At 40.5% G+C, this 252,313-nt stretch overlaps 9 protein-coding genes across 14 annotated transcripts; 5 read left to right on the top strand and 4 right to left on the bottom strand.

Annotated features, from left to right (window-relative positions):
- The first annotated feature begins 9,877 nt into the window (after positions 1-9,877).
- On the top strand, positions 9,878-19,670 carry ggnbp2 (gametogenetin binding protein 2). Of its 2 annotated transcripts, none has more exons than XM_080779650.1 (14): positions 9,878-9,897; positions 10,840-10,951; positions 11,853-11,933; positions 12,138-12,391; positions 13,028-13,126; positions 13,912-14,025; positions 14,704-14,913; positions 15,430-15,604; positions 15,722-15,916; positions 17,368-17,545; positions 17,663-17,788; positions 17,870-18,018; positions 18,605-18,808; positions 18,918-19,670. In XM_080779650.1, the coding sequence occupies exons 2-14, from the start codon at positions 10,859-10,861 to the stop codon at positions 19,095-19,097; spliced, it is 2,058 nt and encodes a 685-aa protein (XP_080635776.1). In that variant the 5' UTR covers positions 9,878-9,897; positions 10,840-10,858; the 3' UTR covers positions 19,098-19,670. The 2 variants fall into 2 exon arrangements, with proteins under 2 accessions (XP_080635776.1, XP_080635775.1); XM_080779649.1 differs by having other exon boundaries at positions 9,885-9,972.
- A 497-nt stretch (positions 19,671-20,167) lies between these two features.
- Positions 20,168-44,696, top strand: dhrs11a (dehydrogenase/reductase 11a). Of its 2 annotated transcripts, none has more exons than XM_080779457.1 (7): positions 20,168-20,502; positions 39,546-39,752; positions 40,879-40,973; positions 41,158-41,287; positions 42,140-42,232; positions 42,362-42,427; positions 42,927-44,696. In XM_080779457.1, the coding sequence occupies exons 1-7, from the start codon at positions 20,371-20,373 to the stop codon at positions 42,966-42,968; spliced, it is 765 nt and encodes a 254-aa protein (XP_080635583.1). In that variant the 5' UTR covers positions 20,168-20,370; the 3' UTR covers positions 42,969-44,696. The 2 variants fall into 2 exon arrangements, with proteins under 2 accessions (XP_080635583.1, XP_080635582.1); XM_080779456.1 differs by having other exon boundaries at positions 20,170-20,502; positions 39,543-39,752.
- A 351-nt stretch (positions 44,697-45,047) lies between these two features.
- LOC308327233 (sodium- and chloride-dependent GABA transporter 1) lies at positions 45,048-48,100 on the bottom strand. Its single transcript, XM_080780493.1, has 5 exons — positions 48,013-48,100; positions 47,644-47,743; positions 47,146-47,246; positions 46,859-47,026; positions 45,048-46,731 (listed from the first exon to the last, which is right to left on the bottom strand). Exons 1-5 carry the CDS (start codon positions 48,094-48,096, stop codon positions 46,579-46,581), a joined length of 606 nt encoding a protein of 201 aa, XP_080636619.1. The 5' UTR covers positions 48,097-48,100; the 3' UTR covers positions 45,048-46,578.
- Positions 48,101-59,558: 11,458 nt separating this feature from the next.
- LOC308327465 (flotillin-2a) lies at positions 59,559-82,510 on the top strand. The gene is made up of 11 exons (XM_080780974.1): positions 59,559-59,757; positions 62,888-62,969; positions 68,098-68,188; positions 72,608-72,731; positions 72,845-72,963; positions 73,738-73,851; positions 74,465-74,584; positions 75,011-75,225; positions 76,045-76,228; positions 77,892-78,041; positions 79,869-82,510. Exons 1-11 carry the CDS (start codon positions 59,709-59,711, stop codon positions 79,917-79,919), a joined length of 1,299 nt encoding a protein of 432 aa, XP_080637100.1. The 5' UTR covers positions 59,559-59,708; the 3' UTR covers positions 79,920-82,510.
- Positions 82,511-84,315: 1,805 nt separating this feature from the next.
- Positions 84,316-87,390, bottom strand: pigw (phosphatidylinositol glycan anchor biosynthesis, class W). Its single transcript, XM_080779702.1, has 2 exons — positions 87,092-87,390; positions 84,316-85,957 (listed from the first exon to the last, which is right to left on the bottom strand). The coding sequence occupies exons 1-2, from the start codon at positions 87,155-87,157 to the stop codon at positions 84,467-84,469; spliced, it is 1,557 nt and encodes a 518-aa protein (XP_080635828.1). The 5' UTR covers positions 87,158-87,390; the 3' UTR covers positions 84,316-84,466.
- Positions 87,391-87,659: 269 nt separating this feature from the next.
- On the top strand, positions 87,660-109,093 carry myo19 (myosin XIX). Of its 3 annotated transcripts, none has more exons than XM_080780450.1 (24): positions 87,660-87,873; positions 89,406-89,553; positions 90,446-90,594; positions 91,112-91,225; positions 95,853-95,985; positions 96,787-96,856; positions 97,417-97,519; positions 98,507-98,603; positions 98,755-98,828; positions 99,040-99,130; positions 99,743-99,908; positions 100,139-100,212; positions 100,312-100,433; positions 100,840-100,953; positions 101,061-101,237; positions 101,385-101,525; positions 101,911-102,018; positions 102,101-102,171; positions 102,276-102,355; positions 102,952-103,097; positions 103,589-103,718; positions 104,263-104,348; positions 106,147-106,470; positions 106,568-109,093. In XM_080780450.1, exons 1-24 carry the CDS (start codon positions 87,820-87,822, stop codon positions 106,682-106,684), a joined length of 2,889 nt encoding a protein of 962 aa, XP_080636576.1. In that variant the 5' UTR covers positions 87,660-87,819; the 3' UTR covers positions 106,685-109,093. The 3 variants fall into 3 exon arrangements, with proteins under 3 accessions (XP_080636576.1, XP_080636575.1, XP_080636577.1); XM_080780449.1 differs by having other exon boundaries at positions 98,752-98,828; XM_080780451.1 differs by lacking the exon at positions 102,952-103,097 and adding an exon at positions 102,495-102,565 and having other exon boundaries at positions 98,752-98,828.
- Positions 109,094-109,406: 313 nt separating this feature from the next.
- znhit3 (zinc finger, HIT-type containing 3) lies at positions 109,407-112,360 on the bottom strand. 2 transcript variants are annotated; one of them, XM_080780452.1, is made up of 5 exons: positions 112,218-112,360; positions 111,463-111,494; positions 111,301-111,363; positions 110,800-110,880; positions 109,407-109,726 (listed from the first exon to the last, which is right to left on the bottom strand). In XM_080780452.1, the coding sequence occupies exons 1-5, from the start codon at positions 112,283-112,285 to the stop codon at positions 109,563-109,565; spliced, it is 408 nt and encodes a 135-aa protein (XP_080636578.1). In that variant the 5' UTR covers positions 112,286-112,360; the 3' UTR covers positions 109,407-109,562. The 2 variants fall into 2 exon arrangements, with proteins under 2 accessions (XP_080636578.1, XP_080636579.1); XM_080780453.1 differs by having other exon boundaries at positions 110,800-110,877.
- A 3,584-nt stretch (positions 112,361-115,944) lies between these two features.
- Positions 115,945-127,386, top strand: vkorc1l1 (vitamin K epoxide reductase complex, subunit 1-like 1). Its single transcript, XM_080779450.1, has 3 exons — positions 115,945-116,256; positions 119,630-119,739; positions 123,777-127,386. Exons 1-3 carry the CDS (start codon positions 116,063-116,065, stop codon positions 124,001-124,003), a joined length of 531 nt encoding a protein of 176 aa, XP_080635576.1. The 5' UTR covers positions 115,945-116,062; the 3' UTR covers positions 124,004-127,386.
- Positions 127,387-129,129: 1,743 nt separating this feature from the next.
- On the bottom strand, positions 129,130-142,961 carry gusb (glucuronidase, beta). The gene is made up of 12 exons (XM_080779811.1): positions 142,693-142,961; positions 141,503-141,688; positions 139,624-139,805; positions 139,069-139,211; positions 138,271-138,458; positions 136,505-136,657; positions 135,804-135,982; positions 134,841-134,987; positions 134,064-134,148; positions 132,619-132,795; positions 132,053-132,188; positions 129,130-131,078 (listed from the first exon to the last, which is right to left on the bottom strand). The coding sequence occupies exons 1-12, from the start codon at positions 142,906-142,908 to the stop codon at positions 130,927-130,929; spliced, it is 1,944 nt and encodes a 647-aa protein (XP_080635937.1). The 5' UTR covers positions 142,909-142,961; the 3' UTR covers positions 129,130-130,926.
- Between the last annotated feature and the right edge of the window lie 109,352 nt (positions 142,962-252,313).

The raw sequence follows: 252,313 nt of genomic DNA, 5'->3' as shown, positions 1-252,313 counted from the left end.
CTGCCCTCCTGCAAGACACCAAGTAGACAGAAATAGTACCATATTATAATGAGCATTAGTGAGGCCCAATGAAGATAGGATCAAAATGGGTGAAGTTGTCCTTTAAAAAAGTTGGAGACTTACAGTATGATGGATAAATGTGATGATGTTCCTGTTCCTATTCAATTTACTTTACAAGTTTACAATATCCTTATTACTGCTATTGCCAGATGACCAACATTTGAATTAAAGGACCACTTCACCACTTTTCAACCTATCTTCATATAATAGGTCCTCACTAATAATCATGATAAATACTCAGTCTGTGTCTCATAGGAGGGCTGTGGGCAGTTTAGAAACCGTCTTCCAGTGACATCATCATTAGGCAGATTTTTCGCATTGCAACTTTTCAGGACTAGAAAGCCTGCAGTTTCTATTAGCTTGGATTCCCCATCGATGATGTCACTGGAAGACGGTTTCTGAACTGCCCACGGCCCTCCTATGAGACACAGACCGAGTAGGAAAATTTTGCGCCATTTTTTCATGATTATTAGTGAGGACCTATTATATGAAGATAGGTTGAAAAGTGGTGAAGTGGTCCTTTAACAATGGCAACTGCTGCTCTGGACAATATTTTTGGACAAGTTATCATCCACAGTCCACAGTATCAGACTCCTCGCGTTGTTTACAAAAAGAGCTCTGGCGCCATCTTGTGATAATCAAAATAACCTACACACCATTCAGTATTGTAGGTCAAGGGATTTTAGTATTCTGATCGACATTAGGAATTGACTTTAATGGAAATCCGTGTAGGTCAGGGGTCAGGGGACCTTTCACCTTAGTATAATTGCCTTATTTCAATCTGAATCCAACATATAAAAAACATGTTTGTGATTTTTGTTTGTTTAATTTGATTCCAGCAAACAGACATTTGCTCTTTTATCTTTTTTTGTTCAGAATTGAAAAATGTGAAAACGTTAATTGGAAAATCACAAAAACTGGTATTCAAACCTATTTAGGTTCATCTTACGGTGTACATGTTTGCCTGAAAAGGAATCTTTTAAATGTTTCATAGTTTTAGAAATATAGTGCTTTCAAATTTGATAAATTTATAATGAGGCTCAATGGCAGATATTGGCACAAAATAAACACTTTCACCTAGAAACTCCATTCACACTTTTTATAATTCAGCCTACTGTGGACACACAGTTGTTTTGTAGTTCCTGGGTTATTTAACTTAAACGCCCAATGCATTCTCAATGGTAATAGCAAAGATTTGCCATGCTACTAGTCCTACATACTTACACCTAGCAAACCCATTCTAGCCTATTTAGGAATCTTTGAAATGTTTCATAGTTTTAGAAATATAGTGCTTTCACATTTGTGAAATGTATAATGGGGCTCAATGGCAAAAATCACTTTCACCTAGAAACTCTCCATTCCTACTTATCCTCAGTTGTTTTCCTTTTTCTATAAGTGTTGTCAAAAGGCCCATGGAGACTCACTGCCAATCCAGCAATCAAGGCTGAGTCGCTGGCAGCTTGCTCACTGCACACAGGTGTGGAAGGCTACAAATAGGACTAGCTGCACTCACTCATTCATGCATGCTTCACCACACCGGCTTGTTGTCTACCAACCTCCAGCACCATCTCTCTCTTCACCCTCCCAACTGTGTGCGTCCACGAACCAAACGTGAGTCAGAAAGCCTCTGGAAACCCAACTGTTATTGCTTGCCAAAATCACCCATCATGGACTCACTGTGTATATTGTTTATACTATGACCAGCAGTTCTTTGAGTTGTTTATTTCCTTAATGGTTCATTGAATTGAACTGTGGACTAATAGACCTAGTGTTTGGCCTGCCTAACTGCATCACACATATGTGTGTTTATGTATATATGTGTATGTATAATGTATATGTATATGTATATGTATGTATATATGTATGTGTATATATATATGTGTGTGTATATATTATATGTATACATATATACTGTGTATTCGACATATTATATTCATATATATGTGTATTGTGTATGTGTTTGATATTGTATATATAGGCTGCCCTTGATGCTTTCATCCTACACATTAGGCCTACATTATTGATGATCATGACTTATTGGGATATTAATTATTTCATGATATGAATATCATTTGCTATTGAAGTTATTGGATTTAACTGCTATTTATGATTTGGTTTGTTGGATATGTTTACTGATGCCAAACATTGTATATTGTTTGTTCCCTTTGTACAGCGCACACCAATTAAAACTGTAAACAGAATCCTCTGCCTCTGCCTCGTCTTGGTCAGCCTGGCCGGTGGCCTTGCCTGCTCACCATTTCTGTCCATTCCACCTATACGAACTATTTCTGAGTGCTGCCACTCTTTCAAGTGTCTTGGTGGATCCAGTAGGTGGTGGAGGTGGCATGAGGGTTGAACCTGCAAGTGCTGCAGTGCAAACATCCAGCTATCAGCAATCTATCCACTCCACCATCACTACCTTTGCCCAGATGGATTGAGATTTCCGGGGACTTTTATCTTCAAAGTAAAGTTTCAGAGTGAAGAGCAGACTGGGGTTTGAACTTTGAACCCACAATGTCTGGATCATGTGGACAGACGCTTAACACTATGAGCTACCACTCTCTCTGTGGTCTATCATGGTTTCTCCTCTCTTTTATCTGGCTAACATCCATGATAACAAAGCACTATGCTGTGCATGATCCCAAGGCCCCATTTGAAGTGACAACCTAAAATAGAAGCAAAACTGTGAGGAATCTCTCTCCAAAATCATGAAAAACGTCTACCGAAACCTTGAACTATAGCATGTCGTTTTTTCATGATTCTCATCATTTTTTTTAAATCCTCCAAAATCATGAAAAACTACATACTATAGTATGTCTTCGGAAACCATGAACTATACTGACTATAGTATGTAGTTTTTTCATGATTTTCATGATTTTTTAAAAATCCTCAAATATCATGAAAAACGACATAGACGTATGTCTACTGTAACGACATAGACGTATGTCTACTGTTACGGCCAGCCAAAATTAGGTTATTTGGTATTATCTGTTTCCTGTGTTCCGAGGTGGAGAGTTGACGAGAAGTGGAGGAGACCTGCGTCATCATAAGACTGATGCTAGTGCTCGCTGCTGTGGGGAATTAGTCCTCTCCACGGATTGGCCGGCTCTGATGAGCTCCAGCAGTGGATTGGGTGATGGCCACACCCGATCTACTATAAAGCTCAGTCACAAACAACACTGAAGTCTATTCAGATGACTGGCAGCTTCAGGGCAGCAAGGATTCAGTCCCCCTGTCCTCTCACCACAACCTGCGACCATCCTGTCCAGTTCTTTATTTGGGATAAATTTTTTAGTTCTGTTTGACTTGTGTTTGTAGTTGTTCAGGTTAATTTGGGTTTGTATATTTTGTAAATATTCCTGATTGTGGGCTGTAAATAAATGCACATTCCGATTTATTACAATTTTCTTTCTGCATTTTAAGTTGCTTCCCCTAACCCTAGACTAGGGGGCGTAAGATGTGGGTGCTCATCCGGGCCAAAAGTTTAAACTTGTGGGTCATTTTGATCATGCCAGTTGGGTTGGTTTGGTTTGGTTTGGTTTTAAGTTGGCGGATTTGTATTGTTTATCGGTGATACTTTTGTGCAGATACCGACCATTAGTATTAGCTCATGTGTTTCTCTCAAGTGCCTTTGTTGCTGTTTGCTAATGTCTCAATCTTTGCACTGCAGGCGGAGAGAGAAGAATGGTGTTGCAACATTCTGAGAAGTGTATTCTGGTGGCTTCAGCGAGAGCCCTTCGCCTTCTACCACGGTAAGTGTGACCATGGGGAGGAAGAGGAAACTCTTACGTCCCATGGTTGAACATTTCCGTGACGAGGGTGGGGGAGGCTCTCGGTTGTGTTGGGTGGGGGACTCGACAGAGTCTTAGGCTGGCCCTCCACCTAGGTGGTAGTGATGTATCAGACTGTCCTTTAGTATGTCCGCCAGTAGTCGTGTATCCCACTGTTTGTGTGAATATTTAAGTCAATGTTTTTTTTTTAAAGTCTTTTAGCCCCACAAGCCAAGTTGAATTATCATTTCGATCCGGACGATTTTTGATTAATTCAGACGGGTGAAATGGCTGTTCAAAACCTACATTGTGAGATTACAGTTTCAGTTAATCCAATGGTATATGCGGTAGCCTAAATCTACACTGTTATGCCACTTGGGATTCGTAATGCCCCTGTGAGGCTGGGTGCACTTTATTCGGTTATCTTTGAGTATGATGCAGGTTGAGAATATTTACACACTAGCCTACTATATGAGATGATTTGAGAGTGAGAATTGTGAATATTAAATTGTCAGTTTGGACGTGCAAATTAAAAAGTCTGATTTGTCCTTTAGGGTGAACTTCATGGGAAGTTTTCTTCTACGAAGAGGGGTGTATTTTTTAAATGTGAGATAGATCTATGATATTTTGCCATGGTATTTTGTGAAAAGTGAATTAATGAAATTGCTGATAACATTTGGTAAACTTCAGGGGAGAAGTTTTCTTTTAGGAAAGGGGGGTGTTGCGGCCAGCCATAATTGGGTTATTTTGTATTTGGTATTATCTGTTTCCTGTGTTCTGAGGTGGAGAGTTGATGAGAAGTGGAGGAGACCTGCGTCATCATGAGATGATTACTGGAGAGTGCTTGCTGCTGTGGGGAATTAGTCGTCTCCACGGATTGGCCGGCTCTGATGAGCCCTATGACACCAGCAGTGGATTGGGTGGTGGCCACGCCCGATCTACTATAAAGCTCAGTCACAAACAATTCTGTTCAGAGGACTGGCAGCTTCAGGGCAGCAGAGTATCGGTCCCCCTGTCCTCTCACCACAACCTGTGACCATGCTGTCCAGTTCTTTATTTGGGATACGTTTTTGAGTTCGGTTTGATTTGCGTTTTGTTAGTTCAGGTTAATTTGGGTTGTATATTTTGAATTTGGGTTTGTTTGTGGGCTGTGAATAAATGCACATTCCGTTTTATTACAATTGTCTTTCTGCATTTAATGTTGCTTCCCTTAACCCTACACTAGGGGGCGTGATCCTTCAAAATCATGAAAAACTACATACTATAGTATATCTTCTGAAACCATGAACTATAGTATGCCGTTTTTTCATCAGTTTAACTTAAAGAAGCATTCAGTGATTAGAGGGGAGTAGAGAGGATTATCACAAAACAAAAAATACGTGATATTTGAATAAGGTGAAATCACTGAATATACCTTTAAACGCCCAATGCATTCTTAATGGCATTGGGCATTTAAGTTAAATAACTCAAACTACAAAACATTTCAAAGTAAAAAGTTCCAGCATGTGTCTCCACAGTAAGCTGAATAATAAAAAGTGTGAATGGAGTTTCTAGGTGAAAGTAATTTTTGACATGCCAATGTCTGCCATTGAAAATTGAAAAATTTGAAAGCACTATTTCTAAAACTATGAAACATTTCAAAGATTCCTTTTCAGGCAAACATGTCCACCGTAAGATGAACCTAAGTAGGCTAGAATGGGGTTGGTAGGTTAAGTATGTAGGACTAGTAGTTCTTTTCATTTTTTTCAAATCCTCAAAAATGATATCTCTTTTTTTTTTCAAAAATTCAAAAAACTATGGGCTATAACCCATCGTTTTTTTCATTTTTTTTAAATCCTCAAAAATGATGAAAAACGGCGTGCTATAGTATGCCGTACGATATGGGCTATAGCCCATGGTCCAAAATTCAAAAAACGAGGATAATCTTTTTTTCAAAAAACATGGGCTATAACCCATCGTTTTTTTTGTTTTTTTTTTAATCCTCAAAAATGATGAAAAACGGCGTGCTATAGTATGCCGTACGATATGGGCTATAGCCCATGGTCCAAAATGATGAAAAACAAGGATTTTAAAAAAAAAAGATTAAAAGAAAAGTAACTCCGAGACCATGGGCTATAGTTCATTGTCTCGAATGATTTTCGTCTTTTTTTTAAATCCTCAAAAATGATGAAATAGTAAGCCATCTGAGATGGGCTATAGCCCATGGTCAAAAATGATGAAAAACGATTTGAAAAAAAGACAATGATTGTGCCTGTTTTTGGACTATTGCCTTACAAGTCAAAGTTGCCTCAAACATTATGGAACAATTAACTGTCTTTCTTTTCTTTAAGAAGGGAGATGTAACACACACCGCATCATGTCGCGTATTTAAACCACCACACGATGGCGCTGTAGTAACAACAGACCACCTGTTACACTCCACACTGTGCAGATCATATAGTCCCACGAGACTTTGGGACGGGAGTTGAGTTGATTCATGAGATCCAAGATGGCGGAATAAACAAACCTATAAGGCTTTGATTGATTGATTGAAATATGTATTAACAGTTTGTAGAATTACAGTACATTTTAAGCACAAACTCAATACAGAGACTGTTAACTGAGTGGACGACCCAATTAAGCATTACACTTGTTTACAACAGGGTCCACATTGTTCAATTCATTAAAACATTTAGAGACATACAAATAGACACTTCTATGTAGTTAAAGAACAGAACAGGAATTCATCATGTAGGAAGCAAAAAGGGAAAGGATACTACAGTGAGGGGAAAAGGGGGGGCGGTGGGGGGATTCAGATTTTACAGAGGCCAGTTTCGAATTGCAGCCATCCGTAGGTGCCCTTTGAGAGTGGTTTTGAAGGAGTCAAGGGATTCACATGTCTTAATGACTGTTGGTAGGGCGTTCCACATTTTGGTGGCATAGGAGCGAAAAGAATTTAGTCCCTTGTTTGTGCCGAATCTGGGTTGTACATGCAGTGCCGGTTCTAGGCCTTTTGAGGCCCTAGGCAACATATTATACAGAGCCCCCCCCCCTCCTGCTTTGCCACGCCGGATAAAAATTGTAAATTTGCCATGAAAATGCTTCAATCTGGTGCACTTTGAGATCAAAATTAAGAAGCTAGGTGGGGGCCACATATGTTTATAAACAAATCACAAATGTTTATGAACAAATCCCAAATGTTTATAAACAAATCACAAATGTTTATAAACAAATACCAAAATGTTTATAAACAAATCCCAAATCCCATGAGACTTGGTCCTACCCCCCCCCCGACCATGAGACCTACTACAGGTCAACTGGTAGTGGTCCTACCCCCCCCCCCCCCCCCATGAGACTTACAAATCCCAAATGTTTATAAACAAATCCCAAATGTTTGTAAACAAATCCCAAATGTTTATAAACAAATCACAAATGTTTATAAACAAATCACAAATGTTTATAAACAAATCACAAATGTTTATAAACAAATCACAAATGTTTATAAACAAATACCAAAATGTTTATAAACAAATCCCAAATCTCTTGGTCCTACCCCCCCGACCATGAGACTTACTACAGGTCAACTGGTAGTGGTCCTACCCCCCCCATGAGACTAACAAATCCCAAATGTTTATAAACAAATCCCAAAATGTTTATAAATAAATCACAAATGTTTATAAACAAATCACAAATGTTTATAAACAAATACCAAAATGTTTATAAACAAATCCCAAATCCCTTGGTCCTACCCCCCCGACCAACAGTACATGGTTTGTTGCACTCCCTCTGGTGTTGTGGGTGTGGACTTCGTTTACATTAAGGAAGTATTTAGACAGGTACATGGGTATCTTGGTGGTGTATCGAATCTTGTGGACCAGACCCATTGCAAGATGCTGTACTCTGTAGTCGACCCTAAGCCATCCCAGCCTGTCAAAGTGGGCAGGGGTGAGGTGGGTTCGGGGGGTGAGGCCAAGAAGGAGCCTGACCAGTTTGTTTTGGGAGGTCTGCAGCCTTGTTTTAAGGGCCTTTGAGGTGCATAGTGGATGCATAGTCAAAGAAACCTTGTACGAGGGCTCCTGTTAAGGTCTTCAAGGTGTTTTTGTTGACCAGTGAGGAGATCCTGTAAAGGAATCTTGTTCTTTGATTTACTTTTTTGATTACGTTGGTGGCCATTTTATCACCGGAAAGATTGGCCTCCAGGATGGAACCTAGGTAGGTAATTTCATCTTTTCGTGTGATAATATTGTCACCCACTCTAACCAAGAAGCCATCTGCCTTGCTGAGATTACTATTAGATCCGAAGAGAATGGATTCAGTTTTTCCCAGGTGTAAGGATAGTTTGTTATCAGCGAGCCAGGTGCGGATTCTACCGAGTTCAGAGCTGAGGGTATTTTCAACCTGCAGTTTGTTCCTGTCCGAGACCAGCAGTGCTGAGTCATCTGCGAACAGGAACAAGTTGCAGTCACAAGCTGATGTCATGTCGTTAACATATATTAGGAACAGTAAAGGCCCTAGTATGCTTCCTTGTGGGACGCCACAGCTCACTGGGAGGTGGGGGACAGTGTTCTGTTCACCTCCACCATCTGTTCTCTCCCCTCCAGGTAGGATTGCATCCAGCTCACTGATGTGCTATCAAAACCAATAGCTTTAAGTTTGTTAACCAGTATGGTGTCAAAAGCCTTTTGGAGGTCCAGCATGACCATGCCGCATTATTTTCCAGCATCCACCTCGTGTTTGATGTGGTCGCTCAAATAGAGGAGGCATGTGTCAGTGGAGTGGGATGTTCTGAAACCAGATTGGAACTCGTACAACAATTTATTAGTGGCAAGATACTTTTCAACCTGTTCATAGACTATTTTTTCCATCACTTTCGAGATGGAGCTTAGAATAGAAATAGGGCGGTAGTTGCCGGGTTCTAATTTACTCCCTTTTTTGTACAGGGGGGTTACTTTGGCCAGTTTAAAATCTTGGGGGACCTGTCCCTGTTTGATGGAGAGGTTTACTATGTGGGTGATGACTGGAGCTATGAAAATGGCTGAGTCTCTGAGAAATGTGGAGGGAATATTGTCATGGCCAGTGGCCTTGTGGGGTTGGAGGGCACTCAGTTTTTTAAGTACCTCCTCAGTTGTTACCATTGCCATTTTAAAATCATCTTTACAAACACCTAGGTTTTTGTAGAAGGCTTTGATGTGCTCTACACCAAAACGCAGAGAGTGGGAGGGCAGTTTGTTAACCAGCATTGTTGCAATGTTTGTAAAGAAGATGTTCAAGTGGTTGGCTACATCAAGCTTGTCAGTGATGAGGGTGTTATTCGATTTGATGTTTATGTTAGTAAACCTGGTTTTAAGTTTCTGACAACAGCCTATAGTTGGTTATTTAGTAGCTTCCAGAGCTCCCGAGGATTGTTTTTGATTTCCTCTGCTTAATATCATTGATAAAGTTACTTTTGGCTGATTTGGTCATGGCAATTACACTGTTTCTTAGCTTGTTACATTGGGTTTTAAGGATGCACATGAGTGTAGGAGTTGCTTTTTTGGGCTTCTTTCCTAATGTCGTTTAAACCAGTGATTCTCACACATTTTAATGTCAAGGTAAGGACCTCCATATTAATGTAATAATTTGCCCAATTTAGGTGCCTAATAATAAGGTGGTTGGCAATGGCACCTTATTGAACAATGTGGACCCTGTTGTAAACAAGTGTAATGCTTATAATTGGGTCGTCCACTCACAGTTAACAGTCTTTGTATTGAGTTTGTGCTTGAAATGTACTGTAATTCTGCAAACTGTTAATAAATATTTCAATCAATCAATCAACACTGGACGCGAAATCTCTGAAACCCTTTATGCCAAAAACGCGTCCAGTGCTAAAAATATTTTGTGCCAGGAACCGGCCACATACAAGATTTGTGTTGTTGTAATGGTTCAAAGAATATTCCACTGTCACATTCTTTTGAACATATCTTCTATTTTCAAATCGCCCAGTCGGGCTTCTTTTTGGGCTTGTTTTCATGGACCTGGTTGCTTATTTCTCTCACACAATCTGGCAACACGTAAAGTCAGCTGGTACGCTTACGTCTCGGGGTTAAAGGTAAGGCAGTAAGCTGCTGTACTCTGTCGCACTTGTTTGTTTTGTTGTATTTAAATCGTCAACTTTCGACAGCGGGTGAGTAAACCAAATTGGACTTATTGACAAATAACGCTACTCACTTTCCGCAGTTCGTCTTAAAGTGCGGCCAATGTGAAAAGACGCAAATAGCAGATGCGATTAAAGTCAACGTAGCGCACTGTAACTTTGTATTAGCAGCCTTGCTGCTAACGTTTAGCCAGGTAACATAGCGATGCTAACTACTTAGCAGTTAGCTAAGTTTGCAAGGACTGGCAGGGCTCACCAACTCTGAATCGCCATTGAGAAGATAAATAATCTGTATCAATGGCATCACTTAATTCGGCTAAATATTGATTATATGACACGACACGCATATTGTAATTTCTAATGTTTTTCTTTTTTCTGAATACATCTCCTTTTTAATATATATATACATGTATATGAAGTTAGCAAGCTAATGTCAGCTAGCCAGCTGAGGGTAGTTTCTGGTATTGCTAACTGCATAGCCAAAATAAGCTAACACAGAGTGAACCCTGCCCTTGTAAACCACTGATTATGGTTAAGTCTAGTATGAAGACTTGACTTACTTGACCAGAGCGGTGTCTCATCTAAACGGCGCTGGACTTGAATAAAATGTAATTATCGTATTGCTCTCTTTTCCTTAGATAGTTTTCTAGTTGGGTAAATCTGGGTCAAGATTAACGTGTAATCGTAATGTGTCGGTGTCATAGAATCAAAGCTTTCGTGTGGGTAAATAGATTTTTACATGCATTGATTATGTCGCATTTCTTAACCATTGCTTTACATTTTGCAGTTGCAGCGTGTTGAAGTGACCTGTAATAAAGGTGCATAATCTTGGTGTAGCCTCAGTGAATGTCAGTGTGTGACTGAGTTTAGTTCCTCTGTGTGTAACGTTCTGTACAGGCACTGCTGCACAGAAGACATGGCGCGTCTGGTTGCGGTTTGCAGGGACGGGGAAGAAGACTTTCCATTCCTCTCCAGGCAGATTCCCTTATATATTGATGATAGTCTCACTGTAAGAACGCATTTCTGTATCATTCTCAGTGGGTGTCACCACCACAGTCATAGCTTACTGCATGCAATTTAGGACACTAGCTAGGTCAAATGCACTGAATGCAGGGGAATAGAGCTGAAACAATTGATTATTTTCTTGGTGAATACTTTTTCAATGAATCTAATATTCGAGAAGCGTATTTTGTAATATGTTGTAAAGGACGTCAAAAAACCATGAGTAACCCATAGACTGAAGTTTAGAACCTCAGTGGTATAATATTTAATTGTCATTGCACTGATAATAGTCCCTGTGTGCAACCAAAACCAACATATAATTTGATCTCTTTAATCCTGTGTGCTAGTCCTCTGCTCTTAAATATTTTTTTGCCTTGACGCTTGACGGTGAGAAACACAGAGGACAGTTTCTAATGTGCAGTAATGCAGGTTGGATAGAATAGGACCTTGAAACATTGTTTACCTGTCAAAGTGGCTAGTTAACAGTAACAGTACAGCCAATATAGGATTTGTGCATGCATAGTGAGTGGTTGTTGAACGTCGTTTAATGCAATCCGATAGGACTTTTCTGTGTGGATGTATGGGCTGAAAATGCCAGAAAGTAGTTTTTTGCCACTCCGTAGGCGTTCCCGCATAACTTCCGGGTATGATGATGTCACTTGCATACCCTCTATTTCTGGCAAACGGCCACTTTGAAAAATGGTATCTCAACTCAAGTATCTTATTTCTTGGTGGATAGTTAAAGTATAAACTATTGTATTAATTCCAAAACGAATATTAGGGGAGTGGGCACACGTTTTTGGTGAAGTTTGGTAGAAATGCTTACCATCTGTTTGACCAGAGATGATTAATAACTTGAGTTGATTGCATGAGCTGCTGAGTGACCCCACACACACTTTTGTTTTCAGATGGTGATGGAATTTTCTGACAGTGTCATGGAAGCTGACAACCACCAGATTAATGGCTCTCAATTAAAAGCCTTTGCCCAGGTGAGGAGCTTTATGTTTGGCCAGCGTAAAACAGTTTATAAAAAGGCAAAGAGAGATTATTGGAGCTGGTGATAATTGGCTGAACTGATAATCAATATCAACAACTAACAAGTATACCTCAAACATGTGTCAGAGAGGTGAGTCATGGCTCCACGTGTTCTGTAAATGGTCATAACAGGTATGTCTCATGTCTTCATCTCCTAGTACCTCTCTAAATTGAAACAAGAAGATTTGAACGTTGCTATGACGGTAACGTCCAGAGAGGTTTTCAGTGCACTATCCCAGCTGGTGCCGTGTGTGGGCTGCAGACGGAGTGTGGAGCGCCTCTTCTCCCAGTTGGTGGAGTCTGGGAACCCTGCCCTAGAGCCTCTCACTGTGACGTCCACAAGCACACTCTCTGTCACCAAGGCCTGTTTGGAAGACGTAAAGAAACTGTACACTCTTTTCTACTTCCATGGGTGAGTTTCAGTAATGTAGCCTGGTCTTCGTTTGCTGTATTCCCAAGGCTCAGTCCAACCTGAATGCTGTCGTATGCATTTAAAACTAGACAACTTAACCGTCATGTGTGTCTGTTTCTTCATTGCTGCGGTGCTGATTGATATTTCACTTAAGCTTTGTGCGTAAGGGGTAGGAGGGACAGTCCATTATTAGACATAGGGATGGATCTCTTTTGTCTAAATATTGGTAATTATTTCTCTGCTTGAGTACTTGTGATATCAGATCATGTAAAATCATTTTATTATTGATTTGTTGATATTAAACAAAAGGGTTTAATAATGTAAATTAAATAAGTTCTTCCTGATTAAGCAGAAAATAAATCCATAGAATAATCGCTAAGAAAATAATCTGTAATTGAGACTAATGTATAGGAGTTACAGTCAGTGTTATTTTATCTCCTATACATTGTTGACCGCTAACATAAGTCTTTGGTAATCTTATTTTTGGTTTGAACTATATCACTATAACTCTACAAATCGAGTAGCTGTGTTGTTGCAGCATCAGTTACAGCCTTATATCTTACACCCTGTAAGAAAACTATGTCATAGTTGTATCCATTACAGCCTGTTCAGTGTTCAATGCCTCTGTTTCTATAGGTTAAAGCTGAATGACGTGATTGATGCTATCCCAAAAAGCAAAAAGAACAAGCGATGTCAGTTGCACTCCTTAGACACGCACAAACCCAAGCCCTTGGGGTGAGTAATGTCCAATGTCTTTCTTTCATTCTTGGACTGCTGCATCAGCTCTTTTATAAGTTCCAGGATGTTCTTGTGTAGAGGCTACATTTGAATCCACTCACACCTGGAAGCATTCATTCATGTAAAATGCATATTGTTACAGTTTGTATTAGGCAGGTACTCACACAGTACAGGCAGAGTACTAATGGAAGGACCGGCCGACCATGTCGTCAAACTCATGTCACAATGACAACATTCGTGCAAGTCTCTGACAGAGACAAGCTTGTTCATTTATCAGAAAACTCAGTTTTCCTTGTGGCAACAGAACAGGGAAATATAGGTCTTAAATGTAACACAGAAATGCCATTTGTTTTGGAAAAGTACTAACGGAGTACTCTAATTGCAACACTAGGTTATGCACAAAAAACACTTAAATGGAAAAGGCTACTGCTCACTATCTTACCCTTGTGTCCTTCGAAAGTTTGGCTAAAGCATCATTTTGTTGGAATTTTATTTTCAAATATGATATTGAAAATATTTTGTGTTACCTATACCATAAAGGTAATATACTTCAGAGTCTGGACATTGGGAATTGGCTTTTATATCATGTTTTACGTTAAATCATTAGATACTATTGGTTACATTTTCACCTTTTTTATATGGTAGAATGTTTGGGTCTGTTTAGGAGAACTCACTGTGGTTGATTGGTCAGTGCAGTGGCAGTGCTGCTGATTGTCTTGATAGGCGGTGATGTTTGTCAGTGTAGATGCCAGTGTCTTAATAATTGTGGCTTCTGTTCACAGGGGAAGTTGGATGGATGTATGGGAGCTGATGTCTCAGGAGTGCAGAGATGAGGTGGTCCTCATCGATAGTGCCTGTCTCTTAGAAACTCTGGAGACATACTTGCGCAAACACAGGTAATGTGTTACTAATGCTACTTTTCCTATTTTTGGATTCTGTTTAAAGAAGGGATGCAAAATTGCAAATGTATCTGATTAGATTAAAGTACTAGATTTAGGGGGAATTGGCATATTATCAAATTGGGTATGAAGGGGAGAAAATATATATTTTACTTTTTGGGAGGGGCTCGGGGTTCAGTAGCATAGTCTCCTTATTGTTTATCTCTGTACCTCTTACATGCAAACAAAATAACTCAGATCTTATGTTGTACTTACTTTAAATCTGTCATATTACCCGAGGAATATGATCTGTTATCATGACTATTACTGTGTGTACCTGATCCTGGGATATCTTTCAGTGAAAATCTCAATAAAAATATTTATATAAAATAAAAAGTACTAGATTTTGATATTTTATTCGTGTGTTTTGACATCTTGATCTAATTAGTATTATTATTACATGGTTTATTATGGATATTTTATGGTTAGTTTTACAGAAGGAGTTATTTCATTACATTGTTTTTGACTGACGGTACTTTACAGCCTACAACTCTTACAGTCTAGGCTGAAAGTTTCTGTCATCATAAATATTGTTTTGGTAGACTATGAACTGAAATTAACATGTCTTTGGTGATATCTGTTTGTTATCTGTTTAAGAGAAAATGGTTCAATTATATGTTGTCAATCCATCCACAGGTTTTGCACAGACTGCAAGAATAAGGTGCTTAGGGCGTACAACATCTTAGTGGGGGAGTTGGACTGTACTAAGGAGAAGGGATACTGTGCTGCCTTGTATGAGGGTCTCTGCTGCTGCCCCCATGAACGCCATGTCCATGTGTGCTGTGAGACTGACTTCATCGCCCACCTCCTTGGCCGGGCTGAGCCTGAGTTTGCAGGGGGTTATGAGTAAGTGCATTGCTGGAATTCCTGCTGCAGATGTTTTCTTTTGTTTTTCTTTTTATCCCACGATTTTGCAACCCATTTTTTCACCCAGTCAATTATCTAATGTAATCCTGGGTGCTACACTTCCTTTGCCAACCTGGGGGGGGGCAGTAGACTGACCTCATGCTTGCTTCTATGCATGAGGAGTCCAAGAGTTTCCCCTCCATCAGGTGCCCCAGCTGGCCAGGGGGCTGCACCTCTTTTAAGCTACAGTTGTGCATTTTTCTTTCACAATATCCTTTGTACCTCTTTGCCATTGTACATTGTCAGTGTTGCTGCTTTAATTGTTTTGTTGGGTTCCATTTGCACCAAGTGCCAAAACGGTTGTCCTTTGTGTGAACCTCGTACTTGGTAATCGGTTCCGAGGACTGAGGTTCATGGTTTTGAATCCAAACTAGGCCAGTTTGGATGCAAAAAATCTCTGTTATGCCTGTTGGTAGTTTGAAGCAGTCAAGTATTTGATGAATGTCTCTTTGTTAGACGCAGAGAGAGGCATGCAAAGACGATTGACATTGCACAAGAGGAAGTCCTAACCTGTTTAGGAATCCACCTTTATGAACGGCTGCACAAAATCTGGCAGAAACTGAGGGCGGAGGAGCAGACATGGCAGATGCTCTTCCACTTGGGAATTGATGCACTGCGCAAAAGTTTTGAGGTACGTACCGTTTAAGCCTGTGAGTGACCGATAAAATGGTTACATTGGAATGATTGGATGGGTCATTGTGTTCTGATTGATGTGCAACTTAATGTGTCTTAACCCCAATGGATCCAGATGGCTGTGGAGAAGATGCAGGGCTTCAGCCGACTGGAGCAGCTTGTTGAGGAGCTCTCTGAGGAGGAGAGGGTGAAAGAGTTGAAGCAAGAGAAAAAGAGACAAAAACGAAAGAACCGTCGCAAAAACAAGTGTGGTTTCGACTCGACTAAGCAGGAACCTGAACCTGAGGAGAAGGAAAAAAGTTTGGATGAGGTAATTAATCTGACCTTGCATGTGTTGTAGTCCTCATACTTCCAATTTGCGCCACATGGTATAATTAAGTGTCTGTGCGGCCAGCAAATCTGAGACGCACAAACACAATAAAACGCTACAATATCAATAAAAGCAGCGGAGGGGTTTATGTAGGCTATACACATAGTGTAAAAACGTGTACGCCAGGATGGAACAAAAAACGGGCACGACATACCTTACTAAGTATTACAGGGCACCATTGTGAGATGTCAGTTTGCACATGTTGAACTCCCTCTGGTGTTTAAAAAAAGAACGCACACGGATTGTCACTCACTTGTAAACAAACCAGACAACCCCACAAGTATGGCGGCCGCTACCACGTGACACATATGTTGACGCCCCCTAAAGGAGGTTTTGGTACGCTCTATATAAACGGCATATTTAGGCTAGATCCATTGCCAGAACCAGCAGACTTTCTTAATCCAGCTCTTGGTTTTATCTTTGGCCACTGACTGACTGTTGTTCTCCGCTGCTGGTTGGAAATGTTACATCGCAATCGTCAGCCCTCCACGCTAAGTCAGAGGGCACAAAATGGAAGCAAATGGAGCCGTGGGGCCTGGCTGCCTGCGTTACAAAAACTCTTAAGCCTCCGCCTCGCACACATCATTCAGCTAAATCAGTTGTGTTTGTGTGTACCTCTGCAAGGGATTTGCAATGTATGTAATATATACACTTATGGGTTTGAAGTGAACCAATATATTATAACTCTGGTTTGCAGTGATGTAAGTTGGTTTTCAATGTAATGAGTCCCAGGATGCAGGGATGGTCTTTTAGAAATGAGTCTCACTTCAACCACGTTAGGAGTCATATTTTGCCATTTTTACAAATTGCAGCATTTAACTCATTTCATTTTATGTGGTTATAATGAGGTTATATTCATGTAGAAAACAGAAGAAGAAATAATTATAACTAAAGCTAGCAAAATAAACTAGAATAAAAAACAGTACAATAGTGCATCCCGTGGATGCAGAGGTCGTTGTTTTATTGCGTCCCTTAACTATAAACTGCGTTTTGGGATGCAAAATGCAACCTATTTTAATCTCTGGGCTTGAACCACATACTGAACCAATATCGGCATGAGGGAAATGTTGGTGTGTTAGTTATCTGCAGCCTACCAAGCTGTATATTCTGAACAGTTATTTGTTTCCCTGGCACAAAATGAAGAAATGACTATACAAATCGGTGTTGGCTATCGGCTAAATTGATAATTTAAACATTCCATATCTGTGCATCCCTAATTGGAAAGCAGGTTATTTTCCCCATTTTTATGAAAAGTAACAGTTTTGTACCGCAATAACATTATATAAACACTATTGCAACTCAACTAGTTAATAGTTGACTTCATGTGTGGTTTTCTCACACCTGCCTTGCCTGTTGTTGTATGTCATGCTGAACGGTATGTGATTTTGTAGGGTTCATTTGAGTCTGTGGTGAGCACCTGCAATGCCTGTGGTAGCCAGGATGAGGAGGAGGAGGAGCAGGAGGAGGAGGAAGAAGAGGTCAGCACTGAGGAGGTTATTGTTGTCAATGGAAGCACTTCCTGTAACTGCTCAGACCGCACAATCCTGGGCTCAACCCCAGTAAAGAAAGGTATCAATGTTAATCTTAACATGAGAATCATAATTGCCTCTCCATTATCCCCATTTTTTTTTTGAGGTTGCATGTGGTGATTATCTCTTCCCCCCCCCACCCCAATGTACTGTCTAGGTTTGTTTCCCAACTGCAATGGTAGTGACTGTGGCTACTCCTCAAGCATGGAAGGAAGTGAGACTGGCTCAAGAGTGGGCTCTGATGTCGGCTGCACTGAGGGAATCTGCAACCATGATGAAGCAGGTCAGTCATATTGAACACCTTCAACTTGTCACATATAAAAAATGAAGTCATTTGTCACATTTTTGTTTTCATTCTAAATAGATTACACAACTGGCCACCACTGTGCAGAAGATAAGGAGGAGGAGGATGGAATGGACAGCTGTGTGGAGTGTTGGGCGAACTCTGAAGAAAACACTAAGTGCAAAATTAAAAAGAAGAAAAGAAAGGGAAAAGGCTTATGTAATGATCAGGTGAGGACATTTCAGATACATTATCTCTACAGTGTGTGACCTGTCTTAAAGACAGGGCAACAGATCATTTTAAACATAGCTGGGAATGAACTTGTCAAAAATCAACAAGGATTGTGCACTTGGTGACTAACTAGTTTATGGTGTTGGCTATGGGCACAATGCTTTCAAAAACCATCACAAACCAGTTGGGCTCGCCCCCTAGTGGTCGGTCTGCAATGAATGAATACTAGATGGGTCAGTATGAAACCCCAAATTATTTATAGAGATTTTGTTGCTATTTGGTGTGCTACTGCTAACCTAACATTTTAGGAAAAAAATACTACTGGAAAGGAATCGTTTCCATGATGGCATCCACAATGGAAACATTCAATGTACCTTTAAGGCCAATTCCCTCCACTCCTAGTATCACAATTCTTTATACCAGCTTAATTTTCAGCAGTTGCAGAACTTTTTTCATTAAGTAATTTCCAATAATTATTAAGATGCAACTGATATTATAGTCTACACAATGGACTAGTATTTCTTAAGGTGTCTTTTATCTGTTACCCTACTTTTATTTTTTTTAATGTCTCTCGTTGTCTTACAGCGACTAACGGCTGAAGTTTGTGAGACGGATGGGAACACAAGGGAACACAGTCTGACAACATCACACACTTGCCGAAACAAAGAAGTGTGTTCCTCACCTCAGTTACCATGGGCACAGCATCAGAAGAACCTCAACCATCACCATGGGCCTCCAGATGCAAACATGTGTGGCCAGATAAACGCGAAAAGTCTGAAGGACCTTCTGGTTAGTCAAATATGTAATTATTTTTAAACATGTATGGTTTGTATCTTTGTGCTTTCATACTAAAGTGTTTTTGTTATGTTTTCCCCCCTGTGATACATTCTTGAAACAGGAGGATTCTGAAGGGACATCGGACGAGAACGGCCTAACGCAGGATGAAATCCAGGCATTTGTTGAAAGTAACAAGTCCTTCTACAACAACCGTGACCTGTACCGTCAGCATTTGAAAGAAAATTTCACTAACTACTGCCGTGCCACTGAGCAGAGCAAGCCAGCCTGTGGTGTTGAATGACTAGCTACTGCTAGTGATAAAGTATAGTAGCTGCACTCATCAAATCGTTCAATGGGAAAACACTCATGACCACTGCTGCGCCGCCTTTAGTGAAAGAAAAAAAAAATACATTTGGGTATCTCGTTCAGCTATTAACTTGTTTGAATTAAATTAAATGTGATTCTTAGTTTCTATTCATCTCTTTTCTCACTTGTGCCCACATGCTTTTCTTGCCCACCTTCCTTCCAACCCGGTAATGGTTCCTTTTGACAAAGCCTTGTTAATTGTTGGTCTCCATGTAGGGCTGTTGCTAAAGGGCACAATGGAATTTGGTAATCAAACTTGCAAGCTGTGACATTAGGGATATATTTTAGTAGTCTTATTTTTTTTTCTTTTTTGATTTCCTTTTCTGTTTTTGTCTCCTGTGACACTTCATGTAGTGATAAACGTACCAATAAATGTGTACAGAAATTCTAAATATAGAGATTTTACAAAGAATTAACATCCATTTATATTATGAATTGGGTGTGATGTTAAGAGCGCAATGTGCAAACTTTACTAAATAAAGAATATTTATTAATATGCATTATAAAATTGTACTGTACTTTTATACTAAACTCAAGTTCTAAAAGATCTAGAAACCTCTGTTAAAAGTGAATTATTAATAGATATCCACTGGGCCATTGTAACAACTTGCATAAAAGTATTGGGTTGGTAGGCCTACTTTGTGACCACTCACCAACTAATACCAATCCATTATCTTTATGCAAAAACAGCTTGGGCTCCCCATCACGTCACGGGACAAGAAGAAAACACATTTCCCAATGTTGTTTATTACAAATAACCCCTTTTCAATAGTAAAAGAGCCAAGAATGCAAGCTGCTTTCACTATTGTAACCAGACAATCATAATTGTATCACCGTGTTTATTTTACTTGCCCAGTAGATGGCGGTAGATAACCAAACAAGAGTATCGGGTGTTGGTCGCAATCTCAGCACACAGGACTCAAAAATAAAGTGGGAGGTGATTTTAGCCAAACAGTGGCAACAACGCATATAGGTTGCCGTTTAATATTTCATCCCGAGCGCATGGATTGGATTGGCCCAGGGCCTTCCGTACAGTGCTGCTGCTGGTTCCTGCCTGGACGCCTTCCATCCATCCCGCCCACAACAAATTGCGTGTGTTATACTACTACAGATTAGCAAAATAGTGACCATAGAGACTGGATTGTGAACAATTAATCGTGAAAAAAGGCTTCCCCTCTACCATACCGCTGGCAAAGAACAATCCTGAGATGGAGCGATGGAAAGGCAGAGTCGCTCTGGTGACAGGAGCTTCGGTCGGCATCGGTGCGGCTGTTGCTCGGGCTCTTGTCCAGCAAGGCATGAGGGTTGTCGGCTGTGCCCGGAGCGTGGAGAAGATAGAGGTGAGTGAGTCCCACCACCACAAACAACCACCTTTTTCTTTTTAACAACAGACGAGCAGCATTCAGTGTCACTTTGGTAACGAGCTGAATAGCTGCTAACTGCTAACATTAGCTCCTCAACAGCTTTATGGGACTAGTAGTAATTCTAGCTTCACTGTTGCAAACACTTTATTCGCAGATTATTCCCAGATAATATGGCGTACTATAGGGATTTTTTTGGATTAAATTAAAATAGTAAATTACGCATGCCATGAAGTTAAATTAATATTATGTGATAAACATGCACAGTGCTAATGTTAAAGACAAAGTTTACTCGTCTCGTCTGTGGAAAACGGCACGCATCTAAAGAAATGGGACACAAATATTTAAAGTATCCAGAATTATCAAGGGCATATGGACATGCTGTAAACCTGTAACCCAACCTCTAACAGACAGTTTAATTGATGCTCATAGCCTATTTTTCTAGACGAGGTTTCTGCAAATATCTCAATTTATTGTTACATTTTATAAAGCATTCCCTAATTCCCCGAAATACTTTTCACATAATCTGGACTGGAGTTTTCAACTGTCGGTGCAACTGGCACTTTGCAATGCATAGCCTACTTTTGGAATAAAAACACCTCCCAGTCCCAACCTCCAATAATTAATACAATTATACATTATTTTTAATATAACGAATTAATTGAACAGACAATGCGTTGCTTCGTGACAATTCATGCTGAATGAATGATCCATCATGTCTGGCACCAGCACTGACTGAGAGAGCTCTCAGACTCTCTCTCTCTCTCGGCGATTATTTGGCGATAATTATTTTGTCATGACGTCATTTATCTGATCTCCATATGGGCGCGTGATGTCAGACAAAACAGAAACCATTGCTTCGGGTAATCGGGTTGGTTTGTTGCGAATTCAGTGAGCACTTACTATGAGACCTAGCAGATCATGTCTGTCTGTGTGTCTGTCTGTCCCGCTTTTGTGCCCATATATGGAGCTGAGTGATTTGTTTGTGATTGATGCAAGTGTCTGTCCCGATGTTAAGTCACCATGACTCAGCCATAACCATATAAGGAGTCCCCAAAGCAGCTATACGTCCAAAACCCAAATATGTACGAGCTGCGTTCGCTTCCCGCGTTTGCGCGTCATCCTCTGGTATTTCTAATTAAAATATTAAATATCTATCTATTTCAGAATTTCAATTTCTAAAGAAACATGCTATAGATGGTCTCTACTAATTTGCTACTAATTACTAATTTGTCCTACAGTAGGACCTATTGACATGACTGCAAAGTCAAAACTGAAGTGGGAAGTGTAGGCCAACTGTATGCTTTCCTTTTCTATGGATGTTCAGCGCTTCTGATGTGCACAATAGGCAGACTCACTTCACCTCAATATAAGAAGTCTTGTTCATAAGATGGACTAAAATCAAGCATATTAGCACCCGAGCCATGTCTGGCACATGTCCACATCTCAACCACAGGGTCCCTCAAGGGAGTATTTTCTGTCCTTTCTTCGTAGGTTAATGACATTAAAGGACCACGTCACCACTTTTCAACCTATCTTCGTATAATTGGTCCTCACTAATGTTCATGATAAAATACCACAATTTTTAAGATTATTTAGATTTGTATTATCGTGAGAACAATGGCTTCCATTTTTGCATTGCAACATTTCAGGAATAGAAAGCCTGCAGGATCTATTAGCTTGGATTACCCATTGATGATGTCACTGGTGGACAGGTTTCAGAAATGCCCACACACAGCCCTATATGAGACACAGATTGAGTAGAAAAAAAGGTTGCTATTGTTTGTATGTATGTATTAGTAGTAAGGACCAATTTTACGAAGATAGATTGAAATGAAAAGTGGTGAAGTGGTCCTTTAATTTGGCCTGTGATTGTAACCTGTTCCTTATCGATGATAATATTTAGAACAGAATTCCTCCAAATCAGCACCTGATTATCAGACAATAAGTTGTCTCTCTTGTAAAAAGAAGGTTGATAAACTTTGCGTCTAATGCAAAAATAAAGAAGTCCTCTGGGTTCAGAGTAGTATAGGTGACTTTGAAGTTTCAGCCATGAATAAGTTATTTAGGCCTACTTGGGCTGCAGTGCTTAGTATCAAAAATACAATTTAGCTAGAACATCCACTTTTATATACCGTAGATAGAAATGCTCTTGTTGAAATATTGTATTGTACTTCCATTACAGTTTGATTATGCCTGCACATTCTGGTACACTACCATCCCAAAGACCCTTAAAAAGAAGATACAGACCTCACAAAATAAATTAAATAAGAACCTCCACCCCTCTGTGGAGGTTAGAGTCTCATATTAAAATGTGTATGGTCCACAGGATTGTAAACAAGGCGGTACCATATCTTGTCAATTCCTTCTCTAAGGTTAGTGTACAGATAAGGGAGATCCATCCAGACATTGTACCAGATTCAAAAGTTGTATGTGGAATGACTTGTTGAGAGCACTTCAAACATACATAATTTATGTTAATGATAGCATTGTAAAAACATTATTGTTTAGTTTTCCTAATTTACTGTTATATTTAATTAGAGTTTAATAAAGTGGGAACAAAAAAGTATTAAGGTTGATAAACCATTCATTATGCACTTATTGACAGTTTAAGTAAAATCTTTTCATCTACCTCGTCTAAAGTTCCTTTTTACGATTATTAATACATCATTTTTAGGCCCTTCGCATAACTGTTGTTATAACTGGAAGGTGGCATACCTATTTCCTGTCCCTGTTCATTTTCCATATAGCTTCATTTGATTGGCTGATTTAGTTGGTTCATTTGATTGATTGCAGCCGAGTCAATCATGGAGCTATGGGAAAACTAGTCTCGCGTAGCCAGACTACTTTTCCACAATATCTGAATGCAATAGTCTGGAACTACACCTCCCGAATTTCATTTCATTTTCTGCTAACGGCAAGCTATATATGCTTAGCTAATTTATATTTATATTAGGATAGATTTGCGCGAATGTAAAGACAAAACAGAAGTGGGGAGGAGGCTCCACTTCCGCTTTATATTTTACTCATGATAGAACTTCCATTGCTCCAGAATGTATGATGGAACTAAGCATTTGGAAATTGCGAGAGGCAACAGTCTGGCAACGCGAGACTATGGGAAAACTGGAACAGGAAGAAATGGATATGCCAGCATCTGGAAACCAGCAGAGCCTATTACGCACAAGTCTGACAGTTAACAACAGTATGCTTTTTGCATCTACCTGGTCTGAAGTGGCAACAATGCCTTATTAATGTTAAATACTTTATTATGCACGTATTAACAGTTATCTTTGTATTTTGCATCTACCTGGTCTAAAGTGGCAACAAAGCTTTATTAAGGTTATACATTCATTAAAATATGCATTTCCTGGTCCGGTTTATTTCCCCATATCTTAAACTTTGTATGATTGGTTAAGCTACAATCAATCAAACGAGCCAATGAAATCAGCCAATAAAATGAAACTATGGGAAATGAACCGGACAGGAAACATGACACTCTTCAGGCATAACAACACTACAGTTATGCACATAGCCTAGAAAGGATTTATTAACCTTAATTAGGCATTGTTCGCACTTTAGACCAGGTAGATGCAAAAACACTAGCTAAACTGTTAATAAATTAATGATTTATTAACCTTAATAAGCCATTGTTTCCACTAGTCATAATAAATAGGCAAATATTGGATGACCATAGTCAATCTATTGATGCGTGCCTCAACTCATTGCAAGCTTACAGATCAGCTATTTTCAGTGATTAGATTTGGTGTATAAAAAAGGAGTATAAACCACTGGGGTCCCCGGTAAATGAAGTATATAAGAGCTTAAGTGGTTAAAAAGGATGCATATCGGCCCCGGGTGGTTAGCTCAATCGTCTGGGCACCTAGGCTGCCAAGCCACCCGGACGGCATGCCGCGGGTTCGACTCCCGGCGGCCTTTGCCACGTGTCACTCACCATCTCTCTCCCCCTTTCCTGTCTGTCTACTGTTCCCTATCAATAAAGGCATAAAAAAGCCCCATAAAACAAACCTAAAAAAAAGGATGCATATCACTGCCTTAGATGTCCTTGATCTCAGGATGCTCATGTTATACAGAGCCAACATATCACATAATACACAATACATATCATATCCTACTATAAGAACCCATGGAGTGTCACTCAGCGTTTGTGCTCAGTCTCAGCAAAATGAGCTAATATTGCATCACAATCATTTTGACTAGTTTAACACTTTCATATTTCGGATATTCAAAAAGTAGCAGAAATATGAAATATACAGTATAATATAAGCTCACAACGTGCTGTGATGTCACATGGTGTGAGCTTGTAGATATGCTATTTTTGAACAATTTGGAAAAATGTTATAGAGGCTCTGGGGTATGCACGTGACATTATCGTACCCGGAAGTTGTGTGGGAACTCCTACTGAGTGGCAAAAAACGACTTTGGCCCTGACAATCCATACATCCAAACAGAAAAGTCCTATCTGAAAGTTAAACAACGTTAAACTCACTTTGTCATTCACTTTATGCATGCGCATAGTCACCCTCTTGTACTTTTACACAAATCTTCTCTTATGGGGGGGGGGTATTCTCAGAAGGGGGTCTGTGGACAAAATGTATTCCTTGTGACATAAAAAAAGGTTTGAGAACCACTGCTGTTAGAACGTGTTACAAAATGTAGCCTATTGGGGCCTGTTTGTTCAGAAGTTGATTTGAACAATATCTTGGAATATCTTATCTTGGAAAATATCTGTCTGACTTAGCTTTGAATTAGAAAAATGTGTTTTGGCCAGTTTCAACTTTAGCTAATGGTTGTATTCACGACATGTGCATTAAATAGGTTCATTGGAAATACTGACTGAATAAAGTTTTACTGACATTAACACACTCACACCCATAGCTACTTCCTCCCACTCCCCCTTATCTCTCTCTCTCTCTCTCTCTCTCTCTCTCTCTCTCTCTCTCTCTCTCTCTCTCTCTCTCTCTCTCTCTCTCTCTCTCTCCCTCTCACACACGTCACCCCCCCCCACACACACACACACACACACACAGCCCACGTTATATAAGTTGTGCAAACGATTCAGCTCATGTCCATTCATACTCTGATCACATGGCTCTGCCTATCAATAATTAACTGCTCAAGCATGTTTCAGCCCTGTCCTTGCATTGTGTAAGACTCATAACCAGTAGCCACAGCCCTCAAAATAAATATTGTATTACTTGTATTATGCTAAATATTTTAATTATGATTTAACTGACTCTGAGGCAGGGTACATAATGACATGAGCTAAAAAACCACAAGGCTAGCTTTGGCTTGGATAAATGTTTGGCTAAACCAAGGAATACATTCAATTGTGCCGAGTACCAGGCTTTCAACTCCCCCTTTCTGGGATACACTTTAACGCTTGTGTGAGGCCTCAGAAAGTCGTCTGTGTTTTAGCTGGGGACAAAGCCATCATTGTACACTCCCTGCCATGTCCACTGGGCCACTGGCATAGACCAAACTTGGTTGGCATGGTCTTAGTGGGGGTTGCAAGTGTCCATCACTAAGCATTTGTTCTTGATTTCCCTTTGGTGCTTATTTCTTTCCATTGAGACAGTTTAGGAGTTACTTGGATATGTTCTTCGAAGAGAAATATTCGTAGCCATAGTAGGCGAGACAGCTAAAATCAAGACACATACGGTATCTGGTGCCATACGTCTGTCCTTAATGTCAGAACATTTCCTTTTTGCCAGCAGACAGTGAGTTTGTAGTGGTAGCAGACATTGTCTTGGAGGATGTGGAGTAGGCAGTAGAAAAACAATGAGCCGGAGGGAGAGACGTGTGGTCACCAGGGGGATGTTCTGGAATGAAGAAGGGATGGATTCTTCTTAGTAGCAGTCACATAACGTCTCATTAACTCTTGCAAAACCCCCCGAGCCTGTTGTGACATGCATGTGAAGTCAGTACTGACTTATTTATGCTAAAGATGATTGCTAAATGATTTATTACACAGTTTATCTATTGTGGTTATAGAAACATTATTGCCTTCCTTGAAGCATTAACTAGCGTCAACGAGCTGGACACATGCACACACACGCCCGCACGCACTCGCACGCACACGCACACACACACACACACACACACACACACACACACACACACACACCCCCCCCTCTTCAGTAAAGTGACTGGAGTTTAATTTCTCTCCAAAAGCCCTTGAATATGATGGAATATGATTTAGGATCACTGTGATTATCGTAAACTAATATAAGCTCATATTTCAAATCACACACACACACACAGCTTCTCACTTATTTCTCATCATTGACCACAGATATGGACATCCATTCAAAGAATCCAATTTGAATCCTTTCACTGAGAGTTGGTATTCACTCATTTGAAGAACTCAAGTTCCACTTGGGAGACAATACTGTGTTACGTTTATATTATACTACTTGAAGAAGATTTCTTAAAGCTGCATATTGAATTAACATTATTATTAATCCTAACTGGGAAAAGATAACTTTTCCTTTCCTATACAATATATAGGCTACTATCTTAAGAAACAGCGTACTCATTATATTAATGTCATGATATTGTGAGCTGTGTGGCAAACAGTGATTAAATCACAATTGTGCTATGTTTACACATGCTCTGCAGGTATTTAATTTGGTGTGTCAGTTTTCTCCCGAGGTCATCTAATCACCTCGTGGGTTATTCAGTGACCTTTTGACTCAACCATGCAGAACACTTTTCTACTGACTGCAGACTTTCCACATGAGCTGTGTGTGTGTGTGAGCTGACAAACACATGCATCCGTTTGATAATCAGCCATTTTCCCACAGATTTAGCACTCGATAGCATCAGCTTTTCACACATTACACCCTCTCCTGATATATGAAACCTGTCAAAGCAGCATTTATTTCCTTCACAATAGAGTGCTGAAGTCCTGACGTCACTCGCTCATCCCCCGGTTCATGGAAGTCATCTTAAAATCGCCTATAAGAATTGTGGTCCAAACAAAATTGTCGGGGAGCTGGCTCTGTATCGTTTACGACAGTCAGTCAGTCATACCTCCATATTTCATGTAGTCTGGTTCTAGCAACAAGGTGTAACAATAGCGTTTTATCCATATGAGTGAAACGGCCAGGATGATTTGTTTATTTTTCAAACACAGTTCTTATATGAGGCGATCTAAAATCCCCCTATGGGGATTACAATGCAAATAAAAAAGTGTACTGTGTGTGTGTGTGTGTGTGTGTGTGTGTGTGTGTGTGTGTGTGTGTGTGTGTGTGTGTGTGTGTGTGTGTGTGTGTGTGTGTGTGTGTGTGTGTGTGTGTGTGTGTGTGTGTGTGTGTGTGTGTGTGTGTGTGTGTGTGTGTGTGTGTGTGTGTGTGTGTGTGTGTGTGTGCGCGTGCAAGAATTGACTGCATCCCATGTATAGTTTTATCCAGGAAATTGTATTATCATTATTCTCAGTAGTCTGTAAAATTGTCATTTCCATGTTAGTGATGGTGACAGTGTTCAATATTTTGTTCTTCTGTGACCTGCAATCTATTGGTATATTCCCCTATTGGGATTCACAGTAAAGGAATCCTGAGAGATTGCTCTCAAAACATGATGGCATCTGTTACATTTATTATGTGCAGGAATTTCAGTGTCTCATTATCACTTACCCTGTATCACAGCATTAGGCTCATGATAACCACCATTCATGTTGCTGACATCAAATATATATCCTTGATTTTATTTTATCATATGTGTTTATTTTGGAATAACCTGTGTGAATCTTTTCCTGTGCGACAGACTCTGCTGTGCTTGACAAACCTTCAAGGTGTTAGTTTTACTGCCATGGATGGACATGTCTCTTGTTGGCCTCATACTTCCCCATGCCCTCCAAGGACTATTAAATGAGGACAGGAAGAGAAGACCGTACGGTGGACTCCATGTTGCTCCCTGGAAAGAAAGAAACATGCGCAAAGGGCTATATGCAGCCAACACTTCCACGTTCAGCTACTGTGGTCTCAATTGCACGTTTCTTTCTTTCCAGGGAGTAACATGGAGTCCACCGTACGGTCTTCTCTTCCTGTCCTCTTTTAATAGTCCTTGATGCCCTCTGGTCTTGGTTCAATCTTTAAAGATGGAGTGGCCACACCCACCAATTCATTAAGTTTACCTGATTTTCATCATAGCACCACCCACCACCTGAACTTAAGCCTCGCCCACAGCTGTGTGTTGTATGATAATGGGGGAGGGGTTAGGGTTACGATGTCGCAAAAATTGTGTATTTTGGATTGGGCCATTTGACTTATTTCAATATTCTAACCACACCTGGGGGCCTATTAGAGTAATGTTAACTCCATAGACAGAAATAGTACAAATACCACAGCACTCCAATAAAAGCCCACACATGCACTTCAATAAAAGTGCATGTGTCAACCATTTTTCAACCCCCAAAAAACTGCATTCTTTTTAGACTATCTATCTTTGCCCTCGTTTAGTATGCCAGGAGGACCTATGAGTATGCTATAATATAGCACGACCCCACAAAACCCATTCATATAATATTCAATAATAATCATCATCCCTACACAGAAGAGAGAACATTTTAGACACCAAGGAACAAACACCAAACGCATTGCAGTGAAAACAACAGATCCAGTAACCTCCTCATTGACCAATGCATGTCTTTTGTGAGTCTCTGATTATCTATCAGACACACTAACATTCAGGCTACATTTGAGATGGCGCCACTTCTCTGAAGTAAAGTAAAAAATGCAATCCACGTGAGGTACATATGTATAATAATACAAGATTTTTGGTCATCAAATTATAGAATCTCCATGAATTCAAGGCTGCATGGGCTGTGTAATACGTCATATTTTGGGTGAACTACTCTTTTAAGAGCAGATCCATCAATGGCAAGTATAACCCACTTGTTGCAATAGAATAGTTAAATCTATTTATGACGTAAGTGTTTTTCTAACTTGTCCCGAGAGATGGCTGGATCTGTCGTCTGTTCAATCTTTGGTGCGTGCCACTGTGTCATTCATTCTCACGTGTCGAGCGAGCGTGCGTGTGCGGCTGTGCGCGCATGCACGTGCTTGCGCAGTGAGGATTTATGCAAGGGGGGAGCAGATGCAAGGGGGGAGAACTCCCACTACGGGACTCGGGCAATCAGATGGATTGCAGAGAAGAAATAATGTAAACCTACTATACAGCATACTTGTGTAGAACTGAATAGAGATGAGTCGCGAGTTCAACAAGTTCAAGTTCATAGGGCAGGGAGGTGGGTGGTAGTGGAGAGAAAATGTGCATGGGATTGTCTCGCTAACAAGAGACAAATTGGACTTCACTGGATGTTTGTTTGATATCGGAAACATTTTAGACCCACAATAGCCAGTGCATGCCGAGTAGTAAATGGCCTCTTTTGAAAGCCTCTTTAGCAGTGGTGGGGAAAGTAAATGTATAAATACTGCAATATAGAAATACTTTGTTACAAGTAAAAGTCAGAATTAAAAATGTACTTGAGTAAAAGTACAAAAGTGTTGGCTTCAAAATGTACTTAAAGATCCTAAAAGTACTCATTATGTAGAATGTGTCACGATATCAGTCTGTTGCACACTTTTATTATGTAGTGTTGCCCTAGTGTTTCCTGTTCTGCCTAGTTGTGTTTGCCTGTCTTGTCTCACCTCCCTGTGATTACTAGTTTTCTCCACCTGTGTCCTGTTAGTCTCCCAGCCAATCCCAGTGTTGATTGTTTGTTCTGTTCACCTGTGTATTGTGATCCCTGTGTCTACTTAAACCCTCAGTCCCTTGTGTTCCCTGCTTGATTATAGTTTATGTTATGGTGTTCTGTCCAGTGTTTTCAGTATAATAAATACCTTGCATATGATCTGCTCTACTCCTGCCTGTCTGTTCTACATTTGGGTTCCACATCTTGAGTCGCGCCGTGACAGTATGTCTCATTTCAAGTTTTCAAATGTATTAACAAAATCTTTTGAAAATAGCAGATGTACAGGCTCACAATGTGTCACATCACGACACATTGTGAACTTGTAGATTGGCTATTTTCAAATGGCTGAAATGTATAGAGCTGAAGTGGTTAATGTATGTTGTTTTGGAATAAAAATCTAAATTACTCAAGTAAAGTACAAATACCTCAATTAACTGTATTAATTGATTGCCTGAGTCCCATGGTGGGAGTACTGCTCTGGTTTTGGTGAATATTAAGTAGTTCCGGTCATTTTGTGGGGGGCACAGGGGCCCACGCATTAAAAGTAAATGAATCCACAAAACTAACTAACTAATACTCATTTCTATTGTTGACCCATTTCTAAAATATTAGTGTAACTTTCGTTCATTTTTGACACCTCTATCACACAGATATCATGCCCAAAATAGTTCCATGTGATAGAGGGGTCAAAGTTGAACGAAAGTTTCGCTAATATTTTATAAATGGGTCAACAATACCAAATTAATTTACTTTTACTGCGTGGCCCCAGTGCCCCCCACAAAATGACCGGAACTACTTAATATTGATCAAAACCAGAGCAGAACTCCCACCACGGGACTCGAGCAATCAATTAATACAGTTGCAACCACTATATTAATTAAAGTATTTCATACAGCTTTAAAACTTCAGAACTATCTACTATAAGAACTACTATAAGTGCAGTACTTAAGTAAATATACTTAGTCACTCCACCACTGCTCTTTAGTCGTAACGTCTTTATTTATTTTTATATACAACTCATTTTTCACCCAGTGTCAATTATCTAATGTAATCCTGGGCTCTGCGCTCCCTCTGCCAACCTGGGGAGAGCAACGGACTGACCTCATGCTTCCTTCAATACATGAGGAGTCCAAGCTGCTTCTTTTTACCTGACAGGGGGAGTTTCCCCGGCCGGACGTAGCGAGTGGAAGGAACACGTTATTCGGACCAGTTCCTTTCCCCTTCATCAGGCGCCCCGGCTGGCCATGGGGAGGTAGTTTAGAGACCAGGATTACTGCATGTTTTTTGTGAGGGTACCTACCCTGGGGCAGTGTTGAGAAAATGAGAAATGAAATGAGAATCTGCTTACAAGCACGGATAAACTTGAAACATGACTGTCAATGTGAACCATGGCTAGGATAAACTGCAGATATTTCGGACCAAACTCGCCTTCTGGCAGCAGGCTGTGGGCAAGGGAAACTGGGCAAGCTTGACATGTTTCCGTGCAGCAAGTAGCAACACTGGATACCCATGCAATCGTGATTTGTGTGGGGTCAAACTCAAACAATTAAGTGCTCAAGTTTAAGACCATTGTTTTGTGGCCAAAGATTTTAGTTTTTGTCTTTTTAGTTTTTACTCAAAGGTGAAATCAGACTCCTCCATATTTTAGTCACCTGGAATGTTTTAGTGTTAGTCTAGTTTAAGTCGACTAAATATCATGAGATTTTAGTCGATTAAATCTACAGTTGATTTAGTTGACTAAAATGTAATTTGGCGGGCCTTGATGGTGTCGTAATGACTGATTTTACACTTTCACAATCTCTTGTCCACTAGTCCCTTCCTAACATTTTAGTCTAGTTTTTATTTGTTGACAAAATTATCAATATATTTAGTCTTAGTTTTAGTCATCATTGCGACCAAAGGTCGCAGTTAACTATGGAATCGTGCATTTCCCGTCGGACACCAGTGTGTGTTGGTCGGGTACCATATGGTGCCCAGGTCTCATGACATCATCAGGGATGGAGATGTGGAGACCCTGATGTCATAGTAAATGCAACCTGCTGTCGCAGTTAAGCCCATGGAGATCCCTGATGTCATCAATATTGGCCAGCAACTCTACATCTGACCTCAAAACTCAAACCCTTAGATCTCCATATACGTATATGTCAGAACCTGTTATGACATTCCATAAGTTGATCCTTCCCCATCCATCCTTCCTCTTCGATGTCTCCCTTTTGACTTATACCTGCTGTCCGTTCAAATTTCAAACTCTAGACGCTAGACCAAAGTTATTAGTGCAGCCACGCCCGGCAGGTGGCTGCGACTAGAGTTCTCAACAGGCCCGAAAATGATCACTCTGTACACTCAAGACATGCTCATTATATGGCTAGGTCAGAATTCATTCCATCTTGATCTCACCCCCCATGCCAAAGCGCCAGCACTCGCCCAGCAGTCTGCCGTCAACGAGGCGGAAATGTGCACGAGAAGCGCTTCTCGCCCTCAGGCGTCTTACTGGTAGCTTTCATATAGTTTCCATTTGGTTTCCGTCAGTGAAAAAAGGTAGTAGATGGACATGTTTTGTCATAATATTAGTCGACGAAATCAACACTGGCTTGGATGAACCCACCTATCACATGAGGCAGAGGAGGAGACATGTGGTACATGCTGGTTTATGAGAAAGAATTACCTGCAGTTCTTTTTTGCCAGTAGTAGTCATCATGTTACCAGCAACAAACATTCTATTTAGGTCCTCTTCATATGATGCCCTGCATGAATGTGTGAAAGAAAGACAGTTCCTATCCGGAGTAAATACTCTTCACGTGAGAGAGCGGGGGGGGGGGGGAGGAGGATGTCATCTGGCAGCAGATTCTTTATTTATAGTAAACCACTGCACTCGCTTTCTTTTTCTCTATCTGGATTAGTTTGGGAAAATAAAATCCTGCCACACTGGTTGGTCCTGGTCTGTTACACAACACCCGGCGCCCTGCCCTGCCTTTATTGTACCAGGATTCTAATAGGATTTGTCGTGTTTGTGCCAGAGAATCCAGACAAACATCAGTCGGCATGTGCTTGCCATCAGACATCTTTCTAATTTGACACATTCCCATGCACATGTACCGTCTCTCTGCTATCTGTGCCCTTTCTTTGTTATTTTGATGTTTTTATATTGACAACATACAGAAGCTGTGTTTAGTGTTTAAGAAATGGGCTATTCAAATACATTTAAACTACTACTTGCAGTACATTCTGTATAATTATGCCTGGTAAAGTACTAATACTCGTCCTTTAATTTGAAATATAAGTTACCTTGTTAAACATAACTGACTTGGGACTGACTCTTATTTAGCCTAGTACTGCAGTTGCTAACCATGTGTATTGTTTCTGTTATCTCCAGCCCAGGTCTTGATTAACTTGCCTGGAAATGCCATAAATCCTCGTTCCTTAAGTCAACCTTTAGACCTTTTTAGTGACAGTCTCTCTCACTGTGTGAAGAAGAGGCAATCACGCAGCCAGTCATCCCTTCTCCTGTTGTAAACGTTTTATAGAGTCAACAGTCATCCTTGACCCTATGTTTGTGCTCAGGGTAGGTATCTCTTATACATGGTAGATCATGCATCTTCTTGACTAGTAATGTAGATCTTTCCTGTTTGTCTCAGTGTTTTGTTCTCTCGATCTGTGCAGTACATGTGCACACTCCCTTTTCTCCCCTCCCTCCGTTTACACATGCTTCGTTTTGTGCAATCACTCGTCGTAATGAGGATGAAAATGCATTACGACAGGCCAAATGGCTGAATCCTTAAATAGATTATCCTCCTACACGGAGCCCCGTTCAGCCTATCCACGCAGCGCATCAGCGACGCATAGTTCTCTCATCGAATGAGTGGAGGCACACTGACCCACAGTAGAATATGTTTGTCTGAGGCACCGATACCAGTCAACCTGAGACAAATCTAATTTCAGAGCTCTTACTGCTTGCAGCTGGAGCCCTGTGCTATTGATCTCTGTCAACAGAAGCAGACTCTTGAAAACTGTCATGTTTTGTGTTCAATCCATGTATTGCAAGTGGATGAATTATAGATGAAAGGGAGGAAGGAGCGGCGATGTCTCGTGCTATGTTATGTTGCGTGTTGACCTTACATAACAAACCCCTGCAGGCCGGAGTTTCGGAGAGAAGCATGAATGTGAATGTTGTTGGCCTGCCTGCGTGCATCTGCCTGCCGAGTGCATGTGGTGTTTGTGTCCTTGCTTGCCTGCACATGCATATGTCTCAATGTTGACTTTATGAACAGCCATGATGAATAAAACGAATGGCATTTCCAGACATCCACCACAACTCTGACTGACAGACAGCGCCTGGCTTCCAAGCACCCGTCCCATACCCGCCCACCCTCCCATAAACCCAGCTGACCATACAGGACCAGGTTTAGAGGCATACTGTGTACCTGTGTGCACCTGCAGCATTCCTTTTAGAGCAGTGGTTTTCATCCAGTGGTCCGGGGACCACCAGTGGTCCTTGAGGAGGAGATAAATGATGGAGAGTTGGTAACCAAATGGACGCTTATAGATCTTTGACTCTTGAGATTGAAACCAAATGGTACCTTACAGGTCCGTTTGGTTTCTCAAGAGAATGTAATTCTCTCAATAGTTAAATTATTGTTAAACATCTGCATTACTAAATTAGAGAATGTAGAAGAATTGTTATCTCGCCTATGGAGAGCAATTCAGTATGGAATTGTGCAACTTATGCAACGAAAACAAAATATTCTTTAGTTTTGTGTCTGAGAGGCTAAATCTCATCAAATGGTGGTCCGTGGCTCAAATGCAGAATAATGGTCTGTGATATGAAAAAGGTTGAAAAACACTGTTTTAGAGTGTTAGGTTAACACTGTAATGACCAGGATGTCGGCAGTGGCGTTACGAAAACTTTAGTTGTCGTCGTCAGTTTATCAAAACATTTAAAGGACCACTTCACCACTTTTCAACCTATCTTCATATAATTGGTCCTCACTAATGTTCATGATAAAATGCCACATTTATTTTCTACTCTGTCTCTGTGTCTCATAGGAAGGCTGTGGGCAGTTCAGAAACCCGTCCACCAGTGACATCATCGATGGGGATTCCAAGCTAATAGAAACGGCAGGCTTTCTGAAAAAGCCTGCAGGTCGCATTGCAACCTTTCAGGTTGCAATGCGAAAATGGAAGCCAACTTTCTTTTGTTTTGTTTTTTAATCTTGTTTAAAAATAAATCTGCCTAACGATGATGTGGACGGGTTTCTGAACTGTTCACACCCCTCCTATGAGACACAGGAGTAGATAAAAGTTGTGGTATTTTATCATGAACATTAGTGAGGAGTCGCACCAATAATATGAAGAGAGGTTGAAAAGTGGTGAAGTGGTCCTTTAACCCATTCTGTATGGGAACCCCTTTTGGTGTTTTAACTATTGAAAAATAGCAGATCTACAAGCTCAGCACGCCACCAAGTGGCGCGCTACAAGCTTGTAGGTCTGTTATTTAAGTCAGAAGACTTTTTTTATTTATTTCGACGTCAGACCTAAATGGGTTAAAAAAGGGCACCATGATTTATAAAATGTGTTCTGTGATGGATGCTATAATGGATTTCATACAGACATACAGCAAGCCTTTAGTTGGAGGGCATTACCGTTAATGTGTATCGGCAGCACAATTGATTGGTTCGCAACTTTGACACAGTAGCAGAATTAGCACAACTGGCAGTACAGGACTGTGTGGGCCTAATACAATGGGAGAATTCACCACAAGAACACTGGATTGGATTTTAATGTGCCCATATCCTGGAAGAGGGACACGCTATCCTCTAATATTTATTATTAGATACAGTACGGCTAGCCTGTCATTGGCCAAACCTTCAGGCACACTGTCAGCAGAATATTGACTGACACACCCACATCAGTAATGCCACTGTGTTGATGGGATATTTAAATTTGCCTGTGTGAAACTGGGAAATACAAAAAAATAATAACAAAAATGAGAGAACGAAAGAAAAAATGAAATTCAACCCTCCAATTCATAATTTATGATTCTTTCCTTTTTAAACACTTTCTTAAGCTGAAACACTGTTGTACAACTCTTCAACTCCTGGCTTTGTGAATTCCATAACTTTATACGTGTAACAGAAGTGCACAATTGTTTTAGTGTTGTCCGAGTGAACAGATGTTTAAAATATCTTCTTCTATGGTCCTCATGCTCTGAGCTAAACTCAAATATCTTCTGTAACTGTTTTGGTAACAATCTGTTTTTCGCTCTGTACACAACCAATAATGTTTGTAGTTCAACCAAATCCATGATTTTCAGCAAGCCTGATAACATTAAAAGCCTGTTAGTATGTGCTCTGAAATCCTCTTGAAAAAAACGCTCTTTTTTTGTAACATAATCAAACGTCTTATATGAGTTGTAAAACCAGCATACAATACAACATTCACTAGGAAAGACCAAACATCAGACATAGGAACGCTTTAAGATGGTTTATTGAATAAACGTGGAGTATGGTCATTGTGGTCACAACGCCGAGGCGTGAAGTATAAATGCGGGGTATGGTCGTCTATGGGTGCGTGGCATGCGCAGCATGGGACGCGCAGCATAAATGGCCATGGCATGAAATACATGATGAAGCCAGCATGCGCCGCATGCGCAGCATGGATTGCACATCATAAACAGCCAAGGCTTAAAATACATGGTGAAGCCAGCATGGTCGCCTATGGACGCGTCACATGCGAGGCATGGGACGCGTGGTGTAGACGGCCAGGGCATGAAATACATGGTGGGACCAGAGGTTCGAGTGGGCGGACCCAGATACTTTGGCTTAGGGGTCGAGGAGTTGGAGTTCAGGTTGGGCAGGGTTGCCAAGCTGAGAGAAGATGCTGGTGATGGTGATGCTATCTATACTAACGTGAGAAAATAATGTGCGATTATATCTCATGTAACGTATGTGTGTGCTGTGTTTACTGGAAACTAGCACACTGGCATTTTTGACACTTGAGTTTAAGTACCCACGGTTATGGGCGAGGTAGGAGTGGCCAGGTTAGTAGGAGGTGGGTGAGTGGTTGGCATGGTTGGCAAGGGTGGAGTTTGGTTGGCAAGGGTGGAGATGGCAGGCAGGTAGGTTGTCTTCTGCTTGGTCAAACCTCCCGAACCTTAGTTGTTCCAACTCCATTCCTCAATACATCGTATCCAACTCGTATATGGTGTCGTCTGCGAACAAAACAAACTGCATTATTATTATTATCTTTGACAATAATCATTTACATATCTTTGATTCTTTGATTCTTTGATCTTTGATTGTGTGTGTGTGTGTGTGTGTGTGTGTGTGTGTGTGTGTGTGTGTGTGTGTGTGTGTGTGTGTGTGTACACACAAAACTGAGGTGACCTGACTACTACAGACAAATGTTGAGAAATTGGAGGGAGAAGTCGGGTGTAAAGGTGTTAAAAAATAGCTGTGTAAAAAGTAGCTGTGTTCACGTTGCAATGAGTTCACAACATCGCACAGACTGTCGCCTGTCGGCTGTTCTCTCGCTCTCTCTCTCTCGTGTTAATTTAGATTTAGGCAAGTGGATACTGGATATGATAGATAGACATATAAATTATATGACGATGTATTGCATTCTACCTAACCCATTGCACCGAATGAAACACATGGTATTATTTGGCATCTGTGTAGCAGTTTTATTTTATGCATGGTTGTGGGTTTGGATTGCATCCCATTTGTGACATTGCTGCATGAGTGGCCATCATGGGAGTAGCTGGTGCCCACAGCCATACAAAGGCTAACCACTGATCCTATGCTTCCTGTCAATGCAGTGGCCTGAAGGACAGTGTCTGTTGAAGTATACATATAAATGTGTTTTTAATGTCGAGGTATTTTGACAGCTTAGCACTGGTAATGCCATATCTTTGGGTAATCCCTGTGAAACAGTTTACGAGACATTGATTCACACAACACTACACTGATTCCAATCATGTTGGCAATGATTTAATTGAAGCCATAACAGTTTATATTACTGGATGGGCGGATCACGGGCGTAGGCGGCGCTTCCGCATGCTCTGCATGCTCCACATAGACCGTGCTATGACCTGGCCAACTGGCTGACTTCTCCCTTCTGGCTACAAAACTAGTATGGAATGGAAAGAATCCCATTGCAGTCAGAACTGTGTGCAGACTCACTCCCAATCTTCCACCGTAGTCTGAAAACCCACCTCTTCAGACTCCATTTTAGCCTGTAGCACTTGCAGCCTCGATGTATTACCATGTGTTGTTCTTGCTTACTGTGTAAAAGAAAAGGAAGTCCGAACAAACAGCTCTGCTATACAGTGTTTTTAGCTTATTTAAAACACTGACATAATTGTGACGACGTTTCGGCCATGACTGGCCTCCATCAGGTGACAGGAATCAAGTAACAATCTCCTTTTTAATCTGTTGTGGGGTTGTTCTTGCTTACTGTAAATCGCTCTGGATTAAGAGCGTCTGCTAAATGCCTAAATTGTAAATTGAACTGTGCACAATGTGTGTGCTCACTGCTCACAACTTGTTAGCGAGCCAGCGGCTCAGTTGTATATATAGATGAGCTAGTCTACAGCCACGCGCCCACCATCATCATTTACAGTATATCACAGATCATCTGATCGATGGGCATGTTATGTTGCATCAATCCCTTGGTCATGCACAGCCAGCTGACCTGTTTGGAGTTTGCTCAGTTCTCAGCCACATAATGCAAACTCTTTCTGTGACCCTACAGTATGCACTATACAGTATATGAGAAAGGTTTGTTTTTAAACCACAACTTGCTCTATGTTTTGTAATGTAGAGCTTTTCAGATTTTCCCTCTTTACCCCCATATTTATTTTATGGGTGCATGGCCTCTTAGCTTTCTCTGGGCATCAAACATATGGTGTTATTTAGCGTGGTGCATTAATTTCTCTGCTCCAAGTTAATCTGTCCCAGCCTTTTTAAGTTGTCAAATCTGCTTTCAGTCTGGAATATCTCACTACTGTTTGGCTGCTTGTGCTGTATCAAACAGTCTAGAATGCAGATTTACATGCAATTTCTTTTGATGATTATGTATTTCTTTTTGTGTTATTTTTATTCTACAGTATGTTGATAAATTAAATACATTATAGGACCACAATGGGAACCCAGGACATTTTGGGGTTATTCCTTTTTTGTACCTCACGCCGTTTACATTTACATTTCAGTATTCGATCAATCAAATTCAATTCCCTTTACTGTCGTGGTAGGTGCAACAAAATAAAATGTATATGTTTTGACAGTCTCATCTCTTGGAATGATTTCAGAAGCTGGCAGCAGAGTGTCAGAGTGCAGGCTACAGTGGCACACTGATCCCCTACAAGTGCGACCTGTCCAATGAGGAGGAGATCCTGTCGATGTTCTCGGCTATTAAGACGTTGCACCAGGGTGTGGATGTGTGCATCAACAATGCTGGCCTGGCACACAACGAGCCTTTGCTCAGTGGCAAGACGGAAGGCTGGAGGAACATGATTGATGTGAGTGAGCAACACTCAACACGATAACCATTTAAAAAACGGTACACAGGCAGGGCATTCCTCCGTGATCTGTTATTTCCTGATAGCATACCGCACTGCTCTCAATAACAGACCAGCATTCTGCCTCTGTTTATGTTGGTGTGGAAGCGAAGTGAAAGCATGTGGAAGCTAATAAATGTTTTCATAAGCTTTGGCTTTGCGTCAATCAAAATCATGTCAGGATTTATTTTTCCAATAATGAGCACCTCACAACAACTGTACTTTATCCCTTTAAGTTTGCATCGTGGTATCATGCCATGATTCCTAGAATCAAACAACTTATGATTCCTAGAATCATGAAGTTAAGCATGTGTTAAGACTGAAAGCAGCTCACATGTATGTGCATACACTCCTCTCACAGAAGCTACATCAATGGTCCTCATGGCACAGGACAGAGGCTCACTATTTTCTTAGTTGGGGCTTTTACTTTGGGACGGTTTGACTTTATTCATTGAGAATTTGTCAGTCCAGTATTTCTAACTCCTGTCCATCTGTTGTCATGGCAGCACTTGTGAATGTGTACGGCTGTGTATTTTTAGCCTGTGTAATCTGTGCACTGACTGCCCTTGTTTAGACACACAACCCCCTGCCTTACCTCCACTTTGGCTTTAACCTGCGATCTCTCAGTGTCACTACGGAAACAGCTTAGAAGCCGTAAGCTGTGTATAATAGGAATAGCCAATCTGAGAACCCATCGGCAAATAAAGGAAAAACAGCGCCCTCTTTTCCTGACAGAGTCAATAGTGAGAGAGAGAGAGAGAGACTAAGGAATAGCAGGTTCAGATGCACTGACCGAGTGACCTTGTCAAATTCAGTCAGTCTCTAATTCGTACAAGTGACTTTGCAATAAATAAGAAACCATTAAAAAGATATGGTATAGTTTCACTTTCAAAACACTAATTCATTAAAAACAACAGTATGTAAACCTTTATGTATTTTTTATTGCTTGACACACCTACACATTTTTGCCAGGTGCTTGAAAAGACAAACGTGCCTGCAATTTGTTTGTATACATCATAATTCGAGTTAATGTCCTGGAATTGCTGAACATCAATGCTGTTCTATTTTTACTGTAATTCCCCTACAGGTGAATGTCTTAGCCTTGTCTATTTGTACACGTGAGGCCTACAAATCAATGAAGGAGAGGAATGTGGATGATGGCCACGTCATCAATATTAACAGGTGCGTTATGCAGCATGATGTCGCTCCGAACCCAAGATACAAATGTATATTATTAACAATTGGGAAAAGCGGTTTTCTTTTAATCCTGCAACCATTTTGCATGGTTTAGGGCTTTCTCTCTTGTTTTCTTTCTTTACAGATTACCACATGTCTCCTCACCATTTGTCCATTTATCCTCTTGTAGCATGGGTGGGCATAGAATGGTACCAAGTGCCGATGAGCACTTCTACTGTGCCACTAAGTATGCTGTGACTGCGTTGACAGAGGGGCTAAGGCAAGAACTCCGGGAAGCCAAGACACACATCAGAGCCACGGTAACTATTCACAGCCATTCTATGCGGGAGGCCATTAGCTATCAATAGCACAGTCTGCAGCCTTCCGAGAATCCGAAACTCAAGCAGCATTGTGAACAAAAACAAAGGGGTGGCGCAATTTCACACTACTCCTCTGAAACCTGCACGTTCATGCGTCTCTTCTTGCCTGCTCTCTCTCTCTCTCTCTCCCTCTCTCTGTCTTACATACACAGAGACACACACACTTGGCATTAAACCAGCTCTCTCACACTCTCTCTCTCTGACATATACACACAAACAGAGAGCTCTACCCAGTACCCGCCCCCTGCGCTGTTATCGACAGGCAACACTCACTGATTGTGCTTGAGTCAGGTGAACGACTCACTCAGACGCCTTAATACCACCCAATGGCTGTGTACACACCAAACATCATCAACTGATTTCGGTTTATTGCCGGCCCGCCTTAGTCTGTAGAGGCCTTAGCCTGGCCCAGCCAGCGTGCTTTCTGGTCTAGAGCGGTGGGTAGCACATGGAACAAGTGCTGTATAATATTGGTTCACCGATCTGAGCCCCCGCCCCTCCCCTCCCCTCCCTGGTAGAAAACAGCGGAGAAAACTGACGTCGCCATATTTCGAGCGACGCCCCTCTGCACTGTACACACTGTTCACTCCCACTCTTAGACCAGGAAATGTGTCTCGTTCCCTCAGGCTTTCATTTTTTGAGCCGAATGCGAACGAAAATAAAAGCCTGGGTACTGAGTTGACTCCCGAGGCTATAGAGGCCTTAAGTCTCACAAAAAAGGTGGGATTGTCTCTATTCTATTGTGTGATTGGTTACATGTAAACACAGGTTAATGCATTTGTTCTGTTGTAGTGTATATCACCTGGAATAGTGGACACGGAGTTTGCTTTCCGGCACCACAACAGCGACCCAGAGAAAGCAGCTGCAGTGTACGCTAGCATAAAAGTAAGTCAGCGTGCGCTTCTTTGACTTGGTGTCAGAGGTAGTGAGTTAACTTTATGAAAATGCTCATTTACGATTATTTATTGTAATTATTAATGTTATTATTATTATTGTTGCTTCCTCCCACCATAGTGTTTGAAAGCAGAAGACGTAGCGAGTGCAGTCACATATGTCCTCAGTGCCCCTCCACATGTCCAGGTACTTTAGTTTTAGTCATAGTCTTTTGAATAGTTTTCATTTAGTTCTAGTCACCTAGAATGCGTTAGTGTTAGTCTAGCTTTAGTCGACTAAATATCATACGATTTTAGTCGACTAAATCTACAGTTGATTTGGTCGACTAAAATGTATTTTGGCGGGCCGTCATAATGACACTTTTTACACTTGCTGAAAATAGCCGATCCTGCTTTTAAGTAGATAGAAAGTAGATTGCTATTTTCAGCATGCAACCACATGTAAAATAACTTGTCTTTTACTTATACTGGATCTCTTGTCCACTAGTCCCTTCCTAACATTTTAATCTAGTTTTTATTTGCCAATATATAAATAATCCTCGTTATAGTCATCATGGCTTATTAGTTTTCATGTAGTTTCCATGTAGCTTTCATCAGTGAAAAAAAAAAGATTCGTCTTAGCATTTGTTGACAAAATCAACACTGCTTGTTTGTTCACAACCTTTTTTCTATGCTCACACTATCAGATCGGTGATGTGCAGATGAGGCCGGTGGAACAGGTTTCCTAGTAGCGACACTGCAGGAAAGCAGTTGAAGTATAGCAGGCAAGACGGTATAAACCACAGTGACTCCGTGGCGACCTCAGCTGGGCGGTGAGGGCAAAAAAAAAACACAACAAATCCACTACAGTTCTTCTGCCGCTTGTTGTTGGGTTGGACGTGGTCGAGGAGAGGCGGAGCCGTGCAAAAAGCCTGTCATGAGGAAGGCTGTTGTAAATGCTCCTAAAACCGCACCCAATTACTACTGAATGCTGCAACCTGGACTTTGATGTATTGATCAGCCTTGTCGGAAAAATAAATAAATACAAAAATGCATAGCCAGTGGCAAACTAAAAAAAGTTTAATTTATACTTAAGTCAAACAACTCTCGTATATGACGAAAACAACTTCTTGTCATTTGGAAATGTATAAGTCGGTTGGAAAATGTATAAATTAGCCTTCGGAGTAATGGAGATGGCCGCAGCTGTCAAATTGCATGACCGTCACTTCAGAGGGAAGTGTATGCCATTGATTGCACATGACGCTTTGTTTCGTCTCATTAATTGTTTTTGTAGGTCATATTACATATCTTTTTAAAAGTAATTGTTATGATTATAATGACAATTATTGCTTTTTTTTAATGAATATTTTATCATAATATTATGTAGATAGTGGATTCACACTTACAACCCTAACAATAGACTCTACTATACTGTATGCTTACCTACCTAACCATGTGTGTCGTGTCTAGGGATGCTCCGATCAGGGTTTTTGGGACCAATCCCGATCACCGTTTGTTTTTCTCATGATCGGCCGATACCGATCTTGTGCGTAAGGGGAAAATTTGAATATTTCCAAAATTATTCATATATGTCAAACCCACGTCAAAACTGTTCCTGTGTGTGTGTGGGGAAGGAGGGGAGAATGTTTAGGCCTGTCACAATAATGCAAAATGATATTATACTATATACTGTATCTGATTGACTTTTATACCACTTAAATGGTGCAAAAGATCGATTTCTCCAGATAGGGTAAATTGCCGATCAAGTCATTTGGAGTGAATATCGGCCGATCACCGATCGGTGGCCGATTGATCGGAGCATCTCTAGTCGTGTCCATTTTACCAGCTACAGTACAATGTGGTTAAATATGGGTACTACTGGGTATGGCTGTGCCTGGTTCACAACTCCAAACGCATGTAAGGGATCAATGAAACTATACGTGCACGTTACAGCATGTCGACAGGTTTATTTTGCCACTGCACTGATTTTCCCATGTAATGTGAGATATGCCTGTCACATTTGGAGTGAATATCGGCCGATCACCGATCGGTGGCCGATTGATCGGAGCATCTCTAGTCGTGTCCATTTTACCAGCTACAGTACAATGTGGTTAAATATGGGTACTACTGGGTATGGCTGTGCCTGGTTCACAACTCCAAACGCATGTAAGGGATCAATGAAACTATACGTGCACGTTACAGCATGTCGACAGGTTTATTTTGCCACTGCACTGATTTTCCCATGTAATGTGAGATATGCAGATATCTTGCATCTCTTTGGCTTCATTTGGAGGGATACAGGATAAAGCCTCATTTATGCTTTGTCATACGATGGAGTATAAGTTAAGCATGAAAAGGAAACATTGGTATTGTGTAGTGGAATTGACTAACTCGGGTGCACATATATACATATGTTCTCCAAATGTGTACTTAAACATTAGCTTTCTCTCAATAAACAAATAAACTTTATTTCCAAAGATGAATCGCTAGTACTGTATGTGTTCTACTATTTAGCTTTTAGTTATTCACAGACAGATTTTCTTATATATACAGTATATATTTTACCATAATCTGGCAATACACTGGATACACCCTGGTCTTTTCAACTTTAAAAATATATATTATTAATATCATTGTAACCATCATAACATGATAGCATGCCATGATGGTAGTGTGACCAATGTTCCCCTATAAAGAAACCTGTTTAATGAATTGCATAAAATGCATTTGACCTACTGTAATAAACCAGTCGGTTAAGAATTGAGCTTAAGTCATGTATAAAAGTTAGTTGGAACTACAGTACAATGACTACAAAGTTGACAAACATAAAATGGCCACAAGGTGGAGTGCTTTTCAAAGGTTTTGAGTTTGACAGATCTGCTCCAGAAGCAATAGGCTGAAACAACAAGCCTCTGAAGTCATACTACAGCAATACATCAGAGCCAGAGGTAATATTGTAATATATGCAATAAATAGCATCCATGATATTTTAACATTTAATAGTATGTTGTACAGTGAATGTTGCGGAAAGCAAGTAACATCCGACTTGTTGGTGACCATTAACAATCAACAGGCTTATTAATATAAGCTGTCCACATCAGGTGTCATTGCCATGATGGCTTGTGGACATTTTTGTCAAAATTTTTAAAAAAATGTGCCGGGTATACAAAATGAGTAGACAATAATCATTCGCCTGATGAAGACCTAAAAGGGTCGAAACTTTGCGCCATTAATAAAAAGTAAGAACAGAGTGCAGATGTTCTTTTCCTCTCCTGGACAATAATCTCACCAGAAACATAAAGAGTTATAGCCAGGGTTGGATTACCAACATTGGACTCCCCAAGCGGGGGTCCTCCTTCATACACTTTTTAACATAGTAGATCCCTGTAAGTCCCTGTGTTTTGGTGAATTTTGGGAGTTTGATACCAATAGGGAATGCAAGGCTGGCACGCCTACCGGCGTCATTTTGATTGTGATGGCCTACAAGCCCTACATATTAGATCAGCATCAAGTGTATAAAGTTGGTGTTTGAGTGTTTAGTGCACAGTGCTAGAGCTCTTTCAGTTCGCCAAAATGGGATTTATTAAGCCTACTTGAGTACTTGTTGTGTGAACAAGTAGGCTTCTCACCATAAACAAGGTCAGAATAAAGGTTACTTGTAACGGAGTAGTTCTAAATTGCAGTATTGGTACTTTTACTTAAGTAAATCAATTGAGTACTTTTTCCAACACTGTATGCCTACCCGTTGGCCAGGTATAGTAGTGACTCATCACAATCAAAATTGCGCAGCCCCCGAATTTGCATACCAAAGGTGCAAGGTTTACAAGCCCTATTCCAGGAAAAATCACAATGCAGGGGTCCTGCAGGAGATGTGGTCCAATAGAGACTCCTGCAGGATCCAGGAGTGTCGGCAGCCCTGGCTATAGCCCTAAATGACCATAAAAGGACTGTAAGCCTGAAAGTGTTAAAATGTAAAAATAAGAGCATTATAATGGTGTGTAAAACAGGAAATCTAAAATTTGCCACGGACACATTGTCCGTGTACGGACATATTGATGACCCCTGGTCCATATTTGTAAGCAATACACGTTGTGGCATTGCAAGTTATCATCATCACTTCAATTTGTTTTGTGGAATTCTTCCAATTGTTCCAAGTGTCGGCTACTGTTATGTGTTTGCTGTTACTGCCACACGGCAAACATATTGCGACAAAGTTCACCGTACAGTAAATATACTAGAACCAAACTGTAGGCCTACATTAGTCCTTCTGGCCTGGTCCATTGGTGGATAGGTCAAAGGCTGAGTGAGCTTTTTCCTTACCAAGTGATAAATGCCATGACACTGCAAAGTGCAGGGGCATCAAAGCTTGACCTGAATGGCAGGCTTCTCACTCAGACCAACTTTAAAGCTGACGACTGCTATGCTTGGATATAGGTCTCTTCCTCCCCTCTCGTAATAAGGCTCTTTTGACTTCTCATTGAGTGCAAACGGCGTGATGGACAGCTTCAATCTCTGTATGGTAGAATAGTATAGGAAGAGACACAAACAAACAAAAGATGACATGTGACTTGTTGGTGCAAAGGTTGACCGCATACTATTATGCAATATTTAGAAAATGGTGAGTGTCATTAGCCTATACCTGAGTGAATGAGCCGGGTAGAACCCACATTGTGTGAAGGGCTCCCAGTGGAATCCAAATGATGGAGGCCATAGCAATGAGCCAGCCAACCCCCTGGGCCCAGGGTGGATAGACGTAATTTTCATAACGGGCTGGTTTGAATTGGATGATGGTGAAAACTAGGATTACCTGTCACAAACAAGAGTGATTTAAGTTGTGTTTTGATGTGTGTTCGCAAGATTTTACTGCGCAGCAAATAAATAAATAAAGCCATTCATAAATTATATGCAAACAGCCTGCTGACTCACAGCAATCAGCAGGGGAGCAATGACCAGCCAGCAAATTCTGAAGTAAATATTTGCTCTTTTTCCTGTCATCTCTTCAACATTGTCTGAAAGTCGCTTCACACCTGTGGATGGGAAGAAATTAGAGTCAGGCACCTGGCAGTGACCATCCATGTAGCCCTGCCCTAGCTGCCTGGCCAGATGGGATTCTCCTTTGTATGAGCTTAGAAGTTTGGTTTCCTGCACAGCAGTTCAGGGTTCAAACCCTGTTGATTAGACATGCATTTTTACTATTAGTATTTTTCCTATTCATTGACTTACTGTAGTGGCTATCATTGTAAAAGCTCATATACTGTAGCTCTCGACATATTGCTTTAAATGTTCCAAAAGGAATGTTCCAAAAGGAACAAGCTGCTTTGGAATGTAATTGTTTAATGTGTCTAATACATTCAAGTTGGAATTGCAATTATGTTGTCTGGTGGACAATAACCAATAGGTTTGAGCATGTTGTTCTGTTCTCACCATAAATCCAACAGACGGATACCACCTCAAAGAAGGCAAGGAACATGATGGATACTATGGCAGTGTAATGATCCATCAGCTGAAAGACATAGATTCCGACCTGGAAGAAAGACATTGAGGACTGAAGTTTGATCATAAATCATGCAGGATATTGTAGCTCACTAAACTTGAAAAGGGCCCAATATTTGAGTACTTTTTCCACCACTGTTGGGATGACCACAATAATGTGGCAACTGGCAATCTTGCACAAAATATTTTCACCTAGTTTTTAAAGTCAGTTGGTGACTGTAAACCTGTGATGTGACAATAAAATGAAGTTGAGGTTGTATATATAGAAGATTGTAAAACAAAAAGATAAGGCCTGTGTACCTGCATGACATGAGGGATCCCGAAAAGAAATGCAGCACTGCACACTGCCAGAACCAACAGCTCCTTATGTTTGAAAAACTTCATCAGATGTTGTTCATATCCATCCATGAGACTGGTTACCATCACTTCCACCATGGCAAACTGGGCGGGAAAAGAAAGATTATGCATATTGTACCATTATTTAATTGACTCACCAGTTATTTTCTTAAAGGGATTGTGACATAAAAATAACGTTTTATAATGTTTTGTTTTAGGTTTTCTGTGCTCAATTGCACCCAAAAAACCTGAACTTTTAACATTCAGTAGATTTTCTGTGCTCTGATTTGTACTCTGATTTTCCTGTGGAGTGTGATGTAAGAGCTAGCAAATCCCTAGCAAATGTATATAGAAATCCCATATATGACAATGGGATTTGCAAGCACTGTTTTCACTGTTTTCATTGCAGCACAAAAGGCTTTACAGACACAGAGAAAATCCCAGACCACAGAAAATCCACTGAATGTTCAAAGTTCAGGTTGTTTGTGTGTAATTGAGGTCATAAAACCTAAAAGAAAAATTAATGGAAATTAATGTTTTGGCTGCCAGAAATATGTTTCTGTCATTATTTTTGTTTTATTTCACATTATATTGGGAAAGGTAATTTGGAATTGCGTCACGTCCGGTGCCATGTCCTTATTTGGTGTTGAACCAGCGATGGCTCACAACATTGTTTGTCAAGCCTCCGTGTAGACGGAAGGACATGAATTGTTTGAGAGAAGCGTGTCATTAACCAAGGTTTGTTTGTTTGTTTCTGAACCAATGTTTTACGTTCTTTGTCAACATTTAAGGTGTATGTTTGATTTGTATATGAGTTTAATTGATGCGATTTGTTTTTGTTACAGTTTGACGTTTGTTGTTGTTCATATGGGTTTCCTGTAATTCCATTCCCTTCATTCCCCTTATGCAGCCAGTGAGGTAAATCCATGTGTTCATGTAACTATGCATTATATTGTCATGTTCGTTATGTTTATGTGCTTAAGTTTGTTCATGTACTGATCGTTGTTTATTCATTGTGTGTTCATCAGTTTTGACGTTGGTCTATTGAGAGAGTGAGAGCTCAATAAAATCACCAGTAAACAGAAACGAGTCAAACGACTGACTCGTTCATGGAGGGAGTGACAAATGTCATGAAACCTTTTAAGACTCCATGAGATTCTTTTGTGGACATTTGTTAGCTTCAAGGTTGGTCTCTCAGTGTCCATTATATATATTTTTGGAAATCGTCACAGCCATTGTGAGTCAGTGTTGATTACCAAAGAGTTAACTTTATAATATCAGATTAAAGATTGAACCTTTACTCCACTGTTATCCATATGCAGGTCAAGGTCAATATATAATACACACATATGGTAAATGCTTTCTTGAGAACTGGATTCTGTGCTCACATGTGCCCATCCGTGTGTGTGCGCGCGCGTGTGTGTGTGTGTGTGTGTGTGTGTGTGTGTGTGTGTGTGTGTGTGTAGTCTGTAGTCTGTGTACCCAGAGAGAGAGAGAGAGAGAGAGAGAGATAGAAAGAGATACAGTAGGTAGTATTTACCTGGCTGTCCAGGCCAAGGCATAGCAGCATGAAGAAAAACATCACAGCCCAGAGTGGAGCCACTGGCATTGTGGCCAAAGCTTGAGGATAGACCACAAAAACCAGACCTGGACCTGTAATATACAGTACAAACACTACATATCACTGTGTCATAACAGTAAAGGTAACATTGACTAGTTAGTTCAGTCACTTATTCAAATGAGTTATTATATTAACCACTTTCATTTACCGATAATTTACTGATAAGAACATTTGTTGCTCTACAAGCTCAACGTGTCCAGGATGTAACTTGTGAGCTTGTAGATCTGCTATTTTCAAAGGATTTTCAAAGGTTTTCACCTATATTCTATAATGACATGGCCAAAATAGAGAAGCCAGGATGAACGTTGTTCTATTGCACTGTGGTAGAGTACAGATGATGATTGATGATAAACAATTACAGTTTAGTTTACAGTTGGGTTACTTCCTGGATACAGGTTATCTCTTGGCAGTATAGCTTCTGGGACATTTAACGACACCTTGCAGTCTAAAACAGTTTAATGCGTTATAGACATGGACTGCATAGCAAGTGTTACAGTATTTTTTATACGCACATGATGGGACACTGCTTAAAACAATAATGACGAAGCGGCATCTATTTTTTACAAGTGGCACGTTCATTATGCAACATAGAGGAACTTGTTATTTTGTTCTTACCGTCCACGGCTATGTCACTAACGGGAATGTCCTGCAAATGGGACATGTAGCCAAAAGCAGAGAATATGACGAATCCAGCCAGGATGCTGGTAAAGGAGTTGATGAGCGCTATAGTCAAGGTATCCCTGTGGGGAGATAGGATGTTCTTTAGATTTAGGTCTCTTTAATGGCTCACACATCTTCGTTTTTAAAAGAGAGTGGGTTGGAGTTGGTTAGGATTCCCAGCTTACTTCAAAATGTTGTTGTTGAAGTTGTTATAGCTAGACATGGCCAAAAGAGAGCCAAAACCTATGCCAATGGAGTTGAAGATTTGAGCTGCAGCATTGACCCATACCTGCAAAAGAAAGCTTATACGTATCCTATATTCAAAAGCTCTTAGTAACGGCAATATTGATGCCAATGCAAAATCTTTACCACCATATATGCATACTGCACATTATGGAGGTATGTGTACTGTACACATATCAGGCTACAGGGAAAATAAGGGCATGGCACCCGTATACCTTCAGGACATGATCTAACTCCACCACCCTCCCTGCTCACAAGACCAGCTAACACAGTTAAGCTGTTTATGCCCAAACGCCCTGGCCAATGCCCCACACGTCCTAGAATCGTATCCCTCCTGGCTCCCAAACTGTGGAACAATACATTGCTGTCAGAATCTAATTGGATTCCATGTCATGGTGACTAACCTGTTAATCATAACCCGTTAATATCTGAGATCAGTGCCCTCTCCAAACTATTTCATGTCAAGTACCCCAAAATCATATGTATCTGACAAAATCATTGCACAATATATTTGGCCGCCAGTGGTCGGCGGTCGACCTCAACATATTGTGTTCCCGGGACCCCCCCCCCCCCCCCAGAAGCAACGATTCGAGATAAAAAAATGTCCGCTTTAATTTAAAAATACAAAGGTGAGAGTGTCTCTTCAGGGCAGAGTGATTGTGTTGGGGCTTCATGTGAAAAGCAACCTGCAAGCACTCGGCCTTCTCTTACCTCCACAGACCCCAGTTTATTCCAGTCTGGGATAATGTAGAAGGATATCCCATCCACAGCTCCAGGCAGCTGGACATTATTTATCAGTAGAGCCAACAGGATTACATATGGGAACGGTGCTGTGAAGTACACCACCTAAATGTGGGATTACACACACGCACACAAACACAGCACACAGCACAGCACAGATACACATGACTGGTTGTTATTTACCATTAATTCCACTAATTTATTTCTCTGTTTATTTTCTCACCTTGCCCGTTGACTTCACCCCCTTGAAGATGCAAAAGTAGTTGAGGATCCAGGCCAGCAGCAGTAGCAGGAACAGCTCCCAACGTAAGACTCCCGTCTCCTCCACTCCCCCTGTTCTCTCCAACATTTTAAAACTACAACAAAACCATGCAGGAAAACACTGGTCACATTTCATTTTTATGTAAATGTTCCAATAAAATGGGCACACCTACAGGTAAGCACGTTAGACTTAGGCCATCGTGCAACCATTGCTTATTACTGTGTATTATTATGGTTTGTACTTACTCAAGTATAACAGTAAGTCACTTTATATCATAGTTAGAAAATCTCTCTTCAATAGCCTCCCATGAATAAATGGGTTCATATCATACAGATATTCTGTAGCAACCACTAACGTGGCTGGGACATTTCCATGTACGATTTACACTTCACTGGCTCCTTTTCAGTTTGAGTTAATTTATGTTTTAGATTGAAATCCGTACACATGAAGTCAAATGGCCTTCCTCAAACACATTATTTTATCTGAACAGAGTTATCTGAACAGGGTTTTTGAACCGTTATTAAGGCCAGTCCACAGACTCCACACAAATGCAACTCCTTGCAACATGCTTGCAACCATTATCCCCAATGGCAGTTGCTTTGGTGTGGACTGGCATTAAAACTATTTTGTTGCAAGGAGTTGCGACTAGTATCATTGGTGTGGTCTGTCCTTTTACATGAACCACAAAGCTCTAGAGAGCCAAATTTGTGACATGACATACCGGTATTTGATTTTGTGTTTTTAGTGAGCACAACTATAGAACTATATAGAAAGCTATCCTTTACGGTCAAACCATAATGTTACTTATACTGTTACATGAATGTAGTCACATCAAACAACGGCCAGTGATTCTCCTACATGGTGACCCATACTTGAAGAATTGCTGGCTCGCCATGGAAGAGTTTGTGCTTCCATTGGTGGCATAGGTGGTACAGCTGGGTGTGTTCCAGGTGTTGTTGCAGCTTTGCCAGGGCAGCTGGCTCTGAAAGGAGCTGAACATGTAATATAACGCCCAGGCAATGATGACGTTGTAGTAGGTGCACATGGTGAAGGAAATGGCCACTGTCGCCATGCCCACTCCTGAGGGCAAATGACATGTCATATAAATGTGCATTGTAAAGTTTGAAGAGGAAGGAGAAACATCTGCACACTTTTCTAGAGCTCCACAAGAGACGTACTTTATTTAATGGCAAAGAAAACTGCAACGTTTCAACCCTTTCGGTCCTCATCAGGCAAATGTCCGAACTTGTAAAGTTTGGCCATCTCAAGTCTGATTTATGCTTTATATTTTATGTCATGTTATAATGCCATGCACGGAAAATAGCTACTCTACAAGCCCAATGTTTCACAACGTTTCGCAGCACAATGCGTTGGGAGCTATGTAGATGCTATTTACTGTGTGCGTCAATCACACAACTAATGATAAATTATGCATAATCTTTGCTGCTTCAGTGATTATGTCACATAAATTATCTTGCAATATCATTACATAATCGGTCACCAAGAAAACATGGGAAGATCACAAATACAAGAATGCTCGCCCCAAAACACATTCCGGCCTCAGGATGGTCGCCACCAGCTATTCCTAAACGTAACCTCTGTAAAACTATGCCTCAACCTAACCTTATTCCTAAATGTAACCTCAGTAAAACTATACCTAAATTAGGGTTGTTCTGTAGGCAGTAGGCCTATATGGCATAAGTGTTTTATGAAAATATAAATATCGAGTTGTCTGACTGAACCTCAGTAAAACAAATACAAGAATACAAGAACTTCTAGGAGTCTGCAAACAAATGGGGGCATGTGAGTGTTTTGGGGGCGAGCGTTCCGGTTACCCTTAGGACATATCAGGGATATGCATACCTTTGAAGAGTGGGCAGACTTTAGCCAAGGCTTGGACAGGTCCTCTCCTCATGTACTGTCCTATACTCAGCTCCATGAAGAGCAAAGGAATCCCCAGGACCACCAGCATGAGCACATATGGCACCAGGAAGGCACCTAGCATGTAGAAAGATAACGGACTCACACTTCTACCAAGTTCTTGAAAGAGGTTGGAACCTTATAGGAACATAAGGTTGTGCTTGCATCATTTGGGATGTTTTGACCGCTGTGCCAGTCAACGTGCTTTAGACAGACAGAGCCAAAGGACCTGAGCCTCCTCAGGAAGAACAGTTTGCTCTGGCCCTTCTTGTAGACTCTAGAGGTCCTCTGTGTTATTATCAGTCCAGTTCACCTTGATGTCCATGGTATATTGAGGGCCCCCTCTAAAATGAGTTGATGTATCTCTAAGAAGTAGGTGGGTTTTCAGACTACGGTGGAAGATTGAGAGTGAGTCTGCAGTTCTGATTGCAATGAAAAGTGCATTCCATAGTTTTGGAGCCAGAAGGGAGAAAGGTTTGGGACATGTGTGTCCCGGCATTTTTATCCTTCCAATAAAGTAATCCTGCATACCTCCTCAAGTCACAGGGTTGTGTAATGCCGATTATATCTTATTACATGGCTTGGTTGAATGCTTGATTATGATTGGTCAATCGCTGAATTCAGAGGTCTGTTATGTCTTGATAATGACCGCTCGGTCCGCTCCGCTATATAATAGACCGCTGCCTAAAGGCTCATACATTTTCGGTGGTTAGGTGTCAAAATCAACATGACGTCACGAGCCGCGGTGAAGAGCAAAGCACCGTCACCACTCCAGCCCTTCTCTCTGTTTTTACTCACCACCGCTCAACGTTATTTCAGCCCCGGTGGTCACCTCACCACCGAAAATCCAGACTATGAATAGGCCTTTATCAAACCCTCTGAGCACCAGCTGCGTCCCGCTTGATTTAGCCTACTGCTGTTTCCAACAGGACAGCCAGTCAGCCACACAATGGACAAATGGATTCTATTTGATCAACTCACTTCCTTGTTTTCCGAGTTAAGCTCGCAGCCAGCGCAAATGTATGGAATACTTTTTTTGTTGAGTTTTGGGTCAATTTATTAATTTATGTTAGGTAGCCATGTAATAAGTGGGATAATATCTGGCTAGGTGGTCATTGTCGGGATATAATTCACCTTCAGGGAGTTTAACATGCACTGAGGTGAAGCCAAGGTGGTTAAACTCAGACTCTGGTTAAAGGCCAGGCTCTGGACAGGGGCCAAATTAGCCAATGGGTCACACCTGATCGCCCTATATGGAGCTGGCCTATTCTCACATCACAATGTGTTCTGACGTCTGCATAGACTCCTTATTTGGGCATGCCTGACAAATAACTCCATATAGGGCCATAAAAGGTACACAGACATAATAAAAGGTTCAGGTTGGAGCATGCATTTCCAACTTGCATCATTCCAAATAGGCCAGTGCCCAATGGGCACAGCTCTAGTTATTGTTGCGAATGCAGTGAGCACTTACTATGAGACCTAGCAGATCATGTCTGTCTGTCTGTCTGTCTGTGTGTCCCACCTTTGTGCCCATATATGGAGCTGAGTGATTTGTTTGTGATTGATGCAACACACTCCATATTTGGACGTATAGCTGCTTTGGGGACTCCTTATATGGTTATGGCTAAGTTAAAAACTTAACTTAAAAATAACCTAACTTAAATATGTACGAGCTGCGTTCGCTTCCCACGTTTGCACGTCTTACTGGTAAATACTAGAGCAGTGCCAGTTGGAGCCTCTACAGCGGTGCCCATTGGGCACTGGCCTACTTGGAACGATGCAAGTTGGAAATGAATGCCCCACCCAGATATTAAGTCTGTGTCCCTTTTATGCCCATATATGGAGTTCTTTGTCAGGCATGCACATATGGAGTCTATGCAGACGTCAGAATAATGTCAGAACAGGCCAACTCCATATGGCAGGGGTCCTGTTCAGAGCCCGGGCAGAGTCCTACACATTGTGATGTCATAACATTACATTTGGCCTCTGCCCAAAAATGGCACTCGACACCGGGGATGTCAGAACAGGCCAGCTTATGGAGTTCTGTGTCAGGCATGCCCAAATATGGAGTGGTGTGATGTCAGAACAGGCCAGCTCCATATATGGACCCTGGGCAGGGGCCCTGTCCAGAGCCCGGGCAGAGGCCTTTTTGGGGCGGTTTTGGACAACCGTAATATAGGCGGAGGACATTATGATGCTCAACATAATTTGTTTGCTGTTGGTGCTGCTGCATAATTGTATCCTACTTTCAACACATGACTCTGTTTATTGTATAGGCGAGTATATTTTTATACATATGGGTGTTGGAAAAATAAATACAGTGCCCCCTTGAAAAATTGTATGGTGCCCTGCTGATTTGTGCCTGGGGCCCGGCATTGCTGTAGTCGTTAAGGACTGGGGCACTCTTTAAATTGCCTAACAGATTTACTACAGGCCACGTGTGTAGATGTTTAAAGAGATTCTGTTTACCTGATAACTGCTTTATGACATCCGTACAAAGGTCACCTCTATAATTTCGTTCATTTTTAGTTTCATAAAGCTACATTCCAGGACTTATTGTAATGGATGAAATGTTATTTTACCCAATCTATTAGATGCTGTGGTCAAGGCTGCTGATGGAGAAGAGAAGCGTGTACCTTCAACCTGCTACGCCTTATTAGAATCATAGCAATAAAAAAAGACATTGCTGACTTACCTCCTCCACTCCTGTAGCACAGATATGGGAACCTCCATACATTGCCCAGGCCCACAGCAGAGCCAATACCAGCCAAGGTAAACTCTATCTGTTTGCTCCATGTTGGTCTACCAGGTGCTTGGTCCATGGCGGCTTACTCCTCTCTCTCCTCTCTCCCTCGTACTGCATTTCAAAGTGGGTTAGGAATTAAGTGAAACTTTATGTCACAACCCTCTTTTATATCTGTAATGATTAGCTTACATGAGCATGTGTCAGCTGCAGTGACTAAAGACAGGGCAAGTCCATACATTTCTTGTTTTATGTAGCTCATTGGACCATGTTTATAATCAAATCAAATCAAATCAAATCAAACTTTATTTGTATAGCACCTTTACAACAGCCAAAGCTGACCAAAGTGCTGAACAGAGTAAAACAAGACAGTAGAGCATAACAATTTAAAACAATGAAAAGATACAATAAAATATAAAACAGAGCCTAAATAGCACAGAGCAGGAAATCAATATACAGGTAAATCAGGTGCAGTTAAAGGCGAGGGAGAACAGATGAGTTTTGACCCCAAAAAAGTTTGGGGTCCGCAGCCGCAAAAGCACGATCACCCCTACGCCTCTTACTAGTCGTGAGCTCGACCAGCAGCAGCTTGTCCGCAGACCTTAATGCTCTAGATGGGGCGTAGGGCACAATTAGGTCAGAGAGGTAGGAGGGAGAGAGACCGTGAAGTGATTTAAAAACAAATAAAAGCACCTTAAAATCTATTCTTAACAGGGAGCCAATGGAGAGAGGTTTATTGGGTTTAATGGGTTTATTGAACTTTTAGAGAGACCACAAGTAATCATTTGAAGCCGTAGGTCTAAGATATGTATCTTATGGCATCTGCTTTCAAAGGTTCCTTTCTGAGGTTTTAGCAACCTTAGGTAATGTGAGTGTTAATAGAGAACAATAATGAACAGTGTTATAATGCACAGACCTTCAATGGACCACTGATGCACTCTGAGATCATTCAGAGATTGAGTCTGGACTGGAGTGACATCACAATATGTAATAAATGTAAATAGTGTGACCAGAAGTCCCCCTTTGCGTGGGACAGTCCCTCATTTCCAAGACTTTTCAGGCGTACCACAAATTGTAGGGCATTTGAACACCAATGCCTGCCAGTCACAATGTGGGACAGGGTGTCCCACATTGTGACTGGCATCGGTGTTCAAATGCCCTAATAGTTAGTCCTCCTAATAGTTTTCTTTCTGTTGTAAAGCTCTCTCGTTGTCTCTTTTCCTGCAAGGTTTTTGAGTGGTGCAACCACTCCCTTACGGAGCTGTGTGGGTGGCTGGCTGGGTGGGTGGGTGGGTGCCCACTGCCTGGGTCTGAGCACGAAAACAGCATGGCTGTTTTTCATCATCTGTGCGCAACCTAACACACAAACAGACGCACATATTAACTGTATATATGATGATTTCAGGTGTGCCAGTACAGTACAGTACAGTACAGTACAGTACAGTACAGTACAGTACAGTACAGTACAGTACAGAGACCCCCACACGGTAACTCTGTCATTTCTCAACCGTTTCGGATGTTGGGGGGCTCGCCGGATTCGGCCCGGCCCCCTGAGCGCGTAGGAACACATAAGAAATATCCCCTAGGCCAGGGGTTCTCAACCCTCGGGGGGTGGCCAATTTATTTTGGGGGGTCCCCAAATTATTGATTATGTCTGGTTTCCGTATTTATTTATGGTGTTTTGCCTCTATTATTAAGGTTATTGTAGCAGTCAATTTATATTGGGGGTCGGGAGGGGGCAGGGCGGGGGTCCCGAGACATTGCCAAAGCATTTCCGAGGGTCCGCGGCCAAAAACGTTGAGAACCCCTTTTAATTGTCAGGAACTTGTTTGGAATTTGGAATAATCTCACCGTTATTAGTGTTGCCAAGGTCCTTTTAAATCCAGGCACTGAACGACAGATGCAGTCGCGATTTCCCATCCAGATCTCTCCGTCTTGGGGCCGTCGATTCGCCGTAATGGCCAGTCAGTTGCGGCTTGATCTTTGGAGCTCAATTCGCAGCATCCCAAACTTCTGACACCAAATGATGTTGCTTTTTTTCTGAACACTATAACGTGTGTGAGAATAAATGAATGACCAAAGAATTGTCTTCTGTGAAGTTTATTAACGTGTACAGTACACGGATGCTGGCTGACCAAGTGCACCGAGCAGATATTCAAACAGCATAAAAGCATAAAATGATGATGATACACAATATACTAGTTATTCGGTTCCCACCCCTCTGGTCAGAGAAAAAAGAACAGGGAGACAGACAGAGACAGTCAGGAGGGTAGAGAAGTAGGAGGAGGGAGGGGGTGCACTGCAGTGGGTGAAACTCCTTATCTCTATGCATTCGGCTTTGAACCGCTCAAACATGAAGAAAACACTATAATGAGCAAACTGCTCGAAAGAGCCTGGAGTGGACTGTGGAGTATCCTAGCTACATAGGTCAAAACGACCTCTGGCCCCTCTATGTGAAGGAACAGGCCCTGCTCAGTGCTCACGCTTGAGTGGTACAAAGTGAAACATAGTTTGTGACTAATGTAAGAAAACATAGTTTGTGTTAAATGGAAAATTCCATATCGGCAACCAATTTCACAGATTTGCACCTTTCTACTAGTTTCCTATTGTGCACACAGCCTAGCTTGCTGCCTAGCTTTTTAATGTGTGACATTGTCACTGACAGTAACATACTAAAACATAAAATTAAATTAAATTCATCATTTCATTTCCATTTCTTAAAATCATTGTTTTATTTATTTGATGGTCTTCTTGCTGCCCTATGGCCTTTGTGCTCTCAAAAATGTCAGAACTTGGTATAAGTTAAAGTTACAACATAGACAAGCGGTGGCCTTTGCAGTAGTAGGCTATAGTTTATTTTTCCCACTGCACTGGCCAAATGAGCCAATAAGCCTGCATAGGCCTATTAGGCCTACAATGAATGACTCTCATGGACCATGGATGTTTCATAGTGACATGCCTTCACTGAGGTTTTATCTAGCTGATATTTGTATTGATCTGTACTTTCGTTTGAACTTTGAACTGTACCCATACAAACTATACAAATTTAAATCAATCAATCAATCAATCAATCCCATTTGTTTTGAACAGTATATTTATACAGAAAATAGCAACACTGTAACCAATCAATATCAATGTATCTTGGTATGTATTTTAATTAAATTGTTTGATATACTCAAAGCGCAGTATTTATTCGAAATAAATCCCCATATATTTTTGACCTAGCTTTGGGGAATGATATTATCCTCCTATGAACTGTGGTGGAGGAGGGGCGACGGAGAGGAAGGATCAAGAATCCAACTACGACTTTCTCCATTTTGAAAAGGAGTCCATTCATAGGGGTGTGGCAGAACAGAAGGCATACGCATGTTTTTAAGGGAACGCGGTTTTAAATAACAGTATTTTAATAACAATTCATTTCGGGTTGTAAGCGTCGCAGCTTACGAACGATTTTTTTTTAAGCTAAAATGGGAAATTGTCACACCGTTGGACCAAACGAGGCCCTTGTTGTATCAGGTAACGTTAAAAATGTTGTCTTTCGGACCGTCTGGGACTGTGTCTCGGCAGATAATCGTGCAACAAGTCTTCTCCTGCACGTTTTATTTTATTTTTTACACTGGCCTCGATTTAATCGTAAATGGGTCTAAATTGTCTATATCACTGTTTTGCACGGGTTTTTTCGACCCATCCGGGATCCCGAACAACACTGATATTTTACAGAAATGAATCCGCTGAAGCATTTCTAAAAGCATTCCTCGGGCGTATATTTGTAATAAAAAAAATGTAGTTGGTTTTATATTGGGAACAAATTATGTAGGCTACTACTTGACCATGGTTTATGTGATGGGAATAGAACGTCGACAGGATGTGCTTCAGAAAACATCAGTTGATGTTTATGTCTTGTGGTTTACTGGCTGTTAGCCTGAACTGAATGGAGAATCAGAATGTTGTGAGCAGTGAGTGATCAGTGAGCAACTGAGCACCATAGAGTATTAGAGTAGGGGTGAGCACACTACCTCGCTTTATGAACGTGTTTTGCCTTTTGGCTGTGATGCACTGGTTATATTTGAATTGCACACTTGCAATTTTCCCGTCTGTCCTGCACAGCTTTGGGTATTTTTCCATCCTCATTCTGATTAACGAAAGCTAGAATTAGAAAATGTAGCGTAGCCGTACGGTTGAGGTTTAGCTCTGCCTCCTTAATGCTATGGACCAGAGCTAGGTTGAGGTATGACAAACAATGGCTGTCAATAAATGTACAATAAATTGTAAGAGATAAAGTATGTTACAGGCAGCACTCTCACACACAGATAAATCTGTTGAAACAAAATTACCTAACTACCGGTATCCCAATTGTTGTGTGTGTCGTCGTCCCCCAGCCCATGTGATGGGCCTCCAGTCAATCTCCAGGAATCTGAATCATGCCCAGAGAGAGGGAGAGTGACTACGGATAAAAACAAATATAGCTCCACACACTTGTTAAGTGGCAGGCATACAGCTGGAAATTATTTTCTTTACTGTCGATTGATCATTGATTGATTGAAAATTGTATTAACAGTTTGTAGAATGGGTAGGGTACAGTACAGGTCAGTACATTATACAACATCTGCTAAGAGTCACACACTACTTGCAACAGAACAGTTTTAAGGTCAACGCACCAATGCAACTCCTTGCAACTGCCAGTTTGGGATAATGGTTGCAAGTAGTTTCAAGGCGAATCATTGGTGCGGTTTGGCCTTATTAAAGTGTAGTGTTTTATTATTGAAAGTACTGTAAAGTGCGGAAGAATGATATGGCTCTATCTTCATTTATTCAATGGGAGTAGGTTATTACCATCATACATTTCATAATCCCCTTCATTTTCCTTATGCATGATGTGGTCTGACATTTTTGATGAGACCAGTTTCCAAAATATGTGGTGTTGTCTTGAATAAATACTGGGGGAAAGACAACATGTCCGTCCTACAGACAGGTTATCAAATAGTGAAGGGGGTGCATACTTAGTTTAGACTAGTCATTGGTTAGACATACTGCACCCATAGTGAAGTACTAATGGTTATTCTCACATTCTTTTCAATTTGTAACTTAAGGATAATTTATACAGTATTGTAACTCAAGGGCTAATTTTATGATTTTTGTATATATACAGTACCAAGAGTCTTGTACCAGCATAAAGGGTTTAAAAACATATTTAGCATGAGGCCACCATAGCACAACATTGGCCAACAAGTCATTGGATGGGACCAACACCATGCTGTCTGTCAGTTGAATGTGGACAGCTGGGAATGTCACAACATACTTGAGAAAAGACTGGGGTGCGTGCCATAGTTGTGTCTAATTTATATTTGATCATACGACCCATGAAAACGAGTCAGTGATATTTCTGTGCTGTAGTCAGTAACTCCGTTCGCTCTCAAGAGTTAAATTAACACTGATGATACAGTGTAGTCCCAGAGAGCAAAATGGTATCAAATGGGGGTAATGCATGTCAAACAGGGGGTACTTGGTATTAAATGGTCCGCATATCTTATCAAATGGGGATCCGTTCCATTTACTGCAAGTAGGCTACTATAGTACTGCTACAGTATTTATTTACTCTTGGAGTGAGTAAAAAATATTAAGTCTTGTACTACTGTCTGTCACTGTGCATAATCATGATATCAGTACAAAATCTTTGCACAATCCACATAGAAAAGGCCTATTTTCATTCCAGCTAAAAACAAATCACTATCTGTTGCATATCGGTTATCTGTGATTGTCCCCTCTCTAAAATCAGTCGGACACTTGTGTACTGTGGTGCGCTCAGAGGCGCCCAGTGTAATACTAATTGTATACACTAGACTAGACCATCTTGAGCAGCCATATATAAATAATGCTTCTGTGTTGACGCTAGGGGTGCAAAATCCATAGTGAAACACTTCACTCATATTTCAAAGAACCAGGGTTGCGCTAGTAACTCATGGCCAGAGCTATACAGTTGTTATGGAAAACCTCAGTTCCACTCAGGGTGAAGCATCTTGTATGATTGTATCACAGCAGTTCTGGCCTGGCAGGGGTAGAAATGTAGTGCGTCACTGCCGTCAGAGATAATGAAAAGCAGTTTATAATGTGGTGGTGAAAGGTACTTTCACCATTTGAATAAACTACATTTAGAAGAGCTAGAGTGATGGTGTCTGGAACATCAAAATTTTCCTCACTACTACACATTGCTGAATCATAATAATTTTCTCAGGTGATACTGTGTACTGGTCTGTTGATTGAACTGTTTCTTCAGTTCTTTCTTCCCCGTGTTTCTTCACTAGTCCGATCCAGAAGAACACCGTTTGCTGGCCACTGCTACAGAGCTGATCATGAGATAATATATCGTCCCTTCTTCTCTGGAATCCTGCCTCAAAGCAGACTAGAGGTAGAAAATTGTCGTTCCCTGATGTCATCGCTAGGGACACATCCATCAGTATGCAGGAACTGGGGATGGCAATGAAGGACCGGGAAGTGTGGCGTGGCATTGTGAAATCCATGATCTCGACCGCGGTTGAAAAATTATTATAATGATTTAACTTCTATACAGTGATATCCCATGGCTGTATGAAACAAATTCCAGGGTTTCTATCTAACGTCTATGTATGTTGTCTTTGTTCTTCCTAAGGTGGCTGCTGTGGCTCAGATGATAAGACCTATATGGTGGGAGGCTGGGCTTGGGCCTGGTGGCTCATATCAGACATCCAGAGGTAAGGCCTTTCACTCTGGTCCCTGCTGATTCCCAACAGCTGTTCTCAAAGAGTAAACCAAAAGAAAACAAAAACACTTGTTAGTTTTGTCAATGAGAATTGAATAATGTCAGTCAATTATCCTTCGCTAAGTCCCACCCAAGCCTGTTCTTGGCCAATATCACGTTATCACGGTTACTAAGTAAGGATACTGGTCAAGCTTTCAATGCTGCCCCTTGTTACAATTTAGGCATTTTGCAGACGCTCTTAATCCAGAGCGATTTACAATAAGCAAGAACAAAAAGCATGGCAATACATCACATACATAAAAAGTAGTTATCATGAAACATGCGTAAGCTAAGAACGTAACAGTGGAATATCTATATAATGAAACTATACTATACTAAAGTGCTATGACTACATAAAATGCAATTCTAGTGCTGTCTACGTAACATGCTATAAGTCTTTATAAAATGCTATCTAAGTCTACATAAAGTTCTATCTAAGCGGCTAGGGTAAGTGTTGTTATGAGCAAACTAGTCCATTCCATGAATTATTTCGCTCCGTTGTGCAGTTTAATAGTAAATAATTTATTAGCAATAGAAATAGGCTCTCATTGGCTTCCACTGTAACGGGGAAACAGATCTCAAAGTCACTCTTTTAGCACATACGCGAACAAAACTACCGTTTATGGCATCAGGAAAACGCACGCATTTTGGTCAGAGATATACTGAAGCGGTACTGCGGTGTTACAAACTCTCGTGGGGACATCTTGCGGTTTCGTTTGTAAACAAGTCGCCACACTGTTTGAGATGCACCCAGCTGCAGCCTCGCAGAGAAGCAGTCCCAGGCATTTCTCCTAAAGTGTCTTCTAAAGTGTCTCCCTCAAACACGTCCATTGTGTTTGTGTATGTTTTTAGCGACAAGCGGACGAGATGAAATACGTTTGTTTACATCCAACGGCATTCCAATAATACACTTCAGGAGTGGGTGTACAGATTTGGACCAATCAGATCGTTTTTTACACGAAAATAAGTGATTCAGTTTCTTCTTTCTACACAAACTAGTCAAGACAACGTTGACATTTTTGATTAAAAATAAAACGAGTTTTCTTGATGTCATAAACTGTCAGAATCAGCTTTTGTTGTGTTCGCTTATGTGCTAAAAGAGTGACTTTGTTTTCCCGTTACAATTGAAGTCAATGAGAGCCTATTTCTAATATTTACTATTAAACTGCACAACGGAGTGAAATAATTCATGGAATGGACTAGTTTGCTCAGGTAAGAAAACAAACCCTCTTTCTGAGGTCCACTGTCCACACATGCTACAGCAAATATATTTATTGACACTGCTTAACCATTTTGACCAGCATTGAAAGCTTGACCAGGATCCTTACTTAGTAACCGTCGCGAACGTGGTATTGGCCAAGAACGGCCTTGGGTGGGACTTAGCGAAGGTCTAATTGATATAAGGGCACAGTGAAGGGAATTAAACTCATTTTGGGAAAATGTAAATAAACAAAATTAATAAATCATCATCATATCATAATTAACCAAATGTCTGAATGTGTGTCACTGCCGTAGCTCCTCACAGCCTGCACCAATCACTCCCACTTTTCACACAGCCATTGACCATAATAATATGGAGGTCTTAATGAAGCCCTTTTTTCAATTTGACAAATTATTGATTAATAATTAATTTATTGGTGCATTAAAATTACCCATCCACTTACATGGAAAAATGAGAACTCGCATCAAGTATTTTTCTTTCAGAAACCTTTGGAGCTACAGTCACAACACTTTGAGGGGAGGTTCATAATAATAATTAAATTACATTATTAATGTAATAAATAATTACAATTATTCAATCAGCCTCATTGTGGCGCTATAACAGCCCACTTTACATTTAGCCTTATAACTCTTGAACCGTAGGTGGTAAAATAAAATTCTCACTTTCTCTGGATTTCTTGAGTCATGACTCATAAATGTATCGGGGGGGCAATATCTCACAACGGGTAAGTTAGTATTAGTATTAATAATTAATCAATGGGGTTCAAGCCAAACTTAAACCCCCAGAACTAACAGCGGGCAACAGCCAGACGAATGTTCCGCAAGTGCATTATTTGTCTACGGGACCCGGCAACTACCGCCGATAGCAGGCGAACGGCCCATAGTCGAAAAGTGGGCGGAGGAACGTCGCCCGATATGATAAAACATTTTCATCTTTTCGCCCGATACCAGGCGATGTGTTGGCCGATGTTCGCTTGCTGTTAAAACGCACTGTAACATTGTCTGTTAACAGTAAACAAACACTACAACAGAACTTATATGTTCCCAGAAAGCTCACATGGTATTTGAAAATGTGCAAACCTCTGTTAGAAATCAGGAAACTGCTCTATTCTGTGATTAAATGAAAAGATAGTAAAAGTAAAACCTGAAGTAATGATCCTGACAATGGTTGATGAGGAGGAATATGTGAGCTTTTATTGTAAGGTTTACAGGTAAACACTTTTACTCATGTATGCTAAATCAGACTGGGGTTGTGGAATTGAGTTCAAAGTCTCACATTCTTTGTAAGAGCTGCTTGGTGGTCAAGTAACTCCAGGAAGAGATCTCTAACTCTACTTATCTTTAGGGCTTTTTCACATTTTCACCTGTTGACTAATCTAGAGAGAGCTGTCCACAGGAAAAATGTTATATGCCTGTACCTCTCAAGTCATACCAATCCCAAACACGTGACATTAATAGTAACTAGTAACAAATCACAACAGTTTAGTTCATTGTTCCTGGGAGAACCTGATAACCACAACACTGTAGCCCTTGTATATTATTTTGTGTACAGTATGTCTTGTCTAATTGTAATTTGTCTTGTTCATTTCTACTTTGCTAACCTGCTTTGCCTTGTCTGGTGTCAGTCTTTATTCTGTCTCTCTCTACCCACCCTAATGTGTGTTTGTGTGGGAACCCAAGGCCTATTAAATCCCCCTTCTTTCATGTGGTTGCTAGGAAACGCAATGGTAGAACCTAACCACATTAATCCAATAGCCTGGCATGGTTTAACCCTTTACTCCACGTGCTCTATTTAACAAAGCGGTTATCCTAGTGATTCCTGTCGTATTCATTTGATATAATCTTGTAGTGCTGCACAATTAATCAAAAATTAGATTGTAATCTAGATTCAGACGTATGTGATCTCATTTCTGAATTTGAGCAAGAATCGTGCAGTATTAGTTGGCTAGTGTCAAATTCATTTTAGTTACTCTTGTGTTTTTGCTACAAGAGAGAGGCTTTAAGAGAGGTTTAAGTCAAGTACTTTGATGTTGTTTGTTTAAAGCCACAGTAGTTGACTCCAGGAGTCCAGGTGCCACATTTTGAATGAATGTTCAGCAACTACAGAGTAAAGACAATAAATATTTTCATGAGAACAAAATTGAAATTGTGAGAATCGTGTGCTCAAGAATCGTGCAGCACTATAATCTTGCATCATTTTCTATTAGTCGTACTCCGTACATGTTCTGTGGCGTGGGAAAGTAGAAATAAAGGGTTTCGGCAATCCAGTTGACACTGATGAAGGCGTCATTCCATCATGCAAGAATTAAAAAACTAAAAACGCAATCTTGGTGTGTGCGACCCATTACTTTTATTTCTATAATGTGATTTGAACGGGTAACGCACCATAAGTCAGAGCGCGGTGGTCACAAGAAAGGTTATCTATTGTAGGAGAGTAGAAGAAATGGTCTTGCTCTTGTGTATAATGGCAGTGGTCTTTCTTCATCACATGAAGTAAAAGTCCTGTGCATTTGCTTAGCAGCAGGGACAGCAGGATCGGGAGGGGATGCATGCAGCAGGGTCTGATAGCTTGCCTTCCCACCCGTGATGCTGTAATCATGTTAATGTTAGGCTGTATGACATCATGGATCAAATATCCCTGGGAGCGAGGCGGAACAACGACTGAGTCCCATGTTGTTGTCAGACAGACTGATTGTGCATTGATTCACTGATAGTGAAACGCGTCTCTCTGTCTGAGGATGCTGGGAACTTGGGAAGGGAACTACAGTTATGTCAAGCCTTTTAGAGCCTTATTATAAAAGGGTTTACACTGGCACCAGTAGCCAATAATATAAGCACACACTATAAAAATCTCCTTGCTGCCATTATCTCAAGTGTAACTGGTGCAGAAATGCAGTAAATTCTGACTGATCTTGACTGACGATTGTTTTGGTCTTTGTCCCGATGTGTTTTAGCCTTAACAGAGACACAACTAGCTGTCTTGTTGGTTCCTGGTGTTTTACAGTAGCATCAAAGGCGGTATAGCTCAGATAAGAGAGTTCTCTTGAAAACCAGTCAAATTTGACTTGGTACGGACCGTACGGTATACCTGTAGTTAGTTAGTTAGTTACTTTGCCCTCACCCATCCCCTCCTTCCTTTGACCTTGGTTACTGACCTTTCTAACAGCTTTTGTCCAACAATGTTCTACCTCTGCTATTCTGCCTGCCCGCCTGCCTGCATAGAATGTCTCTGGAGGTTATGACCATCCTCTGTCGCTGTGAGAATATCGAAACCTCGGAGGGTGTTCCTTTGGATGTGACAGGGGTGGCTCAGGTAATGCACTGCGAGAAAGAAAAAATCCTGGCAAGGGAGTGTGGCGCTCGCACTGAACAGGGAAAAAAATGGTTGAACTAACAAGCTAACACTTGTCCATCTGGTTTTCTACCCCCCCCCTGTGTCATTTTCTCCCTCTAGCAAAAGGGAGAGAGAGTCAGCTGCAATTAACCTGGGCTTCACTGCACAGCTATTTGAGTCACTCCTTTTACTGTTGACAATTGTGTGTCTAAATGGATGCTAAGGGAACCCAGTGCAAAATTCAAAATGCAAGAACAAACCTGCATGAAGCTGTTAATCAAAATTGAGAGTGGTCATGTAAATAATACAGTATATAAATATATGCCTTTGGACCCAAAGACAATTAAACTGTTGAATAAAAGCATCCCATTTAGCCGTATTGTCACTGAACTGGAGTCGTTCTATGTCTTTTTTTCTTTTGTTTTGGGTCCATTTCAGTGCTTTGTGCTCTGGCCCCCCTTTCTTCATTTGCTTTCCCTCTGAACATGCCAATTTTTATTTTATATTTTTTCCACCTTCTTCACAGGATAACCCTTGAGATTATGACCCTGCAGCCCAAGTGTGATGATGTAGAGACAGCGGAGGGTGTAGCTATTACTGTCACAGGGGTGGCTCAGGTAAAGCACTACACTTTTTGGGAATGCCTCTCTCAGTCCCAAGGCCAGGTCAGACTCCCACTACCCTTGCCCCCTTCCCTCACCTTCCCAGAGGTGCCCAGATCGCCGCCACCCTCCTGTACCCAATGGGATCATGTTATCAGAGACTTGGTATACTGTATATGAGGGTGAATCATTCTGTTATTTAAACCTTTTTAATTGAGGTGCACCCGCCTATGTGCTGCTTTTATTTATTCTACAATGTGTGCCTGGTTTTGTCAAACCTCTCTGATATTATCATGCCATAAATTATATATGGAATAAAGCATTTCATATACCTGTGTTCTTGATTAAGACACAAAGAAACCAAGTTTATACACTTGCTGGTTCATGCAAGATGATGGAACGATTGTCCCTCATATCAAAGCATAGTCAGACCTCTGTGGTCCCTAGAGGGGCTATAACAGATCTGATGTATGTGTTTCAGTATGCGGCTCATCTTTCATTTAATTATTTTAAGTACATATCTGTTAATTTCTTCAACTATTGGCTATTAAATGTGATGATACATGGCTCACATACATACTGAATATTAAACTGTGAGTATCTACCTTTTAATAATGTGATACAAATTGGCCCTGACTTTTACAAAAACACTGCCAACATGAAAGCATTGTAATATTTGTTATGATTGATATTTCTTTTAAAACAGAGGTATTATGTAAATGTGAAATTAACCTCTGACAATCTTAATAATCTCCTGTACTTGATAACATCATTGATTAGGGCCAATATAAAGAGACAAACGGAACTTAAATGCAAAACAGAGTTTCGATTTGTCTTATGATATATCCATTATTATTTGTATTCATGGATTCCTCTATCTGTTTTACCCATGCCTGCTTGTCAGTTGCAAGCATATGCACGTCCAGCCGTCCTCTTTTCTCCTTTGTACTTTGCCATCCATGCTTACAATGAGTCCACTGTCAGGAATAGGAACACTTTTCACACTTGCCAGAGAGGATCTGATTGGACCACAGACTAACGGTGGAAGTTTCTATGGTAGCAGGATTAGAGTGTGTGTGTGTGTACACTAGCCTCCTGGTTAATTGCCAGTTTTTAAAGGCCAACTACAGTTTATCCATTTCCATTCAACACACATTAACATCATTATTCGACAACTTTGGGATACTGGTGGTTAGCGGGGGGGGGGGGGGAAGTAGAAAACATGTTTTTTTCCCCTTTGTCATTTCCTGTATTTTGTTTGCCCTTGTTCGCACTCTGAATGGGCTATATTCAAACACACCATTTTGGAAAGACCCGAGTCCTTCCTTACTTCCTTCACAGGTGTCGCTGATGATACTAATTTGTACACTCCGAGTTATGGGGGTCTTTGAAATGAGAGAGTTTGTGAACCACTGCACACTAAATGTAACGGAGCCTTAATTAGTATCATCGGTAACACCTGTGAAGGAAGTAGGGAAGCGGCCCGGAAGCTAGGAAAAGTTATTCTGTGTGCATAGAGCCCATTCAGAACCTTTTGGGGTTGGGGGGGGGCGGGGGACGCAGTGGGGGATCCCCATTGCACGTGAAAGTCTTCATTCCAGTGCTGGCCTTGCCACAGCCCCTCCCCCTCCCCTGCTGTCTGTGTGAGAGATTGCAGTGTGGTTGCCTGGCTGGCTTTCTGTGTTTTCTCTGCCATTGCCCCTGACCTCAGCAGCACTGGCTGCCCTGACCTCAGCCCTGCTATGACTGCATGTCGCTGAGGACTCCCATGTCCTGTACCACGTGTGTTGTTGCCTAAGGACCCAGCTCACTCTCTCTTTACTTTCAGCTGCAGTGGAGTACATGACACAAAACCTTCCTTCCTCTGTACAGCTTTTATTTGTATTTTATTTTTATTTCAAATGTGCATTGTGATCAATTACCTCATTATTAGATGAATCTGGACAATCCCCAGGTCATTGCCATTCATTTTCAATTTTTTTCAGTGCCAACCTTAGTGATTCCCTTTATTCTTTTATCTTATTTTTTCCCTGACTTGATGCTCTATATTTTGACAATATTGAAATGTAATTGTAGGCCTTTTTGACTCTTAAGGTCACTACACACCAGGATCAACGCGAATAAACAACATGAAAATGCTTTTGCTTGTGCTATACCTAGGAATGGGTATCGTTAGGATTTTTGTGAGTCCGGTACCGCTTATCAATCAATCAATCTCAGGGCCCAATAAACAACAGACAACATAAAACACTACATACAGAGAAGAAACACCGATTCTGGTTCTTAACGGTTCCCTATTTCTGTTCCAAAATGGTATAAAATAACTTCAATAAGAGGTCAAATGTTTATTTAACAAAAAAGCTCAATGTCAATTTAAGACATTTATATAATGAATAATGTAAAATCCTCTCCTTTATTGAGCCATTTGTGGGCACGGTGGTCGCCTCACAGCTAAAGGCCCTGGGTTCAATTCCCGCTGGGGATGCTGTGGGGGTTGCGGGCGTGTTCTCTCCTCCGTGTCAAAGGTGGGGTTGGCAAAAGGGCCTTTCTGTGTGGAGTTTGCATGTTCTCCCGTGTCCCCTAGGGTAGGTACCCTCACTAAAAACATGCAGTAATCCTGGTCTCTAGTCTAAACTACCTCCCCCCCTGGCCAGCTGGGGCGCCTGATGATGGAGGGGAAAGGAACTGGTCGGAATAACAATTTCCTTCCACATGCTACATCTGACCGGGGACACACTCCCCTGTCGGGTGAAAAGAAGCAGCTTGGACTCGTCATAGAAGCATGAGATCAGTCTGCTGCCCCCGCAGGTTGGCAGAGGAAGAATAGCGCCCAGGATTTACATTAGATAATTGACACTGGGTGAAAAATGGGTTGCAAAATTGTGGGATAAAAGTCAAATCAACCTCGTTTCACTCCATTGCCTTGTTATAATTTGAGAATAATCGCGTTCAGTGTATATGTAGGTGTGCATGTTATGTCTACTCGTAACACAAACGGCAGTTTAAATTGAGCATTATTAATCACAGGAAAATAAATGCTCCCGGTGTGTACGGACCTTTAGTGATGAACTTACTATATTAAACTACTATATTATTTTTCTTTTTTGGTTTTCTGAGCTCAATTGCACCCAAAAAACCTGAACTTTTAACATTCAGTAGATGTTCTGGGGTTTTCTGGCTCAAACAAGTGCTCTGATTTGCCTGTGGATTGTGATGCAAGACTCCACAAATCCCATATACGACAATGGGGTTTTCCAGCAGATATCACTATTAAGGCCCGTTTGCCTGTTTTCATTGCAGCTCAAAAGGCTTCCAAACCCCAGAGAAAACTCCAGACCACAGAAAATCCACTGAATGATCAAAGTTCAGGTTGTGTGGTTGTAATTGAGGTCATGAAACCTGAAATAAAAATAAATTAATGTCATGAAACCTTTAAGATTGACACTGAACATTTCCATGAAGATTACTCAAAGCATTGAGCCAACTCCCAGCTAAACAACAGTCCAGGTTTAACATTGTACAATGGCAACCTAATGGCTAGAAATGGTAGCTTAAATGTTTCCTTCTTGAGTGGAAACATCCAGAATCTGTTAAATCTATTTAAATAATGCCATAATTGCATCTTTGTAATCTCTAACAGTAGTGATGAATTGATAAAACTCATATAAAAGCACTACATTAGCCACTATATTGAGCCAACGACTCAAATTCCGTAGTAAATGTTTTGGCAAAACATTTTTTTTAAGGATGCATAATTAAAGAAAGGCAATGAGATGCAATGTTACACTGATTGTCATGAGCTGTGAGTCTTTTTTTAATCTATTCAGAAAGCAGTTCCCTCAATATGTTGTATGTACTTTTCTTTAAACTCTTTAAACCAGGCATACTTTATGTTGTACATGACTGCTTGCCCTGGTTTGAACGTGTGTTCCCTTCCCTCAACTTAAAATGGATCCTGCAGGCTGTTGCTACTAACAAAGTGTTCTTAATCAGCTTATTGTAGAAGCATAGTGCATCACAGTGCATGCTGTTTTATTTTAAATCCTTTGGACGTGATGCATTTACCAAAGGCATGATGTACCCTACATCATACAATTGTATTAGAAGTACGTACCATGCATACATTATGCAAACAAACTGGTTATTACAATTATACAGTATTGTTTTGTTGACATCAGCTGGATTGATATTGGATATTAAATTTCATTCTGAATATATGACAGAAATTATTGTCTATAAGTACCGGTAGCTTAAAATGGCTTTTTATACGAGGTACTTTACAATCTGTGTTTTAGTTACTAGAATGCGGGTTTGATGGTTAAATCATGGCACCTAATTTGTTAATGTTTGTGCCGCACATGTAAGTGAGTTGTGTGTTTGTGCTGTGCTGTATGTGTGCTGTGCTCTGACGCCTTCCGTCCACCTGGTCTCCAGGTGAAGGTGATGACGGAGGATGAGCTACTGGGCTATGCCTGTGAACAGTTCCTTGGGAAAACGGTGACGGAGATCAAGAGCGTCATCTTGCAGACCCTTGAGGGTCACCTTCGCTCCATTCTTGGTACGTAGGTAGTCTTTTCAAAGCACTGCATGATACAGTAGCATTCAAGTTTAGTTATTTTTCTGATCGTACTTGCGTACATAATGACTATCCCTTCCCAATATTTATCTTAGGCACATTGACAGTGGAGCAAATCTACCAGGACAGAGACAAGTTCGCAGGTCTGGTGCGGGAGGTGGCTTCCCCTGATGTGGGCCGCATGGGTATTGAGATTCTCAGCTTCACCATCAAGGTGGGTGACGCAGGCACATGGCGTTAACATGCATGGCAAAATGAGTGTCTCAGAGTGCTTTTTGTGTCTGCCATGTCCACTGAAATAACGTAAGTTGCAAAGTTAACTTGTGTAATTTAGATACATATTACATATATTAGATGCATGTTATGTAGACATAGCACTCTATAGTGTATTCTCATAGTACAGATACAATACAGATAATCTACTGTTAGACGGAGAGTCGGAGACGGATGTTAGGTTATTTTTATGTTTACTCTGTTTTTATTCCTTTTTACAGGTTACTTCAGACAAACGGTTAAGTCAAAACAGTTCCATTTTTGTACCCCTCCCCCCGGATGTTAGGTTCTTAGCTTGCTTAATATGCTTATGATCCCTGATGACTATTTCTATGCATTTGATGTATTACCATGTGTTGCTCTTGCTTACTGTAAATCGCTCTGGATTAAGAGTAAGTAGCCTTGCCGAGCCATGAGGCCCATAGGGCAGGAGTCTATCTCCTGTTTCTGTAGCGTGAGGCAGCTGGATGTGCAAGTACACCCCCTGGAAATGACGCTAGTATGTCGCAGGGAATTGCCCCAATCCAACCCTTGATACTGAGTGTCAAGCAGGGAGGCACTGGGTCGCATTTTTTAGAGTCTTTGGTATGACCCGACCTCCCAGTCTCAGGGTGGACACTCTAACCACAAGGTCACTGAGCTGGTTTCTGGATTAAGCGTCTGCTAAATGCCTAAATTGTGTTAACCATTCCGTGCGTCTCTTCCTCTGTGACAGGATGTGTATGATAAAGTCGAGTACCTGAGCTCTCTGGGGAAGACGCAAACGGCTGCCGTGCAGAGGGACGCAGACATCGGAGTAGCGGAATCGGAGAGAGACGCAAGCATCAGGGTGAGATATGGCTTTCGAAAGAGGCTGATGTTTGCACTCTGGTGGCAAATTGGTAAAGTACCGGCCGGCCCACCACAGCCGAATCTATGGGTTAGAATCCACTGTGATGTGTCCGGCTTGGCCGAGTGTATACTACGAACACAACTAGGGGGGGAAAGAAGTGGGTATGTTTACCTCCTCCCGGTGGGGGCTTCTCACGTGCAGTTGAGCCAGTAGGGTACAACAGCAGTGGCAAGCGGTGGGCGTAAAAAAATAATTGACTACTCTAAATCAGTGGTTCTCAATCTTTTTCATGTCAAAAATCAATGTTAGGCTAATTTAACTCTGAGAGTGTACAAATGGATCAAACATTTGTTCCATTTGTACACTCTCTAAAGTCTGAACACTCTGTTACAGACCCATAATTGTCCATTCCATTTGGTTTCTATAATCTATCATTTAGCTGGGCTGGGGACCCTCTGGAACTCCCTCAAGGACCCCTGGGGTTCCTTGGACCCCACTTTGAGAACCACTGCTCTAAATGGGGTGGTTGGCATTTAAAGACAGGCAAGGTGCTGCTGTGACTCGTCCTTGTTCCCTTTTCACGCTAAAACTTGGCTCCACCTTGCAACAGGAAGCGGAGTGCAAGAGGGAGATGATGGATGTCAAGTTCCAGGCAGACACAAAGATGGCCGATTCCAAACGCGAGCTGGAGATGCAGAAAGCCTCTTTTAATCAGGAGGTCAACACAAAGGTACAGTATAAATGACAAATATGCCCCTTTCATGATTCATGCATGTAATGATGTCCAATTTTTATGGGTCACGACTCAAGTAAAATTACCATTTTCTTTTACCTACAGTTGAAAAATATATATATTTCAAAAGATTGTTCATTAAATGTATATATTTCAAAAGAATTGTATACATTTTAAAACATCCAAACAAACTAATGTTAAGAAATTCCATAAATAAAAATAATAATAAATAAGAAGTAGTGAAAATAACCGATCTACAAGCTCGTAGATCGGCTATTTCACCAGTTTGTGTCCCAGGGAAAACGTCTAATCTCTCTTTTTGGTCACAGGCTAAAAGGTGTGACTAAAAAGTGAACCACCGCTGTACAGTACTACTACTGACTCCCATTTGCCTCCTCGATGGCATTGTGTTGTTTTCCCCAGAAAGCGGAGGCCCAGCTAGCGTACGAGCTTCAGGCGGCCAAGGAGCAGCAGAAGATCCGTCTAGAGGAGATCGAGATCGAGGTGGTGCAGAGGAAGAAACAGATCACCATCGAGGACAAGGAGATCCAGCGTACGGAGAAGGAGCTCATCGCCACTGTCAAAAGGCCCGCCGAGGCAGAGGCCTACAAGATGCAGCAACTGGCAGAGGGGCAGAAGTGAGTGGAAAACACAGGGCCCTTTTACTTTAAGAACAGTGGTTTTCAACCCTTTTCATATCAAAGCCTGTTATTTATTTGGCATTTGAGCCACAGAACCACCATTTGATGACATTATGCCTCTCACACCCCAAAAAGATTATATTTTGTTGTCGTTGGATACTAATTTGTCCACGATTCCATGATGTACTAGTGCTGTGGTATCATTAGGAGAGGCACAGGCAACAGGCAAATGTTGATCAAAATAACAATTCTTCTACATTCTCTAATTGTGTAGACTTCTTGTAAATTAACTGATGTTTAACAATAATTGAACTCTTGAGAGATATTTTCCCCTTAATATATCAAAATGTAGCAACTTTTAGCTTGTTTGCCTAACGGTAATCTACCTAAAACCGGCAGAAATCTGTGCGTGATATCAGCATTTGCAAGATATCAGCAGTTATCAGTCACTCCCCTCACCCAGGGCAGATGCATAAATGCTGGGTGTGTGATATAAATCAAATAATTTCAAATAATTTCATGCAATATAGTGTAATGAACAGTATGAAACTGTTGTTGCCTCTCTAGGCAACCACAAACCGATTATGGAAGGATATGTTATTTTCCAAAGTGTACAGGGAACTGTTATTGAGAAGTACATGAAGGTGTAAAATTAAGATATTTAATATTCAATTACATTGTCGTTGTTTAACTGTGTAGTTACGTTTTCCACGTTTGTCATGTCTCCCAGATGTGACTCATCCAAGTGCCATTTGAAGTGAGGACACTCACTAGATCACTAGGTCTAATAATTCTCCGTCCTAACCCTTCCACTAGGGTCAAGAAGGTGCTGTTGGCCCAAGCGGAGGCCGAGAAGATCAGGGCCATCGGCGAGGCCGAGGCCGGTTCCATCGAAGTCATAGGGAAGGCAGAGGCCGAGAAGATGAGGCTAAAAGCTGATGCCTACCAGCAGTACGGAGCGGCAGCTAAGACGGCCTTAGTCCTGGAGGCTCTGCCCAAGGTACCCCCACCATACATCCAAGCACCATCTCTCCCTATTAGCAACCAACATAATAATGTTTTGATTTGCCAATCACAAGTCAAGTGCCTGCCGGGAGCATTTAGAGTAGTTGTAGTTGTAATGACAAAGCCGCAGCACAAACATGACAGTTTTTCAGCCGTTTGCTCATCTGGATTCTGCAGTCACAAAAAATGTAAAAAGTTTAAATTGACCTGAACGTGGGGCAAGGTGGTACTGTCGGTAGTGCTGTTGCCTGACAGCTAGAAGGTCCTGTGTTCGATTCATAGACTGTAAAAAATATGGACAAAGCGGTCCGCGGGTCTAACATGAACGTAAAATGAAGCCAGTCAGTCCTTGAATTGTACATCGCCATCTTTCTAGATCCGTTTGGGCCCAGCTGGCCATTGGCTGGCCCAGACAACGAGGCGGGATTTCCCCCCTTCTTCTCCGTTGGTTTTTATTTTGACTCGAGTGGGTGGGGAATCCCGATCATAGACTGTAACGGTAGCCACGCCTCTCAGAACATACGCGACTTTATGGTCATTTGTTTTTTAAATGGGACCATCATTTTACAAAAAGAATATTATGACATTAGAAATTAGACTTTAAACTAGTGACTGGAAGCAGAAAGTATTCATGACCATGTTTATTAAGGTAATACAGTCTAGGTGAATTTGGGCCCAAATACATGGACTTCTTTTGGGATATGGGGTTTTTTGGGCCCAATGACAGCGCCACAACAGGCCATTATATGAACTTTCAGGAAATCCCGATTTCCTTAGTAGCTTCACAAAATATCTGCCCCCCTGGTTCGATTCCAGTTGGGTGGGTGCGTTCTCTCCTCCACATCATCGGTGCCCATACCCGAGGTGGGGTTGTCGAAAAGGGTCTTTCTGTGTGGAGAGCCACCCCGCGTCTGAAACGGTCGAGAAATAACAGAGTTACCATGTGGTGGTCCCCAAGGGGTCCCTCTACTGTACTGTACACCTGAAGTCATTTTGACGTGCAGTCTCTCTCTCTCTCTGCACACATTATTCAAGTGAAATGTGTGGGTATAGCCTACAGCAGTGTTTCTCAACCTAACGTGCTGCGTTAACCAGAAAAATAAATATCGGGGTCTCACTGCACAGAGCCTCTGGGTCTGCAGCGGCCAGGAGGCGGTGTGTGTGTGTGTGTGTGTGTGTGCGCGCGCCCGCAATTACCTTCTTCCCATAGTGCGCTGCAACGTAACCAGGATGAGCGGCCCGTTAGGGCCGCGAAATTCTATTATATATACAGTTAATATGTATGTGTGTGTTAGGCTGCACAACAGTGACACTTGGTTTTGAAAACCAACCAAATGCTATTTCTGTGCTCGGACACAAGTAGCCAGCCAGCCAGGCACACACAAAGCTACTTAAGGAAGTGGTTGCACCACTTAAAAATGACCTGAACGTGCCTGAACAAGTGCAGTAAATGTAGTCCTTCTAAAAGTTATTGTCAAGTCCTGAGCTTGTAGATCTGCTATTTCCGGTGTGAAACATGGCACGCAACCAAGCAAAAACCAGACATTAGGTACAGCTGTATTAGGAAATGAAAGCCCAACATACATCAACAGATATGTGATCAGTTGTCCTCAAAGTGGTGAAAAGTATAAAGAAAAATTATGTTTGTTTTATAACAGATTGCTGCCAAGGTGGCTGCGCCCTTGGCCAGGACCGGTGAGATCGTCATCTTGAGTGGTGATGGAGGCCGTGTGACTGGGGAGGTGAACCGCCTATTGGCTGAGCTGCCCGTGTCCGTTAATGCCCTCACCGGGGTGGATCTCACTAAGGTAAGATGGGCAAGGTGGTAGCTGTGGTTTTAGTTTTTGTTATCATTTCTTCAGACCTCAGCTGTATAAGATGCCAAGATTCTTATTTGTCATTTATAAATGCCATTTTTTTACGGGCGCGTGTGTTTGTTCCAACGTACTAACTGTCCGACAGACATTAGTCCAACATCCTACCCAAAACCCTAACCTAATCCTAACCGCACACGGACACCATGAGTGGTTTCTTATCCCGCCACAAGTTAGTTTTAACCCGCAGCACATGTCGGGAGCCACAGGGATTTGTAACCCGCAGCACGGGTTAGTTTTAACCCGCAGCACATGTCGGGAGCCACAGGGATTTGTAACCCACAGCACGGGTTAGTTTTAACCCGCAGCGCATGTCGGGAGTGACGATCTTGTCTGACTAATGACTGTATAGGACTGTTGGTATGTCTAACGTATGCACCCCATTTTTAACTGTTGTTTTTTATATACAAATTAAATACCACTTACAAGGTCAAGGTAAACTTTATTGTCCACAAGGGAAATTTGTCTTGGGCTTTCACCCCAGCTACAGCCACACATAAAACATCAATGACAACAAAAATACATTACAGAGGAAGACACAACATTACACAATTGCACACATTATGTGAATAATCTAGCCTCACGTAGTTACCGCTGTTTCAGAGCCTCGTTCAGCATCTTAGTTGATGCTGATACAAATGATTTATTAAATCTGATGTACTTCCACTTTGGTTCTTTGTATCTTCTCCCAGAGGGCAGAAGTACAAACTCGCCATTTTAAACATGGGTAACATCACTGACAATTTTTTGAGCCTGTTTTAATGTAGCCTGCTCATAAATAGACTGAAGAGAGGGGAGTTGTCTTACCCCTATGATCTTAAGTTCCCTGCAGTCTGCACCAATCTTAACAATTTGGACCTCAGTTGCACTGAGAGATTACCGAACCAAACTGTGATGCCAAACCTGACCAGGCTTTCCAAGACTGCTCGATAGAACACTAACATAAATCTTTGGTCAACACCGTGAACCCTGAGACGTCGGAGGAAGTGCAGTCTTTGCTGTAGTTTACTACAGAGACTGTCAACATGTGTATTCCAAGTCATTGAGTTGTCAATACAGATCCCCAAGTATTTATATGAGGAGACCTGTGAGATGGTCGAGTCATGGATGACCACAGGCCTGTGGTCACCAATACTCTTGGGGTCAAACACCATCTCCTGTGTCTTCTTAACATTAAGAATAAGGTGGTTGTCGTCACACCACTTTACAAAGTTCTGTACCTTCTGTAAAAGTAGTCAGCTAAATCCCTATCCTTATCCAGAAGGGCTAAGATGGCAGTATCATCCGAAAATGTAATGATGTAATTGTTCGGGTTGCTATTTCTACACTCATTAGTGTACAGGGTAAAAAGGACAGGTGAGCTAACGCAGCCCTGGGGTGCTCCAGTACTCATGGTTCTGCGCTCTGACATAGTGCCATTCACACTGACCCTTTGTGTGCGTTTAGTTAGGAATGAGTGGTACCATCTAATAATAAGCGGATGGACATTTAGGTCCCTCAACCGTTTTATTAATAGATGTGGCTGTATTGTGTTAAATGCTGAGCTGAAATCTACAAGAAGAAGGCGTGCATAGGCTTTGTTATTGTCCAAGTGTTTAAAAAGAAAATGGTCCAAGGTCAAGACTGCGTCCTCTATTACAATTACTTAACACAATATACTGCCTTTCCAGAGCCAGAACACATGATCCCTCTATTATCAGAGGAATGTTGGAGTTCATTGTTTCCATGATCCCAATCCACACTCCTCCTCTGTTCCCTCAGATACCTCTACTGCAGCAGATGATGTCCCATCAAAGCCAAATGGCCGTCTGATCTTGGCCCGAAGTTCATAGCTCTAAAATAGTCTTGTATACATCTGCCACAAGCATGACAAGAAAATGGTCCTCTGGCTTCTAACCCCTTACACCTCTTTAACTGCCTTTGACTAGGACAACATTTGACACACCATCCCCCAGACTGTTTTTATACTCTAAATTCAGGAGAATTTTCATTTCTTACAAGTCCCGGGTGCCTTATGTCTGGAGGAGTCTATATGTATTTTCGACTATTTCTTTTTTTGTTTAACACATTGCTTCTTTCCACTCTTCACCTGATCGGTCAGTGATAAATTGTGGAATTCTGTCATTCATTGTTGCAATACCAAACTCTCCTGATCTTACCCCGCTGACCAGAGTCGGGGGTCAGTTCGCATCAGATGGTCTCAGTTTGAAACATTGTAAAACGGATGCAGGACAGAATCCAAAATCATTAGCGAGAAAGTAGACCACGCACTGACTTCTATTTATGAAAAGATTACAAATATTAGCTTATATAAAATGTAATGTTTCACTCACTATGCTCCTCGTCAGACTTGGTACATTTGAAACATAACCATTAGGCTCAAATACATTTCTAGTTTCTACACTTTGAGGAGCAGAGTACAGTGCGTGGGACTTAGTTTTTGGTGAGAGATGTTTACACAGGTTCGTAAATTGGCTTAAGGCTAAAAGATTAATTGCAACACGGCTCACAATAAACTAAGTATGGTGTAGAAACCCCATTTTTGCTGTATATATGTTCACTTTAGTTTTAGAGCTGTTATATTGGCTGGATATTATACATAATTGAAAGGCAGAGCTTGTTGAAGCGTGTGATGCATTTTTAAAACTAGTATTAATGACATAAATTAGGCTTAAGACTCACAACAAGGTCTTCACTTGGACTTTTTAACCACTCAAGTGCCCAAACCCTCAGGACAATGGTTTGATTTGTTTTAATTTATCACAACAAGTCGCTACCTACGGAGACCGTTTGAATAAGTTGTCCTGATGCAATACCTGCCAGTATCTTCAACATTATTGTGAGCTATGGACACACGTATGACGAAACGCATCTAGAAATCTAGAAAACACATAACAAAGCCATATATTCTAAAGATTAGCCTTAGCAGCCATCCAGCACATTCTGGATTACCTCATATATAACAGCTTTAATACATTTTATTTGTCATCCTTCACTGACGTGTGATGCTATGTTTTATTCCGTCAGTCACCATTATTATTCCAGATTTATAAGGCCAATCTTTTAAGTACTCATTCTAATCATTTGCGTCCATCTAGTTTGAGAATATATTGTGATTATCTCTGCTGCTATATTTTCCATTTAAGTGAAGTTCAGCAACTTCAATCTAATTACCCTACAATCAGATGAGTAATATTTGTGCTAAGTTGCCTATCCAATATGCTTTATGTGGCGTGTAATTGAATATGGCATAACCTTTTGCTTCTATTGTGTTTTATTTTACAAAAACTTTGTATGGCAAGTAAATTAAGTAATCTAACCACTATTCAGATGTTACTTTTTTATGACTGAAGGAATTTTCTCATTGTGCTCTTTTGGTTGTTTTTATGCAAGCATAACACAATTCTGGTGGTCTGACTAAGTCTTTCCATCTTGTTGAAGTATTGTAAACAAATCAAAGGAAATAGTCAGAACTTATGCCTGATTTTGCGTCGTGCGGCGTGTTATGAGTCTTGCAGAATGTCAACACTGTGATATTTCAAGGAGTATCTAAAACTATTACCTTTTGTTTTAATAATACTCTTTTATGTTTTGAAATGGATAATTAGTGTATAAAGTACACGGTGCCCTTCTTATGGCCAGAATGTAATTTCAGAAAACTCCCTTTGCGTAATTGATCCATCCAATCTGCTGACCAATCCATTATATCACATGTTGGATTGATTACCGGTAAGCCTGAGGGAAGCACTGATGACACATCCTGTTGCGTAACTGGGACAAAGGCACTGTGTGCCTCATGACTAATTGTTCATTTCAGCACATGGAATGTGTGAAACTGTTACACTCAACGCATCACTTTCTGTAGTGTGCGTGTGGTATTTTATTTTATTTTTTATTCCTACTTTTGTTATTGTGGTGCCATTTTGTAAATGTTAAAACGGGAACACAGATTTTAGTTGTACAGGAGATGTTCTATATTCTAAGTAGTTTCAGGTATGTTCTAAATATATTGAGAAAAAATAATTACCACAGAGCTTGTTTTCATTCATTATTTTTGGCCATTGCGTTTTGTGCCAAAGAATCATTTTTGTGATTTGGATTGTCCTGTCAAGAGTAGAGGCAGCTTTGTGTTCCTGTAACTGGCATTTGAGAGTGTAATGTAGTAAGACCAAATGTTGTAGACATATGCCTTAACTCATATCTGTAACTGAACCACAGAAAAAATCTCTTATAATCTCATAAAATATGTTGTCAACTTGTCTGTCAATCATTTTGCATTGGTCACTATAAATTGTGAAAACTAACACACTAACACAGCATGGCATTTTCAGTGTTCCTGTCTTTCTGTGATCAAGACTTTGTTACAGTATGTGTTGCCCTGTAATAAATGTTACACCACAACATGTACGGCTAATGTACTTTATCTTTATTGATTAGGTTGTTTAAGGATGTATGAAGGCATTCCAAATTTTATTTTAAGTTAATATTTGTGTAATTGGCCATATTGAAACTACCGGTATCCAAATACTCGTCTACATTAACCATCTAGCCCACCGGACCAGAATTTCTGGTGTTGGCCCTGATTATTATATTTATTTTGTAATTATTATTGTAGAACAATACAAGGAAACGTATTACAGTATGCATATTTTAGGAGCCAACAGGTAGTTTTATTTTCCCATTATGTCGAGGCATGCTCTGCATAGCAAAGTATGGGGCTGTGTGGCAACACTGACATCTGCTGGACATTCTACTAGTTCACTGGGATTTCATTTCATACAAATGGTTTTCTAAAAGTTCATAAAAGTAAATTTTAGACTGAATGTTGCAAGCAAGCATTCCACCATAAACAAAATACTTAAGTTACTTATATTTTCCATTCTGAATCAACTAAACGGAACACTGAACCTGTGTTTCTCAAATTTGAAAGCACTATAGGCCTATTTCTAAAACTATGAAACATTTCAAAGATTCCTTTTCCACCATATATGAACCTATAGGCTAGAATGGGGCTGCTAGGTTTCAGTATGTAATAATGAGTTGCATTTTTATAGCGCTTTTCCAAGTGCTCAAAGCGCTTTACAATGGTTCATTCATACATTGGGTCATGTAGGACTAGTAGCATGCCAAAGTTTGTGCTATTGCCATAGAGAATGCATTGGGTGTTTAAGTTAAATAACTCAGAAACTACAAAACATTTCAAAGTAAAAAGTTCCAGCATGTGTCTCCACTGGAGACACATGCTTCATGTTTGCCTGAAAAGGAATCTTTGAAATGTTTCATAGTTTTAGTGCTTTTTAAATTTGAGAATTTTACAATGGGGCTCTATGGCAGACATTAAATATAGGCTAGAATGGGGTTGGTAGGTTTAAGTATGTAGGACTAGTAGCATGCCAAAGTTTGTACTATTGCCATAGAGAATGCATTTGGCGTTTAAGTAACTCAGAAACTTCAAAACATTTCAAAGTAAAACGTTCAAGCATGTGCAGTGCCGGTTCTAGGCCTTTTGAGGCCCCAGGCAACATATTATACTGAGGCCCCCCCCCTCCTGCTTTGCCACGCCGGGGGGGGGGGGGGGGTCCAGAAAAAAATGTAAATTTGCCATGAAAATGCTTCAATCTGGTGCACTGAGTTGCAAATTGTGGAAATTGCGGAAATTGAAAATTGCCTTTCTATGCAAATATCTACCTAAAAACAATCTTTTGAAATTAAGTGAAACTAATTCACTTTACTTTACTATAATTACTAGGTTGACCACTGACATATCTGATCGGAGTCTTTAAAGTTGGCAGGCCTTTGCTACAGATATATTATAGTTGCGAACGCAGTGATTGCGAACGCAGTGAGCACTTACTATGAGACCTAGCAGATCATGTCTGTCTGTCTGTCCTGCTGTTACTGTATATGTGGACCTGGCCCCTTTTGTGCCCATATATGGAGCTGAGTGATGTATATGTGGACCTGGCCCCTTTTGTGCACATATATGGAGCTGAGTGATTGCTGATGCAACACACTCCATATTTGGACGTATAGCGGGACAGACACACACACAGACAGACATGATCTGCTAGGTCTCATAGTAAGTGCTCACTGCGTTCGCAACTATTATGCAGTGGTGTAAATGTAATGACATGATTTCCAAATTAAAATAACACTGGCAAATTAATCATGAAATGTGTCTGTCACCTTGTATTTGAAGTAGAACACATTATTGGTAGTATAATTTTATTAAGTAATATAAGCATACAATTTCATAAAGCACACAGTGTCAATTATCAGTTAAAATAACTGGGTCAGTTTAATTGACTCAGCCAATACAGCTTTAAATACATCGTATTTTATTATTTTGTTGTCAAAACTCACCAACATTTTACAGTAATTCCAAAGATATTCAAAATATGTATCACACAACAATTTGTGAACATGTATGACAGCAAAGCACATACTGAATGATAATCACTGCTGCTGAATGTGTTCACCAAGATATTGGTCAAACCAGTCATTAGATTTGCAAGCAGGAAAAACAGTAACTGATTTCGGTTGACAGCTTGAAAAATGCAAAGTGCATCCATGTTGCTTTTCTTTTTGTCAGAAGATGATTTGTCTTTCTTGTGTGGATTCCATGAGGATGGCACAAAGTAACAACCCGATATGCATTTAACATAAAGTAAAATTATATCAGCCATGCCAAGGCAGGATATAAAAAACAAGCACTGGGCAATTGTCCAAAGGCAGAAAGGTAAATTTGCCATTCGACGAGACACTGGCTCAACAAATGTCTGACACAGGTACAAAGCAGAATATAGTACACAACTTCCTAACAAGAATGTACCCATTACTTTGACCCACTCTTTCACTTGTGTTCTTGGTTGCATAACATAGAGACCAATTTGAACTCCCGCCATGTAGATGGCAATATACCCTGCAATGGAGAAAATGCCTTCCTTGTTGGCATGAAGAAAGTCTTTGGTCCGGTCACCGTTATTGATAATGAAAGATTTCAAACCTGATGTCTCGAGAGAAAACTGATAAAAACCACTGAACAAAAGGGCAAACAACCATGACTTGTTGGCTGGGAATAGAGCTAAGAGCACAGAGGCCATGACTCTGACTATAGCTAGGGTAAAAAAGAAATTCCAATGAACACCATATTCTGTTACATGCTCATGGTAGTCAGTCATTTTTACACTGACTAGCCTTCCCATCCCAAGGACAACCAAGGGCCAGACGGACAATAGCTGCTTACTGACATGATGAATTTTGGATCCACGTATATTCTTCTGTCGTGCCTCAGGACAAACTAAAGCATTTGCCAAGATATAAGCTCCAACACCGAAGTCCATGACCCCAGTTCCATAGGTTTCAGTTTTAGCATATCTCCTTGGAAACACATTAAAATCCACAGCTAGAATGCTTATAGACGTTTTCACATTTACAAGCACTCGGAAAATAGTCACAAAAGGAACCTGGTTGCTCTGAACATGACTGTGAAGAAAGCTTTTCATGGCACTCTGTGGATGAACAGTGGGAAGACTGCTGGTGCGGTAGATGTAGAAAAGCACACCCACTGAAACAAATGCTAGGCCCATGATGACCTGATGAAGAACGTCACTTAGGATAGTGCATGACAGAACGAGGGGTAATATGATAACAGAGAAGTCTAGAAGGAGATGAGAAATCCATGGAAATGGTAATGCGAGAGATCCTTTGCCGTGATGACACAGAATTAACAGCAGTCCTCTCATGAGAAGGCACAGGGGGGCAAGAAATGTGCCAAGTGCCACTTCCTCAAGGCTGGTCCCATTGAGGTTGCTGACAAACGCTACCTTCAGTTCCCGCTGAGACATAGCCTGCAAACAAACATCACAGTTTGTTAGGATATGTGGCACGCATCAAAAATACATGCTGGCACATCACTTAACACCCATATTGTTCTGATGCCAGGATGACTGAGGTCAGACTAAGGATATCATTATAGCTCATATTCATGCTAGTTGTAGAGCACAAAGTCAGTATTGATGGAAGTTGGAGAGCCATGGAGTGTTGTGATGTCAGAACAGGCCAGCTCCATATATGGACCCCGGGCAGGGGCCCTGTCCAGAGCCCGGGCAGGGGCCCTGTCCAGAGCCCGGGCAGAGGCCCTTTGTGACAGTTCTGGACAACCGTGGTTCTGACGACTCAACACTGGGCACTGCACTCCCTGTGGGGGTGTGGAACGTGTCCAATTTGAAGTCGGTGGGGAGGACAGTTCTTGAGTTATGTGGATTACAGCCGTACACACAGACAGAGTCATGGTATCCTATATCTATAGCAGTGTTTCCCAAACTTTTTCATGTCAAGTACCCCCAAATTGACACTAATTAGCCCGCGGACCCCCATTTGAAAAAGATATGCCAGGGAAGAATAAGAATAAGAGAAAAAGTGATTCTCAACCATTTTAATATCAAGGACCCCCAATTTGACATGCATTAGTCTACGGACCCCCCCATTTAATGGCATTTCTATCTCTGGGACCCCAAATGTATATTGTAAAATCGGGTCCATTTGGTTCCATGTTTCAATAAATATGAATATGTCATGTTAAACCATGGCTAATAATATATGTAGACACGCGTAGGCGCGATATCACGTCATCACCCCGGGCATTTCCGCATTTTAATAGCAAAATAAAATTTACTTTCCTTGATTTAGCAAAAAATAAAGATATTTTTTCCACATGCACGATCGACGATCTCCTCACATTCAGAATGAGATTAATTTAGGTTAAAACGTGCAATTCTTGGCAGAACAAGTTAGAAGATAAATACATTTACAGCTGTACAACATTGGCATTTACACCTCACAAATCAAGAGTGAATACGCAACAGCACAATTTAGTGTAATAATAATATTTAGTGTTGGCATCCTCAAGCAAATACGCCACATGATGTAAGGTTAGTGGGCTCAGTGGGCTGGCTAGAATGTCAACATTGTTAAATACTTACTGCAGTCGATTCATTTTTGTCGTTGTCGTAGCCTTGCATGGTTAAGCCAGCATGAGAGTTCCGCATTCCCCGAGTATGGTTCTTCAGCGGGTTGGTGACGTAGAGAGTGACAGAGGGTGCGCTGTGACTGGCCAGTCGCTGTGGTTGACAGCCTAAACCTAACTCTAAACCTAACCTCGGTAAAACTATACGACTAACGGTTACTAACCCTAACCATAATAACCTTAACCTCAGTAAAACTATACCTAAACCTAATCTCGTCACCTCAGTGAGTAAATTCAGTCAAACTAAACGCAGTGGCTGCCCGTTTCCAATAACCCGGAGACGGTTCAAATCAACTCTTCTCTGAGCAACTTCGGAAAACGTTCATTTGAACGGAAAATAAATATCTTCAATAATTCCGAATCCCGCAACAGTTACATTAATTACATTAAGCCGTGTCTTATATACATTTTCCCATCTGGAATTCAACCGGAAGTGGGCGTAGTGGTATTCCAACTTCAGGAAGAGGGCGGGAATGATTCAGTACAGTATGCGGTGTGTTCAGACTAGAGCAGACTCAGCAGAGGCCATACGAGTTTGTCCTTGTGGAATTTATGACAGCAAAGAAAATGTCGCTCATACGTACATCAGCAAACTAACTACTACTGACACTGTGGCTTTTTATAGATCTCTTCTTCGTGTAGGAACAAACATTGGACAACTGTTGCTGTGTGAAGTTGAAATCCATGCATTGTGAGGAGAGCCAACGTACAGCTGGATTTGAACATGGTGGAAGAAAGGTAACGTAACCATAATCTCAAATTTCACAGTTTCTTTGGCGTTAACCTTTCAATAAAAAACACACGAATGGTCGGTAACACGTGTACCATGAAAAAAACAACTTTGCATATTATTATTGGCTAACTTTTACTAGAGGCAGGCACGACGTCATCTCCGCTTATAAACGCAAAAGTAACCCCCATTTTCTGTTATAAATGATAAAGGTGTAATGTCTTTCCCCCCTACCTACCTAGTACCTACCTACCTGTACCTTTGTAGCTTCTGAAACTGCACTCTATGAAGCGACTAGCCCCACAAGCAGAACCCAATGGTAGTAAAGTTTCTGACATTTTTAGCTAAGTCCAATCATAAAAGCTTTCGGAGGGTTCCGAGAGGGGCTATGAAGCGACCAGACCCAACATCATGATATGTTTTAATTTACTATCTGTCATGTCATCATTCTTGTCATGTGTATTTTAATCACATTATAGTATACATCAAAACTTAACCCATGCCTGATGCCTGGGCAAGAAATTGTGGGGGATGTGCTGTGGGGGGCTGTGGGAATTTGACACATAACTTGTGAATGATGAGTAGACTAGAGTCGTAGACCACCAGTGTATGGACTACAGTTTGAGTTCAACACATCTGTTTACAGTCCTCACATAAAGTCAGGACATAGAAACCAACCTTCAGCATGATCACTATGAATCAGTAGAAAAAGTTATAGTATGATATAATTAAATGATGATGATAATAATAAAAATAATATATATCTTTTTTTTAAAGAATCTTTTCACTTATGTCAGGGATAGGCCAGGGGGATGACTCGAGACACCTGGCCTGGGTCAGACAGACTACATTGGACTTTAATCTTCTTCTTTTTTTCTACATTTATTTGTAGGCTTTTGTTATCATTCCTTTATTGATAGTACAGTAGGGTAGACAGGAAAGGGGGAGAGAAAGATGGGAAGTGACACGCAGCAAAGGCTGTCAGGACTCGTCTCTAACCCAGTTTGCTTTGGAGCCTAGGTGTCCGGACCGCTGGCCTAGCAGTCTGGGCCACTCACTACCACTTTTACACCAAGATAATGTCAAGCACCGTTTTGATCACATGGAAATGAAAAAGAAGAAACACCCGCACACTGTCTTCAAATGCAGTGAAAATGTTTAATAGGGAACCAGCAACATATACGGCCTTCATCAGGCTATCTTTATGATAAAGAACGTTGCTGATTCCCTATTAAACATTTTCACTGCATTTGAAGACTGTGCAGGCACTTGGTTGTCCTTCTCCTACGCACCTGTTGCTTGTAGGTGTGCAAAAGCCTTGATTTGTATTGGTCACATGGATATAAAATGTACTTCTGCCTCAAAACCTTGGCTGTCGTGAGGGTCGTCTGTCTTGCAATTGAACCTGTTGCAACCTATATCACCCATCTGGGTGGAGTGACCAGCCCGACAAAGTTGACATATGAACTATGAACTAGTTCACATGTCAATTAATTTTCCTCCCTTGTGCTGGACTGCTTTCTTATTTTATGTATTGTAGATGAATGGATTCCATAAGAAAGGCCATCCTTGTCAACAGACTCTTGAAGATTCACTGGAGGAAGACATCCAGGCATTCCTCATAGAAGAAGACCAGCTTCACACATATGATGACCTCACCAAAGTCAACCCAGTGACTCCAACGACCGGTACTGTCAAACTACTTTGAAATGATTCTGTGGAAGTCCCTGCAGTGGGGATAAGGTGGTTCAATCATTTAGCTAAATGTTGTTGACAAAATTTGACGGAACTGTGAACTGTTTCCAACTTTCCATCATACTATAATTTAACTGTTATTTATACACCTACAGTAAGTAAAAAGACAATAGGCTGTGACTTTCAGTAGAGGGAGGGGAATTGATTGATTGAAATTGTATTAACAGTTTGTAGAATGGGTACAGTTCAACGAAAGCACAGGTGCAGGTAGAGGAACAATAAAGGTCAGGATTCTTGCAAAGTCACACTGTGCTTATCTGATATTAGAATTGTTGACAGAACCTCTTGCCAATTCTAGAGTGCAATGCTTCCATCAGTCAGGTTTATATAATCTATCTGCATCCAAGAATGTGGAGACATTTCCATTATGCTATGCGTCAATATCATTCTGATTGAGAGAGGTGACAACAGAGACAGTAAATTAGAATAATTTCAAAGTCTTTGCTATCAGCATTAGTGATCATTTCTCCGTAAATGTAATGGGACTGACTGCCTCTTGGTGTAATGTTAGTCACCTTGCAGGCTTGCACTGTATAATCGTTTGTGTATTTTAGCTATGTCAAGATAAAATGTGCTGCTGGCACAATCTATATGAATTACTGGTAATACTGTTGTTTGTAGCTATTATTAAAGCTTGAATAAGTGCTCGCTTCACTAACACCGCAACATTTTAGTGGCCTTCAGTGCTGCTAACCGTCTCAGATTTATTTTCCTGTAAGATTGTACATCCCTAATCTCGAAAATATCTGCTTCTCACATTTCTTTGTTTGTTATTGTTTATGCCTATTGCCAATCATGGACATGTCCTGTATTTTGGTTTTGCAGTGCTGAAATGCCTGCAGGCCAGGTACAGTGTGAAGGTATTCTACACCCATGCCGGCTGCACCTTGGTGGCACTCAATCCCTTCCAGCCAATCCCACACCTCTACTCGCTGGACGTGATGAGGGAGTACCACTGTGCTCCTCGGCCTCAGGTATTTACAACTGCTGGCCACTGGGTGACATCAAGACATCACCAATGTATCTGGGATGCATTGACATTAGCCCAGTAAGACCTGAGACCAGATTCTGCAAATGTCTCCTAAATCATGACAGTTTTCTGAAAAAACCTATGTTTCTGGATCAGTGGTTCCCAAACTATTTCATGTCAAGAAGGAACCCCGAAATTTGATGTAATTGATCTGAAAATATGTTGTTCAAGGGACCAGAAGCAAAGATATGAGTTAAAAAACGTTCGCTGGGAAACAATATATATTCAAAGGTTTGCACACATTTTCATGACCTTTCAAAAATAGCAGATCTACAAGCTCGTAGGCAGCGCGTTACTCTGTGCAGTGCTAAGAGCTTGTAGGTCTGCTATTTTTCAACAGCTAAAGTTTACAATTATGTTTAAAGTGATTAAAAGCTATAGTGACAGGTCTAAATGAGTTAATTAAAAAAAAAGGTATTTAAATAAAATGTAACAATGTTATGTAATGTTTTCCCATAAAGGAGTTCAAACCCCATATTTTCGCGGTGGCAGAGGAGGCCTACAGGAATGTGCGAGGCCAACTGGAACCAGTAAACCAGTCTTTGGTGATTAGTGGAGAGAGTGGGGCAGGAAAGGTAAATCAACACATTTTGTCAAATAAATATTTTTATGGTGATACAGGGCTTCAGAGTGTGACAAATTGTCACATTTTGCAACGGCAATATAATTTAGCCCAGTTGGTGATTAAATCTTATCTTAGTAGTTGCTTAGGAACCTGCAGGTAAGCACCTTCTGTGTGAAAGTATTTGTGAGAGATGTTGCAATTCAAAAATATTGGCTTTTATTGCCAAATACAAATAACTATTGAGATAAAAGTGCTTCCACAACCACGAAACAATTGGCTCAACTCACCCATGTAGTAGAAGAAGTGTGTGCATCAAAATGTGGTGCTCCATGCTATTGTGTGAGGGGAATTGCCATTTACAATTTACATTTTACAATTTAAGCATGTATAGTGTATGTCATTGTGTAATTAATTGAACGTTTTGTGAAGATTCTTGTAAACCATGTTATTTCTGTTCTATGTACCCTAGAGGACACAAAAAAAACGGTTTACATTTTTTTTTCCCGCCCTAACAATATTTTATCACCATGGCAATACATGGCAATGTGTAGCAATATTCCGTGTCTGTCGACATCATTTCTCCAAATCTGCCAGGCCGATTTACACCAAATGTGGTCCAGGAGTGTATGATGTGCTCTGGAAGACCCCATAAAAATGTCATCACGATCGGCCCATAGGTGGCGCTACAGCACCAAATTCAAAACGAAAATTCATGATTATTCACAAACTACTTGTTGAATTTCAATGACATTGGCTAGGTTGTTGTACCAGGGGCTGAAGCACAAGCCCAGAAAGTTTGACCACAATCAACCAATAGGTGGCGCTACAACAACAGATTCAATATTCAATTTCACAAGGTGCATAAGCTACCTGACCAATTTTCCACAAAAACCTTGAATAATCAGTAACGGACAGTTTTATTTCAAATCAAAGGGTTTATTTACGAACGTGACATGCTCAACTGTACAAAGAATCACTGTAGGTATCATCGTCATCACTCTCAGCATCATCTTTTGTATGATTATCACATGAACCCTCAGCAGCCTCACATTTGCAGAGCTCTGTGCATGGAAGGTTATTAAGTTTGCAAGAACAGCGGCCACTACACTTGCAACACATGCACACTTGACGAGTTCAACAACGGCCTCTGGTGCAGGTGGAACCTTTGAGACTACAGGGACACACCTTCCATCATCTTGTTGCTTCCATCCTAAAGAAAGTGGATCTAAAACCTGTGGCTCAGCAACGATGTCTTGTGCCCATACATTGGCTTGCCAATGTGCTCGCAGGATGTGTTCGACGATGGACCCTTGCGTTGGACATATATTTTGATTGCCCTTGAGCTGTTTAAACATGTGCCACCGAAGTACTTCAGCTGATTCATACCCAGGTTTGAAGAGCTGACACACAAACTTTTCACACCCGGCTAACACCTCCAAGGATGGATGAGGGCCAACACCAAGTTCAGCAAGTGCATGGAGAACATCATCACCAGTCTTCATGAACGATTTGAAGCAGGAAGATTGACCTTTTCCTCGGATGTGACCAGTGGTATCGCAACCAGTGAGCGTGTGGAATCCTGGCAATGCGGCTGCTCGTTTGGGGCCAATGGCCGTGTAGATTGGTCTGAGTTTTATCGTCCGTCTTTGATCTCCTGTGCCCATGATGATTGCACTCTCTGGTTGAAGGTCTGGTACCCTTCGAAGGGCAAGTACCAAAACATCAGTGTCACATGAGTATACAGTATATGTGGCGTTTTACCTAAACGACTCACTGCTGCGGCATACATAACCAGTAACGTATCCGCCTCTTCTTGTGTACTTGTGATGTTCACCATTTTTGTGTTTGTGGACATGACACCCTTGTGTGTGTGTGTGTGTGTGTGTTGTGATTGGTAGCTTGCAAAGATCAACAGCTTTTTGTGCTTTCCTTGCTTCCGAGGAAAGACTTGAAGTCTTTGACTGGTGTGTTATGCTCTATTTTATACCCCTTTTCTTGTGCTCTTCCTGCTGTACGGAGATGTCTTGTTCTGTCCTTCATGGAGTTTGTCACTGTATAGTTGTCAAATAGCAAGTATAGATCTGTGTAGCCTTGCGCCTTTATGTCAACACTCCGAGTGAAACATTCTGCAAGAGTTACGAGGGAGCAGAGCACTTGAAACTTTTGTGAATGAGAGGGTCAGAGGGGAAAAGAACATGTGGGACAAAATGACGAAGCTGAAGTATCTGACCTGGAAAGATGGATGCAAAACTATCAAGCTTAAGGCATCATCTGAAATAGTCAGCTTGAAAGCAACAAACTCCTTGTTTGTTCGCTTGCTTCTCGTTGCCAAGTCCTCAAGAGAACTGGACCTGCAGAACATTGTGGGAACACACAAATTTGCTGATCACAATGCCAGCTTAATGAAGTCTGATGGTTCTCTGTTGCAGACTACAGCCAAGTCTGCCCTCATCCATGAATTGGAAGGAGTGGTTTCGGAGATGGAATCTAATGAAAAATCCATAGACATGCAGAGTAGCCCATCTGCAGAAGTGTTGACCAGTATCTTGATTGACGGCATGGCTGTCGTGCAGGAGATGGTTGTTCGGAAAGGTGAAATAGAATAGTAAAACGAGCAGCCGCATTGCCAGGATTCCACACGCTCACTGGTTGCGATACCACTGGTCACATCCGAGGAAAAGGTCAATCTTCCTGCTTCAAATCGTTCATGAAGACTGGTGATGATGTTCTCCATGCACTTGCTGAACTTGGTGTTGGCCTCATCCATCCTTGGAGGTGTTAGCCGGGTGTGAAAAGTTTGTGTGTCAGCTCTTCAAACCTGGGTATGAATCAGCTGAAGTACTTCGGTGGCACATGTTTAAACAGCTCAAGGGCAATCAAAATATATGTCCAACGCAAGGGTCCATCGTCGAACACATCCTGCGAGCATATTGGCAAGCCAATGTATGGGCACAAGACATCGTTGCTGAGCCACAGGTTTTAGATCCACTTTCTTTAGGATGGAAGCAACAAGATGATGGAAGGTGTGTCCCTGTAGTCTCAAAGGTTCCACCTGCACCAGAGGCCGTTGTTGAACTCGTCAAGGGTGCATGTGTTGCAAGTGTAGCGGCCGCTGTTCTTGCAAATGTGAGGCTGCTGAGGGTTCATGTGATAATCATACAAAAGATGATGCTGAGAGTGATGACGATGATACCTACAGTGATTTTTTGTACAGTTCGTCACGTTCGTAAATAAACCCTTTGATTTGAAATAAAACTGTCCGTTACTGATTATTCAAGGTTTTTGTGGAAAATTGGTCAGGTAGCTTATGCACCTTGTGAAATTGCATATTGAATCTGTTGTTGTAGCGCCACCTATTGGTGGATTGTGGTCAAACTATCTGGGCTTGTGCTTCAGCCCCTGGTACAACAACCTAGCCAATGTCATTGAAATTCGACAAGTAGTTTGTGAATAATCATGAATTTTCGTTTTGAATTTGGTGCTGTAGCGCCACCTATGGGCCGATCGTGGTGACATTTTTATGGGGTCTTCCAGAGCACATCATACACTCCTGGACCACATTTGGTGTAAATCGGCCTGGCAGATTTGGAGAAATGATGTCGACAAAAATACAGACAGACATGGAATACTGCTACACATTGCCATGTATTGTATTTTGTGTCCTCTAGGGTCCATAGAACAGAAAAAACATGGTTTACAAGAATCTTCACGAAACGTTCACTTAACTGGATTCTGCTACATAACTACATACACTAGTAGCAGACGCTTTTAATCAAGAGCGATTTACAATAAGCAAGAACAACACAAGGTAATACATCAAATGCATAGAAATAGTCATCTACTGTAGGATCATAAGAAGCTATCATCCTGCTAACAGTAGAATATCTGTACATTGAAACTATAAACACTATAGAATGCTATAAAGAATGCCAGCTCAATAATGACCTGGTATCTGTCTACTGTATATAACATACATGCTATCTAAATTACAGTCTTTGCATAAGCCTGGTCTGGGGCCCTTAGGGCATAATTGATGCCTGTGCCATGCTTACAGTAGGTTTGTCCACTTTGTAATAACTAAACAAGTTCTACGTACACTGTGTGCTCTCTTGTGCGTTCATGCTTGTAGCCTAAATACGCCCAAATTCAATGTTTTGCTTTGAATCAAATGATGGACGCAATGTGCCCCACACGCAATAAATATGAAGCAGGAAATAACTAAATAAAGCATTTTTTTTTTTTTTTTTAACACTTTATTTTGATTTTTATTGTTTAAAGCATTTCTTTTAATGAAATTGTGGAAGGGTAGGATTTGCTCAGTGTCTGTAGTGTAGGGAAAGAAGGGAAAATAGCTGATCTACAAGCTCACCATGATGCACAACAGTGCAGAATACGTACATTTCAAACAAAAGCACAACTCAATACAAAAACTGTTACTGTGGACGACACCATGATAAAGCGTTAGACTCGTTTACAACAGGGTCCACCATTTTCAATTCATTAACATTTAGAAACATACTATACTATACTATACTATATATAGCATACTATATGCGATTCTAGTGCTGTCTGTATAAAATGCTATCTAAGTCTACAAAAAGTGCTATCTGATAACGTTTGATCCATTTTCTTCCTAGACGTGGACATCGCGGTGTCTGATGAAATACTATGCCACCGTGGCATCGTCGTCCTCTGTGGTGAAGAGTCAGGACACTGTCCATAGAATAGAGAGGAGGGTTCTGGACTCCAACCCTATCATGGAGGCTTTTGGTGAGACACTTTGTCATTGATTTCCGGTTGAAATAGAGATTGGCACCATGGACAGTAATTCAATTCAAAGGAGCTTTATTGGCAGTTGAAAATGGGGAAAGTATATACAGTCGGAGGGGGTACAGCATTTTGTAGACAGAGCTATGTCACATTGCACCGTTATATGTATGTTATATAGGGTATAAAGCTTTTTTGAAACGAATAGCAGCATTTTTTTGGTGTCACTTTGGGACAAATAGCAGCATTTTTCCCCCTGAAGACTATTTAAATAGTATACAAAAATCTGATTTAATCTGATTTAATATGTGTTTAAAGGCCGCAGCTCTGTTTACATGTGCAGTAGGTCTACTTGGTACAGATAGTAGTCCTTAGGGTGGTTGTACCGTTGTATTCCATTAGCTAACCTTCTTTTGATTCAATTAAGCAATATTACACGAATGGGTGTTCTTTTTCGTCATTAATGTACGCCTGTGATGATGCAGGACAATTTCTAAAGGCAGAGCAGAAGTGGATTAATGACGATCAAGAACACCCTCGAGTGTAATATTGCAATTATACAACAGTTACCCTTAAAACTAAGATATTTGCTTAAATAAATCAGAGCTTTCTTAATGACAACCGCAAATGTCCCAAGAAACTAGCTAGCCAGAGCAGGTGATTTATTTGTATTGATTAGGTGGTCCTATATCATGGTTTAAGTATGGCTAGAAAGCCGTTTCAACCAATCCGATCGCTTCCTCGAAACGACATGTTAATAATATATTGACATGTTAATATATTCAAGCATTATCCCCCGTGTAGGCAATGCCTGTACACTAAGGAACCACAACAGCAGTCGATTTGGGAAATACATACAACTCCAGCTGGACAGGTACTTATGATTGCCCCCACCATCTTTCTGTGTGTAATAAATAATAAACGTTCACTTGCCTTGAACTGTTGGGGCTCAGAATAATGGAGTCCCGCACATTGTGTAGTCCACAACGTTGCAATTCCATATTGCAACGTTTGTGCGGATGTCTGGAATTTGGAGTGTGGGACTCAACTTCTTCAGTTTGTGAAATCACATATCGTTGCTGTCGGGAGGAAACCTCATAACTAAATCTTTTAGGTTTAAGATTTTTAATTTTTATGAATCAGTGCCCTTTACGTTTGTGTTGTTTCAAAAAATATTCAACCAATGGAAAGTAGTAAAACGCATTGGACAAAACCTCTTAACTCCATTTGACCCTCAAACTGTCTGCTAAAACAGACAACTCCACCACCTCTCCCCTTCTCATGGAAGTAATTGACAATATCTAAAGTCACAACACCAACTTTGATGAGGCAGTATTGCACCGTTTAAAAAATATAAGGTTTTCTTCATTTTCTTAAATGTATATTTTTCATTTCCTTAAAATGAACATTTTCACATTAATCATTGTTCTGAAGATCTCAAGTATTAGTGGGGGCATCGGTACAAACCTATTTGCTGGAGAAGACCAGGGTGGCCTGCCAACCAGCTAATGAGAGGAACTTCCACATATTCTATCAGGCAAGTTAAAAACATACTGCCTGGCCCGGACGGTTAGTTCAACTGTCTGGGCACATTGGCTGCTGAGCCAGCCTGACGGCGTGCCACGGGTTCGACTCCCGATCCCGACGGCCTTTGCCGCATGTCTTCCCCCCCCCCAATTTCTCTCCCCATTTCCTGTCAGACTACTATCAAGCTATCAATAAAGGCAGAAAAAGCTAAAGTTGAGTTGCTAGAGCACTCGCTGTTCTGGGTTAGATCCTGGGCTCGAAAAATAAATAAAACATCAAAGTATTAAAACAATAGTGACAACAGCAGATCTACAAGCTCGCAATGCCTTGCGAGCTTGTAGCTATTTCTGATACTTTTGCATGGCACTCATGAGTCATGACCAGGGGGGCAGTCAGACAGATATTTTGTGAAGCCACTAAGGAAATCGGGATTTCCTGAAAGTTCATATAATGGCCTGTTGTGGCGCTGTCATTGGGCCCAAAAAAACCCATAGCCCCATAGAAGTCTATGTATTTGGGCCCAATTTTACCTAGACTGTATTACCTTAATAAACATGGTCATGAATACTTTCTGCTTCCAGTCACTAGTTTAAAGTCTCATTTCTAATGTCATAATATTCTTTTTGGAAAATTATGGTCCCATTTATTAAAAAAATTACCATAAAGCCGCGTATGTTCTGAGGGGCGTGGCTACCGTTACAGTCTATGATCGCGATTCCCCACCCACTCGAGTCAAAATAAAAACCAACGAAGAAGAAGGGGGGAAGTCCCGCCTCGTCTGGGCCAGCCAATGGCTCAGCTGGGCCCAAACGGATCTAGAAAGACAGGCTTCATTTTACGTCCATATCAGACCCGGAGAACGCTTTGTCCATATTTTTTACAGTCTATGGTCATGACCTCTACCTGGAAAAGTGATGAGAATGATATGAATAATTTGTTGAGGTACCGGTAATTGAATTGATATACAGTATAACACTTTTAACACATTTTTCCCCAGATGATGAAAGGGGCTACAGATGAGCAGAGAAAGGAATGGAAGATGCCACATGAACAACAATTCACGTGGCTTCCAAATGTTCAGAAAACTGTGGAAGGTTGGTTTTTATTTCTGCCTTGTAATTATGCGACATTTCTTACAAAGCAGTATAAAACAATAATCTATTTAAGCGAGAACAGGTTGCAGTTTAACCTGGATTATGTGTTTTATGGCTTTATCTTTAACTTAATTTTAATATTTTGCAGAAGATTGTTTTGATGAGACTTTGGAGGCAATGGTTCATCTGGGCATCAATGCAGAGAGACAGGGACAAATATTTAGGGTACGGTATCTTCACTTGTTAATCTCTCCATGTTTATTATTGTCTTTCTTTCTATGTAATTACAGCATCTAATTCTAAAGTCTTCCCCATGATAACTACTTTTTATGTATGTGATGTATTGCCATGCTTTTTATTCTTGCTTATTGTAAATCGCTCTGGATTAAGAGCATCTGCTAAATGCCTAAATTGTAATTGGTGTAATGTGTTACAGATATTAGCAGGGATTTTGCATCTGGGGAATGTAAACTTCTGTTCCCCAGTGGATGAATCACAGCCATGTGACCTAGATGAGGAATCTGCAGGTATTTATTCCATCTGATTCATTCGACATTAAGTGCTGTGCAGGACGGGTACTGGAAAAATTGTAGTACATGACAAGATGAGAAAACAGAATACGGAAAAGACCAGTTTGGGTCGCTAATAAAACGGATAACTTAGAATGTTCTCATACTTTACTCTATGTGATCATGATATAAGTCCAGATATTGTCTATCCTACTTCCTACTTCTGTAAGGAACCTGAAGTTCTTTGACTCGTTACGTGTCATAATCAAACAATTAAGAACGCACTGGCCATTTCTGCCAATATATATATCACCTGAAGATGGTCCGTAGGGACCGATACGTTGCCTCAATAAATGTATCCTCTTGTACAGAGCAGATATACAGTGTGCGGGCGTATTTTTCTATTTTATTGCCAAATATATATATAACATTTTTGGGACTTAATTTGTAATGTGTACGGTAATACCGGTAGTTGTAAATAATTGTATTATATTATCCTTCACAGAACAGTGTTATCTAGCGTCACAGAAAGGTCGTGTCCAGAGCACTTCTTACCAAGTGCTTAGACAATTGTTCATGACATCCATTCTAGCTTGATTAACAGCTTGCTGTTCTTCTTGCCTTTGGTAGAGTTCTTGCATCGGGCTGCTGGTCTGTTGTGTATCCCTGCAGATCAGTTGCAGACGTGTCTGAGAGTGCGGATGTTAAAGGCAGGGAAACACAATGTCCTGAAGCCCTGCTCCCAGTCAGAGTGTGGTGTACGGAGAGACTGTCTGGCCAAGGTCATCTATGCCCTGTGAGTGAAAACGAATTATGGAACGATATCTATCAACTGGATAATGATTGTACTGTTTGAAAATTATGCAGGAGTTTATGGTTGGGCTTCGTCCCAGCCTCTATTATGATTAAAAAAAAATGTGCCTCAAACTGCCTTCTGTACATTACACAGCGAAGTGCAGTGCCATTTAATTGCTGTTTGAAACAATTACTTAATACCTCTCTTAATCCTTTTTATTTTTTTGACAGACTGTTTGAATGGTTGGTTACGTTTATCAACGACAGCATATGTGCAGACAACTCCACTTGGTGCAATTTCATAGGTGAAATAAGCTAACCTTTGCCCTTGTTGATCACAAATATTGTGTTTTTATTTTACCATTCAATTTAATCAAGCTCACATCATCCTCTCTGACCTCCAGGTCTCCTGGATGTTTACGGGTTTGAGTGCTTTCAGATCAATAACCTCGAGCAGCTATGCATCAACTACGCCAATGAGAAACTCCAGCAGCACTTTGTCGCCCACTATCTCAGAGCTCAGCAGGTACTTTTGATAGCTTTGAATATTTGTTTTCTGTTTCAGACTATGTATGTTCAAAATCTATGAGTGTTACATGCAGGTTAGTCGTTTTTCAGAAGCTCTCACATTAGTTGGTTCTAGAAGTAGAAGTGCTTTGGTTCTAATGTGGATTGAAGCACTCCAAAATGCTTTTTCTGTCAAAGTGAGCTATGTTGTGTGGACATGCGCCATTAAGGACAGGCCATCTAATGGTAACATAAATGGAACATAAATGTACAACCTTTTAATGTTTCGTTTGGTGGCCAAAATATTCACTTGGGAACCCAATCAGCCAAAAAAAAGAAAACGTGATAAATCAATCAAGAGTGAACATCCTACAGTATAATTTAAAAAAGTAATTGTTACTTGTTTTGATAAATGTTCCTCTCAGGACGAGTATGTGTTGGAGGGCTTGGAGTGGTCCTTTGTCAAATACCAGGACAACCAGAGTTGCTTGGAACTGATAGAAGGCAGCCCATCAAGTGTTTTTTCTCTCCTCAACGAGGTCTGTTGTTCAACTTCAGGACTTATGCATGGATGATCAATACATAATCATTAATCAACAATAATTTAACAATAATAAATGGGTATGATACTTTCCCCCTCACCCAGGAGTGTCGTCTTAACCGAGCCTCTGATCCTCAGAAGTTGAGTGTCAGACTAGAGAATGATCTCTCAGAGAATGCAAACATAAGCTGGGATAAGCTGAGCAAGGTGCCACACTTCATTGTGGCCCACTACGCTGGTAAAGTCAGCTACAAAATAGAAGGCATGATGGAGAAAAACAAGGTAAATAGGAAAGTCACCCATCATAACAATCACACCAACTAACTGCTGATCTAATTAGTAATGGTAACATTCTCTACCGGGTAGAGAATGTTACCATTACCATTTAGATGGGTAGAGTCTACACATTCATTCTACTCCTTTTTGTAGGACCCAGTGCCGCCAGAGCTCAGTGAACTGCTTCAGACGTCTGAGAACTCTCTGCTTCATTTGGTCTTTGCTGACAGCGAAGCAGACTGTTCAACAAGCAGAGGACTCAGTAAGGCGGCCACTGTGGTCTCAAAATTCAAGGTAAGAAAGTACAATCATGATCATTTGTTGGGTCTTCTTCTTGGGGTTTCTCTGAGTTTGTATTAGTTTTAGTGTTTTATTTATTGTAGTCTGTGCCGTGGCAACATTCAAAGATCTCAGAAAAATAGTGATAGCCGAGCCAAGCTGACAAATTGTAGATTATTGACCATTTCTGATTCTATATATGGGCATATTAGGTTTTTATAGGAAGGACGGCCACGTCCTGCCTATATATGGGAATATTGGGTTTGTTTATGGTTATGTCTAAGTCGTGTGATGTCGGCCAGACGGTCTGCCCTCCCTTTAGCCAATTTTAATATCGGATTATTGTAGTTAGTTTAAGTTTTTCTTAACTAGAATAACCATGGTTTGTGTTTGACTGTAGACCTCTCTGGAGAGCCTAATGAAGATTCTCCATAGCACAACGCCCCATTACACCCGCTGTATCAAACCTAACCAACACTGCATGCCGCTGACCTTCAAAAAGGAAGAGGTAGCTATTTTGCCTATACAAAATGTTTTTTGCAAAACAGAGGAGGGGGGAAAAACTCTAATTAGGACTTATCTGATGTCAGGTTATCATGCAGTTGGAGGCCTGTGGAATAGTGGAGACCATACATATTAGTGCAGCAGGATTTCCAATAAGGTAATGCATCTGTGGTTTCACTTCATTGTAGTCCTATGAGCAAGTTTTTCATTTGTTTGTATTCTTTTTTGATTGATCTTAGTCATTTTTGCTTTGCTATGCAGAATTCCTTTCAAAGGATTTGTACAGCGTTATGGAATGATTTCTAAATCTTCAGTCTTGAAACCAGGAGCTCAAAGTAGTGGTAAGCAAAGTATCTGTGGTTAGTGCATCTAATGTAATGCTTGTGGATAATTTCTGCATATTTCTCCTTGACAAAAAGGTGATTTTATTTCCTCTCTTTAGGTCTGATGGGTTCTTTTCCCTTCTATCTCTCTTAATAGACTTGATCCTCAATTATCTTCTCTCTTGGGACTTTTCTAACAAACTTTGCAACTGCCTTAGAACCTTTAAGGTAAATAAATGCATGGATTTCCGACCGCCGAACGCTGCTTTGCAAGTCGTTACATTTATATTTATGTTGAATAAACCAGCTCACTAAAACTGCTCTTACATGCTGTCTGTCCTTCACTCTTGCATGAGTATAGTGTGGAAATAAAGACATGCAATGCTAATGTGCACCTCACAATTCACACCAATCAGGATATTGATGTTCTCTTTGTCTTGTTTCTGTTGGCTTTCTACCGTCTCTATAGCTAAAGCCCCTGAACTGCTTGTTCTTGATTAACTGACACCGACCACAAACCCATGCTCACATCCAGTCGTCTGAATGATGCTTAGAAAGATTGATTAATTAACCTCGTCTAACTCCTGGTTGCCCTTTCTCTGTGCTCGTCTCAGATGTGGAGATTCGTTCGTCTGTGGAGAATGTTCTGAGAGCGGTGTTAAAAAGCCAGTCGCTTGACTCATCACAACCGCTTGACAGTGAGATACACAGCTCATTGGTGCACTGTGGAAGAACTAAAGTGTTTCTCACACAGAGGATGGTCAGTTCACCCCCCAAAAATGACTTATTTTATATCAATTACACACCCCATGAAGCTGTTTGTTTTTGTCACATTCCTAAGCCAATTATTCAATGACCGGTGGCTGCCGAGTAGGAGACCCACCCAGGTCTCCTACCGGAGACTCCGGTGGGAGTAGGAGATAATTATGCATGGTTGTATAAGAATGAAGCCTTGAATGTAAATATTTAATATAGTTGAGGGTTCGTTCATAACGAACAATGTTTTAAGTAGTCTTGAATGTAATAACATAATATTTTTATTTTCATTCACTATTCATTTTTCGACATTAAAAAAAGTTTATATAGGATAGGCATTAATAAGCTTTGAGCTTCAGCCTAAGCCTTTTCGATCAACCAGAAAGAAATGGTGAATGCAATCGAACTAAACTAAACAAAAACTGCTCACTCAGTTCTAATCAGTAGTGCATGTAACTCATCCCCAGTACTCGTGTACTGTGATTTGATCCACAGTTGGAGCTTCTGGAGGAGCAGAGGAAGGCCATCCTGACACAGAGGGCGTTCTCCATACAGTGCTGCTGGCGGAGGTACCAATGTCGCAGACGCCACACCCAGAGACGTGCTGCCACCCTGATCCAAACAGGTAAAACTGTATAAACAAATAATCAGTGTTTATAGACAGTACACTTTAGTGGCTTTGTCTGCTCGCTGTGTCATCAGTGTCTGGCCAACAGATACCAGCTGGTTAACCACTTAACTTCAGTTGAAACATTTTCCAAATTGCTATTTAGTTTTTTAAATGTCAAAGATTTTTGGCTATGACATGTCCACTATAGGGAGTTTGTGCTTGAAATGTACTGTAATTCTGCAAACTGTTAATAAATATTTCAATCAATCAAAAAACAGTTTAAATCTGTTGTGTGTGTAATAACTGTACACACAACTTTATTTACACACTGTCTCAGCTTAACCATGAAACCACCGAAAAACATGACTCATCCCAGTCAATTCTGAAGGATTGCTTTATTTTCTTTTGGTGGGATCTTGTGACCAACCTCTGAATGCAGTTGTCGTTAAACAGTGGCACAAAATTGTGCATCGTTTTTAGTTTAGTTGTGTATATGCTGGTGTTGTGTTTTTCAAGTCAAATGTTGATGGTTGAATTCAGTGTGTGTTGCTTTCTGCAGTGGTTCGGTCATGGCTGGTTAGGAGGCAGGTCCAGAAGTGGAACAGGGCAGCCTCAGTCATCCAGACCACCTGGAAGACATGGAGGGTAAGTAATGGAAAGAAAGCATCGCACCGACACATATGGAGTCACTCTTTATATTGTATTTATATTTAAACTTGTGTCTATTTGTTTGTCTACTCTAAAACATCACATGGATGCACTTGGCACGTATCCTCAGTGATGTACCCAAGGTCATCAGGGTTTCGGGTCTCTCGAACATCATACCCCTCACTCAGGCGACCCAGCTGGGATGATCAAGTCCAGACTTATGTCCCAGTAGCTACCCTCAATCAGTCCCACAGTCCCACTAGGGAAAAACCAGGGCCACACAATCCGTTGGAGCTAGTAGGTACTCCAGAACTACTCTGCCAGGGCTGGGAGGTATGCTTCTGGCGCATGGAAGGACTAGGCTCTGTGGGTTGACTCCTGTCCGGGCCCCTCCTACAGTACGTCTCACCAGGTCCACTCCTGCTCTCACCAGGCCCAGGACCTGGTGGTCAATGGTGGTGGGCAATGGTTCCGCAGACTCCACCTGAGCGAGAAGGTGGTGCTGCGGGCTCCGCTTGCTGCTTGAATGGCCCTCCTAAAGGCCTCAACGAGGGTTTGTTGGGCTTCCTCCTCACGGAGGACACAGGCTGAGGCGCTAACCCATACTGCTCATCCGGGTGCCGTCTACATTCCGGCTGTCACCCGTCTCTCTGGCGGTCACCAGACTATACCTGGTTGTCACATAGTCTATTCCTATGAGTCACTATAAATAGAAGAACTATAAGCTCAATCAATCAATTTAAACTTTATTTATATAGAACATCATATATCAGATGCAACTTCAAGTGCTGAACATAAAAAGTGGAAGAAAATGATTAGCCAAAATCTTAAAGTGAATAAACAAAGGAAAATAAAATGCATACAAATTTAGAATAAATTAAACCCAGGGACATGTCCCTAGGTCTGTCCCTGTGCCCCTGGGTCTGTCTGTCCAAGCACGAAAATAGCGTTATAGCATCTGTTCATCACCAAGTGTCACTGTTGCACAGCCTGACACACACAGGCCAGGGAGGAGGGCTAGTACAGTACAGTACAGCATCACTCACTTGTATTTTTTGCATTGTATGTAGTCATAGTACTTCATAGTACATATGTATAGCATAGTATAGTATAGTTTACATGTATAGTGTAATTATATAGATATGTTCTAGTTCTTAGCTTACGCATGTTTCATGATAAATGCATTTTATATATGTGATGTATTCCCATTCCTTTTTGTTCTTGCTTAATGTAAATCGCTCTGGATTAACCCATTTTGGGCGGGAACCCCTTTTGGTGTTAGCATTACGTTATGCTTTAGATATTGAAAAATAGCAGATCTACAAGCTTGTAGGTCTGCTATTTTATCGATTTAATCGACTGACATAGAAACATAGCTTTTTCAGAAAACTGTTAGGATGTAGAAGACATTTTTAGAATCTGATCTCAGGTCAGAATGGGTTAAGAGCGTCTGCTAAATGCCTAAATTGTAATTGTAATTCTATCCGTTTCTTTCAAATTTCGCCTGTATCTCCTATTCCTTTTTGGTCAAAACAGCGTTTCTTTGACAGCATAGAGCCGCCGATGTGGAGCTCTCCAGAGCTCCGGTTTGGATTCATATTGTAAACAAGACCTGCCCAGCTCCGTTCAGCTTCCTAGGTTATGTCTACTGCTAGTGGACCGGAAATGTGGCTTTTCAAAATAAGAGCTCAAATGGAAAAAATGCTGGCGTGAATTAGATCCTAATTTTTCAATAAATGCTGGCAGATTAACAGTTCATTTTGAATTTATGAATGTTATTTTTGTCAAATGACAGGCAAGGATGGATGCGTTGGCCGAGGCAGAGCTGGATGATGCCAAAGACCTGCTGGAGGAAGATGAGCCGGTAATAAAGCCTGAACTAAGGGAGAGCGGCTTGGTTCATCTCTCCAACATACCAGAGCCTATCACCGTGCGAAGCTGGCCCATGGGCCTCGCTCTGGCCTCGGCTCCTGCCAACACCATGTCTCTCACAGCCCTGAGCTTCCAAAAGATGCTGTCGGTAATGGCCTACCTCAGCTTTCCCTCCAGCAGAGGGGAGTACAAGGTGGAGACTAACCAGTACAAGCATGGTCTGGCCTCCATTAGGGCTCAACCCAAGGTGAGCACACATGCACAGAAGACAGAACCTCTGTGAAAAGCAGGTTAACCGCATGTTATGGGTAGTTCTCTTCATCTTTTCCCTCTTGTCTTCCAAGGGATCTGTGAAGCTCCACTATCAGAGATCGCCACTGCTCTATGCTGACATTCAGCCAGACCAGATGGGTGAGAGATTGACGGGTTTCAACGAGATCCTACTAGAGAAATCCTTGTAAACACTTCGCTAGACACTACAAAGATTTCCTGGGCACAGATGGAGGCCAATACCGGTGTTGCCTGAGCAATGGAGGTAAACATGGCCCCTGTGTCATACAGTATAAACACTGATTTATATGGAGGGAAAAGACTTGACAAAAGTTGACATTTAACACTACCATATCTTATTTTCTATTTCTAGTAAAAACGTGTTGCACATTTTGATGGCTGAAATGTTTGTTAAAATAATCACACCTGTGTCATACATCACATTCCGTGCTCAACCAATCAAATCATCACAAATGTAATTCCGGCCAATCACTTCTGCCCTCACTTTATGTACTTTGCTCAGCCAATCAAATCATCGCTATGGGGTGATCAGCCAATCACAAGCCAATGTTTGTGTTCACACAAACCTGGAAAGCTGAGCATAAAAATGATGATACCAAAACGACTTTTTTTCCAAAACAGTCCCACAACATCCATTTGTTAATTTTCACAAATCTTTGACGCATTATTTTTGCTGCTAGACCCTATATTTATACGGAATACTATACAGTATGTGGGACTGGAATAATATGGTTAGAAGCATGACTCACTATTTTCCACTGGAGGACACTCACGCCCTTCTGTTGTGATGTTCTATCTAGGACGGTCATGGAAGTGCATAGAAAATAACAGTAATTTCCACCCTAAATGCATTTGCTCAGTAAATTCTCTTAAATTTGAGGGGACTTTTAAGCTATATACTGTATCAAAACCAGGAAACTTTCATTTATGGTTTAGTTGCTGGAAAGAAATGCAATGGTGTAGAAAGTAGTTCATACCACAGAAGAAAAAAGTATTTGCCTTGAGAGTTCTCTCTTATTAGAACCCAGACCAGAGGCAGAGTCTACAAATGCCTTCTAAATAAGTAGTTTGCACACTTTCAAGATTTTTACAATATGTTCAAACTTAGCAAATGTACAATCTTGCAGCGCATCACGAAATGACACGCTGTGAGCTTGTATATCTCCTATTTTTGAATATCCAGCGCAAAAATCTAAACGGAGGCTTTGCCGGTTTTAATGGGTTCATTCATGGAATCTATGCCCTCAACTGAAGAGAACCATGTTCGATTCCATGTCCATGACAATTGCCTTTGTCCAAGTCTGGACTCATTTGTGTATTTATTTGACTGCTTTCGTTGATGTATTGGGTTTTTGTGTGTGGCAAGCAATGCCAAGCATACATTTGTAAATATCTGACATGCATAAACTAGAAAATATTATAATGTATTTCCAATATGACCATCAGTGGAAACAAATGCATCAAGCAAGCATTGCACAAAGATAACGCACATACTGGAGGAAAGTAGAGAAATAGCTGGTCTCTTTTAGTGTTTTATCGAGCATTATTTAATGTTTATCAGGTAAATGTATTAAACCATGTTATGGACAAATCTTAGCTTTTTATCAATTGCAGTTCATAGTAATGGTAGTACTGTATATCATGATTGATTTTTGTTACACTACTGTTTTGGGTGGACACAAAATTGTTTCAAACATTTTTTAATTTGCACCTTATTTGTAGAGGGAGCCAGTTCTATTATTATGCTCTAAATGTAAAGGGAAAATCCACCGCACACCAAAAGTCACACGCACTTTTATTCTACCTATGAGGGTGGATTCTGCCTATGCATTTCAATGGGAATGGAGCAGATTGCTGCCATTTGTGGATTTCTGCCCAAAAAACGAAACGCTCCATTCCCTTTGAAATGCGTTGGCAGATGCCGCCCTCATAGGTAGAATAAGTGTGGTGTGACCGTGCCGGCGTGCCCTAAAACTGACTTTATACTGTGCTATTCCAGTGATGTTTTGTCAATTCGGCATCTCCAAAATATGGAAAACAGTCTCCCTCTGCTGGAAGTCAAAGTATCAAGACAAATAATAGTTGAGTCTGTCCATTGACATTACTTGTGCTCATAACATTTTAGTTTGAAGAATTGCTTGAACAGGCTGAACAGCTACTGTGTCCTAGGAGGTCAATCTTAACTAGTCTTGCCATTCTGCTGTTTAAGCTGAAGTTATTCAAATTCACAAAGTAAAACTTGGTTGTACAATATTAGAAAATGTGAATCCTACTTTAGGGTAGATTTCCCTTTTTAATCTGGAAAAAACTGTTTTACCAAGTGCAGACGTTAAATGCACATCTGTTGTGGAACCTTTCTATTGGACAAATGGGAGTTTGTAACTGCTGTTAATTGCTAATACAAGTTTACCACTACATTCATTTTTCTTTAAACGTTTCAGGATCTGCAATAGATTGTTTTGTTTATCGTTTTAAATATCTTATGCCAAAGCATATATTCAGAGCGAATGACCAGTATTTGTTTTACCTTTAATATACTGTATTGTTTCTTGTAATAAATAAATACACATACGGTGCAATTATATATCCATTTCTTACACCTGACAGATCATAGGTCATGTGGATTATTTTGTTAAACACATTTTCTCAACTTTATCTCCATGTATCAGTCCTCACTGACTAGCAGTTATCTCTACTACTCTGCAGGCAGTGGATAGCCTGTACATTTGTAGGCTATGTAAATAGACATTAAATTGGTACTGTCATACAGTGCTTTGTGAGGAATGAGATACTGGTATATATTTTAAAGCAAAGACATGTGACAAGGTGTGAACTCTTGTTATTGCATATTGTCTGTGCCACCAAGCACATGAGATTAATGTTGATTCTGACTTTCACTTTTAAGAAAATATTTTATTTTTACATACAGGATACGTTGAATAGAAATACCAAATAATGTAGCATACTTGAATGGTCTATACTATGTAAAGATAACGTCACGGCAATAAAGAATGTTGGAAAAAACAATCAACTCAATCACATCCTGTATCACTTCTCAACAATTTGCAAACACTGATCTGAAAGCTCCACAAACAGAGGCTCCTGCATGGCTGCCTTCATTGCATCATCTTTGCTGTCAGCAGTGTCGATGGAGCGCAATAACTGTCGGAGATGCGGGTTATGAAGAAGATCTCTCAACTCTTGTGATTCTCCTGTAGAGAGGCAGAAACAACTGGCACTATGCAACAAAAAAAACCTGTTCAATGGTCACAAATTCGTTCAAGTGTGTAGTGATAGTTGTCTCCACCAGCCGAAGGCATGGGGAGAGTATGTTTTGCACTCCGTCTGTCTGCGTACAGCTAATCTCCGGCACCGTTGGCCCGGCCGATGCCAAACTGCACACATTCCACGACGAACCTCTGTCCCAATGTTTCCACAACGGCCTATTATAGCGCCACCATGAGGCAGATTATTGCATAACATTTCTTTATATTCCTCACATTTTATCCATACATCACACAAATCGGTACACTAACTATAAAGCGTCGCAGTCCCTCCCCCTTTCAGAACAACGAGTGGCCCAGGAAATAAATCCCAATGCATTTGTCCCATAGGCATTTCTTAAAGTATTTATTTAAAGGCGGTTACGCCGCGGACAAAGCCAACTCGGATCGTGACAAATCATGACAATGAACACAATGTTTTGGGCGATAGTGTTGTCTCCTGCCTTTATTTTCTTCTTTCTACGATCCGAGTTGGCTTTGTCCGCGGCGTAACCGTCTTTGAATAAATACTTTAAGAAATGCCTATGAGGAAAATGAACAGCGATTTATTTTCCGGGTCTCTCGAGGGGGCGGGACTGCGACGCTCTATAGTCATGTGATCAACACAGACCTGTTAATGCCTCAAATCATGAATACAACATGCAATTTCCATCAAATGAAATCATGCACACATTCCCACTAGGCAGAGGAAGAATTGGCACTTCAAATCAGCCTCATGGTGGTGCTATTTCAGGCCAATTCATGTTCTTACCAAAAACTGCACCGATCTGTGTACAACTTTGTATGCACATTACTACACATTATGAATACACTAACGTGTTATATATTTATTGCCCTGTTATACAACCACCAGACGAAAACGAGACGGGAAATGTTTATATTACTTCTACACATTTTGTCCAAACAAATGCTATTATCCTGGTGGAGACCTGTGCACTTTTTCTAGTTGTATGTGAAATACTCTTCTGTACTGTACATAAAATGCGATGTCACAGTTGTACCTAAGCGCTGAAGAATCTCTAATGGTACTCTGTCAGTGTAATGATCTTCATCCAAGAGATCCTCCACATTCCAGGGTTCTGCTAAAGAGGGGACAATGTACGCAAAAGTTAGAATTTAGAAGAAAATACCCCATTCAGTAGCAAATGTACATACCAGACAAGCTACACAATAGATTATACACATAGTAAAAAGTGTCTAAGAATCTTGTCTTATTACCCCATTAGTTTAAACATATTTTGGTATAAAAAGCTATGCTAGGCACAGTATCACAATCACATGGTAGCAAAATGCTCCCATAAGTGCAGTAAACATATTTGGGACTAATTCCCAGACATTCACCTTTAAATTAATTTACAATTACCTAATAACTAAACTACTGCAATAATTATATGCCGAAAGCATATTTTACATTATATTTGCAGAATCATATCTCATAAGACCATGTATTAATTTAAAAGCCACTTAATAGGTTTTGACAGAATGTATTCATAATACTATACCTGACAGGGTTACCGTCTTATCAACAGTAATACGTGATGGCTGCGTGAGAGGCAGGCAAGTATCTATGTAAAGAAAATAAAAATGTGATGTAAATCACATGATACTGGCAGTAGTAGCCCCAATTAGCATTGTAATGCTTTGTAATGAAATAACTTGTTTACCTTTATGTATTTTGTAACAGGCCAGTGAACAGCTGCAATAGGAAACAAATAGTTTTAGGGTTAGTATTAAGTAACTTTATATAACAGAGTGAACAATTATAATCTGGGGATCTGTGATTTAGAGAAGCAATTCAACATTTAATTACCTTTATAGTTTACTTTATATATTACATTTTGTGAATAAACAAGACCAAAAAAAAGACAATTTAACTGGTTTTCCGTGGGGCATCCCCCCACCAGAGCCGTCCCCCACGCGCATGGTTGGTACTTGGTAGCCCTGAAACATGACTGTCGGGCGTCAACCATGGCTAGGTTGGTGGCGGCCCGGTGCCTACTGGTCTGGAGTCTGGACCCCCTGGACCATGTATCCGCGCGCGAGGAATGCGTAAACAATTTTACTCCAGTGACTCCAAATCCAAATATACGGCACGCGCCATCCCTCAAAACGCATCGAATAATCTTTGTTCCCATTTGCAGTTGAATGGTCAGTGTTTTCAGTTGTGACTGACTGATGATCTTTTTGAGCAGTGTTTGGACTGAGTAACGTGAAGCTTATGTACCCACTACCAGACAAAACACGAGCATGATTCACGTGACGAACTTATCACATGTAAACACTATTTCACGGATATGTAAAAATCTGATACTTTCAACTTTGAACAATATACAATGTACAAAAGTCTGAGCATTAGCCTTTTCTTGCTAACAGAAGCAATGTTAACGTTGCTAAAATGTTAAACACTTACAATACTTACTATCGTATTTTGCAGGTGGGACATCTGTATTTGGGTGTCTGTTCACTACAAACATTGCAGATCTGCATTATGGCAAGTAGATTAATGAGATACGGGTCTAAACGAAACAACTATGAAAGCTTGTGTTCTGTTGTGGTAACATGTGGAAAATAACCGGAAATTATGTAATGATTCCGGGTCATGCATGCCTTCAAAATAAAAGCATTGTAGTCGTATTACCTATGATGAACTAATTGCATCAACATACGCATCCTAAAGCCAAGAACACATTAAACCATAAAACCAACACTCACTCATCTTCACATTTTGAAGGTACACTAAATGTAGAGCTACACTAAATGGAAATTCAACCATGCAAGCGACTTGTTTAATTTTCTCTTTATTAGAACAAAAAAGGATCTCTACTCAACATAATATACAATTTATTTCATTCACAAAAATGACTAAATGCTGAGTGAGCACACAACACTGACTGACCTATATATTAAGTCAACACAAAATATTCTTGCACAGCTGTAACACGAGAGCAGCAGATCTTGTTACAGGGGCAAAAAATAAAATAGTCTATAGTAGAGAGTGCTATCTCTTCGTGTCTTGTCTGGGCATATTCCAGGCAGCACTCTGTTCCGTTTGCTCTGCTGGGTCAGGGAAGGCAGGAATGGTCAACTTTGGATCTCCAACTGGTCAGGGCCTACGGAAATTAAAGTGCAATGCTTATTGTGACCAAATAATCCCCAAACTCTGTAGGTTTATGTTGACATCATCACTCATCAGCTCAACAACTCAACATAGTTAGTTGCATATTTGTTTCCCCTTCTAAACTATCAGAGAATGGAAATTTCGTGCACGCATCACCCTAGCCCTAGAACGGCTCTTGAAGTTACATACAGTATGCACAGTATTTCACACATGAAAATTTACGAAGTATAATTAAATGATCACAGGCATTCTAGGTCTAGCATCACCCCATCCATTTACTACTATAAATTCTTGCTGTGGAGAATAACTTTCACTGCATACCGGTAGACCTATGTCTTGTAAATTTGGACATGCAATGGAACGTTATTTTCTTTTCACCTTTTCCTGTAGGCCTAATATGATTATGATCTAGTTCTAGTATGAAACCAAATTTATGGCAAATGCAATAAAATTTGCATATGGTACCCCGGAAGATAAACACCTGAATATTTAATTTAGGAGGCGGGCACTTGTTTAGATCGATAGCGATGTCTAGAATTATCAATAATTCAACCATAAACTAATTCAACGTTAAACAACGTTAGTAATCACCGAATGCAGGCTGTTTATTCAAGAGGCAATGCTGTCGTTTTGATTTGCATAGGCAATTGCTCAATTTAACATTTAATTTCAATTCATCAATCAAATTTAACAGTTTCACACATTGTCAATCATACCTATTGTAAGTCTTTCAAGATGATCATGTACTCTTGGTTCTTTTACGTTTCACTTCGCTGTTGTGAAGTTTTTCCGCAATCTTTCTCTCGTGCCCAGCGGGGGAATGGCGATTGGTGTTCAGTCCTATTTCTCTCTTTGTCCTGCCTTTCCCACGGTCGTGGCAGGGGTATTCATCTAGATTGTAATATTCGTATTGATCATAATGCGCTTCTTCGAAAGATGCCAGTCTTTCGATATCCGTTGCCATGATCAGAAATATTAGCAGTTTTACTTTACAGCTTTTACTACACGGATCTTCGCGAGCAAGTAAACAACACCTGACGTCATCCAGTGTTTATATACGCAAAGTCACATGGTCGTGCTGCTGTTGTGGAGCAGTCTCTGTTGCGGAGGTTTTCTTTTCATTAAAAAACAATTATATATATATATATATATATATATATATATATTACATTTAGTGTTAAATACATTAAACAAAGACAAAAGCCGATGTGGTTATTATGTGCGTCGGCCCACGTCCACACGCGGTGTCACCTCTTCTGCATTGATCATTTTAATAGCCCGACGAATTAAATAACTTATAATTATGTTTGCATTGGAATGTGGAATGGATGGATTATCTTGTCATCTTGTCATAATAACAACACGATTGTGGAGGTGAACGGAACACTGTCGTCCGTCGTCGTCGTCGTCCCCCCCCTCCCAGTGAGCTGTGGCGTTCCACAAGGAAGCATACTAGGACCTTTACTGTTCCTAATATATTTAAACCGACATGTCATCAGCTTGTGACTGCAACTTGTTCCTGTTCGCAGATGACTCAGCACTGCTGGTCTCGGACAGGAACAAACTGCAGGTTGAAAAGGCCCTCAGCTCTGAACTCGGTAGAATCTGCACCTGGCTCGCTGATAACAAACTATCCTTACACCTGGGAAAAACTGAATCCATTCTCTCTGGATCAAATAGTAATCTCAGCAAGGCAGATGGCTTCTTGGTTAGAGTGGGTGACAATGTTATCACACGAAAAGATGAAATTACCTCATTTGGCCTCACCCCCCGAACCCACCTCACCCCTGCCCACTTGACAGGCTGGGATGGCTTAGGGTCGATGACAGAGTACAGCATCTTGCAATGGGTCTGGTCCACAAGTTTCGATACACCACCAAGATACCCATGTAGGCCTACGCTAAAAGGGTTTATTCCGCGGATTCGGGTTCTTGGAAACGCCCCCCAGCCACTGCGTTAGTTTTACTGAGGTTAGGTTTAGGTATAGTTTACTGAGGTTAGGTTTAGCGGTATAGTTTTACTGAGGTTAAGGTTAGGGTTAGGTTTAGGTATAGTTTTACTGAGGTTAAGGTTAGGGTTAGGTTTAGGTGTAGGCTGTCAATCACAGCGACTGGCCAGTCACATTTACTCAAAACCATATTAGCCTCCCTACCTGTCTAAATACTTCCTTAATGTAAACGAAGTCCACACCCACAACACCAGAGGGAGTGCAACAAACTATGTACAACCCAGATTCGGCACAAACAAGGGACTAAATTATTTTCGCTCCTATGCCACCAAAATGTGGAACGCCCTACCAACAGTCATTAAGACATGTGAATCCCTTGACTCCTTCAAAACCGCTCTCAAAGGGCACCTATGGACGGCTGCAATTCGAAACTGGCCCCTGTAAAATTTGAATCCCCCCCCTTTTCCCCTCACTGTATATGTTTCTTTTCCCTTTTTGCTTAATTATGATGAATTCCTGTTCTGTTCTTTAACTATATAGAAGTGTCTATTTGTACGTCTCTAAATGTTTTGATGAACATGGTGGACCCTGTTGTAAACAAGTGATGCTTAATTGGGTCGTCCACTCACAGTTAACAGTCTTTGTATTGAGTTTGTGCTTGAAATGTAGGCTACTGTAATTCTGCAAACTGTTAATAAATATTTCAATCAATCAATCAAAAAGCTACAAAACCAGAAAAAGCAGCACACTAGACTTGACAACACATGTCCTCGATCCATTTTCAATTCATCATCAAGACATTTAAAGACATACAAATATACATTTCTGCTGACTATGCAAAATGGTAATAAAAATCATCAAATACACAGTTAGGGAGAAAATGGAATACCACACACACACACACACACACACACACACACACACACACACACACACACACACACACACACACAGAGACGAGAGACACGCCCATGGTGCTGTAGCAGTAGCAGTGGGCACGTTCCGTTCTGAGGTTCTGTGACGCGTCGTCGTGTTCCCACGTCGCGCGGTCGGCTCGCACTCGGGAGCAGTGCGTGCGCGCGCGCGTGTGTGTGCGCGTGCCATCCGTGGGTGGGTGCCGTGCCGTTGGGTTGCGTCGTTGCGTTGCGTGCATGATCTCCATCTAGGAGCCCAGGCAGGCCAGGGCAGCGCAGAAAGAATGATGGCGGCGCCCGTCCTGAGAGTATCCACCCCTCGATGGGAGAGAATAGCCCGGCTTCTCGTGTGCCTCGTAGGCATCGTGCTGTCCGTGTACGCGTTTCACGTGGAGCGGGAGAAGGCCCGGGATCCGGACTACCAGGCCATGTGCGACGTCAGCACTTCCATCAGCTGTTCAAAAGTCTTCAGCTCGAGGTACAAAAAAACGAGGGAAACAAACAACAAATGTTGGTATGGGGGTATTCATTCTAAATGAGCAGGGACCATCAATATATATATATATATATGTCTGTACACAAATATGTAGATTTTTTGATTTACACACACCACATTATAATCTTCTTATTTTGATCATAATACCCATTACTGAATGTCAAGTGTCCAGGTTTTCTTTAGAATATGTATACCTCTTATCTACTACTGACACTATGGCACATTAGGAGTCCTACTAGTACTTATGGTTCTGAAATGTATTCATGAACTCTGAGAGTGTTGTTACATTTGAACACTCTTAGAGTTACAGACCTGTTTATGGTCATTCAGGGCTAGCTCTTTATGGGTTTCTGTCGTTTCTGTTTGACAAAATGTCCATGATCACAAGCCAGCATAGTGATGACCCCTGCAAATGAGCAAGGAAGCTAGCCCCCTTGCCCTGGAAGACGTTAGCTCATTCATCTGATGCTTAGATTTACACCGGGAACAAACAGCCGACCTACAAGCTCATGACACGTTGGCGTTGCATGGCGACGTGTAGTGATCTTGTAGATCGGCTATTTTTTCGATGCGCGACAACACCCTGGGCGCGCAACTATATGGGGCTTTGACAGCTCAACAAACACACCCCATCCCAAAAGCAGGCAGTGAGGCAGCCCCCGGTCTGCTATGCTGCTGCGCGCGGGGCTCAGCTGTCACAACATTGGTTGAGCTAACGGTTCTTCTGCTAACATTAACTTATTTAACTACAAACTTGTGTGTAGCTCTTTGGAATGAAGCAGGGACACACCACCCACTGAACGAATTGGACGTTACCACGAGTCCACTATTCAGCATTTTACCACCAGTCAACAAACACTATCATTAGCTTGATAGCTAAGTTGAGCTAACCTGACTGGCTAGCTGCTACTATAGTTTCTGGTTAGCCAGCACAGCTGCCATCTGTGGAATAAAATAAGTTGCTTGCATGATCTCACTAACATCAAGTCCTTTTAAAATAAAGGCCTTAGTGTATTGGCTAACTGACACAGTGTGTGTGTGTGTGTGTGTGTGTGTGTGTGTGTGTGTTGAATGTACCCAACCATACCATAACACATTTGGGGGCTTAGCCTGGTCACTCTCGTTTCTATATATAGCTGCCCTGTTAATGTTACAAGCTGTACAACAATACTTGAAATTTTGCTAACCCTAGTCCCTGCACAAATAGCTGCTAAAGGACACACTGTACAGGGCCAGTCCAGGATTTTATTGGAAGAACTCACTGGGCCGAAGTTGGAACATACTGATCATGTAACTGGACACTGCACACACATGTTGAGATCGACTGGATAGGCTACACTACGTTGACTAATTGTCTGAATAAACGGACAATATCCTCATTTAAAAGCATAGGAAACTATTTGACAGAGAAATCGGAGTGCATTTATTTATTTCCATTGTGTATGTTAAGATTTTTTTGGTTTTGGATAATGTATTGCTTGCTTGGATATGCATTGCTTGTTTCAAGCAATGTGTACTTCAAGAAGGTGCAGATGGCACCTTTTGTACATTTGTAAATTCAGATTAGTTTCAGACAACATAATTTGTTCCATTTTATGTTCCTCCCCAATGTCTTGCAAAGGTCCTGCATCAATATTTACAGCCCGGTTAGAATGCAACACTACTGTTGTCAGTAACCTTTGTCTGATGGCTCTGAGTGTTCATCCAGGCTGCAGATTCTGTGAGATTTTAATCTAAACTATTACGTTGCTAAATAATTGGCCTGGAACCATTTACACCACTTTGAGTGACATTTAAATCCAAGGTGCCTCCCTGGATATATTTGCAAACGTTGCTTTATGGCCCCAACTAAAGGGAGTTGCATCACTGCTAATTTTCTTATGTACACAATGAGCACATTTTAATTCTAGGGTTCCTCAGGATTCTCTGTATCTTGGGTCCAATTTAGGTCACATTATTGTGACACTACCATGCATGTCACAAAATCTAGGTAGACAACTGGTCTTGCTTCTGAAATACTAAGACATTGGAGATTTTTACAGGGGCATCAAACAGTCCTATTTGTTAAAACATCTGACCATGACACTCGCCTGCTATGAGAGCACAATCAGTGAAATGAAGATGAATTTCTTTACCGAGGTTATACAATTTAAAGACTTATGTGTTAGATACTTTTGACATACTGAACAGGAAACGGGTTCAGCTACCTTTTTAATAAATTATGTAGAAATATGCAAACTTCTGTATATCCACATGTCATGACAGGTAGCTGCAATGCAGGTGAATCTTCACAGGTTCAGTTGGCCTGATATTACAAAGCAATGCTCTGTAATATCAGGCCAACTGAACCTGTGAAGATGTGACTTTACTATAGCCTGGTTTCCAGCCTGATTCGCTGCGTTCCGTGAATCAGACAGGAAACCAGCTACCTTTACTATAGCAGAAGTGTGTAGTTTCCTGTTGAATGGGTAAAACTTTCTAAGTAGTAAGTTCTGTTGATGATGCACAGGCTGTTTAGTGTATAGCCAGCTTCCTTGATGTTCAAATTTAATTGTATGATGATGATTTTTTTATATATATATTTGTTCTCCAGGAAATGTGTCGGAACAATACAATTCAGCATAGAAATCACAGACTTCAAACACAGGCTACCTCACAATGGGGAAAGAGAATAAACACGCATCACTAGGGCACACATTCTAACAATGGAATGTGTGGCCTTATGTGTTGTCGCTTGCTCAAAGTTCACTAGAAACAATGTGTCTGTGAAATCCTGTGGAGATTTGGTCTCATTTCTTTTGAGGGGGACGGGCTGTTAAACCAGAACCACTGTTGGTGTCACCCCAACTGTGCCTGATTGTCTAAATGTTGGAGCTTGTTTTGATTGATTGAATACTTTATTGGCAGAAAGAAATGTAATCACAGGGTACAGTCAAACAGAAATGTAATCGGTACAGGGTACAGTCAAACAAATGTAATCAGTACAGGCCAGGGTACAGTCAAACACATGTCCAAAGGGATCACCGAAAAAGTCCTCGCAGTCTTTTTTTCCATTCAGGTCCTGGGTATTCAATTCACAATCATGACATGAAAAATAACAAATCATAATGTACAGTTGTACACGGACGCACGCGCACATACACACGTGCGGAGCGTGCACACTCACTCACTCACTCACTCACTCACACACACAATACTGTATAATAATATACAGTACATGCTCATTTCAACAACATGTTGACTTTTACTCCCTCACAAGTTTGATCCTTGCTTGAAATAGTAAACTAACTATGGTCTTTTTGTAGTAAATGTTCTAATGGCCTTTTCCATTGACGTTTTGTTTTTCATGGTGTAGATGGGGTCGAGGATTTGGACTCTTGGGCTCAATATTTGGAAATGACAGTGCGTTGAACCAGCCGAACAGCGTCCACGGAATTTTCTTTTATGCCTTTCAGCTCTTACTAGGTAAGAATCTTTTTCCCAGGTCATCTGTAAGCATTGATAATTCAGGTGACACGTCTCCCTAGTCACGGTGCTTTGAGCGCTGAATCACCACCCCCTGTGTTTGGCTAACCATCACTCAGATGATAAGACAGTAAAGACATACTTCAACTGGTATAATTTAAAGGGTGAGGTCAGGAATTTTAAAAGTACACCCTCTTTGTGAAGTTTCAAAAAGTTTTTATGATTGTGTTTTCTGATAAATCCACACCAGTCACCAGCATTAGTTAATATTAATAGAATAGTTAGCAATGCTGCTGCTTGGCTATTGGTGACATATTACTTCTCTCTCACATTGCATGCATGTGCCTCCATGCTTCAGGGATGTGATTTTCCTAACATCTTCTCTGACATACAACAAAATGTATATGGAAAATAACAATGTTGGTCATTCCATGTTAGTTATAGTGTCACAGACTTTCGTCTATATTAATAATTATTCTTGTGGATGGCGAGTTATAAATGTAGGGTTTGTCCTTCCTTCCAAAGGTCCTAATTTTAAGTCTCCTCTCCCACATTGACCAGTTGTACAGTAGCTGGTTTTGCTGACTCAGTCATGCTGGTTTTGATATGCTAGCCTGATGACTGGCCCATGAGGCTGCTTAACCACCTGGTTATAGCAAAGAACAAGAGGCCCTTTTACCCATAGCAGTTATGACTTCTCCTATTTGACAGAACACAATAGTGGCCCAGTTAGGTCAAACTGCCGTGTGTTGGGATTTCCGTGTTAAAGGTCAGGCAATGCCTTTTAACTTCAAAATGAAAAGGATCTTCATGCTGTGTTGGAGGTGCTCTCCAAAACCACAGCATTATTATAATCCCCAGAAAATTCAAATTGAAAATGGTCACAGGCATCCAGCCCCCTTTCCCATGGTCTCAAATGGATTCTGTATGGATGGAGTGGTGAATTGAGAAGGATGACCAAGTGTTTTTACATGGGAAATACTGGAAAATGTTCACAAATGGAACAATTATAAATGACATGATTCAGAACACAATTAGAGCTATTAAAATTACATAATTCAGAACTCGAATTCAATGTTGATGAAGTTCTTGTTCGATGATGAGGTTTGCTTTCTCAATGTCATTGTGTGACATAGCTCCTTTTTTAAAGGGGTGGGCACCAGGGGGGCAGTCAGACAGATATTTTGTGAAGCCACTAAGGAAATGAAAGTTCATATAATGGCCTGTTGTGGCGCTATCACTGGACCCAGAAAAACCCATAGCCCCATAGAAGTCCATGTATTTTGGCCCAACTTCACCTAGACTGTATTACCTTAATAAACATGGTCATGAATACTTTTTGCTTCCAGTCACTAGTTTAAAGTCTCATTTCTAATGTCATAATATTCTTTTTGGAAAATTATGGTCCCATGTATAAAAAAAATGACCATAAAGTCGCGCATGTTCTGAGGGGCGTGGCTACCGTTACAGTTTATGAACGGGATCCCCCACCCACTCGAGTCAAAATAAAAACCAACGAAGAAGAAGGGGGGAAGTCCCGCCTCGTTGTCTGGGCCAGCCAATGGGCCAGCTGGGCCTGGGCCCGGATATAGAAAGATGGCTGCCTCCATGGCAAGGACTGACACAGAGACAGGCTTCATTTTACGTTCACGTTAGACCCGCGGAACGCTTTGTCCATATTCTTTACAGTCTATGGTGGGCACGCACGCTTATCCGACACACATCTCTCCCGACAATGTGTTGGTTCGATATGCGTTGCTCCATCCTTGCGGTTAGGGTTTGGGGTAGGTTGTCGGTCTGATAGTATATCGGAACTGTGCCTGTACCCTTTTTAAAAGCAACTTTCTTTACTAGTCCAATGAATCCAATCATGAGATCAGAATAATTTCCTAGAAATTTGTACTGAAAGCAGCCCTATATATTATTAAGTTTACGAAGAGCCCTGAACTGGATAAACTGCAGTGAATTTTAACACATCATTTCAGCAGTTTGGTAGCAGAATTTACAAAAACTATAAAACTACTGTATTGTAATCATTTTCTGCCACTAAGGATTTGGCTGACATTTTCGTCAATCTGATTCCTTGACTGTTCATCATTCAAAACTCTCTTTACAGTCCTATCTTATTTCACTTGATCGTTAGCTTATATATCAGGACCACTGTCCTTGTTAAGTACGTTTGTCTATGCTATGCTATCATTATAATTCTTAACGTTATGTTGATATCTGCCATTCTAGAACACCCACCTAGAATCTTCATTTACTTTGAGATCTGTATTCACAAGTTTGTGAGAGGGTCTTTTTATACGTTTGATAGCTTACGCAGTAGGGAGTCGGTTTCTAGATTAATTCTGCATAACCATGTAAACAGAGCTATGTGATCTGGGGCCTATTTCACGAAACTTGGATTAGAGATTAAGCCGGGCTTTAACACATATCCTGGTTTAATATATCCTGGATCAGTGCTTAACCGGTTTCATGAAAGCTGGTTGATCTTGCCAGATTAACTTAACCAGTTAACCTGGATATGTTGAGGCTTGATTCGGTTTCATGAAAGTGATGCTACATTACCATGGAAACTTATGCTTTGGACTTAGCCTGCTCCGGACCAGGCTAACAGCCAGGTTTAACCTAATCCTGATGTCTTTACTGTTCATTAAGCAGTAAAACTGATCACAAACCAATGATGTTTTCCAGATATATTCAATTATTATGGGTTTATGTTGCCTTATTTGTATCGGTCTGCATTAAAGGACTAATTTAAGCACTATATAAAATCAAATAACCAAAATATATAGGCTGCACAACATCATGACAGCTTGTGAGCTTGTAGATCAGCTGCTTTTGGTGAATGTTCCCCATGAATAGGTTTGCTGTCGTGCAAGTGCACAGTTAAGAAGAATTATTATATTATATTATTATTTTTTTGTAAAAGTGAAAACCACTAAATATTACCATTACTCATTGTTTTACAACATATTACCATTATAACGTTTCACCCATAGTCCTACATACTTACACCTAGAAACCCCATTCAAACCTATTTAGGTTCATCCTACGGTGGACATGTGTGCCTGAAAAGGAATCTTTGAAATGTTTCATAGTTTTGGAAATATAGTGCTTTCAAATTTGAGACATTTATAGGCAGATAGTGGCACTTCAAAAAATCACTTTCACCTAGAAACTCCATTCACACTTTGTAAAATTCAGCTTACTGTGGAGACACATGCTGGAACTTTTTACTTTGAAATGTTTTGTAGTTTCTGAGTTATTTAACTTAAACGCCCAATGTATTCTCAATGGCAATAGCACAAATTTTGGCATGTTACATGAACCCATGACCCTCACCAGTCTGGCCCCTGTCTGGACAACAACCCCCTTCCCCAAAGGTAGCTCCCTCAGAGGAGGGAGTTATGGCCAAATATCACAATGCGACAATATCATTATGCTTACAATATTAAGAATTCTGTTTTAAGTTAATAGTAGTGGTAAAATGTAAACTATATTTTTGGGGTAGTTAATCATTCAGTCTATCCAATATTGAGATTATGTTCTCTCTTTAATTACAGCAGCAGTATTTATTTTAGAAGCTTAAGTCCTTGTATCAGTATGTCTTGAATAGATTAGTAAAGATAATGAGATATACAGAAGGGGGCTGTAATGCAACTATTAAGGATGCAAACTGCCTTAATACCCCATGAAGAAGAAGGATCAGTAAATCTGTGATCACATAATGGGTCTAGAGACAACAAGCCAGACTGTCTATTAAGCCAGGCTTGCTGATCCCGGCTCGCCAAATCCACCAATTCTGAGCCTCGCTTGGCTTTAGTGGAACGGAATAAACCAGGCTGTAAAGATCAGGATTTAAAAAGCCTGGCTTTGGCCTATATCCTGGATTAGTTAATCCAAGATTCGTGAAATAGGCCCCTGGACAACTTGAGTGACCTCATGTTGCTTGTGCATTTCTTGAATTTCTATGGTCTGTCTATGAGTCGGCAAAAGTATGTTTGTTGTTTCCCGTTACTGTCTTGTTACAGGAATGACTGTCAGTGCAATGGCCGCCCTCTTCCTCATGACGACGTCCATCTTATCGGTGGTGGGTTCGCTCTACTTGGGCTACATCCTCTATTTTGTCCTAAAGGACTTGTGTGTCATCTGCATTACCACATATGTGCTGAACTTCATTCTCTTTATCCTCAACTACAAGCGACTAGTTTACTTGAATGAGGCCTGGAAGCAGCAGCTTCAAGCCAAGCAGGACTGAAGTTGTAGAGACAGCGAGAAGAATATAACTAAAAAGAAATGTGACCTCTGAACATGTGACTTGACACCGGGATACCTTGCTTCCACAAGATGTGTATTCTGCTGTGTTCAAAAAAACAAAAACAAACAAGAAAATTAACTTTAAAAAGTTGGGCCGGTCGGTGTTGATTGCAACCACAGAAGGATTTATTAGCAAATTATCTTTTCTTTACTCCCCCCCCCCCCCCCCCCCCACACCCCCCTCTCCACTGGCAATGTACGGGGAACTCCATCAACCCAAGCAAGCAGAGGTAGTGGTTCACAATGTGGAAGATGGACTCTTCTGAACAAAAAGGATGGGAAAATGGACAAAATATTGGACTTAAAGGGGTTTACTTGAAATAGTTTGAGGGTCCTCCTGTCACAGTGGATCTGCACTATAACCCGAGCGGAACTGTATATTGCGTCAGAAATACATACATGGTCATCTCTAGGTTATCAGAGTTTGCAGATATGGTTTCACGATGGGGCAAGAAAATGATTAACACAAAAGTAGTGTTTTTTTTCTTCTTTTTCTTCCATGTTTACACTAGCACGTAACGTTTTGAAGAGGACCACTAATATAAAACATGGGAGAATGTGATGTATGTTTTGTCTAGTTCAGTCGCATTCTTGTTTTCTTTTTTGCATTCATGTAAATAGTTGCTGAGCAATATTCCAGGCTACATTGTGATTTAGTGTTGACATAGACATTTAAGGATAAACGCCTGCCAACAAAAAAACTGAAAAAACATACCAATCAATCTGGAACGGAGAGCGCTATGATGTCACCATTCGGATGAATACGTCTGCAAAATGTACTTGCTGTTGGTGTGGGACATTTCCTTAAAGTTGGGGTCAGGCATGCTGTTCAGAGTTGTGGATGTCTTCTTTGCAAATGGTCACCATCTCATATGCCCTCGGAAGCCATTAAGTTCTATACATATATATACACAAGTCTGTCGGACAGAACGGTAGGTTTGTAAGACCATGTCTACTCAACGGCACTTTCACTGTAATTGTTTTTGGTTTTAATGTTCAACCGTGTGAAAAGCATTCCTGACCGCACACACACACACACACAAAGTGGGATCCATGAAGACTTATGTGCCTAAAGGATCGTGAGGTGAACTACTTTATTTTCAGGAGGGATGTATAATGTCATGTAACGCCATTTTTGTTCTTTGTTTCACTGTCATAGGCCCTGGGCTTTATTTTTTTTATGATTACTAAATAGTCAACTAAAATGCCAGTATAGTGTTTTCAATAATGGGTAAAGGGGACCTCACAAAACCGTGAGGAGTCATTTTCAGAATGTGGGGAAATAAAATACTGGGAAAGGTATTGCATTTTTTTCTCGTTGAAATGAACAATGCAAGGTATTATGTGCATTACATTGTGATATGTACTTCAGTGCACAAAATGTGCACTAAAATGTTAATTTACCTCTGAAAGTATAAAACTGGGTACATTTTTACATATTCGGGGGTAAATTAAAGCTCTGGATTTTGCTGTGTGGTAAAGAAATCTGGGTTGCTGAAGATCTCCATTGATATTGTGTAGTTGACACTGGTGGCTCTGTACTTATTGTAACCATTTTAGTATGGAAATGGAAATCATTATCTGCATTCAGTGCTATACAATTGTAGTTTACCAACAGTACAGGAAAGCTATGTCAATGCTTTGGTCCAGTAACTCGGTATTGTCAAAGTGTGGAACAGCTCCCGGCAGCTGGATTTCCTATTACCAGCACCAAGATCAGACTATTGTTTTCCCTTTCAGATCACCATTTATTTTGTACGTGTTATCATTTTTTTTGTTTTTCAGATGCATGGTACAAAATGTCCTGGCTTCAAGCGTATCTTGGCCATTGGACAACCTTACGGATACGGTTACAGAGCTATACATGTGGTTCTAGTTTAATACCAATTGGTTGATGGTTTCAATCCTACCGCTGCTAGTCTCATGTGACATGTCCCTTGTGTAATGTATCACGGGATGCTTAATGTAAAAATTACTTGTTGATCTTGGCAAATGTTCAAAGAAACAATGAATTTTATTGGCACATGCTTCTTGTACTGTATCAAGGCATCTGTGTATGCAAATGGGGGAAAGAGGCAGTACATGGCTGCACTTGAAGCTGTAGTATACTCCTTACTGTCAGTACGTGACTGTACTGTACCTGTATACTTATTACTGTCCGACCAAAATGTGGCATCCCAGCCTTTTCTTGTTGTTACTGTATTAGAATGAGGTCAGTGGTTGGCTTTTCAGCTCTTTGCATTTCATGGGTTAAATATTTTAGTTAAGACGGCACTTGTTCTTTTACAGACAAACATTTTGTTTGTATTTTCTGTTTCATTCTTTTGTCAACCATGTCCGAAAGAGGCTTGTGCTCACCAAGATCATGGATTTCACTCAGACGTCAGGTTTCTGTATAGACTCGTTTTACCATAACTGTGTCTTGAGTAACACAAATGTCAGTCTGTTACATCATAAATGTGCTCCCAATATTTCCACTTAACCCTGTTATTTTAGACATGGGTGAGATAGTCATTCAAGTCAAAGAAGCTTGTATAATGTGATGTGTAATCTTACAGTAGGTTGGACAAAGAGGTCACAGTGATATTTCTTTCATATGAAAAGGAGGGTTAAATTATCACCAACGCTAGACTATGACTCAGCCCCATGTATTGATGGCATGTACATTCATGTTCAATTTAGGCCCCGCAGTTGATAACTGCCATGTTCGTTGCATCACCAATGCCATCAAAAGTGCCTTCTGTTTGATCACCGGGCCTTGATCCAAAGAAGAGCAACAGTGTAAAATTAAGAATGACAGTAATTGGCACTCGTGCTTGCCTTCCTTCAAATGTAATCTAATTGGTAATCTACGGTGCAAAAAACAAAGGCTACCTTTCCTTTTCCCCAAACTGATCTCTACTGTCATATTGTTTTCTAGCTAGTAACAGTTTGTTAGCTAAGAGTACACTATGTTTAAACTACAAGATTGTAATGTTATTTCTCCACCTTTAAATATGCCCTTTATCTGTATAGACTTAACATTCTGGGTTGTTTGTTAAAACAATGGGGTTGAGGGCTAGAAATCCATGTCAGCATAACATTTTTTAATTAAATTGTTTTTGTGGAAGACAACTTTAAGTTTGCTTCTGTATTTGCCAAATAAGTTTTAAATGCTGTATTTTCTTACCTGGAAAAGTGTTACATGAATGGTAGGGGGTGCAAAATCTCAATAAATCCATACCTTATGGGAAAAGTTGCAAAAGTTGACACGAGTGAACATTGGAAATTGTGTCATTTATCATGTGGAAATGGTCTACCATTAAAACATTCCCTCTGAAACAACCTCTGTCACTTTGAATGGTTCTTCTGAGAGGAATGCATACTAGACAATGTATTTTAAAGTGTGGGGGTTATTGTTGGGTCGATGAAAATAGGCGTGACCACATGTTTGGTCCAATTAATTGAATGGGACAAACGCCAGCTGTAAGTCTGTATGGCAGGGATACTCAAATAGATTTACCTGTGGGCCACATTACAAAAATGGCAAGGGGCCAGGGGCCAGTAGATAAAATTACGACATTAATGATACTTGATAACTTCTCTCTTTCAATTGCTTTATTTTCGCAAAATGTATCAAAGTACAATGTGCATGCACAGTTGCACACAATATGTAAATAAATAAATGTGTTACATTTTCTTGCATAAACACAAAGAGCTGTTTCCATAACTGCACAAATTATTGCACATAACATGAGTAGCTGTTATAATAACATAATATAACATGAGTAGCTCTTTGCCTGCCTGCCTGCCTGCCTGTCTGTCTGTCCATGAGTAGTTATTTGTCTGTCTGTCAATGAGTAGCTGTCTTACTGTCTGCCTGTCTATGAGTAGCTGTCTGCCTGCCTGTCTATGAGTAGCTGTCTGTCTGCCTGCCTGCCTGTCCAATTGTCCATGAGTAGCTGTCTGTCTGCCTGTCTGAGTAGCTGTCTGCCTGCCTGCCTAATTGTCCATGAGTAGCTGTCTGTCTGCCTGTCTATGAGTAGCTGTCTGCCTGCCTAATTGTCCATGAGTAGCTGTCTGTCTGCCTGTCTATGAGTAGCTGTCTGCCTTCCTGCCTGTCCAATTGTCCATGAGTAGCTGTCTGTCTGTCTATGAGTAGCTGTCTGCCTGCCTGCCCAATTGTCTATGAGTAGCTGTCTGTCTGTCTATGAGTAGCTGTCTGCCTTCCTGCCTGTCCAATTGTCCATGAGTAGCTGTCTGTCTGTCTATGAGTAGCTGTCTGCCTTCCTGCCTGTCCAATTGTCCATGAGTAGCTGTCTGCCTGCCTGTCCAATTCTCCATGAGTAGCTGTCTGTCTGCCTGTCTATGAGTAGCTGTCTGACTGCCTGTCCAATTCTCCATGAGTAGCTGTCTGTCTGTCTGCCTGTCTATGAGTAGCTGTCTGCCTGCCTGCCAGCCAGCAAGTTGGTTAACAGAAAATAAATTGTTATGGCTGAGTAAAATAAAATACAATAAACACAATTTGCCTGAAAATAGATTACCCAGCTATGACCTTTTTCATGAAAAAAAATGAGTAGTGATATGGCTGACTGAGTAAAATAAAACAATCTACCTGAAAATAGATAGCTATAACTGAAGAGCAATTTCCGCAATTTCCATTTCCGCAATTTCCGCAATTTCCATTTCCAACTATTAATGGCATCTGTGTTTCATCATTCAAATAAAATAGAATTCTGTCCGTTTAGCTATAAAATTATGTCAGGGAATAGGGATACACAGTATATGTCTTTCATTTGCATTGCATCTCCCCCCCCCCCCCAAGCTTTTATTTTCGTTCGAGTAATAGTACAACTCTAATAGTATTACTTATAATAATGTAATTAAAGATAACTTCATTCAGATTTATTTATTTTTATTTCATTTTCCAGATTTCTTTTTCTTCTTTTTTTTAGATTTTCATTGGTGGGCCAGTCATAATGATGTGGCCCGCGGGCCTGAGGTTGAGTATCACTGCTGTATGGGATATTTCCTGGTAGAAATCAAACTATCCTGTGGCACAAGAATAACATGGAGGCTTAATTTCAGTTGTACTCACCATCGGGTGAGGCTTTTATTCAAGGAAGAAAATGGTCAACATACAGGACACAACACAGTTGTAAACTGCTGTAAACACTTTTTGGGTTGGGACTCCAACCCGCGAGACACTGTCAGGTGCCCAGACTACACCAGCTGCCCGGGTCTACCTTTATTTTATTAAAAAATCCGTTTGAGAAAACTGGAAATATCAGTATGTTAAAATGACACCTGTACTTGGAACTTTGTGCAAACAAGTTCAACATAGACACAATCTGTTATGTAACATCACTTACAGCTCGCCATGTCCCAATGCTTTTATAGGACTGGAAATATAAAGGCTTATCTCAGTCTATACAAATGGTGTGAGACGACATCAAGGGATTTTCAGATATTCAAAATGACAGCTTCTTGTACAGGAAATTGGAGTTGGAGCATTTTGTGCTGTCGCAATCAATGGTTGCAATACTTTCCTTATAAAAAAGGAAAGTTGTTTAGTGAATTTGGAAAACATATGGGAGAAAGCAGTTGCACAGCTGTTTAGCGTATTTTGTATACATAATGACATGTCAGCTCCATCAAATGTCACCCAAAGGAATGTTGAAAAAATAAATTGGAACGTTGCATGTAGGCAAAAATAATCCGGACGGGTGTAAAAATGAGGAGCATGTTTAATAAGCATACACATACAGCATTTTGCACAGATTTTTTTTGTTAATACATTTAGCTTTTCTTTATGGTAGTTATCAACAAGACAAGAAATGTGCAAAGATGTTGTCCAGCATTAGATAAATGGTTTCAATCCCTGAAATAAAGGTCTGTTTCTAATCACTCAAGACAGATTCTGCCAACATCTTAACCACTAAGCCAAAGGGAATTCCCTATAGCTCTGGGAAGATATTAGACTTTAACCCATTTAGGCCCGACGTCCAAATGTATAAATTGTCTTATAAATTAGGACAAGCTCGTAGTGCGCCACTTGGTGTCGCGCTTGTAGATCTGCTATTTTTCAATAGCTAAATTATATATATATATGTTTAAAACACCAAAAGGAGTTCCCGCCCAGAATGGGTTAAAGCCATCAGACTGAGGCTGTGAGCCACTCCCATCCCTCTGGATCGGGGTCACGGCACCAATGTAACACCCAGGATTCGTACCCGGGTCTCCCCGGGCAAGGTTGTGAGCCAGCCACTCTACAAGTTTCTAACGTGTCGCAGATGAGTTGTAAGCTAGCCTATTTTCGGTGAGTGACACACTTCCAGAGAAGTCATGGCGACTGAGAACTTTAAACCATGATTTTTAACTACATTTTATGTTACAGCCTTATTCAAAAATAGATTAAATTATTTTTTTGACTAAGAAATCTCCACTATACCCCCAAAAAAGTAACTTTATTGTGCATACAGTACGTATTCACACCCTTTGCTATGACACTCAAAATTGAGCGAGGTGCATGCTGTTTTCACTGATCATTCAATAACTTGATTGGAGTCTGCTTACTGCAAATTGAATTGATTTGACATAACTTGTTTCTATTTGCCCATTTGTCAAAGAAGCTTGTAATTTATATTGGGCAAGAGAATTACATAATTGACAATATCAATTGATTGGATTATTAAGGCCAGGCAATTATCACTGATTATCACATTATTTTCCCTCTACAGGCACAAGTTCCTGTTGCATTCTCCCATCAGCTTATCCTCCCGTAGTTGTCCAATAGTCGACTATAGACAACATTTAGCCATTCATAGTGGACTATACAAATCCTTAGTCGGGGACAGGTAAAGAGTGCCTTCACCTTGGAGCCTCTCACAGCTGGCAGGGAGCCCTGGTCCAGGACGGCAGTCTGCCCGTTTCATTTGCCAGTCTCCAGTACCTCTCCCTTAGGATGAAAGCCCCTGCTTTAGGCTGCCTCTGTCTGCTAAAAATCCCTTTCTTGTTCCCCACCACACGGGTCACACCTGCAGACAAGACAAAACCGATACGATCCAGTGAACTTCTTATGATGTATATATCATAAACAAATGTATTCACTTATAACTGCGGAGTGCAATATATAACTGGAATTGGGAAATGTGTAGCCTCTGTTTTCAGTAAGGCAACATGCATACTACTCAATTGTATAAGACTAAGACAAATTCAATTATTTTCTTCACACAAAGTATGATTCCTGAATATGATTCCATGACTAGGTCGCTAGTCGCTCGCTACTACGCGATTGGCTGGCAGCGTTTCCGAGTATGGGTCAGACTCTTATTGGCTCTCTGAAAAGCCCCGCCTTCCGTTCCCCCCCAAAGCCGGCAGGCATAATCTTCCATTCTTACCTTGCGCTTGTCACGCTAAAGTCTCTCTAGAAGCGTTAATATTCTAAATGAGAGGCATGCTGAAGTCAGAAATGAAGACAGAACATTGTCCTTTTTGTCAAAACCATGGAGAGTTCCCTAGATGAGAAGATACGAGCCATTCTTTTGGAGCCGCAAACAAGGAAGTGAACGGCAGTGCCCATGCGCGAATCAACAAGGAGTACATTGCAAAAGAGGCTACATCAATAAAAAAATACCAAAAGACGCCTATACTCGTCCTTAGCACCCCAATGTTTTTGATATAAAAGGCGAGTACCGGTATACACTTTCTTAGCAAAAATTGTGTTAAGACCAAATTTCCAAATAATATCAGAAAACAGGCAAAGTCGCAGTGCGAGGTGTTGTGAGCTTGTAGATCAGTTATTTTCACAATATTTATCTATGGAAACGACGATGTAATTCCTCGGGGGGGGGGGGGGGGGGGGGTGCCCGGTTCAAATAGGATTACTTTGGGGGGGGGTCACAGCCCGTAAAGGTTGAGAACCTTCTGTGCTAAAGCTGTACGTACATGCATCCCTAGTAGCAGGTCTGGTTTGACAGTGCTGTCATGATGTGATCCCACGCTAACTAACCTTGTACAGTCATGAAGTCGGCAAAGTTCCAGATGAGCTCGCCGACCACGTACTCCTTTCTCTTCTCATCAAACACGCCGTGGTAGCTCTGCAGGACGATCTTCTGATACTCCTCTGTAAACATCATGGGGGGATCCTACACATTGGAAAAGAAAAGCTCAGCAGCACTCGCAAAGTACTTCCCCCAAAATGCAATGGTTTTCCGAAAATATCTGAAATAGTCAAAACAGCAGATCTACAAGATCACAACGTGCCACATCGTGACACGTATGCTTGTAGATCTGCTATTCTCACCATTTGAAATGGAGCTTAAGTGGTTAATTCATCATTGACATTTTCCCTTCCTAGAAATGCAGTGGAGACAAATACATTTGTCTTTGAAATTTAGTGGAGCGATCCCGATCACTGATTGTTTTTCTTACGATTGGTGAGACTAAATCAACTGTAGATTTAGTCGACTAAAACATTCCAGGTGACTAAAATGTGACTAAAACTAAATTAAAACTATTCAGGAGACCGACTGAAACCAAAAGGATTCAAATGTGTTTGTGTGAGCGAGTCCTCACACTGTGAAGCCCGGGGACCACGTCGGCTCCATATTCACTCTGGATGATGGGTTTCTGGTACTTCCCATACCAGTTCTCAAACTGGGTGTGGAGCTGGATGGGAATGACCTCCAGGTGGCCCGGGTCGTGGTACCAGGAGAAGTAGCTGTTCACACAGATCACGTCTACATAGGGAGCCTGGAGACGGGAAGGTAGGGTGGGGAAGACAATGGCAGGGAAACAAATTAGAAATGAATACGACTGGCCTGGACCGTTGCTCAGCGGTCCAGGCACCTTGGCTGGTAATCCAGTCTGGCAGTGTGTTGCGTGTTCGACTCCCAATCCCGACGGCCTTTACTGCGTGTCACCTGCCATCTCTCTCCCCATTTACCATCAGCCCACTTTCTATCTATCCCTCTACAAAAATTTACCCGAATTTGTCTTTCTTGATAACGCAAATACACACAAGCAAGTGTTTTTGGATATAATTACGGTATACAGTGCTGTAGTGTAGTCTAGGCTTTTTCAGGGCGTATACCATAAATATTCCCTGCACAAACATGCAAGCGTACAGGCTATACGGCTATCTCCTGTTTCTGTAATATAGTCTCTGTATATTTTTTATTAGAATGTTAGAAACTATACGATGGGGACTTACGTTGATTTCAAGTAACTTGTAGGTAATTGATACAATAGCAATACACAAACAGTATCTCAATGCTGAAATTAGTGATATTCTCCTTTAAGAGCTCTGTGAAAATGCGGAAAAAGGTCCCATGAGACTGATTGGCGACAAAGAGCCACATGCTGCTGCAGGGCCTATTATTTATTACCTTCAGCCAGAGACTAAGAGCATAGGTATGTCTGTCTACAACACAGTCCAGCGCAGTACAATCTAGAACAGGTGAACATCATGGGCTTGCTTGACAGGTTGGCAGGTTTTAACCTGTTGGTTTTCTCACCAGACATACTCCTACTAAACCTTATATGTGTACCTACATTTGAATAAAATGTGTGAATATTCAATAAAGTTCCCCACACTGGGATGCCTGTTAATAATAATTACGATAGACCTATTGCATCCCTCAGAGGAAATCCAGTTTTTAGCTTCACCTAGATGAGTGCAGGGGGGCGAGCATTTAGGGGTTTTGCTCAAGAAAACTTTACACATTGCCAGCCCGGGAATCAAACTGAGCGTATGTTATGGGAAAACAGATCTTTATTAAAGCTGTAGGTCCAAGTGGTTGGGGCAGTGACAAAAGGCAGTTTTCCCCAGTTCAAGGTTTACTTTAGAGACCTTTGGTGTGAGGCTGTGAGCCATTCACTACTAGAGCGAGTCCTATATGTTACATATATATATTTTCTGAGTATAATGAGTAATTAAGACACCATTACATATACAGATCGTAAATACATAATAATTACAGACAAACAGATCACTGAAGTGTACACTGTAGAACACTCACCCCCTTGTCTCTGGCATAATTGCTATCAGTGATAAAGGTGACGGGGCGCGTACTATCCAGTGACTTGGTGTGAGATATCAATGTCCTGAGGAGGAAAAGAATGCTAGAACATCAAGTGAGGACTCGGATATATAAAATATGAACTTGTGTGTAGTTTCAGGTCTACAAGGGCTTATATGTATTCAGCACATGCATACCAAGCAACCAGTGTGTTGCCTGCTTCAATAGCTAGGCAGGACAAAAGAATGTCTATGTCCAATCCAGGCTGTGGGCAGCCCAATAAAAGTGTTGTGCTGCGGAACCTCACTCAAATAGAGACCCTGCGAGAGAATGTAGGAGGGGTGGACGACGTCACTGCACGGTCGCGGTAGGTCAGAACGGTCGTTGAAAAACAGATTTTATCGTTCGCTTGCTCGCATCGCTGGCAGTGTAGATGAGGTGTTAAGCCCAAACCACACCAAACGGTCAGGACAAAACGTTCTTTTTTTAAAGGTAAACCACACCAATGCAACTCAATGAGTTGCATTGGTGTGGTTTACCTTACAAAATGTTTTGTCCCGACCTGACCTTTTGGTGTAGTTTGGGCATTAGACTCCACCTGTCCACCAGTTCTACCACTCTGACTGCATTCCAAAATTTCTAACCTAGACCATATCTCGGTCATCCCTCCCTCGCTTGGAATTCTTTTACAGTTGTAGGCGTCTAGACTATTCTAAGTACAAGCTGAAATGGAATGATGGGGCGTGGGTAGGTGTTGAAGGGTAACCAGTTACTCACTTGAAATAGAATCCAGCGGGAGGCATCTCTGCAGCTGGCTCATTAGCTACTGACCACATGACCACCGAGGGATAGTTCTTGTCTCTCCTGACCAGCTCGTCCATGACATCCAGATGGTGGTCCAGGGAGGCATTTCTAAAACTACGACTACAAATATACAACATACTTTTATAACATCCACTGATCAAATGAGTGAAATATGATCATATAGTGTTGCTACAACAGAAGACCGCAGACCAGCAGCGTAATATCTGCTGGTCTGCAAGGTTGATTTACGATGTTTGAGGATTCCGGTTTGCCCGACCGTCTTTCTTTGGGTGCTCCAACTGGCCCTCAATACAAACCAGTCTCCATCACCATCTGTGTGAGAGTGCACAAAGCACCAACCTTCCTCTATTGCTCCCATCCTCTGGTAGCGGCTAATGAGATGCTTGTTATGAACACGATTTCATTCCTCAAAGGCAATTTAAATAGGAGCCGATTTGAACATTAGTTTCCTTGATTGATGCTTTGATGAACAGTTTTGAGTAAATATTAAAACTGCAAACTGAACTTCATGTAGATGCTCACAAGCAACCTAAAAAGTATTTTGCTGTAAAACATAAAAGATTCTGATTCCACACAACAATTAAATTCATAAATGTAAAACAAAAATCACACTTGTGTGAAGTGAGGGGTGCTCTTATCATACATCACATTGCATGATGCTCAGCCAATCAAATCATCACAAATGTTATTCCGGCCAATCACTTTTGGCGTCTTCACTTTTCTGCCCTCACTTTTATCCTCAATATTACTTTGCTCAGCCAATCATCGCTATGGGGTGATCAGCCAATCAGCTGCCAATGTTTGTGTTCACATAAACCCTCGAAGCTGGGCATAGGAAATGGGAGTTGGCATGCAGAAACCTATAATGGATAAAAGATGACCACAATGATCAGAGATGTATACAGTGGTACCTACATGTCTTTAATTCCCACCCCTGGGCATTCATCTATCACCACAATGCCATGACGATCACACATCTGCATGATCTCCTCGGCATAGGGGTAGTGGCTGGTACGGAACGAGTTGGCCCCAAGCCACTTCAACAGGTTGAAGTCTTTCACAATCAGGGGCCAGTCCAAGCCTCTACCACGAATCTATAGCACCCAGAAAAGGACAGGGAGTCTGTTATGAATTCAATATTTTGAGTGAACATGTCGTCGTCTTTATAGTGTGCCTTGAGGAAAATAAATGTGTTTTAAAAAAAAAAGTGGGGACCCCCAGGGGTCCAAAACTATGGAATGCACTTCCCTTTACAATCAGAACTGCAGCCTCACTGCTAAATGCCTAAATTGTCCATGGGTCCCCAGCTAAATGATAGTTATAGGAACCAAATGGACCCTTATGGGTCTGTAACTCAGAACCAAATGGACCCGATTTGTACACAAATTAAATAGGGGAGTGTAGCCTAATTCAGGTCAAACCGGGGGCCCTTGAAATGAAAATGGTTCTCTTATGGGGTTCCTTGGCATATATTTTCAAATGGGGGGGTCCGCAGGCTAATGAGTATCATTTTGGGGGTCCTTGACATGAAAAGGTTTAAGAATCACTGATTTAAGGTTATGTTGGTTTTTGGTGATTCATTCAGTGAAGCTTTGCTGCTCCCTAGTGGTACTCACATCGGCGTCCTCGTGTTTGTTGACTCCATGGAAATAAAAGGGCTTATTGTTGATGAGGAACTGGCGACTGGTAACCTGGACTGTTCGGATGCCTATTGGTAGGGTGTACACGTCTTCGTACGCGCCCCCCTCGTGGACTGCCGTCATGTGAACCTGGAGGTTTAGGGGAGAGTTCATAAGCTATTGACCTTATTCACATGGCTGCCATCTTGCCAGCAAGGTGCCAACTAGGTGCAACTTCCCATTGACAACCCATTCATCCAAACAGAAAAGTCCTTTGTAATTGTATTAAACAACATCAAACTCACCAACATTGCGGCTGTACGTAAAGCTTGGATTATCCTCTTTCAATCTGTAAAGTTTTTGTTTCATAAAAATCCACCGTAGACATGTTATGAGCTACTTCCTGTCAAGAAATTCATTTCAGGTGATTGGAGTGTTGGAGTTTGGAAGTGCTCATTTACATCACTCAACAGCCCTGCGTACCACCAGTTTTGAATTTGCACATAATGCGGGAGGCAGCAGGAGGTTGCTTTACTGATAGCAAGCGCTTCCAAACTCTGACACTGAGAAGATAAATCACCTGCAAGGTATTTCTTGACAGGAAGTAGCTCATAACATTTTTATGAAACAAACACTTAGAAAGAGGATAATAGCTTTTCGTACAGCTGCAATGTTGGTGAGTTTGACGTTGTTTAATACAATTAGATAAGACTTTTCTGTTTGGAAGAATGGGCTGTCAATGAATGGGCTGGTAGTAGATGTGGTGGACTGGCCATCGGAAAGACATGAGTGGGCCGTTGCTGCATGGCTGGTGTTTTGTTTGGTTGTTTGTTTTTTAGAAGCCAACATTACATTCAATATATAAATGGTGAAGCTCTCTCGTACAGAATGCAACAATACGACCACCTTACAGTAACTTCTTCAAAGCATGCTGTACCTGTCTCTGCCCACTGCGTTTCTGGTGGTGAAACAAAGCTGCCACATAAACTTATTTTTGCTGCAGCCTCTTCAAATTTGTGGTGCGTCACCAATCTCATGTGTGAATCTAGTCTACTCTACTTCTTTCATCCCCACGGTCTCCAAAGTGATTGTCCTTGGACATAAATAAATACCTCATTTTCATTCTCTGCAGCTACAAAACACTAGACACATAAAATCCAATTACTGAATGACCAAAATTCAGTAATTGGTGTCTAGTAACACATCTCACAAAGACTGAAATTCAGTTTCCCTAGGTCTAGGAGAATCTGTGACAGCTGCTGAAAGTTGGGGTACCATCAACAACCTATATAAAAAGGCAAAATCTTCAAAATGTCATTCTGCTTTCAGTAGCATGTGCCGGGTCAAAATTAAGCTAGGGGTTTTTCATGATTCTAAATCCATTGCAAGCATTTGTTTTGCACGGAAAACACTCCTTGGGCTAAAAACGGCCATAGCCGTCATGCATCGTCACAAATGTGCTGAGGTCATTGCATTTGGGAAAGTGCCTATACAGTATATACATTATATACAGCATATTCTGTGCATTAGCAGAATACCGGTACTTAGTGAGGCATATTTGTAAAAAGAAGAAGAAGGAAAAAAGGAAATGATTCAGCTTTTACTGGCATGGGGCTGAATACAGTTGGTGTTGATGTAGGTAGGTGATGTTGAACATACTGTTGCTTACCCTTTAGTGGCTGACGTGACCCGATCTTAATGAAAATATAATGCCATTATCTACTACTAGACAATAGACATGCATGTGAATAATTTTGTCTTACCTCCATGGAGTAAAGATAGGCCGGATTCTCATGCATCAAGTATGGCCACCACAAGTTGACATCCACCACTTTGAGCACCCCAGATGGCCCAGAGGACAAGGCCACAGTGTGTCCATCTTTGTCCATCAACGTTATCTTCAGAATGGCCGTGGGGGAACCTACCGCTGATACACTGTAGCTGACTATGCCTGGAACATAGAGGACAACAAATGTCTGAGCGATAACATACAGTATCAGGTCACAAACGATCATTCCATTTGACCATAAGTGATACAGTACATGTGGACGTTTGTATTTATTGATAGTGGCAAAGTCTGAGCCCTACTAAACGATCCACAGCTGACGGCTGTGGTTCTTGCAACAAATTGATGAAACCATTTTGTAATAAAATGGCCTTTGTCATGAAATGTCAATTCATCTTAGTTTTTGTAACTGTGACCCAGGCTTTTTTTACATAAGCATAACATACCCAAGAGAGCACCTGTCCTGTACCCTTTCAATCTCAAAGGCAGTATATTTGTATCTAAGCCATTACCAACACCACAGATTCAGTAATAGATGTGAAGAGAGACAAATCACATCATATTAATGAAGAGGTTTTGCCAACCTCAGAGGATGAGATTTATAGGACGGGTAGCAATAATTGACATCTATTAGTAAATACACAACCAGATAGGAATTCTAATAATAGAGGGTATGCGCATGCATAAAGTGAGTGGCAATTTAATGCAATCAGATATGACTCCTCTTAATCTTAAAACGTACAATTAAATATATGAATACAAAAATGATAATTACCAGTATTTTCAGAGATGTCAGTCACCACAGTGATGTCATCAACATATGCCTTTGGCGTAGTGTATAGCAAGACAGGACGATGTATCCCAGCATAGTTGAAGAAGTCAAACATGATGCTTTGCACAAAATAGCCACCAGGATACCTGTTCAAACAATTTACATTGTTTTATTGTTTTGTGGATAAACCTTAGTGTGTCATCTAAATTCAATTGATGGCTTAAAGGTGGATGGGGGCAATATGGAAATGCATGTAGAACCAATGTGAACATTGCACACTATTGTACAGTAATCAGGATTGGTTTTCAAACAGTAGGTTTGTTAGCACTGGTTTTCTCCGGCATCTAAGCCCAATCAATGAACTCCCCATCAGGAAGAGATCTCTGATCGTCTGGCTATGCGAGACTAGACAAATCTTGATTGGTCCTGTAAGGTTAATTTGTTTAATACGTTTGAATGATGTAGACTAAATTAATGATTATTACACCATAAGATTATGCTTTTGTTTGATGTTCAACCAGTTTCTTAAGTAAGTAATAAACAAACAGAACGGGTTACTTGGAGGTGTCGTCCATATGCTGGATGGTTCCTGGGGGGAGGGTCTCCAGAGTAAGTGTGTTGTTGACTGCAATGGTGATCCTGCATGGTACTTTGGGGTTCTCTCGGATTAAATCCCCTATCTCTGCCTCAAAGGGAAGATGGCCACCGTTGTGCTCCGTCACTTTCACTCCATTCACCCACTACAAGAAGACAGGATAACAGTTAGGATTAAGGTTGTCCCGATATGATCACGTGATCGGAAATCGGGGCCGACCACGTCATTTTCAAATGATCGGAATGAGAATGGGTGCAATGAGAATGGGATTTGGAACATCCCTAGTATCAATATTATATAGACTGGATACTAGGTTAGACTGGATTCCTCTGGTATGGCATAAGTGTTCTATAAAAATATGAATATCGGATTGGAAAAGTCTGTATCGGCAGATCGGGAGTGTTACTGCAGCCATGTCAAGGTTTTCATTTTTCTGTATTTGTCCTTTGGGGGGCGCTCTAAGTGTGTTCTATGTGTTGAGGGTTCTCAATTATGTGTCTTTGTTGCATCTGTGCTTCTGCTAATTAAGCTTGTTGGTTACACCTGTTCTGAGTGAGAGAGGGCAGAAGTCTCATTACATTGAAGGAGAGTGCACTGTGCAGATCACATGAGAGAGCTCTGTGCAGAAGGAAGAAAGCTAAGTAAAGTAAACTAGGAGAAGTCAAGTGAACTATAAAATGTAAAGCAGAAGAAAGTAAAGTTAAATACAATAAATTAAGTAAAGTAAAATAGAGAAAAGAAGAGAAAACAAAAAGGGTTTTTCAAGAAAGACTGAAGGATCCAAGTCGACCCCCCCCCCCATTCATGTGCAAGCAGGCAAAGTGGTCAGTATTGTATTTGTTTGTGAATCTTATTGTGAAGGTTTATGTATTATTGTGAATGTAATTGAGTCTTGTGCGATGGAAGGGCGGTACAGGGAGCACAAAAGCATGATGGGACATCCCTAGTTAGGATGTTAAATGCAGGGGACGGATTTCACATGTACAAATGTACAGTGACCCCAATAATAAACTACCAAAGGATGGGTATTCCAGCTAATAACATCATTTTAAGAGGGTTACAGGAATGGATGGAATATTTAGACCTATTGAAGTGAGCCCGGAGACTTTCATTCCCACGTAATTTATATATTACTCAATAAGTGTGTGGAGGATGAATGAACTGCTGAGGTGACGAGTTTCGTTTAAATTGGAAGCACTTCACGTCAAATGTGTTTAACATATGGTATTGTTCATATTATGTACCGTACGTATAGGAGGAAGGGGAAAGGAAGTTGAGCATTTTCTGGTCCCCGGGGGAGCGGGGAAATTGCTTTTACAGCCTGACACGTACACTGGTTGGGCTGAGGGTCAAGCCGGTGACTTTCCGATTCCCAGGCAGCCCCAATATGACACTGACTTGAACCCTTGGGCCTTCATAAATGCAACATGTTGTGAACACTCAATTTGTTTAGTCTCATACAGCTCCGGAAATTAGAAAGAGGAGCGTAAATGCTTAATTTATGCTCTTGTCGTATGACTGTCGCATGCCGAAAATATCTCGTCTACAAGCTCACAACTCGTTGCATTTACGACACTTGTGACAGTTTGACACCATCATACGATTAAGTATAGATTGGGTTTAACGGGGAACCCCAGGGGTCCTTGGCGGGGTTCGCCCAGCTAAATGATAGAATGTTAGCAGTTTGGTGTACACTGAATGAATGTGGATTGGTGTCAAAAGGGCAAAACTCATATCAAATGGTAGTTCCAACCAGATTTTGCTGCGTTCCGTGGATTTGTAATTCCTGACTTGCATACATACACCGTATCACTTACGTACAGTCGTACATACTGTACTTACCACCACCGAATAGTAGTGAGCACTCCCCACTCGGAGTACGACTCTAGTTCCCTCATCCGCGACCCAGCCGGCGGGCACCCACACCTCTCTATCATACCACACCCAGCCAATGAAATCTCTCAGTTTGGGGTCCTGGGTTATGTCATTATAGCTGGCAGGAACTGGCATGTCGATCACAGGGCCACTCTGATACAAAGATAGATAGACGTGTGAGTGATTTGTACAGATGTATGCATTTGTAACTCAAGTGTTTTTTTATTTTGTTTAGCTTTTTAGACATTTATACAGGGAAGTCCCATTCAGATACAAGATCTCAGCAGTACAAAAACGTACACAGTATAAACACACATTTAAAGTGTGTGCAAAATGTAACCTATTTGGTCCTACCTGTTTGATCACATGCATACAGGTAGGACCTATTTGGTATGTAACCTATTTGGTCCTACCTGTTTGGTCACTTAAAAATGTAGGGTAAGTAATATGTTTTGGTCAAAACAAAACAAAACAAAATGGGAAGGTTAAAGCTCTATATTCAGACTGTAAACATATAGACTATAGCAATGTTTTTTGTTTTAAAGAGACAGGCAGGGAGACTAGTTGTTATTGAACAAACTACAGGGGGTTGTTTAATTAATAAACAGAAAATTAATTTAAAGGGTGGGTTGCCAATTTCATCCTACCAGGAGAACATCAGCTTCACTTTTATTGTGATGCTGTTTCAATTCTGTCCAACTTCCTATTTCACTTCCTATTTCACTTATTCATTCTCTATTCTGTACGAGTATATACCCTCTCCTGATTAATTCAAATTGGTATCCCAACCTGTTGCTGTATTTTCTGTTTACTAAAAGAGCTGAACAAGCACGGTCCTTATATGATTTACTATCAGAATAGAGTGAGATGCTTAACACTTATTTTTAACAAAGGAAAATGACTTACTACACTTTTTAAATGTCATTACCTCGCCGGCGGGATACACACCAGGCTCTAGTAAAGTAATCAATGGAACTTAGTATGGAGTCGGGACCGATCAGTGTGGTACTGCAGTAGCAGTACCACACTACTGCAGATGTGCTATTATGTTCCATGCATACACATCTGTTACTTTAGAATTGCGTTCTATTCATTCAAATAAGTGTCACATTTCAGATTTAACATTTAGGAGATCTTTGGACTTGTTCTTTGTTTACCTCTGATAAGCGACTTTTGTACCATGCCTCTTCAAAGCCCTTGTTCCTGCTAAGAGACATGTCTGCCCTGAAGTTCCACAGCCCGTTTAGCTCTTTGATCTCTCGCGAAGAGGACTCTCGGGGAAAGAGCATCCCAGTGCTGAGCAGGTAACCTGCGTCCCATTGTGCAGACTGAAATAAAACATGAATTATCAGTAATTTGCCTGGACTAATCATCCTGCATACATCTAAAGTATGAGAGAGCGCCGAGTCCAATGGAAGTTGTTGCTGATGCAGTCACATGGGCGATCTTTGGTCATGTGATCATCATGAATGATAATAAACCTCGATTTCACCACCCGGAAAACTGCCAAACGGATAAGATCTAAGAAATGACGCCCGTTAAAACTGCATGGTCATCGCGTTTCATTGCAACATCTTTGTGTAAGGTTTCCGCACGATTTCCTGATAGTGGATATTCGCTTTTTCTCCTTTCAGGGTTTAAACCAAAGATTTAGTAACTTTTTAACTTAACTTTTTATAGCACTAGATGGAGCCAGATACCACCAGTCCGTTGCTCGTTGCTAGGTAAACCACTAAACGTTTACACAAACTTAACTTCTAATCTAATGGTTTTGTGAACATTCTCGGTTTTGGTCGATACTTTCTAAACTAATTTTAATCAAATAGAATAGCCTACTTCACTTGAGTTGTTCCCATTGTTACATTTATGATTTATGATGAATTGATTGAACATGGTGGTGGACGCTGTAACAAGTGTAATGCTTTATGGTGTCGTTCACAGTTAACAGTTTTGTATTGTTGTGCTTGAAATGTACTGTTGTTCTCCAATCTGTTAATACATACTTCAATCAATCAATCAATTCATCTAATGTGATTTTCTTTTAGGTCTATTTAGGCCTAGTGTAGACCATATGTTAACCGCAGTAGTGAGCCAAAATAATAGCCTATTTAAGTGCACATATTCTCTTGGGGCAGTACAGAGCATCACTGGAGAATGGGGCCATATACTGCCTGGAGCATTCTGGGGCTCAAACAGCATCATGAAGAACCCTACTTATTGCATTCTGGGTTTGAGCTGACAGGCCTTTTTTGAGTCAATCAGTCTAGATAGATAGATACTTTATTAATCCCTGAGAGGAAATTGAAGTGTTACAACAGCAACAGGCAGCCACATCACGCAGTGCCAACTGCCAAAGTCACCTTAATTCAAGTGGTAGATGCCAAAAAAATATTTTGTATTTAAATTATATAAAGAGGCATGTCCTGTGGTCTACCTGCACAGGCTTTATGATCTACTGTTATGGGTTTCGTTAGATTTTATTATCTTTTCCACATGTTTGTGTCAAGTCTGCTATCTCAGGATGGCCTATAAGTGACAATTGTTTTTCAGGAAAGCAGACGCCATAGAAGATCAAAGGGTCCATTTTGCTCAGTGTAGACTAGAGAGCTCTATGGGAGATAGGCATTACAGAAATGCCAATTAAAACACTGCACGTCTCACTAATTGGAGGTAATAGTTTTAGGAAGGGATGCTGAGATTCAGACCAAGGTCAAAAGATCATGAGGATTTGAAAACGACATGACCGTTGAGTTTGTACTGTGTGTACTGTATATCTACAGATAAGGATCACCCTCATGAGCAAAGGCTGGGAGCGGGGCAAGAAAGCCCTTATAGAACCATTAACATTTACAATTTAGCCATCCCTAAAGAGTTGCATGGTCGGCGTCAGTGCCATGAATGAACATTTAATGTCTTTGGAAAAACTTTGAACATGTCCGACTAATTGTGGGTGTCTCTTGTTTGTGTGTGTTTTTAGGAAGGGATATGCTCCGATGCTGAGATGCAGGCCAAGATAAAGGATCAGGATCTACATTGGTATGTTAACTATATAGCTTATGCTACCTGAGACTGCCTGCATTTGATAAGGACATTATTATAATTGTACCTGCTTCAAACACGAATAGATTTGCAGTCTTTGTCGTCATAAATTAATAGGACAATTGAAGCTGTCCATCGGATACCGTTTGCAGTGCCCTGTTATGATATTGCGGCAAATGAGTATGACATTGTGAGTAGCCAAATAACTGTCATGTTTGCTCTGTTGTATTAGGCCTCCTCTATGGGCACACATAACCAATTTCAGGGCACTTATACGTGCCCTAATGACTAAGGTAGCTGGGGCTATAGTTTATGGTTTGGCATGCATGCCAGATTAGAGTCTCAGTTTACTGGTTTCTAGCTGCTAGTGGTGTTCACAGACAGCAGTGTCCTATGCTAGCAATAACACCTGAAGTGGTAAGTTGAGTGAAATTAGACAGATCAAGTTGTTCATCTTTATTGTCACAGCCGGGCATTTAAAGTGGGACTTAAGTGCCTTGAGTGACGTTGAAACATGGATCAAATGATGTTAGTAATAAACTTTTTTTTTTTTTGTCTGGTGGAGGCTTATAACTATCAGTTATCAGAAAATTCCACTGGGTAACATGAATGTCATGTAATCTATACAGCAAATCTGAAGGAGCATAGTCTAGTAATTAGCCTAAAATGGAGCTGCACTGATTTAACCCAATTTTAAGTTTAAGTTACGCATGCCACCAGCTATTAAGTCAGAAAAACACAAGGGCTTAATTATATGTCTTAATTAATTATGAACCATCTCTTATTTCTACTGAATATGTCTCCTCACAGTTTTCACTTCCATCCTGTTTGGCTGCCCTTTTCTTGAACCCATAAGCATTGTTCTCACTCTAGTTTTTGTTCTTGGTCATTATGTAACAGACGGTGTTCTCGTCAAGTCCGAATATTTCAAGTTGTGACTGAGGTCATATAGTTACACAGCATTGTGTACATTAAGCAAATGTTTTCAGTGAGGTCAAAAGTAATTTCCTGTCTGAAGTCATTTTCACTAGCTGAGAAAAATCTGATTAAGATGTGCTTTATATAAGGTCTTTACATTACTTATCCTCTTCGTCCCGGTTGGGGCATAAGGCCGCAATCATACACTGCCACTGAATCCTGTCTTGTGCTTTGGCCTGTGCTTCGGCCCAGGTAAGACCCATCTCCTTCAGCTCCATCATCACTGTCCTTCGCCAGGTGTTCTTTGGTCTGCCTCTCTTTCTTTTCCCAATTGGGGTCCATCTCAAGGCAACCTTGGGTGCCCTTTCGTTGGGCATTATTACCCAAATAGATTGTTTCATTTACTAGTACAGTCCACAGTATAAGAGAAAACGGCGCCTGTTGCAATCTGAAAGAGAGAGGATTTGAAACTGACATGACTGTACATTGTAATTCATTTGCAGAGAAGGATAGCCCTTAGAAAAATTGACATTTACAATTCAGGGTAGCATCCAGAAAGACTGCAAGGTCAGAGCGAGGAAGTGCCAAGAACATTTAGAAAATCTGTTCCACTAACCTTGGTGTGATGCTTGAGGTGCATGTCCTAGGCTAGCTACCTACCGGTATGTAAATGTGCTGTACCTGGCTTCAAATTCTACTCCTTTTTAAAGCCCTTCGCACCGCATTGTGAGCTTGTAGATCGGCTATTTTCACTACTTCTTAAATATGTGTTTTCGAATTTATAGAATTTCGAGAGAGAGAGGCTGGCTATGTTCAAGGCTTCTCACTGCTATTGACCTTTTAAATATCACTGTAATTCTATGATTCTTATGTGTATTGTTTGTGTGTTGATTGTTGACGTTAATGTCGTATACTCCTGGATGTGCAACACAAGTTTATCTTGACCGTGACATCAACTACAACTGTGCATGGCACTCCCTTCCCTGAGACAACCCTACCCAGGGCTTTCATTTCATACAGTAGCCCAACTACAACTGTGGCACTCCCTTCCCTGGGACAAGCTGTCATCGTTCAGTGTGGCTTGCCACTTAATATTCTCAACAATGGTCGAGTGATCTTCCAGCCTATGTCAGGACAAAAGTTACTTTCCTGCTTTTGTTCTAGAGAGTGCATGGCGATTTTATAGGGTGGATTGGCCCAGTTCTGACCTACCGTATATTGTTTTTTTTTAAAAATATATATATATTGTGGTGACTCTCTACATAACCACCACCAGACTGACGAGTACGTTTCCTTGGTAACCAGCCAAACACCGTCCCAGATGCGGAAGTCAACCAGACACCCTCGGCCGCGTCATAGACGGTGTGTACATTCCCAATCTGATCTTGCGCCAGCTGGAGCTAATGCCGCCGCCGCCCTCGTTAGTAATCGGTGCCAGCCGCGGCACATCAGAGGCACAGTATAAAACTTGAACTTGAGACTGACACTGGCTGATTCACCTTGGACGCTGATGGGCAGCACATACTTATATTGGCTCTGGATGGTAAGTGCCCGCACTCCCTCTCCCTCTTTAGTTAGACGAACATTTTAAATGCTTAAGTTTGATCCTCATACCTGTATCTCCACTCTGTTAGGCAAGTAGGAGTGGGGCTGGACGGTGACGGACGGAAACCTCGTTTCTCACCTGGATCTTACCTGGTGCTGGATCGAGACGTGGGCGGGAATGGAAACCTTGCATCTCCAAACAGCCACCTGCAACTTAAGGTCGTAAGGAAAGCTTTTTGTTATCACTTGTTTAAGTTATTGAAGAGGCACTCCCTGATCATGGTTGAGAAGCTAAGGATAAAAGACTACATTTGTTTAATAAACCTACCGTTTGAGCTTGGCCGCTCTCCTCAGTTGATGGTTAAAGAAGGACATTTATGTTCCGTATACCTAAGACTGTGAATGAAGACAGACTTTTATTTTCATTGTTTGAGCGGAAGATACTTTATTTGCCAACCCAGCCGTTTAACCCTGTGAAAAACAAAGACATTGGTTAATTGTTTGAGTAGAAGTATCCTATTCCAAGTACTTACCGCAAGCCCTGTCTGAAGTACTCTACTGTAAAATACTCACCCCTGCCCTACCCTAAGTATCCCACGCATACATACTTACCTGGCACTAGATAAAGTATTTCTACTCTGATTACTTGCCTCGACATATCCAAGTATTAGTACTCCAGATACTTTACTACTTCCTGTGAAGAGAAACCCCCGTCCCCCGGAGCCCACCTGTAGACATCGTCCTCGCCACCTCCTGGAACCTAGGAAAAAGAAGAAGAAACTTAGACAGTGGTATAGTTGGTAGACAGCCCACACGGGAGCCTGAGGCCCCAACTAACACTGTACTTTACCTCTCATCCTCTGCAGTGTGAAGACGCCTGGAAGACCACATGGCTGACTGTTGATGCATTATTTGATTCTGAACAAAAGTGCTAATTACTTAAATTTCTGTTCAATAAAAGAAAGGGCGCCACTGTGTCAAACCTTGTTTCTGCTGTCTCTGTTTCCTGATTTGTATCAGACCCCCCACAATATATTATTATTGATTATTCTAGCTATTTATTGAGGTCTCATATGGATTTGTCATTTGCATACAAGTGACATTATTGTAAATAGATCCTGACCCACAGATATACCAGTAAGACGCCTGAGGGGAGAAGCGACCTCGCCCCAAAGGGCCAGGTCGCGTGCACCCATCCACCTGGGTGACAGCAGACTGCTGGGCGAGCGCTGGCTCTTTGGCATTGGGGGTCAGATCAACATATGGAATGAATTCTGTATTGGCCATATATGTAGCGTGTCTTGAGTGTACAGGGCTTGATGAGCTCGGATCAACATATGGAATGTCAGAATAGGTCAGCTCCATATACAGCATGGACATCTAAGGGTGGCAGCGGAGCATTTTTTGTGTACAGGTTTTGATGAGGTCTGGTCATATATGGCATGTGTCTTGAGTGTACAGGGTTTGATGAGGTCAGATCAACATATGGAATGTCGGAATAGGTCAGCTCCATCCATATACATCATCTGTTACAGTTTCAGGACACTCAAGGGGAAAAAAATGCTTTTTACTACGCAGCCACTACTCTGTGGAATGCACTCCCTCCAGCCCTGAAATCCCTAAATTCTCTAGCAAGATTTAGGAAAGACCTGAAATCATGGCTTCATCTACACACTAACTAGTCATAGTTAGCTTCCGATCCTGGATAGCCCATCTCCCATGCTCTGGACTGTTCTCTCAAGGTACCACTTGTCCTATGTATATAGCTCCCAGCCTTATATACTAGGTCTCATAGTAAGTGCTCACTGCATTCGCAATAAGGATTATTTGTTTCATGGCTTTTGTTTGTACAGTATGTTTGTATATAGTTTCATGTTACAAAGTGGACCACAATGGAAACAAGCAAAGGCTTTTTTGTGTCCAAGTCCATTTGGCGTTACTCTTCCTGCCTTCCTCCGCATATGGTTCCTGGTTATGTGATGCTTGCGGTCCGTACGTGCAGCTACTGCTGCCTAAATTATGCTTCTCAGCTACTGTCCATGCTGTGATAAGGGCCAGGTTGTATGCAATATATTGAGTTTGATATGCTGCTGAGTTCTATTATTATTACATAATAGCCTGTTTTGATAATTAAGCCGGATGCGCAGACAGTGCTGCAGCTTCTATTGTAATGTGGTATGTGTTCTATAGTTAAAGCCAGGTTATCTTTTGCCAAATCAGCTCGGGTGATAGATATGTCTTTTACAAGATAAGAGAATGATGGCATTGACCTGGAAGAGACCAGACAAACCAAGTATTACACAGTGGTTCAGGGAACTGTCTATATGTTTACCTTTGGAAAAGATTGCATATATTCTCAAGGACAAACAAGAAATGTTTCAGGAAGTGTGGGGCTGTTTTATTAGATACATAAAGAACAATAAATTGTCACGAACATTGTTTGTTTCTGGTGTTCTGTCATGGATCCAAAATGAACTTGTCCAAAATGAACTGTATTGTTTCAAGTCATTGAGTCATTAGGCTACATATTGTAGGTTTAAGTTCTCATGTGGTGAGTCCTAGTCGGGTATGGGACGGTTCTACACCTGGTTGCTTTCTTTCTCAAGATCTGGCAAATCTGCTGCCTGGTTGTGTCTCCTAGCAGTTTCATTCATTTATTGTATCTACCACCCTGCTCTTAATGTTTTACGATGGTGTTTAATCGCGCCGAGCAGGGAGAAAATGCAGCAGAGCCGAACGCAAGTCTAATATCGTATGCACACTTTTCTCATTCTATAATAAATATTGGTTAAATCTATTCGTGAGTTGTCTGACTGAAATGGAGCGTAGCCTGTGGAGTTAGTTCATGCAGACATACTCGAGGGGGTTCATGCCATGCTCAAAGGCGCACCATTCCTCAGTTGGAGCTTACAGGAGCAGTCCTCACTGTCAGAATGGATGGAATGCTTTAAAAGGAATCACAGTGGCAACTGGAGAAGTCTGTGTTTTGGACCGATAGCATGACTGTCATCAAATACATCTCCAATGAAACCAGACGTTTTCATACATTTGTTGCCAACAGTCACTGGAATCAGAGAAGCCACAGATGTTGACCAGTGGAGGTATGTGGGCTCCAAGGTCAATCCTGCTGATGAAGCATCACGTGGATTGAGAGCTGAGGAATTTCTCGTACGTGGAAAATTGATTAAATGCCCAGATTTCCTCTATTTGCCAGAGAAAGAGTGGCCTAAACTGGAAGTGGACTCAGTGATTCCCATTGATGACCCGTAGGTTAAAAGAGAAGCAACAGTGAATGCCATTATTAAGGACTCCGAAAACCCAACACACCATCTCATCAACTACTTCTCATCATGGAAGAAACTTAAGAGCTTCAAAGCCACACTTGATTTTGAGAGAAGGGAAGGCGATCATTAATTTTGTTCAGAAGCACAAATTCCAGAGCGGAATTGCCTCTCTTAAACATGGCTCAAATATTGTCTCCAAAGGCAGTCCACTGTACAAGCTAGACCCCATACTGGAGGACGACATTCTCAGAGTCGGAGGTCGTTTGCATAGGTCTGCACTACCATCAGAAACCAAGCGCCATATCCATTTCAAAGACTTGCATCTTTCCCAGCTCATTTTACATCACATCCATCAACAACTAGGACACGCTGGGAAGAACCACATGTTGCGTAGAACCCCCACAAAAGCATCTGACGACCCCCATGACCTTGAGGCCCTCACCCCAAACCACATTCTCCTGCTGAAAGGAAAATCCATTTTCCCCCCAGGACTCTTTGAAAAGAGCGACCTGTACATCAGAAGGAAATGGAAGCAAGTACTTTGGAAAATATGGACATCTGAATACTTACTTGCAGGAAAGACAGAAATGGGCAGCTCCACAAAGAAACTTCTCCCCAGGAGACATTGTCATTATTGCCGACGCCTCAGCTCCAAGAGGATCCTGGAAGATGGGTCTTGTTTTGAGGACCAAGTCCGACTCCAAAGGATTGGTCCGCTCTGTGATTGTCCAAACCAAAACCAGCGTATTGGAGAGACCTGTGACGAAGATCTGCCTGACAATTCTATCTACTTTCTCTTTCTTTCCTGTACTGTGTTACGGAAAGACATCGACTGAGATCATCAGACATTGTCATATGCAGAGACATTAAACAAAAGAAAATGGAGCCGTTGAACAAAGTTTACCCCCTAACCACCTTTAAATTAATCTATTACAAATGTATCTGCATATGTAGAGTGACCAATGACCCAGTAAAAGTACAATTCGGTTACAACTTCAATTGGGCGATACACATACTATTATTACATGAATATAAAAACAGATATAAAAGACACCAGAATGTAACATAGATACGTCAGTTTAGCAAGTTTGCTTCATTCAGTGCTAATTCCAATGTCACGAAGGCCATGTTGTATCATTCCAAAAACTGCATAATATCAAAGATAAGTGGGAATAACTGCTAACGGTTCGCCTCTCTCTTGAAACACTCCAGCAAGTTCCATGTGCATAATGGCATAATTGCCTGTCATTGCACTCCTGACTCATGAGACATAGGCGGCCTATAGGTACAGATACAGAGCAGGGAACAACCTCAAGCGCTTCCCAGATACAAATAATAATGATAGCCATCTTTCAAGCAGCGAGTACTTGCTGATAGCAGACTTTTGTCACTCCCCTGAGGAGACTGTAATGCAATAATATATAAGTAATGTTATCATTCGAGGGGACACATCCAATTATGTGGCTGAAACTGGAAGACATTTGTTTTGCCACAGTGTCTTTATCTGTTTAGCGAGCCAATGTGTCATCTCCTAGCATACCTATTAACACTCTCTGCCAGGCCCTTGATGGGAATTCAATTTCAGAAAATTCCCTATTTTATACATACGTCATCGAAAAATAGCAGATCTACAATCTCACAATGCATTGCAATGGGTTGTGAGCTTGTAGAATTAATTTATTTTTTAAAGTTTAAGCCATATATGCCCAACATTTAACCAATGAAAACTATTCACAAGAGCTTGTGGCTAAATGCAGCTGTGGCTCAGAAGGTAGAGCAAGTCGTCCAAGCCTCCTCCTGTCCACATGTCTAAGTGTCCTTGGGCTGGCGTCGACTGTTCGCCGCTTCACCTCCCAATGTATGAATGAATGAAGCTTGGAAAAGCGCTATAAAAATGCCATTCATTATTCATTACAATCACTACATTGGATCTGTGTTCCATGGTTTTGGAGTGGACATGCAAGTGTTGACAGTGACAATAAGGAAAACATCCTGCTGCTAATGAGCTTGTCCCAGTCAGTGGTGGAAAGTAACTAAGTACTTTTACTTAAGTACTGTACTAATTTTGAGGTATTTGTACTTTACTTGAGTATTTCCAATTTCCAGTACTTTTACTTCTACTCCACTACCTCTCAGAGCCAAAATTTGTACTTTTACTTCACTACAATTATTTGAAAACTTTAGTTACTACTAGTTACTTTGGCGATTTTAATTTAGATTAGAAAATATACATTAACCACTTCAACCCTATACATTTTGGCCATTTGAAAATAGCAGATCTACAAGCTCACAATGTGTCGCAACGCGATGCATTGTGAGCTTGTAGATCTGCTTTTTTCAATAGACATTTTGAACTTGTGAAGTGTGACATTCTGCAATATGAGTACTTTTACTTTTGTTACTTTAAGTACATTTTCATGCCGATACTTTTGTACTTTTACTCAAGTGTATTTTCAATTCCGTACTTTTACTTGTAACGGAGTAGTTCTAAATTGCAGTATTGGTACTTTTACTTAAGTAAAACAATTGAGTACTTTTTCCACCACTGGTCCCAGTGCATTGCGGCTATTCTTATTTCCTATGTCCCTCTATTTCATGTTTGTTAGGATATCCAACCTCCTAATGGCACATTAATTAGGAGATTAGGACCCTTAATGCGGTTGTTTTCCTAAAACCTCACACTTTTCACACTTGACATTTCTGTCAAATATATATGTCATATTTGCCATATTTCTGACGTCTGACGTCCATTTTCCCTTCATTGTCAATGGCATTTAATGTTTGTGTTGCGGACATTTTACCTAATTTAAAAAGGCTAGGATTTCACTTTGTGAAATTTGTTATTTTTGTAATTTGTCATTCTGAGCAAAGGTCAGAGCAGAGAGTCACGGAAGCTTTTACACAATCCGGCTGCTTGGCTGTGCAAGTCACGCCTGGTGGAACATGTGCTCCAAGGTGAAACGCTAGGTCGTTCGGGGGGCTTGCTGTGCGTCTTCTTCCTCTGTCCGTGCCAGCTGTCCTGGCAATGACACCCCAACTACAAACGGTCTGAGTCATCCATCTATCTACGAGCCTCTATATCCGCACCAGACAGCCAGCATCCTTCTGCTATCTTTGCAGCCAAGTTGAGATGCAAACGAAAATGATACCTTTGCCAGTCGTAAAGAATTCTCCTTGTTTCGTTAAAAAAGAAAAGGATACTCTTTCATACTCTTTCATTACTATTGCTGTAAGCTTCCTTAGCATGTATTATGAATGTCCAATGTTTGCATAAAAATTAAATCACTTTCTTTTTTCTATTGTCTTCAGTGCTCAGCTGCACTTAATCACTTCCATGGGGGAAGCCCAAATAAGGGCCTTGTTGTAGTGTGTGGTGGGGGGGTCTTGGGTGGCACTGTAGCTGAGCAGATTGGCTGTGTGGGCACAGAATTGGCAGGGCAGGAAGTTATCCCTTAAAGTCCTGCTGGGCCTCCTCTGTGTCGATCATTTCACACTTCCAAAAGCCCAGCATGCATTACTCAGAGCCATAGAGTAAGACAGAGTTATAGTACGACATTATGGGGGGAAAAACAGCCCGGTCACGTGGTTCACTGTCACTGTAAAGCCTATAGACTCCAATGCATTCCGTAACGTTCCGGTTCAGGCCTTTGTCACTATTCGCCAATATAAGTCTATGTAGAAGAGCTGCCATTGGACTGGCCCCATGAAGTGAACATAGTTGTCGTAACAGTGTCTTACTCTATGGCTCTGGCATTACTGCCCTACATATTACAAACTACCTTCAAGGTAACTATTATTATGTTCTCTCTTTGTTGAGGATGTGATTCCTTCTAATACAGCAGTAGAATATTAAACATGCTCTATCCACAAGGGGCCAAAAAGCCCTGATGGGGTGCATACGTTGCACGTGGCAGTGGCAGGTTAAAACTAAATCGTGGCTTACTGTGAGGTTGGTTTTGGGTAGGGTGTCGGACTAATGCCTGTCGGACTGTTCGCTGTAGACGTCGTACCAAACACATGCACCACTGATGGATAACGTCTATCAAAGGTTCCCATCAGATGATTTGGGGGTCATGTGAGAAGCCACAATTCATCTGCAGTAAATTATCTATTTTGTTCGATCCACCATGAACAAATCCAGCGCCTTCCTGTCCTGACATATATTACATAATCTTATGTTCCCCTGGACACTGTAACACAGACATATGACAGCACATTTTACACCTCAGCCAGCCTAGTGTGAAATGCGATGGGAGCCCCATCTGCTGTGGGGGGGGGGTCTCAGAGTGATGAGACCGGTAGATCGATTTTAATTCCAATTTTCAATCCTCTCCCTGTCCAAATATGGCAAAGAAGATTTATAGATATATCCGATGCCGCCCCCCCAATACTATAGTGTTGTTTGAAGAGAATAGATATGGATTACCAATTTACCATGCTTTCAATCGCCTCAGTATTTTGTAGGCAAATGGCTTCAATATCCAGGGGACGGTAGTACACATGCACAGCTACCTGCATGAGGTCTGTAGCCTTCCAAAGATTTATTGTCCCCTTGAAACCTGATAATTGCCATCAGAGCTCATGTGGCCTCAGATAATGGCTCTCATGGGAGAGGGGCCGACACGTATGTACTGTAGCTTAGTGTTTGTGGTAACACATCATTCTTCTCTCTCTAGGACTGGTCATATAGCCGCTTTACTTACAACTATTTATGCTCTCTCCTGCTCACCAACCATGCAATACTCCAGGAATGTCAATTCCTTTGACCATGAGCTTTGTTTTGTATCAGTAAAAATAACACATTTAAAATGTACGCTCTCCCTGTGAAACCTTTGTTTGTAGACACACTTTAAAATTATTGAGGGGGAAAAAGATGATTTATACTGTATATTGCAGAAAGAGCCCATTGATTTAAATTTAAAGACATTTTGAATAAAGTATAGACTGCTGGGCTGGCCTTTCAATTTACAGCTCAGTCAAATCGAGTATTCCCTAAAATTAAGCATCCTGATACCAGTCTAACATCAAATTCAAAAGAATTGGCAGAGCCAGAGGTATTTACTTCCTACTATAAAAAAGTTATACAGTAACCGTGATAAAATAATATAAAAAATATTACGTCTATTAGACTGTCAAATTAAGCCGACTAATGCAGGAAGAACCTGAAACAATGGTCTAAACAAGTTTAAGAACAATACTTCAGCAGGAGAATATATCTACTATATGCACAAAGGAGCAGTGGTGTAAAGTAACTAAGTACATTTACTTAAGTACTGTACTTAACTACAATTTTGTACTGGTACTTTACTTGAGCATTTCCAATTTCCAGCACTTTTACTTCTACTCCACTACATCTCAGAGGCGAATATTGTACTTTTTCTCCACTGCCTTTATTTGAGAACTTTAGTTACTATTAATTACTAGTAGATTTCGATTACATTTTAATGCCAATACTTTTGTACTTTCACTCAAGTACATTTTGAATTCTGGACTTTTACTTGTAACAGAGTAGTTCTACATCTGCAGTGTTGATACTTTTACTTAAGTAAAACAATGGAGTACTTTTTCCACCACTGCAAAGGAGATCCTCCACAGTCCTGGTCGGAGGCATGTAATTACAGTCATTCACACAACAGGGAAAGACCCTACCCAATGTATGGGATATCAACCTGTAAGGTTACTATAAAGACCCTACCCAATGTATGGGATATCAACCTGTAAGGTTACTATAAAGACCCTACCCAATGTATGGGATATCAACCTGTAAGGTTACTATAAAGACCCTACCCAATGTATGGGATATCAACCTGTAAGTTTACTATATGCCAATATTTAAAAATCCTAACTTAGATTCTGGCAAACTGACTTGCAGAGATATATTCAGAAATGAGTGAAGCTGAACTAGACAGTGGGCACCAAGGTCTACAGTACAGGGTATAGGTAAACAGTATTTGGAGCAGACTTTGACATGTACAGGCTTTGGTCACACCTTTGCTAAGCAGGGAAATGTTAGGGTTAAAGCTCACTATGCTCAGAGTTTGTTTAGCAGGGACGCATTTGGGAAGTGGCGGGGAGGGAAAGGGCTGGATGAAATGGCAAAACATTAAAAACTTTCAAATGTCAAAAGGCCAAAATTCAGTTCTGCAACAATTCCTGAGGATTTTGCACCATGCAAGGCTTGTCAAATAACATTAAAATAGGTGGGGACAGGCCACACGTTTTCTTCTTCTAATCCTACTCTCCTATAGAACTTGCAGTTTGATTAGTTGACTTGTTGATTTTGACCAACTCTTCTTTACATGACTGTGTCAGAGCGCTATCCATGGTGCTGAATTCTGAAAGCTTTCGCTTTGAACTCTGCTTTGCCAATGCAATAGCCTATAAGTAAAATACAATTTGTGTGTGTGTGTGTGTGTGTGTGTGTGTGTGTGTGTGTGTGACCTGATATTTCCTTTGAGGCTGCTGCAAAGGCAATTCCCAGTTGTTTTCCTTTTTCAGCACGGTGCCACATTTAAAGATATTTTTAACACTTAAGCATAATGCATACGCTCCCTGAAGAGGACCGATTTTCAACTGAAAAGCAGAAGTTTATCCCCTCTCTCTCCCAGATGTGATGCATCACATTATTTCAGTCGACAACCAGTTCTTTACATCATTACAACAGCAGCAGGAGGAGACGCAGGGGAGTGGTATACTACACACATAGCGTGTGTGTGCACGTGCGCACGTATGCGTCATAACTGGTAACTAGCGTGCACTATAGGGTGTGGGTGTTGGGGCCTGTCATAATAGCGTGCACTGGGGCCCGCTGTGACTACATTACGCCACTGATATGCCATGTCGGGTTACTATAGTAACAGGAACAAGGCTATAGCGAATGTTGTTTGCTTTACATTGTGAGTGGGATTGATATCGCAACCGGGATTGTTCCGAAACAAGCGCACGCACGCGTGTGAGCGCGCGCGTGTGTGTGTTCTTCCACCTGATAGCCTGATGCAAAAATACCTCTGCAGGACGTTTTGAACTGTTTAATCACATCAACCCTGGCATCCCTATTTTGGGCATGTCAATTGATATTGACTTTTTGTAAGTGCGTGCGTGCGTGCGTGCGTGCGTGCATTGACATTGCTGTGTCAAGAGTATTTGAATAGGGTTGTAGTGTTAAGCACTGCAGGTGAGTGTTTGCTTCACTGTGTAGACTAATTTTATACCGAGGTGATAGGGTTAATGGTCTGGAATTGTCTATGGAAGTTGTTCTCAAACGTTTTAATTTGAATGACCCCAGTCCATTTAGTTCCTATAGATTTAGCAGCGAAACCTGCCTTTATTTTGTCTACATTGAACTCTAATAGTCAGTGTGTAAAATGGGAAATGGTCTTCTGATAGTCTGTAACAGAGTTATTGTCTCGGAGCAGTCCGAGAATGGGAGTGTCATCAGAGTATTTAAAATATGTGATGTTGTTGGGTGAAAATGGCTAATAGTCATTTGTGTATACTGTATGTGTAGAGGAAAAGACTGAGAACACACTACTTTAACTGTTTGTGGACTGTTACTCAGGACATTGTGAGTCCAGTGGATGAGGAGTGGAGGGATGTTGAGGAGGTGCAGTTTCTTGATCATATGATGGCGTTGAATAGTGTTGAAAGCAGAACTGAAATCAACAAAAAGAACAGTGGCAAAATTGTTCCGAAGATGAGTCCAGATGTTGGAGAAGGGAATGGAGGCATGCCACAGCATGCTCGTTCCCCCCCCCTTTGCCCTATAGGCAAACTGGAAAGGGTCCGTGACCTGACAGCTGGCAGAATTATGTTTAAAATCAGTCTTTCCATGCAGGCATTTCATCATTATTGATGTTAATGCTATACGGGTCTAGTCTGGTTAGGTTCTGAGGGGCGGGGTTTCTTGGGTACCGGTATGATGGTGAATGTTTTCCAGAGGGTGTGTTTAAGTTTTCCATTTAAAAAGGCGAGACTTACAAAGAGCCTGAAAATATTGTGATAATTTCCAGGGGTACTTTGATTAGGTGTAGCCCTTGGGCCCTTTGTGTTCTTAATCCGGCCCTCAGAGCCAGCAAAATGTGCGTAATATATGAATTATGGAGCTGTTAGGGCCCTTTAAACCTGGTTCAAAACCAAGGGCTACAACATAATAGAGGACAAAAGTCAGGTCTTTACTTGCATTGAGTTTATTTTAAAGTCAACATAGTAGGCCAAGTGTTTTTTCCCGCCATACAATAAACAAGAAATTGCAAATGTAAAATAAAAGTGTAACAAAAGTATCACTAACTAAAGTCCTAAACAAACAAAAGAAACAGATGGGCTGGCCAAACTCAGAAGAGGGGATTCTGGATGTGCCCGTCGCACTGACCAAAACATAGACTAAACCAAAACTAACCAGAACAGAAACAATGCCAAACAATACTCAAAATCAACACAACTCAAAAATGGAGTTAGGGGCACAGGCTGGCCAAGTGGTCCAGGCGCATGCCACATGTAGGCTTTGGCCTGACAGCACGTTGCGCGTTCGAGTCCCATTCACAACGTCCTTTGCTGCATGTCTCTCCCTGTCTCTCCCTCTCTCCCTCCCTCTTTCCTGTCAGTCATAACTGTAACTATCAATATAGGCACAAAAGCCAAAAACAAGAGTTAGGTGGTTTCCTACCGACGGCAACGAATAATGTATAGGATTTGACTGAATAAGTAAAAGGGGGGAAACTTGGGGAGACTTGGAGCATACAGGTATAAGTTGAGATAACTGTAAGTTATAGTCAAATTTTGCCTATGCATTCTGGTGATATTGTCACTATAAATGAAAATCAGTAAACAGTGAAAACCAAGTAACCTACTGTCTCCAGTGTAGACACATTAGTTTTCAGTCCTGATGTGTATATTTCCCCACCTATATAGTCATGGTTTCAAAATAGGTTCCCTCACTTCAAGGTTCTTTATTATTTGTTTCCCGAGGAAGAAATTTGTCTTAGACACTGACTCATTCTTTAATCGAGGGAATCTGGTCTTGATGTGTATTGTCCCTGGCTTTAACATTGGGACCAGACGTGCTTCCGCTCTGCCAGTAGCCTTCATCCCACACCCTGTTACTGTATGTAAAGCTAGTATATCATCGAGAAACATGTGTTTGAAAACCTTACCACACCACACATTCCATCCCGACATTGGGCAGTGTTGACCCCCGACCCGTATAGAATGCATGCAATGCTTTGAATGTAAAGAAAGCCCCCACATTTATCGGACCACTATTTATTTGACATTGATTAATCTCCCATTGTTCTATTGTGTAGCACTTTGAGATTTGTGCCAAATATAATGTGTGTTACAAATGCAATTTATCATTTGTATATTATTATTGTTCTTTCCCCAATGCCCCATTCTCCTCCTCACCCCTTCTTCTCGCTATTGTCATTGTAAATGCCTTGGAACATACCTTGGAACACCTAAACACATCAACATGCATGATGTGTTTTGCTGTCATTCTGTACACTTGTGCTTAATATGAGTATCTGGGCTTATTGTGCCTCTTTCTTTTTTACTTCCTTATAACTCGCAACTGTTCTTAATCTTTTGAACTCAATTACATGCGGAAAGATATTTCCGCATTATTTGGTAGTCTTGTTTCTGCATCTCAACAGATATATAAGACTGTATAGATAAACCTTTGACCTTAACCTTTAGCAGTAAGAATTAAACACAAGAGAGTCAGGAACCAAACGAAGATAAATGCCAAGGCCCAACCTCGTGGAATGTACTTCAAAACTCTTTAAAACTGAGCTCCCTGTCATCCTTCGGTCAGTTCAAAGGAATGCTCCAGAACACTTTTCACCGTGATTGCTCCTGCTTCAATTGATTTATTTTACTGGTTGTTCTGCATTTAAGTTCCTTTGTAATTTATCCTGATTTATAATGTTGTGTTGATGAACATTGAAAATGAGCGCTTGCCCTCAACTGTATTTCAGAGTATAAATAAAGGTGATGATGAAATACAAATTAAATGTATACTCCTCGGGGGACAGGTATCCGCCAGGCTGGGTTGCCTACGATGCAGGGCCAGAAAATTTAGGAAGTCAGCTCTAGCCTGTTGGAATGGAATATGAAAGATATGATACATCTTGATAACATGACTCGAGAGATAATTTGTGTGAGGTTTGGACAAAAGTTGTTGGAGAAGTAGTAGCAAAATGTCTGGGAGTGTGCATACAAATTTTCATGGCATGCAAAGTTTCACGACAATCATACATGATTCATGATTTGTGGCATTTGAGCAAAATATTCATACTTCAGGACAGACAGAGATCTCTGTTGAAACATAGGCTACCTGGCTAAAAATCCTTAAATGCCTTAATACAAGTTGATGGCATCATTTTGTCCATGTGTGGTACAGCCCTGAACGTGCCAATAAAACATTTAAAGTATTGTTTTGATGCTCATATTAACTTTAGGAAGTATTACAGGGTCTCTTGAGCTTTACAGTGTTGTTAGCTAAGCTGTCGCGCCGCAGTGCATCTAATAATAATAATAATAATAATAATAATAATAAACTTTATTTGTATAGCACCTTTCATACATAAATGTAGCTCAAAGTGCTTCACAGGGCAAAAATAGAATACAATAAAACATAAGTAGTTAAAATGATAAAACAATGGCAAAGAACAAAATTGAATATAAGAACATAAAATAAATAAAAATAAATAAAAACAAATAAAAACAAATAAAATAATAATAAAAACACCACATGCAGCAAATCAGTCAGGGCAGGGTAGGAACGTGCAAATTAAAACTCAATTAAAAGCAATGTTGTAGAAGTGGGTCTTGAGCTGAGCTTTAAAAATGTCTACAGAGGCTGCCTGACAAAGGTACAGTGGGAGCTTGTTCCATGCCGACGGCCCATAGAAGCAAAAAGCTGCTTCCCCGTATTTTTTAGTTGCCATTTTTTTTGGCAACGCGAGCAGGCCAGCAGTGGAAGACCTTAGGGGGCGATTTGGGACATATTTAGGCAGGCAGTCATGTAGGTAGGAAGGTGCGAGACCATTGAGAGCTTTATAGACAAGTAAAATAATTTTAAAATCAATCGTAAAAACAACCGGAAGCCAGTGCAGTGATGCCAAAACTGGAGTAATATGTTCTCTCATCTTAGTTCTAGTTAAAACTCTGGCTGCTGCATTTTGGACGAGTTGTAATCTGTCAGTTGTTTTCTTAGGCAGTCCTGAATAAAGTGCATCTAGGTAGGTGATGCTCTTCTTGCCTGTCCTGGCTCCCCTACACAGTCTCACCCAAACGAGATGAAATAGCACGGAATTGCAATTCCGTGCATACACGCCAAAATCCGTACATAATGACACTGAAATCCTCCCCATAGACAATGATGGAGGGGCGTTGTCTTTACCAACTTGAGCCACCAACTTGAGCGGCCTAAGGGCTGCGAGTTGCCGTGTTGAGCTTTGCGAAGTTCAGCTCAGCCCCATCCGAGTTATAACCCAATAGCACAGAATCGTAAATAATGTCAAAGTGACTTTTAGCCAAGTGAAATCGCACGGATTGGTGAGATGGGGTTGGGCTCCCATAGTGTCAGTTTGCTTGCCTCTAGTTCTGGGTGCCTGACGCAGTGCCCTGTCAGTCTTATCCCTCTCTTTTCTGACTTTGTCTGTGACCCGTGGTAGGTCCCCATAGAGGTCCACATTTCTGATGTGGTCCATGTGACGCCTAGTACCATTCGTAGCATTCTTGTGTAGACCTCTTAACCTCTTAAAGGGATAGTTCAGATTTTTTTTTACTTAAGCTGTATGAAATACTTGCCATTAATAGTGGTTGCAACTGTATTAATTGATTGCCCAAATCCCATAGTGGGAGTTCTGCTCTGGTTTTGGTGAAATATTAAGTAGTTCCGGTCATTTTGTGGGGGGTATTTCTACCATATAGTGCAACTTTTGTTCATCATATCGCATAGAACTAGTTTTTTTTGTGTCCATATCACTACACACAAAAGATAGTTCCATGTGATAGAGGGGTCAAAGTTGAACGAAAGTTGCGCTAATATTTTAGAAATGGGTCAACAATACAAAGGGCACTTTTAATTTACTTTTATTGCGTGGCCCCAGTGCCCCCCACAAAATGACCGGAACTACTTAATATTCACCAAAACGAGAGCAGAACTCCCACCATGGGACTCGGGCAATCAATTAATACAGTTGCAACCACTGACTAATGTATAATAAGTATTTCATACAACTTAAGTAAAAAAAAATCTGAACTATCCATTTAAGGTTCTTTTTCCATGTCTGATTCCCACTCTCTCCTCATCCCATACAACGGCATTCCAGGCCAGTGCCCTCCGGACCTTTCGAGTCCTGTTCTGTTGAAGCAGTCCAGGCCCAGAGTGGGCCCCATCAAGATCGATATACTGTAGGTCATAGGTTGCATGCTATATGGATGGTACCAGAGCTCTTCTTGGTTCTGACTGTCACAACTCACAACCTGTGAGTTATGGCTTTGTGTTTAAAGTTTGCACCTGGCTCTTATCTGATCCAGTTGACTGGGATAAAGTGAACATTCTAGGAATCTGTGTGTATGCGCATACAGTACATGTGTGCATGTGTGTGAGTGAGCAGGCCATATAGAAATTCCATGTCAATATGAACCCTGATATGCTCCCAGTGAAGCGCTTTGGATAAAACCACTAAAACCATGCACTGGGCTAATTTTTAACAAATTATTTCATCAATGGGGCGTGGCATGGAGGTGATCAGCCTTTGTTCAATCTTGGAGCACTGGTGTTATTTCTTTTTTTAGGCCACTTAACCCCTAACTGATACCAATAAATGAGCAGGTTGATGCGTTGCAATGTTGCATGGAAGGCACTATATAAAGGCACCACATATACTGTAGGTGACGTCACATTGCAGGTTTTCAGCAGAATTCTGCTGATGCACATCAGGAATAGTCTGTATGATATGAAGTCACGTCAAACCGCACTATTACAGAACTTATCTCAGAGGATGTGACTTGAGTGTTTCAGAATTGGTGACACTTCACAATACATGCGTATAGGCACTGGTGCAATATCTATTGCATAACAGAGTGAAAGCAGGAACCGCTAAAAGTGCCTTAATGCTTTTACTTGTCAGAAATAATAGTGTACTTTCAGTTCATATTTTTGTGCTGGTTTCTTGCCAAGCAAATCCATGGAAAAACATTTACTTGAAAAGAGACAGATCTGTGTGTGTGAGGTTGACCCACATTTTGGGGTAAAATTCTCAGAACCATCTACAGAAGGGAACGTGTCCTCCCCCACGGAGCCCATTTAGTATGCCAGAACAGACAAACTCATATACGAGGTTGAGATTATTTGTATTATATATTTGTGTGATCCAAACTTAATTATTATGTCCTCAGGCTGTTTCGCCCTGTCTGTGTGTTTGTCTGTCTGTGTACACTACAAGCTACAGCTAATCTTGGGAAACGTTGCACACATGTACACTCCCACAGTAGGCCAATGAAGAAGCACTACCCAACATTTTTCAAATTGACAGGAAGCTTTACCTTTCAGCTTATAACTCTTGGACCTTAGGTAGCATAATCAACCCCACCACAGATTCTCGGCCATTTTGTGATTTCTTCTAAACATACTTTTCACTGAGCTGATTCTGCCTAAACACAAATCATTGGACATTCTGTTTGGAGACATGCATCAGTCAGATTTGTCATATTCCATTCCAAAATGCTGCGATTGGCTCAAAAGATTGGGAAAGCTACTCACTAGATGCTCATTGGACCCTAAACAAACTGTTACCAAAATATTTTCCCACCGTAGTAGATGGTACATAGCAACAACTCTTGTTCACAAACTGACCTCCCACTGTAAAGATGATTTTAAACTGATAATGGTAACAACTGATGAGAAAAACCTGAGTGCCCTGCAACCCTACAAGGCCACTTGCCAAATTTCTCGGAGACTCAGCTCTAATCATCACCCACATAAAGTAACCCCCCTGCACAAGTAAGGGAGCAAATTCCTATTTCTATTCTTAGCTCCATCTCGAAAGTGATGAAAAATGTGTCTATGAACAGGTTGAAAAGTATTTTGCCACAAAAAAACGAATGTACAAATTCCAATCTGGCTTCAGAACGGGGGCTGCCCTGTGGTTCGACCTCCCGTTAGTTTGATCATGCATTAAGGTTGGCGAACATGCATTAAGGTTGGTGAACATGCATTAAGGATGACTGACATGTCTCTATTTGAGCGCCCACATCAAACACGAAGTGGATGCTGGCAAATACTGCGGCATGGTCATGCTGGACCTGGCTTTTGTCACTGTAAACCACTCCCTACTGATTAATAACCAAAAAGCATTTGGTTTTGAAATAGTAATTTCAGCAAGGCCGACGGCTTCTCAATTAAAGTGGGTGACAATATTATCACACAAAAAGATGAAATGATCTAGGTTCCATCCTGCACGGAGGCAAATCTTTCTGGTTTGACTCCTTCAAAACCGCCCTAAAAAAAGAGCACCTACTGACGGCTGCACTGCAATTAGAAACTCATGGCCCCTGAAAAAAAAAAGTCTGAGTCGCACACACCCAGGGACCCCCACACGGAGTTGCACCACTCACTTCACATGGGTGTGATTTTTTTGGAATGAGGTGAAGAATGAGCTGGATACCTTGATATAATATATAATTTGGACTTGTCCCCTCTCCAGTGTGTACTAGCAGCTAAGGTATCCAGTGCAAGGACCAGACGCAATGCTAAATTAGTGTGAACTGGCCAACTGGGGAAGAGGAGCACTTGATTCCCTTACAAACCCTCACCCTTGTCTAAGCACCGCCCGCGCTCATATGACTGTTAATGTGTGGCTCTGGGCGCTTGCTGTAAAGACATCAAGCGCCTTCTATTCCCCCACAGAGACTGGCCGAGGAAAAACAAGGGAGTGTGGCTCGCTCTGGTGGGCGCAAAGTGGCGCAAAGTATGTGAATTAGCAACAGTTTATGGTGTTATTATTGCTAATATTTGTAACCCTTTTAGAAAAGCAATAAGCCACGCGAGGTCCGAGGTTATTGTGTATTTTATAATGCCGCTGCGCTCGTGTCTCAGTCTCACCACGCCTCTCAGCCATTATAAAATACACAATAACCTCACACCTCTTGTGGCTTATTGCTTTGTTTCATTTTATGCTCTCAATAGTTAAAGATCTATAAGGGTCCATTTGGTTACTAATTCTCCATCATTTAGCTGGGGACCACCTGGAACCCCCTCAAGGACCACTTACTGTGACATTGGAATCTGTTTGTAACTGTACCTTGGAAATAAATCTTCCACAGCAAAGTTCCAAACTAATATGCAATGATGTGTCTGGCTATAGGCTACCGTTGTATACACTGGCCTACTACCTGAAATAAAGCATTAAAAAGCCAAGAATAAAAATAAAAAAAAGAAACCTACAGGGAAATCGGTCTCTATAGTCTGATTAATGTGGTTCCCGCCACTCCAACCCTCGAGGAAGCAGAGAATTTTTGTGCTGCGCTTTGATGTGTACCGTCTCTGACTTCATTCAGAATGTGACTCCTTGATGAGATGTGTGCGCCCCCGCTCACTGATTGATCTCAGGAGGATTATTCCGGTGCACAGCGAACATATTGTGCCGCAGAACATCCTCAAAGTCCTCCTCTCTTCTTCTCCTCTTCTCCGTCTCTTCGTCGGCGCCAGAGCACAGACGAAGCACAAAGCGACCATAAGACACAGAGCCAGAGGACTGGAAGAGAAGAAGAGAGAGAGAGAGTGAGGGATCTCGTGCAGGGATGCGACTGTGAGTGCTGAATAATTGATGCGCTAGAGGTGAATAATGAATATGTGAGTGATTAAAGGATGCATGCTGATGAGCCAGAAGTGAGGTGAGAAGGGCTTCCCCTGCTACAGAGCCATCTCTCTCACCTGCTTCACAGACTGAAAAGCTACTAGAAAGGACTAAAATGGCACGCCCCAAATTATCCATATACAGTCCTGTCCATGTTGTGTACAACTATAGCTGGATGTTACTGGGTAAAGTGCCATGTGTGCTGTATGTGTAAACAAAACATCACACATATGCAGCGTGTGCAGGTGAGCATCCCTTTTTTGAGGGGCGCTAGCCCTTTCTATGTCCAGCTTTGAGGGTTTGTGTAAACACAAACATTGTCCCAACATGAATGCCCAGCTTTGAGCGTTTGTCCTAAAACAAACATTAAATGCCATTGACAATGCATGGCCCGCTTTGAGTGTTTGTGTAAATGACAAGCATTGCGTAACCACAAACATTGAAGACAAAAGTGAGGACGCAAATTGTGATTGGCCAGAATCAGATGATGTATGATGATGTAGAAACGGCACAATCGAGAAAACGGCACAATCGAGAAAACGGCACAATCGAGATATAGGCCATATTGTGAGGTCCCTTTTCGTTCAGTTCCGTTCCCACGGAAGGGGCACTACACAATTTTTTCTCCATAAAAGAGATCTATAGGTAGAAAGTCCAAATAAAAAAGTTCTACTCGTGCCATCCTGCAGTATTTTTATAATCAGTGGTCAAAGACGGGACTATTTCTTACTAATATGTGCAAGGGGAGTGGTGTGGTTTTGGTCACGTGGACCAATCGCGTAGCAGCTTTATTCCCTTGAAATAAACGGCAAAACGGCACAATCGAGAAAACGGCACAATCAAGAAAACGGCAAAACGGCACAATCGAGAAAACGGCAAAACGGCACAATCGAGAAAACGGCAAAACGGCACAATCAAAAAACGGCAAAACGGCACAATCGAGAAAACGGCAAAACGGCACAATCATAAGAAATGAGAAATGAGAAATAATAAGAAATGAGAAATAATAATAATAAATAAATAAAATAATAGGGAAAAAAAAATAGGAAAAAATAAAAGAAAAAAACAGGAAATAATAAGAAAACAAATAGGAAAAAATTGGGGGAAAAAAGTAAGAAGAATAATAAAAAATAATAAGAAATGAGAAATAATAAGAAATGAGAAATAATAAGAAATCAGAAATAATAAGAAATAATAAGAAATTAGAAATCACCCAGTGCCAATTATCTAATGTAATCCTGGGCGCTACACTTCCTCTGCCAACCTGGGGGGGCAGCGGACTGACCTCATGCCTCCTTCTATGCATGAGGAGTCCAAGCTGCTTCTTTTAGACGTAGCGCGTGGAAGGGACACGTTATTCCGACCAGTTCCTTTCCCCTCCATCAGGCGCCCCGGCTGGCCAGGGGGAGGTAGTTTTAGAGACCAGGATTACGGCATGTTTTTGTGAGGGTATCTACCCTAGGGGATTACATTAGATAATTGGCACTGGGTGAAAAGAAAACTGGGTTACAAAATTGTGGGATAAAATTTAGAATTAAAAAAAAAAAGAAATTAGAAATCTTATTTCTCATTTCTCAAAGGAAAAAAATAAGAAAAAAATAGGGAAAAAGTAATAAGAAATGAGAAATAAGAAATGAGAAATAATAAGAAATGAGAAATAATAAATAATAAATGAGAAATAATAAGAAATGAAAAATGAGAAATAATAAGAAATGAGAAATAAAATGAAATGAGAAAACAATCGAGAGTGCGAGAAACGGCACAATCGAGAGTGCAAGAAACGGCACAATCGAGAGTGCGAGAAACGGCACAATCGAGAGTGCGAGAAACGGCACAATCGAGAGTGCGAGAAACGGCACAATCGAGAGTGCGAGAAACGGCACAATCGAGGAAACAGCACAATCGAGATAGTGCGAGAAACGGCACAATCGAGAAAGTGCCGCACAATCGACTAAACGGCACAATCGAGAGTGCGAGAAACGGCACAATCGAGAGTGCGAGAAACGGCACAATCGAGAGTGCGAGAAACGGCACAATCGAGATAGTGCGAGAAACAAGAGCGCCCCTCACTTCACACAGGTGTGATTTTTGGGAGGCAGTTAGTGTAGATTCTGTCTGAACACAAACATTTAATGCCATTGACAATGGATGGAGAATTTATGTCATCTGTGTCTGAGCAAATCGGCATACAGTATGTATGTCGGACCTTGTCGGTGGGAAGCCAATAAGGGACCACCATTCTTGATGATGATGTACCATTCACTTCACACAGGTGTGATTCTTTGTTTCACAAGAAGCTATAATCTGAGTGAGTGATGTAACACCATGTGTATATTGGAATAGAATGGAAGGGGGAATGAATGCAGTGGTGAATAATGCATTCATCCCCAGGATCACACAGAGTTGTGTCTGTATGCTGGGGTTTCCTATACTCACGAGGCGTGGGAAGAGAACCAGCCAGTGCATCTGGGGTTTGTGTGTGTGTGTGTGTGTGTGTGTGTGTGTGTGTGCTCTCACGTGTATGCTTGCATGTGTGACTCACGGTGAGACACCACCATGCACACGACACATAGAGAGTAGACGAGTGTCTTTGCACATGCGTGTTCAGTGTGTGTGTGCTTGTGCTATAGTAGAGCACACATTCATGTACAGTGTTTGCATGTATGTGATTATTTTTGGTCCTTGGTAAAAGTAACTCCTTTGCAACACCCACACAGTTACACACCACCATGCTAAATATACACCTCACATGTAGAGCCTGCAGCTCATCCCCCCCAGGCAAAACAAAAAGAGCATATGCTTCACTTTTATTTATTAAAGCGATGTAGGAGGAATGCGGATGAGAGCCTGTTGTTGTGTGTGTGTGTGTGTGTGTGTGTGTGTGTGTGTGTGTGTGTGTGTGTGTGTGTGTGTGTGTGTGTGTGCGCGTGTACGTGTACGTGTGTGCGTGCGTGAGTGCGAGTGGTGTGTGTGAGCGGTGTGTGGGGGTTAACCCGACATTTCCTTTGAGGCTGCTGCAAAGGCAATTCCCTTTTTTCTTTTTTCAGCACGGTGCCACATTTAAAGATATTTTTAACACTTAAGCATAATGCATACGCTCCCCGAAGAGGACCGATTTTCAACTGAAAAGCAGAAGTTCATTCCCACTCTCCCTCTCTCTCTCTCTCTCTCTCTCCCAGATGTGATGCATCACATTCTTTCAGTCGACAACAACCAGTTCTTTACATCATTACAACAGAAGAAGGAGGAGGAGACACATGGGAGTGCAGGTAGTGTACTTACTGTACTACACATACTGTATGGCGACACACTTGGTGATAGCATATCTCTGCTGTCGGGAAGAAACCACTTAACTCCAAAATGTTCATTTTTCAGGAAATGAAAAGAAAAAAAATACATATATTTTTTCTTCAGGAAATGACAGAAAACTGCCCCATCAAAGTTCGTGTTGTGACTTTATACATTGCCAATTACTTCCATGAGAGGGGGAAGGTTAGTTGCTTTAGCAGACTGTTTGAGTTAAGAGGTTTTGTCCCAAGCGCTTTTTACTACTGGTTTGAACTATTGGTTCAATATTTTCAAAATGACACACAGACGTAAACGGTGTTCAATAGCACTGATTTATGCAAAAAATAATAATCTAAAACCTCACTGATTGAGTTACGTGGTTTGCTCCCGACAGCAACGATATGTTTGAGCGGCTCTTATTATTTCAGCTGAGGCTGGGTTAAATGACCCCCTGTAAAGGGGGAGTGGGGCAGAACGGATTTCCCTCTTTAATGAATCAGTTGAAGGCCACTTCTCAGGAGGCGCCACCATCCTAACAGATAAGCTCTGCATGTATGCTCACAGAATAGGTAATTGGAGGAACTCGCGTACTACACATGGCATGTGGAGATGGCTTTTAGTGAAAGAAAGTTACGTAATTGCAACATGCTCTGAGCACACACGCGGGCCGCCGATCTGAGTCTGACCACACAGCAGTCATTGGGCTATACTGTGGTCGTGCATTTTCCTGGAACTATGGAAGGTATGTGGGATTCTGCAGAGGGGACCAGTATTCCCTGGGGATTTCAGCTGAGTAAATACAGTAAATCACAGTTCCTCCTTTGGGCATTCTCTCACATCGTCCGATACCTCAAAGTGAAAACCACTGACAATCCTTTATCTTGTGTTGATAGAGACAATATATCGTCATACCATAGATTAGTGATTCTCAAACTTTTGGAAAACCCATTAGAAAATATTTTGTGCCAGGGACCTCCATAAAAGATTTGTGTTGTTAAACTATTATTGGAATTAAAGAAAAAGGTTAAAGTGGTTCAAACTGATTGTAATGCTAAATTAACACATTTTGCTGGCGATCCCCTGGAACCTTCTCAAGGACTCCTGGGGGTCCCAGGCAGGACCCACTGGGCCCACTCTGAGAACCACTGCCATAGATCATCAATCATACATCGCATTTATACATATATTACATTCTAAAAAGAAAGAACAATTTTATCTTTAAGATAACACTTTTTAATAATAAAATAATATAATAATATCAAATGTAATCAACATACTATAATATATATTATATCGTATATTATATAACTGGTCAACAATCATAAAGAAGTAAAGGCATGGTAGAAGCCAAGCTATAGAATCATGACAAATGAATACTGTGTTGCTTGGTGACATTCTCAGTTAAAAAAATAATGCATGATTATTTCCGTATGACGTAGGTGATCAAGTATACAAACGATGTGCATTTTGACAGACTGACATTACCTCATCATTCCATTTTTCAATTGACATGCTTTTTCTCCCTTAAATGCTCATTCTCATTCGCCCCGTTTGTTATTTTAAATGCTTATACTAATGCCTATAATATCTTAAATGCTCATTCTCATTCTCCCCGTTTGTTGCTTTCCCCTCAAAACAGTCAAACACACTGCTTCCTCTTCCTGCTTCTTAAACGTGAACAAAAGCCATTAGTGCAGCATTGCTGCGACTGATCAATCACTTGTAGCAGACATAAAGGATGTGGGATTGTTTACCATACATCTATAGAAGGCAGTCCATATACCGTTTGTACTTGCATACGCACGACTACGCACAAGTATGCACTCGAGGACACGCACACACACACACACACACACACACACACACACACACACACACACACACACACACACACACACACACACACACACACACACACACACACACACACACACACACAGATTCTTTCACTTTTTAGTTTTCTACTGTATGAAAAAGAGAATGCTTCCAAAATTGGGTTCTCTGGTAAAAATCTGGTGGTAGCAACTTGCAACTAAGTCATTGAGTTACTGTCACGAATAGGCACACACCTTGTGATCAGGATAGTATTGAAGCTGGACAATGAAAGTCCACCATTGGAAAAACGTCACACCTTCTCTTATTATTGCTGACATCAAAGCCTTTGAAAATCATGCATCAGCACAGATTCGTACACTGACTAATAATGTTTAGGTACCATTGTTTCCCATAATAGATTGTTACAACTGACACATAGTCCTTTGATGTAGTCATGCATTTCATCTTTACATAAACATGACTTGACTTGTGGGTCCATTCTGCTCTCCTCTACTCCAGTGGTTCCCAAAGTGGGGTCCAGGAACCCCCAGAGGTCCTTGAGGGAGTTCCAGGGTGTCCCCAGCTAAATTATGAATTATCATTGATTTTACAATATAAATTGGGGTCCCAGAGATGAAAATGCCATTAAATGGAGGTTCGTAGACGAATGCATGTCAAACTGGGGGTCCTTGAAATTAATCGGGTTGAGAATCTCTGCTAGAGCCGTAAAAATCTTCTCTTATGGGAGTAATTGGCATATCTCTTCAAATAGGGGTCTGCGGGCTAATTAGTGTCAAGTTGGGGGTCCTTGACATGAAGAAGTTTGGGAACCACTGCTCTACTCAACTTCTCAATGATTGTCTTCCAGAGTTTTGATTGATTGTTTGATTGATTTATTAACAGTTTGCAGAATTACAGTACAGTTTCAAGTACAACTCAATACAACAACTGTTAACTGTGAGTGGACGACACCATAAAGCATTACACTTGTTTACAATAGGGCCCACCATTTTCAATTCATCAAAACAATTGGAGACGTACGAATATACACAACTATATAGTTAAAACAGGAAATCATCATAGAGGAGGTAAAAAGGGAAAAGAAACGTATACAGTGAGGGGGAAAAAGGGGTGGGTGGGGGATTCAGATTTTACGGGGGCCAGTTTCTAATTGCAACCGTCCGTAGGTGCCCTTTGAGGGCGGTTTTGAAGGAGTCAAGAGATTTGCATGTCTTAATGAATGTTGGTAGGGCGTTCCACATTTTGGTGGCATAGGAGCGAAATTACTTTAGTCCCTTGTTAGTGCAGAATCTGGGTTGCACATGGTTCGTTGAACTCCCTCTGGTGGGTGTGGACTTCGTTGACATTAAAGAAGTATTTAGACAGGTACATGGGTATCTTGGTGGTGTATCGAATCTTGTGGACCAGACCCATTGCAAATGATGTACTCTGTCGTCAACCCTAAGCCATTCCAGCCTGTCAAAGTGGGCAGGGGTGAGGTGGGTTCGGGGAGTGAGGCCAAGTAGCCTGACCAGTTTGTTTTGGGAAGTTTGGAGCCTAGTTTTAAGGGCCTTAGAGGTTCACCAGGAGGTGCATGCATAGTCGAAGAAACCTTGTACGAGGGCTCCTGTTAGGGTCTTTTGTTGACCAGTGAGGAGATCCTGTATAGGAATCTTGTTCTTTGGTTGACTTTTTTTATTACGTTGATGGCCATTTTATCACCGGAAAGATTTGCCTCCAGGATGAAACCTAGGTAGGTAATTTCATCTTTTCGTGTGATAACATTGTCACCCACTCTAATCAAGAAGTCATTAGCCTTGCTGAGATTACTATTAGAACCAAAGAGAATGGATTCAGTTTTACCCAGGTGTAGAGATAGTTTATCAGCAAGCCAGTTGCAGATTCTACCGAGCTCAGAGCTGAGGGTCTTTTCAACCTGCAGCTTGTTCCTGTCCGAGACCAGCAGTGCTGAGTCATCTGCGAACAGGAACAAGTTGCAGTCGCAAGCTGATGTCATGTCGTTAACATATATTAGGAACAGTAAAGGTCCTAGTATGCTACCTTGTGGAACGCCACAGCTCACTGGGAGGGGGGGACAGTGTTCACCGTTCACCTCCACCATATGTTCTCTCCCCTGCAGACAATTGTTTTCAGCTTGTTTACCAGTATGGAGTGGTTCACAGTGTTTGGAGGTCCAGCTGGACCATGCCGCATGCATTTGCCAGCATCCACCTCTTGTTTGATGTAGTCGCTCAAATAGAGGAGGCATGTGTCAGTGGAGTGGGATTTTCTGAAGCCAGATTGGAATTCATACATTAGTTTTTTGAAGATACTTTTCAACCTGTTCATACTATTTTTTCCATCACTTTCGAGATGGAGCTAAGAATAGAAATAGGGCGTTACAGTTGCTGGGGTCTAATTTGCTCCCTTTCTTGTGCAGGGGGGTTACTTTGGCCAGTTTTAAATCTTGGGTGACCTGTCCCTGTTTGATGGAGAGGTTTATTATGTGGGTGATGATTGGAGCTATAGAGATGGCAGAGTCTCTGAGAAATTTGGAGGGAATATTGTCCTGGCCAGTGGCCTTGTGGGGTTGAAGGGAACACAGTCTTTTAAGTACCTCCTCAGTTGTTACCATTGCCATTTTAAAATCATCTTTACAAACACCTAGGTTTTTGTAGAAGGCTTTCATGTGCTCTACACCAAAACGCCCAGAGTGGGAGGGCAGTTTGTTAACAAGCGTTGTTGCAATGTTTGTAAAGAAGATGTTTAAGTAGTTGGCTACGTACATCTAGCTTGTCAGTTCGATTTGATGTTTATGCTTGTAAACCTGGTTTTAAGTTTCTGACCGCAGCCTAGTTGATTGTTTAGAAGCTTCCAGAGCTCCCGAGGATTGTTTCCTCTGCCTTATCATTGATGAAGTTACTTTTAGCAGATTTAGTCATGCAGCCCAACCCCCCCCACCCCACCACACCCCCACCACCACCATTCCCCACCTATGTATGCATACCCATTTGTCAGTCAGCATGCATAATCTGTGTTTGTTATCATAGTCAGCAAAACATCAGCACCCAGGCGCTTCGGCTGAAATAATCCCTCAATCCATCAAAAATCACCATGACGAGGATTTCCTTCGGATGTTAAACGGGAAAACCCAAATTAAGCAAATTAACTATTCCCTTATGCATTGCTATAAGGTCCTTAGTGGCGGGCGGCAGTGGCCCAGGAGGCTGAGTGGTCGTTTTTGGAATCCGAAGGTTTACAATTTTCTTTGTAACTTTGTAATATGCTATTGGCTGTTTGTATTCTTTTTGGAAAAATATAAAAAGATACTCCTGTGGAAAGGCTATATTATTTTACTTATATTGACCCTATAAACAATTTAGTATTATTTAGTATATGTAAGGTTTTGCCCACTCAAATGGTACCTCGTCAGATAACAACTTCTGTGAACAGACTTCACGTAGCTTTTCATAAATTATATTTGTACTTAGGCTGTCTGCTCTCATGAAAGTTTATAGTTAGAGAAATTCTAACTATAGGCTGTCCAGCCTCTCCCACCCCTCACTGGGGAGGATTCTGGGAGGGAAACAGAAACGGGGTGAGTTGTCTTGTTACCGTCTGTAGCCGTTTTCCCCTATGGGATCGACATTTCCTTTGGCATTTCAGGCAGGAAGATGGAGGTCCTCTCTTCCCACTACACAGCAGGTAGCCATGGAGTCACGCAACAACAAACGTATATGAAAGCCATTCTGGCCAGTGGCCAGAATGGCCAGACTTTCTTTCCGGATGATTGTGTTTGTGATGATTGTATCACCTATTTACCTTGTGAATCACCATTTTTACTTGATGCTGTCTGGATATTTGCTTCGTGCACTTGGTCCCACTACCAGCTCATTGGTCTTGTGGGAGGTCGGGGTTCAATCCCTGGCTGGGCCATAACAAACACTCTGAAAAATGGAACCCAATGCCTCCCTGCTTGGCACTCAGCATCAAGGGTTTAATCTGTCCCTGTGACAGATACATCATACTGTATGTCCAAGGGGTGTACTTGTACATCATGCTGCCTCATGCTACAGAAACAGGAGATAGGCTCCTGCCCTATGGGCCTCATGGTTCCACAAGGCTTACTTTACTTATCGGTGCTTCAGGTAGCATCGCATGTACACGTAATAAACTTCTCACCAGACAGTTCTTGCTAATTATGTTTCTATTTCTAATGGTCTAAGGTTATAGTGTTCATAAAGAAATACATCATCATACATCATGATGATGTATATTACAGCATACGTTGTCGTTCAAACGTTGTACGAATGTCGCTCGAACGTCGTTTAAACAAATGTCGATTGAATGAATGTCTTAAATGAACGTTGTTTAAACGAACATTGTTCAAACGACGTTCGAACGTTGTACAAACGTTGTTAATGTCATACATGTCCTTCGGCTCTATATAAATTTGAAACTTATTTTACCCCAAAATACAATGATTTCCAGAATGTTTCGGGGGAAAAAAATCTAAACATTGGTATATAAAAATAAAAATAAAGCAGATCTACAAGCTCACGACACTGTGATGTGGGATAATAGATCGGCTATTGTCTTTATTGTGTGTATTACAGATATGTACAGATGTTTCACTAACACTGAACAAATAATGTATCACAGCAAATAGTCAGAATGAAGTTATGTTTAGGGTTGTCCCGATCCCGAGGCTATTCTCGGTACAGTTTCAGCTTCAGTACTTTGACATGACTATAATGTGTCGACAGTGGTGGAAAAAGTACTAAAATGTTTTACTGTCGCATTGTGAGCTTATGTAGATTATGTTATTTTCAAATGGCCGAAATATATAGGGCTGAAGTGGTTAATGTATGTTTTCTAATCAAAAATCTCCAAAGTAAGTAGTAACTAAAGTTTTCAAATTATTGTAGTGGAGTAAAAGTGCAAATTTTGGCTCTGAGGTATAGTAGCCTAAGTTAAAAGTATTGGAAATTGGAAATACTCAAGTGAAGTACAAATACCTCTAAATTGTACTTAACCCATTTTGGGCGGGAACCCCTTTTGCATGGTGTTTTAAACATGTTATAATTTAGCTATTGAAAAATAGCAGATCTACAAGCTCCGAGCTACGAGCTTGTAAGTCTGCTGTTTTTTAAAAATCGTAAAAATGTGGCGTACATCTTTGAATATATATTCTTTCAAAGTTAATGTTTTTAAATCCGGTCTAAATGGGTTAATGCAGTACTTGAGTAAATGTACTTTTGTACTGCTTTACACCACTGTTTCGATGATATAACCCTTGGCACGATTCCTGGTGAAGCTAATCGCTGAGGCTTATCTCCCCCTACGGTGGAGAAAATGGAGAGGAAATCAAACATGTATACACATGATGTTTAGTAACAAAACCATCGGTCCCAAGGATGGAGTGCATAGGACTGATATCTCTTCAATACATAAATATTTATTTTTCCACTTTTACCCAATTATTTATTGATTTTTTCCCGGCCTTCATTCCGGCCTTCATTCAATTCTGAGCTCTTGGGAAATGAGGATGCTGACGCTGGGAAAAGGGGTTTATCGTGGAACGGAACTGGAAGAATACATTAACATGGGTTTTTACAATATAAATTGTGGTCCCATAGAAATGCGTCTGTAGCTTAATGCCATGTCAAACTGGGGGTCATTGAACTGAAAATGTTTGAAAATCACTGCTAGAGCTATTCTATACTCCACTACATCTCGGATCCAAAATATTGTACTTTGCTTAACTTTAGTTACTTTGTAGATTTTGATTATTAAGACAAAACATACATTAACCACTTTTGGCAGATCTACAAGCTCGTAGCTTGTAGATCTGCCATTTTCAAATTTGAAAACTTGAAATGGGACATTCTGCATAATGAGTATACTTTTGGTAGGTTACTTTAAGTACATTTTGATGCCAATACTTGTATGCACTTTTACTCAAGTTAATTTTGAATTCCGGGCTTTTACTTGTAACAGAGTATTTCTATACATTGCAGTATTGGTACTTTTACTTATGTAAAACAATTGAGTACTTTTTTCCGGCACCGCTGATATCTCTTCCAACCCATAAATATTTCTATATATTTACCCCGGTTTTCTCTCTCTCTCTCTCTCGCTCTCTGTCCGGCCTTCATTCAAGTCTGAGCTCTTATGAAATGAGGATGCTGAAGCTGGAACTGGAAGAATCCACCTGATCTATCTTTAGACGAGTGGGAGTCGCCGGGCCCCACGTGGTGGGCCGTGCATGGGGCGTGCTCAGGCCACCACTGGGGGCGAGGGCAGGAGGTCTTCAGGGGCGGGCGGGTTACAGGCAAACATCCAAAGGACAATGGTGGGAAATAGACAGTAGCAATTAGAGAGCGTCTGGTTATTATGAGAACATCATGGCCTCATGCATGTGCTTGAGCACCCACAATGTCAATAAACAAACCTTAGCCCATTCAGGACGGGAACCCCCTTTTGGTGTTTTAAGCCAAATTATGTTATACTTTAGATATTGAAAAAATAGCAGATCTACAAGCTTTAACTCAAATCTTTGCTTCTGGGGGGGGGGGGGGTCCCTGGAACAACATATTTTCAGATGGGCGGGTCCGCAGCCAAATACATCTAATTCTGGGGCTCCTTGACATGAAATAGTTTGAGAACCACTGACATAGAAACATGTGTTTTTCAGAAAGCTGCCAGGATTTAGAAGACATTTTGTAGAATCTGGTCTTAGTCCTAAATGAGCTAGAGTTGAAACATCTGCAACCGCCTACAGAAGGCTATACAACGTCACCAAGAATTTGGCCAAAGCCGGGCCCTTGATGATCCCGTTCGCCCCTTACTCAAGTTATTTGCCTTTGTCTTGCTCGTTTGAAATGTGCCTAGTCCAGCATTTTCAGCCTTGCACATTGCCCGTCGTATCTGCTGCCCCGTAGCCTATAGAGAGCGCCTTGTCTGGGTGGAGTGAAACAAGGATGTATTGACCAAGATAATGATGCATTTCTATCTTTATCTTCTGTTTTCTGTCCCATACAGCCTCCCCCCTCCTCCCACCCCCCACTCCCCATCTTACACAAACAGGACAGCGGGGGTGGGGGGGGGGCACACACATCCTCCCCCTGTGCTGTACATACAGTATTCTGTATACTGTATGTCTCAACATACTGTACATCCTATAGACATGTATCATCATCAGGCTGCAGTGCAGTGGCTCAGGGGTGAGAGTGGCCGATAGAATAGGATATAGATTTAGATAGATATAATAGAATAGGATCCCTGTGGGCTCCCCCCAGAGTTAGTGTCAGGGGAATCTGTGAAGCCATCGTCAATACAAAGGAAAAACAGTGCCCTCTTTTCCTTGAATTTGACGTGAGTCAACAGTCTGTCTTGAGAGACTAATGTCGAAGTGTCCTTGAGCAAGACTCCGAACCCATAATTGCTCCCCTAATGTGCAGGTTGGTGCCTTGCACTTTGGCTCTGTACTTGTTCCACTCTATTTTCCATCTATTTCCCCATCTACAAGCTCCGGATGCGTGCTCAGATTTGTATCGTTTCCCCCAGAACAGGGATTCGAGTGGTTAATGTAAAAATTAAGGTTCTACCATAGACTGTAAAAAATATGGACAAAGCGTTCCCCGGGTCTAACATGAACGTAAAATGAAGCCTGTCAGTCCTTGAATTGTAAATCGCCATCTTTCTAGATCCGTTTGGGCCCAGCTGGCCCATTGGCTGGCCCAGACAACGAGGTGGGACTTCCCCCCCTTCTTCTTAGTTGGTTTTTATTTTGACTCGAGTGGGTGGGGAATCCCGATCATAGACTGTAACGGTAGCCACGCCCCTCAGAACATACGCGACTTTATGGTCATTTTTTTAATAAATGGGACCATCATTTTCCAAAAAGAATATTATGACATTAGAAATGAGACTTTAAACTAGTGACTGGAAACAGAAAGTATTCATGACCATGTTTATTAAGGTAATACAGTCTAGGTGAAGTTGGGCCCAAATACATGGACTTCTATGGGGCTATGGGTTTTTTTGGGCCCAATGACCGCGCCACAACAGGCCATTATATGAACTTTCAGGAAATCCCGATTTCCTCAGTGGCTTCACAAAATATCTGTTTGACTGCCCCCCTAGGTTCTATACACACATATTCGGTAGGGCCCCCTGCGGTATCTCTTAGGACCCCCTAGGTGTCCCAGACCCCCTATCGAATACGCCTGCCTTACCCAATGGAGTGAGATTTCTGTTGGGGCACCATATCCCACCCCACTCTTAGTCCCACCCCACTCTTAGTCTTAATATCCAAGTTTAACCACTTTCACCCTGACACAACTGTTTTGGGCATGCCGTCGTAGGCACTAATGTTTAAAAACATTCACAAATGTAACATAAAATTGACTACTACAAACTCATAACGCATCTATTCACAACGCATTGAGACTGCAACGATTTAGAGATTAATCGTAATCAAATCGATTATTCAATTAGTTGCCAACTTGCCAACTAATTTAGTAATCGTAATGGAATCGGTAACTAATTGTTGGGTTTTTTTCCACTTAGCCATATAGTTTTTCCAGTGTTAAATGTAACTAAACTAAAGAGGAGTGAGCCATCTATTCTCTTACAATCTGCAGGACACCAAAAACATCTAAAGTCTGATACCATTTTACCCTTAACATCTTAAAGAAAAGGATTACCTGCAGTATTTATAAGATGGAATTTCTATTGTACATTAACATTAAAGACAATACAATGACGTCAGTCTGTACCTGCGTACAGGATTATAAACTGAAGAACAAAAAAAAGGCCTTGAATATTCATTTTTAAATTAGTTTAAAAGAGTACTGTTACCTTTTAGACAAATGTGTAGCTATTCTTTCGATTCAATTTGTCTTTTATGTGAATAGCAGTCTAATCAGCAGTTGAGCTAAATGTAATAATGTATTTTTGAATTAATTATTTATCTCTAATGTCTTTTTTGTTAGTTAGAACATGTCTAAAATAACCTAAAATCAAGTTAAATAAGTGCCATAATCCAATTAATCGTTTTAAATAATCAGCCGATGAATCGATTATGAATATAATCGTTAGTTGCAGCCCTTATGGGTTATAATGCCACAGACGAATAAATGTCTAATTCCACACTATTTATCCATAAATGATAGATAAGGGGTCAGGACAACGAGGCCTTTTCGTGGAGGGGTCAGAATGAAATTTGGACTTAGACTGTTTTTCGTCTGTGGTACTAATGTCTAACTTGACGCTGCCAGATCCAAAAAGCTTGCTACACAAATTTGTTTCAATAAGCTGTTAAACAAATTTGTGTAGCAAGCTTTTTGGATCTGGCAGCGTCAGGTTAACTAATGTCTTCCTCATTGGTGGTATTGGTGTCAGTTTCTAGGTCAGCTTCACAGTATAACATGATGTAGGTTCAGCTTCGCACAGATAGTACGGTTTGTTTTCCTCTGTGTGGCAAGCTAGTAGATGTGCTTACCGGTATAGTCTAGACAACATATTGCTACCACTGCCAACATGCCTTCAGGCAGACTACAAAAGCCAATGTTAGAGTGAGGTCACAAGTCTTAGTTGTTGTTCATCACAGTGCTTGAGAACATCATCAGCTTCATGTGTGCCGTTTTAGATATATATATTTTTATCATTGCAATGCCTTAACTAACAAAGGCTTTTAATTATACTTCCCTGTTCTTCAGTGTGCTTAAAGTTGGCCTAATAAGGGCTCCTGTTCAACACAATTAATGTGTTGAAGTGCATTTCTTACTGAAGTGCAATATAGAAATTATTTGTGGTGGAATTTTACAAAGCTGGTGCCCCATTATTTCCATGTTCATTTGCAAAATAGCCAGGGTAATAAATAAGAGAATAGTGGGTCACAAACTGTCTACTTTGACCTCAGAGGGTCATGTTGGCTGCCCTCCAGCCATGGGAAAGAATCTGGGCACGGATATGAACACAAATACTCCCAGCCTCAAATCTAATATACGTTTCTCTAATTATCTATGCTGTTTATTATAATAAAAAATAACAAGCAATGAGTTGCGTTAGGGGTTAAACCAGTGGTGGCCTGGCCAGATAGCTTGTTTTACATCGCGTTGTGGATCGAGAGGAAAGTTATTGCAAGGCACGTCATCTGCGTGGAATACTGCTGTTTATTCTGCTTTATTTATCTTCTATTTCAGCTGGCGTGGAGAGTTTGTCTTGGCTCACTGTACATATCATTGAGTTTCTCTCTAATTCAATGAGCTGAGTGATGCAATACCTAGTATACCATATACGCCGTGTGACTCAGAGGCCATGGTTATCATTTTGGGAATTACAAACGTTGACCCCTTGACCTTGACCATCCCTTGCCTCCCAACACTTCACTTCCACAGCGCCCCATTTTCAAAAATAAAAAGAACGTCTCAATATAAACCATGGTTTGATCTGAAAGAAAATGCCTTCCCATTGTAGAGAGTCATGTGCATGGCAGGAAGTGTGAATGGTAAATATTAATAATATAAGGGGCTGTGTTTTGAGAAGAGACTTGCAGGGCCAGCAAGAGCCATGCACGATTTAACAGTTACTGTTGTGCTTGTGTGAGAATCATGCAATATGTAGTACCATTGTGATCCTCTCTAAGCAATTAGGTTCAACATCCTATTTATAAAAACAATAAAACGATAGCTGAAGCTAAATGGCACGGTACAGTCATTAAGACGTGGGTGATCATTGCAGTTTTCCATCAGAACGGATTATAAAAATGAATCACTCAAACAGATTGTAAAGCATAACCCTGACTAGAGGAAGAAATCTACCAATCTTCTTTAATTGTAACCTTCAAATTATTTCAGAGAAGCAATTTGCAAATGCTGTAACTACTGTAGCTCACACTCTAAGAATGTGAAAGTATGCAAATGGGTGAAAAAATCCGCCATTTCACTGGCAAAACAACCTTCACTTTTTTGAGGGGCCCCTGGTGCCCATGCAACGGCCCCTGGGCATGTGCCCAAAGTGTCCATATGGTAGACCCGGCCCTGCTCCTGCACTTCTGTTAGCTGAATGGTCTACAGTGCCCTTTTAAATGTCTATAACTATATTCATGATAAAAAAATAAAGCCCCTCTGCATCTCGTATCTGTGTAAATGGTGCACGTTTACATATAGGAACTGCAAAGTGTCATGCAAGGTAACAGAGTTGCTTTCTACACAAAGAATGGGTCGGGTGCTGTGTAGAGCTACGCCTATACTAGATAAAAAGAAAGACCTTTATTGATCACAATCAATGTTGTCATAGAAGCACCTCAGCGATGATGAAACTGATGGAGATAATAGAGAATACTACACGTAGTAACACTAGTAAGCAATAATATAATAATATTTAATATGATAGTTTTTTCTCTGATACAGTATCAGACGATTGACAGTGGCTTATAATGACTGTATGAAGTTGCTCCTGAGAGCTCCAAGAAGCTCCAGTGCAAGCCAGATGTTTGTCAATGTTGGGGTCCCCATCTGCTCTGCTGTGCTACACAATCTTATGTATAGATTTATGTGTAGGGCATCTGAGTCATAACTAACCCTATATGTTCTGCCATCGTCAAAACAAAGACAAAGGAAAAACAGCGCCCTCTTTTCCTTGAATTTGACGTGAGTCAACAGTCTGTCTTGAGAGACTATTGTCAAAGTGTCCTTGAGCAAGACTTTGTTCTCTTGTCCGTGTGTTCGAAACTGAACATGGTGAACTCCTTGTATTGAATATTTATTTCTCTATTCTTTTTTGAGGGGTGCTAGCCCCTCCTGTTTGTTTTTAGTTTAATGTTTGTTTTCAAAACGCTATTGACAAATGACAATGAAGGGAAAATCATCAGACAACTCACGAATAGATTTACCAACATTTATTGTAGAATGAGAATACAAGTGTGCATATGATATTAATCTTTGCGTTCGGCTCTGCTGCATTTTCTCCCTGCTTGGCACGATTAAACACCATCATAAAACGTTAAGAGCAGGGAGATAGATATACAACTAGAACTGCACTCTGCCGAGTGCATACTTGCTTGTTGCACACTAGTAGGCCATAAATGGCCTACTAGTGCGCAAGCAGAGCGCGCAAGTACTTTCGACCGCTGGAAACTATCACATCTCAGTATCTCTGTGAAGGAACGTTTGAAATGTATAATCATTACGTGTAACTATTTGCTACCTAACTACTTTTTTACAGAAAAATGAATCATTGATATGTGATGAAAAAAAAGGTATATAAACTGAATTAAGATATATTATACAGTATAATTCTTATTACTTATTGTAAATTGTCAATTGTTTTAAAATACAAATTACAAATCACATTACAACTACATACAGAGTATGTAGTTGTAATTTGATTAGCAGTATACTGTGGTTACTTGGTTCCAAAAAGTGAAGCCAAGTTTTTTTCAACCGTAAGTCTGTGCCTGGTTTGCTGGGACCAGTTACAACATTACGTCATCGTTGAGAACTGGGACCAGAGTACATGGTGTGTATACGTATGTAACTGGTCCCAGCAAACCAGGCACAGACTTACGGTGATATAAACACTTACGTCAGTGATGACGTAAGAGATACATACAGAGTATGTAGTTGTAATTTGATTAGCAGTATACTGTGGTTACTTGGTTCCAAAAAGTGAAGCCAAGTTTTTTTCAAACGTAAGTCTGTGCCTGGTTTGCTGGGACCAGTTACTTTGCTGGGACCAGTTACATATATGTAACTGGTCCCAGCAAACCAGGCACAGACTTACGGTTGAAAAAAACTTGGCTTCACTTTGAAGAGACCAAGCGACGGTTCCATTTGTACACTCTCAGAGTTATACATTAACATTGATTTTACAATATAAATTGGGGTCTCAGAGATATAAATGCGTGGGGGTCCGTAGACTAATGCAGGTCAAACTAAGGGTCCTTGAAATTAAACTAAATTAATTAGTGTAATTTTGGGGGTCCTTGACATGAAGAAGTTTGGGAACCACTCTGCTAGGTCATATAGATACTGGGACCAGAGTACATGGTGTGTATATGACGTAATGTTGTAACTTGTAACTTGTAACTAGTCCCAGCAAACCAGGCACAGACTGTATGTAGTTGTTCTAGTTAGTTCTAGTAAGATTTTATTGTTTGTTTTTAAATCTTTAAATGGATCAGCGCCAGTTTATGTCTCCGATCTCCTAAAACCCTATGCTCCCTCTAGGTCACTGAGGTCAGCAGATCAAATGCTCCTTGTCATCCCCAAGGCAAGGTGTGTGAGAAGAGGGCACCGAGCCTTCTCAGTAATTGCTCCGAAACTGTGGAACCAGCTTCCTAGCCACGTCAGGCTGGCTCCAACACTACCTGTTTTTAAAACACATCTTAAAACTCATTTCTATTCCCTGGCTTTTAAACCGTGAATAATGTGTACTCTTGATTGTTTGATTTTATTATTATGTTTTTATTACTGTATTGTATTGTATTATGTTTTGCTTTGCCTAATTGTACAGCACTTTGGTCAACTTTGTTGTTTTAAACGTGCTCTATAAATAAAATTGGATTGGATTGGATAGTAGTTGTAATTTGATTAGCAGTATACTGTGGTTACTTGGTTCCAAAAAGTGAAGACAAGTTTTCTTCAACGGTAAATCTGTGCCTGGTTTGCTGGGACTAGTTACAACATTACGTCATCCTTGAGAGAGTACATGGTGTGTATATGACGTAATGTTGTAACTTGTAACTTGTAACATTACGTCATATACACACCATGTACTCTCTCAAGGATGACGTAATGTTGTAACTAGTCCCAGCAAACCAGGCACAGATTTACCGTTGAAGAAAACTTGGCTTCACTTCGAAGAGACCAAGCGAAACCAAGTTCTAGTTACTTGCGCGCTCTGCTTGCGCAAGTAACTAGAACTGCACTCTGCCGAGTGCATACTTGCTTGTTGCACACTAGTAGGCCATAAATGGCCAACTAGTGCGCAAGCAGAGCACGCAAGTACTTTCGACCGCTGTAAACTGTCACATCTCAGTATCTCTGTGAAGGAACGTTTGAAATGTATAATCATTAGGTGTAACTATTTGCTACCTACCTACTTTTTTACAGAAAAATAAATCATTGATATGTGATGAAAAAAAGGTATATACCGTAAACTGAATTAAAATATATTATACAGTATAATTATTTTATTACTTATTGTAAATTGTCAATTGTTTTAAATTTATTTAATCTTGGACTATAGTGATATTAATACTAAATCATGATCAGAGTAATATGTGTCTCTAACTTCAATTTCTGTAATAATACTTTCAAATTTGTTAAAATATACATGATCTAAAATACTTCCGAAATCTGTAGTTGGATTTGTATTTAATTGTTTAAAGCCTAATCTTGACATGAAGGTCTTTATAGTTCTATCTTTTTTGGGTATGCAAGAAAAACAGCAAATCTGTGCCTGGTTTGCTGGGACCAGATTACACAAATGACCATTTTTCTAACGTCATCATTGAGAGCTAGTCATACATATACACACCACGTACTCTGGTCCCAGCAGTTCAGGCACAATTTGCTATTTTATTTTTTACTGATTATGTGTATAGTATACGTATGACTAGCTCTAAATGATGTCGTAAGACATACGTATACATATACATATACTATATAGAGTATGTAGTTGTAATTTCATTAGCAGTATACTGTGGTTACTTTGTGCCAAAAAGTGACAGCCGTCAACCATTTTTTTGGGTATGCAAGAAAAACAGCAAATCTGTGCCTGGTTTGCTGGGACCAGATTACACAAATGACCATTTTTCTTACGTCATCATTGAGAGCTAGTCATACATATACACACCACGTACTCTGGTCCCAGCAGTTCAGGCACAATTTGCTATTTTATTTTTGCTGATTATGTGTATAGTATACGTATGACTAGCTCTAAATGATGTCGTAAGACATACGTATACATAACATATACATATACTATATAGAGTATGTAGTTGTAATTTGATTAGCAGTATACTGTGGTTACTTTGTGCCAAAATGTGACAGCCGTCAACCATTTGATGGGTATGCAAGAAAAACAGCATATCTGTGCCTGGTTTGCTGGGACCAGATTACACAAATGACCATTTTTCTTACGTCATCATTGAGAGCTAGTCGTACAGATACACACCACGTACTCTGGTCCCAGCAGATCAGGCACAATTTGCTATTTTATTTTTACTGACTATGTGTATAGTATACGTATGACTAGCTCTAAATGATGTCGTAAGACATACGTATACATATACTATATAGAGTATGTAGTTGTAATTTGATTAGCAGTATACTGTGGTTTATCTAAGCTCATCTCGCTCAAGAATCGCCTAAGGGTGGCGCCATTTTCCATGGTGCCATACAGAATAATTCCATATACTCACGAACAATATCCATTGGGTCGTGCAACTGTCTGTCACGGCTTGTGACTGCCGGTTCCGCCCGGAGCCTATAAAGCAGCCCACAGCCGGAAAGACGCATTTCCTGCTTTTTTCTGCACGTCATACAGACGTCTTTCTAAGACTACCGACCTAACTCCGTTGATACTATTATTCCTCTCGGACGAGTGCCCTCACTTGTACCCTGGAATTCGCGGTGAAAACCCGGTGGTCTTACACTCACGATCAGAAAACGAAACGCAGTAAGTTTCTAAAATAAGACTTTTCTAGCAGTGCCGAGAGGCCTCTTGAACATAGCCTTCTTTAGTGTTTACAAACGCTAGCATAGCTTAGCTTAGCCGTTGCCAAACGCTAGCTCAGCCTTAGCCGTTGACAAACGCTAGCTTCACTTAGCTTGGCTTAACCAGTGTCGGAAGACCTCACGTTAGCCGCGAAGCTTTACCTGTCCCGTGGAACAAGAGCCAGCCGACATTGGACGAGACACAACCGCTCTTGGAAAGAAGCTCAGCGACGACCCGCGGAAGTCAACCTGCGCTGCTCTGCTAACAGTGAGTTGATAAACCTCCGTTTTGCAACCTCAGTTAGCTCTATTTTCCCTTGTTTTCTCCGCTACTATCGTCGGAAACTGTAGGGACCCTGCTAGCTAACACGCAGTTTTCACAGACTCCCTCAGCCCGCGCTGAACCACGCTCTTTCCCGCTACGTTGTGTCGCAAGACCCCGTCGGCTCGGAAGCCCGCTCCACGGCGATTACAGGCTTCCACACGGCCTCACGGCCCACGGCTAGATTGATAGCTCACGTTGCTCCGTGTCGGAAGACCCTAGCTACTAGCTAGCTGCCTTAGCAGCCTTTCTAACTACCTCTAGCCTCCTCCAGCTACTATTGACTACTAGCTACCTTGACTACTTGGTTGTTTGTTTCTGTAGCTTTGCTAAGAATTATCTCTGAATATATATATTATTGTATATTTAATTTTTAAATTAAATATACATATATATATATTTATTTATAGCTACGTCTGCGCTGTGCTTGACCTGCATACTCTTCCTTGTGTCGAAAGACCCTGGGTAGCTTTCTAGCCTTATTTGCACCTCAGTGGACAGTTGTGAAACTAAGCTAGGTAACATGGCTACTAGCACACAGCATGACCAGACCCAGGAGGACCGCCAGCGGGTATGTTTCGGTCGTAACTGCAACAGAACCCTGGCATCAGACGACCCGCACACGTCGTGCATGTTCTGCTTAGGCCTCGAGCACGCTCGTCAGGCCTTTGAGACACATGGTTTCTGTCCATGTTGCCTTGTCCTCACTACTAAGGACAAGGGCCGCCGCCTCTCACGGGTCGGCGCGCACTTCAGAAGGATCGCCGCCAACCCCATCCAGGGTCCCAACGGCGATGGAGGTCCTGACCTCAGGGCTAACCTGTCCCGCCCGGCCGTTGATCCTTGGCCTTCCCTCCCTACCCCTAGTGGTAGGATCCCTGCCAAGTCCGGCTCCACTATGGCCAAGCCTAGGGCCTGCCCCACGGCGACGGTCACGAGACCGGATTTGGACCATGGGTCTAAATCACCGACCAGGAAGGCGCCCAGGATAGCGACGAAGAGGGCCCCGTCCCTCCGTTATGAGAAGGAGCCCCGTGGGGACACACGGGCCGGACCACAACAGGCGCCTAGACGTCGCCAGCCGGCCGCGTCCTTCACCAACGCTTGGACTGACAGAGCCGGAAGGGCCCGCAGTCCTGACACTTACTACAGCTCCGCCGGCACTGCTAGAGCCGGAACGGCCAGCAGCTCCGCCGATGATATCTACCCCCCACAGCGTATTAACGACAACTGGGGCGAGGAGATGGAGGAGGTGGACCCTCGAGACGACCTGCCCTCATACCAGGATCCCCACAAGGAGGATTACACAGTCCTGGATGAGGTGTACTCTGACGACGACGACGACGACGACGACAGGTCCTCTGACCCCGATGTCGTCTTGGACCGCGACGTAAGCTTCGGTGACCTACCAGACACCGACCGAGCGGACCCAAACAACCTTCCTCCACTGGAACTCCTCCCTTTGGACAAGGCAGACATCGTAGAGGTGTTCATGGTGGCGGCCATTAGATGTGGCCGTGCGTGGCCAGCAGCAGCGCCCCTTCCACCAGAGGAAGAAGAATGGGGGCTGGGCCTCAGACAGACCGTCAAACCGGCCCCGCGAGTCAAACTTCCCTTGGCCCAAGGTTTCAAAGCCCACCTGACAGCCATGTGGAAAGAGCCGCTGACACCGCTCCCCATGCCGCGCCGCGTGGGCCTCTCCCTGGAGACAGAGGACATGCCCACGGTGGGTCTTGACAAGATGCCAACCATCGACAGGATCATGGCGGCCTTCCTCCTAGACCCCTCCTCCTCCCATGTCACCCCACTGTCCAAGGACCCGGTCCTGACAGATAGGAAGGACAAGGATGCTTCCGCAGCCAATGGGAGGCTCTACACGCATCTGGCATCGGCTGGCAAGCACCTCAATGCCGCCCTCCTGTTGCAGGGCTCTCTCACGAGCCTACTGCTGGAAATGGGGGACTCCCCATCTCCAGAGCAGATGGCCGAGGTTCGACGTCTCCATGACGAGTCCGTAGCCTTCGTCCACACCGTCACAGAGCAAGTGGGGAGAGCCATGACGCTCTCCATCATGGCGGAGAGGGACAGATGGCTCGAGGTCTCTCCAGACCTGCCGGCAGAGACCAAGGTGAAGCTCCGTAAGGCGTCCATCAAGCCTGGTGGCCTCTTCGAGGGGGCACTGGAGGAACTGGCTCTGACCTGGGAAGGCCAGAAGAAGGGTCGTGAGGCCCTTGCTGCCTTCGCCGCTCCGGCTCATCGTACACGCCGTCCTTCACGCCAGTCCTCCCGCCCACCTACGCGCCAACCCCAACGCACCGGCGGTGGTAGGGGAGGCCGCTCTAGCTCCAAGCCCCGCCAGGAGAGGGCAGGAGACCAGCAGGCACCGTCTGGTGCCTCGGCCAACGCCCCCGACCGTGACAGACGCCCGGCCGGGCGTGGCCGCAGCCGCCCAACCCATGGCCCCAGACGAGGCCAGGGCAGAGGCCGTAGGGAGCCGCAGAACAAGTGACACCGTCCCAGTCCCAGGGGAGACGAGACCGGACGTCTCCCCTCCCCCCCCGAGCCTTCAGTTGAGTGTTCTCCTCACACTCAGGCCGCCCAGGAAGAGGCGGCGGCTCGCGATGCGGAACGTCACCACGGGTGCGGCCGATCATCAAAATGTTGTTATTTCAAATGTTGTAAATGTTTTTTCACCTGTAATAAAGGCTTTAATGCCATTAAAAACAAAACAACAACAACAACATCGGGGGGACATGAACCCACTGCTAGGAGTAGCCCCCGGGCTCTCCGAAACAGTGGGACGGGACCTCGGCCTTGTGGCGGGCCTAAACGCCACTGGCAGGACGGGTCATGCCGAAATTTTCTCCGGTCCACCAGGGGGCGCCGGCCCTGCGCGACGACACGCTCCCCTGGCGATGGAGAACCCCCTTGCGCGTCGCCTGACACAGTGGAAACTGTGCGGAGCGTCTCCTTGGGTTCTCCGCACCATAGCGAGAGGTTACAGGCTCCAGTTCGCTATGAGACCCCCCGCTTTCGGAGAAGTCCTCTACTCCGATGCACGCGGCGAAGCGGGTCAGATTCTTCAGCAGGAGATCAACTCTCTGCTGGAGAAGAAGGCTGTCAGAGAGGTACCCCTGAGCCAGAGTCGCAGCGGGTTTTACTCGCGCTACTTCCTGGTCAAGAAAAAGGGGGGGGGGCTGCGTCCAATCATGGACCTGCGAGTTCTCAATCGGTACCTCAAGTCCTTCCGCTTCAAGATGCTGACAGCCAAGTCTCTCGTGCGCTCCATACGCCTGAACGACTGGTTCACATCTATAGACCTGAAAGACGCCTACTTTCACATCCCTATCTACCCACCTCACAGGAAGTTCCTGAGGTTCGGTTTCAAGGGGAAGGTGTACGAGTACACGGTTCTCCCCTTCGGGATGTCCCTGAGCCCCAGGGTGTTCGTCAAATGCACCGAGACGGCTTTGGCCCCTCTGCGACGACGAGGTCTACGTGTAGCAAGCTACATCGACGACTGGCTTCTGAGCGCGAGCTCGCCACAGGAGGCACTGCGGAACACCACTCGGGTGGTGTCCCATATGTCCTCCCTAGGGTTCACCATAAACCACGAGAAGAGTGTGATGGTGCCCGCCCAGTCGATCAACTTCATAGGCATAGCACTGGATTCAGTCTCCTTCACGGCTCGGTTGAGCCCGGAGAGGATCGACGCCTTCCTGAAGTGCGTGGCCCTGTTCCAGAGAGGACACAGACTGCCACTCAGAATCTGCTTACGTATGGCGGGACTGATGGCATCGGCCATCTCTCTGGTGCGGTTGGGCAGACTCCACATGAGACCCTTTCAGCGTTGGCTGAGATCTCTACGGATGCCCACCAGATTCCTCTCGCGGCGAGTGACAATCCCCGGGGAATGCACGCTCGCCCTGAGATGGTGGTCGGACAGACGGACCCTGACGGAGGGAGTCCCCCTTGGGCTACCGTTGACCAGGAAGGTCGTCACTACGGACGCGAGCCTGAGTGGGTGGGGGGCCACCCACGAAGGCAGGTCAGCCAGAGGGATATGGGATGGAACCTTGAGGTCCGCCCACATCAATTATCTGGAACTCCTAGCGGTCTTCCTCGCGCTGCAAGCGTTCGAGCCGCTCATACGGGGTTGTCATGTCCTCGTCCGTACCGACAACACGACAACGATGTGCTACATCAACAGGCAGGGTGGACTGAGGTCCTTGCGCCTGCACACGTTGGCGTACAGACTTTTGACTTGGTGCGACAGACGTCTTCTGTCGCTAACAGCCTGCCATGTCCCGGGACTACTGAACGCGGGTGCAGACCTGTTGTCCAGAGGTCCCCTCCGCTACAGCAACTGGTCCCTACACCCAGGTGTAATAGAACAGATCTGGGACAAGTTCGGGACACCGGTGGCAGACCTGTTCGCTACAGACGAGAACAAGAAGTGCCCACTCTTCTTCTCCCTGACAGGCTCACCAACGTTGGGACTGGACGCGATGGCACATCGATGGCCTCAGGGCCTACTCTATGCTTTCCCTCCGCTAGAGTTGATTCCCTTCACCTTAGCCAGGGTGAGGGCTCAAGACTCGGACGTGCTACTAGTAGCTCCAGCCCGAGGATCCTGGAGGCAGGACATCTTTCCTCTCCTCTACGACCAGCCTTGGCAACTCCCTCTGTGGAGGGATCTGCTTACCCAGGCGGGTCACGAGATTTTCCACCCGCGCCCACAGGACTTGGACCTCTGGGTATGGCCGGTGAGGGGTCGACCCTAGTGGCCACAGGCTTGCCCCCTAGAGTCATTGAGACGATCTTGGGTGCCAGGGCCCCTTCGACTAGACAGCGGTACAACACTGCTTGGAACGTGTTTATGCGCTGGTGTGCAACGAGGCCGGAACGGGCCGTTCCTTTTCAGGCCTCGGTGGTTCTTATCCTAACCTTCCTGCAAGAATTGTTGGATAGAAACTTGGGGAACTCCTCAGTGAAACTCAACCTGGCGGCCATATCGGCCTACCATGTGGGTATGGACAACAGACCAATAAGTGAGAACCTATTGATTCGACAGTTCATGAGGGGTGTCAGGCGTGCTCGGCCGGTGTCCAGATCCTTAGTTCCGTCCTGGGATCTGACCCTGGTACTGCACGCTCTGTCAAGAGCCCCCTTCGAACCACTGGACATGGTGGGTTTGAAGTTTCTCTCACTTAAAACCGCACTGCTAGTCGCCTTGACTACAGCGAAGCGATCTAGTGACATGCATGCGCTCTCAGTGAGTCCAAGTTGCATGAGATTCAGTGGGAACGATACCAGGGTTTCGCTCAGGCCGAACCTGTCGTTCCTGCCTAAGAATTTTCCTTCCGGATGTGCTCCGGTAGACTTGGCAGCTTTCCACCCGCCCCCGTTCGCTTCGGTGGAGGACGAGAGGCTGAACAGCCTCTGTCCGGTCAGGGCACTGAAATTGTATATAGACAGGACTGCTGCCTTTAGAAAGGGCAATCAGTTGTTTGTCGCATGGGACCCTCAGAGAAGAGGGAGTCCCATAACCAAGGTGAGGCTTTCACAATGGGTCGTGGAAGCCATACAGTTGTCCTATGCCGAGGGAGGAGCACAACCCCCGGAGGGTTTGCGGGCTCACTCTACGAGGGGCATGTCTGCATCCTGGGCTCTTGCGAAGGGAGCCTCACTTCAGGATGTGTGTACGGCGGCGAGTTGGTCGTCCCCTTCGACTTTCGCCACGTACTATAACTTGGACGTGGCATCTTCTGGAATTGCTCACGCCGTTCTGGGAGCTGCTGCTAGGTGATGGGACAGTTGGGAACAACGGTCACACACGCGCACTTCAGGAGACAGATCCTTGGGCATATAAGATGGGGAACCATCAGCCCGCGTCTGAGTGCTTAAACAGTTTACACTGGCTAGCTCCTTGGGTAGGTTCTTGTCTACTGGGCCTGTGGTCCAGATAGCCTCCTTGCCTTTCCTTCTCCCCACGAGCAGGGAACTGCTGGGGGAGGGGTCCCGGGTCGGGCCTCCTTTCAACTGGTGGTAGTGATACGGGGGGTTTATGTACACCCTTAGGCGATTCTTGAGCGAGATGAGCTTAGATAAACTCTGGGTTACTTTAGTAACCTCAGTTTATCAAGCGAATCGAGCGAGAGAATCGCCCTTATTACCCTTCTTGCTTAGAAAGAGCACAGAAAAAAGACTGGTTGATAGGAATGCGTCTTTCCGGCTGTGGGCTGCTTTATAGGCTCCGGGCGGAACCGGCAGTCACAAGCCGTGACAGACAGTTGCACGACCCAATGGATATTGTTCGTGAGTATATGGAATTATTCTGTATGGCACCATGGAAAATGGCGCCACCCTTAGGCGATTCTCTCGCTCGATTCGCTTGATAAACTGAGGTTACTAAAGTAACCCAGAGTTACTTTGTGCCAAAATGTGACAGCCGTCAACCATTTTTTTGGGTATGCAAGAAAAACAGCTAATCTGTGCCTGGTTAGCTGGGACCAGATTACACAAATGACCATTTTTCTTACGTCATCATTGAGAGCTAGTCATACATATACACACCACGTACTCTGGTCCCAGCAGTTCAGGCACAATTTGCTATTTTATTTTTACTGATTATGTGTATAGTATACGTATGACTAGCTCTAAATGATGTCGTAAGACATACGTATACATATACATATACTATATAGAGTATGTAGTTGTAATTTCATTAGCAGTATACTGTGGTTACTTTGTGCCAAAAAGTGACAGCCATCAACCATTTCTTTGGGTATGCAAGAAAAACAGCAAATCTGTGCCTGGTTTGCTGGGACCAGATTACACAAATGACCATTTTTCTTACGTCATCATTGAGAGCTAGTCATACATATACACACCACGTACTCTGGTCCCAGCAGTTCAGGCACAATTTGCTATTTTATTTTTGCTGATTATGTGTATAGTATACGTATGACTAGCTCTAAATGATGACGTAAGACATATGGTCATTTGTGTAGTCTGGTCCCAGCAAACCAGGCACAGATTTGCTGTTTTTTTTGCATACCCAAAATAATGGTTGACGGCTGTCACGTTGAAGAGACCGGGCGAAATTATTACTTGCGCGCTCTGCTTGCGCAAGTAATAAACCCCCCCATGGGGGACATAAATAACAGAGCCCACCGGTGGTGCTGGGGTGGTGGTGGGAGCAAACATCACATAACAACCAGGAACCATATGCAGAGGAAGGCAGGAAGAGCATGCAGTCTAGTGAGCTTAAGTAGCCCGCCCAGTTTATCAGCTGACTGCCACATCAGCAAATTATGTGTGGGACTTGCACACAAAATACACCCACGCCTTTGAGCACGGCATGAACCCCCTCGAGTATGTCTGACTGAACTAACTCGCAACGCATCATTTAACAATAAAGATAATTCAATGTTTGTTTTGTCACCATTACATCACCTAATCAACATGAGTTAGACTTTAATATATTAGCGCCCCTCACTTCACACAGGTGTGATTTTTATTTATTATTATGGGGTATTTTTTTTGGAATATGGATTCTGAAATAAAGATTGAATTGAATATAAAAGACGGTATAAATATTGTGTTGTCATCAGTCACGATTGTTGCTTTCACTAGAAACTAGAGCTGGGACTCGATAAAAAAAATAATCTAATTAATCAGAGGCTTTGTAGTTAATTAATCTAGATTAATCACATTTTAATCGATATCAAGACAATATTCAACCTGAGAACAGCGAGAAACCTTTTTTTTATGTTTTTTGGTATCCCAGTGAATCAATGAATAGTGACTACAGGATACCACTCATTTTCAACATTTTACTGTCATTAATATACATGTTGTGGAAATAATAATAAAAAGTCACCCCATTCTGTGTTGCCTAGAACTGGAGGTCTGAAAAAGAATTGTAACAGTAACAGTACATCTCAGTGACATTACAAAGCTGTATATTGTTACTGTTTTTTGTCAGACCTCCAGTTCTAGGCAACACAAAATGGGGTGACTTTTTATTATTTCCAGTTTTCAGTACTATAGAAAAGCGGCCAGTGAGAAACGTTCCGCGGTGAAAAAAAAGGTGCGATTAATTTATCTGTAGTTAATCGCGATTAATTTTTCTGTAGTTAATTCATCTAAATTAATCGCAATTAGTCCCGGCCCTACTAGAAACCCATTATTTTTACTATTTATATGCACCATACTGTCCATACAGCCACATATCGCATAATTTATATCTACCATACAGCCACATATCACTTTCCAGTTGAAAATCAGTTATTTATGGTGAGCAACAAGGTCTTATGACAAAATATAGAGTGGAACTAGAACTGCACTCTGTCGAGTGCATACGTACTTGCTTGTTGCACACTAGTACTAGTGTTACGGTTCGCTCTCCATCACCTCTACATCCTTGTGCTGTGGGTGTTCTTGGCACTTCAGCGCCACCAGGGGACTCCAGAGCACTCCACAGTACCTCTCTCCCTGATACTATCTCCCCACCTGGAGGTCGTCTGCAATCACCTGATGAGCCTACAAGAACCAGGCCTGTCTGCAGCTCGCCAATTTTGATGCGTATGCACTGTCCCAGCAAATTGTGCCTGATACGGCAGTGATGCCAGATTACATGTATACATAGGAGCATTACCTTTAATCCTCCCAACACTAAAACATATCGTCATTACGTCACCATCGAAAACCAATTACACTCTGGCATTGGGTCCTTTAATCCACATCTTTATTACGTCATCACTGAGAGCTAGTTATACATATACTATGTATATGTAATTTGTAAGTTGATTAGTGGTATACTGTGGTTACTTTGCGCCGTACGCACCGCCCCAGCCGTCCCGCCAATTTTGATGCGTATGCACCGTCCCAGCAAATTGTGCCTGATACAGCAGTGGTGCCAGATTAGATACATGTGTATAACTAGCTCTCAATGATGACGTAATAAAGATGTGGATTAAAGGACCCAATGCCAGAGTGCAATTGGTTTTCGATGGTGACGTAATGACGATATGTTTTAGTGTTGGGAGGATTAAAGGTAATGCTCCTATGTATACATGTAATCTGGCATCACTGCCGTATCAGGCACAATTTGCTGGGACAGTGCATACGCATCAAAATTGGCGGGACGGCTGGGACGGTGCGTATACGAGTCCCGGGCGAAACTAGTACTTGCGCGCTCTGCTTGCGCAAGTAACTAGAACTGCACTCTGTCGAGTGCCTATACTTAAATGGCCTACTTGTGCGCAAGCAGAGGACACAAGTACTGTCGACCGCTATTGAAGGAAATGCCTCTATGTATATGTAATTTGTAAATTGATTAGCAGTATACTGTGGTTACTTTGCGTATGCCCCGTTTGATGCGTATGTATCGTAGCAGCATATGACGGCAGGGTATAACTAACTGGTATAACTAGCTCTCAATGATGACGTAATAAAGATGTGGATTAAAAGACCCAATGCCAGGGTGTAATTGGTTTTCGATGGTGACATAATGACGATATGTTTTAGTGTCGGGAGGATTAAAGGTAATGTATACATGTATGTAATCTGACACCACTGCCATATCAAGCACAAGTAGTCATTACATCATATGCTGGCACGGCGCATACGCATCAAACGGCGACAGACGAAAATGATTACTTGCGCGCTCTGCGTGCGCAAGTACGGTAGTTAGACTTCGTGGAAGATAGAGGGAGGACAGTCCGGTCACCATGCGGCTTGCAGCTGATCACACAAGCAAACAAACAAAGAGGAGGAGAGTCGGCCAGATGAAAATGAAACGGGAGAGGCATTTCACCCCCTGTTGTCTTCGCTCAGTGGGGTCCTCTCAAAAGATGTCCTTTTCCCATCCCCATCAGCACAAAGAGGGGAAAGAGATAGACCCATATGGCTTAAGTTATTCGGAGCAGGAAGAAAGTGGCTGAATGACCTCAAAGCAGACATTTGAGTTCAGGGACCCATTGGGTTCCTTGAGGGGGTTGCATATGGACCCTTAGAGGTCTGTAACTCTGAGAGTGTACAAATGGAATCAAATGAACCCTTCCGAATCCATTCGGTTCCATTTGTACACTCTCAGAGTTATGGGAGCTTGACATTAAAACGTTTTAGACCCACTGCAAGTGGTCATAACAGATGAATAGTAATAGCATAGAGTGATGACATGAAAATAGTATCACATGTTGTAAACAACGTACCACATGCCGTTTAGTGTGCATCATGTTTCAGTGACCTGCTCACGACCTATACTGTACACTCAGGCAGTTATTCTTATATTTGTACGCGAGCCTGCTTGCATCGTGTGCATGTGTGCATGCGTGTGTGCATGAGTGTGAGTGTGCGTGCGTGTGCGTGCGTGCGTGTGTCAAAAGAAATGCAAGGAGAGAGAGAGAGAGACTTTATAGCCCGAGCCACAGAAACGATCTCAGTAATGCTACCCTTTCAATCCTGCCAGTAGGTTACGTTCCTTTTGACACCTGAATGTCTAATTCAGCGCAAAATTGAAGAACTTGAATATCTCCACCTTTGGACCTCATCACTCTGGCACACACACGACTCAAACGCAACGGAACGCTGCCCGCACCCGCCGCAACTTCAAACTTTGCCCAGCAATGACACTAATGTTGACTGATTAGCACTCCCCTCCCCTTCCCATTTCCGTGGTTTTAATGAGACAAAGGCTAAATGCAGTCCCATATGGAGCCCACCAGATCACTAATGGTGACTAAAAGTCAACTTACAGGAAGGGGAAGCAGAAGAGAAAGAACTTTTTGACATTTCCTCTTTCCTTACGGCTTTCCTGGTTTCTTTTGGTAAAACCATGTGACCTCAGAGGTGGGCCTCGGCCGTAGTGAGTCCGTTTTAATGATTTGGCAGACATGTTGAAGCATTAACAATATATGGAAGACATATTCACCACCTTTTCTGGAGGAAATGTCAGAGGTCTCTGCCAACAAGATTAGAGGTGAGGTTCCAATGTATAAAACTGTCCCTCGGAACTGCGACCTGGTCGGCCTGACAAAGCTGTTTTTCCTTTAATCATTCTTCTCTGTAGTGAAGTCAACATAAAAGATTCTACATCTCATGGTGGCAATTGGATTGACTTGACATCAGTAAAGTTAAGGGCAAAACATACGCACGCACGAGGGGGGCAGTCAGACAGATATTTTGTGAAGCCACTAAGGAAATTAAAGTTCATATAATGGCCTGTTGTGGCGCTGTCATTGGGCTCAGAAAAACCCTTAGCCCCATAGAAGTCCATGTATTTGGGCCCAACTTCACCTAGACTGTATTACCTTAATAAACATGGTCATGAATACTTTTTGCTTCCAGTCACTAGTTTAAAGTCTCATTTCTAATGTCATAATATTCTTTTTGGAAAATGATGTTCCCATTTATAAAATAATTACCATAAAGTCGCGCATGTTCTGAGGGGCGTGGCTACCGTTACAGTCTATGAACGGGATCCCCCACCCACTCGAGTCAAAATAAAAACCAACGAAGAAGAAGGGGGGAAGTCCCGCCTCGTTGTCTGGGCCAGCCAATGGGCCAGCTGGGCCCAAACGGATCTAGAAAGATGGCGACTTCCATTGCAAGGACTGTCAGGCTTCATTTTACGTTCATGTTAGACCCGCGGAACGCTTTGTCCATATTTTTTACAGTCTATGGCACGCACACATACTATAATGCGTGCGTGCGTGACATGATATGTCTGTTTTGGCCTTGCTGTCCACATAAATGGTGTCAGTAATGGATAATGAGGTGCAGGCACGTGCACATACTGCAGCCAAGAAGCCCTTCATACTGTAGGAATGTTACCTTTTTATCCCTAAAGTTCGTTGAACTGTTGCTCGTTGCTGTTGTAACGGTTGCTCTCTGCCTTGCTTTCATTCAATTCACAGGATAATAATTTTGCTCTCCCCGCCTGATACACTTGGCTTTAGGACATGTCTAATAATACCTCTGTCCCATGCACATCACCCCCCACATTTCTGTGCTGTGCCGAAGTTCCGTTAATGGGTTTTTAACAGGTTATTCAGTAAAAATCCTCATTGCTTAATATCTATTAATCATTATAACAACAGGTCGTCTCGTGGAGGCAATCTAATTGGTTGAATTAGCTATCTAGCCATGCTTAAACGAGCATGATGGAACGCCTAATCAAATTATAAAAATCACCTGTGCGCTGATTCTCGCTGCTCTGCTAGAGCAGAGCCGGCTGAGATGCTAGGCTAGCCATTATCTCTGGATATTTTTGCGCCGTAGTGGCTACATATGTCATTAAAACATCATTCATACCATTGTATAATCACAATATTACATTCTAGCTGTCAGCATCTCGTCACCGCTGACCCAGGGTGGGGAAAACTGTCTCGGAACATAGGCTCTCACTGGCTGGGAGTTCCGCTGGGTCCAGGATGGTTGGTTCACTCTGTCAGGACACGGGAAGTGTTTTGAACCCATATGCAGCAGAACTCAACTTCAAAGTATACTCAGGAAACCCAGAAGGACAGATAAACGACAACTTTACTTAAAATAACATAATGCATACAGAGGTACACCAATGCCGGGTGAAAGACCCAGAGACCCGGAAACAAGCAACAGAGAATACAATGAACGCAGCCCAGAAAGCAGTCCCAGACAGGCTTAATTCTGTGTACCCGGGTGGAGCCCAAACTGTCAATCAAGGACTCACCAGGGGTGGGAAGGGGCGAGCAGAGACTAGTGGTAGAACAGGGTGGGGAACAGACCCAACTTGACACACTCATGTGCCTCAATACACCGTCTCCAGCTTGTGCAGAATGCCGCTGCCAGACTATTAACAAATACACGCAGAAGGTCACATATTACACCTGTGCCTTACACTGCCTACCAATAGATTTTTTTTTTAAATTGTATTTATTACTTATAAATCCCTCTCTGGGCTGGGTCCATTATATTTAACAGAGTTACTCCACCCTAAGTACAAGACAACTTACATGTAGGTCTTCTGATAAAGGCCTTCTTATTACCCCTGCTACCAAGATGAGAACAAAAGGTGATCGAGCCTTCTCATCTATAGCACCTACTCTTTGGAACGAGTTAACTTAAAAATGCAGAGTCAGTTGATACATTTAAAAAGCTGCTAAAAACACACTTTTATCGTAAATATTTTGGTTTGCTATAGTGTTTATCTCTATTTTCTGTTGAGTCTTGTTCTGCTTGTATATATTGCCATGTATTGTTTCTGTTGCTTTGTTTCTTATTGTTATTGCTGTTTTGCTGTTGACTGTGTTTTCTTGTTTTATTTTATTATTTTACTTTTTACAGCACCTTGTAACGGTTGTTTTGAAAGGCGCTTTATAAATAAAATTACCTTACCTTACTTTACCTTACCATGGCTCATACATACTCCAGTTTTAGGTGATACGTTATCACCTTTTTAGGTTTTGATAGCTTATTACCTAAAAGGGTGATAATGAGTCGAGGCCATCATACTCACAGTGATGTCCTTAAGCATTGACATTGATTGAGAGAAAGACCGCCTCCCTCTGGTTCAGATACGAAACCCCTGTGCCTGCAAAACCAAGGGGACCGACCACCCAACTTGTATAATGTATAGAAATGTATAGAAAGAAAGTAAGTAAATTAATAGTTTTTCTATTCTAAAGAATCAATCAATTCAAAATGTAATATATGTACATCCACGAATAAGACTTAAACAATTCAAACACATGCTGACATCATCTCATTTCCCCCTCGTTTCCCTCTTAAAAGAGCTCCATTTCTCCATACTTTATTTTTTGATTGTTGGCAGTGAAAAGTCTTCCTTCAATAAAGTAAATATTAACACTAGAAAAAGAAGAAGAAGAAAATGTCATTATTCTTTCATTTGCATCAGAACATCGTTTGAGGGTGCGCCAAAATATGACCCATCCAGCCTCATTTGGTCCTTCCTGAGGAAGAGCTGGACTCGTATTATAATAACGTATCGGTCCTTGTAAATGACTCATGAGATGGAGTTTAGTTGGATGGAAAGGCAGGCCTTCCTCCCAGTGTCCAGCTGGTGAACAGGACGTGCCGCCAGCCAGAGCACAATTGTGGCAAAAGACATTTGGCGACATGGGATCCTGTACTGGTGCGGCACGCTCCAACGCAAATAATACTTAAAGGACCACTTCACCCCTTTTGCAACCAGATCTTATATTAATGATGTTTGGGAGACCAGAAATACTTTCCTGCATGGGGTTTCTATGTGGGTAATGTGTTTTTAGATATTTTAATATTTCAAAGTGCCTATGATGTCATGGACACTGGGCTCACTTACTTGCTGGACTACATGTTGTCTCAGTAATACAGCCCTCCCCCTATCCACAATGAGGAGCAGTGCACCAAAGCATTATGGGAATTGTAGTGCAGGAAGGAAGTGAGCCCAGTGTCCATGACATCATGGCCAGGAAAGTGTTTCTTGTCTACCAAAAATATCATTAAAATAAGATCTGGTTGCAAAAGGGGTGAAGTCTCCCTTTAATCTGCAAAAAAACCCGCTGCTATCAGAAAGGACAAATGTAAACAGCTTGAGGTGCAATCAAGACATTTGGGCTAAAAGGATAGCACAAAGAATTCCAGGGGACTTTCCATTGTGGTCCTATACTTCAGCTCTGTCACTTTACTTACCTCCTGACTGTCCCCAAACGGCAAGCTGTTCTTCGAACAGGAAATGTGAGAGAGAGCGTGCAGTACACTCCGTGACCCCTGCTTCAGACAAGACCACACTGAACTGTGATACAACTTTTTGGAACACTGGGTTTTGAGAGAGTTTGAGCCAAATGAGCTCAGTTGTTAAACACAAAGGGAATATATGGTAGGCGGACAGGATGACCCATCATAGTTTCTCAGCAGTTCTACAGGAAAGCATGCCGTAAAACTGACTGGAGTGTAATGTGGAGACACCCTGAAGTCCATCATAGTGCTATGTCTCCTGAACAATGCACTCAAATAACATTGTTTTTCCAGACAGAATTGTTACTGTGTTTGACTGCATCTTTGTGAGTGCTGGCGTGGCATGTCATCTACATTTGTTTTTCACCCTTGCCTTAGACTACTTCCTGTTGATCAACATTACGTCAGACCAAGCATACAGGTTGCAATGGAGCCTTACATAATACGTAGCTCTCCAACTTTGCTTCTATTTTTAAATTGTAAGAATTTATTTGCTCTGCTGAGACACACGCAAACTCACTCGCACACATTCACACACGGGTGCCACCTCACACACACGCACACGCACACGCACACGCACACGCGCACACACACACACACACACACACACACACACACACACACACACACACACTCACACTCACACTCACACTCACACTCACACACACACTCACACTCACACTCACACTCACACACACACACACACACACACACACACACACACACACACACACACACACACACACACACACACACACACACACAAACACACACACACACCATCTTTATACAATAAATGCTCAGAATCTTCATCTGTAGTATTTCAGTTGTCCAGAACCGCCGATCCAACTGATATGTTATAGGCATTTGCAGGTCTGGTTATCCAGAACCACTATTATGGTCACGCCTATAGGGATGTCCTGATCACGTTTCTTTGCTCCCGATCCGATTCCGATCATCATCAGTATCTGCCGATACCGATTTTTCCCTATCTAACTTATATTTTTGAGGGGCGCTAGCCCCTCCTATGCACAGCTTTGTGTGTATGTCCTTTTGAGCATGGAACAGGGGCATTACTAGCGCAACAGCTTTGGGGCCCAGAGGCAAGGGGGGCACACGGCCGCCCGCCCAAAGCCGTCGGTAAAATAAAATTATAAATACAAACAAAGATGCAATGACAGTTTACTTTAGTTGAACAACGTTTGGCGAAGCCTGGTTGTGGCTGCTGCTAGCACACACCATAGGCCCACATGTGCCCCGCCTCCCAACTTCTCTGGTGCTGGTGCACTGTAGTCTAATAATGTGAAGGAAGTCAGAAGTGGCCAGTGTGCAGTGGGCTCTCCCAAGTCCTGACAGCCAGGTATACGTTCACAAATCACAACTACTACTGTGCAGTGCCCCGCTGTTTATAAGGATTTAAAAAAAGGTGAAAATCGCGGAAAAGCGGTCACTGACCGCATACTGGTCAAGGTCATTTATACTGGTGAACGTCATTTATACTGGTCAAGGTCATTTATACTGGTCAAGGTCATTTATACTTGTCAAGGTCATTAGTCCATGGTCTCGGAGGGCATACAATAGTATGTCATTTTTTACGATTTCGGGGGATTTAAAAAAAATGTGAAAATCGCGGAAAAGCGAAAGGCTATAGTCCATGGTCTCGGAGGGCATACTATAGTATGTTGTTTTTCACGATTTCGGAGGATTTGAAAAAAAGGTGAAAATCGCAGAAAAGCAAAAGGCTATAGTCCATGGTCTCGGAGGGCATACTGGTCACACAGTATGAAAAATCACACAGGCTGACTAAATATAGCCTAGCGTCCAATCCAAAGACCCGGACATCCAGACACATCGAAGGAGGCCGTCCTAGGGGTTCTGTATCAACTTACTTCCTACTATTATGTTATAATTATTAGTTGTACTTTATTATTATTATTATTATTATTATTATTATTATCCTTATACCTGTTTAGAATGTGCTTTCCCACCGTCCCTATACTGTCCTCCTCATGTCGCCCTAGACACTACCTCTCCAGTCACAGAGATCCCTCAAATCTCATCTATCCAGCTCGTTCACCCAGTCACCACATTGTGGTGGATGGAGGCCTATGGAACTGCCACGCAGCTACCAAAAAGAATATGCCTGAATTCATTTCAGGCCACGCCTCCCTCAAGTCTCTGCATTTCCTTGCTCTGACTGAAACCTGGATCACCCCAGATAACACTGCAACTCCCGCCGCCCTCTCTGTTTCACACAAGTTCACCCACACCCCTCGCCAAACAGGTACAGGGGGTGGTACAGGGCTACTAACATCCCCCAAATGGAATTTCCGTGTCTTAAATCTCTCTCACCTTTCTCTGTCCACATGTGAATTTCATGCTATCTCAATATCACAGCCAGTCCCCCTCATCCTCATTGTGCTCTACCGCCCTCCAGGAACTCTCGGGAACTTCCTGGAAGAACTAGACTCTCTGATGAGCTCGTTTCCGGAAGATGGCACCCCTCTGATTCTACTGGGTGACTTCAACCTTCCTACCGCAGAGAAGTATCTTCCCGTTACATCCCTTCTGGCCTCATTTGACCTCTCCCTATCTCCCTCCCCTCCCACTCACAAGGCTGGTAATGTTTTGGACCTTGTGTTCTCCAGAGCCTGCTCTCCCTCCACACTCTCTGTTACCCCCTTAATTAGGTCTGACCACCACTTCATAACCTTCTCCCTCTCTCTCTCCACCCTCCCGCCTAAACCTGTTAACCCTCCGAACGTCACCTCCCGACGCAATCTCAAGTCCCTAAACCCCTCCTCCCTCTCATCCTCTATTCTCTCCTCTCTACCCTCCCTGGAGTCCTTCCTCTCCCTCTCACCTGACACTGCAACCTCATCCTTCCTCTCCTCTATCTCATCTGCATTCGACCAACACTGCCCGCTCTCATCCAGGCCAGCTCGCTCATGTCCACCGGCTCCCTGGCTATCTGAAACTCTCAGATCTGAACGAACACCTCTAAGGGCAGCCGAAAGAAAGTGGCACAAGACAAAGCTACCAGATGACCTTTCCCACTTTCACTCACTCCTCTCTGCCTTCGCCCTCTCACTAACCACTGCTAAAACCTCTTTCTACCACACCAAAATCCAATCCTGTACTTCTAACCCCAGGAAGCTCTTCTCCACTTTCTCCTCCCTCCTTAAACCCCCTCCCCCCACTCAACCTGCATCCCTCACTGCTGAGGTTTTTGTCAACTACTTCGAGAAGAAGGTTGATGATATCAGCAGCTCCTTTCCTCCCCTCCCACATAAAGTGGCATCTGACTCAACCAACACTAACCCCAACATACCATGCATGTCCTCCTTCTCTCCTCTTTCCCCAGACGAGGTTCTACAACTAGTGACATCCTCTAGACCTACCACCTGTCCTCTTGACCCTGTCCCGTCTCCAATCTTCCAGACCATCGCACCTGATCTGCTCCCCTTCATCACCTCCATCATCAACACCTCAGTAACCTCAGGCTGTGTCCCATCTGCCCTCAAGTCAGCCAGAGTAACACCACTCCTCAAGAAACCAACTCTTGACCCCTCAGATGTCAAGAACTACAGACCGGTATCACTCCTTTCATTTATTTCTAAAACCATTGAACGTGTTGTCTCCAACCAGCTCTCTCTCCATCTCTCACAGCACAACCTGCTGGATCCCAACCAGTCCGGATTTAAGAAGGCCCACTCCACAGAAACTGCCCTGCTGGCAGTCACAGAAGCACTACATGCTGCCCAAGCTGCTTCCCACTCTGCAGTACTGATCCTCCTAGACCTATCGGCAGCATTTGACACAGTGAACCACCAGCTGCTCCTAGACACCCTAGCGGATCTAGGCATCGGTGGAACGGCACTAAAGTGGTTCTCTTCCTACCTCACCGACCGGACCTACCAGGTTTCCTGGAAAGGTCTGTTATCATCCCCCCGAACCCTCCAAACTGGGGTCCCACAGGGATCGGTTCTTGGTCCCCTCCTTTTCTCACTGTACACTAAATCCCTTGGCACTATCATCTCTGCTCACAATATATCCTATCACTGCTACGCCGATGACACACAACTGTTTCTATCCTTCCCCCCCTCTGCCACTCAGGTGGAAGAGCGCATCACCGCATGCCTGGCTGACATCTCACAGTGGATGTCCTCCAACCACCTCAAACTGAACCCAGACAAGACTGAGCTTCTCTTCTTCCCAGCTAAGTCCTGCCCTATGCGGGAGCTAACTATCTCCATAGACAACGCCCTGGTAACGTCTGTCCCAACAGCCAGGAATCTTGGTGTTGTCCTGGACAGTCAGCTCTCGTTCAAAACTCACATCACAGCTGTCACTCGATCCTGTAGGTTCACACTCTATAACATACGACGAATTAGACCGTTCCTCACCCAGGAATCAGCCCAGCTCCTAATCCAGACAACAGTCTTGTCAAAACTTGACTATTGTAACTCCCTCCTTACTGGCCTACCAGCATGTGCACTTAAGCCTCTCCAGCTGATCCAAAATGCTGCAGCTCGCTTGGTCTTCAACCAGCCAAAATTCTCACATGTCTCCCCCCTGCTCCGCTCCCTCCACTGGCTCCCGGTCGCTGCCCGCACAGAATACAAAACCCTGATGCTGGCATTCAAAGCAACCAAAGGTATGGCTCCCCCATATCTTGCAAGTATGATCGAACCCTACAAACCCTCCCGCTCACTCAGATCAGCCAACGCAGGGAAGCTGGAAGTACCCTCACTAAAAACGCCGGGACAACGCTCCACACGTCCCAAACTCTTCTCCCTTCTGGCTCCAAAACTGTGGAATGCACTTCCCATTGCAGTCAGAACTGCAGCATCACTCCCAATCTTCCGCCGTAGTCTGAAAACCCACCTTTTCAGACTCCATCATGGCCCATAGCACTTACCCCACCCCCTTAGATAGCAATTCTAGTAGTCATAGCACGTCATAGTACATATGTGTAGCATAGTAGTATAGATGTATAGCTTATATGTATATATATATTATACGCATGTTTCATGATAAATGTCTTTATGTGATGTATTCCCATGCTTTTGTTCTTGCTTAATGTAAGTCGCTCTGGATTAAGAGCGTCTGCTAAATGCCTAAATTGTAAATTGTAAATTGTAAGGTCATCTATACTGGTCACGGTCATTTATACTGGTCAAGGTAATTTATACTGGTCAAGGTCATTTTTACTGGTGAAGGTAATTTATACTGGTCAAGGTCATTTATACTGGTGAAGGTCATTTACTAGTCTTATGAAGGTAATTTATACTAGTAAAGGTCATTGATATAGGTCCATATAGGAAATTTTGAAAAAAAGGTTATCCTCGTTTCTTATCATTTTGGACCATGGGCTATAGCCTATATCGTACGGCATACTATAGCACGCCGTTTTTCATCATTTTTGAGGATTTGAAGAAATGAAAAAAACGATGGGTTATAGCCCATCGTTTTTTGAATTTTTGAAAAAAAAAATATCCTCGTTTTTCATCATTTTGGACCATGGGCTATAGCCCATATCGTACGGCATACTATTTTAGACGTGTTTTAGACGTCTATTTTTAGACTCAGGAAATGAAGAAAACCTTATATTTTGAAAACAAAGCAATACTGCCTCATTAGGGTTGGTGTTGTCACTTTATTGTGAATTACTTGCATGAGAGTGGGAGAGGTGATGGAGTTAGCTGTTTAAAAGGGTGTTCAATAGCACTGATTTATGCCCCTTAGAAATCTTAAACCTCAAAAATGGAGTTAGGTGGTTTCCTCCTGACAGCAACGATATCCATTAAACGGCCTGTTAAATGTACCAATCGACACATTCACATTTTCAATGTGAATTAACAATAAATAAACTCTTCAATAATAAGCTTCATCAGCGACCGTGCTCAATTCTCCTGCACTCTGGAAACGTGATATTAGAAATAGACTCTCTATTTAGTTGTCTGGTAGCTCAGACGGACAGACAAGCTTCTCAGTTTCCTGCTCGACTCTCCGTCAGTCTGTCAGGAGAGTCTGAGAGCGGCTTGAGATCACAATCCTCTAATCCTTTTCTTATTGCCTTGTTCTTGATGTTGGTATAGCTGTCCTTGAACTGAATTCACATTTCACACGCACACAGCCCCCCCCCCCCCTCCCCCCCCCCCCCCCCCCCCACACACACACACACACACACACACACACACACACACACACACATAAAGGAGAGCATACAAGGACAAAAATATTAAAGGTACAGTTAAGGTTACTGTGAGAGTGTCGAGCGGCCAAGGCAACAAATGAATAGAGACCAGTCCAGGGCACCTTCAATAAGGCTTTATTTCTCAATCACTTTGACATGTCATATGCATAACAACCTGTCATATCCCGGGTTCAAGACAACTGACTGCTTTTTATAGGGCATTACCTGGTTAGCCCATACCATTCCCCATTCTTAGAATCACACAATGCCATTTTATATAAACTTACAGAATTACATTCATTGTAGTCCATCCCAATCCCCCCTGCTATCCATTTCCCACTTGGTCCCTCCCGGAACTATAAGAGGGGTGCCTATACCCGGAGGGAACTCATTTGCCCGAACACCACCCTGAGAGGAGGATGAGAGTAAACAGAGGTAAGTTTAGACATCAGAGATTTACATTCCTTCTTTACAAGTCTTCTCATGATACTGGTCAATTAGAAAGTCTGCTGTCCTATTTATTCCTAAACTAATGTGCCTTATATCTGCTCATTTGTAGGTGTATGAGGAGATCCACCACTTCAGAGAATCACCGACAACTCAGTGTCCCCCCTTAACTTCAATAAATGCATTTGTTACAATTTGTGTCCTTATTTACATTATACATTATACATAGAATTGTGTTAGCATCTGCATTAGGTATAGTGACGGCGTCCGCCGTCACAGTTACATTCACAAAATCATGGCATATGTCATTAAGACACATATCACTCAGTATGCTGGGTATGGGTAAGAGTAACAGACTCTCCACCATATGTGGCGGATACCTAATATGACGACACAGGCCTGTGGGTCGGGACCCCAGGGTATCCCCACATGATTTTTGTTCTTAAAAAAAAATTATAATAATAATAATAATATAAGAAAGAGACAGAAATTGTGAAAATCTGTGGGCTATAGCCCATATCGTACGGCATACTATGGCACGCCGTTTTTCATCGTTTTTGAGGATTTGAAAAAAATGAAAAAAACGATGGGTTATAGCCCATGTTTTTTGAAATTTTGGAAAAAAAAAGTTTGCCTCGTTTCTCATCATTTTGGACCGTGGGCTATAGCCCATATCGTACGGCATACTATGGCACGCCGTTTTTCATCGTTTTTGAGGATTTGAAAAAAATGAAAAAATGAAAAAAACGATGGGTTATAGCCCATGTTTTTTGAAATATTGAAACAACCAAAAGTGTCAAATAATGTTTTAGGAGCTGTTTCTCAAAAGCAATTTCCGCAATTTGCAATTTCCGCAATTTTTCCGCAATTTCGCAATTTTTCCCGCTATAACCCATCGTTTTTGTCATTTTGTCATTTTTTTCAAATCTTCAAAAATGATGAAAAACGGCGCGCTATAGTATGCCGTACGATATGGGCTATAGCCCATGGTCCAAAATGATGAGAAACGAGGCTAACTTTTTTTTTCAAAATTTCAAAAAACATGGGCTATAACCTTTCGTTTTTGTCATTTCGTCATTTTTTTCAAATCTTCAAAAATGATGAAAAACGGCGCGCTATAGTATGCCGTACGATATGGGCTATAGCCCATGGTCCAAAATGATGAGAAACGAGGCTAACTTTTTTTTTCAAAATTTCAAAAAACATGGGCTATAACCTTTCGTTTTTGTCATTTCGTAATTTTTTCAAATCTTTAAAAATGATGAAAAACGGCGCGCTATAGAATGCCGTACGATATGGGCTATAGCCCATGGTCCAAAATGATGAGAAACGAGGCTAACTTTTTTTTTCAAAATTTCAAAAAACATGGGCTATAACCTTTCGTTTTTGTCATTTTGTCATTTTTTTCAAATCTTCAAAAATGATGAAAAACGGCGCGCTATAGTATGCCGTACGATATGGGCTATAGCCCATGGTCCAAAATGATGAGAAACGAGGCTAACTTTTTTTTTCAAAATTTAAAAAAACATGGGATATAACCTTTCGTTTTTGTCATTTCGTCATTTTTTTCAAATCTTCAAAAATGATGAAAAACGGCGCGCTATAGTATGCCGTACGATATGGGCTATAGCCCATGGTCCAAAATGATGAGAAACGAGGCTAACTTTTTTTTTCAAAATTTCAAAAAACATGGGCTATAACCTTTCGTTTTTGTCATTTCGTAATTTTTTTCAAATCTTTAAAAATGACGAAAAACGGCGCGCTATAGAATGCCGTACGATATGGGCTATAGCCCATGGTCCAAAATGATGAGAAACGAGGCTAACTTTTTTTTTCAAAATTTCAAAAAACATGGGCTATAACCTTTCGTTTTTGTCATTTTGTCATTTTTTTCAAATCTTCAAAAATGATGAAAAACGGCGCGCTATAGTATGCCGTACGATATGGGCTATAGCCCATGGTCCAAAATGATGAGAAACGAGGCTAACTTTTTTTTTCAAAATTTCAAAAAACATGGGCTATAACCTTTCGTTTTTGTCATTTTGTCATTTTTTTCAAATCTTCAAAAATGATGAAAAACGGCGCGCTATAGTATGCCGTACGATATGGGCTATAGCCCATGGTCCAAAATGATGAGAAACGAGGCTAACTTTTTTTTTCAAAATTTCAAAAAACATGGGCTATAACCTTTCGTTTTTGTCATTTCGTCATTTTTTTCAAATCTTCAAAAATGATGAAAAACGGCGCGCTTTAGTATGCCGTACGATATGGGCTATAGCCCATGGTCCAAAATGATGAGAAACGAGGCTAACTTTTTTTTTCAAAATTTCAAAAAACATGGGCTATAACCTTTCGTTTTTGTCATTTCGTCATTTTTTTCAAATCTTCAAAAATGATGAAAAACGGCGCGCTATAGTATGCCGTACGATATGGGCTATAGCCCATGGTCCAAAATGATGAAAAACGAGGCTAACTTTTTTTTTCAAAATTTCAAAAACATGGGCTATTTCCTTTCGTTTTTGTCATTTTGTCATTTTTTTCAAATCTTCAAAAATGATGAAAAACGGCGCGCTATAGTATGCCGTACGATATGGGCTATAGCCCATGGTCCAAAATGATGAGAAACGAGGCTAACTTTTTTTTTCAAAATTTCAAAAAACATGGGCTATAACCTTTCGTTTTTGTCATTTTGTCATTTTTTTCAAATCTTCAAAAATGATGAAAAACGGCGCGCTATAGTATGCCGTACGATATGGGCTATAGCCCATGGTCCAAAATGATGAGAAACGAGGCTAACTTTTTTTTTCAAAATTTCAAAAAACATGGGCTATAACCTTTCGTTTTTGTCATTTCGTCATTTTTTTCAAATCTTCAAAAATGATGAAAAACGGCGCGCTATAGTATGCCGTACGATATGGGCTATAGCCCATGGTCCAAAATGATGAGAAACGAGGCTAACTTTTTTTTTCAAAATTTAAAAAAACATGGGCTATAACCTTTCGTTTTTGTCATTTCGTCATTTTTTTCAAATCTTCAAAAATGATGAAAAACGGCGCGCTATAGTATGCCGTACGATATGGGCTATAGCCCATGGTCCAAAATGATGAGAAACGAGGCTAACTTTTTTTTTCAAAATTTCAAAAAACATGGGCTATAACCTTTCGTTTTTGTCATTTCGTAATTTTTTTCAAATCTTTAAAAATGATGAAAAACGGCGCGCTATAGAATGCCGTACGATATGGGCTATAGCCCATGGTCCAAAATGATGAGAAACGAGGCTAACTTTTTTTTTCAAAATTTCAAAAAACATGGGCTATAACCTTTCGTTTTTGTCATTTTGTCATTTTTTTCAAATCTTCAAAAATGATGAAAAACGGTGCGCTATAGTATGCCGTACGATATGGGCTATAGCCCATGGTCCAAAATGATGAGAAACGAGGCTAACTTTTTTTTTCAAAATTTCAAAAAACATGGGCTATAACCTTTCGTTTTTGTCATTTCGTCATTTTTTTCAAATCTTCAAAAATGATGAAAAACGGCGCGCTATAGTATGCCGTACAATATGGGCTATAGCCCATGGTCCAAAATGATGAGAAACGACGCTAACTTTTTTTTTCAAAATTTCAAAAAACATGGGCTATAACCTTTCGTTTTTGTCATTTCGTCATTTTTTTTCAAATCTTAGAAAATTATGAAAAACGGCGCGCTATAGTATGCCGTACGATATGGGCTATAGCCCATGGTCCAAAATGATGAGAAACGAGGCTAACTTTTTTTTTCAAAATTTCAAAAAACATGGGCTATAACCTTTCGTTTTTGTCATTTCGTCATTTTTTTCAAATCTTCAAAAATGATGAAAAACGGCGCGCTATAGTATGCCGTACGATATGGGCTATAGCCCATGGTCCAAAATGATGAGAAACGAGGCTAACTTTTTTTTTCAAAATTTCAAAAAACATGGGCTATAACCTTTCGTTTTTGTCATTTCGTAATTTTTTTCAAATCTTTAAAAATGACGAAAAACGGCGCGCTATAGAATGCCGTACGATATGGGCTATAGCCCGTGGTCCAAAATGATGAGAAACGAGGCTAACTTTTTTTTTCAAAATTTCAAAAAACATGGGCTATAACCTTTCGTTTTTGTCATTTTGTCATTTTTTTTCAAATCTTCAAAAATGATGAAAAACGGCGCGCTATAGTATGCCGTACGATATGGGCTATAGCCCATGGTCCAAAATGATGAGAAACGAGGCTAACTTTTTTTTTCAAAATTTCAAAAAACATGGGCTATAACCTTTCGTTTTTGTCATTTCGTCATTTTTTTCAAATCTTCAAAAATGATGAAAAACGGCGCGCTATAGTATGCCGTACGATATGGGCTATAGCCCATGGTCCAAAATGATGAGAAACGAGGCTAACTTTTTTTTTCAAAATTTCAAAAAACATGGGCTATAACCTTTCGTTTTTGTCATTTCGTCATTTTTTTCAAATCTTCAAAAATGATGAAAAACGGCGCGCTATAGTATGCCGTACGATATGGGCTATAGCCCATGGTCCAAAATGATGAGAAACGAGGCTAACTTTTTTTTTCAAAATTTCAAAAAACATGGGCTATAACCTTTCGTTTTTGTCATTTCGTCATTTTTTTCAAATCTTCAAAAATGATGAAAAACGGCGCGCTATAGTATGCCGTACGATATGGGCTATAGCCCATGGTCCAAAATGATGAGAAACGAGGCTAACTTTTTTTTTCAAAATTTCAAAAAACATGGGCTATAACCTTTCGTTTTTGTCATTTCGTAATTTTTTTCAAATCTTTAAAAATGACGAAAAACGGCGCGCTATAGAATGCCGTACGATATGGGCTATAGCCCATGGTCCAAAATGATGAGAAACGAGGCTAACTTTTTTTTTCAAAATTTCAAAAAACATGGGCTATAACCTTTCGTTTTTGTCATTTTGTCATTTTTTTTCAAATCTTCAAAAATGATGAAAAACGGCGCGCTATAGTATGCCGTACGATATGGGCTATAGCCCATGGTCCAAAATGATGAGAAACGAGGCTAACTTTTTTTTTCAAAATTTCAAAAAACATGGGCTATAACCTTTCGTTTTTGTCATTTCGTCATTTTTTTCAAATCTTCAAAAATGATGAAAAACGTCGCGCTATAGTATGCCGTACGATATGGGCTATAGCCCATGGTCCAAAATGATGAGAAACGAGGCTAACTTTTTTTTTCAAAATTTCAAAAAACATGGGCTATAACCTTTCGTTTTTGTCATTTCGTCATTTTTTTCAAATCTTCAAAAATGATGAAAAACGGCGCGCTATAGTATGCCGTACGATATGGGCTATAGCCCATGGTCCAAAATGATGAGAAACGAGGCTAACTTTTTTTTTCAAAATTTCAAAAAACATGGGCTATAACCTTTCGTTTTTGTCATTTCGTCATTTTTTTCAAATCTTCAAAAATGATGAAAAACGGCGCGCTATAGTATGCCGTACGATATGGGCTATAGCCCATGGTCCAAAATGATGAGAAACGAGGCTAACTTTTTTTTTCAAAATTTCAAAAAACATGGGCTATAACCTTTCGTTTTTGTCATTTCGTCATTTTTTTCAAATCTTAGAAAATTATGAAAAACGGCGCGCTATAGTATGCCGTACGATATGGGCTATAGCCCATGGTCCAAAATGATGAGAAACGAGGCTAACTTTTTTTTCCAAAATTTCAAAAAACATGGGCTATAACCTTTCGTTTTTGTCATTTTGTCATTTTTTTCAAATCTTCAAAAATGATGAAAAACGGCGCTTTATAGTATGCCGTACGATATGGGCTATAGCCCATGGTCCAAAATGATGAGAAACGAGGCTAACTCTTTTTTTCAAAATTTAAAAAAACATGGGCTATAACCTTTCGTTTTTGTCATTTCGTCATTTTTTTCAAATCTTCAAAAATGATGAAAAACGGCGCGCTATAGTATGCCGTACGATATGGGCTATAGCCCATGGTCCAAAATGATGAGAAACGAGGCTAACTTTTTTTTTCAAAATTTCAAAAAACATGGGCTATAACCTTTCGTTTTTGTCATTTCGTCATTTTTTTCAAATCTTAGAAAATTATGAAAAACGGCGCGCTATAGTATGCCGTACGATATGGGCTATAGCCCATGGTCCAAAATGATGAGAAACGAGGCTAACTTTTTTTTCCAAAATTTCAAAAAACATGGGCTATAACCTTTCGTTTTTGTCATTTTGTCATTTTTTTCAAATCTTCAAAAATGATGAAAAACGGCGCTTTATAGTATGCCGTACGATATGGGCTATAGCCCATGGTCCAAAATGATGAGAAACGAGGCTAACTCTTTTTTTCAAAATTTAAAAAAACATGGGCTATAACCTTTCGTTTTTGTCATTTCGTCATTTTTTTCAAATCTTCAAAAATGATGAAAAACGGCGCGCTATAGTATGCCGTACGATATGGGCTATAGCCCATGGTCCAAAATGATGAGAAACGAGGCTAACTTTTTTTTTCAAAATTTCAAAAAACATGGGCTATAACCTTTCGTTTTGTCATTTTGTCATTTTTTTCAAATCTTCAAAAATGATGAAAAACGGCGCGCTATAGTATGCCGTACGATATGGGCTATAGCCCATGGTCCAAAAAAAGTTAACGAGGCTAACTTTTTTTTTCAAAATTTCAAAAAACATGGGCTATAACCTTTCGTTTTTTGTCATTTCGTAATTTTTTTCAAATCTTTAAAAATGACGAAAAACGGCGCGCTATAGAATGCCGTACGATATGGGCTATAGCCCATGGTCCAAAATGACGAGAAACGAGTCTAACTTTTTTTTTCAAAATTTCAAAAAACATGGGCTATAACCTTTCGTTTTTGTCATTTTGTCATTTTTTTCAAATCTTCAAAAATGATGAAAAACGGCGCGCTATAGTATGCCGTACGATATGGGCTATAGCCCATGGTCCAAAATGATGAGAAACGAGGCTAACTTTTTTTTTCAAAATTTCAAAAAACATGGGCTATAACCTTTCGTTTTTGTCATTTCGTCATTTTTTTCAAATCTTCAAAAATGATGAAAAACGGCGCGCTTTAGTATGCCGTACGATATGGGCTATAGCCCATGGTCCAAAATGATGAGAAACGAGGCTAACTTTTTTTTTTCAAAATTTCAAAAAACATGGGCTATAACCTTTCGTTTTTGTCATTTCCTCATTTTTTTCAAATCTTCAAAAATGATGAAAAACGGCGCGCTATAGTATGCCGTACGATATGGGCTATAGCCCATGGTCCAAAATGATGAGAAACGAGGCTAACTTTTTTTTCCAAAATTTCAAAAAACATGGGCTATAACCTTTCGTTTTTGTCATTTCGTCATTTTTTTCAAATCTTTAAAAATGATGAAAAACGGCGCGCTATAGAATGCCGTACGATATGGGCTATAGCCCATGGTCGAAAATGATGAGAAACGAGGCTAACTTTTTTTTTCAAAATTTCAAAAAACATGGGCTATAACCTTTCGTTTTTGTCATTTTGTCATTTTTTTCAAATCTTCAAAAATGTTGAAAAACGGTGCGCTATAGTATGCCGTACGATATGGGCTATAGCCCATGGTCCAAAATGATGAGAAACGAGGCTAACTTTTTTTTTCAAAATTTCAAAAAACATGGGCTATAACCTTTCGTTTTTGTCATTTCGTCATTTTTTTCAAATCTTCAAAAATGATGAAAAACGGCGCGCTATAGTATGCCGTACGATATGGGCTATAGCCCATGGTCCAAAATGATGAGAAACGAGGCTAACTTTTTTTTTCAAAATTTCAAAAAACATGGGCTATAACCTTTCGTTTTTGTCATTTTGTCATTTTTTTCAAATCTTCAAAAATGATGAAAAACGGTGCGCTATAGTATGCCGTACGATATGGGCTATAGCCCATGGTCCAAAATGATGAGAAACGAGGCTAACTTTTTTTTTCAAAATTTCAAAAAACATGGGCTATAACCTTTCGTTTTTGTCATTTCGTCATTTTTTTCAAATCTTCAAAAATGATGAAAAACGGCGCGCTATAGTATGCCGTACGATATGGGCTATAGCCCATGGTCCAAAATGATGAGAAACGAGGCTAACTTTTTTTTTCAAAATTTCAAAAAACATGGGCTATAACCTTTCGTTTTTGTCATTTCGTCATTTTTTTCAAATCTTCAAAAATGATGAAAAACGGCGCGCTATAGTATGCCGTACGATATGGGCTATAGCCCATGGTCCAAAATGATAAGAAACGAGGCTAACTTTTTTTTTCAAAATTTCAAAAACATGGGCTATAACCTTTCGTTTTGTCATTTTGTCATTTTTTTCAAATCTTCAAAAATGATGAAAAACGGCGCGCTATAGTATGCCGTACGATATGGGCTATAGCCCATGGTCCAAAATGATGAGAAACGAGGCTAACTTTTTTTTTCAAAATTTCAAAAAACATGGGCTATAACCTTTCGTTTTTGTCATTTCGTCATTTTTTTCAAATCTTCAAAAATGATGAAAAACGGCGCGCTATAGTATGCCGTACGATATGGGCTATAGCCCATGGTCCAAAATGATGAGAAACAAGGCTAACTTTTTTTTTCAAAATTTCAAAAAACATGGGCTATAACCTTTCGTTTTTGTCATTTTGTCATTTTTTTCAAATCTTCAAAAATGATGAAAAACGGCGCGCTATAGTATGCCGTACGATATGGGCTATAGCCCATGGTCCAAAATGATGAGAAACGAGGCTAACTTTTTTTTTCAAAATTTCAAAAAACATGGGCTATAACCCATCGTTTTTGTCATTTCGTCATTTTTTTCAAATCTTCAAAAATGATGAAAAACGGCACGCTATAGTATGCCGTACGATATGGGCTATAGCCCATGGTCCAAAATGATGAGAAACGAGGCTAACTTTTTTTTTCAAAATTTCAAAAAACATGGGCTATAACCTTTCGTTTTTGTCATTTCGTAATTTTTTTCAAATCTTTAAAAATGATGAAAAACGGCGCGCTATAGAATGCCGTACGATATGGGCTATAGCCCATGGTCCAAAATGATGAGAAACGAGGCTAACTTTTTTTTTCAAAATTTCAAAAAACATGGGCTATAACCTTTCGTTTTTGTCATTTTGTCATTTTTTTCAAATCTTCAAAAATGATGAAAAACGGCGCGCTATAGTATGCCGTACGATATGGGCTATAGCCCATGGTCCAAAATGATGAGAAACGAGGCTAACTTTTTTTTTCAAAATTTCAAAAAACATGGGCTATAACCTTTCGTTTTTGTCATTTCGTCATTTTTTTCAAATCTTCAAAAATGATGAAAAACGGCGCGCTTTAGTATGCCGTACGATATGGGCTATAGCCCATGGTCCAAAATGATGAGAAACGAGGCTAACTTTTTTTTTCAAAATTTCAAAAAACATGGGCTATAACCTTTCGTTTTTGTCATTTCGTCATTTTTTTCAAATCTTCAAAAATGATGAAAAACGGCGCGCTATAGTATGCCGTACGATATGGGCTATAGCCCATGGTCCAAAATGATGAGAAACGAGGCTAACTTTTTTTTTCAAAATTTCAAAAAACATGGGCTATAACCTTTCGTTTTTGTCATTTCGTAATTTTTTTCAAATCTTTAAAAATGACGAAAAACGGCGCGCTATAGAATGCCGTACGATATGGGCTATAGCCCATGGTCCAAAATGATGAGAAACGAGGCTAACTTTTTTTTTCAAAATTTCAAAAAACATGGGCTATAACCTTTCGTTTTTGTCATTTTGTCATTTTTTTTCAAATCTTCAAAAATGATGAAAAACGGCGCGCTATAGTATGCCGTACAATATGGGCTATAGCCCATGGTCCAAAATGATGAGAAACGAGGCTAACTTTTTTTTTCAAAATTTCAAAAAACATGGGCTATAACCTTTCGTTTTTGTCATTTCGTCATTTTTTTCAAATCTTCAAAAATGATGAAAAACGGCGCGCTATAGTATGCCGTACGATATGGGCTATAGCCCATGGTCCAAAATGATGAGAAACGAGGCTAACTTTTTTTTTCAAAATTTCAAAAAACATGGGCTATAACCTTTCGTTTTTGTCATTTCGTCATTTTTTTCAAATCTTCAAAAATGATGAAAAACGGCGCGCTATAGTATGCCGTACGATATGGGCTATAGCCCATGGTCCAAAATGATGAGAAACGAGGCTAACTTTTTTTTTCAAAATTTCAAAAAACATGGGCTATAACCTTTCGTTTTTGTCATTTCGTCATTTTTTTCAAATCTTCAAAAATGATGAAAAACGGCGCGCTATAGTATGCCGTACGATATGGGCTATAGCCCATGGTCCAAAATGATGAGAAACGAGGCTAACTTTTTTTTTCAAAATTTCAAAAAACATGGGCTATAACCTTTCGTTTTTGTCATTTCGTCATTTTTTTCAAATCTTAGAAAATTATGAAAAACGGCGCGCTATAGTATGCCGTACGATATGGGCTATAGCCCATGGTCCAAAATGATGAGAAACGAGGCTAACTTTTTTTTCCAAAATTTCAAAAAACATGGGCTATAACCTTTCGTTTTTGTCATTTTGTCATTTTTTTCAAATCTTCAAAAATGATGAAAAACGGCGCTTTATAGTATGCCGTACGATATGGGCTATAGCCCATGGTCCAAAATGATGAGAAACGAGGCTAACTCTTTTTTTCAAAATTTAAAAAAACATGGGCTATAACCTTTCGTTTTTGTCATTTCGTCATTTTTTTCAAATCTTCAAAAATGATGAAAAACGGCGCGCTATAGTATGCCGTACGATATGGGCTATAGCCCATGGTCCAAAATGATGAGAAACGAGGCTAACTTTTTTTTTCAAAATTTCAAAAAACATGGGCTATAACCTTTCGTTTTGTCATTTTGTCATTTTTTTCAAATCTTCAAAAATGATGAAAAACGGCGCGCTATAGTATGCCGTACGATATGGGCTATAGCCCATGGTCCAAAAAAAGTTAACGAGGCTAACTTTTTTTTTCAAAATTTCAAAAAACATGGGCTATAACCTTTCGTTTTTTGTCATTTCGTAATTTTTTTCAAATCTTTAAAAATGACGAAAAACGGCGCGCTATAGAATGCCGTACGATATGGGCTATAGCCCATGGTCCAAAATGACGAGAAACGAGTCTAACTTTTTTTTTCAAAATTTCAAAAAACATGGGCTATAACCTTTCGTTTTTGTCATTTTGTCATTTTTTTCAAATCTTCAAAAATGATGAAAAACGGCGCGCTATAGTATGCCGTACGATATGGGCTATAGCCCATGGTCCAAAATGATGAGAAACGAGGCTAACTTTTTTTTTCAAAATTTCAAAAAACATGGGCTATAACCTTTCGTTTTTGTCATTTCGTCATTTTTTTCAAATCTTCAAAAATGATGAAAAACGGCGCGCTTTAGTATGCCGTACGATATGGGCTATAGCCCATGGTCCAAAATGATGAGAAACGAGGCTAACTTTTTTTTTTTCAAAATTTCAAAAAACATGGGCTATAACCTTTCGTTTTTGTCATTTCCTCATTTTTTTCAAATCTTCAAAAATGATGAAAAACGGCGCGCTATAGTATGCCGTACGATATGGGCTATAGCCCATGGTCCAAAATGATGAGAAACGAGGCTAACTTTTTTTTTCAAAATTTCAAAAAACATGGGCTATAACCTTTCGTTTTTGTCATTTCGTCATTTTTTTCAAATCTTTAAAAATGATGAAAAACGGCGCGCTATAGAATGCCGTACGATATGGGCTATAGCCCATGGTCGAAAATGATGAGAAACGAGGCTAACTTTTTTTTTCAAAATTTCAAAAAACATGGGCTATAACCTTTCGTTTTTGTCATTTTGTCATTTTTTTCAAATCTTCAAAAATGTTGAAAAACGGTGCGCTATAGTATGCCGTACGATATGGGCTATAGCCCATGGTCCAAAATGATGAGAAACGAGGCTAACTTTTTTTTTCAAAATTTCAAAAAACATGGGCTATAACCTTTAGTTTTTGTCATTTCGTCATTTTTTTCAAATCTTCAAAAATGATGAAAAACGGCGCGCTATAGTATGCCGTACGATATGGGCTATAGCCCATGGTCCAAAATGATGAGAAACGAGGCTAACTTTTTTTTTCAAAATTTCAAAAAACATGGGCTATAACCTTTCGTTTTTGTCATTTTGTCATTTTTTTCAAATCTTCAAAAATGATGAAAAACGGTGCGCTATAGTATGCCGTACGATATGGGCTATAGCCCATGGTCCAAAATGATGAGAAACGAGGCTAACTTTTTTTTTCAAAATTTCAAAAAACATGGGCTATAACCTTTCGTTTTTGTCATTTCGTCATTTTTTTCAAATCTTCAAAAATGATGAAAAACGGCGCGCTATAGTATGCCGTACGATATGGGCTATAGCCCATGGTCCAAAATGATGAGAAACGAGGCTAACTTTTTTTTTCAAAATTTCAAAAAACATGGGCTATAACCTTTCGTTTTTGTCATTTCGTCATTTTTTTCAAATCTTCAAAAATGATGAAAAACGGCGCGCTATAGTATGCCGTACGATATGGGCTATAGCCCATGGTCCAAAATGATAAGAAACGAGGCTAACTTTTTTTTTCAAAATTTCAAAAACATGGGCTATAACCTTTCGTTTTGTCATTTTGTCATTTTTTTCAAATCTTCAAAAATGATGAAAAACGGCGCGCTATAGTATGCCGTACGATATGGGCTATAGCCCATGGTCCAAAATGATGAGAAACGAGGCTAACTTTTTTTTTCAAAATTTCAAAAAACATGGGCTATAACCTTTCGTTTTTGTCATTTCGTCATTTTTTTCAAATCTTCAAAAATGATGAAAAACGGCGCGCTATAGTATGCCGTACGATATGGGCTATAGCCCATGGTCCAAAATGATGAGAAACAAGGCTAACTTTTTTTTTCAAAATTTCAAAAAACATGGGCTATAACCTTTCGTTTTTGTCATTTTGTCATTTTTTTCAAATCTTCAAAAATGATGAAAAACGGCGCGCTATAGTATGCCGTACGATATGGGCTATAGCCCATGGTCCAAAATGATGAGAAACGAGGCTAACTTTTTTTTTCAAAATTTCAAAAAACATGGGCTATAACCCATCGTTTTTGTCATTTCGTCATTTTTTTCAAATCTTCAAAAATGATGAAAAACGGCACGCTATAGTATGCCGTACGATATGGGCTATAGCCCATGGTCCAAAATGATGAGAAACGAGGCTAACTTTTTTTTTCAAAATTTCAAAAAACATGGGCTATAACCTTTCGTTTTTGTCATTTCGTAATTTTTTTCAAATCTTTAAAAATGATGAAAAACGGCGCGCTATAGAATGCCGTACGATATGGGCTATAGCCCATGGTCCAAAATGATGAGAAACGAGGCTAACTTTTTTTTTCAAAATTTCAAAAAACATGGGCTATAACCTTTCGTTTTTGTCATTTTGTCATTTTTTTCAAATCTTCAAAAATGATGAAAAACGGCGCGCTATAGTATGCCGTACGATATGGGCTATAGCCCATGGTCCAAAATGATGAGAAACGAGGCTAACTTTTTTTTTCAAAATTTCAAAAAACATGGGCTATAACCTTTCGTTTTTGTCATTTCGTCATTTTTTTCAAATCTTCAAAAATGATGAAAAACGGCGCGCTTTAGTATGCCGTACGATATGGGCTATAGCCCATGGTCCAAAATGATGAGAAACGAGGCTAACTTTTTTTTTCAAAATTTCAAAAAACATGGGCTATAACCTTTCGTTTTTGTCATTTCGTCATTTTTTTCAAATCTTCAAAAATGATGAAAAACGGCGCGCTATAGTATGCCGTACGATATGGGCTATAGCCCATGGTCCAAAATGATGAAAAACGAGGCTAACTTTTTTTTTCAAAATTTCAAAAAACATGGGCTATAACCTTTCGTTTTTGTCATTTTGTCATTTTTTTCAAATCTTCAAAAATGATGAAAAACGGCGCGCTATAGTATGCCGTACGATATGGGCTATAGCCCATGGTCCAAAATGATGAGAAACGAGGCTAACTTCTTTTTTCAAAATTTCAAAAAACATGGGCTATAACCTTTCGTTTTTGTCATTTCGTCATTTTTTTTAAATCTTCAAAAATGATGAAAAACGGCGCGCTATAGTATGCCGTACGATATGGGCTATAGCCCATGGTCCAAAATGATGAGAAACGAGGCTAACTTTTTTTTTCAAAATTTAAAAAAACATGGGCTATAACCTTTCGTTTTTGTCATTTCGTCATTTTTTTCAAATCTTCAAAAATGATGAAAAACGGCGCGCTATAGTATGCCGTACGATATGGGCTATAGCCCATGGTCCAAAATGATGAGAAACGAGGCTAACTTTTTTTTTCAAAATTTCAAAAAACATGGGCTATAACCTTTCGTTTTTGTCATTTCGTAATTTTTTTCAAATCTTTAAAAATGATGAAAAACGGCGCGCTATAGAATGCCGTACGATATGGGCTATAGCCCATGGTCCAAAATGATGAGAAACGAGGCTAACTTTTTTTTTCAAAATTTCAAAAAACATGGGCTATAACCTTTCGTTTTTGTCATTTTGTCATTTTTTTCAAATCTTCAAAAATGATGAAAAACGGTGCGCTATAGTATGCCGTACGATATGGGCTATAGCCCATGGTCCAAAATGATGAGAAACGAGGCTAACTTTTTTTTTCAAAATTTCAAAAAACATGGGCTATAACCTTTCGTTTTTGTCATTTCGTCATTTTTTTCAAATCTTCAAAAATGATGAAAAACGGCACGCTATAGTATGCCGTACAATATGGGCTATAGCCCATGGTCCAAAATGATGAGAAACGACGCTAACCTTTTTTTTCAAAATTTCAAAAAACATGGGCTATAACCTTTCGTTTTTGTCATTTCGTCATTTTTTTCAAATCTTCAAAAATGATGAAAAACAGCGCGCTATAGTATGCCGTACGATATGGGCCCATGGTCCAAAATGATGAGAAACGAGGCTAACTTTTTTTTTCAAAATTTCAAAAAACATGGGCTATAACCTTTCGTTTTTGTCATTTCGTATTTTTTTTCAAATCTTTAAAAATGATGAAAAACGGCACGCTATAGAATGCCGTACGATATGGGCTATAGCCCATGGTCCAAAATGATGAGAAACGAGGCTAACTTTTTTTTTCAAAATTTCAAAAAACATGGGCTATAACCTTTCGTTTTTGTCATTTTGTCATTTTTTTCAAATCTTCAAAAATGATGAAAAACGGCGCGCTATAGTATGCCGTACGATATGGGCTATAGCCCATGGTCCAAAATGATGAGAAACGAGGCTAACTTTTTTTTTCAAAATTTCAAAAAACATGGGCTATAACCTTTCGTTTTTGTCATTTCGTCATTTTTTTCAAATCTTCAAAAATGATGAAAAACGGCGCGCTATAGTATGCCGTACGATATGGGCTATAGCCCATGGTCCAAAATGATGAGAAACGAGGCTAACTTTTTTTTTCAAAATTTCAAAAAACATGGGCTATAACCTTTCGTTTTTGTCATTTCGTAATTTTTTCAAATCTTTAAAAATGATGAAAAACGGCGCGCTATAGAATGCCGTACGATATGGGCTATAGCCCATGGTCCAAAATGATGAGAAACGAGGCTAACTTTTTTTTTCAAAATTTCAAAAAACATGGGCTATAACCTTTCGTTTTTGTCATTTTGTCATTTTTTTCAAATCTTCAAAAATGATGAAAAACGGCGCGCTATAGTATGCCGTACGATATGGGCTATAGCCCATGGTCCAAAATGATGAGAAACGAGGCTAACTTTTTTTTTCAAAATTTCAAAAAACATGGGCTATAACCTTTCGTTTTTGTCATTTCGTCATTTTTTTCAAATCTTCAAAAATGATGAAAAACGGCGCGCTATAGTATGCCGTACGATATGGGCTATAGCCCATGGTCCAAAATGATGAGAAACGAGGCTAACTTTTTTTTTCAAAATTTCAAAAAACATGGGCTATAACCTTTCGTTTTTGTGATTTCGTCATTTTTTTCAAATCTTCAAAAATGATGAAAAACGGCGCGCTATAGTATGCCGTACGATATGGGCTATAGCCCATGGTCCAAAATGATGAGAAACGAGGCTAACTTTTTTTTTCAAAATTTCAAAAAACATGGGCTATAACCTTTCGTTTTTGTCATTTCGTAATTTTTTCAAATCTTTAAAAATGATGAAAAACGGCGCGCTATAGAATGCCGTACGATATGGGCTTTAGCCCATGGTCCAAAATGATGAGAAACGAGGCTAACTTTTTTTTTCAAAATTTCAAAAAACATGGGCTATAACCTTTCGTTTTTGTCATTTTGTCATTTTTTTCAAATCTTCAAAAATGATGAAAAACGGCGCGCTATAGTATGCCGTACGATATGGGCTATAGCCCATGGTCCAAAATGATGAGAAACGAGGCTAACTTTTTTTTTCAAAATTTCAAAAAACATGGGCTATAACCTTTCGTTTTTGTCATTTCGTCATTTTTTTCAAATCTTCAAAAATGATGAAAAACGGCGCGCTATAGTATGCCGTACGATATGGGCTATAGCCCATGGTCCAAAATGATGAGAAACGAGGCTAACTTTTTTTTTCAAAATTTCAAAAAACATGGGCTATAACCTTTCGTTTTTGTCATTTCGTAATTTTTTTCAAATCTTTAAAAATGACGAAAAACGGCGCGCTATAGAATGCCGTACGATATGGGCTATAGCCCATGGTCCAAAATGATGAGAAACGAGGCTAACTTTTTTTTTTTAAATTTCAAAAAACATGGGCTATAACCTTTCGTTTTTGTCATTTTGTCATTTTTTTCAAATCTTCAAAAATGATGAAAAACGGCGGGCTATAGTATGCCGTACGATATGGGCTATAGCCCATGGTCCAAAATGATGAGAAACGAGGCTAACTTTTTTTTTCTAAATTTCAAAAAACATGGGCTATAACCTTTCGTTTTTGTCATTTCGTCATTTTTTTCAAATCTTCAAAAATGATGAAAAACGGCGCGCTATAGTATGCCGTACGATATGGGCTATAGCCCATGGTCCAAAATGATGAAAAACGAGGCTAACTTTTTTTTTCAAAATTTCAAAAAACATGGGCTATAACCTTTCGTTTTTGTCATTTTGTCATTTTTTTCAAATCTTCAAAAATGATGAAAAACGGCGCGCTATAGTATGCCGTACGATATGGGCTATAGCCCATGGTCCAAAATGATGAGAAACGAGGCTAACTTTTTTTTTCAAAATTTCAAAAAACATGGGCTATAACCTTTCGTTTTTGTCATTTCGTCATTTTTTTCAAATCTTCAAAAATGATGAAAAACGGCGCGCTATAGTATGCCGTACGATATGGGCTATAGCCCATGGTCCAAAATGATGAGAAACGAGGCTAACTTTTTTTTTCAAAATTTAAAAAAACATGGGCTATAACCTTTCGTTTTTGTCATTTCGTCATTTTTTTCAAATCTTCAAAAATGATGAAAAACGGCGCGCTATAGTATGCCGTACGATATGGGCTATAGCCCATGGTCCAAAATTATGAGAAACGAGGCTAACTTTTTTTTTCAAAATTTCAAAAAACATGGGCTATAACCTTTCGTTTTTGTCATTTCGTAATTTTTTCAAATCTTCAAAAATGATGAAAAACGGCGCGCTATAGTATGCCGTACGATATGGGCTATAGCCCATGGTCCAAAATGATGAGAAACGAGGCTAACTTTTTTTTTCAAAATTTCAAAAAACATGGGCTATAACCTTTCGTTTTTGTCATTTCGTCATTTTTTTCAAATCTTCAAAAATGATGAAAAACGGCGCGCTATAGTATGCCGTACGATATGGGCTATAGCCCATGGTCCAAAATGATGAGAAACGAGGCTAACTTTTTTTTTCAAAATTTCAAAAAACATGGGCTATAACCTTTCGTTTTTGTCATTTCGTAATTTTTTTCAAATCTTTAAAAATGACGAAAAACGGCGCGCTATAGAATGCCGTACGATATGGGCTATAGCCCATGGTCCAAAATGATGAGAAACGAGGCTAACTTTTTTTTTCAAAATTTCAAAAAACATGGGCTATAACCTTTCGTTTTTGTCATTTTGTCATTTTTTTCAAATCTTCAAAAATGATGAAAAACGGCGGGCTATAGTATGCCGTACGATATGGGCTATAGCCCATGGTCCAAAATGATGAGAAACGAGGCTAACTTTTTTTTTCTAAATTTCAAAAAACATGGGCTATAACCTTTCGTTTTTGTCATTTCGTCATTTTTTTCAAATCTTCAAAAATGATGAAAAACGGCGCGCTATAGTATGCCGTACGATATGGGCTATAGCCCATGGTCCAAAATGATGAAAAACGAGGCTAACTTTTTTTTTCAAAATTTCAAAAAACATGGGCTATAACCTTTCGTTTTTGTCATTTTGTCATTTTTTTCAAATCTTCAAAAATGATGAAAAACGGCGCGCTATAGTATGCCGTACGATATGGGCTATAGCCCATGGTCCAAAATGATGAGAAACGAGGCTAACTTTTTTTTTCAAAATTTCAAAAAACATGGGCTATAACCTTTCGTTTTTGTCATTTCGTCATTTTTTTCAAATCTTCAAAAATGATGAAAAACGGCGCGCTATAGTATGCCGTACGATATGGGCTATAGCCCATGGTCCAAAATGATGAGAAACGAGGCTAACTTTTTTTTTCAAAATTTAAAAAAACATGGGCTATAACCTTTCGTTTTTGTCATTTCGTCATTTTTTTCAAATCTTCAAAAATGATGAAAAACGGCGCGCTATAGTATGCCGTACGATATGGGCTATAGCCCATGGTCCAAAATTATGAGAAACGAGGCTAACTTTTTTTTTCAAAATTTCAAAAAACATGGGCTATAACCTTTCGTTTTTGTCATTTCGTAATTTTTTCAAATCTTTAAAAATGATGAAAAACGGCGCGCTATAGAATGCCGTACGATATGGGCTATAGCCCATGGTCCAAAATGATGAGAAACGAGGCTAACTTTTTTTTTCAAAATTTCAAAAAACATGGGCTATAACCTTTCGTTTTTGTCATTTTGTCATTTTTTTCAAATCTTCAAAAATGATGAAAAACGGTGCGCTATAGTATGCCGTACGATATGGGCTATAGCCCATGGTCCAAAATGATGAGAAACGAGGCTAACTTTTTTTTTCAAAATTTCAAAAAACATGGGCTATAACCTTTCGTTTTTGTCATTTCGTCATTTTTTTCAAATCTTCAAAAATGATGAAAAACGGCGCGCTATAGTATGCCGTACAATATGGGCTATAGCCCATGGTCCAAAATGATGAGAAACGACGCTAACCTTTTTTTTCAAAATTTCAAAAAACATGGGCTATAACCTTTCGTTTTTGTCATTTCGTCATTTTTTTCAAATCTTCAAAAATGATGAAAAACGGCGCGCTATAGTATGCCGTACGATATGGGCTATAGCCCATGGTCCAAAATGATGAGAAACGAGGCTAACTTTTTTTTTCAAAATTTCAAAAAACATGGGCTATAACCTTTCGTTTTTGTCATTTCGTAAATTTTTTCAAATCTTTAAAAATGATGAAAAACGGCGCGCTATAGAATGCCGTACGATATGGGCTATAGCCCATGGTCCAAAATGATGAGAAACGAGGCTAACTTTTTTTTTCAAAATTTCAAAAAACATGGGCTATAACCTTTCGTTTTTGTCATTTCGTATTTTTTTTCAAATCTTTAAAAATGATGAAAAACGGCGCGCTATAGAATGCCGTACGATATGGGCTATAGCCCATGGTCCAAAATGATGAGAAACGAGGCTAACTTTTTTTTTCAAAATTTCAAAAAACATGGGCTATAACCTTTCGTTTTTGTCATTTTGTCATTTTTTTCAAATCTTCAAAAATGATGAAAAACGGCGCGCTATAGTATGCCGTACGATATGGGCTATAGCCCATGGTCCAAAATTATGAGAAACGAGGCTAACTTTTTTTTTCAAAATTTCAAAAAACATGGGCTATAACCTTTCGTTTTTGTCATTTCGTAATTTTTTCAAATCTTTAAAAATGATGAAAAACGGCGCGCTATAGAATGCCGTACGATATGGGCTATAGCCCATGGTCCAAAATGATGAGAAACGAGGCTAACTTTTTTTTTCAAAATTTCAAAAAACATGGGCTATAACCTTTCGTTTTTGTCATTTTGTCATTTTTTTCAAATCTTCAAAAATGATGAAAAACGGTGCGCTATAGTATGCCGTACGATATGGGCTATAGCCCATGGTCCAAAATGATGAGAAACGAGGCTAACTTTTTTTTTCAAAATTTCAAAAAACATGGGCTATAACCTTTCGTTTTTGTCATTTCGTCATTTTTTTCAAATCTTCAAAAATGATGAAAAACGGCGCGCTATAGTATGCCGTACAATATGGGCTATAGCCCATGGTCCAAAATGATGAGAAACGACGCTAACCTTTTTTTTCAAAATTTCAAAAAACATGGGCTATAACCTTTCGTTTTTGTCATTTCGTCATTTTTTTCAAATCTTCAAAAATGATGAAAAACGGCGCGCTATAGTATGCCGTACGATATGGGCTATAGCCCATGGTCCAAAATGATGAGAAACGAGGCTAACTTTTTTTTTCAAAATTTCAAAAAACATGGGCTATAACCTTTCGTTTTTGTCATTTCGTAAATTTTTTCAAATCTTTAAAAATGATGAAAAACGGCGCGCTATAGAATGCCGTACGATATGGGCTATAGCCCATGGTCCAAAATGATGAGAAACGAGGCTAACTTTTTTTTTCAAAATTTCAAAAAACATGGGCTATAACCTTTCGTTTTTGTCATTTCGTATTTTTTTTCAAATCTTTAAAAATGATGAAAAACGGCGCGCTATAGAATGCCGTACGATATGGGCTATAGCCCATGGTCCAAAATGATGAGAAACGAGGCTAACTTTTTTTTTCAAAATTTCAAAAAACATGGGCTATAACCTTTCGTTTTTGTCATTTTGTCATTTTTTTCAAATCTTCAAAAATGATGAAAAACGGCGCGCTATAGTATGCCGTACGATATGGGCTATAGCCCATGGTCCAAAATGATGAGAAACGAGGCTAACTTTTTTTTTCAAAATTTCAAAAAACATGGGCTATAACCTTTCGTTTTTGTCATTTCGTCATTTTTTTCAAATCTTCAAAAATGATGAAAAACGGCGCGCTATAGTATGCCGTACGATATGGGCTATAGCCCATGGTCCAAAATGATGAGAAACGAGGCTAACTTTTTTTTTCAAAATTTCAAAAAACATGGGCTATAACCTTTCGTTTTTGTCATTTCGTCATTTTTTTCAAATCTTCAAAAATGATGAAAAACGGCGCGCTATAGAATGCCGTACGATATGGGCTATAGCCCATGGTCCAAAATGATGAGAAACGAGGCTAACTTTTTTTTTCAAAATTTCAAAAAACATGGGCTATAACCTTTCGTTTTTGTCATTTTGTCATTTTTTTCAAATCTTCAAAAATGATGAAAAACGGTGCGCTATAGTATGCCGTACGATATGGGCTATAGCCCATGGTCCAAAATGATGAGAAACGAGGCTAACTTTTTTTTTCAAAATTTCAAAAAACATGGGCTATAACCTTTCGTTTTTGTCATTTCGTCATTTTTTTCAAATCTTCAAAAATGATGAAAAACGGCGCGCTATAGTATGCCGTACAATATGGGCTATAGCCCATGGTCCAAAATGATGAGAAACGACGCTAACCTTTTTTTTCAAAATTTCAAAAAACATGGGCTATAACCTTTCGTTTTTGTCATTTCGTCATTTTTTTCAAATCTTCAAAAATGATGAAAAACGGCGCGCTATAGTATGCCGTACGATATGGGCTATAGCCCATGGTCCAAAATGATGAGAAACGAGGCTAACTTTTTTTTTCAAAATTTCAAAAAACATGGGCTATAACCTTTCGTTTTTGTCATTTCGTAAATTTTTTCAAATCTTTAAAAATGATGAAAAACGGCGCGCTATAGAATGCCGTACGATATGGGCTATAGCCCATGGTCCAAAATGATGAGAAACGAGGCTAACTTTTTTTTTCAAAATTTCAAAAAACATGGGCTATAACCTTTCGTTTTTGTCATTTCGTATTTTTTTTCAAATCTTTAAAAATGATGAAAAACGGCGCGCTATAGAATGCCGTACGATATGGGCTATAGCCCATGGTCCAAAATGATGAGAAACGAGGCTAACTTTTTTTTTCAAAATTTCAAAAAACATGGGCTATAACCTTTCGTTTTTGTCATTTTGTCATTTTTTTCAAATCTTCAAAAATGATGAAAAACGGCGCGCTATAGTATGCCGTACGATATGGGCTATAGCCCATGGTCCAAAATGATGAGAAACGAGGCTAACTTTTTTTTTCAAAATTTCAAAAAACATGGGCTATAACCTTTCGTTTTTGTCATTTCGTCATTTTTTTCAAATCTTCAAAAATGATGAAAAACGGCGCGCTATAGTATGCCGTACGATATGGGCTATAGCCCATGGTCCAAAATGATGAGAAACGAGGCTAACTTTTTTTTTCAAAATTTCAAAAAACATGGGCTATAACCTTTCGTTTTTGTCATTTCGTAATTTTTTCAAATCTTTAAAAATGATGAAAAACGGCGCGCTATAGAATGCCGTACGATATGGGCTATAGCCCATGGTCCAAAATGATGAGAAACGAGGCTAACTTTTTTTTTCAAAATTTCAAAAAACATGGGCTATAACCTTTCGTTTTTGTCATTTTGTCATTTTTTTCAAATCTTCAAAAATGATGAAAAACGGCGCGCTATAGTATGCCGTACGATATGGGCTATAGCCCATGGTCCAAAATGATGAGAAACGAGGCTAACTTTTTTTTTCAAAATTTCAAAAAACATGGGCTATAACCTTTCGTTTTTGTCATTTCGTCATTTTTTTCAAATCTTCAAAAATGATGAAAAACGGCGCGCTATAGTATGCCGTACGATATGGGCTATAGCCCATGGTCCAAAATGATGAGAAACGAGGCTAACTTTTTTTTTCAAAATTTCAAAAAACATGGGCTATAACCTTTCGTTTTTGTGATTTCGTCATTTTTTTCAAATCTTCAAAAATGATGAAAAACGGCGCGCTATAGTATGCCGTACGATATGGGCTATAGCCCATGGTCCAAAATGATGAGAAACGAGGCTAACTTTTTTTTTCAAAATTTCAAAAAACATGGGCTATAACCTTTCGTTTTTGTCATTTCGTAATTTTTTCAAATCTTTAAAAATGATGAAAAACGGCGCGCTATAGAATGCCGTACGATATGGGCTATAGCCCATGGTCCAAAATGATGAGAAACGAGGCTAACTTTTTTTTTCAAAATTTCAAAAAACATGGGCTATAACCTTTCGTTTTTGTCATTTTGTCATTTTTTTCAAATCTTCAAAAATGATGAAAAACGGCGCACTATAGTATGCCGTACGATATGGGCTATAGCCCATGGTCCAAAATGATGAGAAACGAGGCTAACTTTTTTTTTCAAAATTTCAAAAAACATGGGCTATAACCTTTCGTTTTTGTCATTTCGTAATTTTTTTCAAATCTTTAAAAATGACGAAAAACGGCGCGCTATAGAATGCCGTACGATATGGGCTATAGCCCATGGTCCAAAATGATGAGAAACGAGGCTAACTTTTTTTTTCAAAATTTCAAAAAACATGGGCTATAACCTTTCGTTTTTGTCATTTTGTCATTTTTTTCAAATCTTCAAAAATGATGAAAAACGGCGCGCTATAGTATGCCGTACGATATGGGCTATAGCCCATGGTCCAAAATGATGAGAAACGAGGCTAACTTTTTTTTTCAAAATTTCAAAAAACATGGGCTATAACCTTTCGTTTTTGTCATTTCGTCATTTTTTTCAAATCTTCAAAAATGATGAAAAACGGCGCGCTATAGTATGCCGTACGATATGGGCTATAGCCCATGGTCCAAAATGATGAGAAACGAGGCTAACTTTTTTTTTCAAAATTTCAAAAAACATGGGCTATAACCTTTCGTTTTTGTCATTTTGTCATTTTTTTCAAATCTTCAAATATGATGAAAAACGGCGCGCTATAGTATGCCGTACGATATGGGCTATAGCCCATGGTCCAAAATGATGAGAAACGAGGCTAACTTTTTTTTTCAAAATTTCAAAAAACATGGGCTATAACCTTTCGTTTTTGTCATTTCGTCATTTTTTTCAAATCTTAGAAAATTATGAAAAACGGCGCGCTATAGTATGCCGTACGATATGGGCTATAGCCCATGGTCCAAAATGATGAGAAACGAGGCTAACTTTTTTTTTCAAAATTTCAAAAAACATGGGCTATAACCTTTCGTTTTTGTCATTTTGTCATTTTTTTCAAATCTTCAAAAATGATGAAAAACGGCGCGCTATAGTATGCCGTACGATATGGGCTATAGCCCATGGTCCAAAATGATGAGAAACGAGGCTAACTCTTTTTTTCAAAATTTTAAAAAACATGGGCTATAACCTTTCGTTTTTGTCATTTCGTCATTTTTTTCAAATCTTCAAAAATGATGAAAAACGGCGCGCTATAGTATGCCGTACGATATGGGCTATAGCCCATGGTCCAAAATGATGAGAAACGAGGCTAACTTTTTTTTTCAAAATTTCAAAAAACATGGGCTATAACCTTTCGTTTTTGTCATTTCGTAATTTTTTTCAAATCTTTAAAAATGATGAAAAACGGCGCGCTATAGAATGCCGTACGATATGGGCTATAGCCCATGGTCCAAAATGATGAGAAACGAGGCTAACTTTTTTTTTCAAAATTTAAAAAAACATGGGCTATAACCTTTCGTTTTTGTCATTTCGTCATTTTTTTCAAATCTTCAAAAATGATGAAAAACGGCGCGCTATAGTATGCCGTACGATATGGGCTATAGCCCATGGTCCAAAATTATGAGAAACGAGGCTAACTTTTTTTTTCAAAATTTCAAAAAACATGGGCTATAACCTTTCGTTTTTGTCATTTCGTATTTTTTTTCAAATCTTTAAAAATGTTGAAAAACGGCGCGCTATAGAATGCCGTACGATATGGGCTATAGCCCATGGTCCAAAATGATGAGAAACGAGGCTAACTTTTTTTTTCAAAATTTCAAAAAACATGGGCTATAACCTTTCGTTTTTGTCATTTCGTAATTTTTTTCAAATCTTTAAAAATGACGAAAAACGGCGCGCTATAGAATGCCGTACGATATGGGCTATAGCCCATGGTCCAAAATGATGAGAAACGAGGCTAACTTTTTTTTTCAAAATTTCAAAAAACATGGGCTATAACCTTTCGTTTTTGTCATTTTGTCATTTTTTTCAAATCTTCAAAAATGATGAAAAACGGCGCGCTATAGTATGCCGTACGATATGGGCTATAGCCCATGGTCCAAAATGATGAGAAACGAGGCTAACTTTTTTTTTCAAAATTTCAAAAAACATGGGCTATAACCTTTCGTTTTTGTCATTTCGTCATTTTTTTCAAATCTTCAAAAATGATGAAAAACGGCGCGCTATAGTATGCCGTACGATATGGGCTATAGCCCATGGTCCAAAATTATGAGAAACGAGGCTAACTTTTTTTTTCAAAATTTCAAAAAACATGGGCTATAACCTTTCGTTTTTGTCATTTCGTATTTTTTTTCAAATCTTTAAAAATGTTGAAAAACGGCGCGCTATAGAATGCCGTACGATATGGGCTATAGCCCATGGTCCAAAATGATGAGAAACGAGGCTAACTTTTTTTTTCAAAATTTCAAAAAACATGGGCTATAACCTTTCGTTTTTGTCATTTCGTAATTTTTTTCAAATCTTTAAAAATGACGAAAAACGGCGCGCTATAGAATGCCGTACGATATGGGCTATAGCCCATGGTCCAAAATGATGAGAAACGAGGCTAACTTTTTTTTTCAAAATTTCAAAAAACATGGGCTATAACCTTTCGTTTTTGTCATTTTGTCATTTTTTTCAAATCTTCAAAAATGATGAAAAACGGCGCGCTATAGTATGCCGTACGATATGGGCTATAGCCCATGGTCCAAAATGATGAGAAACGAGGCTAACTTTTTTTTTCAAAATTTCAAAAAACATGGGCTATAACCTTTCGTTTTTGTCATTTCGTCATTTTTTTCAAATCTTAGAAAATTATGAAAAACGGCGCGCTATAGTATGCCGTACGATATGGGCTATAGCCCATGGTCCAAAATGATGAGAAACGAGGCTAACTTTTTTTTTCAAAATTTCAAAAAACATGGGCTATAACCTTTCGTTTTTGTCATTTTGTCATTTTTTTCAAATCTTCAAAAATGATGAAAAACGGCGCGCTATAGTATGCCGTACGATATGGGCTATAGCCCATGGTCCAAAATGATGAGAAACGAGGCTAACTCTTTTTTTCAAAATTTTAAAAAACATGGGCTATAACCTTTCGTTTTTGTCATTTCGTCATTTTTTTCAAATCTTCAAAAATGATGAAAAACGGCGCGCTATAGTATGCCGTACGATATGGGCTATAGCCCATGGTCCAAAATGATGAGAAACGAGGCTAACTTTTTTTTTCAAAATTTCAAAAAACATGGGCTATAACCTTTCGTTTTTGTCATTTCGTCATTTTTTTCAAATCTTAGAAAATTATGAAAAACGGCGCGCTATAGTATGCCGTACGATATGGGCTATAGCCCATGGTCCAAAATGATGAGAAACGAGGCTAACTTTTTTTTCCAAAATTTCAAAAAACATGGGCTATAACCTTTCGTTTTTGTCATTTTGTCATTTTTTTCAAATCTTCAAAAATGATGAAAAACGGCGCGCTATAGAATGCCGTACGATATGGGCTATAGCCCATGGTCCAAAATGATGAGAAACGAGGCTAACTTTTTTTTTCAAAATTTCAAAAAACATGGGCTATAACCTTTCGTTTTTGTCATTTTGTCATTTTTTTCAAATCTTCAAAAATGATGAAAAACGGCGCGCTATAGTATGCCGTACGATATGGGCTATAGCCCATGGTCCAAAATGATGAGAAACGAGGCTAACTTTTTTTTTCAAAATTTCAAAAAACATGGGCTATAACCTTTCGTTTTTGTCATTTCGTCATTTTTTTCAAATCTTAGAAAATTATGAAAAACGGCGCGCTATAGTATGCCGTACGATATGGGCTATAGCCCATGGTCCAAAATGATGAGAAACGAGGCTAACTTTTTTTTTCAAAATTTCAAAAAACATGGGCTATAACCTTTCGTTTTTGTCATTTTGTCATTTTTTTCAAATCTTCAAAAATGATGAAAAACGGCGCGCTATAGTATGCCGTACGATATGGGCTATAGCCCATGGTCCAAAATGATGAGAAACGAGGCTAACTCTTTTTTTCAAAATTTTAAAAAACATGGGCTATAACCTTTCGTTTTTGTCATTTCGTCATTTTTTTCAAATCTTCAAAAATGATGAAAAACGGCGCGCTATAGTATGCCGTACGATATGGGCTATAGCCCATGGTCCAAAATGATGAGAAACGAGGCTAACTTTTTTTTTCAAAATTTCAAAAAACATGGGCTATAACCTTTCGTTTTTGTCATTTCGTCATTTTTTTCAAATCTTAGAAAATTATGAAAAACGGCGCGCTATAGTATGCCGTACGATATGGGCTATAGCCCATGGTCCAAAATGATGAGAAACGAGGCTAACTTTTTTTTCCAAAATTTCAAAAAACATGGGCTATAACCTTTCGTTTTTGTCATTTTGTCATTTTTTTCAAATCTTCAAAAATGATGAAAAACGGCGCGCTATAGTATGCCGTACGATATGGGCTATAGCCCATGGTCCAAAATGATGAGAAACGAGGCTAACTTTTTTTTTCAAAATTTCAAAAAACATGGGCTATAACCTTTCGTTTTTGTCATTTCGTCATTTTTTTCAAATCTTAGAAAATTATGAAAAACGGCGCGCTATAGTATGCCGTACGATATGGGCTATAGCCCATGGTCCAAAATGATGAGAAACGAGGCTAACTTTTTTTTTCAAAATTTCAAAAAACATGGGCTATAACCTTTCGTTTTTGTCATTTTGTCATTTTTTTCAAATCTTCAAAAATGATGAAAAACGGCGCGCTATAGTATGCCGTACGATATGGGCTATAGCCCATGGTCCAAAATGATGAGAAACGAGGCTAACTCTTTTTTTCAAAATTTTAAAAAACATGGGCTATAACCTTTCGTTTTTGTCATTTCGTCATTTTTTTCAAATCTTCAAAAATGATGAAAAACGGCGCGCTATAGTATGCCGTACGATATGGGCTATAGCCCATGGTCCAAAATGATGAGAAACGAGGCTAACTTTTTTTTTCAAAATTTCAAAAAACATGGGCTATAACCTTTCGTTTTTGTCATTTCGTAATTTTTTTCAAATCTTTAAAAATGATGAAAAACGGCGCGCTATAGAATGCCGTACGATATGGGCTATAGCCCATGGTCCAAAATGATGAGAAACGAGGCTAACTTTTTTTTTCAAAATTTAAAAAAACATGGGCTATAACCTTTCGTTTTTGTCATTTCGTCATTTTTTTCAAATCTTCAAAAATGATGAAAAACGGCGCGCTATAGTATGCCGTACGATATGGGCTATAGCCCATGGTCCAAAATTATGAGAAACGAGGCTAACTTTTTTTTTCAAAATTTCAAAAAACATGGGCTATAACCTTTCGTTTTTGTCATTTCGTATTTTTTTTCAAATCTTTAAAAATGTTGAAAAACGGCGCGCTATAGAATGCCGTACGATATGGGCTATAGCCCATGGTCCAAAATGATGAGAAACGAGGCTAACTTTTTTTTTCAAAATTTCAAAAAACATGGGCTATAACCTTTCGTTTTTGTCATTTCGTAATTTTTTTCAAATCTTTAAAAATGACGAAAAACGGCGCGCTATAGAATGCCGTACGATATGGGCTATAGCCCATGGTCCAAAATGATGAGAAACGAGGCTAACTTTTTTTTTCAAAATTTCAAAAAACATGGGCTATAACCTTTCGTTTTTGTCATTTTGTCATTTTTTTCAAATCTTCAAAAATGATGAAAAACGGCGCGCTATAGTATGCCGTACGATATGGGCTATAGCCCATGGTCCAAAATGATGAGAAACGAGGCTAACTTTTTTTTTCAAAATTTCAAAAAACATGGGCTATAACCTTTCGTTTTTGTCATTTCGTCATTTTTTTCAAATCTTAGAAAATTATGAAAAACGGCGCGCTATAGTATGCCGTACGATATGGGCTATAGCCCATGGTCCAAAATGATGAGAAACGAGGCTAACTTTTTTTTTCAAAATTTCAAAAAACATGGGCTATAACCTTTCGTTTTTGTCATTTTGTCATTTTTTTCAAATCTTCAAAAATGATGAAAAACGGCGCGCTATAGTATGCCGTACGATATGGGCTATAGCCCATGGTCCAAAATGATGAGAAACGAGGCTAACTCTTTTTTTCAAAATTTTAAAAAACATGGGCTATAACCTTTCGTTTTTGTCATTTCGTCATTTTTTCAAATCTTCAAAAATGATGAAAAACGGCGCGCTATAGTATGCCGTACGATATGGGCTATAGCCCATGGTCCAAAATGATGAGAAACGAGGCTAACTTTTTTTTTCAAAATTTCAAAAAACATGGGCTATAACCTTTCGTTTTTGTCATTTCGTCATTTTTTTCAAATCTTAGAAAATTATGAAAAACGGCGCGCTATAGTATGCCGTACGATATGGGCTATAGCCCATGGTCCAAAATGATGAGAAACGAGGCTAACTTTTTTTTCCAAAATTTCAAAAAACATGGGCTATAACCTTTCGTTTTTGTCATTTTGTCATTTTTTTCAAATCTTCAAAAATGATGAAAAACGGCGCGCTATAGAATGCCGTACGATATGGGCTATAGCCCATGGTCCAAAATGATGAGAAACGAGGCTAACTTTTTTTTTCAAAATTTCAAAAAACATGGGCTATAACCTTTCGTTTTTGTCATTTTGTCATTTTTTTCAAATCTTCAAAAATGATGAAAAACGGCGCGCTATAGTATGCCGTACGATATGGGCTATAGCCCATGGTCCAAAATGATGAGAAACGAGGCTAACTTTTTTTTTCAAAATTTCAAAAAACATGGGCTATAACCTTTCGTTTTTGTCATTTTGTCATTTTTTTCAAATCTTCAAAAATGATGAAAAACGGCGCGCTATAGTATGCCGTACGATATGGGCTATAGCCCATGGTCCAAAATGATGAGAAACGAGGCTAACTCTTTTTTTCAAAATTTTAAAAAACATGGGCTATAACCTTTCGTTTTTGTCATTTCGTCATTTTTTTCAAATCTTCAAAAATGATGAAAAACGGCGCGCTATAGTATGCCGTACGATATGGGCTATAGCCCATGGTCCAAAATGATGAGAAACGAGGCTAACTTTTTTTTTCAAAATTTCAAAAAACATGGGCTATAACCTTTCGTTTTTGTCATTTCGTAATTTTTTTCAAATCTTTAAAAATGATGAAAAACGGCGCGCTATAGAATGCCGTACGATATGGGCTATAGCCCATGGTCCAAAATGATGAGAAACGAGGCTAACTTTTTTTTTCAAAATTTAAAAAAACATGGGCTATAACCTTTCGTTTTTGTCATTTCGTCATTTTTTTCAAATCTTCAAAAATGATGAAAAACGGCGCGCTATAGTATGCCGTACGATATGGGCTATAGCCCATGGTCCAAAATTATGAGAAACGAGGCTAACTTTTTTTTTCAAAATTTCAAAAAACATGGGCTATAACCTTTCGTTTTTGTCATTTCGTATTTTTTTTCAAATCTTTAAAAATGTTGAAAAACGGCGCGCTATAGAATGCCGTACGATATGGGCTATAGCCCATGGTCCAAAATGATGAGAAACGAGGCTAACTTTTTTTTTCAAAATTTCAAAAAACATGGGCTATAACCTTTCGTTTTTGTCATTTCGTAATTTTTTTCAAATCTTTAAAAATGACGAAAAACGGCGCGCTATAGAATGCCGTACGATATGGGCTATAGCCCATGGTCCAAAATGATGAGAAACGAGGCTAACTTTTTTTTTCAAAATTTCAAAAAACATGGGCTATAACCTTTCGTTTTTGTCATTTTGTCATTTTTTTCAAATCTTCAAAAATGATGAAAAACGGCGCGCTATAGTATGCCGTACGATATGGGCTATAGCCCATGGTCCAAAATGATGAGAAACGAGGCTAACTTTTTTTTTCAAAATTTCAAAAAACATGGGCTATAACCTTTCGTTTTTGTCATTTCGTCATTTTTTTCAAATCTTAGAAAATTATGAAAAACGGCGCGCTATAGTATGCCGTACGATATGGGCTATAGCCCATGGTCCAAAATGATGAGAAACGAGGCTAACTTTTTTTTTCAAAATTTCAAAAAACATGGGCTATAACCTTTCGTTTTTGTCATTTTGTCATTTTTTTCAAATCTTCAAAAATGATGAAAAACGGCGCGCTATAGTATGCCGTACGATATGGGCTATAGCCCATGGTCCAAAATGATGAGAAACGAGGCTAACTCTTTTTTTCAAAATTTTAAAAAACATGGGCTATAACCTTTCGTTTTTGTCATTTCGTCATTTTTTTCAAATCTTCAAAAATGATGAAAAACGGCGCGCTATAGTATGCCGTACGATATGGGCTATAGCCCATGGTCCAAAATGATGAGAAACGAGGCTAACTTTTTTTTTCAAAATTTCAAAAAACATGGGCTATAACCTTTCGTTTTTGTCATTTCGTCATTTTTTTCAAATCTTAGAAAATTATGAAAAACGGCGCGCTATAGTATGCCGTACGATATGGGCTATAGCCCATGGTCCAAAATGATGAGAAACGAGGCTAACTTTTTTTTCCAAAATTTCAAAAAACATGGGCTATAACCTTTCGTTTTTGTCATTTTGTCATTTTTTTCAAATCTTCAAAAATGATGAAAAACGGCGCGCTATAGAATGCCGTACGATATGGGCTATAGCCCATGGTCCAAAATGATGAGAAACGAGGCTAACTTTTTTTTTCAAAATTTCAAAAAACATGGGCTATAACCTTTCGTTTTTGTCATTTTGTCATTTTTTTCAAATCTTCAAAAATGATGAAAAACGGCGCGCTATAGTATGCCGTACGATATGGGCTATAGCCCATGGTCCAAAATGATGAGAAACGAGGCTAACTTTTTTTTTCAAAATTTCAAAAAACATGGGCTATAACCTTTCGTTTTTGTCATTTCGTCATTTTTTTCAAATCTTAGAAAATTATGAAAAACGGCGCGCTATAGTATGCCGTACGATATGGGCTATAGCCCATGGTCCAAAATGATGAGAAACGAGGCTAACTTTTTTTTTCAAAATTTCAAAAAACATGGGCTATAACCTTTCGTTTTTGTCATTTTGTCATTTTTTTCAAATCTTCAAAAATGATGAAAAACGGCGCGCTATAGTATGCCGTACGATATGGGCTATAGCCCATGGTCCAAAATGATGAGAAACGAGGCTAACTCTTTTTTTCAAAATTTTAAAAAACATGGGCTATAACCTTTCGTTTTTGTCATTTCGTCATTTTTTTCAAATCTTCAAAAATGATGAAAAACGGCGCGCTATAGTATGCCGTACGATATGGGCTATAGCCCATGGTCCAAAATGATGAGAAACGAGGCTAACTTTTTTTTTCAAAATTTCAAAAAACATGGGCTATAACCTTTCGTTTTTGTCATTTCGTCATTTTTTTCAAATCTTAGAAAATTATGAAAAACGGCGCGCTATAGTATGCCGTACGATATGGGCTATAGCCCATGGTCCAAAATGATGAGAAACGAGGCTAACTTTTTTTTCCAAAATTTCAAAAAACATGGGCTATAACCTTTCGTTTTTGTCATTTTGTCATTTTTTTCAAATCTTCAAAAATGATGAAAAACGGCGCGCTATAGTATGCCGTACGATATGGGCTATAGCCCATGGTCCAAAATGATGAGAAACGAGGCTAACTCTTTTTTTCAAAATTTTAAAAAACATGGGCTATAACCTTTCGTTTTTGTCATTTCGTCATTTTTTTCAAATCTTCAAAAATGATGAAAAACGGCGCGCTATAGTATGCCGTACGATATGGGCTATAGCCCATGGTCCAAAATGATGAGAAACGAGGCTAACTCTTTTTTTCAAAATTTTAAAAAACATGGGCTATAACCTTTCGTTTTTGTCATTTCGTCATTTTTTTCAAATCTTCAAAAATGATGAAAAACGGCGCGCTATAGTATGCCGTACGATATGGGCTATAGCCCATGGTCCAAAATGATGAGAAACGAGGCTAACTTTTTTTTTCAAAATTTCAAAAAACATGGGCTATAACCTTTCGTTTTTGTCATTTCGTAATTTTTTTCAAATCTTTAAAAATGATGAAAAACGGCGCGCTATAGAATGCCGTACGATATGGGCTATAGCCCATGGTCCAAAATGATGAGAAACGAGGCTAACTTTTTTTTTCAAAATTTCAAAAAACATGGGCTATAACCTTTCGTTTTGTCATTTTGTCATTTTTTTCAAATCTTCAAAAATGATGAAAAACGGCGCGCTATAGTATGCCGTACGATATGGGCTATAGCCCATGGTCCAAAATGATGAGAAACGAGGCTAACTTTTTTTTTCAAAATTTAAAAAAACATGGGCTATAACCTTTCGTTTTTGTCATTTCGTCATTTTTTTCAAATCTTCAAAAATGATGAAAAACGGCGTGCTATAGTATGCCGTACGATATGGGCTATAGCCCATGGTCCAAAATTATGAGAAACGAGGCTAACTTTTTTTTTCAAAATTTCAAAAAACATGGGCTATAACCTTTCGTTTTTGTCATTTCGTATTTTTTTTCAAATCTTTAAAAATGTTGAAAAACGGCGCGCTATAGAATGCCGTACGATATGGGCTATAGCCCATGGTCCAAAATGATGAGAAACGAGGCTAACTTTTTTTTTCAAAATTTCAAAAAACATGGGCTATAACCTTTCGTTTTTGTCATTTCGTAATTTTTTTCAAATCTTTAAAAATGACGAAAAACGGCGCGCTATAGAATGCCGTACGATATGGGCTATAGCCCATGGTCCAAAATGATGAGAAACGAGGCTAACTTTTTTTTTCAAAATTTCAAAAAACATGGGCTATAACCTTTCGTTTTTGTCATTTTGTCATTTTTTTCAAATCTTCAAAAATGATGAAAAACGGCGCGCTATAGTATGCCGTACGATATGGGCTATAGCCCATGGTCCAAAATGATGAGAAACGAGGCTAACTTTTTTTTTCAAAATTTCAAAAAACATGGGCTATAACCTTTCGTTTTTGTCATTTCGTCATTTTTTTCAAATCTTAGAAAATTATGAAAAACGGCGCGCTATAGTATGCCGTACGATATGGGCTATAGCCCATGGTCCAAAATGATGAGAAACGAGGCTAACTTTTTTTTTCAAAATTTCAAAAAACATGGGCTATAACCTTTCGTTTTTGTCATTTTGTCATTTTTTTCAAATCTTCAAAAATGATGAAAAACGGCGCGCTATAGTATGCCGTACGATATGGGCTATAGCCCATGGTCCAAAATGATGAGAAACGAGGCTAACTCTTTTTTTCAAAATTTTAAAAAACATGGGCTATAACCTTTCGTTTTTGTCATTTCGTCATTTTTTTCAAATCTTCAAAAATGATGAAAAACGGCGCGCTATAGTATGCCGTACGATATGGGCTATAGCCCATGGTCCAAAATGATGAGAAACGAGGCTAACTTTTTTTTTCAAAATTTCAAAAAACATGGGCTATAACCTTTCGTTTTTGTCATTTCGTCATTTTTTTCAAATCTTAGAAAATTATGAAAAACGGCGCGCTATAGTATGCCGTACGATATGGGCTATAGCCCATGGTCCAAAATGATGAGAAACGAGGCTAACTTTTTTTTTCAAAATTTCAAAAAACATGGGCTATAACCTTTCGTTTTTGTCATTTTGTCATTTTTTTCAAATCTTCAAAAATGATGAAAAACGGCGCGCTATAGTATGCCGTACGATATGGGCTATAGCCCATGGTCCAAAATGATGAGAAACGAGGCTAACTTTTTTTTTCAAAATTTCAAAAAACATGGGCTATAACCTTTCGTTTTTGTCATTTCGTATTTTTTTTCAAATCTTTAAAAATGTTGAAAAACGGCGCGCTATAGAATGCCGTACGATATGGGCTATAGCCCATGGTCCAAAATGATGAGAAACGAGGCTAACTTTTTTTTTCAAAATTTCAAAAAACATGGGCTATAACCTTTCGTTTTTGTCATTTCGTATTTTTTTTCAAATCTTTAAAAATGTTGAAAAACGGCGCGCTATAGAATGCCGTACGATATGGGCTATAGCCCATGGTCCAAAATGATGAGAAACGAGGCTAACTCTTTTTTTCAAAATTTTAAAAAACATGGGCTATAACCTTTCGTTTTTGTCATTTCGTCATTTTTTTCAAATCTTCAAAAATGATGAAAAACGGCGCGCTATAGTATGCCGTACGATATGGGCTATAGCCCATGGTCCAAAATGATGAGAAACGAGGCTAACTTTTTTTTTCAAAATTTCAAAAAACATGGGCTATAACCTTTCGTTTTTGTCATTTCGTAATTTTTTTCAAATCTTTAAAAATGATGAAAAACGGCGCGCTATAGAATGCCGTACGATATGGGCTATAGCCCATGGTCCAAAATGATGAGAAACGAGGCTAACTTTTTTTTTCAAAATTTCAAAAAACATGGGCTATAACCTTTCGTTTTGTCATTTTGTCATTTTTTTCAAATCTTCAAAAATGATGAAAAACGGCGCGCTATAGTATGCCGTACGATATGGGCTATAGCCCATGGTCCAAAATGATGAGAAACGAGGCTAACTTTTTTTTTCAAAATTTAAAAAAACATGGGCTATAACCTTTCGTTTTTGTCATTTTGTCATTTTTTTCAAATCTTCAAAAATGATGAAAAACGGCGCGCTATAGTATGCCGTACGATATGGGCTATAGCCCATGGTCCAAAATGATGAGAAACGAGGCTAACTTTTTTTTTCAAAATTTCAAAAAACATGGGCTATAACCTTTCGTTTTTGTCATTTCGTATTTTTTTTCAAATCTTTAAAAATGTTGAAAAACGGCGCGCTATAGAATGCCGTACGATATGGGCTATAGCCCATGGTCCAAAATGATGAGAAACGAGGCTAACTTTTTTTTTCAAAATTTCAAAAAACATGGGCTATAACCTTTCGTTTTTGTCATTTCGTAATTTTTTTCAAATCTTTAAAAATGACGAAAAACGGCGCGCTATAGAATGCCGTACGATATGGGCTATAGCCCATGGTCCAAAATGATGAGAAACGAGGCTAACTTTTTTTTTCAAAATTTCAAAAAACATGGGCTATAACCTTTCGTTTTTGTCATTTTGTCATTTTTTTCAAATCTTCAAAAATGATGAAAAACGGCGCGCTATAGTATGCCGTACGATATGGGCTATAGCCCATGGTCCAAAATGATGAGAAACGAGGCTAACTCTTTTTTTCAAAATTTTAAAAAACATGGGCTATAACCTTTCGTTTTTGTCATTTCGTCATTTTTTTCAAATCTTCAAAAATGATGAAAAACGGCGCGCTATAGTATGCCGTACGATATGGGCTATAGCCCATGGTCCAAAATGATGAGAAACGAGGCTAACTTTTTTTTTCAAAATTTCAAAAAACATGGGCTATAACCTTTCGTTTTTGTCATTTCGTCATTTTTTTCAAATCTTAGAAAATTATGAAAAACGGCGCGCTATAGTATGCCGTACGATATGGGCTATAGCCCATGGTCCAAAATGATGAGAAACGAGGCTAACTTTTTTTTCCAAAATTTCAAAAAACATGGGCTATAACCTTTCGTTTTTGTCATTTTGTCATTTTTTTCAAATCTTCAAAAATGATGAAAAACGGCGCGCTATAGTATGCCGTACGATATGGGCTATAGCCCATGGTCCAAAATGATGAGAAACGAGGCTAACTCTTTTTTTCAAAATTTTAAAAAACATGGGCTATAACCTTTCGTTTTTGTCATTTCGTCATTTTTTTCAAATCTTCAAAAATGATGAAAAACGGCGCGCTATAGTATGCCGTACGATATGGGCTATAGCCCATGGTCCAAAATGATGAGAAACGAGGCTAACTTTTTTTTTCAAAATTTCAAAAAACATGGGCTATAACCTTTCGTTTTTGTCATTTCGTAATTTTTTTCAAATCTTTAAAAATGATGAAAAACGGCGCGCTATAGAATGCCGTACGATATGGGCTATAGCCCATGGTCCAAAATGATGAGAAACGAGGCTAACTTTTTTTTTCAAAATTTCAAAAAACATGGGCTATAACCTTTCGTTTTGTCATTTTGTCATTTTTTTCAAATCTTCAAAAATGATGAAAAACGGCGCGCTATAGTATGCCGTACGATATGGGCTATAGCCCATGGTCCAAAATGATGAGAAACGAGGCTAACTTTTTTTTTCAAAATTTCAAAAAACATGGGCTATAACCTTTCGTTTTTGTCATTTCGTCATTTTTTTCAAATCTTAGAAAATTATGAAAAACGGCGCGCTATAGTATGCCGTACGATATGGGCTATAGCCCATGGTCCAAAATGATGAGAAACGAGGCTAACTTTTTTTTTCAAAATTTAAAAAAACATGGGCTATAACCTTTCGTTTTTGTCATTTTGTCATTTTTTTCAAATCTTCAAAAATGATGAAAAACGGCGCGCTATAGTATGCCGTACGATATGGGCTATAGCCCATGGTCCAAAATGATGAGAAACGAGGCTAACTCTTTTTTTCAAAATTTTAAAAAACATGGGCTATAACCTTTCGTTTTTGTCATTTCGTCATTTTTTTCAAATCTTCAAAAATGATGAAAAACGGCGCGCTATAGTATGCCGTACGATATGGGCTATAGCCCATGGTCCAAAATGATGAGAAACGAGGCTAACTTTTTTTTTCAAAATTTCAAAAAACATGGGCTATAACCTTTCGTTTTTGTCATTTCGTAATTTTTTTCAAATCTTTAAAAATGATGAAAAACGGCGCGCTATAGAATGCCGTACGATATGGGCTATAGCCCATGGTCCAAAATGATGAGAAACGAGGCTAACTTTTTTTTTCAAAATTTCAAAAAACATGGGCTATAACCTTTCGTTTTGTCATTTTGTCATTTTTTTCAAATCTTCAAAAATGATGAAAAACGGCGCGCTATAGTATGCCGTACGATATGGGCTATAGCCCATGGTCCAAAATGATGAGAAACGAGGCTAACTTTTTTTTTCAAAATTTCAAAAAACATGGGCTATAACCTTTCGTTTTTGTCATTTCGTAATTTTTTTCAAATCTTTAAAAATGACGAAAAACGGCGCGCTATAGAATGCCGTACGATATGGGCTATAGCCCATGGTCCAAAATGATGAGAAACGAGGCTAACTTTTTTTTTCAAAATTTCAAAAAACATGGGCTATAACCTTTCGTTTTTGTCATTTTGTCATTTTTTTCAAATCTTCAAAAATGATGAAAAACGGCGCGCTATAGTATGCCGTACGATATGGGCTATAGCCCATGGTCCAAAATGATGAGAAACGAGGCTAACTTTTTTTTTCAAAATTTCAAAAAACATGGGCTATAACCTTTCGTTTTGTCATTTTGTCATTTTTTTCAAATCTTCAAAAATGATGAAAAACGGCGCGCTATAGTATGCCGTACGATATGGGCTATAGCCCATGGTCCAAAATGATGAGAAACGAGGCTAACTTATTTTTTCAAAATTTCAAAAAACATGGGCTATAACCTTTCGTTTTTGTCATTTCGTAATTTTTTTCAAATCTTTAAAAATGACGAAAAACGGCGCGCTATAGAATGCCGTACGATATGGGCTATAGCCCATGGTCCAAAATGATGAGAAACGAGGCTAACTTTTTTTTTCAAAATTTCAAAAAACATGGGCTATAACCTTTCGTTTTTGTCATTTTGTCATTTTTTTCAAATCTTCAAAAATGATGAAAAACGGCGCGCTATAGTATGCCGTACGATATGGGCTATAGCCCATGGTCCAAAATGATGAGAAACGAGGCTAACTTTTTTTTTCAAAATTTCAAAAAACATGGGCTATAACCTTTCGTTTTTGTCATTTCGTCATTTTTTTCAAATCTTCAAAAATGATGAAAAACGGCGCGCTATAGTATGCCGTACGATATGGGCTATAGCCCATGGTCCAAAATGATGAGAAACGAGGCTAACTTTTTTTTTCAAAATTTCAAAAAACATGAGCTATAACCTTTCGTTTTTGTCATTTCGTCATTTTTTTCAAATCTTCAAAAATGATGAAAAACGGCGCGCTATAGTATGCCGTACGATATGGGCTATAGCCCATGGTCCAAAATGATGAGAAACGAGGCTAACTTTTTTTTTCAAAATTTCAAAAAACATGGGCTATAACCTTTCGTTTTTGTCATTTCGTCATTTTTTTCAAATCTTCAAAAATGATGAAAAACGGCGCGCTATAGTATGCTGTACGATATGGGCTATAGCCCATGGTCCAAAATGATGAGAAACGAGGCTAACTTTTTTTTTCAAAATTTCAAAAAACATGGGCTATAACCTTTCGTTTTTGTCATTTCGTCATTTTTTTCAAATCTTCAAAAATGATGAAAAACGGCGCGCTATAGTATGCCGTACGATATGGGCTATAGCCCATGGTCCAAAATGATGAGAAACGAGGCTAACTTTTTTTTTCAAAATTTCAAAAAACATGGGCTATAACCTTTCGTTTTTGTCATTTCGTAATTTTTTTCAAATCTTTAAAAATGACGAAAAACGGTGCGCTATAGAATGCCGTACGATATGGGCTATAGCCCATGGTCCAAAATGATGAGAAACGAGGCTAACTTCTTTTTTCAAAATTTCAAAAAACATGGGCTATAACCTTTCGTTTTTGTCATTTTGTCATTTTTTTCAAATCTTCAAAAATGATGAAAAACGGCGCGCTATAGTATGCCGTACGATATGGGCTATAGCCCATGGTCCAAAATGATGAGAAACGAGGCTAACTTTTTTTTTCAAAATTTCAAAAAACATGGGCTATAACCTTTCGTTTTTGTCATTTCGTCATTTTTTTCAAATCTTCAAAAATGATGAAAAACGGCGCGCTATAGTATGCCGTACGATATGGGCTATAGCCCATGGTCCAAAATGATGAGAAACGAGGCTAACTTTTTTTTTCAAAATTTCAAAAAACATGGGCTATAACCTTTCGTTTTTGTCATTTCGTAATTTTTTCAAATCTTTAAAAATGATGAAAAACGGCGCGCTATAGAATGCCGTACGATATGGGCTATAGCCCATGGTCCAAAATGATGAGAAACGAGGCTAACTTTTTTTTTCAAAATTTCAAAAAACATGGGCTATAACCTTTCGTTTTTGTCATTTTGTCATTTTTTTCAAATCTTCAAAAATGATGAAAAACGGCGCGCTATAGTATGCCGTACGATATGGGCTATAGCCCATGGTCCAAAATGATGAGAAACGAGGCTAACTTTTTTTTTCAAAATTTCAAAAAACATGGGCTATAACCTTTCGTTTTTGTCATTTCGTCATTTTTTTCAAATCTTCAAAAATGATGAAAAACGGCGCGCTATAGTATGCCGTACGATATGGGCTATAGCCCATGGTCCAAAATGATGAGAAACGAGGCTAACTTTTTTTTTCAAAATTTCAAAAAACATGGGCTATAACCTTTCGTTTTTGTCATTTCGTAATTTTTTTCAAATCTTTAAAAATGACGAAAAACGGCGCGCTATAGAATGCCGTACGATATGGGCTATAGCCCATGGTCCAAAATGATGAGAAACGAGGCTAACTTTTTTTTTCAAAATTTCAAAAAACATGGGCTATAACCTTTCGTTTTTGTCATTTTGTCATTTTTTTCAAATCTTCAAAAATGATGAAAAACGGCGCGCTATAGTATGCCGTACGATATGGGCTATAGCCCATGGTCCAAAATGATGAGAAACGAGGCTAACTTTTTTTTTCAAAATTTCAAAAAACATGGGCTATAACCTTTCGTTTTGTCATTTTGTCATTTTTTTCAAATCTTCAAAAATGATGAAAAACGGCGCGCTATAGTATGCCGTACGATATGGGCTATAGCCCATGGTCCAAAATGATGAGAAACGAGGCTAACTTATTTTTTCAAAATTTCAAAAAACATGGGCTATAACCTTTCGTTTTTGTCATTTCGTAATTTTTTTCAAATCTTTAAAAATGACGAAAAACGGCGCGCTATAGAATGCCGTACGATATGGGCTATAGCCCATGGTCCAAAATGATGAGAAACGAGGCTAACTTTTTTTTTCAAAATTTCAAAAAACATGGGCTATAACCTTTCGTTTTTGTCATTTTGTCATTTTTTTCAAATCTTCAAAAATGATGAAAAACGGCGCGCTATAGTATGCCGTACGATATGGGCTATAGCCCATGGTCCAAAATGATGAGAAACGAGGCTAACTTTTTTTTTCAAAATTTCAAAAAACATGGGCTATAACCTTTCGTTTTTGTCATTTCGTCATTTTTTTCAAATCTTCAAAAATGATGAAAAACGGCGCGCTATAGTATGCCGTACGATATGGGCTATAGCCCATGGTCCAAAATGATGAGAAACGAGGCTAACTTTTTTTTTCAAAATTTCAAAAAACATGAGCTATAACCTTTCGTTTTTGTCATTTCGTCATTTTTTTCAAATCTTCAAAAATGATGAAAAACGGCGCGCTATAGTATGCCGTACGATATGGGCTATAGCCCATGGTCCAAAATGATGAGAAACGAGGCTAACTTTTTTTTTCAAAATTTCAAAAAACATGGGCTATAACCTTTCGTTTTTGTCATTTCGTCATTTTTTTCAAATCTTCAAAAATGATGAAAAACGGCGCGCTATAGTATGCTGTACGATATGGGCTATAGCCCATGGTCCAAAATGATGAGAAACGAGGCTAACTTTTTTTTTCAAAATTTCAAAAAACATGGGCTATAACCTTTCGTTTTTGTCATTTCGTCATTTTTTTCAAATCTTCAAAAATGATGAAAAACGGCGCGCTATAGTATGCCGTACGATATGGGCTATAGCCCATGGTCCAAAATGATGAGAAACGAGGCTAACTTTTTTTTTCAAAATTTCAAAAAACATGGGCTATAACCTTTCGTTTTTGTCATTTCGTAATTTTTTTCAAATCTTTAAAAATGACGAAAAACGGTGCGCTATAGAATGCCGTACGATATGGGCTATAGCCCATGGTCCAAAATGATGAGAAACGAGGCTAACTTCTTTTTTCAAAATTTCAAAAAACATGGGCTATAACCTTTCGTTTTTGTCATTTTGTCATTTTTTTCAAATCTTCAAAAATGATGAAAAACGGCGCGCTATAGTATGCCGTACGATATGGGCTATAGCCCATGGTCCAAAATGATGAGAAACGAGGCTAACTTTTTTTTTCAAAATTTCAAAAAACATGGGCTATAACCTTTCGTTTTTGTCATTTCGTCATTTTTTTCAAATCTTCAAAAATGATGAAAAACGGCGCGCTATAGTATGCCGTACGATATGGGCTATAGCCCATGGTCCAAAATGATGAGAAACGAGGCTAACTTTTTTTTTCAAAATTTCAAAAAACATGGGCTATAACCTTTCGTTTTTGTCATTTCGTAATTTTTTCAAATCTTTAAAAATGATGAAAAACGGCGCGCTATAGAATGCCGTACGATATGGGCTATAGCCCATGGTCCAAAATGATGAGAAACGAGGCTAACTTTTTTTTTCAAAATTTCAAAAAACATGGGCTATAACCTTTCGTTTTTGTCATTTTGTCATTTTTTTCAAATCTTCAAAAATGATGAAAAACGGCGCGCTATAGTATGCCGTACGATATGGGCTATAGCCCATGGTCCAAAATGATGAGAAACGAGGCTAACTTTTTTTTTCAAAATTTCAAAAAACATGGGCTATAACCTTTCGTTTTTGTCATTTCGTCATTTTTTTCAAATCTTCAAAAATGATGAAAAACGGCGCGCTATAGTATGCCGTACGATATGGGCTATAGCCCATGGTCCAAAATGATGAGAAACGAGGCTAACTTTTTTTTTCAAAATTTCAAAAAACATGGGCTATAACCTTTCGTTTTTGTCATTTCGAAAAAAAAATCAAATCTTTAAAAATGACGAAAAACGGCGCGCTATAGAATGCCGTACGATATGGGCTATAGCCCATGGTCCAAAATGATGAGAAACGAGGCTAACTTTTT

This window comes from Protomyctophum bolini (assembly GCF_963924005.1).
Source record: "Protomyctophum bolini genome assembly, chromosome: 13".
In the NCBI taxonomy this organism is placed as follows: Eukaryota; Metazoa; Chordata; class Actinopteri; order Myctophiformes; family Myctophidae; genus Protomyctophum; species Protomyctophum bolini.
This window is presented reverse-complemented; position numbering and strand designations above follow the sequence as displayed.

Excerpts from the sequence above, each read along its gene's own strand:
- ggnbp2 (XM_080779650.1), top strand. The coding sequence starts at position 10,859 with ATGGCGCGTCTGGTTGCGGTTTGCAGGGACGGGGAAGAAGACTTTCCA. Across the intron at positions 15,917-17,367 it reads AGGAAAAAAGTTTGGATGAG|GGTTCATTTGAGTCTGTGGT; the intron begins GTAATTAATCTG and ends GTGATTTTGTAG. Across the intron at positions 18,809-18,917 it reads AAAGTCTGAAGGACCTTCTG|GAGGATTCTGAAGGGACATC; the intron begins GTTAGTCAAATA and ends TTCTTGAAACAG.
- dhrs11a (XM_080779456.1), top strand. The coding sequence starts at position 20,371 with ATGGAGCGATGGAAAGGCAGAGTCGCTCTGGTGACAGGAGCTTCGGTC. Across the intron at positions 20,503-39,542 it reads GGAGCGTGGAGAAGATAGAG|AAGCTGGCAGCAGAGTGTCA; the intron begins GTGAGTGAGTCC and ends GAATGATTTCAG. Across the intron at positions 41,288-42,139 it reads AGACACACATCAGAGCCACG|TGTATATCACCTGGAATAGT; the intron begins GTAACTATTCAC and ends GTTCTGTTGTAG.
- LOC308327233 (XM_080780493.1), bottom strand. The coding sequence starts at position 48,096 with ATGAAGTTTTTCAAACATAAGGAGCTGTTGGTTCTGGCAGTGTGCAGT. Across the intron at positions 47,744-48,012 it reads GGATCCCTCATGTCATGCAG|GTCGGAATCTATGTCTTTCA; the intron begins GTACACAGGCCT and ends TCTTTCTTCCAG. Across the intron at positions 47,027-47,145 it reads TTGCTCCCCTGCTGATTGCT|GTAATCCTAGTTTTCACCAT; the intron begins GTGAGTCAGCAG and ends TGTTTGTGACAG.
- LOC308327465 (XM_080780974.1), top strand. The coding sequence starts at position 59,709 with ATGGGAAATTGTCACACCGTTGGACCAAACGAGGCCCTTGTTGTATCA. Across the intron at positions 72,964-73,737 it reads TTCTCAGCTTCACCATCAAG|GATGTGTATGATAAAGTCGA; the intron begins GTGGGTGACGCA and ends CCTCTGTGACAG. Across the intron at positions 74,585-75,010 it reads ATCAGGAGGTCAACACAAAG|AAAGCGGAGGCCCAGCTAGC; the intron begins GTACAGTATAAA and ends TGTTTTCCCCAG.
- pigw (XM_080779702.1), bottom strand. The coding sequence starts at position 87,157 with ATGCGGAACTCTCATGCTGGCTTAACCATGCAAGGCTACGACAACGAC. Across the intron at positions 85,958-87,091 it reads ACAAAAATGAATCGACTGCA|GCTATGTCTCAGCGGGAACT; the intron begins GTAAGTATTTAA and ends GTTTGTTTGCAG.
- myo19 (XM_080780449.1), top strand. The coding sequence starts at position 87,820 with ATGCATTGTGAGGAGAGCCAACGTACAGCTGGATTTGAACATGGTGGA. Across the intron at positions 89,554-90,445 it reads CCCAGTGACTCCAACGACCG|TGCTGAAATGCCTGCAGGCC; the intron begins GTACTGTCAAAC and ends TTGGTTTTGCAG. Across the intron at positions 106,471-106,567 it reads CCATTAGGGCTCAACCCAAG|GGATCTGTGAAGCTCCACTA; the intron begins GTGAGCACACAT and ends TTGTCTTCCAAG.
- znhit3 (XM_080780452.1), bottom strand. The coding sequence starts at position 112,285 with ATGCAGATCTGCAATGTTTGTAGTGAACAGACACCCAAATACAGATGT. Across the intron at positions 111,495-112,217 it reads CCCACCTGCAAAATACGATA|CTGTTCACTGGCCTGTTACA; the intron begins GTAAGTATTGTA and ends TTCCTATTGCAG. Across the intron at positions 110,881-111,300 it reads TAAGACGGTAACCCTGTCAG|CAGAACCCTGGAATGTGGAG; the intron begins GTATAGTATTAT and ends TCCCCTCTTTAG.
- vkorc1l1 (XM_080779450.1), top strand. The coding sequence starts at position 116,063 with ATGATGGCGGCGCCCGTCCTGAGAGTATCCACCCCTCGATGGGAGAGA. Across the intron at positions 116,257-119,629 it reads TCAAAAGTCTTCAGCTCGAG|ATGGGGTCGAGGATTTGGAC; the intron begins GTACAAAAAAAC and ends TTCATGGTGTAG. Across the intron at positions 119,740-123,776 it reads TGCCTTTCAGCTCTTACTAG|GAATGACTGTCAGTGCAATG; the intron begins GTAAGAATCTTT and ends GTCTTGTTACAG.
- gusb (XM_080779811.1), bottom strand. The coding sequence starts at position 142,908 with ATGATTAGTCCAGGCAAATTACTGATAATTCATGTTTTATTTCAGTCT. Across the intron at positions 141,689-142,692 it reads ACAAAAGTCGCTTATCAGAG|AGTGGCCCTGTGATCGACAT; the intron begins GTAAACAAAGAA and ends TCTTTGTATCAG. Across the intron at positions 134,988-135,803 it reads GGGGTGGGAATTAAAGACAT|TCGTAGTTTTAGAAATGCCT; the intron begins GTAGGTACCACT and ends GTATATTTGTAG.